The following is a 288,358-nucleotide window of genomic DNA, read 5'->3' as shown; positions in this document are numbered from 1 at the left end:
CTAACCTTAGATCTGAAACAGGGTGTTCTAACGGGACTAACGCCTTCTCACGTGCTAACTACAACCTCTTACTGCCACAAACTTTCCACACAGTGGAGACCACCCTAAATGCCTCTCTCCAGCTAACACGGGCTGACCAAGCACTAAACAAGAAAGATACTAGGTCTTGCTAGGTTGCACAACAGCATAGATCTAGACTTACGTGTCTCAACAGTACACATTTGTAACAAATTTTGGGGCTAAACACAGGAATAAGAAAAAGCAGGTAACTGGGAAATAACTGATTAGCTTGAAACGATAACACAGAACAGTAAACAAAAGATTGTGAAGGGAGGCTCAACCTATCACCAAAAGAAACTACAATAGACAAGTATGGAAAAGAGATAGTAGATGAAGAATGTGACGAATGGTAATGGAAGAGTTATCAGAAAATAGATGTTAAACAAAATATAACATGTAGAAGATAACATATTCAAAATAATGATAATGCACAAAATAATGGATAACTATGGTGGTATAACCTGCCAACTTGATTATAAATAATTACAGTAACTTACAACTTACGATCGGCCAAAACTTGGCTCTGATACCAAAAGGGGGTAAGTTACAAGTAAAGGGGGAGGCCAACTGAGGCCATGGGGGTGTGGAAATATCTTTATATATATATATATATATATATAAACCATACTTCTCATAATTCAAAATAACCATTATAACCTTAAGTTCCATTTTAAATAGTTCAAAATGCCACATAGGCCAAATAGTTTTATTGGCAAACTAATCCAATACAAATAATTTGATAAATATACCGAAAATTGTTATAGAACCATTGACCGATTTGTGAGGAGAGAAAAAATAGAAACCTTATTAAAGAACGATGTTATAGAGGGTAGAAGAAATAGGGAGAAAAAAGAGAAGAGGGGCAAATAGAGAGAGAAATCTGTGGGAAGAGAAGAAGCTAGAGGGGGTGATAGTGAGGGTGTGAAAAGAGAGAAAAAACAAAGGGAGGAGAAGAAGTGATGGAGCTTATTGTGAGAAAGGTTGAATGAGCGAAATAAAATATTTTTTCCTAAGTCAAAAGAAGATAATATTTATAGGAGTTATGCACTGTGTGAGAGAGAGAGATTTTTTTCCAAATTTTATTTTTGGAAAATAACCTATAGAAAATAAGCTTTATTTTTATAAGAGTTTTCCGTTGACCAATTTTTTTTATGCTACCAAACACTGGAAAGTGTAGAAAACTATCTTTATAGAAGATTTTCCAGTGATAATATAAATTTTACATTAGAAAAAAGTGTGACACTATCAAATATAATAAGATGATATTGCTGCCTTAACATAGAAACTTTCAAAAATATATATTGTTTGCTATTTAACCATATTTAATACAACAAAAAATTTCATCTTTAGTATGAATTTTTTAAAATGGTAGATTACAATATTCCCTTTCGTCCTATCATTCAAAAATTATGAACTACATTTGACCATTTGACACTACAAAAAACAAAAGTTATAGTGGTGTTTGAAAAACGCTACTACAAGTCCTAAAAACGTCACTATAAGTCCATTTGGGCTATAGCAGCATTTTATATAGTGGTGCCACGAAATGGCACTATTGCGCTGTGACTAGATCTATAGCAGCGTTTTACAAAAACGCCACTATAGGTCCATACTAAAGCGCTGCTATAGGTGAAAAAGGGCTATAGAAGTCCATACCCTATAGTGGTGTTTATAAAACGCTGCTATAGGCCAAAATAATATTAAAAAAAAAATTATTTGGCATTGTAAAAATGCCACTCAATCTCCAACTTTCAAATTTTAAAAATTTTTATTTTTATTTTAATTAAATTAATAAAAAAAAGGGAATTAAAACGATATATATATATATACATACTCAGAAAAGTTAAACACAGGAACACAACCTAGAATACAAACACAACATACTCCAAAATACAAGAATACAAACCCATAATATCTCATTTCCTTCAACAAAACCAACCCAAGTCCAACACCAAATCTGTTCAAGGAATCAACCCAAACACAAGTAAAAGTTCAAGAACACAAACCCAGATTTAAACATAAGCACAAGATCAGAAACATGAGCACAAATAAAAAAAAAAAAATCTGGACTAAAAGTAGCCTTGTGCTATTACCTGTTGCTCCAACGTTTACTGGGTTTTGCTCTTCTTCTTTTCTTTTAATTTTTTAATTTTTTTTTATTTTTATTATTTTAATTTTAATTTATTTTTGCAAACTAGGTTTTGCTCCAACGTTAACGATGACTTGGTTTTCTTTTTTTTATTTTTTATTTTTTGTGTTACTCAACTGTTATTTATTTATTTATTTAAATTTCTTGCTTTGGTTTTTGTTTTTGTTTTTTTTTTTTTATACTTCTCATTGGCCTGTTCTTTTCTTTATTTTTTTTGGTCATGCTTATCCCTTTTTTTTTTCATATGTTTTTTTTTTTCTTTTGTTCATCCTTTCTGTGTTTCTTTTTATTTTTTATTTTATTTTTCTAATTTGTTACTTTTTTTTTGATCTAGTAAGGACATAAAAGTAAATTTATATAAGTTACATTTTCTATCTCTCTACTTTTCCACCTCCAAACCAAACACCATGGGAGAATACTAAAATATTTCTATCCTTCCACTTTTCTACTCCTCCAATCAAATAGGCCCTTAAGCAAACTCAAGTACATTCTACCCAAAACACTTTTTTTTCCCCAAAAAAATACACTAAAATGAGAAAATAAACTACAAACAATATGTCATGGAATTAAGCCAATAAAAAATATGGATTTAATAATTACCTACCATGGTGACCACGTGCTCACAAGCCCAAATAAACCTAAGGATCCGCATCAATTGGCCACAAATCCTCATTTGGCCAGTGAAACGTCCCATGTGGTAAACAAACATAGAAAATTATTACTACTTCTGTCCCAAATTATTGGTCATGTATAGAAAACCCAACTTTTTAAGAGAACATTATATATTGTCTTATCTCTTAATTAAAAAGCTAAAAGTTTCCAAAAGAGATTAAATTCGGTCTAGAGTTGGCATAAAACACTGCTATTACACTAGCCAATGAAAACAAGCCATGTCCTTCTCCTTCAAGTGATATAACAAATTCCTCAACTTTACTCTCTTCGACTGATTATTCACAATTCTTGTGTTTCATCTCTCTTCTCTCACATACCTCCCCATCTTCTTCTTCTTTTGATTTTCTTTCTCTCTTCGTACCCTCTGTAACTCTCTCTTCTAGCCTTTTTTTTTTTCTTCCTTTTTCCATACCATCAAATCCATTGCTTTCCTTTTCTTGTGGTACTCATCTTACCTGTTGATCCATGCATCAACACAGTGGGCATTAAATCTAAAAGTTTCAGAAATGAAAACAATGCTTCAAGTTGAAGAAAAAGAAAAGTAACACCAAAATGCAAGCTTTGGCCTAATACAACAATATTCAACTTAGGTCTAGGCATGGCAATTTATACCCAACCCACAGGTACTAGATCCCACCCGACCCATGAAACAGTAGGGTCAGATTTGGGTTTTCATAATAAAACTCGAAGCAGGTTCGAATCAGGTACGGGTTTTTTTGATACCTGACCCGTTTAAATGTAATTTACCAAAAAACCCCTATATATATATAAACTTATCCTAATCCTAGTCTCAAACTCTCCTCACTCAGCAGCCGCCCCTTATCCCTAATTCTCTTCTCCTCACCCATTCTCACTCTCACTCACCCTCAACTCTCACGGTCTCACCCTCATCGCTAGCTCTCAAGTCTCATCCTCGCCCATTCTCACCGCCGGCTTTGTCACTCACCGACTCACCAATTTGTCACAAGTTCATCACTGATTCGTCACAAGTTCATCATCGATTCATTACTTTTTTTTTAATAACCTAAAATCAATTTTAGGTTCTCTGCTTCACTAATTTCTTAAATTTTTTGGAAAATATTTTTTGTTCTATTCTATTCTTTCCGATGAATTTTTTTTCATAACCTAAAATATTTTCTGTTTTGTTCAATTCTTTCTGATGAAAAAATTTAGGGCTTTTTTTATGCTTATTCCTTTTTATGTTCATTTAAAAAAAAAAATTGTTCTATTTTAATTTGTGGGTTCTATTAGAAAGCTAGAGAATATTGAAGCTTTTTGTGGACTTTGTTGAATCCATGGGTAATCTTGATTGTCTTAATGAGTAATCTTGATTTATGGATGCTTAATCTATTATGAAGATTTTGTCATGCTTGTTTCATATAGGCTTTAATTCTTTTTTTTTTTTTTTTTTTTTTTGATTAGGCCATGATTTGGGCTGTGGATTAGGCCTAAAACTAACTTGCTTGGACGGGGCTTGACGGGGCGGGTTTGGGCCCCACAAAAAAAAAAACCCTTTTATTACATGAGCCGGGTTTGGATAACGGGGTAGGCCCGCGGGGCAAGTTCGGGCATAAAGAATCCCGACTTGAACCTAACCCATTGCCATTTATACTTGGGTCTTTTGCAAGTCTTTCACAATATTCCTTAAACTAATCAAACAATGACAAAACTCATCTCAAATTTGCAACTTTTTACATAAACACGTCACATTTCGCATCATAATCAAAAGAAAATTTACATCTAAAAAAGAAATCACAAATTCTACAAAGACTATCTTTTCCATACTAAAATTTCACAATAAAAAAAAAGGGGGAGGGGGGGGAAAGGGGTTTTGTAACACACTATAGGGCTGTGATGATGCACTAAACCACCGGCCTCCTTTTGAACCCAATTGGGTCCGATGCTGTAAGCTCTGCTGCGACCAAGTCCACGATGCATGTTTGGTTTTGGTGGGTTTGAGAAGCAGGGGATAAATGTGGTGGAAAAGATGTGACTATTTGCTTTTATTGAGCACAGAATAGAGTTGGATGAATCAATGAAAGGGAAAGATTGAGACTTTTTAAGTGTTGATCTTTGATGATGATTATGAACACAAACTCTGCCCTGGGTTGGATGACGTTTTGTGTGTAAGAGAGAGAATCAGTCATAGATACTCAGATAGTAAAGTTTTGTCTTTGAAAATTCATAGAGTAAAGTAGAGAGAGTTACAGAGGGAATAGAGAGAGAAAGAAAATCCAAAGTAGAAGATAGCAAAGTAGGGGAATGTTATATAACTTGAAGGAGAAGGACGTGGCATGTTTTCATTGGTTGGCATAAAAGCAATTTTTTCCGCTATTTCCAGACTGTTAGATTCTAAAATTTTAGAACAATTGGCAAACCGTGAGCACAAACTTGTCTAGATATAAATCTTAGAGTTTATAGGATTTATTAGACAATGCTCAAAATGTTATAAGTCAGAATACAAGAAAAAGAAGGCTAGAGGTTCAAGAATTCGAAACATGCCAAGTTCGACTGTTCGAGAACAAGGCTCGACTGATCGAGATGCGAATTCTGCAAATTTTAATTTTGGCCTACTGCTCATTAAGCCCATTAAGCGATTAGGGTTTCAGATCTATTTCGCATAGTATTTAAAGGAAACCCTAAGCCACAATTTGAGGAGACTTTGGAGGTGCTTTTTTGAGATTTAAAAGGTATTGTGCCTTTCTCTTTCAAAGTCACTACTGTAAATCATTCTCATACCATTAAAATTGGTAGATCTGAAGTTGCTGCAATAAGATCAACAACTATTGATGATCTAAACCTTTCAATGGTGGTCTTGGAGTCACAAACTGGAGAGTTTGCATTACTAAACCTATGAGTGGGATCTCAAAGTCATAAGTGTAGGAGCTTGTGTTTCAGTAAATCTAAGAGAGAAAAGTCCGTGGATTCGGAGTTTGCACATGATCATGTTAGTAAGTTAAAACTAGAGATAGTAATAGATTTAGGGTTAAATTTTTTGTAAAAACTTCAATTCCCTATTAGTGGATTTTTTACCTTGATGATAGTTATGTCAAATCCTCCCCAGGTTTTTACCTTGAAACAATTCGTTTTATATGGTTTTTATAGGTGATCATATCTTTGTGTTCTTTACTTTTCCGATTGTGCATGATATGATCTTTTATTGTTTAACCTATATCTCATAATGAACCTAAGTAATCACTTGGCTAATCCATTAAGTTAAACAAATCTGGTTTTAAGGGGTCTAAACAAACAAACACGGACCAAATTTAATCTCTTTCCAAAAATACCCTTAAACAAAGTTCTCAAAAAAATTTATCATTTAAAGCGCTCATGTTTAGTAGGGATATAATAGGAGACTCAGTAAATTAATCTATATATATATATCTAAAACTAAAGCGCAACATTTATTGTTGTTACACTTTTGTTAAACCACATTAGTGCCATGTCATTATTTTATTTCCATCCTTTTTATGTTAGTATTTTGACGCTTTCACAAATTCCACTTCAACTTCCATAATACCTATGAATCTATGTCCACTGTTTTGAACTTCCTACGTAATCTCTTTAGTGCCTCAAACTCTCCCTCTCCTCCTTTCTTGCTTCTATCTCTCCTCATTGAACCTAACTAGTTCATGACTGTTCAGTTGTTACCGTCCCTATAAAATCAAAGAGATGATATATAAACCGTTAGACGTCTTATGCCTCTTTGAACCAAAAGGGTAATGGTTTTGGATTTAACTCTAGCTAGAAAAGAGCTTATTTCAGAGAAGTGAGCCTATATTCATGAATGGGGGATATTGCTTTGTAACTTAAAACCATATGGTATGTCAAGTGTGTTATTTATTGGAGTATTATGTGTGTTTTTTTTTTGTTTTTTGATTTTTTATGTCTCTTTTACAATGAATTGTTGCCGAGCAAAGTGGTTTGCTCTCTATTGCAATGCTGAAGGTAATCCCAATATTTGCAGCTCTATGTTTCCACATGTTTGATGAAATGACTATAAGAAGGATTAAAAAAAAAAACAAATATAGTCATATTTATGTAGAAGAACAAATATTGAAGAATACTATTATGTTAGTAAACTTCATTCATTAAGGAATTTTTCAACACTCTGAAAAATTCCTAAGGTGCTTTCATTGGATTTATTGTAGCAATGAAGGTAGTAAAAAGAATATTAGGAAATTATAATTTTGATTCTCTATCATTCTTCATTAACATGTTGGTACCTTATTTTTGCAACCATTGACGTCCTAAACATCCGGTTTCATAAAAAAAGTTACATTATTCCCAAAACTAAGAGCCCCAATTCTTCGTCAATTAGCTCCAACCAATGATTAAAAAAATAATAATAAAGAACCAATCTTTGATCAAAAATTCAAATGGTCTAGAAGTTTTGGGTTCTTTTTTTATTTTTTATTTTTTTTATACCACCTGGATTTCAAAAGTTGAAATAAAAAACAAAGATTTGCATAATGTATATGATGAGGATAAAATTAGGTAGACAAAAGTGACGGTACAGGCTTGACAAGGGTGACGAGATGGTTTTGCCGTCAGCATTCCTTCAAGGCTGACGGGGACCTGAAGTAAAAGAACTCCACATAAAGCCGAACATCCTGAAGTTGACGGGATAAACATAGATTGACGGGATAACATAAACTGACGGCGTCAGTCTATGGAATGTTTGATTTGCACGTTTACGTGTATAAGTAAATAACTTGCTCCCCACGTCTCATGAAACCTAAGGACTCCTATATGGAAAGAATCCTGTAAAATACGCCCAAGAAGACTCCTATAAGGAAAAGACTTCTACTCCAAGGAAAAGAGGGGCAGCCCTCGCTACTATATAAACCCAAGCACCCTCACAAACCGAGGTACGCATAATTTACCCTCTCTAGCACTCTAGAGCAGTGAGAATAATTCTAACTTGACCTTCGGAGGGTGTTTGGCCGGTACCACACCGGTACTCCCCGCTAGGTTATTCCTTTTCGTTGTGCAGGTGCCATTTGCGATCGTATGAGGAACGTATGACTCACTGGTGGTATTATTTCCGGCATCATCAGTTGGCACCGTCTGTGGGGATCGTTTTAGCACATTTTCGCTTCCCAGACAGAAGAGTTACATGGTACTCACTCGCTCAATGGCAACCACCAACGACGTTCAAGAAGAAGAAGCCCCTATGACCGCGCTTGAAAGACAGGTGAGGACACTCGCCGCTGCCGTAAAGCGCCTCACCAAACAAAACCACGACCTAGAAGAGCAACTGAGACAAAAAAATGCAGTTCCCAACAACCAAGGAGCGGATCAAGAAGGAACCAGCGCTGACAGAAGAAACCAGGAAGGACCCCAGGCCAGCAACGCCTCGAGCAAACCAGAACAACAAAACACAAGCATCCCCTCCCTCGCAGAAACCACTTCGCCGCTTGTTATCGCAGAGATGCAAGCCATGAAGGAACAAATGGAGGTTATGATGAATGCTCTCAAGGGACGAGTATCAAGCGACCTTGACGACCTTGTCAACCGAACTGACTCGCCGTTCACCGCCACCATCAACACCTACCCTTTACCAAGTAAGTTCCGCATACCACAGATAGACAATTATGACGGGGTCAAGGACCCACTGGACCACCTGGAGACCTTCAAGACCCTAATGCACCTTCAAGGAGTTGCGGACGCCATCATGTGTAGGGCCTTCCCTACAACGCTGAAGGGCGCAGCAAGAATTTGGTTCAGCCGACTGATGCCAAACTCCATCAGCACCTTCAAAGAGCTCAGCGCTCAGTTTACCGCACACTTCATTGGAGGCCATCGATACAAGAAGTCTACGGCTTGCCTGATGAGTATGAAGCAGCGAGAAGATGAAACTTTAAGAGCCTACATCTCCCGCTTCAACAAAGAGGCACTCTCGATCGACGAAACCGACGATAAGATACTTGTTGCGGCATTCACGAATGGCTTGAAGAAGGGTAAGTTTTTGATTTCCCTATACAAAAACGACCCAAAAACCATGTCGGAAGTACTTTATCGCGCCACAAAGTATATGAATGCTGAAGATGCGCTGTTAGCTCGGGAAGAGAGGCCCAGGAAAAGAGAAAGGCAGGAAGACAATCGGCAGGACCAAGGTCGAAAGAAGGCAAGAACAGGAGACCGAAGGGACGAAAGGCGCCCTAAGCCCCTAGGGGGAAGGTTCACGAGCTTCACTCCGCTAACAGCCCCGATAGATCAAGTCCTTATGCAAATTAAGGACGAAGAGGCTCTGACGTTCCCTGGAAAACTGAAAAGCGACCCCAACAAACGTTCCCGAGATAAGTATTGCCGATTCCACCGCGACCACGGCCACGACAGAGCTGATTGCTATGACCTCAAGCAGTAGATTGAAACCCTTATCAGACAAGGAAAGCTGCAGAGATTCGTTAGTAAGGAGAAAACGGATCCCCCCGAACAAGACCAACGTCCCCGACGGGACAATGAGCATCCGAGGCCCCCAATCGGAGATATAAGGATGATTGTAGGAGGAATGGCTGCCGCCGGGTCATCCAAGAAGGCCCGCAAGACCTATCTTCGGATGGTACAAAATGTTCAGCTGACGGAAGTCGTACCAAAGATAGCACGGAGAGAGGGTCCCATAATCGGATTCTCAGAAGAAGACGCGCGACGCCTTCACCATCCACATGACGACGCACTCGTCGTCAGCTTGCGTGTAGGAGATTACAATATGCACCGAGTGCTGATCGACAATGGCAGTTCAGCAAATACATAAGTCCTACAACCCGTACTAATGAAAGGCTTAGCCAGTCAAGCCAAGTCCGTCTAACATAAGCTCCCATAGAAGCTACGACTAAACCATTCACCTGTGCCCAAGGTCAGGCCTTTCAAGCCCACTCTTTATAAATCATATTGTTAGGGCCCTTTACAAACGAGCCCAACGTCATTCCTGGGCCGTTAAAAATCGTGTCCCTGCAATTGGCGCCGTCTATGGGAAATTTTTCGGAGACAACTGAGGCGCGTGGAGGCGCGTGGCAGGGCTTCGGGTGACCGGATTTCTGGGTTTTTGTCATGGGAGATCTTGGAGCACTTCTGTGATGTTGGTTTCATCAGGCGAAGCTTGGAGTTGCATATATCTGATAAGTTAAGTCACGGCTTTGCTTGAGTTTTGTGGATCTTGGACACAACACAGAGCCATGGTGGCTGCGAGATGTCGTGGAGTCTAGATCCAGCAGACAAACATGTGTGACTTCAGATGGTGGTTTGCACGTGTGAATCTTCTTCGCTGTGTAGAGATGTTTGTTTAATGCCAAGAACGAAGTTTGGCTCTGATACCATGTTAAATATATTATTAGCAACAATGCGATGTGTTATACCATGTTGTGTATGCTAGAGTGGATGCGGAAGGGGAATCGTATAGAATAGGAACAACGAGAATACGAGGGTTACGTGGTTCAACCTTGACGGCCTACATCCACGGAGGAATCCCTTAAGGGCTACATCTTTATTGTATAAGAGTGTAGTACAATAACCTCCTGCATGTGTTACAATGAACCCTAACATGAGTATATATAGGCGACTAAACCCTAGACTACTAGTACAAGCAGGAATGGGCTTGGGCCTATTACATTGGGCTAATATGTCTAATATATATCTCTAACACCCTCCCTCAAACTCAAGGCGGAAGCTTGATGAAGGCTTGAGGTTGGATAAGCATGAAAAGATCACTTGGAGATGCCTTGAAGAATGCCTTTGAAGAAACCACAATGAAGAATGTGCCAATTGTCCAATTTCGGAGCTTCAAATGAAGAAACGGAGGCCAAACAACTATTTCTTATTGATAACCATAAGAAACGGAGCTTCAAATGAAGAAACGGAGGCCAAACAACTATAAGTCATCAATTATATCTATTTCTTATTGATAACCATAAAAATTACAACTAGTGAGGGAACATACAAAGTAATATAGAATAAATGAAGGAAGAAAAAAAGAAATGAAATCAAACATCAATTAGAAACAGTTATTTGGAAAATAAAAAAGTGGTTAGGAGGAGTAAGAAATAAAATAGAGATAACTATATAGAGGACATTGAAAACTTTATAGTGCAATAAAATCAACCATTACATTACTTAATTAAATCAATAATAAAAAATTAAATACAATAATATAAATTTTAAACTTAAAACTAATCAAACTCTAACTAGGGAAATTATATTTTCTATCATAACTAAAAATGAGATGTTCTTCAGTAATTTAGAAATTATATTAGAAATAAAGTTGAAAAATTTTATAATCTCATTTTTTGACATTTCATTTAACCTTATATATATATATAATCATAATCTTGATATACTATGACTTAAAAAAATCTAATGAACAGTTTTACCTCTTATTTAATGTCTATGTTATGCAAATCATCAACCAGTAAATATATGATAATGGTTTTTTTTTTTAAAAAAAAACTATTTATAAAATTTAGGGACTAAAATAGAATTTTATCTAAAAAATTATCACACGCAACGCGTAAGTTTGCGACTAGTGATTTTAAATATCTTAGTGAAAACTCAATCATTTTCAAAGAAGATTGCAAACTAGACAACCCCACTCAATATTGTGATCTGAGCTCTATGGCAACTCAATTTGTCTTGTGTTATCCATGGTTGGGTTGGTTTTTACAGCTACGATGAGTTGGATTGGTTATTTGATTTGGAGATATCTCAAACTAAGGTCTAAGGAGGTCATGTTGGGTTGAAAAATATTCCTAATCCAACCTAACTCGACTTATGCACGCTCCTAATTACAAACATAAGATTCTATTATCGTGTAATCACTTGTCACCACACAAATGTAGAAGGAATACTATTCAATTACAATTTCTTATAGTTTTTGTAATACCTATTTTTATTTCCCGGTAATCACTATTATAGTGCACCAAACATGTTGAGTATGGCATACTATTTTTTATAAGTGTAATTGTTCCCAAGACATAATTAGAATTTAGAAGCATTTTTTTTTTTCTAATGCTACAAACTTTTCCATAACTTTACCACAATTTTGCTACATCGCAACTCATGAGGGGTGAAAATAAGATAGTTGGTACATGATTTCATCATTCATGAGTCGCCACATAGCAAAGTTATGAAAAGAAAAAAAGGTTGTTACTATTTTAACAAGAAGATGCGCATTTTCAGCCTCAAATGGCTCCTAATTTTTCTAGTATAAGTGGTAAATCAATCATTTCCTACATCAAAATTGTCAACCTCAGGTGCCCATTGGAATCGCACAATCGTATTCGAATGGTTGTATCACCCGCCTTCATTCCCTTTTTGCCTATATATACTTGTTTTGCTGCTACACATTTTTCATCCTACTTGCTTTTAACTTTCTCACATATTCATCTCACATTCTTCAACTTTTTCTCGACGTTCCTACTTTCACATTTTCCTTTCTTTGTTTTCTTTCACAATGTTGGCTGAGTTAAAAATATGGCTGTTGTTACTTTCTTTTCTGGTGGTTTCATCAAACGTGCAACTTCATATTCAAGCAGTGCCCCAAGTACCTTGTTTTTTCATTTTCGGAGACTCCCTAGTGGATAATGGCAATAATAACGGGCTTCCAACAAAGGCTGTATCTAATTACCCCCCATATGGTATTGACCTTCCTCAAGGGCCCACAGGAAGATTTAGCAATGGCCTAACCATGGTTGACATATTAGGTAATTTGATAGAGATAAGTCCCTCCCATATATATAAACATGATCTGTAAATTCGTGTCTTGAAATCTATGCGTATTTCAAACATATACTAGAGAAAACATATGTACTATTTATCTGAATGCATGTTAAGGTTGACATAATGATAATCTGTGCATCAACAAGTTTTTTTTTTCTTTTTTTGGTTGGTTGAAACATTCATTTGATCACGGTAGCCACGACATGAGCTTCTTCATTTTCAGCATGTTAATTGTAAATTCTCTCTGCAGCTCAAATTTTGGGCTTCGACAAGTACATTCCACCCTTTGCAAATCTTGCTAGCTCGGACATACTCTTAGGTGTGAATTATGCATCTGCCGCAGCTGGAATTCGTGAAGAAAGTGGGAGTCACTTGGTAATTTACATTGTCAATTAACTTCTTCATCTTTGAATTCGTATTTGGTTGCTTAAATTCTGCACTTGTACTTGCAGTACTAGTTTTACGCATATCTATATGCTTTTGTATAAATTAACACATCACAAGCGATCAATACATGACATAAACTTCTCCGGCCGCCATGCAGGGTGTTCGGATCAGCTTGAATAAACAGTTGGTGAATCACCGAATAACATTTTCTCGCATTACTGAAAGTCTAGGAAGTAAAGATTCAGCCACTCAGCACCTAAATAAATGCTTATATTATGTTGGAATGGGAAGTAATGACTACATTAACAACTACTACATGCCCCAAAATTACTCCACAAGCCAGAACTATAATTCAGAGCAATACGCTGAAGCTCTTATTACGCAATATGGTAACCAAATCAAGGTTAGTAGCGTTGGTGCAGCATGTTTCTTGTTCTATTCCCCTACACATACTCGAACCAAGTTTGAATTTTTTTTTTTCATAGACTTTGCACAGTTATGGAGCAAGGAAGGTTGCAATATTTGGAGTAGGACCAATAGGCTGCACTCCATTTGCAATTACATCACATGGCACAAATGGTTCTTTGTGCGTGGATACGATTAACTTAGATGCCCAACTCTTTAACAAGAAGCTTGTATCACTTGTGGATCAACTGAATAAGGAATTAACTGATGCAAAATTTATATATGTGGATATTTTGGGGATTGGATCAGGGGATCCATCCCTTGCTGGTATGATTTCTCAAACTTCGTCCTATTTTTCCTCTCTCTCTATATATAGATTATTGATTTTTGAACAAATATTTTTAGTAATAGTATATTATGTGATTTGTGCATTTCAGGTTTCAAGGTTGCAAATGTTGGGTGTTGTCCAGTTGATGAAATTGGGCGATGTATTTGTTCCAAAACTCCATGCCAGAATAGGAGTGAGTACACATTCTGGGATTCTTTCCATCCTACTGAAGCTGCTAACAAAATCTCTGCAGCTAGATCATATCAGAATTTTTTGAAAACTGATACCTATCCGATGGATATTAGTCACCTAATTAAGCTTTAATCAAGGAGCCCCAGCCGTTGGTCTAATCCTTTATTAGAAATTTTTTATTTTTTGGTTAATAACTTTTCTCAAATGGAACTGCTAGACATATTTTTCACGTTGTATATGGCATTTTTCTGATTAAGCAATTTCAGCATTTCAGGTTCATCCATGCAATTGTGGCCCTACTCTTCTGATATTTAAGATTGCTATATGGATAGGAGAATATCTTAACGAAATGGTATTTCATAAACACGAGAACTGTTAAATTAGAGAGAGTCAAACAAATATATAGTTTTGATTGACAAAATATAAAGTAGAATAAAAAAAATAGCACAAATGATTTGTATTTCTTAGGTATGTATTTTTCTTACGTACACTTTTTTAAATCTTAATTTTAAGATTTAGCTGTTATCTTATTAGACACAGCCCGCCCTTGCACATATCACGCCAAGTTGGTGGGATCTAGATATTAACAGGACACTCCATACACTTCCAAAAAAGACAAAACCACCAACTCTTGCACCCAAAAATTGATGTTATTGCTATATGAGTTGTACCTTGTCTTTCTTTTTCCAAGAGATGGCAATATTTGACATGACCTATATAGTATTTTATATAGAATTATTTAATTGAATTTAATCGAGAAATCTAATATACAACACTTAAGAAATTGTATTTAACTTTTATCTAATAAATAATTACTCTCTCATCTCTTCCCCTCTTACTCTTGTCATTTATTATTTTTCTTCCAAACTTTCAAACACAGTGAGAAGCTAATTACATATCACTTTTCCCAATTCTTTACACCTTTCAGTGATATGGTGAATTTGACTGTAACTATTTATATCAACTGAGACAGTGCAAATAAGTTGATTATGTACAGAAGACTGGCAAATCAATTAATGCTACAAAGAGAGTACTTAAAAATCAAATAAGACTGATGATGATAATTATGTTAGTGGTATCTGCAATAGAGTTCTTAGTGCTTGAATAAACATACACAACACAGATCCATCTCAAATAGCATTCTTAGGAGTCTTATGACAGTCTACAAAGCCACAATACTAGGGATAGTACCCTCCGCTTAGCGTTTGACAACATACCTGTAGCTTTCACTTGATGTCATATTTGATATTCTCCATGGAATATAAAAACAGCTGATATTGCAAGGCCCTAAAGCTTATTAACTGCTTAGAAATAGTAAGAAAATATGTATTAGACAAATGTTTATTAGATCATCTTATTCATTATAGTCATGAATAATCAGCAGATGCATATGTCAATGATTTATCTTGTAAGGTTAGCCTTAAAAATATATGCTTATAGCTTTCTAAGTATTTAAATCTAGACTAGCAACCGATTAGGTTATTGCACTAATTGAAGAGACATCTGGAGTGAGACTCTTACACTAATTGAAGAGACATCTGGTCTTCACGTGGGTACTGATGATTGGGTTGTAATGCATTTACTTGAAAAAAGTTTCGAGAATCATATTGCTGAGTTTGCATGAACTCATAGTTCCCACCTCCTGCTGGCATCACATTCAAGTTCTGCTGGTTTCTCTCATTCTCGGCTATCTATACCATCCACAAAATTCACATACATGTCACTATTATTCGTCTACTACACGCACTTGCGTGCGTACACACACATATATATAGAGTGAAAGAGAGAGAGAGAGAGAAACCTTTGCTCGGAGAAGCTGGTTATTGTTATGCAATTCAACTTCCTGCAATGCACATTTTAATATGGGGAATGTTATAACTGCAACATTCAGTAGCTAAAAGCAATTTGAATAAGTAGATAAATAGATATGTGAATCTAGACAGCTTCAATAATTATAATGAGCTTATTTACTATTTTGCAAACATGAAAATAGATTATAAGGGGTCAAGAGCATGGCCGATTAGTGATATTGCCTAAGTACCAGAGTTGGCATCACCTCTCTCCTACTTATTGTAACAATCAGATTATAAAAATAAATAAGATTACAGAGTTACACACAAAGATGACATTTATTTTGCAGCTAAACTCACTGATCCAAACAAAAATGAAATTGATTGCAACTTGAAATAGTAAAATGACAAATTATATATTTCCACCCTGAACTTTTACCATATTTATAACATCCTCCAAACTATTAGTTTGGCCGATTGACACCTAAATTTGAGAAAAATCTAACAATACCCAATATCATCCAAATTAGATAAAAATTACGGGTTTTTCATCTCAACCAATGCATGTAATTTCGTAACTACACTTAATTTTCGTCTTTTTTAACGCCCAATTTAGACCTTTCCGAGTTACCTTGATACAATATCTTTTGACGGGGCTGGGGAATGGAACCATTGTAAATGTTATGAAAGTATACGATGGAAAAGTTTTATTTCCCACAATAATAATAAAGAAATTCAAATTGAGAACTTGCAAATTACAATAGTCTCCCAATTTTCATATTCCAGAAACAGAAGAGAACCAAACAAACGTGTGAGGAAAAATTATTTGACTAAATCACTAAGTACTAAGACCCTACTAAGCACCCTAATTTTGTAAACATCACTTTCACAAATATTGTTAAAATATGGGATAGTATTGTGATCCACTGGTGTCAAGCACTTGATATGATTGTGTAATTATATGGCGAGAAGTTTCACATGTAATAATTTGAAATAATTCAACCTTGATTCTTTTTACAATCATTCAATCTAAGGTGAAACTTGTGTCAAAATTGAAATATTATGAATAATAATATTGAGATGATCAAAATTGGAGAACAGAAGAGATTATCATGTTTCAGTCACTAAGACCTATGTCATCTTTCATTCAATTGTTTTTTTTTTTTTTTTTTCTCTTTGTTTTTGATGGGATCTTTCATTCAATTGTTGATCACACATTACAAGGGATTCACAATTTTTTATAATAGGATTTACATAATTTGAAAAATAGATCAACTATTAATTCAGTACATATATATTTTGACTTTGAATTTCATATCAATGTAATCAATTCCTCCAATCCATTAATTCACTCTACATAATCAATTCATCTTCAATTTGTGAAAAGTATCATACTTCCCAAAAACTGCAGTACTCTATTCTAGGATATACCATGGGAAATATCTTAAGATCCAAGTTTGTCTATATTGGGTAGCAAGCATATATTGCTGTCCCAGTGCAAAGGTTCTAGGGCTGGTATAAGTAAGAGGTATTAAAAAATATCCAAGTTGTCTAATGGATTTCTTGTAAAAAAGAATTGTCTAATGGATGGTATTTTACCAAAAAAAAATTCTTTTAATTGGATACAAATACGATATATAGAAATTAGATGATAAAAATATATATAGAAATTAGAAGGCACTAAACCAAACTATTGTTTATCCTTATTGGGAAGTTCCAAAATTTTGTGATGAACATGAGTATTGGGATTTTTTTTTTTTTTGGGAGATATAATATGGTAAGAGTTCATTTTAAGCTCATGTATGGTCTGGTTGAGATACTCAGCAGAGCTACTGTAGGGTGGATTAGCTGGTAACCTAGTATATATTCTGTCCCTACGTCACTATGGCTCTGTGATTCATTTTCTGACTTATAGTACACCATGAAATTTGAGTAGCAGAACTGCTGATCCCTAGGGAAAAGTCATATTTAGTACTCCCTTATTTTATGCTGTAACATATTTATGCACCAAAAATATGAGAAATTATTCCATATACTAAGGGTGGGTTTTATTTGCAAAACCTATATGTGAGACTTACCCTTATGTAAGAGATGAACGAGGTACATCCAATGCACTAAATATTTTCACCAAAAAAATATAGAGATATTCCATGTTTATAATATAGACATTCTAAAGTTATTACAAAATTTATCTTAAAAGACTTAAAGAGTACGTAAAAATGAATGTGATTGATGCTGCTTCAACACATAATAAATAAACATTTTAATTACTATTTTGTAGTTGGTGACACCTTCAAAAAAATTTGTGACTGGTGACATATTAGTTTCAAAAGTTTATGTAGTAAAATTTGTTATCCTCCAAGAATCACTCTTACAATACTGCACTATAAAAACTATGTATTGATGCTTCATTAAGTGGAAAATATTTTATTTATCAAGAAAAAAAATTGGAAAAGGTTTTAAGGTAGAGTTGTCCAAAATTAGGTAAGAAAAATGAATGATGGGAAGTATTTTTACTGCAGAATTGACATTAACTGAATTACATCCTAAACATATGTAAGGTGCATGGTAGTTTGTGTGAGTTTGAGTTTATTTATTGTGTCCATATGAGAATACTAGATGTATTGGTATTAAAAGTTTGTTTTGGGTTGAGTTGAATTTTGGTTAGTCTGTGTTTATGAAAGGTTGTGAGTGTGTAATTCTCAAAAGAATTATACATACGAACATTTTCATAAAATAACTATGGATTTTAGAAGTCAGAATATTGCCAATTTGCCATTGCTCAGAACATGTAGAAGTTGTAACCCTAATGTATTAACTAGTAGTTAGTGCTGCAGCAATAAATTTCATGCCTAAATCTTTTTAAGATGCTCCAGTAAATCATCCTTAGTATTTCTTATCTAGTTCAATTTTTTTAGAAATTTCTCCAACAGTTTGTTTTAAGGTGAATAGCTCAAATCAACCTCAATTAGATGGGTACATATTCCATAATTCCTTTTTTTTTTTTTTTTTCATTAGTAAAATGCATTAATATTTAAAAAAAATATGCGTTTATTGTAGCACATCCTTGATTGATAATAACAATTGAGGCTGTCAATACTATATTGAAAATCTGTTGCCTCACACCAATCATATAAATTTATTAAGACATATAACAGGCAGACCTACTTAAAAGATAAGCATTATGCTAGTATTCCCAGCCTCAACAAACATCTTCAAAAATTTTGTACTACTAAGATAGAGAGTAGATAACTTCAAAAAGAAGAATTGGTCAAAGAGAAGGAGTGGTTACCCTTTTCTGCATATACTCAATTTCTGCAAACAAGAGCTCATTCTGGATTCAATAAGAAGAAAAAAGGAAATAAAAGCGAAGTTGATTGTTAGTGGTGACTTAAACTAATGCAATAAACAAATTCAGTTACTTGTTATTAGTAAAAAAAAATTCATATATTTGTAAGTGAAAACATGGAAGAGATACCTTTTTGGATCTAATTTTGCTAATTCCTCTCTCTAATTTATTCTCCAAGTTCTTGAGCTCTTTTACAGTCAAATTGCTCAAAGACTCACCCAGCATTTGCCTGGAAATAACATTGTCAGAATGAAAAGGTTGCATGCAAGTGAAATATTATAATTCTGGACAATGAGATTATCTAAAATATCTTTAGATTACCTGTTTGAATTCTGCAAATTTCCGATTTGCACACGCAGTTTAGCAGACTCTTGCTGGTAGAACTGAGATTCATGTTCATTAAGCATTAGGATCAAAATACCTCATTAAGATAGGGTTTGGCTTACTTCTAGTAAAATTTTAATTGGACATCTCCTATTGTTTTAAATATACATTGGCAAGTGGTTGTGAGTTTTAATCTCCACATTTTATTTAGTTAGTGGATAATGTGGCAATTTCTCATTAAAACAAAAGAAGATTACCTCCAGTACTAAGCACAAATGTTTAGAAAAATCTCAAGACCAAACAATGCCTTGATATTAAGACAAAAGTCTACATCCCATGTAATGTAACTTCAACAATAAGAGTTTCTCATCTAAAATGTAAGCTTCCATGTTATTTACACCCTAAAAATATAAAGAATATAAATATAAAATAAAATGATTTAAATGGAGTATAACATGTATAAGCTTGGTAATTATGTTGTGTAAGACTTAAGGAGAGAAGGCTAAGTACTAGGATATGTGGTTATTAAGAAGTTAAAAAACTATTGGTCTGTTTGGATTGAGGGAGAGGGAAGGAGAGTAGTAGAGTATAGTAGATTTACCCAAAATTAGCTTATTTTTAGCCAACTTTACTTTACTCCCCTTCACTTCCCCTCCTTCCCTTCATCTTGTGAAGTGGTTACAATTACCTCTTTGTTTATAGGATGAGGGCAATACATAGAATAACATCATTGAAAAATCAATAAACTGTCTCTTCTTTTATAGTAGTGTAATGTAGCCTTTTTAGGAATTGAGTAACTTAGTTTCAACTCTTATCTTCAATAAGAATATGATTGAAATTACTCTTGAATTTTACTATATTATTTTCTTCAAGTGGTGTAAATAAATTTCTTTAATTCGTTTTTTTTTTTTTAATATTTCATTTGCATCATTTCTTTATGTTTGTGGTGTTACTAATATCCTCTTAATTAAGGAAATTCCAAACCCACTTGAGAGTCTTCATTTGTCTCGGAGAAAGCATTTGGTAAAGACTCACTAGGTATAATTTTAGTTTCCAGTACCTTTACCCCAAAGATCTTAAGATGGTAAATATTTTGTGGTCATGTGAAATTCATTCTATCCTATCTTTTAAAAGAGTAGGATTTCTTAAACTCGCATTTTATCTATGAAAGCTTACTTTGGCAAACCTCTAGAGCATTAAACTTAGGTACATTTGCTAATCATCACCATTACATTGTGCAAAACAATTTCAATAGCTATTTGTTTTCAATTTTTTTGTTGGACAATATTTATATAATTTTTGTGGCATGGAGAGAGAGAGAGAGTTAAGCGAATTATAGAAAACAAAAACCTTCCTCAAGGCCATCAATTTAAAGTTAAACAAATTGTGGCTCACTAGGATTTTTTTGGTCTTGTATTAAATAATGATCAAAGTTAACTACAAGTTGAATTACTCTATTTATAAAGTAATTTCAAGGAAAAAGAATCACTCAATTTCAAAAAGAAGTGGGGGCAAAGTAACAAGGTTCAAAGATCAAAACCAAAGTTTCTTCAATATAATACAAACCAGCACAAAAGAAGATATTAGAAAATAATTCCAATATAACCTTGAAAACTATATATGTCAGCTTCCACATATGGTTTTGAAAACCTTGATTGTATAGGTATATGGTTAGGGGAAAACTCAAGTGTATCAATAATCTTTCTGTACTATACTCTTGATAAGTAGAACTTTACCATATTTTGGCTACATGATAAGACATGCATTATAGCATTGATGCATGAACTTGATGTGAAAATATAAGCTCACAAAATAAAAAGGAATAAGAATTTCAAATTTATAAGTGTTCATATATGTGTCTATGAAGGGAGAGGGGTTTGACTTGTGTTAATTAATTCTACAGATATATCATCATGCCAATGACAAGGTAATGGATTGATAACTGCATTATACTATTTTTATAAGGTTCAAAAGAGAACAATCATGTAGAATACCAAGCACATAACTTGGACTGTGGGAGAAATCTAAATAAGACCATGATGCTTGGTCTGGTGACTGTTAGATCACCATTCCTTGGATATGATTCCAAATATAATGGTCCATTTATGAAAGACTCAATTTCTTTTGCTTTGGAGAATTAGACAGTGAGAACCAAAAAAATTACTTGAGTTTTCCTGGAGCAATATAAAGAAAAAGGTGTACCTGAGTGTTGGCTTCAGCAACAGAGCCAGTATTGGAGGAATCTGCACATGCCTTCTTGTACCTCTCAATGGTTGATTTCACACTACAATCATAATGTTCACAAAATGTTTATAAAAAAAAATACAATATACATTTTATTGGAATAGTCACGTGCGAATGGCATGATTAGTTGATTAGAAAAGTTCCATGTTTTTTTTTTTGAGGGTGAGAAAAGTTCCATGTTGAATAAAAATGATAAGAGTAATTCAAATAATATAATTGGACTTTAACTCATAAGTTTAGGCTTAAACTTTTGGCTTAAGTGGTGCCTCAACATGTCAGTTGGCACCTCATGGTGTTTTTAAGGAGATGTCCAATGTTCAAATCTCTACTCCCTAACTATTGAATTATAAAAGAAAAGGTCTCAATGGCAGAAAAACCCTAAATTGCACAATTTTATCCTTTTGCAATTTTTAAAACATTCAAAATGCATCAATCTATTTGATTTTATTAACAGTCACTATTCATGGAATATCCAAAGTTTAGTACTTGTTTGCACATTTATGTATTATGTAACAATTTCACCATTTTTCTTAACTGGAAAAATATGTAATAACTGTTAGATGTTAATTCTTAAAATAAATGTGTTACTTCCTTCTCAAACCAAAAAAAAAAAAAAAAAAAAATGTGTTACTTCAAATGAGTTTGGACAATGAAAGTTTATTTACTTTATATCTTTGGCTTGTGTTAGGCATCATAAAAATGAAATTTTATTCATTTATAAAACAATATCAGCCTATTTAGTTTATATATTTTGCTTGTCCTATAGATATCAGAATTATCATATGAATTGGGCAATGAAAGTGGAATTCCTCAGAATAATAATAGCCTAAGCATTTTATTCTACTGATAATGGAATCATAGCCTCAAGGAGCAGATTACCTAAGTTGTCACTTGGGTAAAAAATAAATAAATAAAATAAAAACTAGGTCCTTTTTTTTCATATCTGGAAACAAAATGACATAATTAATTTGACTGTTCTTATTGATCTATGCCCCTTTTTTTTTCTTTGAGATCTGTGCCATTTATTATAAATCTCTAGCCATAAAGTAATATCTACATTATCCATTGTTTTACAGCATGTGAAACCTTAATCTATACTAAACTTGGTGTTTCACTTGTCATAGAACCGGACCAGCTATGAATTATGATAGTAGAACAGGTATTTATTATATTTATTAGTAAATAAATAAATTTTCAAAAAACAAATTAGTAGAAAATTTTATTTTAAGAAATATTTTTGAATGTAACAAATTTTTATTTAAAATTGAAGTAGACATATTTCCACACAAAAAAGTATAAATCTGATCTTTTGACATGTATATTCCTAATAAAAACCAGAATTTTCAATTTGAAGTTTCCATATACATAACAGTTTTTTCTCTCTTTGAGTCAGAAATTTATTTTATTTGAACAAAAACAACAAAAAAACCATAAAGGTTTTTATGTCACCCACCACCATGAGATTGAATTTTGAACAAAAATTACTAACACATGCAGTTACTATGTTTTGCATAAACACTAAAATAGTGAAAAAGCACATGCCAATTTTAATCGATATACCAGGCACCCTAATAAATTTCTCATTTATCTTAGATGCATTACATTGAGTTCTTATGTTAAATTCAAATATCTGATTGCATTGACCAATAAAACACAAAGAGTATAATCTTTTTCAAAAATAATTAAATTCAATTCCAATGTGCTTGAATTTAGTTGGGGTCCTAATGTACTACACCTAAGTTACCATACATAAATTAACTCATATTTTGATACCCTAAAAGATCATCGTTAATGTTAAACATAGCATCAACTACTCTCCTTTTTTAGATACTTTGATAGTTACACTTACAATTGAGGAGAAGAGATTTGAATTTTGGATATCTTTATTGAAAATGCTAGAAGGTGTCAACCAATTAATAAGCTACAAAGCTCTTAGTGACAATTCGATAGTTGAGGAATAGAGGATTTAAATCCATGATGTTTATCAAACAAAAAAAAAAAAAAATCCATGATGTTTACGTTACAGATACTAATAAAATGTATCAATTGAGTTACAAAAATCTTCGCATAAAACATCAATTACTCAATTATAATTCTTCTTAAGAAAAAATACCCAACTATAATCTAAGTATCATTAAAATAAGTTTTTTTTTTTTTTCTTGGGTATCATTGAAATTAAATAATTCAATGATAAGTCAATAGCATATCTTTTATACATATAATATTCTTAATAATAATAAAATAGCATACTTGACAGCCTAAAGAAAAAACTCGAAAATTTTACTCTAATAATAGATAGATAATTATTGGAAAATAAAATAATATAATAATAACCTATGCGTGTGAGTGTATGACCCCAAATACAGATGTCTTCACGAAAGCAAATGTTAGCTTGTTAAGCTCTCAGATTAATAGTAGCAAGTAAAATAAAGAATTATTAACCGTCAGATCAACCAACTTTCTCAGTTAATTGATTCTAATACGAAACCCCTGGAACAAAGACCAATTGAATGATTCAAAATCTCAGTTTTCTTGAGTCAGAGTTGATTCAGACAGAGTCGTAACTAAATGTGACATGATGTGATGCAATACAACGTTAGAGTAGATATAGATATGGTAAAATAAATAAATAATAATAAAATAATATATATATTTTTTTTAAAGGTCTAAAATTAATATAAACAAACCCATAAAAATCACAGTTGAGATTTCAGAAGAGCCACCATTTTCAATGTGCTAGCCGATACCTTAATTTCGTCGAGCCGCTGATTGGCTGTCTCTGCCATGCTGGCACTACCTCCTACAATACCATTGGCTAAACCATACCAACGGCTAGATCTTTTCCACGTATCAAATACCCATTACACAATGGACATTCTCCTCAGACCACATTCTATTACCCACCTCGAAATTTTACACACAAAAGTTTTAAATTTTGGTATTTAAAAAAGGACATGAAAAAAAGTAAAAGTAAAAAAAAAGATATAATTAAATCAGTCACTTCAGTCTGAAAATCTGAGCACATCAAAGCCGTCCATTCAATCAGTAGCCGCTTCTCATTGCATGAAACAAGCTAAGTGCTCAGAACTATCTCATTGGCTCAAACTTGTCGTACGTTGTCTCTGCCCAGTCCTTCTTTACTCTCTCTCTCTCTCTCTCTCTCTCTCCCAAAAAAAAAAAAAAACTGTCTTTCTAAAGCTTACATAAATATATCTATGCAAGATCTTTGGGCAAATGTAAAGCCCAGTATATAGTGCCAAACAGTGACATTATGATTACCCAAGATGAAGCATTCTCATTGGTTTATAACTCTATTTCACTCTGTCTGAGTACTCTTTGCTATTTCAGCTGTGGTAAAGAATTTTACCCCCCATGAGAGAGAGTTAGAAAGTGAAATCTAAGAAGAAAACAAATTCCCAAGAGAGAGGAAAATATATATATTAATTTACACCCGAGGATTCAGATGAATGAAATGAAGAGAACCCAGAATAGGAATCATGACACATAAACTCTTTTGTCAGAGGTCCAAGATGTGTGACGTGACCAAAGATTCTTTCAACTATGACAAATCTTAGTCTGGTCCTCAAAAGTTTTCAAACCCTAACAATACCACCACATCCCAATTCCTGAATAAATTAAAATAGAGGAAAAAAGAAACATTATCTCCCTTGTTTTGATTGGTTCTGGATGACTTTTTTTTCTTGATTTAAGGATGGATTACCCATTAGAGTGTTTGGACAAGTTGATTACTCTATGTAGTTGCTAATAAACCCTAATTTGGGTATGTTTGACCGTGAGAAAAATCTCGCACGTGGTGCAACTGAGATTTTGGGGATCTTTTCTTGAGGGTTAGTGAGGGAAACCCTAACTAGGGTGTGTGTGTGTCTGTGACCTGATTTAGTTGTGATTGGTTAGAAAAGTGAGTTTCAAGTAAAATTCAAGAGAAACACCCATCTGGGTTTGAAACCCTAAGTTGGGTCTTTTTCTTTTTTTTTTTTTTCTTTTGTCTTTAGAAAGGACTTGACAATTATTATTATAACTATTATTTTTTGCAATTGTACTTTGTGATCTTGATGTCAAACTGACGTGCCATTAAGGAAGTGTCAAGGAGAGATGGAGGGATTGGTCTAATGAGAACGTGACAGCTTTTGTTGTAGGCCTTCTTAGCCTCATTAGATGACATCAAAGAGAGAGAGAGAGAAGAAAAAAAAGAAAGGAAACAGAAAATTTAACAACAATGGAGGAAGATAAGAAGCTGATCTCACATGCCTGCATACATTCCCAAATCACTACTTGTTTCTACTTACAACCATAATACTTCTATTTCCATCTGTTACACCAGATCTATCTATCTATCCGACCAAGAAGAAAAAATATGATCATAAGAAGAAAAAAAAGGGAAGAAAACCCATAAAGCACATAGAGGGTAAAAAAACAAAGCAGAAGAAAGAAAGAAAACTGAATCTTAGTTAAACAAAGAGATATAGAACTCAATCTTAACTGCCCTGCACCATAAAAATGATTATGTTCTTGTGCTTTACTTCACCCAAAAATCTATTGCAGAAGGGAAAATCTTTCTTCAATAGAAAACACCAATTAATATTTTCAAACTTCAACAATTTAGAAGAAAAACAAGGACTAATTGACCATTAAAAAAGTGGCCCTTGGAAGGGAAGGTAAAGAAGAAGTTGAAAGTTTATAAATTTTGAAAAATTAAGATTAACAACAACAAGCAATGGGGCTAAAAGTCTTGAAAACATTAAGATGAACATGAACAAAGCTATACCTGTTGTTAGCATACTCGTAAAGGCGGCCACGGGTAGAGAATACGATTAGTGCAACCTCAGCATCACACAGAACAGACAACTCATAGGCCTTTTTGAGCAGACCATTGCGTCTCTTACAGAAGGTGACTTGCCGATTGGTGGTGTTTTCGATCCGCTTGATTTCAATCTTTCCCCTACCAATTTTTCTCTGGGGAGAGAGCGACATGGATTGGTTCGGATACACCATGGTTGGTAGCTGAATCAAGCAGAAAAATCAATAATTCATTTACAAAAAAACACTTAATATGCAAGACCATTTTCTCTATATTTGATTGACAACAAGTTGAAGGAAAAGAAAATTAAGCAATGAAAAAACTTGAAAGCATAATTAGAATATAGCTAAGCTTCTCCAACTCCAACATGTTGTGAGCTGCAAATTTTTATTTCCTTTTCTCATTAATTCTTGGCATTAAAACGAAATGTGTTAGTTGCTGAATCTGGGTTTCAAGTGAAAAGGGCTCATTGACAGAAAGGAGGTGAAGCACTTGAAAAAGGTTTTTCAGATTATGTTTAAGAATTTTGCTGACTAACCTGGTGATGAAACAAAGGGAGTAGACAGTAATTAAGGAAAGAAGAAGAGTTTTCTTCCTTGGGTTTTCTCTCTTCTTATCCAAAAAATATGTATTCTGGACAGGAAGAGATACAGAAAATGGAATCAGGCTGGTCTAAGAGATGGGGTATTTAACCATTTATAAAGAAAAAAAAAAGTACTTTCATTCAGTTTAACTAATTTACAAAAGTCTCCCACTTGCTCTACTATTTTATTGGGTCTTTTTTTTGTTTTTTGCTTTTTGTTTTTTCAATTGAGGAGGGAGGGTATCTCTTTTTTGGTTTTTGGTTAAGTATTGGAGATGAACAAAAATACAAGGCTAAAGATGGGAATCACTCTTAAGCATTGTCTCTCTCTTTTTTCTTTTTCTTTTTTCCTTCTTCTTTTTTTTTTTTTTTTTTTTTTTTTTTTTTTTTTTTCGTTTTAAGTGTATTTCATGTGAATGGTGGATACCATTAGGAGAAGGGAGGGATAGATAGTGACATGAAAGGGACATCTGATTGGGACGTTGGGCTATGCTGCATAGTTAAAATTTCTTTATAAACATCAGAGGAAAATATGAGCAAACTAATGGGTTATCTCAATTTCTTTTTTACTATAGTTTTTTACTTATTTGTATTTAAAAAATTGAAGCAGAATAAGTGTAAAAGAAATAAGTGATCCTCTTCTCTCCATATTCTCTTCTTTTTATGAAATTATTCTTCTCTTTTTGTTTTTATTTTCCTAGTATAATGAAGATATAATTTTTTATAATAGAAAGTTTCAACATATGACATCTTTATAGCTCTCTATCATCAAAGCAAGATATTTTGGTGTAGGCAACAATTGATGAATACATAATTTTTTTTTATATATATAAAATATAAATTCTACTCTAATATAATTTAAATGTATATATGTGTGAAGCTCTCTTTCGGAGATTTGAACCTCGACCCTTGCCCCTCACACCCCACAAACACTTATACTTGTGAAATAACCATCGCACCAAGGATATGTGGTGGTATAAAGACATAATTTTAATATTATAATATTTGGAACATCTGTATTTATGGTCCACATAAATATGGAGTAGCTAGAGTAAGAAGGATGGTTTATAAATGAGAGTCGTTATGGGAGTTAAATGCTCTTTTACAAGTAAAATAAAAAGAAATAAAAAATTAAAAAAAGCTTGCAAGTTTAATTTTGTAAATTTTAGTCACTCATTTCTTTCTTCTTCATTCTTCGGTAAAGTATATTTTTGGTCCCTAAAATATATAAGATAAGTCAGACTTTGGTTTCTTAAATTTAACAAGTTAGATTTCTATACCTCAAATACTCAAAATGTAATAATTTATGGAACTTTTGTACACAGAATGGGAATCGTGTTGGAAATAGTAATTTTTATTATTAAGAATAATAGATGTTGTAATGGAATAACAATTCCTATACATAAGTTTAGTTGTTATTGTTATGTATGAAAAAGTTGTGAAAGATGATGAATATTGAAAGTTTGAATTTCTTAGAAATATATTAATTTTAAAAGTTCTTACATGTAATATGGAATAACTATTACAACCATTTTAAAAATGAATAGTTATTCCACTATTTAAGAAATAGCTATTGGTAAAAAAAAATAACTATTTCCTATAATAAGGATGCAGCCCAATAACCGAATAGTTATTACACATGAATAACCATTCCATTACAAGATCTATTATAACATACCAAACATACCCTTAGAGTCTTCATAGGTCGGTCTATAAAAAAAAAAAAAAACCTATTTTAACTCCATTTTATAATTCATCCAATGTCACATTTCTTATTTTTCACATCACACTAAATAATATTCTTTTTTTTTTATTAATTTCACCCTCTTCCTCATCGTCATTCTTACTTCCAAAATGCACCACCACATGACCGACCAAAACCCACAACCCACGACACCTATGCTACCACCACCACACCACCCCATGACCCATCAGCAAGCCACAAAATGCACAGCCAGAGAGAGAGATAGGTGAAATAGAATATATAGTCAGAGAGAGAGAGAGAGAGAGAGAGAGAGATTAAATAATAATTTTTAAGTTTAACACCAAGCTAGAGTAAGTTGTAACAGTAACAACTTATTGTAGCAAAGTGTCAAAATATTTAGCAATATACACCCAAAAAAAGTTGATTTTGAGTGTACGTGGTTCTAAAATAACAATTTGGGGGGTTTTACACCCCCAACGCTAACACTCTAAGTTACTCATTTCATTTTATACTTTTACATAATTATATCTTACATGGCTAACAATGTAGACATTAGTAATTTTAGTGGTAACAATTAGTCATGTTATTAAAACTACTTTTATATATTTCACAAATAGGAACTATAGCAGTAGTTTTTAAATGGCCGCTATAGCACACAAGCAGGAGTTATAGTAGCAGTTTTTAAATTGATGTTATTTTCTAATTTTCAATAGTGATTATTTTTTTGGTTTCAATAGACTAGGTATATCATTTTTTAAAAATGAGATATAGCAGGAGATTTTTTGAGATTCTAGCAGCTAGTTATAGAACCGCTGCTATAGATTTTTCTATACCAACGGTTGCCATAACCGCTACTCTAACTTATAGCTACTGTTAAGTTTTCGATTGGTAAATTCTATGACATAATTTGGATTGAGTTTTCACTGTCAATTATATGTTCAAAACTAAAATGTCCAAGATTCAATTCAAGGGAGACTATTAGTATTACTAAAGATTTTGACTGCCATTTGATCACTCCTTGATGGATCAAAATCAAAATTTTGATAATCTTTCTATCGCATCTTGATCAATCAAAAAATAAGTTTCAACTGATTCTCGATAGCGGCTTGATGAATTTTGGATTTAATGAGTGACGTGTTTTAATGAAGTCTATTATAAAATACTTCATATGGTTATATAGGCCGACTTTGAAGAGCTAGTTAGAGAAAAAATCCTAGCTTACAACTTCAAATCCATGATTATGTCGAGCAAATATAGATATCAAATAGTTGTTGAGTAATTAAATTAAAGCTAAAGCCATAGGTTTTTTTTCACAGAGTTGCCAAAACGGAAGAAATTTAGGTTTTAAATTGGCAAATTCCATAATGTTGTAATCTAAATTGAGTTTGTTAATGTCTATCAAATTTCATGACTAAAAGTCCAAGATGCAACTTAAAGAAAACTTTACTAAAGATTTCTATTGCCAATCAATTGCTCCTCAATTGATCTAAATCGTAGTTTTGATAGCCTTTCAATTGCTTCTTCACCAATCAAAAGATGGGTTTCAATTGATGTTTGACAGCAACTCGATTAATCGAGAATCACAAATTTAGTGAGTGATGTGTTTTAATGAAATTGGTGTTTTGTTACGTTGATGGCTTGCTTTGGTAAGTTATATTGACCAAGTCCTAGTTAGACTAAGAAAATTCTAGCTGACCTTTTTCACACTCACATACTCTCTCTTTTACTTTGGTTGGTATGTCTTACACAACTAGATGGGAAGAATGCGTGCAAGCTTGTCAATCAAATTGGCGTATAAGTGCGAAGTAATTTGTCCAGTTACAACGTGAAAAATTAGAAAAATGTTGATGCTGCTACTAGAGATGTAGTGCTTCAAAATATCGCAGTAAATTTACATTGATAACGTCTAACTTGTCTTTGTTGTCACTAAGCATATTAAATTTATATAATAATATTTTTATAATACATATACACTTCATTTTACAGAATCAGTTTGAGCTACAAGGAGATTCCAACTTGGTAATGAAAACATTAAATACAAAATGTGGAAGATTATTGAATTTCAGCTCCAACAAGTTGCATCAAGCTTATAAAAAGCTCGTACAATCTCATGGTGCTGACTATGCAAGAAGCCACCCGCCAAAGAATGCCACACTTGAGCTGTGGACTAAACTCATTGATGGGAAATGGACGGTGAAAATGGGTAACTAACCATAATTTTCCAACTATATAGTTAGTAGTCCCGGATCTCAAACTATATTATTTACTAGCATCTCGAGTCTATAAGACTCGATTTTGGCCTATAAATCGAGTCTCAGAGACTCGATTTTCATGGTCTAATCACGTCCAATGTGGCATAATTTTCCACTTGGCGACCACATGGAAATCAAGTCTCTAAGACTCGATTTATAACCCTTATAAATATTAGAAAAGAACCCAGAACATATCAGAGAAGAACCCAGAGAAAAAAAAAAAAAAAACAAAAAGAGAAGAACCCAGGCCGCACGCGACCCAGGCCAGGCAGCACGCGACCTTGGCCGCACTCGCCCGATCCAGGTAGCGCGCGACCCAGGCCACCTTTCCTAACTAATCTAAGTCTCTAGATTCTTTCTCCATCTGATCTCCCTCTAATCTGATTGTTGTGTTTCTAGATTTCTTAAAATTATTATTATTATTTTTTTTTTTTTGTATTTTAGCTTGTACGAGAGACTTGAGACTTAAAATTTTTTAAAAAAAATTTGGTTTATAAATCGAACCTTAGAGACTCGATTTCCAGGTAGGACAAAAATGCCACATCAGATCATGAAAATCGAGTCTTTTAGACTCGAGATGCTAGTAAATAATATAGTTTTGGAACCGGAACTACTAATTATATAGTTGGAAAATTATGGTTAGTTACCCATTTTCGCCGAAATGGACCAATGAGGATTGGCTGGTAAATTATTTATGCGTATATTATTATTATCCAATGTTTACTATATTATGTTGTCAACTAATTAGATTAATACTTAGATGAAGTAAATGTATACTGTTTTATTCATAATCTAATAAATATCTTGAATGTTGTTTATTAGAAAAAATCAAGAAAAAAAACTCTGAAAATAGGAAGAAAACTTCAGGCAAACATAGATGCAGGACAAAGGCACTTGCTGTTAGGATTGATGAAGAGGTACGTGTTTTTTCATTTTCTTAACCCTTAGCATATTAGATGTTGTGATTAATTAAGTATATCTATCTAACACTTGAATGTTAATTAATCAAACAAATAATAATAACTGTCAAGTTCCTGAATTGGCAAAAATCTTCAAAGATATTCATTTCAATCCAAATACAAATATGTGGATACATCATGAAGATGAGGCGACATATGTATGTGTATCATTCCATCCCTATCATGTTTGTAAAGTTATAACATATATAGTAGTAATGTTGTGATTGTTTGTTTCTTTCTCTCTTTCAAATGATAGGAAAATATTCTCAAAGTGTAAAAGGATCATTTTCAAGATCCTACTGCAATTCCCCTTACACAAGAGGAGATCTCAAACTTGGCTTTTAAGAAGAAGTCTGGTATTGTAAAATGACTTGGCATGAGACCTTCCTGTTCTCTAGTAACCAGCGCCTCATCTAATTCCTCAGTGGAGTATATCCAACGGCTAGAAAATGAGATAATTGAGCTCAAAGAGGCAAGAGCTTGGGACCAAGAGGAGCGAGCTAGGCAAGAAGAGGTCCAAAAAAATATTCTTAACTTTTTGAGAAGCAAGGGTTATGATGACGCTCTTACCTATGGGAGTGGTTCAACTTCAAGTTAAAACCTTTCTCAAAAAAAAAAAAAAAAAAAAAAAACTTCAAGTTAAAACACTTTTTGGTTAGTACTTTATTTAAGCAATTGATCCACACTACATGGTGTGACTACTTTTTTGATGCATTATTTGAAACTAATTGTATTATATTACACTTGAAAATCTATATTTGCTTTCTACAACTTATAAATTAGGAGCTGTGATTTTAATTCATTGGTGTGGCTACTCTTAATGCATTGTTAGAAATGTTTCTTATAACATAGTTACTGTTTTTACTTTACGATTTTAATGTAGTATTGTTTTTATATCTGAGCATATTTTTTATTGATGGCTTTTAGGGGATTTACTTTTGGCATTACTTGAAGACATATGAGGACATCTTCCGTTAGTTCTAATTATATTATGCTACACTTTTTGTATTGTTATAAAACATCTTGAGTTATTGTATGTGTTGCAAATAATTATTGTATGGAAAGAGTTTGAATTGGATATTTGTTTTATTTTTTTACTTGTAGAATGTATGAATCTTTTTTTATAAATGTGTTATTCAAATGTGAGGTATTAATAATGTAATGACAGGTTATAGGTTAATATCAAAGCCTTGAAAAAAATAAAAATAGAAAATAAGTTTTAGCGACGAATTTTTTCGTCACAAATATAGCAACAAAAAAATTGTTTTAGTGATGAAATATTTCATCGCTAAATGTAGCAAAATTTTGTAAGAAATGGTTTTAGTGACGAAAATTTTCGTTGCTATATATACCTGGATTTTCTTAAAAATAGTTTTAGTGATGAACTTTTTCGTCAGTATATGTACCCAAACATAGTTTTAGTGACGAAATTATTCGTCACTAAATATAATTTAATAAACTAAAGTGTTTTTAGTGACAATATTTTTGTCACTGAATAGTATTTTTAGCGAGAAAAACATTTAGCAACGAAATGTTTTCGCTGCTAAAAGTTTTTTTTTATTTTTAACAAATCGGACCATAGTGACAAAATTTTTCGTTGCTAGGACTTTTAACAATAGGGTTTCAGTGACGAAATGAGTTTCGTTGCTAATTAGTAGATTTTGTCGCTAAAGGTTCTTAGCGATGAAAACTGGACTTTAAGTGATGAATTTTTTTGTCATTGAAAATACATTTTGTTATAGTGAGAGAATAGCATAATCTTTCTAGCTTTTTTTATTTGTGAAGAGTCTTTTTGGGTGTATTTGGAGTTTGTTTGTGAGTGTCTTTGTGATACCTTTGTATTCTCCCTGTTTTCTTAGTGAAACTTTCTCCTTAGTGCCAACCATGGATGTAGGTCTAAGGCCAAACCATATTTTTTATAAAAAAAAAATTTATAAAAAAAAAATTGTGCTCCCTATGTGATTTATTTTTATATTTTTTTTATTTCTATTTCTATTTTGCATAATCCCATTATGTTTGGTTACACACAGCAAATAGGTATCAAAACTTCTACTATCTCTTTGAAAAAAAAAAAAAAAAAAAAAAAAAAAAAAAAAAAAAAACTCCCACTATCTCAACAATGCTAAACCCTAGGTTGAAGGCCTAAGGGCTTGTTATACAAGATTTCATACAGTTGTTGGGTAGTAAAAACTCAAAATTTTATTGTGCAGATGGAAGAAGTCCATCTTGATCTTATTCTCGTATGTTTGAATGATTTGACTCAATAAAAGCATCTAAATCATAGTTTGGTGCATATGGTTCTATGAATTTCGGGGGATTTTTTGGAGCATGGGCCATATTTTTTTTTATATATGAAATAGTGAAAATAGGCTAGTGCTAAGTACGTTGGTGGTAATGGTTGCGGCGGCGGTTGACATGGGGGATACCAAGCTTGAGGAAGGTGAGGCTTGTTGCTTGAAGAGAAGGAGAGCACTGTCTTTTTTTTTTTTCTTTCTTTCTTTTTCTTTTTTAAGAAAAATATAGTTTATATTTTTCTATTTTTTCCTATTCAAAATGACATCATTTTAGAGTGAGTTAAGAACTGAATTAAACCATTGGAATCATGGTATTGACATTCTTGTCAAACTCAAAGATATAAATTATAAATCAAGATATTTGAAAGACCAAATTGATAGGGAGCTCTAAGAATTTTTTCTAAGGTAGTCACAAAAAAACTTAAATAATACAAAATCAAATAAAAAGATAACTTGAATATATATATATATACACACACACATACACAAATACATGAAGTATTATAATTTTCTTCTACTTACAAAGAGAAAAAGAATAAAGGGATTGATAAGAGATATAGTGAAAATTAATAATACTGAAATGAGAGTAATAATGTGAGAGAGCCTGAGATAATAATACTTGCCATGACTGCAAGCCGAGTCATTGAGGAGAACAAAATTATTGTGGTTGTAAAACTAAAGAGAGCATACCTGCTAGCACCGCCAAGAAGACCTCATGACCACAATAATTCTTTTGGTATTGTTTTTTGTAGGAAAAAAAAATGAAATTAGGGGTTATATTTATATAATGTATTGAACGAGTTACAAATTTGAATGATTAGAGATTTTTATTTTTGAATAGGTCTAATTTTTTGTTGAATTTTTTTTTTTTTTTTTTTTTGTTTACGAATTTGTTCAATTGTTATTTGACCTAGTCATGTTTTGTTTGGGTTAATAATTGTTTGTTGTTATAATTTTTATTGTTGTTATCTTTTTTTTTAGGGGTTAAGGATTATGGGGGCCAAAATTATTTTTGGAGTAATACTATACACAACATTTTCAGAACAAATTTTTTGTGACAAAATGTTATTAGTAGATAAAAAAAAGTGATGTCAGTATTAAACCCAAATTAGAATCTGTAACAACTTACCATTTAAAATTTTTTATAAAAATGTTGTAAACATAGTATTACTCATAATTTTGTTGAACTCAAATTTTTGTGATTATCAAATTAGGATATTTAACATTTTTTTAGAGTGGTAAAAATAGATTAGTTCAGTGTGTGTGTGTGTGTACAATTTTGTTCAAGTCAAGATGTTCCTTTGAACACTCTAAGCTAATTTGAACATGAAGTTGCCATTGGATATAGCATTTCTCTTTTATATATATATATATATATATATATATAATTGGATAGTTGAAGGTGGTGGATTTGAATCCTAAATATTTATTTTAGAAATATTAAGATGTGCTAACTAATTGAGCTACAAAAACTTTAGCAATATATAGCACCATAAATAGAGTGTGAAATGTATTTTCGCCAATTTCTAAACATCAGAGAATAGTACATCTTTCAGCTTTTATTGCAAAACGCCAGCCACACCCATGGCCCCATCCCTCTCTACCCATTCTCTATGGTTTTTTCTTCCTCCCAACTCTTCAGTACTTCTTACCTTATATTCAAACAAAGAATTTATCACCACGACAGAGGCGAAGACGACTGCTATGTGACATCCAACCTCTATATATCATTTTTATTTTGAACTCATTTATGGTAACAATAGAAGTAGCCATTGGGGCATTCTGCACATCAATTTGTTTCTCTCTTTTTATTTGACAACCATATAGCTAGTACATCAAGTACTTGTTTTCATTTTGTGTTTGCGTGTGTTTTTTTTAAAGTTCTTGATCCGTTTACGTTTACTTTGGGAATTGGAGCATGCTTTGTTGATGTGAGAATGAATACTTCACAGACTCACATTACTACTAACCCATATATGTTTCTAGAGTCTTACTCTTACGTCTTGGTTCTTCTTCCCCTTTCGATTTGATATGATCCAAACTAGAAATGAGTACTTTGCACCCACCAGAATAGTTTTACTTTGTTCAATTTGTATTTTGTGCTGTGTCATTTGTTTGTGGAGGACATGTCACTTGTCTATGACCAATTCAGCATTATACATGTTAAAACATTGCCATGACAAGTCGTTCTATTGCGAAGAAATGTGTAATGTTATTTACCTATAGATATTGGGAAACATGTTCCATGTGTTTCCTTGTTAGTAATAGTACAAATGGTCAAATTGTTAAACCATCCGGGGGGGGGGGGGGGGGGGGGGGGGGGGGGGGGTTGGGGGGTTTGTTAATTAGACCACAAGGTTACTCGCAAAAGAAATTGGATGGTTGATGCACCATGATGATCACTAACCATCTTAAATTTAATTGACCATTACATCTGTTTAAAAGTGTTATAGCTCAATTAATAATTTTTTACTCTTATAACCAAGTCGTCTAACGATCAAATTCAATTACATAATTATCAAAAAAAAAAAAAAAAAGACCACCACATCTGATCCATAATGATAAAATAAAAATGACTAAATCTCATTCTATAATTATACAAAACTTTGAATCCATAATTATATGTATGGGAAACATTCAAATTAATTTTATTAATGAAATTATATTTTCTAATTTACAGTCTCGGAGCCTAATTATATGCTCTACAAAGATTAATTAGCAATTAAAAATATTCTTAAATAGATACTATATAAAAAGACTTTAATTTTATCAGGTGAACTGAGATAATATAATCCCAATATCTATAAATTAAAAATTTTATAATAATAATGATGATGATAATCTTCCAGGAAATAATAATTGAGCTTTATATTTCGTCATACATTATAATGACTGAATCGGACCCTCCACTCTTTTTTTTTTTTTTTTTTTTTTTTTTTTTTGAGGAAAAAGAAAGTTATCCCTGAGTTTTCAGCTATTTATATAGATACTTTGCTCCTAATGAAGGAATACTTTGCTTAATTCAGTTCTCAAACTCCTTTTTCTTTTCTCTTTTATTTATTTATTTTTTTGAGGTAAAGTGATAGAGTCAAAGTCGTATTTTTGAAAAAGCATATACCTAGAAAATGTATTCTCTTTGAATTTTAATTGACTTGCAATCCAATCAAGGATTGAAATTAAATCAAATCAAAATTCTCAAACTCATTACTTCTAGATGCATATATTACTGTCAACAAAATCAATGGGACCTTGGAATTATAGGTTATGGACTTGTCAAATATGACATTCTCTCCATTCCATAATTTTGCCTTCAATGTAAAGAATTTCCACCACTTCTAAGTCAAGCTACTCAATTTTCTCTTGCTTGATCTTTTCATCACGATTTCTTAAACAGTAGTGTATTGATCATTTAATTTCTTAATTGTACCATACCTTCATCTTCTTGAAAATAAACTCTGTTGTTCTCTTATTGTAAATTTTTATAACTTCAAATTTGACTTGAATCTTCAATCTTCATATTTAATCCTTTTTTTTTCTTTTTTCTTGCTTAAATATTCGCATAAAAAATTCCTTAAGTTGGTTAAAATAAAAATTCAAAATTCTATCTGAATTAGAGAACATTCCATTTGCTATAACGGGAAAAAAAAATGTTTTGTCAACATTTATGTTATTATTTTTTTATAGTTTTTTTTTTTTTTTTTTTTTTTGAAGAAAGGTAATGGGTTTTTTGATAGGTAAACAATGATCTAATTAATTATTTGTCAATAAATAAATTTAATTCTTACCTTAATGAATTTTTTTATATTGTATCTCTTTTTTTTTTTCTTTTTCTTTTTTTTGAGAAACTTTTTATATTGTATCTCGTCCAACCAATTTGCAGCACAACCATCTAGGCTTCTTCTTTTTTTCTTTTTCTTTTTTCTTTTTTTTCTCTCTCTCACTCTCTCTCAAAAAAAAAAAGTTAGAAAGCACAACCATCTAGTTTATATAATGGAAGCTCATTTTTCTCTTCACAAATATTTGCATAATTGAATTTTTTTTTTTTTTTTTTTCAAAACCAAATAACCAATTAACCAAATGAATTTTTCTTGATATTACATCAAAGTATGAGGGAGCCAAAAAAAAGTAGTGGAGGAATTATTGATCAATAAACCTATATCCTTTAACTCCATAGTTGCTAGCCAAGAAATCCAACACCCACATCACACGCTTATATAAATTCCACAAAATCTAGGAAATCATAACGTTCATGCTTAAATCCTTGACGTCCTCGTAGAGGCTCGTGTTGTTTTGCAAATCCATTGTGCCACGTGGTGTTATCATATAGGTTTTGTACCATTTGTCATAACCTAAGGAAGCAATAGCCCCATTTACACTATATCCTAAAAGGATTAGTTAAGTTACAATTGAATCTTCTCATAATCATATATATTTTCAAATTAACATAGTACATGTTCAATATAGTAGTCAAAACATACTTGTGCAACACACAAAATCCCTATTTGGTGTGGTTGTTAGTTGTAATAAAGGATAAATTATACTAATACTCACGAGGTATGGAGAAATTAGATTCTGTATAAACAATTTTCAAGAAATGATCCCATGCCTTCAAATAGTCAAAATAACTGACACTTTGCCCACGTTAATGAATTATTTGGGGCAAAGTATTAATTATTTTGATCATTTGGAAGGTTGAAAAGGAGGTGGGATATTAATTATTTTTATCATTTGAAGACCAAGTGTCATTTCTTCAAAATTGGGTTAATGGATCTAGGTTCATTATACCTTGGGGTACTAGTATAATTTACCCTATATTTTTTTTACAAGTATGCCCATGAAAGAATTATCATTGAGAAAAACTTATGAACAATACGATTTGCTTGGGGTGAATGTTGGGAACTCATTCAAACTAAGGCTAGCTAATTGCCCAACCAATCATCAAAGCCTTATCTCAACTCAAGTGCTAGCTCATATTCTTAATTTTGATTTATTAGTGGTCACATTTCATTCTTTTGATTAAGTATTTCAATGGAATTATTTCTTAAACTTCTTCACGCATTCTTGTCAGCCGTAAAATATCAAGTTAAATTCTTTAGATAGTGAGGGAAATGATTAATATATTAATCAGAAAAATAAACATTTTATTAAAGCTTCACCATGCTAATCACTTTGTGGACCTGATATATAAATATTAAAAACAAAGGGTCATTTCTTATGTGGGTCTTACCCAATCGCATCAACTTTACCTTAATATTGGAATCTTGTGACAGCTCCTGTTGCAATTCATCTACAGAATTATTATGTCAAAGTCTAGTGATACATAATTCTATAGGCTATGAGTAGCCTACAATAAATGTGACATGAGTAATAGTTTATATGAAAGTAATACCAAGGGCGGCTCTACCCTTTGTTCAGGGGTTCAAATGAACCCCTTGACTTCAAAATATATATATACATATTTATAATATTTTTTTTGTTTGTTTAATACTTTAATTTATTCTTAAAAATATTTTTGCACACCATAACTTAAATCTTATACACCCTTACTATAAATATTTCCAACTCTAAGAGTACGAGTAAGTGTTTGTGAACTGTAGGTTTCACTCTTTATTATAAATTTATATTATATGTTTGTGAGTATATCTAATATTAATTGTGTGCATTACTTTTTATTATAATGTTATTTGTGTGAATTATGATGCATGTGGATATTTGAGCGTATAGTTTAAATATAATATAACTTTATATAATTTAATAATTAGGAAATTGAGAGGGTTTATTACATGTGTGTGTATTGTTATCATGTTATAATAACTTTTTGTTATAAAGTCAAAAAAATTCAAGAAAAAAATTTTAAAGTTAGTGATTGTTCAAGCATTTAATTGATTAAGTAGACACATAGTGTATTATTTTATGTATGAATGAGTGTGGTTGTGTGCATCAATAATTAATAAAAAGCCAATGAGTTAAGTTTATTCATTTGGTTTAAAATATTTTTTTATAAAAACAATGACAAATTAATAGATAATAACAACTGCATAAAAATAAAAATGTTAGACACACTTAACAAAATTAAATAGTCATAACTATTAGCTCGGGAAAAAAAAAAAAAAAAAAGTCATAACTACTCTCATTGGTAATAAATACTCATAATGAACTATCATGTAACAATTCAAAATTTGAAAACTTGTAGAAGGAAATTGTAAATTTTTTTTTTTGGGTCAATAACTTGATATATTCAAGTTCTCTATTTAATAAAAAAAATTAATTTAATTTTCTTAATGACCCTCCTAAACAAAATTCCTAGAGCCGCCACTAAGTAATACTCTATTAATGATAATTTGTTATCGCACTAAATTATAAATAATAAAAGGTGTGAAAATTATTCAGTCTATGATAATGTAATAAAAAATTTCACAACTTTTTCACCACCCTTAAATTTATATGTTAGTATAATTTTTTTTTGAATAAAAAATGATATATTATAATTGTTTCATAACAAAATAGAAAAATCGATATATAATGTAAAAGTGATAGACTTTCTAACAAAATTGTGTTAAAGATTATTATTTAAAAAAAAATTTGTCTACTTTATAGCAGTAACATTGTTCTTCTGATTCTCAAAGAAATAAAAACATTGTTCTTAATTATTACTGAGATATATATATATATATATATATATATTCTCACACAAATTCTTAAACTCTCTAAAATACTCCTATCTTTTAGATAAATAATTTTATATTGAAATACAAAAACTGGTTAAAAGAGTAATTTGTTGTTCCTAAGTTTTAGTCTTTTTCTTTTCTCTTCTTTATCTAAATTACCACTTTTTTTTTAATTCAAATTTTCAAACTTTAAATCCACACGCAAATAACCTTTTTTAAAAAATCACAAAAAAATATCTTAAAAATTAGGACATTATCTTTATCTAAATTTTAAACATTATAACACTAAATAAAAATAAAAATTTTAAAGCCTCATCGCACGTGCGAAGCTCATGCAATGAGGCTAATGTGTGTGTGTATATATATAGCGATATTCTTTGAGGTAAAAAAGAAAATTGTTCCATGCATCATCCAATATGCTCATGAACATCAACACATGATACAACGATGATATAATTTGATCAATCTTTGTTGAAATTGCTAGTATTGTCGATTTTGTGATTGAATTCATGGAAAATTAAGCAAATTTCATATTTTGATTCTTCCTCTGTAGTTAAGTAGATATAAGTATTTTCCAAAACCTTCAATGCACCTTCTAGTAAAGTTCAAGTCAATATATTTGCGTACTTGTAAAGTAAGAAGATAGAGCTTGGTAATTTATCTACGTCCTCATGAGGTCAAAACACTTTATGGTCTGCAACAAGAAAATCTCTCCCATATCTACCATGAGGACCACATTGAGGGCAACTAGTACCATATTGCTCTTACTTTTCACATATTTTTAAATGCTAAAAAAACACTATTTGATCTTTCTTTATTCAGTATAATTAATTATCTTTATAAATAAATTATGCAAATGTAATATTAGAAAGATAAATGAAAACTAGTACGAGAGGAAAATACCTAAAGCATTTCTTGTTAATGCTTTTTTAAATGTAAAAATATTTCTAAAACCAAAAAAAAAAAAAAAATTGAATTAAAAAATAGGAAACCATTTTTCTAATCTTACGGTTCAGTGCTTACTACGAGTAAATATAGTTGTAATTATGTTGATATGACTTAAGAATTATTGCACCTTAGGTTTCATTATAATATGCTGTGGTTCACGGGTCATCCAAATGTAATGAAAATTCAGAAAAGAAGTGGACTGGATTGTTTAGCTCAAAAGGGTAAATAAGTTCAAGTTCAATGTATAAAAAATGGGTAAAGTTAAAATCACATATCGTGTAACTCTAAACAATGTCACACTATCTAATAATTTTTATTAAATTAACCTTTTTTAAACCATTGGATTACATGTCCTATATGTTATTAACATGCACATCAAGTTTCAGGCCAATCAAATGTTATTTATCATTCGATTCATAAACTCATCATTAATACATAGTTTTAAACTACAAAAACTTAAAAATCAAACATTTGATGGATGATATAACTATTGTTCTTCAATTATTTTGAAAATTTGCAAGCATAACAAATATTAGAAGAAAATATAAATATAACAGTAGTTTATCAAAATTCACATTTAATAAAAATATATATATTAAATAATATAATATTACTTAAAGTTACAAAATAATTATAATTTTAACTTATCCATAATATATATATATATATATATATATATATTTATATATAGTGCACATTACAAATCCCAAAAAACAAAAGGCAAGTACACGTCATTTTCATGAAAAATAATATTCTCTTGAGGGGACCACAAGGCAACATAATATATTGTGTTGGACATCCAAAATGATGCTGAAAGGTCCAAGTCTTCAATGCAAAACCTAATCCCATAACTGCATTATAGGAGGTCACAATCTCACCTTCTTCAAAATCAATTATTTTCTAGCTAGCTTGTGCAAACCAACTACTAGTTTTTATGTTCAGGGTGTGTTTGGATACCGCTTATTTTACTGAAATTGAAAAATTATTACTGAAAGTACTCTAAATAAAAATAAAAGTTAGTTAAAATAGTATAATGAGGCTCATGAATAATGTCAAAAAGTATACTGGGACCCATAAATAGTATAAAAAATAAGCTGAATGGTGAAATAATTTTAATTTTTCATAATAAGAATGTTAAGCTAAAATGGGGGCTCAAATTTGGATGTAGCAAACAATTGAAGGTTTTCCTAAAAACAGTTTCGGACAAAAACATTTTCTTTATTGTTTTTTATGTATTTAGTAATTGAATGTTCCTACGATACGTAAATTAATTAATATATTTATATTTAAAGTAAGATGGATCACAAATATCAATGCAATCGAACAATAGGATAATTAATATAATTAATATAAAATGAAATTTTATTTTAAGTTTTATGACAAAAGTCTATCATGTATAATATAAGATCAAATTTTATTTTAATTTTTATGACAAAAGATTGTAATATTTGTTAAAAAACTGATTGTCCTAAAAGTTTAAACTATTGAGATATAGTAAATTTAATCATTTAACCATATACTTCTAACACTCCCCTTTACATGTGGGTCGAAGCCCAACACGTGGGAATTTAAATGGGAGGTAGAGTGGAGGAGACAAGGATCAAATTCAAACTCAAAATCTCATACTCTGATATCATGTTAAATTACTGATTGTTCCAAAAGTTTAAACTATTGGGATATGGTAAATTTAATTATTTGACCATATACTTCCAACAATATTACCCTAAGGTAGCTATATGATTGAAGTATATCATATAAGATCATTGTTTTTTTAATCAAAACTAAAAAATTTAACCATTTATATGATTGAAGCCTAGCATAAAAATAATTATATATATTTTTTAATTTCAAAATTTATAATAATTAAATTTGGAAAAAATACATTTTAAGGATGGTTTCAAATCAAATCCTGTAATTTCAAAAGTTTAAAATTAGACTCTAACTTTAAGACTGTTACAAAGTTAGAGTGTCAAAGGTCTTATAATTGAATTGACACCTCCCAATGTACAAAGTACTTAGGGTTTGGGGAAAAAGGGCTTGAGACACGTGGTTAGCAGCATGTTGTAATTATCTCACAAAAAAAAAAAAAAAAAAAAAAAAAAAAAACTTTAAGACGGTTACAAATTAAATTCAATAGTTTCATTAGATCATGCCATAATTTCTTTTAAATCCCCAATCAAACCAAAAATAAACTCCCAAATAAAACCGGTAAAGTTTAGGGTTTAAATTGATATGATTTAAAAAGTACAGGGTTCCATTTGAAACCAGTGAAATTATAAGGTTTAATTTATAATAATTTTAAAGACTTAAACAATAAAAGTCTTAAAGCGAAACTTTTGGAACTCTGGTAATAACCTTAAACAATAAGCTTGGTCCAATGGTCCTGAACCATAACCTGAAACTTTTGAAACAACAGTGGTCAATTTGAAATCATCCCCAAATATATAGGGTTAAAAATGGACTTTACCTATGTAAATTTAAGCGAAATTTATAAGCTGAACTTATTGGAACTTTGGTAATAAATTTTCATTGAGAATAAAATTAGCTTAATAATTTGGACATAATTTTCCTCCAAATCAATTTGAAAGAAAGTTCCTCCAATCCAAAACATGGCAACTAAAAAGACTATCAACATGTACTTAATAGGCATATGTCTTATTTAAATGATTTAATACAAGTAAATGGTCTTTTGATCACACATGAGCCACCCTTTTCGATTCTCAAAAAAAAAAAAAATGGTCTTTTGATCTACAGCCTAAAGGTAATTTGGAGGAATCTCTTCCACCCGGTTTGAAGAAAAAATTTATCCTAATAATTTTAAGAAATAATTACATATTACCTATCTTGGTTTGGGCTGATTTTATGTCGTTACCTACTATGGTTTGAAACATGTCATTTTATTACCCACTTGAGTTTAACTTTGTTATGCAATGATAACTCATCTTTGTCTTACTATTAAAACCACACACAATTAAATTTAAAAAATTATAAATTTGAGAATCAAAATCCCCACCACTCTTTTTTTGAGAATTTTGTTGGAAACACATATTTGACAATCCATGAAGATGAAAGAAAACAATTTTATTGAACGACATGTAATCTACATTCTAAATTTCACCCAAAAAAAAAAAAACTCCAAGTTTTGCCTTCTATTTCTTTTCCTCCCTTTGAACGTCACAAACATGATCACAAAACATTCATACCCATCTCCGCCAAACCACTCCAATACCACTAGTCCAATCTACAAATCAAATACCTAAGGACTCGTTTGGTACATGTGTTTAAACACATGTTTTCAGTTTTTAAATAACATTACATGTATTTTCACACGCTTTGTTACTCACACATATTTTCAAAAAAATTAAAAACTATTGTTTAAACACACGTACCAAACAAACCTTAAACCTCCGTGAACCTTCATTATCTATCCAATCAATGCTTGCCAAGCCACCTGTGGAAGAAAAAAAAACTGTAGATAAAAAATAAAAAAAAAAAATGAAAGAAAATCATAAATCAGAGATAAACATAAACAGTAGTACAAAAAACCTAGGTAGTGGGGCTTAAATAAATATTTCAGAGAAAAAACACTTTCTCTTGTTTATGTTTGGAATAGTTCATGATTCCCCCCTTATTTTTTTTTAAATAAAGTAACCAACTAATTTTTCCCTCAATGTTGGGAAATGAGCTAATACCCCAATTTGTTATTTTCTCAATTAAATTCAATAGAATTTTTTGAAAAAAAATTCTATATCACAGAAATGAGAAAAAATTGAGGATTACATTGTTATTTTTTTTTTTGGATTGCATTTGTATTTATTGTAATTGCATTAAATTTAATTGAAAAAATAACGAAGGGAAGGTATTTGCACATTTTCTAAACATAGAGAAAAAGACAAAAACAAAAACAAAAAAGTAGTTTGTTTCAAATATAAGGGGAGAATTGTAAACAACATACTTTTTCCCAATTATATATATATATATATATATATTAAAAAAGAAGAAGAAGAAGAAGAGCAAAGTAGCAGTCCTTGTTCAAAGAATGAGGGAGGGGGCTAATGACGGCGTGAGGAGAGATGAGAGAGAATGAATAGTGAATGGCAACTTGACAATCAATCTATCAGTGCAAAGGGAAATGTTCCGTACTAAGAGTCGTGCTCTCTCTAGTGAGGAGGAGGCAGAGCTTGAACGCAACAATAAAAAAGTAAAAGATGTACGTCACGCCGGCTTCTCGGTCAGTCATGATAGTAGCTTCCAGTCACAGGATCACCTTAATAGCCCTAGTCACGGTGAGAAATCGTCTTTCAGAGACAAGCTCTTGGGGGAAATACCAGGGGCATATAACCAAGCTTTTGCTTTTGAGGAACATATGGAAGCAGATATAGAGTCAGATGAGGAGTTGGAAGAGCTAAGGGAAGGGTTTGCAGCTGTCAAGCTTTCCAAGGATGTGAAGCATCGCATCAGAGCGGTCTGGGCTAGCTCACTCATCGTCAAAGTTTATAGGAGGTCCGTAGGTTTCAGTTATATCCAAACCAAGCTAAATGCTCTTTGGAAGCCCAATGGTAGATTGGATGTTATTGATTTAGGAAAGGATTTCTTCTTAACACAGTTCAGCTATAAGGAAGATCATGATAAGGTCCTCAGGAATGGCCCGTGGTTCATAGGGGAGCACTTCCTCTTGATTCGTCCTTGGGAACCAAATTTTAAACCTTCCACTACGAATGTGTCATCCATCGCAGTATGGATTAGACTAAATGAACTTCCTATTGAGTATTATGAAGTGGAGGTTTTAAAGCAAATTGGGAACTTGGTAGGCAAGGTTCTTCGGATTGATACTCACACAGCTGCTGAGGCAAGAGGTCGCTTTGCCAGGTTATGCATTCAGGTGGACTTAGACAAGCCATTGGTGACGAACATCCTTATCGGAGGCATCCATCAACCGGTTAACTATGAAAGGATTCATAGGCTTTGTTTTTCATGTGGTCGGATTGGTCACCGAAAGGAGGCTTGTCCTTACACGATCCAGAGCACGTCCATGACAGATACCGTTAATGGTGACAGTGTGGATGGCCAGGTCAGCTGCTCGCACGTTGGGTGTGATTTGGGGGACCCCACTCTAGGTGAGGCACCTCGGTCTCCTGAGCAAGAGGACGCTTATGGTCCGTGGGTAGTGGTCACCAAAAAACGACAAGGAAACAGAGGTGTAAGGAACACGCCAGAGGGTAGTGGAATTGGTTACCTCAGAGTGAGTGGTGGGACAGCTTATTTGAGGGTGGGGTCCAAGATCAGTAATATGGAGTTTAATAAGAGGAAAGCTGGTGAGGCTCTTCCAGATAGTCGGGTTCAAGAGCCTAAGGCCACGATGTCTAAGGAGAATGAAGGGAAGGATATGGGCCACTCTAAGGGAATTACTGGGCTTACGGAGGCAGGTAATATGGGCCATTTTAATAATGGACTAGCCACTACACAGGCCCAGCGTGCTTCAGTAAAAGGGAAAAAAGATTTTGCCCGTAGTAGGGCTCATATACATCCAGTGAGAGTTGCCGCAAGCTCCACGAACATTCCAGAGCAAATCTCTTTCGCCTCCACTTCAAAATCCAGCTACGGTACCAGTTCACGAGATGACTCCAATTTTATGTTCACAGCTACGGCAAGTGTTGATCCTCAATCTTTGGGAGCTGCTATGTTCACTCAAGAAGAGGCAACGGCCAGTGATCGCCCCTCCTTGGGAAAAGAATCGAACCCCATTGAGGGAAGCTCCACTCAAGGGGCTGTCGCCGGAGGAATAATGTCTAGCTGTTTGGAGGATTTGGGTGGAAAGTTTATTGGAGAGGAAGTGGCTGGGGTTCAAACCAAGAACCATCCGTAACAGGTTCCACGAACCGGTGTCTCAAGGCACGGTGAAGTGACTCAGTCTCTGCCAAATCATCACGCTGGAGATGGGGATAATCAGGTATTGCCCAACTCTAATTTCGGGGAAAGGCAATTGTTGGAATTGTGGAGGTGGATGGGATGGAGCTGGAAGGAGAAGGCAATTCCTTACCCTCCTATTGATGTTTGTTCTTCCCAATTCTTATCCGTGTGATAAAGATAATTATTTGGAATAGTAGGGGCGCTCTGAAGCCCAATTTTCAGAAGCATGTGAGGGAGTTGGTGAGTGTTCACGATCCAGCTGTGTTTGTGGTTATGGAAACTCGTCTTGGAGGGGAGAGAGCTAAGAATATTACGGATCGTTTGCCGTTTGATGGAGCGATTCATGTGGATATGGTTGGATATTCTGGGGGTTTATGGTTAATGTGGAATGCTGATCAGGTGGAGGTTGCTACATTGGCCAAAACTGAACAAGAAATCCATGTCACTGTTAAGGTACGAGCTTCTAACCTCTCCTGGTTATTTTCAGCTATATATGCTAGTCCTAGACTTGCTGAGAGAACAATCTTATGGAATAATTTGATGCACACTACGGAGTTGCATAGCATGCCCTGGGTTATTGCAGGGGACTTTAACGAGCCTCTCAATTGTGTGGATAAGTTGGGGGGAAGAGAGGTCAGTATCAGTAGGTCTCTCCGTTTGAAAGATTGCCTAGATAAATGTAATATGGTGGACTTGGGGTTTTCGGGTTCTAGGTTCACGTGGACTAACAAGAGAGATGCTCATGTTCTTGTTCAAGAACGCATTGATAGATTCTTTGTCAACACAGATTGGTGTACCATGTATCCTGATGCCAGAGTGACACATCTGACTAGATGTCATTTCGATCATTGTCCAATTTTACTTGATACAACTCCTACTAGCTGGGCAAGGCAGAATAGGCTCTTCAGGTTTCAAAGCTACTGGCTATCGGACCCTTCCTTTCCCCAAGTTGTCCAGAAAGCTTGGGCAGGAGCCCCTAGCCTTCAGGGAGCCATCAATAAGTTCTCGCATGTTGCTTCAGATTGGAATAAGGAGCACTTTGGCAACATTTTCGATAAGAAGAAAAGAATTATGGCGAGATTAGGAGGAATCCAGAGAGATTTAGCTATTTGTCCTTCGGTTTCTCTGGTGGAGTTGGAGAGGAAGCTTCAGGCAGATTTATGTAGGGTCTTGGATCAAGAGGAAGAATTATGGGCGCTTAAATCTAGAGTGAACTGGATGTTGCTGGGAGATAGGAATACGTCCTTCTACCATATTTCTACGCTGGTTAGAAGAAAGAGGAACGCCATTACGGCTATTATGTCCAATACTGGGGAGTGGGTGCATGATGAAGGGGCAGTTAAAGAGGTTATTCGAAATGGTTTTTTTTATCTTTATACCACATCCCATAGTTTCTCTGCCCTTATGGTCCCGGCTGGCTCTGCTTGGCAATCTCAGTTATCCAATGAAGAGCGGGATAGTATTGATAGAGGTGTCTCGGATGATGAGATTAAAGCGGGTTTGTGGTCTCTGAAAGCCTTTAAAGCCCCTGGCCCTGATAGCCTCCACACAGGCTTTTTTCAACACTTCTGGCTTATAGTAGGCAACTTAGTGATAGAAGAAGTGAAGAGGATTTTTGTTGCTAAGGAAGTCCCTAAGGAGTTAAATAGGACCTCCATCACGCTTATCCCAAAAATTCCTGGCCCGGAAACACTTAGTAATCACCGCCCTATTAGTCTGTGTAACACAGTGTACAAGATTGTTTCCAAAATCTTGGTTGCCTGCCTTAGGCCTCTTCTTGGTAAACTTATATCTCCTTACCAATCTACCTTTGTGCCTGGAAGAAGAGGAACGGATAACGCCATTATTGTTCAAGAACTTGTTCACACGATTAGTAGGAAGAAGGGAAGGATTGGTTTTATGGCAATTAAAATTGATCTGGAAAAAGCTTATGATAAGCTTGAGTGGAGCTTTATTAGAGAAATGCTAATCAGAGTAAATCTTCCTCAGAATCTTATTCAGTTGATGATGAGTTGTGTGTCGACGGTTTCTACCTCCATTGTGGTGAATGGGGGAGTTCTAGACCAGATTTTGCCTTCAAGGGGCCTTGACAAGGGGATCCTCTTTCCCCATATATTTTCATCCTCTGTATGGACTTTCTAAGACAACTCATTGAAGAAAAGTGTAGTACCAAGAGCTGGAAGCCGGTTAAGGCATCGAAAAGTGGCATGGCCTTCTCTCATCTTTTCTTTGTGGATGACTTGGTTCTTTTTGCTAAAGCTGATCAGGAGAATTGTGCTGTTATAAGGGAGGTGCTAGATTTGTTCTATAGTAGATCGGGTCATTCGGTCAGCGGGGCCAAATCTAGGGTCTATTTCTCCCCGAATGTTGAAAGGGATAAAAGGGAAGAGCTATGTGATATTTTGGGCTTCCAATCCACGCCCAATCTAGGAAAGTACCTCGGTATTCCCATCAAGCATCTGGGGCCCTCTTCACAGGACTTCAATTTTGTTCTCGAGTGAGTAAAACAGAAGCTGGCTGGTTGGAAGGTGAATCTACTGTCTCTAACGGGTAGATCAATCCTTGTTAAGCATGTGTCGTCCACCATGCTAAACTATGTTATGCAATGTGCTCATCTTCCTAACAAGATCATAGAAGGCATTGATCGAGTTAATAGAAATTTCTTATGGGGCTCAACTGACTCGGTGAAAAAAATGCATTGGGTGGGTTGGAGTAAAGTCACAAGACCGAAGGAAGAAGGGGGATTGGGTATCCAATCTGCCAAGGGAAGGAATCTAGCCCTTCTAGCTAAGTTAAATTGGAGATTCCAAACAGAAGGGGAGTCTCTATGGGTAAAAGTGCTGAAAGGAAAATATTGCAGTACTCGGAGATTGATTTCTAGGAATAGAGATAAGCTCCCGTGCTCTAGAGTTTGGACTGCTATGAAAAAGGGGAAAGAAATCTTCCAAAAGGGGGTTAGGTGGACTTGTGGTAGAGAGAGTAATCTTAACTTTTGGTTTGACAACTGGTCAAAGTTTGGTGCTGTAAGGCAGATCATTCATGGCCCCATTCCTTGTAAGCTAATGGATTTGAAGGTTAAAGATGTTGTATCCGCTAATGGGTGGGATTGGTCTGCTACTTCCTTTGAGTTCCCAGATTCAATTAGGCAAGATTTCCAAGCCATTCCGTTTGCTATGGCATCCCGTGGGGAGGACAAGTTGACTTGGAAAGAGTCGGATAATGGTATGTTTAATCTTGGTTCAGCTTACAAGATAGCTACTGACCAGGTTAATGCTGATTCCTTTAGGGGTATGTGGATTTGGAAGGCTAAGGTGTTACCTAGAATTCAATCCTTTGTGTGGCTGTGTTACCATGATAGTATCGGAGTGAAGGAGTGCCTCAATCATAGGGGTATGCTTCTGGACACCCATTGCCCTCTCTGTCATTCAGCTAGCGAATCTATTCTCCATGCTCTTCGTGATTGTAATGTGGTTAAGCATATATGGAACCAGCTGGGTGGAAATCGGGTTAATAGGTCCTTCTTTAGCAGCAACCTTCAGGAGTGGTTGGAGGAGAATGGAACCAAGCAACAGGTCATTGGTTGTTATGCTATTCCATGGAGTATAATGTTTCTCTTTGCTATTTGGCTTATTTGGAAGCATAGAAACCAGGTAGTGCTCAAGGAGCAAAGGCCGAACCATAACTTAGCTAAGGAAATTTCTCGAAGGGCTGTGGATTTTAACTTCCTTGCTGGCTCTCATAAGGAAGCTACCACTCGCATATATAAACCTGTCCGTTGGTGTAAGCCAGCTAATGGGTGGGTTAAATTGAACATAGATGGATCCTCACTTGGTAACCCGGGACGAGCAGGGGGAGGAGGCTTAATCCGTGATGAAGAAGGGAACTGGATTGTGGGCTTTACGCGCAAGATTGGTTCGACTACCAACTTTCTTGCGGAACTGTGGGCCCTTCGTGATGGGCTAAATCTGTGTCTCAATTACAATTTTGCTGCAGTAGAAGTAGAAATAGATGCTAAAGCTATTGTGAATGCCATTTCCAATCCGAACTACACTAATGTATTTGTCTCCCCTCTCATGGATGACTGTAGGCTCTTGGTGTCTCGGATCCCCCAGATTCGCCTTAGGCATTGTTATCGCGAAGCCAATAGGTGCGCTGATGAGCTTGCTCGTTTAGGAGGTCTTCAAGCCACGGATTTTGTTATGTTTATGTGCCCGCCTGTGGGTTTAGTTAAGCTTTTAGATTCTGACTTTAAAGGGTTGTACCTGAACAGGCTTTGTCTTGAGTTGTTTTGTTCTTCTTAGTTACTTAATACATTCCTTTTTACCAAAAAAAAAAAGACAATCAATCTATCTTTGTCCTTATTCTTCTTCTTGCCAATGCAGATGAGACTTGTTGTGGCCTGATGGGACGCCATTCAGTTTTGTGTAATCCTGATTTTTGGTGTGATGCTTTGAAGATGGAGAAAAAAAAAATAGAAGAGAGAAGAGAGACTTTAAAAAGACCTATTTACCATTTTCTTTTTAAGGTGGTCTCTAACCAAGACTTATAGAGTTTACCTCATTTGATTAAAGTGATAGTTTTCAAACCCCATGTAGGTAAGAACAAAAATCCACCCAATTCACGATGGGTAATTTACAATTTCATTTCTAATTTTAATGTATCAATGATATAATGAGAATTCTTTTATTTAATATGTGGCATAAAGAAATAGCGTCCATTGTCAAATCTACAACTCTTTTTTCTTTTTCTTTTTTTTAAACAATTGGATATATAATTAAGGTCGGAGGATTTGAATGCTAGACCTTTCCCTTAGATACACCATTTGAAGTGGCATCACAACTATAACTTTAATTCCCACCTTTTATTATAGGTATGGTCTATGATTTTTTTTTAATGAACAGTAAAGACAATAAGAGAGAGAGAGAGAGAGAGAGAGCTCTCCACACTTAATGTCACATCACGCTTGTGAACTTTTTATTGAGGGTCCGTTTGGTTGAAGGAGTGGAAAAGTAGGAGGATGGAAAATTAAAAGAGGATGGAAAATATTTGGTTTTCCCTCTTGTGTGTTTGGTTGAAGGGTGGGAAAAATAAGAGGGTGGAAAACTCTTTTATTTGGTTGGAAAGAAAAATGGGAGGATGAAAAATGTAATTTATATAAATTGACTATTATACCCTTGTTACATAATATGTAAGAAATAGATTTATTTGTACTCATTAAATTATATAAAATTTACCACATCATACATATAAATTTTTATTTTTATTTTTATTTTTATTATTATAATGTAAAAATTATTTTTATTATTATAAAATTTACCACATCATACATTAAATAATATAAAATTTAGATTTTGTTGACCACGTTTTTGCACTAGGCAAACTTTCAATGTGGTCAGAAACTTACAACGTGAAGAAATTTACACTCATTTTTGTTAACCATTCAACGTGAGAAGAGGCAAAAGTCATTAGGTCATGAATAAAGTGAGGGGTAGGTGAGAGAGTATTTGTGTAAAATGCATTTCATAGCACTTTTCCCTCCCTATTTTCCTCCCAATTTGGAAGGATAAAAAAAAGGGCCCAGGGGGGAAAACTTTCTCCCCTATTTTCTATCTCTCCTATTTTCTTTCCTCAATCAAATAATGGAAAACAGTATTTTCCATCCTATTTTTCTCTCCATATTTTCCATCCTCCCTATTTTCACCCCAACCAAATACACCCTTAATTTCGAAGAGGGATGAGAATCAAATATTGTTAGGTTCTTTTTTTCTTTTTCTTTTTATAGAAACAAATATTGTTAGTTTGTTACGCTATTCACAACTTTCAACAGTGAATTCCAATGCACAATTAATTTCTACCTAAAATTGTTGCTATGTACGGTAGTGTAAACAATTCATAGATTGGCCCTTTGTCATAACCCCCAACAATTTTGATTATAAAGCTGCCAACTTTATGGACAACAGCGGCACTCATCACTGCACAGATAATCAATTAAACCCTATCATACATTTCATTTTCCGGTTAACCGACTCCATTATGGTGTATACTTGTACTTGTATTGTTTCCAAATGGGTTTTAGTTTTTTAGTTTTTTTTTTTTTTTAATAATTCGATTTTCAAGAGATAGGAAATTTGAATTTTAGATTTATCTATTGAAAATACCAAAAAATGTTAGTTAAGTCACATTGCTCTAAGTATTGCAAATGTGAATTTAAATATTTGATATACACGTGTATGTGAAGTCCTGCATTGAATAGAAATGACAAGCGGGGGTGCAAGTAGAGTTCCAAGGATGAGCATGTGGGTTTGACACGTGGTTTCTATAGATTGCGCATAAGAGGCCCATACATGGATGATGCATTGGTGAAAGGAAAAAGAAAACCATATGCAAGGGAAAGCTATTAGGACTTGGTCAAAGCTCACAGGGAGACAAAAACTCACACTTATGGCTTGTTTGGAAGTTTAGAGAGGGAGGAGAGTAGAGAAGAGTAGAGGGGAGGAGAGTAGAGAGGAATGGTTCCCCTCCACCTTGTTTGAATGTTTTTAAAATTAGTAAGGGGAATGGAGTAATTAGTCATTCCCCTTGTTTGGATGTTTTAAAAATTAGGATGAAGAGGAGAGGAAATGATTAAAATAGACAAATTTACCCCTATTTGAAAATGGACTTGCAACATTGGTCTATTATTAATTTAGAAAGGGTAAATTGAGAAATTTATCTAGTCAATAATTTATCTACTCTACTCTACTCTCCCTCCAAATCTCTCCAATTTGGGGGAATTAAAAATGAGAGGTTAGAGGCGGTTGAAACCCCTCCAAACCCCTCCAAACTCCTCCCCGTCCTTCCTTAAAAAACTTCCAAACAAGGTAATTGAATTATTCTCCCTCTCTCTACTCTACTTCCCCTCCTTTTTTAAAATTCCAAACATGCCATTAAGAAAGAGATTGTTGGGTATATATGTATGAACGAAGTCTCACATTGAATAAGAATAACAAAAAAAAAATGGTTAATATAACATAGTTGAACTCAAACTTTTTGGGTTAAGTAGTGTCCATATATATTATATTAACTATTCAATTAAAGTCTTTGCAAGGCGTGACATTAGATACATATGAGATTTTTTTTTCTAAGGTGTCACAAAAAATGTTACTCATCAGTACAGTTTATTGAAGCTATTGAATTATAATGAACGTGTATATAGGATGCCTACATATAAAGGCAATAGAAGCAAAATAAGAAATTAAATATGTTAGCATAGCCTCAATTCTAAATAAGGAAAACATAATCTCTGACAGAGATGAAACCATGAATTTCATCTTTTGGATGCGAGTTGAGCACAAATCCGATCCAATCCAACATGGGACACCCTAAAAAAAAATACTCCCAAAAACTATTTTTAAAACATTACTTCTTTTCTCAAGTTATCTTAGTAATTTTAGCACCACATACAAACATAGTTAGCCTCCATTGAGAGAGAGAGAGAGAGAGAGTTTGCCCCAATTAATATCACAAATAGCATTGAGAATCTCAAGGTACTGGTAGTTATGCAAGAGTTGGCAGCACTTCTTGAGGGGGTGATGCCTTCAATATGATGTCACCACTTAAGGCTATAAACAAGCTAAGTCGAGTATTAAAAGTTTAGATTTGTTCATTTATTTTTATTTTGAACACAAGCTGAGTTCGAACTTATCACTGAATAAGATTACATATTCAAGTTTGGTTTATTTTCTTATTGAAAACTCAAGTTGTTCACAAGCTACTGGAAAATATTTTTTCCTATATATAATAAATTACCATGACTAAATTTTTTTACTCCTTCACAAGTTTAAGAATGTTTACTACAAATAATTCGTTTATAATATTAATAAATTGTAAACAATAATTTGATATCAAATGAAACTATTTACAAACTTATACATTCCAATCTAAAGTTTACACAAATATATTTTTATACAAATATGCATATAAAAATTAATATTATATATGATTAAATCGAGTCTCATGTTCATAAGTTTGTTCATGAATACATTATTATATTTGAACTTAGCTCATTTAATAGTCAAACTTAAACTTAGGTTTGAGTTTGGCTTATTTACTAAAAAGACGAATATAAACAAGTTTTTATGCACTTCAAATTTTAATCATGTATATACCATAAAAGAATCTCAGAATAAATATTATTAAAAAAAAAAAATATATATATATATATATATATATATATAGAAAAAAAGGCACCCGTTGTCCCTCGAGTAGTTCTGTCATGATCTTAGACCTCCTAAAACTCAAGGTGGATTACAGGAATCCATTTTAGGATTGGGGACAATACCACTAAAGCACTATTGTAGATGGTACTCATTGGAAATGTTCGCAAACTGCTAACCTTGAGATGATATGAAGCGAAGCTAGCTGCAAAGTACCCTAAGGAAGTGATGACAGGAAAAATGGTGGTCGATCTCGTTATGTTTAGTCCACTTGCGAAACATGTCATTATGGGTATGAATCATGCTATATTGTTCCGATCGATGCCCATATCCTGAAACATCCATTACAAGCAAAGTAGTTCAGACATGGCACTATCCCAGACTCAATATTCTACCTCTGTGCAAGAGAAAGCAACCACAATTTGTTTCTTGGTTCATCATGAGATGAGAGAATCATCAATTATAAGTTCTGAGCCATCTGGCTCCACGGAATCATAATTATCAAATTATATCTAAAATAGACTGGTTAATTAAATACATGTAAGCTAGTTCATTTTGACTTAATACCCATTAGTTAGTTTTTTTCTTTTTCTTTTTTAATTTAAAATAGAAATTATATTCTAGTCTAATCTCCGTGAAACTTGAACTCCAGCTCTCTGGCCCTTTCCCCCCATACAAAAACTTGTCTTTGTAGATTGACTATCAGGCCAAGAATGCATTAAAGCAAGACTTGATCACTTCATAATAAGGTGTCCTTAGGACATTAGTTAATGGACAATTTTAAAGAATTTTTAATACTACTTTTATATGAAATATAAAAAGTTATCATAAAAATCAATTGCTTTTTTTCTTTTTCCATAACATATTTTTAAAAATATTTTCTAAACTAACGTGCTTAAAGCATCAGTTAACTTTTATATATATCATTGATCTTTTCCAAAAACCGAAGGCACACTTTTGTCCTCTCTAAACTCAAGATTTGAGGTTAGGAAGAAAAGCAGAGATGAACGAGCTAATCAGGTGACATTTCCCTATCCTTATTATGTTTTACCTTTCTTTTTGATTCGTTGCCTCAACCGTTTCCAAAGAACCTAGAAGGGTAAGGGGTATATGCTTCGAATTCCTATTAACAGCATAAATGTCCACTTCATTTTGGTCTATCTTGTTTCTTTTTTTACTTTTGGCATTCTGATCCAAATCCATTAAGCACATACTTGAGCTTCACGCGCTTTTCTCCTAGATGACTTGGCTCAATGCATAAAAGATCACGTTGCTTTTCCAAGATGCGAGTTTGGTTCAGTAAGTGGCTACAAAAAATATAATTAAAATAAACAAATTTCAAATATTATCCATTTCATTAATTTTTCATGGTTCAAATTAGATTTTACAAATTTGAAAGTGCTAGGTTATTTAAAATTTTAAATGACAGAATAATTTGTACACTAATTAGATTTAGAAAATAAAAACTAAACCATGAAATGGTCAAAATGAACAATTTTTGAAAGGGAGAAAACCTGCAATTAGAGAAATTGTTCTCATTATTGACTGAAATTCTAGGTTGTCAGCAACTTTAGGTGCTCCATCGCAAGGGTTCACATTTGCAGCTGTGAAATCCCACCTACCATTGTGACAAAAACAATGTAGGTGCTGCTATATCCCGTGCCCAGAATCAAACATATAGAAATGGTAACTAAAGAAAATCATTATTTTAATATCTATCAAATGTTTACTTCCTAAATTTAAGAAGAAAGATAGCGCATATATATATATATATATATATATATCTATATATATTATTCTTATAGATAACATGTATTTTTAGCCAATTCTGGAGTAACCTGGAGAAGGAGTAGTTGAGAATGAGAAAGAGAATTAAGTGGTCAATAATAAATTACATCATACTCAATCCCCAACAGCTCATTTTGATCCCATGATGTTGTAGGAGGAGTAATTTTCAACACTAATCATGATTTTGACATCAAGGGATAGAGAAGTAATAATGATGACTGATGAGTATTTGCCGCGCGCCTACAGCTCATGATGTGTTATAGCATTACAACTCACCTTAACTAAAAATATCATGTGAAATTGAAGCTGATTCAATTTTTCTCATCCTCTTTTCTAATTTTTATTTTTCATTTTTTTTATTTGCATCTTCTTTGAACTTTCATATATATATATATATATATATATATTTATTAAGGGAGTACATCTTTCACTGATACTTACCTATATGGACAAGGTTTCTCTTCAAACTAGCGAAACATTTCAAACTTCTCCTATACATTTTTATTGGATGTAAATTTTGGATATCTAACTGTTGAATTTCATGTTTTTTATATTCTTAACACATATATCAAATTTTATTCAAATCGGATTTTATTTACTATTCAATCAATAAATTTTTTTTTATGCGCATAATTTTAGATCACGGAAACTCGAAATTAAAACATTTGATTGATGACATCACTATTTATCTTTGATATTTTTGAAATTTTGTAAGCATTGAGGATATAATTAGAACGTACAATCCAACAGTTAAATTTTTAAAATTTACATTCAATAAAAAAATATCGACAGAGTTTGAAGGGTTCATAGAAGAGACATTTTCCTGCCTGTAATAGGTTGATAGTTTGCCCAGTCCAAGGTCCACTTACATATCTTTGTGTAATTGCAGTGTCTTTTGACTTTTTTTTTTTTTTTTTCTTTCTTTTGAGATTGGTTAGAGATATTTACTTAATTAAACAATTCTCCTTCTCCTCACCCTAGGACCACTCGAACATGGGTCCTCATACCCCTCAAAACCTTAGGGAAATATCAACTCGCCCAACATGGGCAATCAATGTTCTATGACTAATTGGTATTAATGTTGGTTACTTATTGACTTTCTAAGTTGTAGCACATGTTCACTTGCTAAAGTTGGAAAATTCGCTAAAATTACAAACAAAAGTGAAAAAACAACAATGTTATTGGCAATATTCTTTACAACTTATTAAAGGGATAAATTACAATTAGTACAAAATCATTCATTTTCATTGAAACTAGTCGCTAACCCGTGCGATGCACGGGATAGTTAAACAAAATTTATACACATTCATTTTTATTGGTATAATCATTTGAAAATAATTCTAACTAATACCCAAATGTAAGAGACACATTAACTTACTATTTAAAGTAGCCTTCTGAAGAATTTACACATATTATGCAACTAAGCCTTAATTTCTCATCAACAATAAAAACATGGAAATTCAAAACATAGAAAGAAAATAAAACTTACAACAATTAATTCCATTATTTTTCATGCTATACTTTGTAATTGTACGAAATTAAGTCAACTCAATTTAAGTAGTTGTAATAAAATTGGCTTCTACTATTCTCTATTCTATAGAGATATGAACATATTGGATTTCTCAAACAATTACCGGTATTGCAATAAAATGATTTATTATTGAAAATAAGAAACAAAGAAAATCTGTCTATAACTTAAGAAACATAATATACTAAAATTAAAGAGATAAAATTTTCGGAGGACAAAATATTATAGATAATTTTAAAAACAGATTATACACTTAAAAGGGTTAATAATTTATAACACTTAACCCTCACTATTAGTATACAGACACCAAGTGCGGTCGTGGTAACCCTTTGAAAAAACCTTCCCCAATTGGACCCTATCCAAAAAAAAAAAAAAAAAAACACCCAATTAACAAAATTGATCCAAAAGGGTCTAAAAAGCACACAAAATCAATTCAAAAAACAAAAATATGAGACAAAGTAATTACTTCCCGCTACCAATGAAATCGTCTTTTATATTGCTATTCCAAACTGCAACACTTATCTCTCTAAGGCCTTCAATTAACGAAAACACAAATTTCTCTTGGAATACCGGAGTATTATGACCATCTATACACAAACACAAAAAACAAAATCAACATAACTCACTATAACTCTATAGAAGCCTCAAAAATATAAAGAGAAATTAAAGGGGTTGAATTTGATATTTACGTTTGGAGAGAGAGAGTTTGCAGAAATTGTGGCTTTATATTTCTTAATTTGAGAGAGGGGTAAGGTTGCTAGGGTTTTGAGGTGTTATAATGTTTTTATTTTTATTTTTTATTTTTTAAATATTGTGCTGATATGGAAAATTGTGGTGCCAATAGAGGCTTCGGTTTTATATATATATATATATATATATATATATTATTATTATTAATATCATTTTTATTATACACTAATCATAATCTACAATTTCAATAATTGAGAAACATACTGTAAAAAGAGATTTTAAGGCAAAGGCTCTTGAAATTAATGGTAGCATTTTCACTTCAATAGAGACACAAAATATAAAATTTTACTAGTGGATAACCTTGTAAAAGTGCAAGGGAGAAAAATTGAGAGAGATTCATTATTATTATTATTTTTTTTTATACAAGATAGAAATTCTACTATAGCCTAATCTAAGTGTATATGTGTGTGAAACTCTCTCCTGAAGACTTGAATTCTAACCCTTGCCCCCCATACTCCACAAACACTTATACTTGTGGAGTGACCATCGTGTCAAGGGTGCATGGTGGTTAGAAAGATTCATTATTGATTGCTTTAAGTGGAGAGACAATTAATTTCTTTTTTAATTAAATTTTTATATTATTAGGGCGCTGCTATTTTTTTTTTTTTTTTTTTTTTGGAAAAATAAACACACAAAGAGATGGGGTTCAAAGTTCAAACACAAAGACATGCTACAAACTTTACTCAAATGTCACAATATCTTTTGAGGAAAGATAAGACAAATTATACTACACATGATGTGTTTTTTTGTTTAGACCCCTTAATGCAGATTGTTTAACCTAATATATTAGCCAAGTGATTACTTAGGTTAATTATGAGATCTAGGTTAAACAGAGAGAGATCATATCATGCACAACAGTGGAAAAGTAAAGAACACACCAATATGATCATCCAGAAAAACCAATGAAATGAATTGTCTCAAGAAAATAACCTGAGGAGGATTTGACCAAACTATCCTCAAGGCAAAACAAATCCACTATAAAAGAATTGAAGTTTTTACAAAAGATTTAATCCAAAATCTGTTGCTATCTCTAGTAGTAACTTACTGACACGACCATGTGCAATCTCTGAATCCACAAACTCCTTCTCTCTTGGATTTGTAGAACACAAACTCCCACGTTTGTGACTTTGAAATCTCACTCAAAGGTTTCAAATCACAACTTGTTGATCTTGCAGCAACTAGATTCCACCAGCACTTGATTGTAGATCTTGTTCCCGTAAACACTTGTAAAGTTAGAAGGTACAAAACCTCTCAGATCTCACAAAAGTAACTCACAAGTCTTTCAAGAGTTTTCAAAACGTAGTTAAGGTTTTCCTTTTATAGTTAGAAGTGTTAGACTGAAACCCTAAACGTTTTCGCAGGATTGGGCCTGATTTAAAATTCTGCAGAAATTATTTTTTTGCGATTTTCAATCGGTAGAGCCTGATCTTTTGATTAATCGAGCTTCACAGAAAATGACTTCTTTTTCCTGCAGATTGAATATTCTTGAAACTTGACTTGAAACACTTTGAGCAATGTCTAACACTTATTCTAGACATATTTTTGTTCTCGGTTTGCCAACATATACAATTTGAGACTCTAAACATTTAATTCTAAATCTTTAGAACCTAACATAATACATTATTGTTATTTTTATTTTTATTTTTATTTTTAGTTATTTTGAGAATATACGCATGCACTTTTGTAATGTGGAATAATTATCCTTTTTCATATATATTATTAAGGAGCTCTTAGTCCTTGACTTTTTTTTTATCTTTATTTATAATATTTGAATCGTGCTTAAGTGTCCATTTGATATTACTGTAGAAAGTAAAGATTTAACTGTAAAGTTATATTATTAGAACTTTCCAGATATAAAGCTTTATTAATTGAAATGGTGGCATGTTTTGAGTGGATGATAAATTACATTGAAAAGTAATTTAAAGTTCGGATTTATAAAATATAAAAACTTTGAAATTTGAATTTTAGTATCATAAGGTTATCTTTCAGCATTAAAAACCACTTAAAATTATTTAACAAAATTGTTTAACGTTTCGCAATTAAAGTCCTTTTCTATAGTGCTAGACACTACTAGACTCATCATAATTCAGTGAAGGAGCTTCTATCTAGCATGATAGAAAGATTGTTTCAAAAGACATTAAACAAGTGATGTGAGAAATATATGTCACACTTAATCCTAATTCTGGTATTTGATTCGAAAGAAGATATGTAAATGTTAGGAATCATGTTGAAAGGTATATGAAAAGCATAATTGTCTAAACTTTTTCTGATAGATGTTATACATCTAGATAGGATTTGAAATCTTTGTACGTGTTTGCTTTATGGAGATTGTTCTATACTATCAAGTTAAGGCATCAATTTTTTTTTTCTTTTTTGTGTAGGCAGGTTTCTTTTTGCTTCATATATAATGTCTAAACTAAAACCATTATATTTTACCTGGATGAGAAATTGAGAATTATTTAAGGTTCTGCTTCTTTCTCCTTTTGGATTTTTCATATCTATGTAGTTTTAGGTCTCATCAACTTCTTCTTCTTCTGTTTTTTTTTTTTCCCCCTTCCTTTCTCGGTATCTTATGCTGGAACCTTTTTACGTATCAAAAAAGAAATTGTATTTTTTAAAACCACCTCAATGTTAAAAGTTTTCCTTCTGAAGAAACCTTTTTTTTTCTGATAGCTCACCTTAGATTTTCTATTTTAGGACTGCTAGACACAAACTTTTCACTATTTTAGTTGTATTTAAAAGAAAATATATAAGCGGTGATTCTTGATCTATGAACTTAGAATTACGAGCACAAATTTGTCAAATATATATGGCTCAGACTGAAAGTGACTATATGGTCCATATGTACAATACTTACTGACAATTTTTTTTCTCAGATTTATCAAAGATAGAGGAAAGTCCATACTTTTTTGGGTCACACGGCCAAAACCTGAAATGAAAATAGCTAGGCAGTAGAGTAGCTTGAACTTATCAAACTTATCTATAATGGGAAAATAAACTTCATAAACTTTAGGAGATGGAGAATTGAAATGTCATTTCTTCATTAAGGACTCATGTCAATTAAGCATTTTTTGTGTCAGATTTGACATATTCATAGTAGCAAAGGTTTTTTTTGCTTTTCTTTTGATTAGAGGCCAGATGAAAAGAATGGTGATGATCATTGATAGAATTATATATTTTTTTAATTGCATGTGCTTTAAAATAATGATCTAGTCAATGGAATTCGCAGACTTTTATTTAATAAAAAATGAAAATATTTGATCAAATACATGCAAAAGATCAGCCTTCAACTTTTTTTTTTTTTCTTGCAGGATTTTTTTTATTTTGCCTTATTACTTGATACAAGGTATTCCATTCTCCACGTCACAATAAATTACACACATTAGAAAGTAGGTTTGCAAACACAAACAAAATATGGCTTGTATTGACTCAAATTCGTACTTAGATTAGACAATATTCCCGAAGACAAGTCAACTATGCTGACTTTGTTAGCAGGTTTCTATATATCTGATGCGTGTTTATTTTAGAATAATGTTAGGAATTCATGTGAAAATGTTGAATTCCAATCAGGAGTTAACATGTAAGTAGAGTGTAAATTTGGACGTGGAAAAATAGGTGTTCCTAGCATTATTCTTTATTTTATAGAGAGAGTTTAAGTTGCTGCAAACAATTTAAAACCAAATTTGATTCTTTTGTCATGTTTTTTTATAAGAGTTCTGATTTTTTCTTTCTCATTGTTAATGTATATTATATTATGTTATGGGCTTTAGGCCCAATTACCTTTCTTGTATAGCACACTTGTACTTGTACTACACTTTACTTGTACCGCACACTTACGCCTCCTATATAAGGCTCTGATGTATATTCTCTCATTAAGAAATACAATACAATCTTCCAGTATTTCTAACATGGTATCAGAGCCACTGCTCTGACCTTTTCTTAGCAGTCTTGTCTTCATTAGTGTGGCTTTCTTTTTAACAACGCTTCCGCCATCACACTGCCGCTGCAGCCTCTCGCCGTTGAACTTCCGACGTCATCCAGCCGTCGTCCTTGGGTTCCGGACCTGCAGCCGCCGTCGTTAAAGGAGTTTCACACTGCACAGACCACTGCTCCGCTGCAATTATTGCTCCGATTACGATTTTGAAGGTACCACTGAGATCGTCCAGCGCCGATCTACACACTCGTGGAAGCCTCGTCGCCATCAGAGACTGCACGCGCCCCCACGCGCCGTTCAAAGTTGCTGTGCCGCCGATCACGCGCCACACGCGCCTCCACGCGCCAGCAGCTTCTTTTCACGCGCCTCCACGCGCCGTCATGCGCCTCCACGCGCCTTCACGCGCCTCCACGCGCCCTAACAGCTTGCTGACGTCAGCCCTAACAGCTTGCTGACGTCACTGCTTGCGTCATCCGCTGACGTCACCTTCTGAATCTGGATTTGACCGTTGACTTCAGGTTGACCGTTGACTTTGACTCGCCGTTGACCGTTGACCGTTGACTTTTCCAGGGTTGACTTTTTCTGTCCAAGTTCTCCTTACCCAGTTTTTCGCGTAGATTTCATTTCTGCTGTTTATTTTTGCATATTGTGTCTCTAAATGGATAAAAAGGATAATTTTGTTCCTCGCCCCATCAATACTGTATTGGAGGGGAATAAAAATTACTTATCTTGGTCTCAAGCTATGCGCAGTTTTCTTAAGGGTCGCATGCTCTGGCATTATTGTACTGGTGCAATGATTATTCCTGTCAAGGGAGCAAGTGAAGAAGATGCTGTTTTTCTTGGTCGCATGATTGAATGGGATAGTCATAACCACATGATCCTCACATGGATTCGGAACACTTCCATTCCCTCTATTTCCAATCTGTTGGGCAGCTTTGATGATGCAAAATCTGCATGGGATATGTTGGCCAAAAGGTACTCCACTACTCATGGATCCATGAAATATCAGTTAGTGGTTGAATTGCATCAACTCAGGCAAGAACCAGGGCAATCCATCAATGACTATTATGATCAGCTTCGCTACATTTGGGACCAAATTGACCTTTCTGATCCAACTTGGGCATGCTCAAAGGATGCTCAGCAATATGCTTCCATCAGAGATGAATTTCGCCTCTATGAATTCCTGATGTCACTTCACAAGGACTTTGAGCCCATTCGAGGTCAGCTTCTAAATCGCAGTCCTGCTCCCTCTCTTGATACTGCTGTGAATGAGCTAGTTAGAGAAGAAGCTCGTCTTGCAACCCTTCAAGCCCAGAATAAGCTCAATGTTTTGGCTATTACTCCATCTACTCCACTCATAGAGCAACCTCAGCAATCAAGTGATTCCTCTGGCTCTCACAATCGTCGCAAGCAGTCCAACAAAAAAGTCTGCAACTATTGCAAGCGTTCTGGCCACACCATTGAGACTTGTTTCCGTCGCAACAAATCTATTGCTGCTGTTGCTAATACTGAGCCTACTCCGCCAATGGCTTCCACCTCAGCTGAGTCCCAGTCTTCTGGATCCACTATCAACCTCTCCCCCACTGAACTACAGGAGATCATAGCTCAGGCTGTTCGTATGGCTGGTAATGCATCTCTTTCCACTGCCCTATCTGTTCTACCCGGTAAGTCTCAAACTTGGCTTTTTGATTCTGCCTGCTGCAATCACATGACACCTCACTCATCCTTATTCTCCAAACTTGACCCTGCACCACATCCTCTAAATATTCATATAGCTGATGGTTCCACCATGCATGGAAATAGTTTAGGTTTTGTTTCAACCTCTAACCTTTCTGTTCCTGGAGTCTTCCATGTACCTGACCTATCCTATAATTTGTGCTCTGTGGGACAATTAGCTGAATTAGGTTATCGCCTTATTTTTTACTATTCTGGGTGTATTGTGCAGGATCCGAGGACGGGACAAGAGCTTGGGACCGACCCTAGAGTTGGGCGTATGTTTCCCGTGGACAATCTTCATCTTCCACCTGTTGCTCCTGTTTCTGTTGCTGCTGCAGCTGCTGCAGTTTCTTCCTTACCATCTCTTGCACTTTGGCATTCTCGTCTTGGTCATGCATCATCTTCTCGGGTACAACAGTTAGCTTCTAGGGGTCTGTTGGGTTCTGTGTCCAAAGACAATTTTGATTGTACTTCATGTCAGTTAGGAAAACAACCAGCTTTGCCTTTTAATAACAGTGAATCCATTTCTAATAGTATTTTTGAGTTAATTCATTCTGATGTTTGGGGACCTTCTTCTGTTGCTAGTATTGGTGGATCTCGATATTTTGTTGTCTTTATTGATGATTATTCTCGTTATAGTTGGATATTTCCTATGAAATCTCGTTCTGAAATTTTACCAATATACAGCAACTTTGCCAAAATGGTTGAAACCCAATTCTCCAAACGTATCAAAACTTTTCGTTCTGATAATGCTCTTGAATATACTCAATATGCTTTTCAAGCTTTGTTACATTCCTATGGCACTGTGCATCATCTAACTTGTCCAGGTACCTCTCAGCAAAATGGTCGAGCCGAAAGAAAACTTCGTCATATTCTTGACACTGTTCGTGCTCTTCTTCTTTCTGCCAAAGTTCCTGCCCCATTTTGGGGTGAAGCTGCTCTTAATGTTGTTCATGCGATTAATCGCATTCCAAGTGCTGTCATTCATAATCAGACTCCGTATGAGCGTCTCTTTGGGTCACCTCCTGATTATCATCACCTTCGATCCTTTGGATCTGCTTGTTTCGTTCTTCTTCAGCCTCATGAGCACAACAAACTTGAGCCTCGATCTAGACTTTGTTGTTTCCTTGGTTATGGCGAAACTCAAAAGGGGTATAGGTGTTATGATCCTGTCTCTCATCGTCTTCGTGTTTCTCGTAATGTTGTCTTTTGGGAACACCGATTGTTTGTTGAGCTCTCTCACTTTCGTTCTTCCTTGACTAACTCCTCTGTTTTAGAAATCTTTCCAGACGAGTCTCTTGTTCCTTCTACAAATACTTTTGATCCTTCTTTGGACTTCTCTCCAGATATTTTTGATGCTTCTCCTAGACAGGATGAAGATGAACAGGTTGATGACGAGCTACCCCACCTTGAGCCTGGGTCCCCTGCTCCTGCTCCGCCTGAAGATCCTCCACAAGACATTCCACATCGCCACTCAACCCGGGTAAGATCCATTCCTACATATTTACTTGACTATCATTGTTACACTGCCCTTGCTACACTTCACGAGCCTCAAACCTATCGTGAGGCCTCCACTGACCCTTTATGGCAGATTGCAATGAAAGAGAAACTTGATGCATTAACCAAAAACCATACCTGGGATCTGGTCACTCTCCCTCCTGGACAGTCTGTGGTTGGTTGTAAGTGGATCTATAAGATCAAGACTCGCTCTGATGGGTCCATTGAGCGCTACAAGGCTCGTCTTGTTGCAAAAGGTTTTACACAGGAGTATGGGATTGATTATGAAGAGACTTTTGCTCCAGTTGCTCGTATCTCATCTGTTCGTGCCCTCTTAGCTGTTGCTGCTGCTAGTAAATGGGATCTTTTTCAAATGGATGTTAAAAATGCTTTCCTTAATGGGGATTTGAGTGAAGCAGTCTATATGCAACCTCCTCCTGGTCTCTCTATTGACTCAAACAAGGTTTGTCATCTTCGACGTGCACTTTATGGTCTTAAACAAGCTCCACGAGCTTGGTTTGCCAAGTTCAGCTCCACTATCTTTCGCTTGGGTTACACTGCCAGTCCGTATGATTCTGCCTTATTTCTTCGTCGTACTGATAAAGGCACCATTTTGCTTCTTCTATATGTGGATGATATGATCATAACTGGTGATGACCTCAGTGGCATTCAAGAACTCAAGGATTTTCTCAGTCAGCAATTTAAGATGAAAGATCTTGGACATCTCAGTTATTTCTTGGGTCTTGAAATTACTCATTCCACAGATGGTCTTTATATTACTCAAGCCAAGTATGCTTCTGACCTTTTATCTCGAGCTGGACTCACTGACAGCAAGACTGTTGACACTCCGGTTGAACTTAATGCGCATTTGACACCCTCGGGAGGGAAACCATTGTCTAATCCTTCTCTTTACAGACGATTGGTTGGCAGCCTAGTTTATCTCACAGTTACTCGTCCAGACATCTCCTATGTTGTTCATCAGGTGAGCCAGTATCTGTCTGCTCCACGATCTACTCACTATGCTGCTGTTCTGCGCATTCTTCGATATCTGAAGGGTACTCTCTTCCATGGCCTTTTCTACTCAGCTCAGTCTCCTCTTGTACTTCGTGCATTTTCTGATGCTGATTAGGCAGGGGATCCCACTGATCGCAGGTCCACTACAGGTTATTGCTTTCTCCTTGGTTCTTCTTTGATTTCTTGGCGAAGTAAGAAACAAACTTTTGTGGCCCGCTCTAGTACTGAAGCAGAATATCGTGCCCTTGCTGATACCACATCTGAGCTCCTTTGGCTACGATGGCTTCTTAAGGATTTGGGTGTGTCCACCTCCTCTGCTACTCCCCTTTATTGTGACAACCAGAGTGCCATTCATATTGCTCACAATGATGTCTTTCATGAACGGACTAAACACATCGAGATTGATTGTCATTTTATCCGTTATCATCTTGTCCATGGTGCTCTTAAGCTCTTCTCCGTCTCCTCCAAAGATCAACTTGCAGATATCTTCACCAAGTCACTTCCTAAGAGACGCACTCGTGATTTAGTTGACAACCTCAAGTTGGTCTCACATCCACCTTGAGTTTGAGGGGGGCTGTTAATGTATATTATATTATGTTATGGGCTTTAGGCCCAATTACCTTTCTTGTATAGCACACTTGTACTTGTACTACACTTTACTTGTACCGCACACTTACGCCTCCTATATAAGGCTCTGATGTATATTCTCTCATTAAGAAATACAATACAATCTTCCAGTATTTCTAACACTCATAAAATTGTTGTTTGCATTCTTACCATTCTCTATTTTGCTTGGTGAAACTTATATATTGTTATTGCTCATGGAAATAGATTTAAAGCTGAACCACATTTGGTTAAAAAATACAAAACTGAATCATATAAACACAAAACCTTTGTGTTGTGTTCTATACTTCATTTTTTTATACATAAACTTGCTGTGATTAATTATACTTGGAACAAAATGATATTAAAGTTTCTATTGTCTCGGTAGGATGAATTTACTTTTAAAAAATCTTTGTTTCATTTGAGAATCACAAAGGTTATAGTTGAATTGACAATTTCAGAAGTGCATTCCTGTTGAAGAATGCGACAAGACGAGCATAAAGTACTGGAGTAATCCATCAAGAAATAGAAATTGGAATCGATTGCAGACTTGCAGTCAATTTCAATTTTATACTCCGAAATTTTGATCTCGATGCTTGAAAGCCATTACCTTCATTTGCTTAATTTTTATATTCAAATAATATGGTAATATTTAAAACAACACTAGTAGATCCATATAGACTGTCAACCACTCTGATTAAAAAATAATAATAATAAATAAAAAATAGAGGGTCATTGTAATGTTAAATGAAGAAAAAAAAAATCTTAATTTATACATGAGATTTAGAAGAAACGGAATGCAATAAAAACAACAAACTTTTTCTTTTTTTAAAGATAAAGTTGCAATTTACCTCCTTGTGCAGATAATTTGGCTTATCAGATTTGGGTTATAACTTTCAAGTGCTATATTCATTTGACTCCTAAGGTTTACACTTAAAATGAAATCGTTAGAATTCTGTCCAAAACTCCAAAGTACCCTTATTTAGTTTATTTTAATCAAACGTCAAAATATAACGATTGACTAAAAAAAAATTGTGCCACTAAATTTTTATTGGGCCAAAACATAAGGGGCCTGTTTTTGCCACAATTCCATAACGAAATGTAACACAAAGCTTCTTAGAATTTTCTTATGGATTTATTTCAACGAGTATGGATTATTTCTTAAGATATTATACAATAGGGTAAATTATGTATTTGGTCTCTATCCTTTACACCATATTTCAATTTGATCCTTAACTTTTTAATCGTATCAATTTAATCTCTAACCTTTCAGTGTCTTGTTAATTTAATCTATATCGTTATAATTTGGTTGGAAATTGCTGACATAACTAATGGCCAAAATTTTAAAAAAAAAAATTTAAATAAAGTTTTCGTTGATGTGGCAATGAACTAATTTTTTATTTTGACTGTTAGTCACGTCAGCAATTTTCATCCAAAAAATAATGACAGAAACTAAATTGACACAGCACTGAAAGATTAGAGACCAAATTGAAATATAGTACAAAAGATAGGAACCGAATACATAATTTACCCTATATAATAAAACTGCTTAACTGAAATTACTTCTCATTGCGAGGGCCCTCACTTCTTGTTCAATTTTGATATATAGATCAAAATCCAGACACCAAAATTTTGAAGTATTTTAACAGAATACTAAAGATCAATTTTAAACTTTTTTTGCTATGCTTTACCATGCACCTAATGAATCATATATAGAAAATTGTCTTGCATATAATGTTCAAAATATTATTATAAATTACAATACATATATTTTTTTTAGAAAGTTTCAACTTATGGTATCCGTTGTTGGTAATAGCTCTTTATCATCAAACCAAGATACCAATCGGTTTTTGGTGTAGGCAGGAATTGAATCCCAGATCTTTTATTCAACCATAAAAGACTTTACCAGTTGAGTTAACTAAAACCCACTTTTTGTTATATGATGATTTAATAGAAATCAGTTTCTTTCTCAAATACTATAAATTATATGTTGGTCCCTCCTTATTAAGCATTTTCTATTTATGTTTTTGTAAAGGAGAAGGTTTTGGTTGGAAAACACAACCGGCATATGAAAGGCAGAAAGGGTATATGACCATTGGTGTCAATTTAATGAGGCTTTATATGTATATCTATGTTACTAGTATGAAATAATTTCTATAATTAATTTGCAATAATAGGCAAAGTAAATTAGCCTTTTATGGTAATAGTTAATTTTCATCAAAATAATTCAAAGGTTTTTTTACCATAGCCTCTATATATACAGACCACCATGAACGGCAATTATAGATATAGAAAGAAATAAGAAGAAGATAGAAAATGTCATTTTGAATTATTGAGCTAAGACTCACCGTCTACTTTCTCTTCTTCTCACTTTAAAAAATATTTTCTTCTCTATTCTATATTTCGGGGTAAAAAAGTACTATTGAAGGCTTCTCATCTTACAAGCGGTGTAGGCTTGAAGGATAATCAACAAAGGTGGCTGGGTTGTTGTATTCCGGTGGCGGCATGCACAATGTTTAGTCTACTATACCGAAAACCTTGTAGACACGTGTATCGTCTCAAGACAGTGACATGGTCCATGTCTCAACCCTACCATCTAAAAACATATATAAATTTACGGTAATTTGCTTCTAATGTTGTGAGACTACTTTAAAGCATCATCGAGGTAATATCTCTCTATTATTATCTAATTTTATGGTAAATTTCAATTATGAGAATTTTAATTATTTATATGATATGTTAAATGTAATAAAATTCAATTTATTTATCAATTATTGTTCTTAGAAACAATGTATAACATTAGGTTTACCAATTACTTGCAAATATTCCCAAAGTTTGTAGAGTCGTAGGGAATATATATTGATCTTTTCTTATGTATTAGATATTCAATTCGATCGGTTTTGGGTCATCACATATATATATACTATACTATACAGCTTACTATACAACAGAAATCTCCAAATTTATTACTTATTAGGACATGGCAAAGATATAGAGTCCAAGCCAATAAACTACTGTCGCAATCAAGCTGACAAATCATAAGGGTAACTTTCATTTTTTGTAAAAAAAGAACCAATTATTGTGGTTACTTTCTTTTCTTTCTGTATGAAAAGTGTAATTATGATTTAAATTTCCTATTTCATGAAACACTTTCTTCCAATGCAATTGCGAGCTGTAAGTGCTCCCTCCTTATAGAAGCATATAGTTCTAAAGTTGGCCCACAAGTTACAGAGATTTTCATTTTCATGATCAAAAAGCAAAGAATCGTAGAAGTCATATAGTCTGATGTTTTTTTTGTTTTGGTATTTCAAAATAGTTGGGTTTTTTTTTTTTTTTTTTTTTGGAAAAACAGTGTTAGACGCTTTTCTTAATTTCATTTCTTTTTGTTTGTTTTTTTTTTTTTTTTTTAAAGACCAAATCTTAAAATTTCATTCATATTTCAAAATTAATCAAAATTGAGGTATTAATTAAGATTTTTTTTTTGGCCATTCTTATTTTCTAGCCTAATTTCATGCTTAAAACAAACTAGAATTTTCGAAGGATATGTATAGCTGCTCTAGACTTCGGGATTAGTTGTAACTTGTAACCCATAAACATTCAAACTTTTAGTAATAAAAATTCTTCAAAGAAGTTTTTACTTCTTTCTTGGTAGATTCTAGCATTTTTCTTCTAAATTCAAAGAATTCCTTGTGAGTTCACGTTCTTGAAATAAGATATGGATGGCATTTAATTTGAGTTATGTTCAATGAGGGGGAAAAAGAAAAATTATAATGAAATGAGTTTGAGAGTTGAGAGTGAGACACACTACTACACTAGGTTAACAACAACTTAATTGTTTTGCCTAAAAAGCGAAACTAAGAGAATGCAAACAAATTGTCTATTTAGGATTAGGTATGTCACAACTGCAAATATGAGTGGTTGATTATTTACTGTTCCAAACCTAACTAAGAGATTTCGTCCTACATAATCATCTTTAGGTTAACGACCACAAATTGATATATTATGGTTTTCATAAGCTAAAAGTGTGACCAGAAAAATCATTAAGATGCAAAGTAAGAACGGATCTTAAGTTATGTTAGGGTTGAGGAAAAGGAATTATGTGGCTCTTTTTGGGTCAAGTGTAATCATATAAGCCAATAGTAGGTTTGATCACAAAGCCACTGAACTTGCTAAGCCTGTGCCTATCTAGAGCATTCTAATGATAATTTTCTAATTTTCCAACAACATTCTAGTTACACTAAAAATAAAAATAAAAATTCTAATCTTTATTCTTCAATAAAACTATTTATTCATAGCAACCCCAAAAAAATGCCGTAACAATGTGAGTGTGCAAAATTTCCCAGCATTTCGGAGAAAGATTCAATATGTAAAACAATGGTCTAACTTAATTGATATGCTAGTCTCAATTTAATTGGATGAGACTCCATTGATATCCCAAGTTTGTTGAGCAATATTGTTATCTCCATTAATTGGGACCTAATTTAACAATAGTAAATGTAAAAATTTTAAAAAATAATGTTTTGGCCAGCTTTTAGTGTACATCTTAAAATCAAATGGTTTGAACTTTTAGGTTGGGGTGCTAATCGAGCCTTCATCAGCACCATTAGACATTAAAAGATGTCAACTAAACCAATGAATCATTCCTAAATCATTTCTATTAGGCTAATACTTATTGCACACACTGTGTACGTATTTGAACAGTGTGTGTTTGCGCACACTGTGTACAATAAACACTACCCCTTCTATTATCAGTTGCAATGTACTCGTATACATGTTGTGATGCTCCTCTTATGGTATTATTACTTGGTATAGTATTTTTAATGTAGAAGCCCATTGCTAGTTTTCTACACAAGGATTTGGTCCCTACCATGTTCTTACCTAAAGTTACAAATCCAAATGGGTTATGCCACACTACATCAGTCGGTTTCAAGTCAAGCTCATACCTTGTACTGTCACTTCCCGGGAAAAAAGATGGCTGAGCCAAAGCCAGTGTTCTGACTATTGTTGCGTCATGAAAGTTGAAACATTGTTTTTTTTTTTTTTTCAGTCATTAATTAAAACATGATTTTAATTCTATCGTACATAGTTAAAAAGAATTAATTAAACATGTTAATATATATTACATTTATACGTAATTAGCCTAATCAAAAATTACGAAGCTTGAATTACCAATAGTAAAAGTCTACTCTCATGTGATTTGGTTGGAATAATACCCTCATTTCAAATTTTTGTACCACGAATTAATCACTTTTTACTTTTTTTTTTTTAGCGTTTTCAATTGAGATATTTATTGTTATATCTGTGATTATATTCTGTTCAAAAGTGGAGAGTAGTCGTTCTAGATTAGTTTGTTGGGAATATGAAGATTAGTAACAAACTTTATAGTTATTTTTGCATTTATTTCCACCAAACTATCCAACTAAATATTAAAGTACTAACTTTGGAGAGGCCATAGGTACATTGCGTAAACTTTAATTGTTGCTTCATATTCCTTACTGCTTCCATTATTAATTTGAGCAAAGAATATATGTCCAACATTTTGTACTCGCACAGATTTTTCCTGCTTTATTTTTTAATATTTGATTGATGTTAGAGCCCAATTTGGTGCCCAAAGATTCTAGAATCTAGAACAACAAAGTTTTAATCTCAAATTATCGGCAAAAAAAAATAAAAATAAAAACAAAAACGACGGGAGAAAGAAATTGATCATTTTGGTTGTTTGAGTACAAAACTAATTTATTACTCAACTAATTTAGTACTCACGAACAAGAAAAATAAAAAGAAATAATTGCCCTAGTTGCTGGGTTGTTGGGTGTGGTTAAGTTGCTTTTAGTCCCTCTTCTTGAAAGCAAATATGAATATATGATCATTCAAACTGAAAAAAAAAAAAAAAATTAGAGTTAAAGAGTCCCATAAAAATAAAATAAAAAGTTAGATTTGAAGAGATTCTGACAAATGACAATGAGTATTCCTTCTAATATTAGGTTGAGAGCTAGCTTCTGAATTTCACCCACAATCTATTTTAATTTTTATAATTAATAAAAATATAAAGTAGAAAAAAAAAAAACTAAAATAAAATAAGCTTTGCATGAAGTTTAAAGAGGGCTATGAGCCTATGACATTGTAGTATGTACTTATCATAGTTTTGGAATTTGAATTCCAAAAAAAAAAAAAAAATGTAAAACATTGTTCCTGAACGGAGTGACAATTGAACTCACTGCAATGGTTGAACATTGTTGGCGAAGGAATGAAATTGTTCTAGGCTGCATTTGGATGGCAGAATTTTGATTTGAATGTGAATTTGAATTTTAGATCAATTAATTTAAATTTCCTTGATTCTAAATTAATTCATTTTAAGATTCCTTATTTGGATCTTTTTATACACCAAAAGATTTGAAAATTTTCATTTTTAATTTCATTATTTGTCGATTCCACAACGAGTACAGCTCCAGTTCTGCCATAAGAAAAATTTCACATAAATTTATGAAAGCAAAACTCTACAGACTACACAGCCTGAGAGGAAGCACTAGAATACCAATTATTGAAAACGGCTCTATTCCTAGGGCATAGAGATCTTAATTTGTATACAATTTCTTAAAATCTCAATAAAATAAATAAAATAAAATAAACTCACACATTAAAATACACAGCTCATAGAGTATTTCATTGAACCGTTATTTGCTTAAGTTGATACAAAGAATTTGCATTTCAGTTAGACCAACTTTAAACTCTAAAAAAACATAAAATTTCCAACAATTTCTTATCAAAACAAAACCAAACAATTCACCAAACCTCAATAACATTTCCACTTCCAACCTTACCAATAGATATAAACCTACAAAAATCTAATCAAAACCTATAAAAGCCATGAAAATGTTACATTCTTCCAAATTGGTATCCAAAAATGAATGAAAAATCATCAACCAAAACCAAAACAGACCAAAAACATTACTTTTTTCAATACCAAAAGCAAATAATTAATCTCAACAAACACATACTCTATTCAAAATCACATTCAACAAACCTACAATCAAATATAGAAATATAAAACTTACACAATACTATTGATATTTTGAGGATGCTAATTTGATATTGAAGGAAGAGAGAGATTGAGAGGTTTAAGAGGCCAAGAATTGTTAAGAGAGACAAAACTATACACCTAGGATTGATGGTGGCATCAATTTCAAGACACACCTCCAAAAAGCTTGAAAAGACGCGAGCGTTCCTGCGATTTCCTAAATTCCATGGTATAAGGGATGATTTGAAACCAATGAATTTACACTCTTGAAATCTCTAATGAATTTGGGCCAAATTTAAATCTTTCTTCTTTTAATTTAACAAAACAAATAATTTGGATTTAGAGCTCTCAAATCCAAATTCATAGGCTCAAATCCAAGCATCCAAACAGATCGCTAGTGAACCTTATATGCTTTCTTTTTCTTGATATAATGTAAGTCGAGTTTTGGCAGATGCATAAAGTGTTTTGTATTTTTTATTGCCTTTTGTTATTAGTTTTCTCCAATATTTCAAATATTTCCCTTGTAAAAACATGTAATCATTAGTGTTCTATTTTATTGACAAATTGATCATACTATATGTATTTACAAATTTAAAAATTGCATGATATGGAGAATGATATAAATATGTATATATATATATATATATATATTGGCAGGTTTCATAAATTCTCAAAAATGCAAATATCATTTTGATACATTAAAAATACAAATACCCTTCAAATTTTTTTTTTTTTTTTTTTTTTTTTTTTTTTTTTTTACATTCTCTATTGTGAGTTATTAAATTTATTTTTGTTCTTTGTTGGACTTTGTTTCAACTATCATGAAAGTAACTAAATTTCAGCAAGAATATCATATTTCAAATCAATTTTTTCTCATATAAATAAATAAAAAATAATAACAAAATGTCATTATACTTAAATAATTAGTGCACCACATAGTCATAGAATAATAAGTATAACCAAATAAATATATTTATCCTATTCGTAATCTTTTTAATTATATAGAATAAATACTATAATGTTGGTTCCACACACAAATACATACATGTCACTAAAAGATGCTAGGGAATTTTAATGGTTAAGTTTAATTTTAGTGAATTTCCAAATATTTAATTATTTATGGATTTTGCATCAAAAGTTGTCAAAGCAACTAAACATTATAAGGCAAAATGTCATATTATTATTATAAATAAAAATAGTTTCTTATATAAAATTTATAAAAATAATCATATGAATTCCTTTAATGTAAATAATTAATGCACAACACAACTATTGATAATTGATATATGAATTTATTCGTTTGGCTAATTAAAGGAACTAATACTTTGATATACATGAAAACATTATTGAGGTGGAAGCTAAATAAAAAAAAAAAATTCAAGGAATGCGCCACATAACAGAACCTTATGCTTTTCTATAAAAGATCTCTACTTTTATATATTTTTTATATAGAGAAATGTTATCTCCATAATATTTTCACAAAAAATCTCAAGTGGCAAGTTGCTATTAGCTGTCACTGGTGAGCAAAGCAGTAATTTCAGTAGTGAGTTCAAATTAGAACCAGTAATAACTTATCACCTAGAATTTGTTATAAAATTATTGTGAAAATATTGTAGACATTGAAGGGAATATAATCATGAAATTCCCAGATCTGTGAGATGCAAAAATAAAGAAAAATATACGCTAAAGAAAAAAAAATCATACAAGACAGTGTTTACGTGGCTCGACGAATTGCCTACATTCATAGAGTTGTAGAGATCTCACTATTAAAATACAAGATGCGGTAGTACAGTTTTCTCTCTAAAAAACAATATGAAACCTTAATCTCCAAAACAACAGTTTTATATCCTGCGCACAGGGTTTATAATGGGCAACAAAATGGGCAAAAAAATTTCTACGACTTAGGCCTTGGCCCAAGCCTCCGCTCCATGGACTAAGTCTTAGAAAATCTCCCATTAAAAATCATAACAATATTATTTTGGGTGGGTCATAATCCGAATCAAACACAAATAAGCTTCACAAATCCCAACAGACATAACACTTTTCTTTTATATATCGATTGATTGATTTGCATGCACAAATATTTACCCCCTTTTTTGCTCACAAAATTTTTTTACCACCCCTATTTTTTAACTTTTTCTCACTTTTTTTATTCAATAATTGAGATTGAAAGTTGCTATAACCCCTGATCTCCATCCTAATCAATATATATATATATATATATATAAGCAGAGATCTCATGCAGGAAAGTATGAGGTTTTGCCATATGGCACACTCTTTGAAAAGAGAATTGTTGAAATACTCTTAACCCACAAGATAAGAACAAAAAAATATGGATTTTTTGTTTCTTTTTTTTTAGGGGGATTTTTTGTTTCTTTGGTTCAATGTTTCAACACTTTTTCTATTAAAGAATAAAGATTCTTTATAAGGCTCTTTGTTTTCTTTGGTTTAATGTTTCAAGATAAACCTCTCGAACTTCTATTCCTTTATATATAGCCCACAATCCTTCATGCCTTCTCATCTTAAATACATCAAGACTAAAAATGATGTCAATTATCTTCAACATTTCAATTACACTTACCTACTTAGTACTGTGGCATGTGGCTCTGTCAAAGGAAGACAACTTGCTTTTTTTATTGAGTGATGATAGATTATGGTTTTGATGTTGAGGTCAAATGTTGTGGGTTTTGTAAAGTAATTGCTTTGAGTGTTTGGGTGTTTGGTGTGGAAAACCATAAATGTATTTTATTTTAGAAATAAAAAGAAACTGTCTAATGATTATTGATGAGATTAGTTACTTTTTATTATGTTTTATAACTCATAATTTATAGGTTCCTTTGAAGTTTTTTTTACTGTTATTTAGTACAATATCAATATGAGCCACAACGATAAAAGTAAAGTCAATGATGATTTTAGAGTGTTTTTTGTGCTTTATTTTTATTTTTATTTTTCAATGTGAAAGCCTTGCTAAAAGCAATTAAATCTTGATAAATGAATTTTTTTTAACTATTTTTTCTTTAATTTATCACATTCTCTATATGCTGCTGCCGGTACTTAAAAATGATTTTTTTTTTTTTTTTTTTTTTTTTGAGATAATGAAATGAGTGTTTGAGATATGGGCCTCAATATTGGGTTGTGAAAATGGAGTAGTTGAGGAAGTATTTTGGAGGTTTCTTGAATTTTTGTAATTTTAGGATATGAAAGTATTTTATGCTTTGAATTTAAATTTATAAATTCAAATTTCAAAATCATTTAATCAATTTAAAAAATAAAGTCTACAAATAATATAATATGTTAGTCTCTTACAAATGTCGAAAAAATTGACAGCTCTAACCTCAAAAAATGAGATTGCTAGAGCAATTCCACTCAATATTTGAAAACCAATTCTATGACAATTATATATATATATTTATATGAATTAAGAAAATTGAGTTTCAAAGCATTTAGCAAAATTTTGGTAAAATATAAATATTATACAGCAAAATGAGCATTATCAATAGGTCTTAAAACAAGATAAAAAAAAATGTTTCAAATTAATTTATAAAGTATAAAGTATCCACATATCGCGCGAGAAACTATCTAGTAATTGTTTAATAGTTAAAGACTTTGAGGAACAGAGTTCCGTGTCTACTGGTTCTGTGCCTAGTGCTTGCAACTGCACAAACTAAACAAGTTCAGGTCGGCCCATTTTATACATAGGTTGGAGTGGGTAAAGCCAATTCCCAGCCCAAGCCCAAGCCCAAGCCCCAAAGGAAGAACGATTTGGAGGGGGGTAAGCTACCTAAATCAAAGGATTTGAAGAATACTTTCTAACATAAATTTAACAAGACATGATGATAAGAGATTTGAAGATTTTCTTACATAAACAAAAGCACTTATTATGACATTATAGATTCGAAATAACATATTAAATTTAAGGGTAATTCCAAATCCACCTATTAATAAAGCTTAAAAATCCATCCTTAAATTTCATTAATAGGAAAAAAAATATTGTTCATTACATACTTTATTCAAGTCATTTGAACTAAAAATTAAAACCCATATTCATCCCCTTAAAATACCTATATCCAAATAAACCATTAAAGTAATCAAAAAATTTATCAGTGCAGAACCTCTGACTTGCCCAAAAACAAAAAAAAAAAAAACAAAACAAACAAAATCATCACGTGCGTGGATTTGCACAACAAAATTCAAGACTGCAATTACATACATAATGTACATGAACAGCTTTATTATCCTTGAGCAATACATGAGATAACTTCAGATTCGACTACCATAAGCAGGATTACACAGATAAGAAAATGATGCTAAGCTTGAATAAAACCCAATCATTTGCCACCAAACTGGAAAAAAGTTTCTTCACATTTTAAGCTAAAGCGGGCAGAACTCTCTTATTCATATGCTCTCAGCAGTAGAACGAGATGAACGGCTTCGGCTGCGTCCATTGGAATGATCTTTTTTTAACATGGCCTCCAGGTTTTGAAAGCATCTCAACGGTCTAACCTGTACATGTTACAGGGAGCCAAAGAGAAAAGGAAACCTTTAAGACTTTAAATTTACAATTATCCGGCAGGATTGTGAGATGATTCAAAGAAAGAACCACCATTCAAGATAATAAATGGGTCACAAGGGATGCCAGGACAATAGAATACATGCAGCAATATAAGCCAATCAATAAAACCATAAAAACTAGTGCTTGACATAACCAAGACGGAATGCCTATTTGACGATCCTAGACATAAAAAAAAATAATAATAATAAAATAAATAAAATTAAAAATTAAAAAACCTTTAAGAGTGATACTAAGGATACTATATAACCTTTACAAACTGAAGTGTCATTAATCACAAAAAAGTCATTCTGACATTAATTACGTTGTTGATATCAACTAATTACATTTTTCTGCATATTAGTTTTTTTTTTTTTTTTTTTTTGAGAGAATTTCTGCATATTAGTTTGTAAAGGTTATGTAGGAAAATTTATAACATCTTTAGCAATTTCCAAATTTAAACATGGACTGTGGACCCCACTTTACAAACAGGCCAACAGCCAGAAATTGAAAGAAGTGCTTTGCCTTTGCATATGCAACTTTAGGCCACTCAAATAGTTAACATCATATAAAATTTATTTGGTTATAAAATGTAGGAAAGTATAGACTTTCCATATTATTGAAAAGACCAAATCAAGGCATTGATTCTTGGAGAAGATCATGGGATTGGAATAAATTAAGAAATTGATTGTTTGATGAAATTGTGAGATTGAAGCAATCAAATCAAAATTGTGATTGATTCTATTGTAATGTATCATTTTCTAAGTGAAGATGTAGTCTTTTGAGCTCTTGTTCCATGGATGTAGGACACAAGGGCTAACCACTTAAACTCTCATGTTTTCTCTCTTCCCTCTTCTTTTCTCTACATAGAACCAATCAAGTTTTAAACATGAAACTTACTGTTAACCGCATGCATGCATGCACCCACCTACACCTACAGCTACACCACCCCAATACCCCCACACACACAAAGAGAGAGAGAGTGTATAAACCTTCCAACGCCTTTTATGAGCAAAACTGTTGTGTATGGACTCCAGCCTTGTTAAGACTTGTCGAAATGTTGGTCTTTTAGCTGGCTTCTCACTCCAGCACTCCTCAATTAACCTGTAAGCAGAAATGATCAGATGTATATCTATGACCTTACACCCATCCACATTCAAAAACAATAAAAAAGACAATATTCCTATAAAGGACCAACTTTGATTGGCAGTCCATAGTCATGTTAAATCAGAAAATTCTCGTCAGGCCAAAAAAAAAAAAAAAAAGAGGACAAACATATCAAAATAGAAGTCCGGTGACAGAAGCAGAGACAAAATAACATTAAAACAGGAGATAGATATTGATGTCCATTATACTGCTACCAAAGTTGCCTAACCACTAACCTTTTCTTCAAGCCATTTCTCACTTTTTTTTTTTTGGGGGTAATAAAAGGAAGTGGTGTCTCGAACTTTGGTCAAACTATTCCACTCCCAACCATGAGACACCCCAGAAATTCCATAGTCCAATGGTGTGTTGAACCCAAGACAAAGCCACACTGCCTAAACCAAAAACAAATTGCCGCACAACCAACAGAGATCTTCTTACAAACTAATTCACAGTAATATCTTACAGATGGAACTTAGGACCTTCAAGTTTTTGGCAAGTCATTCAACTTAGGACTGTTTCTCACTAACCTTATAAAAATAATTTAGATTATTTAGTTTTTTTTTTTTTCTTTATTGTCAAAGAGTTCACATATTGACTTCATGCCCTCATATAAGTAAAAGGCAATAATAAATCAAAATCCACACAGAATTAACTGATAATCATCATATTTGATAACAAAATGCCACTCCAAGTGTCAACTTTTTACCAAAGCAAGAACTTTGGACTAAACTATATTTTTCGTTGATGAAAGCAAAGGACACAATGTAGGTTTACCAAAAACGTTTACAAGTTATGAAATAAAGTAGCATAAAACTTATGTCATTTACCATTAACAAATACTGAAAGCTGACATACATTAATATATCAGAGAAGCATATAGGACTTACTCTTTAAGTCCATGTGCATAATGCTTTGCTGGAGAATTGAAAGGAGGACGCTCTTTTGCAGCATATACTTTAGGAACTTCATTTTCTTGTTTGGCAGAAAAAGGTGGACAGCCTTCAATCATCTGAAGTACAGGATATTGCAAATGTCACTAGTCAAGCCTGTTATGACCAAATTGAATTTAACGAAAAAGCATAAGATAAGAGTAAGACCCCATAAAGTCTCAACTGATCACACTTACCATTTAAAAAGAACAAAGTATGAAATCTAGCTGATTATTACATAATGAATTAGGAGAAAAGAAGGAATGAATATGTAGCATGGCTGAACAAAGTTGTAAAAGGGAAATTGCAGTGTCAAACAGAGTGATAGAGAAAGGAGATGACCACCAACACTTCCCAAATCAGTGTGCAAATTGTCTTCCAAGATCATCTAAAATAAGTTCAATGTGTTAAACAATCAAAGGAATACCCGTGAGACACAATAGTTTCTAAATCTGCACTTTGGATACACTCTTTTTTAGTTGGTTGGTAGTATGACTCACACATCCTGCAAGATTGAAACCTGCAATCTCTAACCCACCATTTTGTTCTTAAGTGGTGGAAGTGCCGTTTGGGCTAAAGCAAGCAACATCAATCGCATAAAAAGATTGTTAAAATATAGATTGAATATATAGAAAGGCAGGCATTATTTCTCTTCATTAATAGAGTTTTTCTTTTTAGTTCCTAAGTTCCTAACTAAGAATTTAGAAAAATTTATCTGTTTTGGGTAAGATTCCCTGAAGAAATATTCTAGAATTACAAAAGAAGAACAAAGAATAAGGAAACAATAAGTTGAGATCATGTAAACATTATGAGAAAAGATAAGAACAAGTTAAAAATTTAGGGGGGGGGGGGGGTTGGGAAGGAGAAATTTTTGCTGTTAAGGTAGCTTATACAGCCAGCGATGTTGTTTATAAGAATTTGATTTTTTTATACTTCAATGATCAACAAATTTTAAACAAGAGATAAAGAAGGAGCTAACACTTTGAGATATGTTAAGAGTTTAGAAATATAGAATGAGAGTACTTCTTACCTCTTGCAAAATTAAAGCAAATGAGAATACATCCACTTTGGTATCGTATTCTTCATTTTTGTAAACCTCTGGAGCAATGTATCGGCCTGTCAATTACAAATTAACATTAACACATTGCAATGACGAATGAAAATTCATCAAGTGTGCATTTTATTGAAATATTATATTCATAGCCATGCAAAGTCTCAACCACATTGAGAAAAATTATGACCAAAAGAAATCACTCACAAGAAGTTTCTTGACAAGTAAGAGGCCTATCTTCTTTAACTGTCATCAACTTGCTAACTCCAAAGTCAGCAACTTTGAGGTGCCCAGAATCATCCCGCAATATATTTCTGTCATCTTACTCGTAAGAAACATAAAGAATACAAAAATAAAAAACAAAAGCCAGCAGTTTCAGAAAATTGGCTTATAGTGGATTTTCAACTGAAAATATTATAATGCTAATCCTGGAAGGTGTTTACACATGAAATCAAGAGAGTTCAAGTTGAAGAAGAAAACTCACGAAGGCTCAAGATCACGGTGAATTATTGGTGGCTTATTCTCATGCAAATAATTCATTCCCCTGAAAATTTTCCAAAGGCAATGTCACATGGGAAAATATCCAAAAAAAATGTTAGTTTATCATGTTCCCAACTTCCCATGCCAAGAAACAAGCAGAAAATAAAACTGATCAATGCACAATGCTTAATTGTTTATCAACCAAATGGTGATGTGCACATACTGTTTTCTTTTTGCTAGATGACATGTTATGCAACAATCATTTCGATCATCAAACTGTTAAACTTAATATAAGTACAATTTTATTTCTTTTATAAAGAAGAGCCTAAAATGAAAACTTGAAGCTAAAAATAGTGTCAAAATCTAAAAAGAATTTTTCTTTTAACAAATTAAATGGTATTTATCAAGTTTCAATCTTGATGCACAAAATGGGTTTCAAAGACCATATCTCATATGCCATAATGAATGTTAAGTCCAGTGCCTCTCTGAATACAAGAAATTTGATAGTGATTTCTGAACAATAAGCACAACCAACTGATAAGAAGCCATATATTGTTAGAATCTAATATAAATATCTCCTTTCCTTTCTTTAGAACTAATTCAGTAAAAAACTTAATCTATTGGCATATTTCTTTCCTTTATTCAGTTCTTTAAAACTTCTCTTTCTTGTAGTTTGTCATCGTCATGATCCTTATCTTTTGTTATATTTGATTATTTTCTACATATTACAAGTAGAATTTTGAAGGAGGTGTCTGTTTTGTGCTTTCTTCAGTCAGGCATGAGCTACTACCTATCTAACATCAACTCTAGCTATTATTCAGTACATAAACAAGTGAAATTGATAACTAATTGGAAGACTTTTTAGTGGAAAAGTAAATAAGATAAATCTCCATTCAGTTCATAGAATATTCCAAAAAACCCACAGTTATTACGTTTATGTACTATTAGTTATAATTCTCACATTAAAAATGACTACTGTAATCATACTAACAATTCAGAACAAGCAATCATTGTAATTCTTCAATAGCATAAGAAAAAAGAAAGAGACCTTGCAATATCAAGTGCAAATCTCACGGCTGTTATTGGCTTTAAAGCCCCTTTTTTCTTCAAGAATGCTCGAAGATCTCCCTGCACCAATTGTGGCAAAATAAATATACGAAAGAATTTCATATGATGATTTTAACTTTTATAACCACCAATCAGTTATATATTTACACACAAACATATTACAAGCATATCTTTAAAAACAAACAAAAAAATCAAGGACTAAAGGAAAGCAAGATTACAAAGGCACACTGCCATAGTGTAGCATAACACATTGCGTACAATTTAATTTCCACAATGATAATAACAAAAAAGAGGATATACGCTATGGTAAATGCCATCCAGGACAGAACAAAATCAAATTTTGTAGTGCTGACCAAAATAAATTGACTAAACCTAGGATAGAAAATTAAGTAGTTCACTAATTTTAGCCCATGCAGGCTTCATTTAGGACCATGCACTTTAAATAAAGGGATGATAAGTAACAACAGCTATAGATGGTGAGAAAGCAACTCTGATCAGACTGAGCACCAATTTATTTCCATAAAGGCGGAGCCTCTACCTTGATACCGACCAACAAAATGGTTATGCACCAAAACCTCCTCACCAGTGATTACATTTTAAGCTTTCCATAATGCCCTCATACACAGTAAATATTTAATAATAGCTTCTGCAGTCAACAAACAGACCAAGCCCCTTGATATATCCTAGGAAGCACAAACACTTCATTTAGGGTGTTGTACCAATGTCGTACCATACCGGTTTCATACCGGCTATTTCATGTTATAATTTTTCAGAAATTTCTCATGTCACTGTTTCATATCCGCACCCATACCCGTGTCCGTGTCCGTGCTTCCTAAGATATATCACCATAAATAAGGCTCTTTCACAATGCCTTAAAATACACTATGCCCGATCTAAGAAATTCTCTCCATGTTTTAGATCACTGCTTCTAACCTTCTATAACCACTTTCCATGCAACACCCCATACAAAGACTATAGTGGACAATTTTTTAGGAGACATGACATAAGACATAAGATTCATTCCTCTTGCTCCTCTCTGTTTTTCTTCCATGCATTGATAGTTGGGGGTGGGTGGATTTGAATCCTAAATATCTCCATTAGAAACACCAAGAGTGCCAATAAGAATGATATATTGAAAGAAGGTCCTGGAAATTCTATTTCTTCGCAGCCCTCTTATTCAACATTTCTTATATAGGAAATGTGATTACAATAGGAAAATGAATATTCTTGATTAGGACAGCTCACCACCTAAAAACTTCCTGACCTGTTCTAGAAGAGTACTACTACCCATAAAACACAAGGGTACAACCCATAATACTCTCTTCTTAATCCTCTAACACTTTCTGACTCATATATGCATATGTCACTACAACCAGTACAATTTCTATCCATAAACAGAGTATAAAAGATAAGAACACTCAACATATTCAAACGACTTAAAATCATGAGAGTGCCACTTATTGAGTAAATCAACAGAAAATTCTATTATATGCTAACAATCAAAGAATGAGGAAAAAAAAACCTTGGGCAGATATTCCGTCACAATCATCATTGGACTACTTTGAGTGACAGCACCCAGAAATTGCACTACATTTGGATGTCGTATCTTTTGAAGCAATGCAAGCTCATCCCTGAATGACTTCCTGCAGAAAACCAACTGCTTTAAAGAGTCCGTCAAAACATGGGAAAGAATTTTTAGCATAATTTTTTTTTTGTAATCCATGAGCAACCCACACTTTTTCCTCATCACTAATCAGTTCCTCTTCAAGCCTTTTGACAGCGACCTGTATGCCACGCCACAATGCTAAATGGAAGGTTCCCTGAGACATTTTTTTTTCATACCAAATTGGTAAATTCAATACAAGAGGAAGATAATTAACAAGACAAAATGACACTAACTAGCATATTTGGTCAAACTAAATTTTTTTATTACTATTAAAATTCTAAACAAAGCTATTCCTGCAGCTTGAGAAGGATAATAATTGAAAATAACATTTCATAAGACTACCAAATTTAAACCCAAAAGTGGTCAGCAAATCTTTGATTCATTCGCAGAGCTAGCTAGCTAGCTCCAGGCATAGACCTAAGCCCGCATTACATAAATAAAAGGGAGAAGATATCTCATGCACCGGGCGCATAAGACCTTTGTCTCAATGACAGATGGGTCCTGCCCTGTCGGTGAGACAAAGGGCGCATGCACCCGCACATACAACAGTTTTGCAATAAAAGGACCCCAAAATTGTATAAAAAGGTTCCAAAAATTATAGAATGATATTTTTTTTTTTTAAAGGAAAAAATACAGATGGGTTTTACATTCTTTCCACCACTCTCAAGAAAGCCCCTAAAGCATTGAGTGTATAATAATCCAACCCAATTTAAACCCTAAACTATTTCACCAAAAATAATAAAAATTTATGAATGTGCCTACCGACCATTGACAATCAATGATATTCAAATATTAAAAGAAGCCCACTTAAATTTACTGAAATACTGTACTGAGTTTCATTGAAATTAATGAAACTTTAAAAGCAAAGTGTGATTTAAACCATTCAAGCTCTCTAGTAAATTATCCAGGTTCACGAAACAAAGCAAACAACGAAAATATTAGTACCTTGGTAATTTCGACACTATCGGTAAAATCAATTTCCTTGGGATCGATTTCATATTCGGGAACTTCACGGGGATGTCTAACGTGCATTGGTGCCATCTGAGCAGCAAAATCACAGTCAACAATTTCGAAATCAAAAAACACAAAAACAATGAAATGATTTCCAATTCAAAAAACAAAAACACATACGAGTGGCTTAGCACCACGCTTCTCCAAAAGCTTAATCACATCGTGCTTTTTGTAATACGTAGCATCTGCAAGAGGCTGTTTTATAAAGGAAAAATAAATAAATAAATGTTTACCGAATTTGTGGATGTCAGTTAGTTAGTTAGTTAGTTGGTTAATTATACTAACTGTGCTGCCCCAGCAATCACTGGGATCGAGTTCAGAGCCACGGTCAAGCAAGAGCGAAACGACGTCGGTGAGTCCATTGCAGGCTGCGACGTGGAGGGCCGTGCGGCCGTCGGTGTCCTTGAAGTTGACGTTGACGCCGGAATCCAATAGCTCTCTGATCCCGTCCAGGTCGCCTTCGTTCGCCGAGTACATCAGCCTCACTTCTGGATCCATTGGTCTCTCCACGTCATCAGTCTCCTCCACCGCCGCCGCCGCCGTGGAGTCGTGCCTCCCAGGCGCCATCGACGACTGCTTCCCCAATGTGAATCTCACCGCCGCTCTCGTTTCCATTGCCACAAATTTTTGCTTAGCTTGCGGAGAGGAGAACTTTTTTGGAATTGGAATTTGAAGTCTGACTTGGAAAGGGAAATTGAAATTGGGCTGAATTTTCAAAGTGCGGTAGTTGGTTAAGAGAGAGGGGTTTCACGCGTTTATAGCGCGTGAGGGATATTTCGGAGTAAACGGTAAGAAGAGCCGACTAAAGTGCGCTTTCCTCCCTGCGACTTTGGAAAATTGCTAAGAGAACGAAATAAAATAAAAAGAATCAAGTCGGTATTTTTAAAACAAGTTATAGATAGTAATAACTTATTACTTAAAATATGTTATAAAAATAATATGAATATAACATTTCTTAAATTAAAAAAGTACCAAAATATTTACACAAACTGAATGGTGGAGAGGAAGATCTACATAAATTTACTATTCTTTCTTCATTACTTGCCGTGCAAGCTGGGGTAATAGTTACATAAAATATAGGGTAAACTGTGTATTTGGTCTCTATCTTATACATCATATTTCAATTTGGTCCATAACCTTTTAATTGTGTCAATTTGGTCCTTAACATTTCAATACCGTGTCAATTTAGTCCCTATTGATAATTTTTGGATAAAAATTGATGACACGTCTAATGGCCAAAATAAAAAATTAGCTTTCATTGATGTAACAATACAATAAAATTTTATTTTGGTCATTTGACATGTCATCAATTTTCATCCAAGATATAACAACATGGATTAAATTGACACGACACTCAAAAGTTAGAGATCAAATTAATACAATTAAAAGATTAAAAATCAAATTGAAATATGTTTCAAATAATAGGAACCAAATATGTAACTTGTCCTAAAATATGATAGTACCACAAAAAATTACACAATTTTTTACATAATTTGCCATGTGCCATGTTTTGAGTGGTGCGTCATGGGTCTACCCCTCATAATTTGCGGCAAAAATTATTGTAATTTTTTTTTTTTTTTTTTTTTTTTGGTGTGTGTGTGTGTTCCCAGACATTGTTCGTGACTTTCTGGAGGTAGGTTCGCTACGTGTAGGCGTTGGCGAGCTTTATTTATGAGTGTGGAGGAAGATTTGCTTTCAGACTGGTATGTGGGACCCAGTCTACGGAGAAGCAAATCTGAACCGTAGGATTGGCAATGGTGTGGGACCCGACCCGAATAAGCGCGTTGAGGTCACATGAAGATGCTGGGCTGCCGAGCAGTTGGACCTGGTTGTTTCTTGTTTGCCTTTTCTTTTTGCTTACGTAGAGTAAATATTGATTTTAAATATAAAAAAATAAAACCCAAAAAAATAGATGAAAAATTATTAGGTATTTTTTGAGCATTATAAATGCGGATATCTTCCTCTCACATAAATGATGGATCTCATCATAAATTTAATTAGTGGAACCCATCATTCATGTAAGCAGAAGAAATACATATTTATGATATTTCAGGAGTACACACTAATTTTTCCTTGAAAGAGTTCTATTTGTTTGCATGATCATCGTGATGTCCCAAAAAGTGATTAGCAAAAGTAGAAAGAAAAGGAGTTTTAAATGTTACAATAAAGTATTGATTAATGTCCGTCGGTGATCCCTATTTTCGTATTTTGAAGTATTTCTAATATAATAATCAATGTAAAAGTTTTAGGCACGTGGCTAACTAGCATTTGATAATTACCAACTTATTTTTAATATTTAATTGCCAAAAGGAAAAAAAAAATTAAAAATCAAAGTATCTATCAAGTATGATAAAAGACTAAAATGTAATACTTACTCTTTAAATTTCATCATTTTTCATTTCAATCCTATAAGTTTGAGTTTTGTCATTTCAATCATTTAAGCTTTATTTCTTCCCAATTAAGTCTTTTGTTAATATGCCGTTAGTTATTGCAATTAACTTTTTTTTATATAAAAAAAACATCAATAAATAAATAAATAAAAACCAATTAAATGTGCAAACAAGTATTTATGGGCTTCCATTCGATGGTTCTTCATTCGTCCTTGTTCTTTTGATCCATCTTCACACACATGTCCAACCCGAAACAAGGATTGGAAACATCGATGGGTTCAGAGTCTTGAGAGGAGTTTTCGGTGCAGTGTCGCGATAAGATAATTTGTTGAATTTGTTTGTTTAATGAAATCTAGTTAAGCATGACCAGGTTAAGGTCAAATTGGGAGTAATTGGATGTGGAATTGGAATAAGGGAGAGTGAGAGTGACGAGAATGGAGAAGAGGTACCTTTTGTTAGGGGTGGCAAAATTGGACACGATCCGCGAACCCAACACGACACAATATGAAATTAGTAGGTTATGGGTTGAAACTTAATGAGTTCATGTCATATTTGAGTTGACACAGTTGACCCGTTTAATTAAATGACATTTTACCAATATACCCTTCAAACTCTAGGTATATAAACTTATTAGTTGTTGTGATTTATTTTCTTTAACATATTGTGATTGATTATTTGTGATATTGTGATATAATTTAGTTTTGAATGATTATTTATGATGCAATTACTCGTAAGTTCTAAATTTTATATTAAAAATATTTATTTGTTTGTTTTTTCAAAAAAAAAAAATTTTCATTTTGATAAACTTTGATAAACAAGTTGACGCGACTGACCCGTTTAATAAATGGGTCATATTAAGATTAAGGAATCTTGACCCATTTAATAAACATGTTAGGTTAGTGTTAACTTATATCGTCGAATACTCATGAGTTGACACAACACGAACTCGACACGCAAACACGAATTGTCACCCCTACCTTTTGTTGCAGAGGAAATGGTGGAAATGCCTTCGTATTGTGTTGATTGGAAATCATGTATACTAATGTTGAAGGTAGAAGGAGCTTGAGTAACTTGAGCTGGAGGAGACTAATGCAGAAACTAAATATAAAACAAATATTTAGTTGGCTTTTTGTTTGCACATTTAATTGGCTTTTTTTTAATTAACTTTTTTTTTCTAAAATTAAGAAATAAATATAATAAAAAAACTTAAATATAAAAAAAAATGCTAAAATACAATACTAACCCTCTAAGTTTCACATTTTATCATTTCATTCCTCTAAATTTGATTTTTGTCATTTCAATCCTCTAACTTTTAAGTATGATCAGTTCAATCCTCCATTAAGTCTTCTATTAAATGCTGTCGTCCACTTATTAAAACAATGCCATTTTGGATTTTTTTATAAAAAATTTCTTAATTTCAAAAAACTGGAAAACATTAATTAAAAAAAAAATCAGAAATATCTGTCTCTCTGTGTGTAAAAATGGCAACATTCAGCACCACCCTCATCCTCCTCCATCTTCCTTTCAAACCTTTCTTCTTCTTTAACCTTCAAACCCAATTCCCTCAAAACCCAAACCAAACCCCTATCAATCACCTTTAAGCTTGCCACCATCCTAGTCCTCTCCTTCACTAGCAATAAAATTGGTAAGACCCACCTTGACCTCAAGTCCACCCCACCCAACATTGCTCATGCCATTGTTCACCGAGGCATCATCACTAACCTCCAAAACAAGCACCGCAGCACCGCCTCCACTCTCATCCGCAGCGAAGTTAGAGGCGGTGGCAAAAAGCCCTATCCTCAAAAAGAGACGAGCTGGACACTCCACCGGACCCCACTCAGGCCCGGCGGAGGCATGGTTTTTAGGCCTAAGCCTAGAGACTAGACCATCAAAATCAATGGGAAGGAAAAGAGGTTAGCAATATCGACCGCAATCGTAAGCACGGTAATTAACACGATTGTGGTGGAGGATTTGTTTTATTTTTCAGTGGGCCTACAAATGATGGTGCGGGCGGCATTGGGTTGGGCAGACTTGAGGTCGAGGTGGGTCTCGTCCTCAAGTCCTAATGATAAAAAAAACAACACTAATTGTAGTTTAGCTACAAAACTGGTTGTGGCTTAAAGCTACAACCTTACTCAATAAAATAAAAATTACTCTATATTTTGAAAATCCAACCGTTGAATTGCATTTTTTTACGCTATTAATACGCATGTCAAATTTTGTGTTAATCGAATATTATTTACTATATGATTTATAAGATTATATTTTATTTATTATTTTAAACTACAAAACTTGCAATTTAAACAATTTATTGATAATATAACTATTGATATTTAATTTTCTAAAAATTTTGTTAACATGAAGGATATAAAAAGAAGATGCAATCTAATAGTAGATTTGTCAAATGACAAATTTTAGCTACCAAACTGGTTGTAACCTAAAGTTACAACCTTACTCAATAAAATAAATATTACTACATATTTTGAAAATCTAACTGTTGACAGGCATGCTACGCTCTTAATACACATGTCCAATTTTGTGTCAATCGGATATTATTTACTATATAATCTATAATCTTATATTTTATATATAATTTTAAACTACAAAAACTTGCAATTTAAATAATTTATTGATAATATAGTTATTGATCTTTAATTTTCTAAAAAATTTGCAAGCATATAGGGTATAAGAAGAAGATGTAATCTAATGGTAGATTTGTCATAATTCACCTTCAATAAAAAGATATTGAGTAAGGTTGTAGCCTAAGGCTATAACTAATTTTGTCACTAAACTTTGTCCTAAATTGAAACTCTTTTATAAAATAAATAAATAAAATAAGTTGTCTCAATTTTTTTATTTATTTTTTTATAAGGGTGGCTTGATCGATTCATTCCCTCAAGCCAAATTAGAACTTTGTGACTCTTTGCAAATGGTTTTACATATTCTTTTAGATTATTTGGGTAGTGTAAAACCAGCTTATCGCAGATAAGTTTTTATTTTGTTAAGAAAAGAATCAATTGAGGGATGACTTTTCTTTTTGTTGGCTAAATTACAAATTGTATCTTCTAACTTTGCCTAAAATTCAATTCAATTCTTTAACTTTCAATTTTGTTTAATTCAATCCTCCTATTAGTCTCTGTCATAATTGTGCTGTCAACTTTCAACTTTGTTCAATACAAAACTACATTAATTTAGGGGTTCTTAACAGCTCAAACATTAGATCAAACACTAGTCCTAAGGATCTACAACTCTATAACGATATAGTTATGCATTAGCCTCTGAAACCTAAATAATTGTAAATATTAAACGGAGCTAAAAGGGCAAAGATCTTGCAAGAAACCGCATAAAGAAAAATCATTTTCTTACCCAAAAACCTGTGTCAACATTTGAATTTATAGAGAACCATTTCAAAGCCCTAAAATAACTTTGACTCTCTTTTTTAGAGTAAAATCTTTCAAATTAAAATTCTCATCTTAATCCAGCCTTGATCCTTTTTCCCACTATAAAATACACTTAAGAGATGCCCAAATCTAGGGGCTGGCCAAATTGCATAAACCAGTAAGATTATGACAAATGATTCGAATTTTTGGTGAACCATTTCAAAGAAGCCCTAAAATAAGTTTGACTCTCTCTTTGAGAGTAAAATATTTCAAATTTAAATTAGTCAAGCTTTGATAATTTTTTCCTGCTATAAAAACACACTTAAAAGATGCCTGAACCCAAGGGCTTGCCAAATTGCATAGATTAATAAGATCATGACAAATGATTGGAATGCTAAATACTAACAAAGTTCTTTTTTTTTCTTTCTTTCTTTCTTTTTTGTGTTTCAAACATGGGAATTATTTTAACCAAAAAAATAAAATAAAATTGGGGATTCTCTTTTACTCCCTATTCCTTCTTTCCCATTCTTGTTCTTTTAATTTAACTAGTAGAGATAATGCCCAAGAAATAGAATCTGGCTATTGTGCTATCTTGCAGCCTGATACACACGAGAGCTTAAACAACCAAGATGGGTTGCCCGTGGTCTCAAGAAGATGCCACAACGTACATGAACCAATTAGTGGAAAGAGCTAGAGACATGACATTCACTACAAAAAATTGACTCTTTTTTTTATTAACATTAAACTATAAAAGTCTCAACTTGCATTTAATTATTCCTTAATCTTAAATTAATTTAACAAACAATTTAAAAACAAACATATACCTTTTTTTTAGAAAAAATATATATATACATACTTAAACATAAACTTGTATTTTGAACATAAAAAATAAATTTAAAAGCTTTGTACATTCAATGCATGCATATGTGCACATTTTTGAATCTATGATATATACATAAGAGAGATAATATTGAGAACTTTTATGCCGAAACTAAAAAATGTGCTGCAAAATATATATATTTTTTGAAATATAAATGTAAAGAAAAAATTTTATAATAAAATAAAATGGGTAAGAGTATTTTATGTGTATAAATATTTTTTTTTAACCCAAAAAATGGATATGTTCAGAAAGCATTAGGGTTTCCGGTTTTGAAACAAATGTAAAACATTACTCAAATAGGTGGATATTCCAAAAAGAGGATATTATTCCTTCTTTTGAATGGTATAATAACTACTATTTCTGAATATTATCCCAATCTAAATTTGTCAATTCACATGACCCAACCAATACCTATATAATTTTTTATGGGTTAATTTGTTTGTTTATTTGATTAGAAAATTTAATGAAAATAGAATGAAATAATTAAAAATGTAAGACTCCACAGTGAAAACATAAGATAAGTATAAACCTACGATGTTCTATATGTATAAACATATATTATTTATTATATACAAGATTCCTTTAGTTACAAACAGATAGATATACACATTCTATGTCTACCAAAATGCATTTATTGATTTTCATGAGTATTAATTGAAAATAATAAATTTATATTATAATTATTAGAATAAATTATAGATAATCTTATTTCAAAAAAATAAAATTACATATAATTTGAATATTATTTCAAACAAAAAAGTACATTTCATTAACGGTTGTTGTGAGTACACAACTCGCACCAATCGGTTTTTGTCCGCTTTGGGGAGCCAGTTCCTCACGGTTTTGTCCCAGCTCCGAGTGTGGTCTTTTGGGATTTTCACCTTCTTTGAGGTTTGACGCCCTTAGTCCCACATCGGTTGGAGAACCCTCTCACTCATGGTTTATAAACTTCTGGAGCAACCATGAGTGTACCACTACTACACATGTGTAGTAGTGGTGTGTAGTAGTGGTACACTCATGGTTGCTCCAGAAGCTTATAAACCATGAGTGGGAGGGTTCTCCAACCGATGTGAGACTAAGGGTGTCAAGCCTCAAAGAAGGTGAAAATCTCAAAAGACCACACTCGGGGTCGAGGACAAAACCGTGAGAGACTAGCTCCCCAAAGCGGACAAAAACCGATTGGTGCGAGTTGTGTACTCACAGTTGTCATTTGGATATTAATAATATCATTTTTTTCATGTAATAATTTTTGGAAATTAAATTACATTTCAAAATTACATCATAGAATCTGATAATAAAAAATGACACTGTAAAATGACTAAAAACTAGCAATAATAGGCGTTATTGTAATTGCTTGGATTCATTTCCATTAATATCAATGTCTGACATCTCTTTCAATGGTTCAGTGTCCCAATGGTAAGACTAATTTTGCAACTTCAAAAAATTTTAATTTTAACTGCTAACATCAAACTACAAAAGTGTTAAATGCCTTTGTTAATTTTGAATGAATTTAACAATTATTTTTTAAATATAAACATGTTAAACATAATCTTATAAAATAAAACACATAAAAAAAATTAAATAAATTTTTATTTTCATTCCATATGTTCATATTTTTTGTAAAATGCGCATAAAAGAAAAGGTATTGAGACCTTTCGAATTTCAATCCATGTGAAAGAAGGAAATTTGTTTTCCATCTTCTCTTCTTAAAAGTTAAAACACGTTAATGTGCTACACATGTATTGGAGATCTTTATCTATAATACTCACTAAATATATTCCTATATTAGAAAAACCTAAAGTAAAATAAATCATTGATACCCTTTGTAGAAATTGATGTAAATGTTACAACAAATGATGTTCAATTTATGCTCCAAAAAATTAAAATTTTCTTACAAGTAACATTAACCTATAAAGTAACAACTTGAATTTAACATTTTCTTCATCTTTAATAAAATACAAAAATATTTTTAATCATAAAAATGTACTCAAAAATAAACTTGTGTTCTAAACATATGAAAGAAATTAAATAAATTTTTACATTCCTTCCATTTATGCACTTTTTTTGTACTATATCATACACGGAAAAGAGAAAACATTGAGACCTTTGATGCTAAAATCAAAATTTGAACTACAAATACATATTTTTGAAATCTAACATGTAAAAAAAATGTGCTAAGAGGAGGAAAAACAAAGTGAAATGGGATAAGATATAAATTATTTTTTACAAATACAAGATGTAAAAAAAGAAAGAAGCAAGGTTATGATGTTAATATTTTAAAATTTATATAATATACATGTGAACAAAACACTAATTGTTGTTTATGCAGGTGGGCATTACAATTTTTTTTTTTTTTTAAGTATGCTTAATATCAAGGCCGGCCCAACAAAATTTGGGACCTAAGGCGAAAATTTTATATGAGATCTTTTTATATGTAAAAATTAATTAAATAAAATTATATAATAATAATTAAACTAAGACTAATTTGATGTAAATACAGAAATTGTTGAATAATACTAACTAAACTAATGTTAATTTCATATAGAAGATTAAATATCATTGTTGAACCATAAATTTAAACAAAAAGAACTAAACAAATATTATTTTTTTTTAAAAAGAAATTTACTTTAACTTGAATATATGACTATGCATAGTTAAGTAAAGTTGTAATCTAAAATTTAATTTTGTATATACTTTTTAAGAGAAAGAGATAGATAGATGTGGTTACACGATTTTCCTGACCCAACTTATGTTGATTAGGCCCTGGCCCAAAGCGCAACCCACAACAATTATTTGTAGAGGATGGGTCAAAGAACTTGGCCTCAGTGAACTTGTTCAGTCTAATGCATGGACAGTATGGTTTGCAAAAAGAAAATAGAAAAAACCAGAATGGATCTTTCTCAAGTCTGATTTTATTTCTTTTTCTTCCTGATACAGTTCTCTCGTCCCTTTCTTTGAGGGACTCTACTACATTATATATTTCTCTTCTTTTCATCTCAACCTTACACCTGTTAATCATCCAAGCATCCACTTGAGCACCTGTCCCATCAGACGCCCTCATCAGACCCTTTGTGAGTTGCAGAGGCCAAGGCGGTACTGTTCAGGAGTCTTTTCCTCATTAATGCGGCCAAGAGGTTGGTTGGGGCGCAATTAATGTGGTGGTAGCCTTCCATGAGATATTTTGGAATTAATTCATTTTATATGTTGGGAAGATGAGCTGAAACGGCTGGGGAAAGTTCCTCGTTTGGGGCTTCGTGATGTCCGAGGAGGAGTTACTCCTCGGACAGGTTTCCTTGGCGCTATTGGGGTTGAGTAACGCTTCATATGAGGCTTCTCTTCGGACAGTACGCTCCTCGGACGAGCCTGAGTTTGGAATAGCCCATCATTTTTAGGCCGGGCCCCACAATAGCCCCTCAAAACTCCGGTTTTTACCTCCCTCCGAGGGGAAAAACGGGGTTTTGATATTTGTGAGTGGAGGGAAATAAGGAGATCGTGGGGCGCGCGTGCGGACCGTTACTTTTGACGCGCTACAATTTACGAGGCGTGGCCATTAACTTCTGGAGGCGTTATGTTCCCTTCATCCAACGGCCTGGCGTGGATCGAACGGCCATCGTTCTTTTCCCGTATTTTTAGGCAGGGATGATATTTTCTCTCTCCTCCCGGCTATATAAGACGTCAGAGGGGTTCAGTTCCTTCTTTCATCTACATTTCACAAACCTCAAAAGACTCCAGAGAACTCCATCGAATCCCAGAGATATACGAACACTTGCGTCCGTTACGCCGCCGTAGCCGTTTTTGTGAAGCGTTTCGTCCAAGAGAGATTTCCAGGCGTCCCCTTGAGCGTTTTGTGAAGGTACCAGTACATTTCGCTTTTCTCTCCGTTTCAATTCCCTCCTCGGACTTTACTTTTCTTCGTGGTCTCTACTTTCATTTCCCCCTTTCAGTTCAGATGGGTAGATTCGAAAAATTAGTAAAAACTCCAACCGCTATGGAGGCCTTTAGGGCTAAATATCACATTCCCCCTGGGGTTAGGCTGCGGTACTGTCCTCTGGAAGGAGTATTGACAGATAGAGTTGTGGGAGAAGTCGTTATCCCCATGATTGCTTTCATAGAGGGAGGGATGACACTTCCCATGCGTAGGATCACGAGGGAATACCTGTTCAACCATAGGTTGACACCGTATCAGTGTGCCCCGAATATGTTCAAGATACTAGGCTGTGTAGATGTCTTAAACGAGCGGATGAATCTAGGCCTTACTTGGCACGATGTGGCTTATCTGTACGAATGTCACCGCCTCGGGGATGATGGGTATTATCTTAAATCCCGGAACGAGGACGTTAGGTTGATCTCTTGTCTTCCAGTTTCCAATAAGACCGTGAAGAATGACTTCCTCATTGCTTCTGGGGAGTGGTTCGACGGTATTCATTGTCCAACTCGGGCAAGAAACCCAGGTGCGGCGCTTTTAGGATTGATCCTTTTCGGGGAAAGGATTTAGTATTGAGGGGTTATTTTTCTTGCTTTCTTTGTAATTGGAAAATTTCATGGTCTGACCTCACTTTTCTTGGTTTGTTTGCAGATAAAAGTCACGTTGCTCCTCGGATAAGCCTTGTGAACGTGCCAGCGCTGAACTATCTTCTCAGGTCGGAGATTTACGTCGCCCAGGACGGACAGTTGCGTGCGGCCTATCTGGTTCTGGGTTATCAACCTCTGAGCAGCGCTTTTCAGGCAGTCGGTCACGCTATAAGGGCTGGCAGTCCGAGGCTGGCTAGAATTGACGTGTCCCAGAACGGATTCCTAGCTGACCACGATTTGCCACCAGTTGTGTTGCCAGGTGTCAGAAATCCCTACTTAGCAGAGCAGCTACCTCCGGTAAACGAGCCTGGCGCTGCTGTTTTGGTTGAAGAAGAGGCTGAATCATCTCGTCTTTCCCTTGAGGAAGAGATAGATAAGTTTTACTTCGAGGAGGAAATTCAGCAAGACCCCTTGGTGGAGCTTTCTAATCTCGAAGCAGAGCAGGACCAACATTCCGCAGTTGGTATTCCCTCAATCGTTATCTGCTCGGACGATACTTTAGACGAAGAGATAGAGCCCATGGCAGGAAAGGGAAAGACTCTAAAGGAGCTGATGGCCTCCCGAGGGAAAGGTCAGTCATCAAAGGTTCAGTCATCGAAGGGACCAAGTCCATCAAAGGGACCAAGTCCATCAAAGGTCAAAACCCTTCCCCCTGTGATCCTCCAGGGCGTCTCGGACCCTGGCCTTAAGGTTAATCCAGACCTGAAGAAGAAGAGGCCGGTTGACACTCCTGAGGAAGGTGAAGTGACTGCCCAGCCGACCAAGCAGCAAAAGACTACGCGGGCGCCAAGGAGCAGAAGGGGTAACTCCTCGGAGAGCCGGGATGAGGAGAACCTTGCTGACGTGCGCGCCTCCCCTCGTGCATGGAACCCCAAGCTGGAGCTGGATGGGGTTGCCATCTCCTACAATGCTTCGGTCCGAGAGTATAACAGAGGCCGAGCAGGGTACGTGGCTGACGCCCTAGAGCAACCCCTACTCCTTCCTAGGGACATGGAGGCCTATAGGCGGTTCTCCCAGCACAAGCTCTTCCTATCCCTAAAAAGGGATCTCGCGTTGGTAAGTAATCCTTTTACTGTTCTATTGATTTTCCTATCCTGTTAGATTTCTTTAACACTCTTGTTTCGTTCGCAGATTACTCAGCAGGTGTTCGTGGCTGATGAGTTTTGCCGCGATAGCCGTAGTCGGGTTGAGGCTGAGACCCAGGCTCGGGCGGAGATGGAGAAAGCCTTGGGATCCCTCAAGCACGAGCACCTCCAACTCACAGACGAGTTCAAGGTGTCGGAGAACCGGCGCAAAAGTGCAGAGGCTGGTTTAAAGAGTGCTAAGACCCAGGCGGAGGACCAGCGCAAAGAGCTGTACACGACGCAGCTTAACCTCATCACCGAGAGGCAGGCAATGCAGGATCTCAAGATTGCCCTGCAAAAAGTAGAGGATGAGCTGAGGCAGGTAAAGGAGGAGGCCCAGCTGATCCGAGAGGCTACAGAGGCCGAGAAGAATGCTGCTCGCCAGCTCGGGGCTGAAGAGACGGAGGCCAGGCTGTCTGAGGAGATTCCCGAGGTATGCAGGGAGTACTGCGGCATTTCATGGGCTCATGCTCTCGATGTTGCAGGAGTTCCTGCGGACTCGGCACTAAAACTGCTCGAGAGCATCTTCTATCCTAGGGAGATCCGTGCGAATCCTGAAGATGCCCAAGTGGCTTCGGAGCAGGACCTGGCGGTGCCTGATGCCGTCCTTGTGCCTGATATGGCGGAGGATCCCGCTGCAGACTCTACCATCGAGGTTCCTCCTCCTCAGCCCGAGCAGAAAGAAGATCCTCCTGCTCAAGCTTAGCCTTTTTGGCTTTCAATCTCTGTAAATAGTTTTTATTTTTTTATTTTATTTTATTTTTCTTTTAAATGAGAGTTATCCTACTTTTCCCTTTTTTGTAAGGACCTCTCTTTCTAATGTACTCGGAATATTAATATAAAAATGTTCGTTTTGCCTACTACGGATGTGCGTTAGTAGCACTCTTCTTTAAACATTTACGATCGATGTGGATATGGGTAATCGGTCAAAATAAAATGGGTTTCTGGCGCTGCGCATTTGACGATTGTGATGGTACTAAACTGCGCGCACGCATTAAAATGATTTCCTTTAAGTAATAATCTCCCAATCTATCACAAGTAATAATCTCCCCAAAAGTCTGTGGTCCGAGGAGCCTGGCAGGACTTAGGTTCTGCTTAAAACTATGAATTGTCATGAGTAATAATTTCCCCAAAGTCTGTGGTCCGAGGAGCCATGCAGGACTTAGGTTCTGTTTAAAACTATGAACTGTCATGAGTAATAATTTCCCCAAAAGCCTGTGGTCCGAGGAGCCATGCAGGACTTAGGTTTAGTTTAAAACTTATAAATAGTTGGCTTAAGTATTAATTTCCCCCAAGTCTGTGGTCCGAGGAGCCATGCAGGACTTAGGTTCTGTTTAAAACTTATAAATGGTTGGCTTAAGTATTAATTTCCCCCAAGTCTGTGGTCCGAGGAGCCATGCAGGACTTAGGTTCTGTTTAAAACTTATAAATAATTGGCTTAAGTATTAATTTCCCCCAAGTCTGTGGTCCGAGGAGCCATACAGGACTTAGGTTCTGTTTAAAACTTATAAATGGTTGGCTTAAGTATTAATTTCCCCCAAGTCTGTGGTCCGAGGAGCCATGCAGGACTTAGGTTCTGTTTAAAACTTATAAATAATTGGCTTAAGTATTAATTTCCCCCAAGTCTGTGGTCCGAGGAGCCATGCAGGACTTAGGTTCTGTTTAAAACTTATAAATAATTGTAATGTAGACTGGCAAGCGGCAAATAGTCATAAAAGAAAACGTATGCTAAGCCATTCTTATTAATAATAATACCTCCTGAGATTATTTACATTCCATGGTCGAGGTACAGCTTTTTCATCCAAATCTTCTAGGTAGTAGGCACCTATTCCGGCCACGGATGTGACACGGTATGGTCCCTCCCAATTGGGCCCCAACTTGCCCCAAGAGGGGTTCTTTGCGCTGCCAAGAACCTTCCTCATCACGAGATCGCCTGGACCCAGAGGCCGCAATTTGACGTTAGCATCATACCCTTGTCTTAGCTTCTGGTGATAATAGGCCATGTGAATCGTGGCCTTTTCCCTTCTTTCCTCGGCTAGGTCCAGACTTCTTCCTAGCAACTCATCGTTATCGCTTGGGGTAAACGAGCTAGACCTCAACGTGGGGAAATTGTTCTCGATCGGAAGCACAGCCTCAGCCCCATAAGTCATTGAGAAGGGGGTTTCACCGGTTGAACACCGCGGCGTTGTCCGATAGGTCCATAAGACGTGCGGTAGTTCTTCTACCCATCTCCCCTTTGACTCATCCAGTCTTTTCTTCAATCCGTTCACTATGACCTTGTTTACGGCCTCGACTTGCCCATTTCCTTGGGGGTATGCGGGGGTGGAATATCGATTAATGATCCCAAACTCACGGCAATACTCCCTAAAATTCTTGCTGTCAAACTGAAGACCATTGTCGGAAATGAGTGTTCTCGGAGTTCCGAAGCGGGTGATAATGTTCTTCCAGATGAATTTCTGGGCGCCCACGTCCCTGATGTTGGCCAAAGGTTCAGCCTCCACCCATTTAGTGAAGTAATCGGTTCCGACTATTATGTATCCCTTGTTCCCCGCAGCCTTGGGGAAAGGCCCGACAATATCAAGACCCCATTGCGCGAACGGCCATGGACTGGAGAGTGGGTTGAGAACCCCTCCGGGTTGGTGGATATTTGGGGCGAACCTTTGGCACTGATCGCACTTCTTAGCGTATTCCTGGGTCTGTCTCTGCATGTTCGGCCACCAGTATCCTTGGGTGAGTGCCCTGTGCGCCAGCGATCTTCCTCCGGTGTGACTTCCACATACTCCCTCATGCAACTCCTCAAGAAGAGACTCGGACTCCTCTGGATGTACGCAGAGTAAGTAAGGTCCAGAGTAGGAGCGCCGATAAAGTCTGCGGTCCTCTGATAGCCAAAAACGAGGAGCATTTCTACGTATCTTCTCGGCTTCTAGTTTTTCTTCCGGTAAGATATCGTCTTGGAGGAAATTCCTTATGGGGTCCATCCAACTGGGGCTCTGTCTAATCTGATGGACCTGGGTCGGGTTTCCGCTGATGGGATTGGCCTTGACTAGATCTTCGACTAGGATCATTCGTGGCAAATTACGTGCCGAGGATGTGGCAAGAGTGGCCAGCGAGTCTGCATGAGTGTTTACGCTCCTGGAGACGTGCGTCAGACTGAAGGATTCAAAGCTCGCCTGTAGCCGTTTGACTTGTCCCAGATACTCTTGCATCCTAGTATCTCGAGCTTCTAGCTCTCCCATCACTTGTCCGACCACTAATCTGGAGTCCGAGAAGGCTTCTATTACTCTTCCACCCAATCTTTGAACCATTGCCATTCCTTGAAGTAAGGCTTCGTATTCGGCTTCATTGTTCGTAGCCGAGAATCCGAGTCTTAATGACTTTTCAACGACAGCGCCGTCCGACGATATTAACACTATCCCAACTCCTGATCCTCTCTGGTTGGCCGCGCCATCCACGTAGACCTTCCAATGCATGGTCTCCCCGGCTGAAACTGCGCCAATCAGTTTTCCGCCCAGGTCTTTCTTCTCGGTCATCGTTTCTATAGAGGGCTCAGCAAACTCCGCTACCAAGTCTGCGAGGACCTGTCCTTTGACGGAGGGTCTGGGCATATATTTAATATCAAAAGCCCCCAAAAGAGCACTCCACATGGCGATCCTTCCTGTGTAGTCCGCGCTTCGAAGCACGGCTCGAAGGGGAAGCTGAGTCAGAACGATGACCGTATGCGCCTGAAAGTAATGAGGAAGCTTCCGGGTTGCATGCACTATCGCCAGAATTGCCTTTTCTAAGGGTAGGTATCGCACCTCGGCCTCATGTAGTGATTTGCTCACATAGTACACCGGTCGCTACACCCCATTATCATCCCGTATCAGTACCAGGCTTACGGCGTGGGGAGCTACGGCGATGTAGGCAAACAGCACCTCGTCTGCCTCCGGACTGGACATGATGGGTGGTCGGGACAGGTAGTCTTTAAGCTGTTGGAAAGCCTGAACGCAATCCTCCGACCATTTAAACTCTTTCCACTTGTTTATCAGGAGGTAAAAAGGTAGACATCGATCCGCCGATCGCGATATGAACCGGTTTAATGCCGCAATCATGCCAGTGAGCTTCTGCACCTCCTTCGGGTTCCGAGGAGTCTGTAGACTGTTAATGGCTTTGATTTGGTCGGGACTTATTTCTATTCCCCTATGGGTGACCATATACCCTAGGAATTTTCCAGACCCGACCCCGAATGAACATTTGGACGCATTCAGCCGCAGCCGGTGCTCCCTTAAGATAGCGAAGACTGTTCCAAGGTCTTTTACGTGCTCGGACTCCCTTTTACTCTTCACAACCATATCGTCTATATACACCTCAATGATCTTGCCCAGTTGTGGCTCGAACATCCGGGTCATCATCCTTTGGTAGGTTGAGCCCGCGTTCTTTAGCCCGAATGGCATCACCTTATAATGATAATTTCCGATGGGTGTCATGAAGGCCGTTTTCTCTTGGTCCTCTAGCGCAAGGGGTATCTGATGATAGCCCTGGAAGGTGTCCAGGAAGCTCATTCGAAGGTGCCCCACGGTTGCATCCACCAATCGATCGATTTTGGGTAGAGGGAATGGGTCCTTGGAGCACGCCTTGTTCAGGTCCGTGAAGTCCACGCAGACCCTCCACTTCCCCGTCTTCTTCCTTACCACCACTGTGTTCGCCAACCATTCAGGATAAAAGACCTCTTTGATAGCCCCTGCTCTTTTCAACTTGGCCACCTCGTCCCTTACGGCACTAGCGTGTTCCTTTGAAGGGCGCCGGGGTGGTTGCTTCCTCGGAGTGGAAGAGGGGTTAACGTTCAGGTGGTGGCAGATGAGGCTGGGATCAACTCCAGGGGCATCGTAGGCGTCCCAAGCGAATACGTCGACATTTTCTTTGAGAAATCCGACCAGTTCTTCCTTTTCTTGAGAGGGCAATTCAGAGCCGACCTGAAAGAACTTCTCCGGGTCATTGCTGACAGCAACCTTATCTAAACCTTCACACCTTATCTCCTCGGCTAGCCCCTCGTCTTGCTTTGCCGAGGAGGCTGGTTGCTATAAGTTCTTTGGGGCCGAGGACTCGACCAAGGGCCGATGTAAAACGGCGGCCACCACACACTTCCTGGCCACGGCTTGATCTCCTCGGATCTCTTCCACTCGTCCTCTGGATGGGTATTTCACTTTCTGGTGAAGTGTGGAGGTCACGGCCTCTAGGCTGTGGATCCATGGCCTTGCAACTATCGCGGTGTAGGGTGAATAAGCGTCGACCACGATGAAATTCACCTCCACCACTTCCGCCCCAGTCTGTACGGGCAGTCGGATTTGCCCCTTTGGCGTAACAAGCTTCCTCTCAAAGCTGAGGAGGGGGGAGTCATAAGCTGTCAAATCTTCCGGCTTCAAATTCAGCCCCTTGTATAGGTCGGGGTACATTATCTCCACCGCACTTCCAGAGTCTACTAATACCCTTTTCACATCGAAACCCCCAATCCGCAAGGTGACCACCAGGGCGTCATCGTGAGGTTGAATTGTTCCTCTCTTATCCTCATCCGAGAACCCCAGTATCAAAGAGCTTCCCTTTTTTAACTTTTTGGGCTCCCTTTGCCTGCCTTCGGAGGGAAGGCGGTCCACGGCTAATACCCTAGGGATGGGTGGCCCAGTTCTTCCCGGTGCAGCGAGGATGACATGTATCGTCCCGGTGGGGGGTCTTAAAGACACGTCCCTTCGAGGTTCTTGTGTTGCTTGGCCGGGATGGCCGCTCGAGGGGTGCAGCAGGTGACGTAGCTTTCCTTCTCGAACCAATTGATCCAGGTGATTCCACAGATTCCTACAGTCCTCAGTGGTATGCCCGTGGTCCTGATGATAGTGGCAATACAAGTTCTGATTACGTCTGGCAGGGTCTCCATCTGAAATAGGGTTCATCCCTTACTTTCTCCAGTACTTGTTGTACCGGCTCTCTGAATACGGCATTCACTGTTTGCGGGTTGCCCTGCCCAGCCTATCGCGGAAAATCTCTCCTCGGCTGACCAGGATTGTGACGTTCCGTCCTGAAATCATTTGCTTTAAGGGGGACAACCTTCTCCTTTCCCTTCCCTTGCATCTGATCCTCCTCCACTCTTTTGTACTTGTCGATCCTATCCATTAGCTGTTGGACGTCAGTAACTGGTTTTCCGGTGAGGGATTTCCTCAAGCCATGCCAGGTAGGGAGGCCGCTTTTGAACGTGCTGATAGCAACATTATCATGGTTGTTATCTAAATCGTTATACACCTCCCAATACCTATCCGAGTATGCTTTCAGGGTTTCTCCTTCATGCATGGACAAGGACAGTAGCGAACTGAGAGGTCGAGGGACTCTGGTGTTTGTAATAAAACGGGAGCAAAAAGCTTGAGTGAGCTGCTTGTAGGTGCCTACGGAGTTTGTCTTCAGGCTGTTGAACCACCTCATTGCCATCGATCCCAAGCTGGATGGGAAGATCTTGCACATTAGGGCTTCGTTTTGCGAATAGATCGCCATTTTTTGGTTGAACTGACTCACGTGCTCTATCGGGTCTGTTCTGCCGGTATAGATGGCGAATACCGGTTGGTTGAAGCGTCTTGGCAGCTTAGCCCCTTCGATTCTACTCGTGAAGGGTGACCTCGAGACCTGATCCAACGCCTTCTTCATGGCGTCGCTCCCCGAACCTTTGCTGGATGGGCTCTCATACTTCCGTACTGGGCGTGGTTCCTTTTCGTAAGAAAAGGTCTCACTTGGGGGGGTCCTTGACCTTCGTCTGTAACTCATGTCCTCCGCATTAGAAGACTCGCCTGAGTCAGAGGGAGATCGTCTTCGCTGTACACGTCGTAACTTCCTTTTCAAGTCATCTATCTCTCGCTGCATGGCCTGGTGACTATTTCGCCTCTGAGACACATGACTTCCTGTCTGAGTGTGACTCTGACTCGTCCGGATAGTATGCACACTTCCCTCACGATTCCCCCTGCCGCCTGGGTTGGTTGGGTTATTTTGCCTCTGGGACTCGGCGGGTCATGTCCGTTGGGAGTTAGCTTGGTGAGGATCCTTCTGGTGTGGATCCTCCTGGTGTGGATCTAGTTCTTCCATGCTCGACCGTTGCACTAGCTGATGCCCTAGCTCTTCCCACAGACGGCGCCAATTGTGGTTACACGATTTTCCTAGCCCAACTTATGTTGATTAGGCCCTGGCCCAAAGCGCAACCCACAACAATTATTTGTAGAGGATGGGTCAAAGAACTTGGCCTCAGTGAACTTGTTCGCTCTAATGCATGGACAGTATGGTTTGCAAAAAGAAAATAGAAAAAACCAGAATGGATCTTTCTCAAGTCTGATTTTATTTCTTTTTCTTCCTGATACAGTTCTCTCGTCCCTTTCTTTGAGGGACTCTACTACATTATATATTTCTCTTCTTTTCATCTCAACCTTACACCTGTTAATCATCCAAGCATCCACTTGAGTACCTGTCCCATCAGACGCCCTCATCAGACCCTTTGTGAGTTGCAGAGGCCAAGGCGGTACTGTTCAGGAGTCTTTTCCTCATTAATGCGACCAAGAGGGTGGTTGGGGCGCAATTAATGTGGTGGTAGCCTTCCATGAGATATTTTGGAATTAATTCATTTTATATGTTGGGAAGATGAGCTGAAACGGCTGGGGAAAGTTCCTCGTTTGGGGCTTCGTGATGTCCGAGGAGGAGTTACTCCTCGGACAGGTTTCCTTGGCGCTATTGGGGTTGAGTAACGCTTCATATGAGGCTTCTCTTCGGACAGTACGCTCCTCGGACGGGCCTGAGTTTGGAATAGCCCATCATTTTTGGGCCGGGCCCCACAATAGAGATTATTTGGTGTGTAGCTTAGTAGGAGATTAATTTACAAAAATTAAGCTCCCAAACTATTAGAGGAGATTAGTCATCATTGATGATTTATCACATTTGCAGCATTTTTTTTTTTGGAAACATTTTTGGGTTTCAATTGGTTTAAATTTTTATTGGTCTCTTATTTTGGAAGCCTTGTTAGAAATGAAAAAGAAAAATATTAAAGATGCTACAAAATGTTTACAATATAATCTGATAATGACTGTAATTGATGAATTTCAACAACTTAATTTTTTGTATTTGAATTACTTTTTTATGTAATTTGTGACATGTCAATTAAACCTATAATAAAATTTGTGGTATTTTTAGCACCACTCTTAAAAAAAGTACCAATTATTTAAAAAAAATGTTATATTTTAAAAAACTTTTGGGCCTTTTACAGGAAAATGGAGCATTTTTTTAGTAGAGAAATTTTATTTTGGCTGTGGGGCCTTAGGCCTAGGCCTTGGCCTGGTCCTGCTTAATATGTGTTTTCAATTGTATTGTATTTTTTTTTTTTTTTTTTTTTTTTTTTTTTTTGAGAAGCAATTGTATTGTATTTAAAAAGTGCCGTTTTTAATGTCTCTTTATATGTACTAAGCATGTGTTGAGAGATTATTTTAGTATATAAAAAACTATAAGTATTTCTTCATGTTTATCCTGTATCTAAAAAGTGTATAATACATATAATTTTTTTAATTAGAAAGTTATCTATAGTTGCAAGCAATATTTTAGTGCGAAAAATGGTTTATATGAAGAATTTGTTTTAAAATTTTTTAAGTGGCCTACATTTTAGATTTTTCCATATGTAACCCCAATATTGAAGTTTTTCAAATTTAATTTGATTAGTATATATGTGAGGACATTTTGAACCTTTTAAAAAGTGGAAACCAAAAAATTGTATCCCTTAATAATAGTATAATTGCCACAAAGTATCTTCATGAAATTTATTATTTTCCTCATTTGACCCTATTATTTGATGGTTTTTAAATTTATCATGAGTAATGTGTAATTATTATTTTCCTAATAACTCTATTATTTGAAGATTTTAAATTTATTATGATTAAGGAGTGAATATTTTGGACCATTTAAAAGGTGGATACTAACCAATACCTTTATAGCTCAATTGGTTGGCATCTCCTGGTGTTTTCATGACATTTAGGATTTAAATCCCCATCCCTTATTGAAACTATTAAATTACCAAAAAAAAAAATGGAAACTAAAAATTGTATTATCCTTATAAATGATTTTTGAGATTTAAAATAACATAACAATCTATTTTAATACATGATTGAATTGAGATATCAGTTTCCATTTTATCTTATTTTAATAGATGATTGAGTTAAAATATATGTTAACCTTGCTCTAAATAAAAATAAATAAATAAAAGAGAGAAAGAGAGAGAGTTAAAATAATACTACATAATACTATTTTTTTATTTTTTTTATTATTTTATTTTTGAAACTTATTATATTTCTTATTCTTAAATGGTGAACATTTTTAATTTATATTTTGGTCTTTCTTTTGTTTATAATACATCAAAACAGTATAAATAGTCTTTCATTTTCCATGCATTAATTTAGCGAAAGTACAAAGTATTGATTAAGCAAAACCACAAAAAAAAAAGGTCTTTATGTCCCAAAAAGTGATTACCAAAAAGAGAAAAAAAGTTGTATTACAACAAAGTATTGATTTATGGTGAGTTCCAGTTAACTTAACCTTAAAATCTTTGATGGTTGGATAAGAGACATGGGGTTCAATCCCCGCCTACACTAAAAAACTAATTGATATCTTGGTTTGATGATAAAGAGTTATTATAAAGAGCGGACATCATAAGTTAAAACTTTCTATAAAAAAAAGTATCGATTAATGCCCATCAATTATCTCTGTTTTTCAATTTTGAAATGATTTCAAACATAATAATCAATGTAAAAGTTTTGGGCACGTGCCTAGCATGGCTTTTGAAAATCACCAACCTTTTTATATTTAATTTCTAGAAGATTTAAAAAAAAAAAAATTAGAATATCTATCAAGTTTGATAAAATGGACTCTATCATAACCCTCTTATATAAATTAATAATAATTTTTAGGACATTATAAGATGTCTCAATTTTTTATTTTGTAAAAAGGTTGTCTTATCTATATATATATATATAAAACCGAAGCCTCTGCTGGCACCACAATTTTCCACGTCAGCATAATATTTAAAAAATAAAAAATAAAAATAAAAATAAAAACATTATAACACCTCAAAACCCTAACAACCTTACCCCTCTCTCAAGTTAAGAAATATAAAGTCATAGTTTCTGCAAACTCTCTCTCTCCAAACGTAAATATCAAATTCAACCCCTTTAATTTCTCTTTATATTTTTTAGGCTTCTATAGAGTTATAGTGAGTTATGCTGATTTTGTTTTTTGTGTATGTGTGTATAGATGGTCATAATACTCCGGTATTCCAAGAGAAGTTTGTGTTTTCGTTAATTGAAGGCCTTAGAGAGATAAGTGCTGCAGTTTAGAAAAGCAATACAAAAGACGATTTCATTGGCAGCGGAAAGTAATTACTTTGTCTCATATTTTTGTTTTTTGAATTGATTTTGTGTTCTTTTTAGACCCTTTTGGATCAATTTTGTTAATTGGGTTTTTTTTTTTTTTTTTTTTGATAGGGTCCAATTGGAGAAGGTTCTTTTAAAGGGCTACGACGACCGCACTTGATATCTGTATACTAATAGTGGGGGGTAAGTACTATAAATTACTAACCCTTTTAAGTGTATTAGTTAGAATTATTTTCAAATGATTGTACCAATAAAAATGAATGTGTATAAATTTTGTTTAATTATCCCGTGCATCGCACGGGTTAGCGACTAGTTTCTATTTATCTCTCAAGCCAAATTAGAACTTTATGACTCTTTGCAATGGTTAGTAGATTCTTTTAGATTATTAGGGTACAGTAAAACCAACTTCTTGTGGATAAGTTTGTTATTAATAAAAGAATAATTAGTTAGAAGATAACTTTTTAGTTTTTGGCTAAATTAATTTCAAGTTGCATCTCCTAACTTTGCCTAAAATTCAATTTAGTCCTCTGACTTTCAATTTTGTTCAATTCAATTCTCCTATTAGTCTCTCTCATGTCATTAACTTTCAACCTTATCCTATACAAAACCATTTCACTTTAGGGGGTTCTTAACAACTTAATTTTAACACAGACTAATGGAATGACTCCATTTTGAGCAAAGTTGTTTCTTAAAAAAAAAAATTAAATGAAGCTGAAAATTTAGAGGGCAGAATTTAATGAAAGTGCAGTTAGAAGACTTAATTGAATTTTAGGCAAATTTAGAGGGTGTAATTTGTAATTTAAACTTTTTTTTTTTTTTTAGTGACTGGGTTGTTCAAGCCGACATTTTTAATTTTTAATCTACCTCGTATCGTGTTAAATTGTTCATGGCTTGAATCCAGAACCAAAAAGAATATCAATGGTGCAATCTTTTTAAAAATGTAATATTAATGATGATAGTGAAGTTTGGATAAGTTTTTGCCTCTGATGTGGAAGGCTTCGAAGCATCCATCTATTGAAGCCCTCTTTGACTATTAAACATGGGGATATTGTTGTGTGTGTATATATATATATATATATATGCATATATGTATGTATATACATTGATAGGTTATAATAATGATGTTTCAGTTTGGAGAATATTGTTTCATAAAATGAAAATTCAAGTTTTAGAATTTTCTAAGAGAAATTCGAAATTAAAGATTTTCGATTGGTCGAAATTTTTGCTCGATCGATCGAAGTAATGAGGAAAATTAGTCTGGAGTCTCAACTTGGTTCGATCGGTTCTCGATTCCTGTTTGATCGATCGAAAATAGCCTTCAATCGATGCTCGATTCCTTTCGATCGATTGAGACTTATAAAACTAAATTTTCTGCAGAACTTTCTAATAATTGTTTTGAATGTTTGAAAATGTTTCAAGCCTTGTGAACAGTTTTATGAAACATTTTAACTCTCCATACGTGCCTTTTGGTGAAATAAAACTCTATGGGTATAAATAAAGGCATATGTTCACTTGAAAGATATATTTTCTCTCCCAAAAAGTTAGTTACAAAGAAACACAAGAAATCCTATGGTCATTTTCCATAATTGCCGTCTGTAGAATCCAACAACTTGGTTGTATTCTAGAGACAAGTTTGCAATAACCCTTTAACAACAAGAGTGTGGGGGCAAATATTGTCTAAGGATAACAAATTTGTGCCTCCAAGTTATATATTTTTTGTTTTGTCTTTTGTGTTAACCTTGTTCTTCCATTATTAGTTTGTGTATTATCCTTAACAGATATAACTATACTATTCTCACCTCTTAAGGGTTGATGATGCATGGTCATAGGAAAGTTTGAAACCAATTTATTCAAAAGTCCAAAGAAGATCAATATTTAGGCTGGGATGGGCTTTCACCACATTGGGCTTGACGGATCCAAGCCCATGGGCCAGCAACAGTTGAGCCCAGGGCCGAGAGTGATTCCAGGTTCTTGTTGCGCATGTAGAGTCTCCAAGGAAATCAGAAATCTAGCGCAAAGAGCATTCTAGAAGATGCGCGCGTTAACGGAAAATCCACTCTACAAGGAAATGTCTTGTCCATCACGTTTGGGATTACTCAAGAGGATTCCTATAAGGAAAATACTTCTACATCAAGGAGGAGAGGTCAACCTACTACTATAAAAGCCCCAATACCCTCATAAATCAAGGTACGCATGATTTACCCTCTTTAGCACTCTAGAGTTGAGAACAATTCTAACTTGACCGTCAGAAGGTATTTGGCCGACACCACACCAGTGCCCTCGGCGAGATCACTTCTTTCTTCTTGCAGGTTGTTAGTTTGAGCGAGCATGGATCGTGTAGCTCACTGGTGATTTTACGGCATCATCAAATATTATGAACATTTATATATGCTTAGTCCAGGAATAAATGTTAAACAAAGTTTTCGTAGTTAAGAATATGCTATCACTATCCAAGAGAGCCTGTGAATTAATTTGAAAAGTAAAATCTTGAAGATTCTCAAATTGAATAAAATTAAAAACATAAAGGAAATACAAAATGAATACTCATAAGTTTCAACAAAAGCCAAAATGGTACATTGTTGTTGGAAAAAGAAAACAGAGAACACTAACAAAAGAAGAAACATGAAAATGAGAACAGTTTGGCTAGTGAGAATCATCAACCCATCAAATATGAATTTTCAATTGAAATTTCTTACCAAATATATATATATTTTTTTTTGGGGTAAACATGGAATATATTAAAAGCTAAACAACAGCCACAGGGGCTATATAGTTACAAACCCGGTTACAAAATAGACCAGAGAGGTCTTGCATCAACAGTACGTTGGGAAATCTCCACAGGCGGAGTGTCTAATATACAAAAATCATGTTGACTAAAGACTGCCTTCTTGGCCAGAGCGTCGGAGCAGGCATTAGATTCCCTAATTTCTTACCAATTTTTAAACATAAAAATATGAAACTGCTAACTTAATAGTACAAAAAGACTTTTGACAAATTCTATCTCAAACAATAGAAGAAAATGTAGTCAAATGAAACTTGTCATTTTGATTATTAATAATTCCCTCGTAGCAAATTAAAATTTGTTTGACTTTAGTAATAGCAAGTGGCTCGGAAATTCTTGAATTGTTGCAAAGTCAAACATTCTTATTCAAATAAATCATGATAAGGTAGCCGGTGGGAGCTGATTGTTAAACAAGAATCATTCATTTAGATACTTCAATATATCCCTTTCAAGCTGATGGGGAAAATGATACAAAAAAAAATAGAGTTTGGGATGGGATTTTGATTAGGAAATTGACATATAGACTTGTGGGTCCACCTAAGCATAATTATCCTTTAGATTATGTCATTTACACCTCGTGATGATTAGTTGTGATAAAGTAATAAATGAAAGATAAGAATAAGCTTTAGCTGAAATGTTGGCCACAAGCTACAACTGCTGAGCGAGGACAAGATTATAATAGAAAACGTGGACAAAAAAAAAAAAAAACCCTACAAATTTCATTCTGAGCTTATGAGGAAGTGTGTGAATACCATTAGCGGTTTTTTTTTTTTTTTTTTGGAAATTAATAATATTATTATTCACAGTGTACCATACGAGGGTTTTCTTTTTTCAAGGTATATGGTAGTTTCATGAATTACTTCTAAAATATAAACTTAATATTTTATTAGTATATAATTCGTGCATATACATAGTACAATTAAAAATAATCATACCCTCTTCCTATGTGTGTGTTAAAAATACTTAGGTTATGTTTGATAACAGTTTTTTCCTATTTTCAAAATTTTATTTTTAGAAATATAAAGAAAAAACAATTTTCTTGTATTTTTTAAGTCAAAAACATGTTTGGTTAGTTGAAATTAAAAAGATAGTTTTAAAAAAAATAGAAAATACTAAAATATGTTGTTATTAGGATTTGAACTCTAAAACTAACTCATTAAATGAAATAGATTCATTAAATTAAATGCGTTTTTTCATTGACTTTTAAAAATTAGAAACTGAAAACAACATTTTGCATGTTTTCAGTTTCCTTCACAAATTGAGTTTTGAGAACAATTTTTGTTTTCAGTCCATTTTAGGTTACCAAACAAGTTTTTTAGTCTCAAAAATAGAAAATTATTTTTGGAAACAAAAAATAAGGGAAAAAAACAGTTACCAAACGTACCGTTAGTATTCTCAAAAGAAAAAATAGTAGGTTAATCCCACATTGGAAAATGAGTGTGAGTAAAAGAGATTTAAAACTTGTGCTGTATATCCAAGAGTTAGGCCATTTTGGATATACATCATTGTAAGTTTCTTTAAAAAATAGTGGGTTAGTCCTACATTAGAAAATGAGTGTGAATAAAAGAGGTTTAAAGCCTGTACTGTGTTTCTAGAATTAGACTCTCCTTTTTTTAACTAGCCTCAAAATTGGAACTCTAATTTGGAATTCTGATTTGAGTTTCTCTCAGCTTCTCCTATTATTATATATATAGATAAGAAATTACTACATTACCCACTAATTAAATAAAATGTAGAAATTAAAACTCATTACTACTAGCCATTGTATATTTAAAATAAAAGGAAATATGCAATTGAAAAAGTACTTGAACTAAGCCAAACCCTTAAAAAGGTGGACACTAAGTTACGAGTCTTGTAACTCAATTGGTTGACATCTCCTGATATTTTCATGATATTTAGGATGCAATCCCTCTCGCTCGTTAACTATCAAATTATCAAAATAAAAAAAAATTAAAAAAAATACTGGACACTAAAAATTGTATTATCCTTATAAAATTTTTTAGAGATTTAAAAGTACATAGCATTTTATTTAATATGTGATTAAGTTGAAATATCAGGTTCCAATTTATCTTAATTAGTTTAATTGTTTTTTTTTTTTTTTTCTCGAGAATCATCTTAGTTTAATATGTGATTGAGTTATACTACAATTTACCTTGCTCTCAAAAAAGAAAAAAGAAAAAGACAGTTAAAAAATACAGCATAAATACTATTTTGTTTATAATAGATCAAAATTGTATAAATAATCTTTAAATTTTCATACATTAATTTAGCAAAAGATCAAAGTATTGATTAAGCAAACCCCAAAAAAAAAAAAAAAAAAAAAAAAAAAAGAAGAGTAGTCCTTGAGGAACACCATCAACGGTTGCAAAATCTTGCAAAATACAAAAAGTAGTTTATTTTACACATTTTGATATATATAAAAATAAAAATAAAAATAAAAAATCCCCATATCAGTGGGTGTAAAATTGTGCATAAATACAAAAATGTTACAGTAACCGTGCATAACTTTGCATTTAATATTTTATTAATTTTTTCACTCTCCTTCACCGCACTCTCCCTTTTTCTCTCTAGTGCTTCTTAGTCTCATCTCTCTCTCTCTTTTTATCTCTAGTCCCTCACTCTCACTCACCAATCTCCGAAGCAAGCTGCCATTGATGAACGAAGAAGCAAGCCGCCATTGATCTTCGAGGAAGCAAGTCGTGCCACTGATCTCCGAAGCAAGCTCAGTCTCGCCGTGCCACCGCCGATCGCCGCTGAAGCTCGCCGCCAAAGCTCTCACCATGCCACCACCGATCGCCACTGAAGCTTTGTTTGATCAGTGGTTTTTGGGGTTTTGATCCTTTTTAATTTTGTGTTTGATAAGTGGGTTTTGGGGTTTTGATCTTTTTAATTCTTAGTTTGATCAGTGGGTTTTGGGGTGATGTGCTTGATGATGGTGGCTGATGATGGTGGGTTGATGATGGTGGCTAGGTGGGTTGATAGTGGGTGTGGATTGATCGTTGATGGTTGGTGAAGATGAATATTTTATTGAATATATGTATAAAATAAACAAACTGACGTGAGTATTTTGTAAAAATGGAAATGTAAAATAGAAAAATTATGTTTTTTTTTTTTGCAAAATTCATCCATTGAAGCGGATGCTATGTCCCAACATGCGATTAAAAAAAAGAGAAAGAAAAGGTGTCACAATAGAGTATTGATTACTGTTCATAGGTTATCTCTATTTTCCAATTATGAAGTAATTACAGATATAATAATTAATGTAAAATTTTTAGCAACGTGCATAGCATGACATTTGAAAATTACCAATCTTTTTTATATTTAATTTTTAGAAGAAAAAAAATTAATCAAAGTATCTACCAAGTTTGATAAAATTCCCTCTTTCAAATCTCCTATTGTGTAAAATTAATAATAACTATTAGAACATTATAAGTTGTCTTAAATATATATATATATATATATATATTGTAAGGACTAGAATTAGACCCTCGGCCCAACAAAAATGGATGATGGCCCAACAAGCCTAAAACAATATATTTTTGTTAGAAAGTGGATTTTACAGATAAAATACTCAGTAAATCAAGTATGGACCATAATAGATTGGATTTGTGCCAGAAAGATAAGAAAACACAATTTGAAGGGAATAACACTCCTCAGTCAAGTCTGAGGATGAAGTGATCTTATATTTACTCAAGCTTTTTCTAAGTACAATGAGTTCTTTCTTTTTCTCTCAGATTACATGCCCCATTTTTCACGGGGGCCATTTCCTTATATAGTCCTATTCTTTTCAATCCCAGCCTTCCACTTGTTGATCATGTAGGCAATCTTTTGGATGTTTGTCCCATCAGAAACCTCTTGGAAGCTTTGTGAGTAGTTGTGAACTGAGATATCCTTACTCAGGGGTTATTTCCACATAAATGCGGCTAGTTGGTTAGGTGCAGAACATTTAATGTGGTGATAGCAGCCTTTTTTTCAAATATTTCTTGGTTTACTGTGGACTCCTTTATCTAAAGCTTATTCTCAGAAGTATGGTTGCCTTTTGCACGGTATTCTCTAGGCAACTAGGCTCCAACCTTCCACAACGCCTCTCAAGGAAGTTTGGATCCTTAGGAGACATCATTTGTTCGTTATTACTTGTCCTTGTCCTCAACCCATTGACCCACACACTTATTTTACTGTTCGACCATTCTTGGGCATGGCCCATGGCTCAATACTCCTACTCGGCTCATTTATCCTCACATATATATATTGTAAAAAGGTTGGCTTAATTTCGATTCATCCCTCAAGCCAAATTAGAGCTTTGTGACTTTTTTTGATGGTTTTCAAATTCTTTTAGATTATTTGGGTAGAGTAAAACCAGCTTCTTGTGGATAAGTTTATTACTAATAAAAGAATCAACTGAGAGATGACTTTTTAGCTTATAGATAAATTATAAATTTCATTCTCTAACTTTGCCTAAAATTCAATTTAGCCCCCTAATTTTTAAGTTTGTTCGATTTAATTCTCATGTTAGTTTCCATCAAAATTCTGCTGTCAATTTTCAACTTTGTCCAATACAAAACTACATTGTTTTAGGGGTCCTTAAAAACTCAATTTTGATGGAGACAAATAAGAAAACTCAATTTTAAACAAAGTTGTTTCTAAAAAAAAAAGAAAAAATGAACAAAGTTTAAAGTTAGAAGATTGAATTAAATGAAAGAGAAGTTAGAGGACTAAATTGAATTTTAGAAAAATCTAGAGCGTGCAATTTGTAATTTAGCTTTTTTTTTTTTTCTTGGCCGGACTATTCAAGCCGAGATTTTAATTTTCATTCTGCCACGTTTCATGTTAAATTGTTCATGGCATGAATCCATAACCAAAAAGAATTTTCAAGGGTGCAATTCTAGAAAATGAGTGTAATATTAATGATGATAGTGAAGTCTGGACAAGTTTTTTACTCTAATGTGGTAGGCTCCGAAGCATCCAGCTCTTGAAGCTCTCTTTTCAATTTATCTGTAGGGAAAATTAGGTTGAAACTTCTGCTCCAAGTTTTGGTATTACAGATATGTCATAACTGTCCAAGAGAACTTGTGAATTAATTTAAAATTTAAAATTTAAAATTTCGAAGATTCTCAAATTGAATAAAAATGAAAACTTAGAGAATATACAAAATCAATACTCTTTTGTTTCAGTATGATGATCCTCTATGTTTAGTTCATTAGTTTCGTGGATTTTGATTCGCTAAACTGGTAAAATATTTTGTTTCATCGTATAAAGAATTTGAATTCAAACCAAACTTACAATTAAAAAAAAAAAAAGTTCATTAGTTTCAGAAGGAACCTATGTATTTGCATCTCTGCTAACGCTTAATTCTTTTTACCTTTTCAGTTTTCATTATTTGTTGAGAGAAAACAATTTATTTTATTCAAAAGCCAAAATGATACATTGTTGTTGGAAAAGAAAAAAGAGAACACTAACAAAAGAAGAAACATGAAATGAGAACAGTTGGGCTTAGTGAGAAATGAGAATCGTCAACCCATCAAGTATGAGTTTTTAATTGAAAATTCTTACCAATTCCCAAACATAAAAAAATGGAACCGTCAAAAGTACTAAAAGCCTTTTGACAAGTTCTATCTCAAACAATAGAGGAAAATGTAGTCAAATGGAACTTTTCATTTTGATTATTATTAATTCCCTAGTAGCAAATTAAAATTTATCTGACTTTTAGTAATAGCAAGTGGCTCGGAAATTAAGTCCAACATTCTTATTCAAATAAACCATGATAATTGATGAGGTAGCTGGTGGGGCTGATTGCTAAACAAGAATCATTCATTTAGATACTTCAATGAATGATGGGGAAATGATAAAAAAAAAAAAAAAAAAAAAAGGGTTTGGTATGAGATTTTGGTTTGGAAATTGTCTAGCTAAACATAATTATCATTTTGAACATAGTCTGCTATTGACTAATAAATATAGATCATGTCATTTAAACATCGTTATCATTGAGAAAGTCATAATGTTACAACCATGAAAGATAAGCTTTAGCTTTTTTTTTCTAAATTTTTAGTCATAATAACGGATGCCTTTAAAATAATTGCTAACAAATTATTTTAGAAAATTTTTTATATCACTTTTATAAAATAAAAAACTGTCAAAATAATTATTAATTGCTTTTTTCCATTTTTTATAAAAAGTTTCTAAACCAATACTTTAGAGCATTCGTTAACATTTTTTTTTTTTTTTTTATTTGAGAAACAGAAAAGCTTTAGCAAAAATGCTGGCCACTTCTCAGAGAAGACATGATTAATGAAAAACGTGGGAAAAAGAACCAAGAAAACGTGCTCTCATTAACTCAATTTTTGCTTGTAACGTCTTTTTGTTTTGTTTTTTTTTTTCCCCAGATTGATAAATACAATTCCGAATTTCCAATACATAAAGAAATAATCCAAATATCTTATTTTCAACCATTAATAAAAAGACAAAAATAGTAATATCCTTATACTTTCCTCTAATACCATTAGCATAATAGCATGTGTTTTTCTTTTCCTTTTTTTTTTTTTTTTGTTTTTTGTTTTTTTTTGTTTGAATGCATGAAAACAAGCCTAACAGGAAGACTGGGTTTGAATAGATTTGGGCTGGTTGGATCGTGCAGCAGACTGGTTTTTTTTTTTTTTTTTTTTTTTTGAGAATCGACTGGGTTTAAAATGGATTTTGGGCCAAACATTTTTATAAGTGGATTTAGGCCTGCTGAGTGGGTCTATATATATATTCAGGATTGATGAGTTTCGCCCCAATTGGGCTGGCAGTCAATCATGGCTTTTGAACAAATCAAAGTGAACCGTTAATAATTTTGGTTTGCCAGAATTTTGCATGAGCACGCATGAGTCAAGTGGTTTAAGAAAATTGTGGGTTTCTTGGGCAATTAGAAGAAAGGCATGACTTAAATGTTTGATTAACTAGTTACAAATCCAAAAGATGCGTGAGAAAATGTAATATAATATTTTATAATAGAGTATAATATAAACTTTGTAGGTTAAAAAGCACATGTATTATTTAAAAGTATTGACTGTTTTTATGTAATAGAATATAAAAAGAATATTTTATTCAACAACAATACATAATTTTAGTTTTAGGCATGTGCCTAACATAGCATTTGATAATTACCAACTTATATTCATATTTAATTACCAAAAGAAAAAAAAAATTATAAACTGAAGTATTTATCGAGTTAAAAAATCATAGCTCCTCTTGTATAAAAATAACAACTATTTAGAACACTATAAGTTGCCACAATTTTTTTTTTTTTTTTTTTTTGGTGAAAAAAGTTGGCTTATTCTGATTCATTCCTAGAATTTTTTGAGTCTTTGCAAATTGTTTACAGATTCCTTTAGATTATTTGGGTAGAGAAAAATAAGCTTCTTGCGGATAGATTTTTATTAATAAAAGAATGAGTTGAAAGATGATTTATTTATTTATTTTATTTTAGGCTAAATTACAGTTTGCATCTTCTAATATTTCATAAAATTCAATTCAGTTCTCCAACTTTCAATTTTTTTTTTTTCAATTTTGTCCTCCCATTAGTCATAATTAGAATTGCACCGTTAACTTTCAACTTTGTGCAATACAAAACTACATCAATTTGGGGGGTCCTTAATGGCTCAAACATTAGATCCAACTCTAGTACTAAGGATCTACAACCTTGCAAGGATATGGTTAATTGGTTATGCATTAGCCTCTTGCAATAAACCACGTAAAGAAAAAGCCATTTTCTTACGCAAAAGCCTGAGTCAATCTTCAAATTTTTTTGTGAACCATTTCAAAAGCTCTAAAATAAGTTTGACGCTCCTTTTGAGAGTAAAATTTTTCAAACTAAAATTCTTGTCTAAGTCAAGTCTTGATCCTTTTCTCCCGCTATAAAAACACACTTAAAAGATGCCCGAATACTAACATAGTTCATCTTGTTGTGATTTAAACATGGGGATTCCCTTACATACCCTATTCCTTCTTTCCCATTCTTGTTCTTTTAATTTTACTAGAAGATAATGCCCAAGAAATGGAATTTACTTAATGTGCCATCTTGCATTTTGATACACAAAAGAGCTTACACAACGAAGATGGTGGCCATGAGTCTTAGGAAGATACCACCACCTATATGAACCAATTAGAGGAAAAAGTCAGTGACATTCACTCCAGTAATAGCAAACTATAAAATGTCTCAAAAATTTTTTGAAGGCAGATTCTTCAGTTCAAATCCCAGAACTTAAAGTTCAGTACTTGAGGGACAGTGTTGAAGCTGGAGTGATCAATAAACGACAAGATATAGTAAACGACAATGAAAAATGCAAGCACAAGAAGAAAACGGCACTAAGCAAGAAAGATGTAAACCGCACCGTTTTGATTAATGAGCAAACCGTGATTAGGTTTACAATTGAGTTTGTTAGATTAGTGTTTTTAGCCTTTCTTTAAGAATCTATCTTTTTACAATAACACGACTAAAAGCACAATGTATCTTATAGGCAGCCACAGTCATACCTAGTATGAGCAGATGAGACGGAGGAGAACCATCATGAGAATGTTACATGCAAATCTCACTAGCCATGGTGATTTTTTTACTAGAAAACCCACGAGATAAGTTTGTGTTGACAACCAAACCAATCTCATCCTCCGTTCTTTCACGTATTCATCCACGGCTTCTCCAACTTTGTGCTCAATGACCTGACCTCCATCTCCATGCATCTTTCGTGCAAAGCATCTGGCAAAGACTATTGCATCTTCTATAGCTGCTGAGCCACCCTGTCCCAAGAAAGGACCCATGACATGCATGGCATCTCCAACTACTGCCACTGTTCCATTTCTAAAGCTTCCTCTTAGCACGTCCCATGGTGCACGATATCTCAACCGTGCAATAGAGAGTGATTCTAGGTCGCTGTTCTTCACCATCTCTACCATTTCTGTAGGGAAGCCATTAATTGAGTCAAGAGTCAGTAGCTGAATGAGCTCTGGATCCTTTGCAACAGCTGAACCTGTTCATATAACAAATAAACACTGCAAGTGAAAATTCAAGCCTGCTGCCACAGTAACAACTACTAATAAGCAAGGAGTGCATCAAGGTGAGATAATCATCGGTAAGCTGGACTAGGCGATCGCCGGTATTGAAAGACTAGAAAAAGTTTTGGGAAGCGGCGGAGGAGGAGGCAATGGAGGAGATGGTGGTGGAGGCGGTGGAGGAGATGGGGCAGCAGTGGTGGCGGAGATGGAGTTGATGCAGAGTGGGATTTCGATAATCCATTTTTCTGATGCAGAGTGGGATTGTTTGTCTTAATTCCTTATGCATTATGTACGAAGTTTTATTTTGTTCATATGATTGAGAGGGTCGTTCTAGGGATTAGAATGTGGTGGCTTATATATATGGCCTTTTGAGCTACTTAAGAAGTACTAGAAGATGGGAAAAACTTGTAAACTTTTTCTTCTGCAATTAAATATAAATACTTTAGTATTAATACAATAACCTTTCTTTCTCTTTTTGCTAATCACTTCTTGGGACATAAAGACTTTTTTGTTTTTGTGTTTGGGTTTGTTTAAATCAATTCTTTGTGCTTTGGCTAAATTATTCTATGAAAATTGAAACATTATTTATACTATTTCAATGTATTATAAACCAAAAAAAAAAAAAAAAAAGCCAAAGTATAAATAAATTTTTTTACCATTTAAGAATAAGAAATATAATAAGATTCAAAAATAAATTTATATATGAAAATAAAAAAATAGAATTTATGCAGTATTTTTTAATTCTCTACAAGTACACTCAGTTTGGAGAGTGGCACATAAAGAGCCTTCAAAGATCCTACACACAAGAAAGAAAATTACATTATTATCAAAACTTATGCAAAAACAAACGATTTAGAAATTAGAATTACATTTTTAACAAAACTTATGCAAAAACATACCTGTTTCGTTTTCATCGTAATTTTCGTCGTATAAGATTTTCTTGATAGTGCTACCCTTCTCCTTCATTGCTACGCAAACACCAAAAAAAAAGAAAAAAAAAATTAAGCCAAACAACAATGAAAAATGAGCCAAACAACAATGAAAAATGAAAAAGAAGAAGAAGAAAAAGATACCAGTCTCAGTCTCAGTAGCGGTCTTGCTCTCAGTGGTGGTCTTCTCAGTCTCAATTTTTGGAAGACGTTGAAGAAGTCGTGCTGTAGCAGCCACTCGGGCGGACCTCCTCATCCTTGAGAGATGAAAATGAGAGAAAAGAGAAGAGAATGAGAGAATAAAGGAGAGAGCAATGGATGATGAGAGAAGAGAATGAGAGAAAAGAGAATACGACCTCTGTTTTTATAAAGACAAAGACAATGGGAGGGAGCCAAAAAAGGGCCAAAATGGCCAAATGGCCATAAAATTGTAACTATATAGTTAGTAGACTCAGTTCCCAAACTTTATCATTTACTAGCATCTCGAGTCTATAAGACTCGATTTTGGCCTATAAATCGACTCTCAAAGACTCGATTTTCATGGTCTAATCATGTCCGATGTGGCATATTATTCCACATGGCGACCACATGAAAATCGAGTTTCTAAGGCTCGATTTATAACCTTTATAAAGACCAGACCATTCAGAGACTAGAACATACCCAGAGAAGAACCCATAAAAAATTTAAAAATAAAAAATAAAAAATAAAAACCAGAAACTGAAAGAGAGATGAACCCAGGCAGCGTGGCGATGCGCGACCCAGGCCAATCAACGCGTTGCAAGGCGATCGACCTAGGCAGTGCGCGATCTGGGCAGCGTGACCTAGGTCGCGCGAGGCAGCGTGCGGCCTGCGACCTAGGCAGCACGCGACCTGGGTCGCGCTCACCATATCTTCCATGGTTGCATACCTTCCATGGTTAAGCAAGGAGTGCATCAAGGTGAGATAATCATCGGTAAGCTGGACCAGGCGATCGCCGGTATTGAAAGACTAGAAAAAGTTTTGGGAAGCGGCGGAGGAGGAGGAGGAGGAGGCAATGGAGGAGATGGTGGTGGAGGAGGAGATGGTGGTGGAGGCGGTGGTGGAGATAGGGCAGCAGTGGTGGCGGAGGTGGAGTTGATGAAGAGTGGGATTTCGATAATCCATTTTTCTGATGCAGAGTGGGATTGTTTGTCTTAATTCCTTATGCATTATGTACGAAGTTTTATTTTGTTCATATGATTGAGGGGGTCATTCTAGGGATTAGAAGGTGGTGGCTTATATATATGGCCTTTTGAGCTGCTTAAGAAGTACTAGAAGATAGGAAAAACTTGTAAACTTTTTCTTCTGCAATTAAATATAAATACTTTAGTATTAATACAATAACCTTTCTTTCACTTTTTGCTAATCACTTCTGAGGACATAAAGACTTTTTTGTTTTTGTTTTTGGGTTTGTTTAAATCAATTCTTTGTGCTTTGGCTAAATTATTCTATGAAAATTGAAAGATTATTTATACTATTTCAATGTATTATAAACCAAAAAAAAAAAAAAAAAACGCCAAAGTATAAATAAATTTTTTTACCATTTAAGAATAAGAAATATAATAAGATTCAAAAATAAATTTATATATGAAAATAAAAAAATAGAATTTATGCAGTATTTTTTAATTCTCTACAAGTACACTCAGTTTGGAGAGTGGCTCATAAAGAGCCTCCAAAGATCCTAAACACAAGAAAGAAAATTACATTATTATCAAAACTTATGCAAAAACAAACGATTTAGAAATTAGAATTACATTTTTAACAAAACTTATGCAAAAACATACCTGTTTCGTTTTCATCATAATTTTCGCCGTATAAGATTTTCTTAATAGTGCTACCCTTCTCCTTCATTGCTACGCAAACACCAAAAAAAAAAAAAAAAAAAAATATTAAGCCAAACAACAATGAAAAATGAAAAAGAAGAAGAAGAAAAAGATACCAGTCTCAGTCTCAGTAGCGGTCTTGCTCTCATTGCTCTCAGTGGTGGTCTTCTCAGTCTCAGTTTTTGGAAGACGTCGAAGACGTCGTGCTGTAGCAGCCACTCGGGCGGATCTCCTCATCCTTGAGAGATGAAAATGAGAGAAAAGAGAAGAGAATGAGAGAATAAATGAGAGAGCAATGGATGATGAGAGAAGAGAATGAGAGAAAAGAGAATACGACCTCTGTTTTTATAAAGACAAAGACAATGGGACGGAGCCAAAAAAGGGCCAAAATGGCCAAATGGCCATAAAATTGTAACTATATAGTTAGTAGACTCAGTTCCCAAACTTTATCATTTACTAGCATCTCGAGTCTATGAGACTCGATTTTGGCCTATAAATCGACTCTCAAAGACTCGATTTTCATGGTCTAATCATCTTCGATGTGGCATATTATTCCACGTGGCGACCACATGAAAATCGAGTCTCTAAGACTCGATTTATAACCTTTATAAAGACCAGACCATTCAGAGACCAGAACATACCGAGAGAAGAACCCAGAAAAAAAAAATTAAAATTAAAAAAAAAAAAAAAAAAAAAAAAAAAAAAAAAAAAACCAGAAACTGAAAGAGAGATGAACCCAGGTAGCGCGGCGGTGCGCGACCTAGGCCAGGTAGCGTGGTGCAAGGCGATCGACCTAGGCAGTGCACATCTGGGCTGCGCGACCTAGGTCGCGCGAGGCAGCGTGCGGCCCGCGACCCAGGCAGCGCTCGACCTGGGTCGCGCTCACCATATCTTCCATGGTTGCATACCTTCCATGGTTAAGCAAGGAGTGCATCAAGGTGAGATAATCATCGGTAAGCTGGACCAAGCAATCGCCGGTATTGAAAGACTAGAAAATGTTTTGGGAAGCGGCGGAGGAGGAGAAGGAGGAGGCAATGGAGGAGATGATGGTGGAGGAGGAGATGGTGGTGGAGGCGGTGGTGGAGATAGGGCAGCAGTGGTGGCGGAGATGGAGTTGATGCAGAGTGGGATTTCGATAATCCATTTTTCTGATGCAGAGTGGGATTGTTTGTCTTAATTCCTTATGCATTATGTACGAAGTTTTATTTTGTTCATATGATTGAGGGGGTCGTTCTAGGGATTAGAAGGTGGTGGCTTATATATATTGCCTTTTGAGCTGCTTAAGAAGTACTAGAAGATAGGAAAAACTTGTAAACTTTTTCTTCTGCAATTAAATATAAATACTTTAGTATTAATACAATAACCTTTCTTTCTCTTTTTGCTAATCACTTCTTGGGACATAAAGACTTTTTTGTTTTTGTTTTTGGGTTTGTTTAAATCAATTCTTTGTGCTTTGGCTAAATTATTCTATGAAAATTGAAACATTATTTATACTATTTCAATGTATTATAAACCAAAAAAAAAAAAAAAAAGCCAAAGTATAAATAAATTTTTTTACCATTTAAGAATAAGAAATATAATAAGATTCAAAAATAAATTTATATATGAAAATAAAAAAAATAGAATTTATGCAGTATTTTTTAATTCTCTACAAGTACACTCAGTTTGGAGAGTGGCTCATAAAGAGCCTCCAAAGATCCTAAACACAAGAAAGAAAATTACATTATTATCAAAACTTATGCAAAAACTAACAATTTAGAAATTAGAATAACATTTTTAACAAAACTTATGCAAAAACATACCTGTTTCGTTTTCATCATAATTTTCGCCGTATAAGATTTTCTTGATAGTGCTACCCTTCTCCTTCATTGCTACGCAAACACCCAAACAAAAAAAAAATATATATATATATATATTAAGCCAAACAACAATGAAAAATGAAAAAGAAGAAGAAGAAGAAGATACCAGTCTCAGTCTCAGTAGCAGTCTTGCTCTCATTGCTCTCAGTGGTGGTCTTCTCAGTCTCAGTTTTTGGAAGACGTCGAAGACATCGTGCTGTAGCAGCCACTCAGGCGGATCTCCTCATCCTTGAGAGATGAAAATGAGAGAAAAGAGAAGAGAATGAGAGAATAAATGAGAGAGCAATGGATGATGAGAGAAGAGAATGAGAGAAAAGAGAATACGACCTCTGTTTTTATAAAGACAAAGACAATTGGAGGGAGCCAAAAAAGGGCCAAAATGGCCAAATGGCCATAAAATTGTAACTATATAGTTAGTAGACTCAGTTCCCGAACTTTATCATTTACTAGCATCTCGAGTCTATGAGACTCGATTTTGGCCTATAAATCGACTCTCAAAGACTCGATTTTCATGGTCTAATTATGTCCGATGTGGCATATTATTCCACGTGGCGACCACATGAAAATCGAGTCTCTAAGACTCGATTTATAACCTTTATAAAGACCAGACCATTCAGAGACTAGAACATACCTAGAGAAGAACCCAGAAAAAAAAATTAAAATATAAAAATAAAAAAAATAAAAAAACCAGAAATTGAAAGAGAGATGAACCCAGGCAGCGTGGCGGTGCGCGACCCAGGCCAGGCAGCACGGTGCAAGGCGACCGACCTAGGTAGTACGCGATCTGGGCCGCGCGACCTAGGTCACGGGAGGCAGCGTGCAGCCCGCAACCCAGGCAGCGCGCGACCTGGGTCGCGCTCACCATATCTTCCATGGTTGCATACCTTCCATGGTTAAGCAAGGAGTGCATCAAGGTGAGATAATCATCGGTAAGCTGGACCAGGCGATCGCCGGTATTGAAAGACTAGAAAAAGTTTTGGGAAGCGGCAGAGGAGGAGGAGGAGGAGGAGGGAATGGAGGAGATGGTGGTGGAGGCGGTGGTGGAGATAGGGTAGCAGTGGTGGCGGAGATGGAGTTGATGTAGAGTGGGATTTCGATAATCCATTTTTCTGATGCAGAGTGGGATTGTTTGTCTTAATTCCTTATGCATTATGTACGAAGTTTTATTTTGTTCATATGATTGAGGGGGTCGTTCTAGGGATTAGAAGGTGGTGGCTTATATATATGGCCTTTTGAGCTGCTTAAGAAGTACTAGAAGATAGGAAAAACTTGTAAACTTTTTCTTCTGCAATTAAATATAAATACTTTAGTATTAATACAATAACCTTTCTTTCTCTTTTTGCTAATCACTTCTTGGGACATAAAGACTTTTTTGTTTTTGTTTTTGGGTTTGTTTAAATCAATTCTTTGTGCTTTGGCTAAATTATTCTATGAAAATTGAAACATTATTTATACTATTTCAATGTATTATAAACCAAAAAAAAAAAAAAGCCAAAGTATAAATAAATTTTTTTACCATTTAAGAATAAGAAATATAATAAGATTCAAAAATAAATTTATATATGAAAATAAAAAAATAGAATTTTTGCAGTATTTTTTAATTCTCTACAAGTACACTCAGTTTGGAGAGTGGCTCATAAAGAGCCTCCAAAGATCCTAAACACAAGAAAGAAAATTACATTATTATCAAAACTTATGCAAAAACAAACGATTTAGAAATTAGAATTACATTTTTAACAAAACTTATGCAAAAACATACCTGTTTTCTTTTTCATCATAATTTTCGTCGTATAAGATTTTCTTGATAGTGCTACCCTTCTCCTTCATTGCTACGCAAACACCAAAAAATAAAAAAATTAAGGCAAACAACAATGAAAAATGAAAAAAGAAGAAGAAGAAAAAGATACCAATCTCAGTCTCTGTAGCGGTCTTGCTCTCATTGCTCTCAGTAGTGGTCTTCTCAGTCTCAGTTTTTGGAAGACGTGGAAGACGTCGTGCTGTAGCAGCCACTCGGGCGGATCTCCTCATCCTTGAGAGATGAAAATGAGAGAAAAGAGAAGAGAATGAGAGAATAAATGAGAGGGCAATGGATGATGAGAGAAGAGAATGAGAGAAAAGAGAATACGACCTCTGTTTTTATAAAGACAAAGACAATGGGAGGGAGCCAAAAAAGGGCCAAAATGGCCAAATGACCATAAAATTGTAACTATATAGTTAGTAGACTCAATTCCCAAACTTTATTATTTACTAGCATCTCGAGTCTATGAGACTCGATTTTGGCCTATAAATCGACTCTCAAAGACTCGATTTTCATGGTCTAATCATGTCTGATGTGGCATATTTTTCCATGTGGCGACCACATGAAAATCGAGTCTCTAAGACTCGATTTATAACCTTTATAAAGACCAGACCATTTAGAGACCAGAACATACCTAGAGAAGAACCTAGAAAAAAAAATAAAAAAAATTAAAAAATTAAAAAACCAGAAACTGAAAGAGAGATGAACCCAAGCAGCGCGGCAGTGCGCGACCCAGGCCAAGCAACGCGGTGCAAGGCAACCAACCGAGGCAGCGCGCGATCTGGGCCGCGCGCTGCCTGGGTCGCGCGAGGCAGCGCGCTACCTGGGTCGCGCGGCCCAGATCACAAGCTGCCTGGGTCGAGGGCCGCGCGCTGCCTCGCGCGACCTAGGCAGCACGCTGCCTCGCGCGACCTAGGCAGCGCGCGGGCCGAGATCTGATCTGATCTGAGTCTCTCCCTCTGATCTGGATTTCTAAAATTTTTTTTTTTGGTATTTCGGCTTCTCTAATCTGAGTCTCTCCCTCTGATCTGGGTTTCTTAAATTTTTATTGGGTATTTCGGCTTCTCTGATCTGAGTCTCTCCAGATTTCTTAAATTTTTTTTTGGATTTTGGATATTTCGGCTTGTACGAGAGACTTAGAATTTTTTTAAATTTTTTTGGTTTATAAATCGAGTCTTAGAGACTCGATTTCCACGTTGGAAACAAGTGCCACATCATACCATGAAAATCGAGTTTCACAGACTCAAGATGCTAGTAAATGATATAGTTTGGAAACTGGGTCTACTAACTATATAGTTAGAATTTTATGGTCGTTTGACCATTTTGGCCCCAAAAAAGAGTAGTGTAAGAAGAAAAGAAGAATTGAGACAGCGAAAAAAAAAGGAACAACCAAAGAGTAGTATAAACGCGCAAAAAAAAAAAAAAAAAAAAACGAATAACGGAAAAAAAAGAGCTAAATATTACCCAAGTCTCACCAACGGAGATGTTAAGGATGAGCTTCTGGAACTTCATCTTCCTCATTGGGTTGCTTTGTTTCTTCTCCCCAAGCCTTTAAAATCCAAAACCAAACACGCTCACAAGAGACCCAGTGATGCCATAACTGAATTTCCACTTGAGCCCACCCTCCAGAAGCTGCATTGCCCTTCTGGCCTCTGCTCCAACACCTTGGCGGCTCTGGTGAGACGATCACCGCTCTTAGTCTCACCAACGGAGATGTTAAGGACGAGCTACTGGACCTTCATCTCCCTCATTGGGTTGCTTAGTTTCTTCTCCCCAAGCCTTTAAAATCCAAAACCCAACACCATTGTTGTGTGGATGTGGAGGATCAGAGGCGAAATGAGGCTAAATGGCTGAGCGAGAGAAAGATTTGGGTATCATAGGAGTAGGGTTTTCAGTTTTGGTGGTGTGAAGTTACAATATTTTCCTCCAATATTTGCGAAATGACTGATGAGCTGACCCAGAGAGTGAGAGAGAGATTTGGGGGTATTTTGGGGTATAAAAGGAGTAGGGTTTTCTCCAATAAATATAAATGAAATTAAAATTTGACACTAAAATTTGTTTCAAAATAATTTCCAGGAGAAAAGGGAAGGCCTTGGCCCATTTTTATCTTCAAGAACAATTACCCAAATAAGGAAGAGAAGAGAATGTGAAAGGCACATTTCTATTGGGCTACATGCACTATGAATCTATATAGCTTTTGATTTACACCCCTCTCTACTATATAATTATAGGAATTCATCAATGTATGTACCCTTAGAAGGAATAGTTCAAGCTTTTTATTAACACAAGATAGTGGACGGTGGACACTATAACCACAAAACACATTGATTGGTTTACTAGACCGCATAATTTAGAAAAAAAAATATAAAAAAAAAAAAAAAAAAAAAAATCATTTGTTCACTTGTTTTTGCTCAAGCGAGAGTCAAACAAGGGTCTTAAATCTTAATTACTTTTTGTATGATTTTTGTTTGAGCAAAAATGTTTTTTAGCGTTATTGAAAATACTATTTTTTTGTAACCCTTACTCAAATACTTCAATTTCAAGTCTCAACCCCTTTTTAATATAAATTTTGGAATCTCTCTCTAATTAGGAATTGGGAATTGTATATTAGGCTTCTCAATTAAATTCAAACATATGGTTGTATTGACTAATAAGGTACAAATAAAATTATCCTTTTCAATGCAATGATATGTTTGAATTTAATTGAAAAAGAAAACTAATCAACCATAATTATGGAACTGATAATTAACAATTTCTAAGATGAATGCTAAAGTGATGGGGTTTTCTCTTTAAAAATGAAAACACATGATAAGTGAATTTGACACCAAATGTTCAAGTGATGGGACATGAATTAAAAGACAAGTGCTTTTCTATCATTTCATTCCCTATAAAATTTCTTTTTTTTTTTTTAGGTTAAAGATGATTCATTAAAACAAACTAAAAGGGAACAACAGGTTCAGGACAAAACCTGTTAACATACACCCCATTGAGATCATCCTCAAACACATCCAACAGGTCCACAGGCGGATTATGAAAAGAAGAAAAAACACTATCTAAACTAAAACTCATTCTAGCAAGGCTATCCGCACATCTATTCACCTGACAGAAACAATGCTTCACACGAATCTGAGAAAAAACGGCCAATCAACAGCCTACAATCATCCAAAATAGGAGAAATAATGTTGTTTTCAAAAGCTGGCTTGTTCAAAATATCCACAATAGCTTTGGCATCAAGCTCAATCTCAAGAGAAGAAATATTCAGGTTGCAACACAAGATAAGACCCTCCCTAAGCCCCCATAATTCTGCAACAAAACTACTGGTGATGCCGATACACTTGCTAAAACCAACAATCCATTGCCCTTCATCATTTCTTATCACACCCCCACACCCTGCCAACCCAAAAGTCCCATTGGCCGACCCATCAGTGTTCACCTTCACCCATCCCTGTGGCAGTCTCTCCCAACGAATTCCCTTCAGCACTTTATGAGTTTGCAGCCTTGGGGAAGCCACACAGTGATAATACTCTAAAGCTTGCTTCACAATCTCCAAAGCAAGCCTCGGGTTTCTGTTCTTATTGTTGAAAACCAAATTGTTCCTACTCTTCCAAATATTCCACAAGGCCATCGGAAAAACAATTTTCCAAGGGGGTTGAGTAGCACAAAGATTGCTCATCATCCTACCATTCCAAGACAGCCAATTCTGAAGATCACTCCTCCAAAAATCATGATTCAAAGAGGAGATTCCTAGCTGATTCCACACACACTTCAGCTGGTTGTAGTCCCTTAAAGCATGAAGAATGGTTTCAGATCCTCCCTGACAGATTGGACAAACAATATCTTGAGTTATACCCCTTCTCTCTAAACAAACTTTGACTCCAATACTATTATGAGCACATCTCCAAAGGAAGTTTTTAATTTTTGGGAGTGTTTCCGCTTTCCAAATCCAGCTTGCCGGGAAAGTAGTAGTTGTATCAAAACCCATTGCAAACCTATAAGCACTTCTCAAATCAAAGGCGCCTTTAGGAGTCCCAGCCCAAACCAAATTATCAGTTCCCCTATTCAGGATTTTCATCGGAGTAGCTTGAATCATCCTTTTGATTTCAAGAGGAATCTCAAAGGGATTTTCTCCCAATCCCAACCCGTGTCTAACATAATATCCTTAATTTCAAGAAGGCTAGCTTCTTGGGTAATGGGTCCATGAATAAGCTCTCTAAGAGAACCCCCATTTGTCCAATTACTATGCCACACATTTAAAGCACTATCCTTCCCCACTAGCCACCTACTCCCTTTGTTGAAAGTATATCTACCTCTCTTCATAGCCGACCAAATGGAAGAGCAAGGGAGCTTATTAGCACTAGCAGCAGCCCTCCTCCTATGATTACAATATTTCATCTCCAACACCTTAACCCAAAGAGCCTCAGATTCAGTTTGGAACCTCCAATTCAGCTTAGCCAAAAGAGTAACATTCCTACCCTTAGCTGAATGCAACCCAAGACCCCCTTCCTCCTTTGACTTTGTCACCTTATCCCAACCAACCCAATGAACTTTCTTAGTTGTATCTGAAGATCCCTAAAGGAAATTCCGATTAACTCTATCTACTCCGTCCAAAATCCTACCCGGAAGATAAGCACATTGCATGACATATGACGGAATGGCCGCCGAGGAAGCTTGAATAAGAATTGACCACCCCGCCAAAGATAACATATTTGCCTTCCACCTGGAGAGTTTTTGCTTAACTCTATCTAAAATAAAATTGTAATCTTGCGAAGAGGAACCCGGTTGCTTTAGGGGGAACCCGAGGTACTTCCCCAAGAACGGGGTGGAAGCAAACCCAAGAATATCACAAAGTGACTCCCTAGTATCTCTATCAACATTAGGAGAAAAATAAACTCTCAACTTTGCTTCGCTTACTGTTTGATCGGATATGCTACAAAAATCATCCAGAACGTCTCTTATGGCTGAACAGTTAACCCAATTAGCTTTTGCAAAGAAAATGAGATCATCTGCAAAAAAGAGATCAGAAAAACCCAAACCACTTTAAGAAACTTTGACTGGTTGCCACATCTTCATATTACATTTCTCTTCTATAAGTTGCCCAAGGAAGTCCATACAAATAATGAAGAGATACGGAGACAAAGGATCACCCTGCCTTATTCCCCTCGAAGGGAAAATTGGGTCTAGAACTTCACCATTGAATAAAATGGATGTAGAAACAGTTGTAACACAGCTCATAATGATTTCAATAAGATCATTTGGGAGATTAATCCTTATGAGCATATCCCGGATAAAGCTCCATTCTAACTTGTCATATGCCTTCTCCAAATCTATCTTCAAGGCCATATACCCCGTTCTCCCTCTCTTCTTCCCTAAGGAGTGTATAATCTCTTGAGCAATGATAACATTATCCACCCCTTTTCTACCCGGCACAAAGGCCGTTTGCATAGGAGAAATGAGCTTGTCCAAGTAAGGCCTCAACCTAGCCACAATAATCTTGATCACCACTTTGTACAACGTGTTCCATAGACTTATAGGCCTATAATTACCTAAAGTCTCCAGCCCTTGAATCTTAGGAATCAAAGCAATAAGGGTTTTATTCAAAAAGTCCGGAACTTTCCTGCTAACAAAAACCTCCTTAACCTCTTCAATCACTGAGTCCCCCACCACCGGCCAAATTTTTTGGAAGAACCCAGCATGTAAGCCATCCAGGGTCGAGGCTTTAAAGGGTTTCAAGGACCATAGGGCTGCCTTAATTTCTTCCTCATTAACCCCCCCCCCCCCTCACTTATGTTATCCCTCTCCACTTCAGAAAGACTAGCTTGCCATCGAGAAGTGATAGGATCAGCCCTAGCCACAGCCACATGAGATGTTGAATATATACCATTGAAACCACTTCTAATAAAATCTTTGATGTCCCCTTCCTCAAAAATCCAATCCCCCACAGCATTTTTTATAGTAATAATCTGATTTCTCTTCCTTCTCACCAAAGTCGAAACATGATAAAAAGTCGTATTCCGGTCCCCTTGGATCATCCAATTCACCCGAGACTTTAAAGCCCAAAGCTCCTCCCCTTGATTAAGCACCAAGTCTAACTCCCTTAAAGCTCATCTTCTAAATTAAGAAGAAACCTAGAAGGTTTAGTAGCAATAACTTTTTGAATATCATTTATCCTAGCCATCAAGTTCTTCTTCTTTTTAAAGATGTTTCCAAAATGATTCTTATTCCAAACCATCGCTTTCTTGGTGAAATTATCAATGGCATCCACAAGGTAATTTGCATCTCCCCATGCCTAAGAAACAATTTCCGGGAAAGTAGCATCCAGCAGCTAACAAGATTGAAATCTAAAAGGTCTTTTCTTCTCACCTCTAATACCCGGCTGCATCTCTAATAAAATAGGACAATGATCTGAATGGCATCGAGTAAGATGGGTAACTCTAGCTTCTGGATACAACAAACACCAGCTGGGATTAACAAAGTACCTATCTATCCTTTCCTGAATCAAGGCCTGAGCTTCCCTTTTATTTGTCCAAGTGAAATGGGGTCCCGCAAAACCGATATCAATCATACTACATTTATCCAGACACTCTTTGAACAACAAAGATCTATTAACACTCACCGCTCTCCCCCCAAATTTATCACCATCAACCAAAGGTTCATTAAAGTCCCCGGCTATAACCTAGGGCATATTATGAAGGTCTGCTACATTAATTAGATTATTCCACAGTATGTGCCTCTCAGCACTTCTAGGAAGGAAATTGCAATCCCCATTTCACTTTGATATTGCTCAATCAAGGCAATGCTTTTCCACTCATATTGTCCAAAACTTACTTCAATATGCCACAACAGTGAAGAAACAACTAAACATGGCTCCTACCTCAACAATAGGCAATCAAAACCATCATCAAAAACTCTGGGAAGCTTTCATGTAGTGATATCACAATCTATAGCAATGCAGGTTAGGGCAATGGTTGAGCTGTCAACTTTGTTCACAAAGGGATCTATCTTCACCCAAATAAGAGAGAACACTGAGGCCAACAGCACGGACCAAAGAACAACAACGGTTGGAGTCCGGTTTTGGCGACCCATGAGACCCTTCATGAATGGAAAGATATGAGAAATAACCCAGAAAGCAAAGAAATTCTTGCCAAAGAGTGGTCCCCATGCTACAATTCCCTTTTTAAGTGCATCAGAAAATCCAGCAACAACGACAACAATATTGATTATGATTAGTGTTTTTGGAGGGATGAGAAGTGTTGTCCACTTGACAATGTAGAGACCACCAAACTCTATATCATCAGCTGCCTTTGCAGTGACTGTGAAGTTGGTATCAATTCCACCCATCAGGTTCAGGAATCCTTGGAAGACGGCAAAGAGGTGGGACGAAACACCTCCAATCACCCAGAACTGCTCATTTCTCCACCAGTCTTGAATGCTGACACCACTCCACCACATCTCAATCACATTGGTCAGAATGATGGAGATGGTAAGGCCAAGATAAAGGAGGTTTCCGAGGTTGGTCATCTGAAACAAATTACAAGGTACAACATAAGGTAAGTTCTTTGAGTACATTGTTTGAAAACATAAACATTAAAAAAAAATTATAGCAAGATTGAATTTTTTATTATATGGTTGAGTTATCAACCATATATCAGTGCTCATTGATTTTGAAATATTGACCAACATCTTCACGAAATTTGGAAAAACACCATAAGGTCATACCAGGCCTACTTAAATAGTAATTTGATGCATTTTTATACTTGTATGTAGAACAGTGTTATCATCTATAAACTTGTCTAAAATACCTCTCCCAAGACCCCAAAAACACATGATTTCTAATTTTTAAGTGAAAGTACAAGAAATTATTGCATCTGTTGCTACAATAAATTTTCCTATGAGAAGGCAAATTGCAGGGATTGTGCAGTAAACTACAAGAGGGAAGGATGTAAATGGGTAAACAACAGTGTTTATATATGCTAGTCTTTGAAGCCATTTGAGGCGGCCTGCTGCATAACCGTACCATAAGGGACAATGTCCACTAAGGAAAATCTCCACAGATCCAAGTGCCCACCAGAGAACTTGGTGCAGTCAATCAGATAGGTTGAGGGGGACTGAACCTTTGAATGCTGCTCTTAAGGGCATGCAGTAAATTGATCTCCATTCTCGGCAGTGCATTTTGAAACCCGTCAAAATATTCACAGTGACCGAACCATATATCCAACCAATCTGGGAGGTCAGAATACAATATTTGAATTATTACAAAAAAAGAGAAGAAGGTTTATATGAGTTTCAAGGTCAAATTTAGTAATGGTTAATGCTCAAGTGAAAGTTTAGATGTAAATGTATGCAATACAACTTATAACAATAAGATCATAACATATTGGCAACCAAGAAGGGAAGCATGAAATTGCCGCATGTTAGCAAGAACAAAGAGAATGTACCTCTCTTCCCCATGAAGTCTTCTGTTCATAACCACAGCTAGTGACATGAATTGCTTCCTTGATCAATGTTGATGGGTCAGCAGATTCAGGCACTCCTTCAAAAAAATAAAAAAAAATTAAGAAAAAGACATTAGGACTTCCTTTGCCAATTTTAAATGCATACGAGTATGATCATCACTCTCTCTGAATGATGCTTGTTTCTCCTCCCATTTTTTTTTAAACTTTTAATAATGTAGCCTTGCTGCTTAGACAGGCAAACTGTGTTGGCTTTCTCCTCTGTTTCCTTCCTCTCAATCCCAATTCAACTGTTGACAAGAGCTGGTTTCCAATTTATGTCAACCTTGAACGTTGTGATAGTTAATTTTCTGATCCTCATAATGATGAATTTACAACTTATTAAGTTTGCAAATGACTCTCTCACTTATGTCCCATTAATCTCAAACAAAGCTTCTACCATTGCATATGTGGGTGCCATGTATTCTGTTGGAACTTGGAATCAGTAGGCAAATATTGGCCATGTCACAAAGTGAACAGAAATATGCCCCATAGACTGAAAGCACCAAATGCAAGACCAACAAACTCTTCCATTAACACTCAAAAAGAGCTTCACAATACTAGTTACTTGCATTGCCGCCACCACTCTAAAACTTCAACTCTTCTTGAGTCTCAGGTTGAGTAAATTTGAGAACTTCAGCCATTATACTTGCACCTCTTTGTGACGGGTGAGTGGGCTTGGCAAATCTCCCCAACCCCAGGTTCCTTAAAAATACACAATGAGTTCAAAATAAAGCCCGATATCCAGCCCATAAACAACTTGACTATTTAAGTATGCCTAATCATATCTTTATTTTATTTATTAAATAAAATTTAGTTACAATTCTTTAGATGTAATACATTGGATTTCAAAATTAAATTCAAATACATGATTACGTTGTCCAAATGAAGAAAAAACATTGTTAGCTAAGGGTGCATCTACATGGATTGAGATTTGAGGAGGTTGGAGGTTTGGATGGTGATGATCTGGTCATTGTATGCATGTGCTTTGCATATGAGGCATTCAAGCTGTTACCTACTATACCTTTTTCTTTAACTATATGGGCTTCATTTACATCATTACATGTTTGCTTCTACTTGGGTCTAGACTGGGATTGTAATTAGCTTCATCTCTTGTAATTTAATTACAGACTCTAGTTGGTTGCTGATAAATTCAAAATGTAGTAGAAATACTCAAGGAACACCACCCCCCCCCCCCCCCAAAAAAAAAAAAAACCAACCAACCAACCAACAAAGAAAGTAATGGGGTTTTTAGTATGCGTATGATTCATTCATAGCAATTATGTTAAAATGAAAAATACATAAATTTTTTTTAATTATCATTTCAAAGGTTAGAGTATTATTCATTACAGTTTTTCTCCTTCCTTTCTTTTTGTTTGGCCTAATGTCATAGATTCACAGGATCCAATTATCATTTAACCAAGGAGAAAAAATTAAAATATTATATATATTTGCTAGAGTGAAGTGGGTTTATCATTGGTATCAGCTACGAGAAAAATTCATGTTTATTTTAATATAAGAGCCTACTTTTTTTCTTTTTTCTTTTATACAACCATTTTTCAAAAACACCAAGTTCAGCTTATCTATTTTATACTACATTAAAAATAAATAAATAAAATTATTTATCAACTCTCTCTCTCTCTCATTGTGTATACTACATTAAAAAATTACATTCTCATAATCTTCTCCTTTATCATTATCCACAAACACATTGAATACATTAGTTGAAACATTCATCAAATTAATAAAACCAGATCAAAGAAAAAAGTATATTGCATAAACAAATAGTTTTGCTTACAACCAAACTAGATAAATGGAAGTTACAGAACCAATAATGAATTATAATTTAAACTCAAGATATGAAAAAGGGGGAAAAATTTTACCTTCTCAACTTTACTGGTGCATGCAACAATTTCTAAATTGAAAAGAAAAAACTTGTACAAAATTTTCATTATACTATACCAAAAGTTTCCTTTGTCTATGAATAATAGTATGTTGGCAAAAAAATTATTAAAAAAAAAAAAAAAAAAAAAACACTTTAGAATACCCCTCTCTGTATCATAACACATGTGCAACAAGTTGAAAAAAATACCAAGTATTTAATTTGTCAATCATTTTCTCAACATCCATACAAAAGAAATTAAAAAAAATATATTTCTCAAAAAAAATAAAAAATAAAAAAAAAACCATTTTTTCTAGAAAACTACAACTACAGCAAGTGAATCTCAACACAACTACAAGAAGTTACAAAAAGAAAAAAACAAAAATTATTTACTTTGTCCATTATTTTCTCGACACCCAAGTATATATATAACCACTTACATTAAACAAACAACTCGGTGTAGATGACAATGAAATAAGTGAGAAAATCTGAGCAAATCGCTGCAAATCCAGGTAAACAAAAAAGTAAAACTCGATTAAAATTTGTAGAAAAAAAAAAAAAACCCAAGAGATTGCGGAGAGAGATAGATAAAAAAATTAAATAAACTTGCAATATCATTAAGACAAGCAGTGGATTTGGTTGGGGTTACAATATCATCTCTTGATTTCTTGAGATAGAGGGAGAAGCTGATTTGGAGAGAGGGAACGGGAAAGAAGAGCTAAAGAGTGGGAATGAAAAGAAATTAGGCTGAAATAAGATTGAAAACAGTGGTCTTTGGCGGGATTGAAAATTTTTGAGGGGCATAAATGTAATCTCAAGTGGTTTTAGTGATAGAATGTTGATGCGTTAATTTTGCACACATGTCACTCCTTTATTGGTTTTTGATATGGCTGATATAGTATCTTTTTGTACCATGTACTTTCTCCATCATTCCCCACCCAAAAAAAAAAAAAAAAAAACTATATGAATGCGACTACGAAGAGGAAGCAAGGTGAGCACGAGAAACTACACCCTGTTTTGGGTGTATGTTACTCCTGTCTCACAGCTGGTGGGACCTACCAGCTGTGGGTCCCACCAGCTTGTGAGATGGAGGAAACATACACCCGGAACAGGGTGTAGTTTCTCGATGAGCACAGGCTGATCACAAAAAAGGTAGGACCAAGGTAAAAATTCATGTTATTTTTATATGTCAAATTGTCAATTTAAGGGCTCATTTTGAAAAGCCTTTCAACCGTTACTTTATCATTCCAAATAAACTTAACGGTATGCAGAAAAGAAAGATTGTCTACCCTCAATGCCCAAGGTGTGATTGAAGAGTTGTGCATGATTCTAATTTTTGAATTTCTTTTTCTTCAAAAGTCAAATCCTCGAAAAACTGGAGAATTTTTTTTTTCCCCCAAATGGAGGGAAATGAAGTAGCCATTGAAGATTATTTATTGCTACATTGCATTTTCACTGTCAAATTTTATTTAATGAAGTCATTGTTTGAAGTCTAATTGAAGCAATTATAAGATCATTAATATCTAGTGTACTTAAAAAAAACCCAACACACCAAAATACTATTGTTGTAACTTTAACACAACATTTCACAATTATCCTATGTTATATCTCTTACTTTTAGAACATCTCCCATTTAAATAACGTTTTAAAAAAAATCCTAATATTTATTAAAAAAACTCACCACATCACCCCACAACTACCATGATCCATTATCACCATCGAAACCACAACTACCAAAACCACCACCATCAAATCCAAAAGCCAACCCAAATTAAACCACAACCACAATTGAAACCACTAAGACAACTAAAACACATTGCCACAACCGAAACCACCAATTCATATCATACAAAGTCTTTAGTTAATTAGGAGTTGGTATCAATGTCACAAATGGATTGGATAATATACTTTATTATGAGCCTTGATAATGTAACTGTATTAGCTCTCAATCTCAAAAACTTGATATCGAGTTCAAGCTTTTGGACTATCATATAAGTTCAAGTTCAAACATAGTTTGTAAGGTTCGTTCAAGCTCAAGTCAAGCTTGAATATTTTATATTTTTGTCAAGCCAAGTTTAACCATTTAATAGTCAAAGAAGCTCGGCTCGTTTATAACCTCCTTTAGAGCCGCACAAGCAGCTGCTTCCCTCTGGGCAAATTCCTCCACCTCTGCAATAAAAAGCAACAACCAGCAAACCTTATCCACATTTAACAAAAGCATTTTAAATGAATAAATGTAAATTCAAACACCAAGATAGAAGGTTTGAGAGCTACAATTGGAGAAAGAAACAAACACCAGCATCAAATCAATAAAGTCAAACTTACCCTTAGGTGGGTCTCTACAGAAATGGTGCACAAGAAAAGATAGGTTGAAGTGTTAATAACTGTATATGACATCTATAACGATCAAGTGGTAGCACACTAGCACATGAGGTGTGTTGTGCATCAAATAAATATCAGTGAATAACTTTTTTGATAAGCTAATTTACATGGACTAAACTACACTCATGAGCAAGCTTGAGCTCATTTCTAAAATTATTAAACCAAGATTGAACATAAAATTAAGTATCGACTTAAGCTTCCTTTGGCTTCTGCTAGTCTGCTAGATAATAACAAAAATGTTTCTAGTGGAACATCTTCCGAATCCCTAGAAAGATGGTTCACTAAAAAATAATTCCTTTATCCTATTCATGCTCTGTTCCAAACTAGACTAAGTATCCACATATCGTTGTAGAAAGAAGGCAAAATTAATGTATTTTGAAGCTGGAAGCACACGGAAAATTAATGTTAATTTAGTATTATTTGATTTTGGAGTCAACTGCAATTTTTATTGGTCAATTGTGTTATTATATGAGGTATTAGTAGTTAACTAGGTTATTAGTATTTTTAATTATTTTCCTGAAGTCAAATAATTTTGTAATTCAATAATTGGGATTTCCTAAATCATTTAAAATTAGGTTTCCAACATCAATTAGAATTAGCCTAGGTCAGCTTAAATTAAGTTTTAGTATTCTATATAAGCAAGATTGAAGTACTATGGAAAGGGGATCATTTTGACAATAAATCAAATTTATCATGGAATAATCCTAAATCCTAATGGTTTGGTGTTGTCTCCAGCCAACCCTAGGTGTGACTCCTAGTGGTCTTCTCTTGTTTAGTACTAGCTCCAAGCAAGCCTAAATATTAACTCAGAATCTCAGATCATCTATCTATCGATCTCTCTCTCTCTCTCTCTCTATATATATATATATTTTCCATTCTTCAATTTGTTGCCTACTTTTATTTTGTCTTGCGTCATGTATTCTACCATAAGAATCAAGGAGCCTTTTTTTTTTTTTTAATGAGTAAGAATACTTTATTAAAAACAAACTACTTAATGCCAAAAATAAAAAGGGACAAAGAAGCCAAAATAATTACACAAGAAGAGAAAAAGAGCAAATATGTACAAGAAAAGAGAGAGTTTAAAGTTTATTAACATCAGAGTGAAATCACTAGATGTAAATTAACAAGCTTGAGCCCAATTAACAAAGTAATAACAAATGATGCGAAAAGTTGGTCTACTGTTTTCCCACTACACCAACACATACAACACCAATTTACTAGCAAGAACCCCTATTGATGAGGTTAACAACTATAAAAATCTTACCCCATGTTAACCACTAAAGAACGACATCCTTTTGGGGGCCTTAACATACCAAATGCTCTTCCAAAGGAAAGAATGAGAATTGATGTGATGGATATAGGTATAAAAAGATTGAACATCAAAATTAAAACTCCTATTCAACCTCCAAGAAATTCTATCAAACCCTTTCCCCTAGGCTGCTTTGTATAGATATGATCGAAAAAAAAATACATGTCTCCATCTCTCAACCATGAAAATCTCTATGGAACCTCAAATTCCAACTCCTAACCATCCCAAGTGATGAACGGTCCAAAATATCATAAATCAAATTTTCCCAGTCCGATAAGCATTCAAACAAGTCCAGGTATAAATCCTTCAGAGGAAGATTACCACTCCAAGGATCATACCATAAACCACATGTGGGAGGAACTTATCCCAATCCACACTGATACTCCGTCACAATCCACACCATATGACCCTCTTACCAACTCTTTTGCACCATCCCCCTCTATATTCACCATATTTGGAAACAATCATCTCACGCCACAAATGAGTGTCTTCATGTCCGAAGTGACATAACCATACGTTGGTAGGCAAACAAAAACCCTATATCAAAAATAGACCTTTATCCACTATTTATATATAAGTCTACACTATCAGGAAAGATATAGAAAACAGGGGAAAAAAAGGCTAAGAACTTTGCCAGTCCTAAGAAAAATCACCCTCCCCCCACCCAAAAAAAAAAAAAAAAAAAACTTTGAACCTGGTATTCACTATTTGATTTATCAAAACTTACCATACAATGGATTACGACACCAGAAATACAATCCTTTACAAGGACTCTTCTAACATAGTATGTAAATCATGTAAATAGAACATTTTTGTTTATATAAAATATAATTAGAGATTTTCTCAATAAAATAGAAAATCCAGCCCCATATTAAGATAACTCAGCGATTATCAGTTTGTACTTTTATATTTAGAAGCAAAAGTGACACCTAAGAGCAAACAAAAACATTTCTAGATATGCAGACAATTAACCAGAACCAAAATACGATAACAAATTTACATACTTCTCTTAAAATCACGGCATTCTTCCCTCCTTTTGAAGTAGTTATTACAGTCATAACCGGTGGTTTTATTCACGCACTGCATAACAGACCAAAGAAAAAATTATGAAAAAAAAAAGTCCTGTATATAGGAGTAGAACCAAAGAAAAAGAAAGCAAGAAAATATGAATTTAAAAAAACTGAACAGAAAACAGAATTTTTTTTTTTTTAATAAGTAAATGATTCTTTATCTAGAGCATTCAACTCACTCCACAGCTTCTTCTGTTTGGCTACCACATTACTTAAAAGTCCATTAAAATCGGTTCCCCACATTTCTAAATCTACAACAAACTGAATATTACTCCACTGCGTCCTCCACTTTCTCTACCAGGCTTTATTCCACACAATCATAATCCACCCACATAACCTAAATACAGCCAATCCACATAGTGACATCCCTATAAACTTCTAATCATCCCTCTGGATTCATCTCCTGCAAACAAATTATATCAGCCCACCAAGGGCGAACCTCTTATCCATTGTCATTTAATCCTTGCACATTCCAAGATACTATCTTTAGATTCATTGATGAACAATCATGACACTAGAAACCCTTTTCCCACGCCTTTGTCAATTTTGTTCTGAGCACTCTCATCCGTCTCCCCCTATTTCATCTGAGCTTCAACAGCCAAAGAAATTATGTTGCTTCTTCTTCTAATCCCTCAAAAGGTGTCCCCAAAAAGTCATCAAAGCCCTTGGAATTCGCCCAAATCAACTGACCTTCCCTTTAAGCTTTCTTGTGCTTCCATTGGATCGAAAGAACCAACGGTTCAACATAAATAGGTTCAACACAACCCTCAAAAGGCTAAGCTACTTCAACCATACGGACCCTAGAGCCCTCTCCCACTACCTACGTGCTCAATCTCATTCCCACATGCTACCATTCAACCCCATCTTGGGGCTTGTGTGAATGGGATATGAACACTGGACTCACTGTTTGCTTTAACAGAGTATTGCGCATCAATCAGCCTCCTCAACTCAATCTGAAAGCCCTGCCACCCACTCTTCCTTTGACCATCTTCCTATGGCTGTATAATCAATTTTCTCACTGCTTAAAAACATTTAAAAGCATTCAAATTCCATTGGAATGTATATGTAGTAGCACCACCTCTCTAATCGTGTCAAAGTGTTTTGGGCTTGTCTCCAGCACCTCCTCCTCAATGACTCAATGTCTCTCAACATTCACTCAAGTAGTCTTCTTACCCATAGCGTATAGGCACCGCAAGGCAAGGGCAGAAGGTTAAGAAAATCTGACTCATTCGAGGCCGCCATGGCCGCCTCTCTAAGAGCTCTCCAAGCAATCTTAGAGATAAAACTGAAATTGTCTTTGGATTTAAGCCAACACTATCACCTATAAGTATAACCTTTCCAAATGACTATCAAACATAAACAATCTTACAAATTCGTACGCATCAAATGAAAGCTGACAATGAGCTATGTATCCGCTGCTGCTGCTGGTGCCGCCGCCGCCTGGTCTCCTATTCGCAGTAAACAAAGCAGCTGCAGCAGCTCCAACCTTAGCACCTACGAAGATTTAGAAGACACGGAGAGACGGGTAAAGGTAAGTAGAAGAAAACGGCTACAAAAATAAAATGAAATGAATAAAGGTAAAATGCTATGCTATGTAGAGATGTTGAATGTTAATTTTGAATGAATTTAACAATTATTTTTAAAATATAAACATGTTAAACATAATCTTATAACATAAAACACATAAAAAAAATTAGATAAATTTTTATTTTCATTCCATATGTTCATATTTTTTGTACAATGCGCATAAAAGAAAAGGTATTGAGACCTTTCGAATTTCAATCCATGTGAAAGAAGGAAATTTTTTTTCCATCTTCTCTTCTTAATACACGTTAATGTGCTACACATGTATTGGAGATCTTTATCTATAATACTCACTAAATATATTCCTATATTAGAAAAACCTAAAGTAAAATAAATCATTGATTACCCTTTGTAGAAATTGATGTAAATGTTACAACAAATGATGTTCAATTTATGCTCCAAAGAATTAAAATTTTCTTACTAGTAACATTAACCTATAAAGTAACAACTTGAATTTAACTTTTTCTTCATCTTTAATATAATACAAAAATATTTTTAATCATAAACATGTACTCAAAAATAAACTTGTGTTCTAAACATATGAAAGAAATTAAATAAATTTTTACATTCCTTCCATTTATGCACTTTTTTTGTACTATATCATACACCGAAAAGAGAAAACATTGAGACCTTTGATGCTAAAATCAAAATTTGAACTACAAATACATATTTTTGAAATCTAACATGTAAAAAAAAATGTGCTAAGAGGAGGAAAAACAAAGTGAAATGGGATAAGATATAAATTATTTTTTACAAATACAAGATGTAAAAAAAGAAAGAAGCAAGGTATATTTTAAAATTTATATAATATACAAGTGAACAAAACACTAATTGTTGTTTATGCAGGTGGGCATTACAATTTTTTTTTTTTTAAGTATGCTTAATATGTGTTTTCAATTGTATTGTATTTAAAATGTGCCCTTTTTAATAGTCTCTTTATATGTACTAAGCATGTGTTGAGAGATTATTTTAGTATATAAAAAACTATAAGTACTTCTTCATGTTTATCCTGTATCTAAAAAGTGTATAATACATATAATTTTTTTAATTAGAAAAGTATCTATAGATGCAAGCAATATTTTAGTGCGAAAAATGGGTTATATGGAGAATTTGTTTTAAAATTTTTAAAGTGGCCTACATTTTAGATTTTTCCATATGTAACCCCAATATTGAAGTTTTTCAAATTTAATTTGATTAGTATATATGTGAGGACATTTTGAACCTTTTAAAAAGTGGAAACCAAAAAATTGTATCCCTTAATAATAGTATAAATGCCACAAAGTATCTTCATGAAATTTATTATTTTCCTCATTTGACCCTATTATTTGACAATTTTTAAATTTATCATGAGTAATGTGTGATTATTATTTTCCTAATAACTCTATTATTTGAAGATTTTAAATTTATTATGATTAATGAGTGAATATTTTGGACCATTTAAAAGGTGGATACTAACCAATACCTTTATAACTCAATTGGTTGGCATCTTCTGGTATTTTCATAACATCTAGGATTTAAATCCCCCTCCCTTATTGAAACTATTAAATTACCAAAAAAAAATGGAAACTAAAAATTGTATTATCCTTATAAATGATTTTTCAGATTTAAAATAACATAACAATCTATTTTAATACATTGTTGAAATGAAATATCAGGTTCCATTTTATCTTATTTTAATAGATGATTGAGTTAAAATATACGTTAACCTTGCTCTAAATAAAAATAAATAAATAAAAGAGAGAAAGAGAGACAGTTAAAATAATACTACATAATACTATTTTTATATATATATTAATTCATTTTTGAAACTTATTATATTTCTTATTCTTAAATGTTGAACATTTTTAATTTATATTTTGGTCTTTCTTTTGTTTATAATACATTGAAACAGTATAAATAGTCTTTCATTTTTCATGCATTAATTTAGCAAAAGTACAAAGTATTGATTAAGCAAAACCACAAAAAAAGGTCTTTATGTCCCAAAAAGTGATTAGCAAAAAGAGAAAGAAAGCCAGTTGTATTACAACAAAGTATTGATTTATGGTGAGTTCCAATTAGCTTAACCTTAAAATATCTGATAGTTGGATAAGAGATCTAGGGTTTAATCTCCACCTACACTAAAAAACCAATTGATATCTTGGTTTGATGATAAAGAGTTATTATAAAAAGCGGACGTCATAGGTTGAAACTCTCTAAAAAAAATGTATTGATTAATGCCCATCAATTATCTCTGTTTTTCAATTTTGAAATGATTTCAAACATAATAATCAATGTAAAAGTTTTGGGCACGTGCCTAGCATGGCATTTGAAAATCACCAACCTTTTATATTTAATTTCTAGAAGAATTTTTTTTAAAAAAGAAATTAGAATATCTATCAAGTTTGATAAAATGGACTCTATCATAACCCCTCTTGTATAAATTAATAATAATTTTTAGGACATTATAAGATCTCTCAATTTTTTATTTTGTAAAAAGGTTGGCTTATTTCTATTTATCCCTCAAGCCAAATTAGAACTTTGTGACTCTTTGAAATGGTTAGCAGATTCTTTTAGATTATTAGGGTACAGTAAAACCAACTTCTTGTGGATAAGTTTATTATTAATAAAAGAATAATTAGTTAGAAGATAACTTTTTAGTTTTTGGCTAAATTTCAAGTTGCATCTCCTAACTTTGCCTAAAATTCAATTTAGTCATCTGATTTTCAATTTTGTTCAATTCAATTCTCCTATTAGTCTCGCTCATGTCATTAACTTTCAACCTTATCCAATACAAAACCATTTCACTTTTGGGGGTTCTTAACAACTTAATTTTAACACAAACTAATGGAATGACTCCATTTTGAGCAAAGTTGTTTCTTAAAAAAAAAAAAAATTAAACGAAGTTGAAAATTTAGAGGACAGAATTTAATGAAAGTGCAATTAGAAGACTTAATTGAATTTTAGGCAAATTTAGAGGGTTTAATTTGTAATTTAAACCTTTTTTTTTTTTTTTGGTGACTGGATTGTTCAAGCCAACATTTTTAATTTTTAATTTGCCTCGTATCGTGTTAAATTGTTCATGGCTTGAATCTAGAACCAAAAAGAATATCAATGGTGCAATCTTTAAAAAAATGTAAGATTAATGATGATAGTGAAGTTTGGATAAGTTTTTGTCTCTAATGTGGAAGGCTTCAAAGCATCCATCTATTGAAGCCCTCTTTGACTATTAAACATGGGGATATGGTTGTGAGTGTATACATATATATATATATATATATATTTATATATATGTATGTATGTATGTATATACATTGATAGGTTATAATATTGATGTTTTAGTTTGGAGAATATTGTTTCATAAAGTGAAAATTCAAGTTTTGGAATTTTCTAAGAGAAATTTGAAATTAAAGATTTTCGATTGGTCAAAAAATTTTCTTAATCGATCGAAATAATGAGGAAAATTATTCTAGAGTCTCAACCTGGTTCGATTGATTCTCGATTCCTGTTTGATCGATCGAAAATAGCCTTCGATCGATGTTCGATTCCTTTCAATCGATTAAGACTAATAAAACTAAATTTTCTGTAGAATTTTCTAATAACTGTTCTGAATATTTGAAAAGGTTTCAAGCCTTGTAAACAATTTAATGAAACATTTTAACTCTCCATACGTGCCTTTTGGTGAAATAAAACTCTATGGGTATAAATAGAGGCATATGTTCACTTGAAAGATATATTTTCTCTCCCAAAAAGTTAGTTACAAAGAAATACAAGAAATCCTATGGTTATTCTCCATAATTGCCGTTTGTAGAATCCAACAACTTGGTTGTATCCTAAGGACAAGTTTACAGTAACCCTTTAGCAACAAGAGTGTGGGGGCAAATATTGTCTAAGGATAACAAATTTGTGCCTCCAAGTTATTTATTTTTTGTTTTGTCTTTTGTGTTAACATTGTTCTTTCATTATTACTTTGTGTATTATCCTCAACAGATATAACTATACTAGTCTCACCTCTTAATGGTTGATGATGCATAGTCACAGGAAAGCTTGAAACCAATTTCTTCAAAAGGCCCAAGAAGATCAATTTTTAGGCTGGGATGTAATGAATATTATGAACATTTATATATGCTTAGTCCAGGAATAAATGTTAAACAAAGTTTTCGTAGTTAAGAATATGCTATCACTGTCCAAGAGAGCCTGTGAATTAATTTGAAAAGTAAAATCTTGAAGATTCTCAAATTGAATAAAATTAAAAACATAAAGGAAATACAAAATGGAATAATCATAAGTTTCAACAAAAGCCAAAATGGTATATTGTTGTTGGAAAAAGAACACAGAGAACACTAACAAAAGAAGAAACATGAAAATGAGAACACTTTGGCTAGTGAGAATCATCAGCCCATCAAATATGAATTTTCAATTGAAATTTCTTACCATTTTTTTTTTGGTAAACATGAAATATATTAAAAGCTAAACAACAGCCACAGGGGCTGTATAGTTACAAACCCGGTTACAAAATAGACCAGAAAGGTCTTGCATCAACAGTTGGGACATCTCCACAGGCGGAGTGTCTAATACACAAATATCATGTTGACTAAAGACTGCCTGCCTGGCCAGAGCGTCGGCGCAGGCATTAGATTCCCTGATTTCTAACCAATTTTTAAACATAAAAATATGAAACTGCTAACTTAATAGTACAAAAAGACTTTTGACAAATTCTATCTCAAACAATGGAAGAAAATGTAGTCAAATGAAACTTTTCATTTTGATTATTAATAATTCCCTCGCAGCAAATTAAAATTTGTTTGACTTTAGTAATAGCAAGTGGCTCGGAAATTCTTGATTGTTGCAAAGTCAAACATTCTTATTCAAATAAATCATGATAAGGTAGCCGGTGGGAGCTGATTGTTAAACAAGAATCATTCATTTAGATACTTCAATATATCCCTTTCAAGCTGATGGGGAAAATGATACAAAAAAATAGAGTTTGGGATGGGATTTTGATTAGGAAATTGTCATATAGATTTGTGGGTCCACCTAAGCATAATTATCCTTTAGATTATTTCATTTACACCTCGTGATGATTAGTTGTGATAAATTAATAAATGAAAGATAAGCATAAGCTTTAGCTGAAATGTTGGCCACAAGCTACAACTGCTGAGCGAGGACAAGATTATAATAGAAAACGAGGAAAAAAAAAAAAAAAAAACTACAAATTTCATTCTGAGCTTATGAGGAAGTGTGTGAATACCATTAGCGGTTTTTTTTTTTTTTTTTTTTGGGGGAAATTAATAATATTATTATTCACAGTGTACTATACGAGGGTTTTCTTTTTTCAAGGTATATGGTAGTTTCATGAATTACTTCTAAAATATAAACTTAATATTTTATTAGTATAAATTCATGCATATACATATTACAATTAAAAATAATCATACCCTCTCCCTATGTGTGTGTTAAAGATAGTAAAAGAGATTTAAAGTTTGTGCTGTGTATCTAAGAGTTAGGCCATTTTTGATATACACCACTATAAGTTTCTTTAAAAAATAATGGGTTAGTCCCACATTAGAAAATAAGTGTGAGTAAAAGAGGTTTAAACCCTATGTTGTGTATCTAAGAGTTAGACTCTCCTTTTATTTTAACTAGCCTCAAAATTGGAACTCTAATTTGAAATTCTTATTTGAGTTTTTCTCATCTTCTCCTATTATATATATATATATATATATATAAATATGAGAAATTACCACATTACTCACTAACTAAATAAAATATAAAAATTAAAACTCATTACCACTAACCATTGTATATTTAAAATAAAAGGAAATTTGTAGTTGAAAAAGTACTTGAACTAAGTTAAACCCTTAAAAAGGTAGATACTAAGTTACAAGTCTTGTAACTCAACTGGTTGGCATCTCCTGATATTTTCATGATATTTAGGATGCAATCCCTGTCACTCATCAACTATCAAATTATCAAAATAAAAAATAAAAAATAAAAATATGGACACTAAAAATTGTATTATCCTTATAAATTATTTTTGAGATTTAAAAGTACATAGCATTTTATTTAATATGTGATTAAGTTGAAATATCAGGTTCCAATTTATCTTAATTAGTTTAATTGTTTTTTTTTTCTCGAGAATCATCTTAGTTTAATATGTGATTGAGTTAAAATATACTACAATTTACCTTGCTCTCAAAGAAGAAAAAAGAAAAAGACAGTTAAAAAATACAGCATAAATACTATTTTGTTTATGATAGATCAAAATTGTATAAATAATTTTTAAATTTTCATACATTAATTTAGCAAAAGATCAAAGTATTGATTAAGCAAACCCCAAAAAAAAAAAAAAAAAAAAGTAGTCCTTGAGCAACAACATCAGTGGTTGCAAAATCTTGCAAAATACAAAAAGTAGTTCACTTTACACATTTTGATAAATAAATAAATAAAAAAATAAAAAAACCCCACACTAGTGAATGTAAAATTGTGCATAAATGCAAAAATGTTACAGTAACCGTGCATATATGCATGGTTACTATAGCTTTGCATTTAATATTTTACTAATTTTTTCTCACTCCTTCACCTCACTCTCCCTTTTTCTCTCTGGTACTTCTCAATCTCACCTCTTTCTCTCTTTTTATCTCCAGTCCCTCACTCTCACTCACCGATCTTCGAAGCAAGCCACCATTGATCTCTGAGGAAGCAAGTCGTGCCACTGATCTCTGAAGCAAGCTCAGTCTCACCGTGCCACCGCCGATTGCCGCTGAAGCTCACTCACCGAAGCTCACCTCCAAAGCTCTCATCGTGCCACCACTGATCGCTGTTGAAGCTTTGTTTAATCAGTAGTTTTTGGGGTTTTGATCCTTTTTAATTTTTTGTTTGATAAGTTCTGGGATTTTCTGTTTGATCAGTGGGTTTTGGGGTGAAGTGCTTGATGATGGTGGCTAATGCTAATGGTGGTTAGGTGGGTTGATGATGGTGGCGGGGTGGGTTAATAGTGGGTGTAGATTGATCGTTGATGGTGGGTGAAGATGAATATTTTATTGAATAAATATATAGAATAGACAAACTGATGTGAGTGTTTTGTAAAAATGGGGATGTAAAATAGAAAAAGTAGGTTTTTTTTTTTTTTTTTTTTTTTTGCAAAATTTACAAAAATTTTGCATCCGCATCAACCCAAAAAAGTGATTAAAAAAAAGAGAAAGAAAAGGTGTCACAATAGAGTATTGATTATCATTCATAGGTAAACTCTATTTTCCAATTTCGAAGTAATTATAGATATAATAATTAATGTAAAATTTTTAGCAACGTGCATAGCATGACAATTGAAAATTACCAATATTTTTATATTTAATTTCTAGAAGAAAAAAAAAATAATTGAAGTATCTATCAAGTTTGATAAAATTCCCTCTTTCAAATCTCCTATTGTGTAAAATTAATAATAACTATTAGAACATTATAAGTTGTCTCAAATATATATATACATATTGTAAGGACTAGAATTAGACCCTTGGCCCAACAAAAATGGATGATGGCCCAACAAGCCCAAAACAATATATTTTTGTTAGAGAGTGAATTTTACAGATAAAATACTTAGTAAATCAAGTATGGGCCATAATAGATTGGATTCGTGCCAGAAAGATAAGAAAGCACAATTTGGAGGGAATAACACTCTTCGGTCAAGTCCGAGGATGAAGTGATCTTATATTTACTCAAGCTTTTTATAAGTACAACGAGTTCTTTCTTTCTCTCTCAGATTACATGCCCCATTTTTCATGGGGGCCATTTCCTTATATAGTCCTATTCTTTTCAATCTCAGCATTCCACTTGTTGATCATGTAGGCGATCTTTTGGATTCTTGTCCCATTAGAAACCTCTTGGAAGCTTTGTGAGTAGTTGTGAATTGAGATATCCTTGCTCAGGGGTTATTTCCACATAAAAGCCGCTAGTTGGTTAAGTGCAGAACATTTAATGTGGTGGTAACAGCCTTCTTTTAAGATATTTCTTGGTTTACTGTGAACTCCTTTATTTGAAGTTTATCCTCAGAAGTATGGTTGCCTTTTGCACGGTATTCTCTAGGCGACCGGGCTCCAACCTTCCACAACGCCTCCCGAGGAAGTTTGGATCCTTGGGAGACACCATTTGTTCGTTATTACTTGTCCTTGTCCTAGACCCATTGATCCACACACTTATCTTACTATTTGACCATCCTTGGGCATGGCCCACGGCCCAATACTCTCACTCGACTCATTTATCCCCACATATATATATTGTAAAAAGGTTGGCTTAATTTTGATTCATCCCTCAAGCCAAATTAGAGCTTTGTGACTTTTTGTGATGGTTTTCAGATTCTTTTAGATTATTTGGGTAGAGTAAAACTAGTTTCTTGTGGATAAGTTTATTACTAATAAAAGAATCAATTGAGAGATGACTTTTTAGCTTATAGCTAAATTATATATTTCATTCTCTAACTTTGCCTAAAATTCAATTTAGCCCCCTAATTTTTAAGTTTGTTCGATTTAATTATCATGTTAGTCTCCATCAAAATTCCACTGTCAATTTTCAACTTTTTCCAATGCAAAACTACATTGTTTTAGGGGTCCTAAAAAACTCAATTTTGATGGAAACAAATAAGAAAACTCAATTTTAAACAAAGTTGTTTCTAAAAAAAAGAAAAAATGAACAAAGTTTAAAGTTAGAAGATTGAATTAAATGAAAGTGAAGTTAGAGGACTAAATTGAATTTTAGAAAAATCTAGAGCGTGCAATTTGTAATTTAGCTTTTTTTTTTTCTTGGCCGGACTATTCAAGCCAAGATTTTAATTTTTATTCTCCCACGTTTCATGCTAAATTGTTCATGGCATGAATCCATAACCAAAAAGAATTTTCAAGGGTGCAATTCTAGAAAATGAGTGTAATATTAATGATGATAGTGAAGTCTGGATAAGTTTTTTACTCTAATGTGGTAGGCTCCGAAGCATCCAGCTCATGAAGCTCTCTTTTCAATTTAGCTGTAGAGAAAATTTAGGTTGAAACTTCTGCTACAAGTTTTGGTCTTACTGATATGTCATCACTGTCAAGAGAACTTGTGAATTAATTTAAAGATTAAAATTTCGAAGATTCTCAAATTGAATAAAAATGAAAACTTAAAGAATATACAAAATCAATACTCTTTTGTTTCAATATGATGATCCTCTATGTTTAGTTCATTAGTTTCGTGGATTTTGATTCGCTAAACTGGTAAAATATTTTGTTTCATCGTATAAAGAATTTGAATTCAAACCAAACTTACTATTAAAAAAAAAGTTCATTAGTTTCAGAAGGAACCTATGTATTTGCATCTCTGCTAACGCTTAATTATTTTTGCCCTTTCAGTTTTCATTATTTGTTGAGAGAAAACAATTAATTTTATTCAAAAGCCAAAATGATACATTGTTGTTGGAAAAGAAAAAAGAGAACACTAACAAAAGAAGAAACATGAAATGAGAACAGTTTGGCTTAGTGAGAAATGAGAATCGTCAACCCATCAAGTATGAGTTTTTAATTGAAAATTCTTACCAATTCCCAAACATAAAAAAAATGGAACCGTTAATAGTACTAAAAGCCTTTTGACAAGTTCTATCTCAAACAATAGAGGAAAATGTAGTCAAATGGAACTTTTCATTTTGATTATTATTAATTCCCTCGTAGCAAATTAAAATTTACCTGACTTTTAGTAATAGCAAGTGGCTCGGAAATTAAGTCAAACATTCTTATTCAAATAAACCATGATAATTGATAAGGTAGCTGGTGGGGCCGATTGCTAAACAAGAATCATTCATTTAGATACTTCAATGAAAGATGGGGAAATGATAAAAAAAAAGTTTGGTTTGAGATTTTGGTTAGGAAATTGTCTAGCTATCGACTAATAAATATAGATTATGTCATTTAAACATCGTCATCATTGATAAAGTCGTAATGTTACAACCATGAAAGATAAGCTTTTTTTTCCCCCCTAAATTTTTAGTCATAATAACGGATGCCCTTAAAATAATTACTAACAAATTATTTCAGAAAATTTTTTATATCACTCTTATAAAATAAAAAACTGTCAAAATAATTATTAATTGTTTTTTTCCATTTTTTATAAATATTTTCTAAACCAATACTTTAGAACATTTGTTAACATTTTTTTATTATTTTTTATTTTTATTTGAGAAATAGAAGAGCTTCAGCAAAAATGCTGGCCACTTCTCAGAGAAGACATGATTAATGAAAAACGTGGAAAAAGAACCAAGAAAACGTGCTCTCATTAACTCAATTTTTGCTTGTAACGTCTTTTTTGTTTTGCTTTGATTTGTTTTTTTTTTTTTTCCAGATTGATAAATACAATTCCGAATTTCCAATCCATAAAGAAATAATCCAAATAATTTATTTTCAACCATTGATGAAAAGACAAAAATAGTAATATCCTTATACTTTCCTCTAAATACCATTAGCATAATAGCATTTGTTTTTCTTTTTCCTCTTTTTTTTTTTTTTTTTTTTTTTTTTTTTTTTTTTTTTTTGAATGCATGGAAACAAGTCTAACAGGAAGACTGGGTTTGAATAGAATTGGGCTGGTTGGATCGTGCAGCAGACTGGGGTTTTTTTTTTTTTTTTTTTTGGGGAGAATCGACTGGGTTTAAAATGGAATTTGGGCCAAAAAATTTTATAAGTGGATTTAGGCCTGCTGAGTGGGTATATATATATATTCAGGATTGATGAGTTTCGCCCCAATTGGGCTGGCAGTCAATCATTGCTTGAACAAATCAAAGTGAACCATTATTAATTTTGGTTTGCCAGAATTTTGCATGAGCACGCATGAGTCAAGTGGTTTAAGAAAATTGTGGGTTTCTTGGGCAATTAGAAGAAAGGCATGACTTAAATGTTTGATTAACTAGTTACAAATCCAAAAGATGCGTGAGAAAATGTAATATAATAGAGTATAATATAAATTTTGTAGGTTAAAAAGCGCATGTATTATTTAAAAGTATTGACTATTTCAATAAGTTTATGTAATAAAATATAAAAAGAATATTTTGTTCAACAACGATATATAATTTTAGTTTTAGGCATGTGCCTAACATAACATTTGATAATTACCAACTTACTTTCATATTTGATTACCAAAAGAAAAAAAAAAAATTATAAACTGAAATATTTATCGAGTTAAAAAATCGTAGCTCCTCTTGTATAAAAATAACTATTTAGAACATTATAAGTTGCCGCAATTTTTTTTTGGTGAAAAAAGTTGGCTTATTCTGATTCATCCCTAGAATTTTTTTGAGTCTTTGCAAATTGTTTATAGATTCCTTTAGATTATTTGGGAAAAGCAAAATAAGCTTCTTGCGGATAGATTTTTATTAATAAAAGAATGAGTTGAAAGATGATTTATTTATTTATTTTATTTTTGGCTAAATTACAGTTTGCATCTTCTAATATTTCCTAAAATTCAATTCAATTCTCCAACTTTCAATTTTTTTTTTCAATTTAGTCCTCCCATTAGTCATAATTAGAATTGCACCGTTACCTTTCAACTTTGTGCAATACAAAACTACATCAATTTTTTTTTTGTTGTGGGGGGGGGGGGGGGGGGGTGTTCCTTAATGGCTCAAACATTAGATCCAACTCTAGCACTAAGGATCTATAACTTTGTAAGGATATGGTTATGCATTAGCCTCTTGCAATAAATCACGTAAAGAAAAGCCATTTTCTTACGCAAAAGCCTGAGTCAATCTTCAAATTTTTTCGTGAACCATTTCAAAAGTCCTAAAATAAGTTTGCCGCTCCTTTTGAGAGTAAAATCTTTCAAACTAAAATTCTTGTCTAAGTCAAGTCTTGATCCTTTTCTCCCGCTATAAAAACACACTTAAAAGATGCCCGAATACTAACATAGTTCATCTTGTTGTGATTTAAACATGGGGATTCCCTTACATACCCTATTCCTTCTTTCCCATTCTTGTTCTTTTAATTTTACTAGAAGATAATGCCCAAGAAATGGAATTTACTTAATGTGCCATCTTGGATTTTGATACACAAAAGAGCTTACACAACGAAGATGGTGGCCATGAGTCTTAGGAAGATACCACCACCTATATGAACCAATTAGAGGAAAAAGTCAGTGACATTCACTCCAATAATAGCAAACTATAAAATGTCTCAAAAAATTTTTGAAGGCAGATTCTTCAGTTCAAATCCCAGAACTTAAAGTTCAGTACTTGAGGGAGAGTGTTGAAGCTGGAGTGATCAATAAACGATAAGATATAGTAAACGACAATGAAAAATGCAAGCACAAGAAGAAAACGGCACTAAGCAAGAAAGATGTAAACCGCACCGTTTTGATTAATGAGCAAACCGTGATTAGGTTTACAATTGAGAGTTTGTTAGAGTAGTGTTTTTAGCCTTTCTTCAAGAATCTATCTTTTTACAATAACACGACTAAAAGCACAATGTATCTTATAGGCAGCCAGAGTCATACCTAGTATGAGCAGATGAGTCAGAGAAGAAAACCATCATGAGAATGTTACATGCAAATCTCACTAGCCATGGTGATTTTTTTACCAGTAAACACACGAGATAAGTTTGTGTTGACAACCAAACCAATCTCATCCTCCGTTCTTTCACGTATTCATCCACGGCTTCTCCAACTTTGTGCTCAATGACCTGACCTCTATCTCCATGCATCTTTCGTGCAAAGCATCTGGCCAAGATTATTGCATCTTCTATAGCCGCTGAGCCACCCTGTCCCAAGAAAGGACCCATGAAATGTTTGTGAGATTATGTGGTTGCTATTCTTAATGAAAAATTTGCAAATACCACAATCTCAGGAAGCATTACTATTCTGTGACAACCAATGGCAATCCAACTTGCATTGAATCCAGTCTTCCATGAGTGTACTAAACACATAGAGCTGGATTGCCAACTTGTCAGAGATGATAACAGCATAATCCAACTTAAATGGAAAGACCAAACATAGTCATGTCACTAGTTGCAATTATCTGTATTCAGTTATAATAGCTCATGCAATAATCACGCACACCAGTTGCTACTTGTCAATATCTGGGTAGTTAGTTTGTTACTGAAGTTTGTTAAATAGGTGGTTAGATGATTACAACGGCTAGTTGCCTACATGTCAGTTAAGTTTATCAGCTTGGGATGAGCCTAGTATAAATACTCTTCTCTATACAGAATTCATTATACAATGAAATGAGATTCTCTCTCAAATATTGCTCTCTATGAAATTCAACAGATCTGTAGCAGTATGGCTACCTAGACTATCAATGCTCAAGATGGGTGTCTGAAATTAGAAGTAATATGCCAAAAAGTTGTGGCTATAAATCTTCTTAGTTCTTACTAATCTATTTCCCAGCATTTGATCACCAGCCCTAAAAGAGTCTTCCATTTTTTAGAGAAACTGATTGACACAACTTAAAAATTGAGTTACTCAGCAATGTTTATGTACATTCCAGGAGAAAGTTAGTACTAATTTTTGGAAATTCTAAGAATTGTTTTCTAGAAATTACAAATCGAGAAAGTTTTCATTATGAAAATTTCAATAAGAGCATTTCTCATATATTATGAAGAAACTATGTGAGCTCCAAAGTAGTTTTAGTTGAGCTGTAGAGCAAATTGGCCCCAAGAAATCGTTGCAGAGCCCCCTCAAAATTGATGCTCACAATAACTAAAAGGTATGTCATCCAATTTGATTGAGAAAAATTATAAAAACTCAAATGTCTGGCTAAATAAAAGTAATGAAAGAATACCTTAGCCTTGATGACACCTCCATTTTGGAGTTGAATAATTGAATAGGATGAAAGAGGTTCTACTGCAATGGAGAGTGCTTGGCATCCTAGTCGTATTGTGCCCGAAGGCTAGCTTTCTGCTAGGCTTCTAATAAGCTCACTCCGCTTCAAGCATCGTGTTTCAATTGGTTTGCACCTTCTTACGTTTCCATGACATTTAAGGTTTAAATGCTCATTCCTCCATTGTAACTATCAAATATATATAAGGTGGACAATAAAAATTGCACTATCCTTATAAATGATTGAGTTGAGAAACTAGGTTCCATTTTATCTTATTTTAATTGATGATTGAGTTAAAATATGCTACAGTTTACCTTACTCTGAAAAAGAAAAGATAGAGAATTAAAAAATACTGCATAAATTCTATTTTTTTATTTTCATATATTAATTTATTTTTGAATCTTATTATATTTCTTATTCTTAAATGGTAAAAAAATTTATTTATACTTTGGCATTTTTTTTTGGTTTATAATACATTGAAACAGTATAAATAATCTTTCCATTTTCATAGAATAATTTAGCCAAAGTACAAAGAATTGATTTAAACAAACCCAAAAACAAAAAAGTCTTTATGTCCCAAAAAGTGATTAGCAAAAAGAGAAAGAAAGGTTATTGTATTACAATACTAAAGTATTTACATTTAATTGCAGAAGAAAAAGTTTACAAGTTTTTCCTATCTTCTAATGCATAAGGAATACTTTAAATATAAATACTTAGACTTTAGACTGAGACTAGTATCTTTTGAGACTGAGACTGGTATCTTTTTCTTCTTCTTTTTCATTTTTCATTGTTGTTTGGCTTAAATTTTTTTTTTTTTTTTTTTTTTTTTTTTTTTTTTTTTTTTTTTTTTTGTGTCTGCGTAGCAATGAAGGAGAAGGGTAACACTATCAAGAAAATCTTATACAGCGAAAATTATGATGAAAACGAAATAGGTATGTTTTTGCATAAGTTTTTTTAATAATGTAATTCTAATTTCTAAATCGTTTGTTCTTGCATAAGTTTTGTTAATAATGTAATTTTCCTTCTTGTGTTTAGGATCTTTGGAGGCTCTTTATGAGTTGCTCTCCAAACTGAGTTGAATCTTTGGAGGCTCTTTATGAGCCGCCCTCCAAACTGAGTATACTTTTAGAAACCGCGGAGTTGGCTAGAAAGACAGTGACTAAGGGGTACAATGTCAAAGACTTAGATGCCTACATAATGCATAAGGAATTAAGACAAACAATCCCACTCTACATCAGAAAAATGGATTATCAAAATCCCACTCTGCATCAACTCCATCTCCGTCACCACTGCTGCCCCATCTCCACCACCGCCTCCTCCACTGCCTCCTCCTCCTCCTCCGCCGCTTCCCAAAACTTTTTCTAGTCTTTCAATACCGACGATTGCCTGTTTCAGCTTACCGATGATTATCTCACCTTGATGCTATGCAACCATGGAAGATATGCTCAACCATGGTTAAGCAAGGAGTGCATCAAAGTGAGATAATCATCGGTAAGCAAGACAAGGCGATTGCCGGTATTGAAAGACTAGAAAAAGTTCTGGGAAGCGGCGGAGGAGGAGGAGGCAGTGGTGGAGATGGTGGTGGAGGCGGTGGTGGAGATGGGGGCAGCAGTGGTGGCGGAGATGGAGTTGATGCAGAGTGGGATTTTGATAATCCATTTTTCTGATGCGGAGTGGGATTGTTTGTCTTAATTCCTTGTGCATTATGTAGGCATCTAAGTCTTTGACGCTATACACCTTAGTCACCGTCTTTATAGCCAACTCCACGGTTTCTAAAAGTACACTCAGTTTGGAGAGCGGGTCATAAAGAGCCTCCAAAGATCCAACTCAGTTTAGAGAGCGGCTCATAAAGAGCCTACAAAGATCCTAAACACAAGAAAGAAAATTACATTATTAACAAAACTTATGCAAAAACAAACGATTTAGAAATTAGAATTACATTATTAACAAAACATATGCAAAAACATACCTGTTTCATTTTCATCATAATTTTCACCGTATAAGATTTTCTTGATAGTACTACCCTTCTCCTTCATTGCTACGCAAACACAAAAAAAGAAAAAAAAGAAAAAAAAAAAAGAAAGAAAGAGCTCCAAACAACAATGAAAAATGAAAAAGAAGAAGAAAAAGATACCAGTCTCAGTCTCAGTAGCGGTCTTGCTCTCATTGCTCTCAGTGGTGGTCTTCTCAATCTCAATTTTTGGAAGACGTCGTGCTGCAGCAGCCACTTGGCCGGATCTCCTCATCCTTGAGAGATGAAAATGAGAGAAGAGAATGAAAGAGCAATAGGTGATGAGAGAAGAGAATGAGAAAAGAGAACACGACCTCTGTTTTTATAAAGACAAAGACAATGGGAGCTCTCAAACCTTCTGTAGAGACTCGCCTAAGGGTAAGTTTGACTCTATTGATTTGATGCTGGTGTTTGTTTCTTTCTCCAATTATAGCTCTCAAACCTTCTATCTTGGAGAAAACCCTACTCCTTTTATACCCCAAAATAACTACTCCTTTTATACCCCAAAATACCCCCAAATCTCTCTCCCTTGCTCTACGGGTCAGCTCATCAATCATTTCGCAAATTTTGGAGGATAATATCGGAACTTCACACCACCAAAACCGAAAACCCTACTCCTTTTATACCCCAAAATACCCCCAAATCTCTCTCACGCTCTCTAGGTCAACTCATCAGTCATTTCGCAAATTTTGGAGGACAATATCAGAACTTCACACAACCAAAACCGAAAACCCTACTCCTATGATACCCAAATCTTTCTCTCGCTCAGCCATTTCGCCCCTACTCCTCTACATCCACACAACAACGCCTCAGTACTCTGCTCCTCCACATCCACACAATAATGGTGTTGGGTTTTGGATTTTAAAGGCTTGGGGAGAAGAAACTAAGCAACCCAATGAGGGAGATGAAGGTCCAGTAGCTTGTCCTCAACATCTCCGTTGGTGAGTCTGAGAGTGGTGATCATCTCACCAAAGTTGCCAAGTTGTTGGAGTAGAGGCCAGAAGGGCAATGTCGCTTTTGGAGGGTGGGCTCAAGTGGAAATTCAGTTATAACGTGACTGGGTCTCTTGTGAGCGTGTTGGGTTTTGGATTTTAAAGGCTTGGGGAGAAGAAACTAAGCAACCCGATGAGGGAGATGAAGTTCCAGAAGCTCGTCCTTAACATCTCCGTTGGTGAGACTAGGGTAGTATTTTGCTCCTCTTTTTTTTTTTTTTGCGCATTTATACTACTCTCCCTTTCTTTCTTTTTGCGGTTGGTTGTTCCTTTTTTTTCGCTGTTTCAATTCTTCTTTTCTTCTCTTCATTTTTTTGTCCGTTACATTATTCTTTTTTGGCTCCCTCCCATTGTCTTTGTGTTTATTAAAACAAAGGTCGTATTCTCTTTTCCCTCATTCTCCTCTCATCATCTATTGCTCTCTCATTTATTCTCTCATTCTCTTCTCTTTTCTCTCATTCTCTTCTCTCATTTTCATCTCTCAAGGATGAGGAGATCCAGCCGAGTGGCTGCTGCAACACGACATCTTCCAAAAACTGAGACTAAGAAGACCACCACTGAGAGCAATGAGAGCAAGACCACTACTGAGACTGAGACTGGTATCTTTTCCTTCTTCTTTTTCATTGTTGTTTGGCTCATTTTTCATTGTAGTTTGGCTTCTTCTTTTTTTTCTTTTTCCTTTTGCGCAGCAATGAAGGAGGAGGGTAGCACTATCAAGAAAATCTTATACGGCGAAAATTATGATGAAAACGAAATATATTTTTGCATAAGTTTTGTTAATAATGTAATTCTAATTTCTAAATCGTTTGTTTTTGCATAAGTTTTGTTAATAATGTAATTTTCTTTCTTGTGTTTAGGATCTTTGGAGGCTCTTTATGAGCTGCTCTCCAAGCTGAGTTGAATCTTTGGAGGCTCTTTATGAGCCGCCCTCCAAATTGAGTGTACTTTTAGAAACCGCAGAGTTGGCTATAAAGACGGTGACTAAGGGGTACAGTGTCAAAGACTTAGATGCCTACATAATGCATAAGGAATTAAGACAAACAATCCCACTCTACATCAGAAAAATGGATTATCGAAATCCCACTCTCCATCAACTCCATCTCCGTCACCACTGCTACCCCATCTCCACCACCGCCTCCTCCACTGCCTCCTCCTCCTCCTCCGTTGCTTCCCAAAACTTTTTCTATTCTTTCAATACCGACGATCGCCTGTTCCAGCTTACCGATGATTATCTCACCTTGATGCTATGCAACCGTGGAAGATATGCTCAACCATGGTTAAGCAAGGAGTGCATCAAGGTGAGATAATCATCGGTAAGCAAGACAAGGTAATTGCCGGTATTGAAAGACTTGAAAAAGTTTTGGGAAGCGGCGGAGGAGGAGGCAGTGGTGGAGATGATGGTGGAGATGGGGGGAGCAGTGGTGGCGGAGATGGAGTTGATGCAGAGTGGGATTTTGATAATCCATTTTTCTGATGCAGAGGGGGATTGTTTGTCTTAATTCCTTATGCATTATGTAGGCATCAAAGTCTTTGAATTTGTACCCCTTAGTCACCGTCTTTATAGCCAACTCTGCGGTTTCTAAAAGTACACTCAATTTGGAGAGCGGGTCATAAAGAGCCTCCAAAGATCCAACTCAATTTGGAGAGCGGCTCATAAAGAGCCTCCAAAGATCCTAAACACAAGAAAGAAAATTACATTATTAACAAAACTTATGTAAAAACAAACGATTTAGAAATTAGAATTACATTATTAACAAAACTTATGCAAAAACATGCCTATTTCGTTTTCATCATAATTTTCGCCGTATAAGATTTTCTTGATAGTGCTACCCTTCTCCTTCATTGCTACACAAACGCAAAAAAAAAAAAAAAAAAAAAAAAAAAAAAAAAAAAAAAAAAAAAAAAAAAAAAAAAAAAAAACCCAAACAACAATGAAAAATGAAAAAGAAGAAGAAAAAAAATATCAGTTTCAGTCTCAGTAGCGGTCTTGCTCTCATTGCTCTTAGTGGTGGTCTTCTCAGTCTCAGTTTTTGGAAGACGTCGTGCTGCAGCAGCCACTCGGCCGGATCTCCTCATCCTTGAGAGATGAAAATGAGAGAAGAGAATGAGAGAAAAGAGAAGAGAATGAGAGAATAAATGAGAGAGCAATAGATGATGAGAGAAGAGAATGAGGGAAAAGAGAATACGACCTCTGTTTTTATAAAGACAAAGACAATGGGAGGGAGCCAAAAAAGAATAGTGTAACTAACAAAAAAATGAAGAGAAGAAAAGAAGAATTGAGACAGCGAAAAAAAAGGAACAGCGAACCCCAAAAAGAAAGAAAGAAAGGGAGAGTAGTATAAACGCGCAAAAAAAAAAAAAAAAAAAAAAAAAAGAGCAAAATATTCAAGTCTCACCAACGAAGATGTTAAGGACGAGCTTCTGGAATTTCATCTCCCTCATTGGGTTGCTTAGTTTCTTCTCCCCAAGCCTTTAAAATCCAAAACCCAACAAGCTCACAAGAGACCCAGTCACATTATAACTGAATTTCCACTTGAGCCCACCCTCCAGAAGCGGCAATGCCCTTCTGGCCTCTGCTCCAACAACTTGGCGACTTTGGTGAGATGATCACCGCTCTCAGACTCACCAACGGAGATGTTGAGGACGAACTACTGGACCTTCATCTCCCTCATTGGGTTGCTTAGTTTCTTCTCCCCAAGCCTTTAAAATCCAAAACCCAACACTATTGTTGTGTGGATGTGGAGGATTTGAGTACTGAGGCGTTGTTGTGTGAATGTGGAGGAGTAGGGGCAAAATGGCTGAGCGAGAGAAAGATTTGGGTATCATAGGAGTAGGGTATTCGGTTTTGGTTGTGTGAAGTTCTGACATTGTCCTCCAAAATTTGCGAAATTACTGATGAGCTGACCCAAAGAGCGTGAGAGAGGTTTGGGGGTATTTTGGGGTATAAAAGGAGTAGGGTTTTCTCCAATAGAAGTAGGGTTTTGTGTTATTATTATTTGATTTTGGAGTCAACTGCAATTTTTATTGGTCAATTGTGTTATTATCTGAGGTATTAGTAGTTAACTAGGTTATTAGTATTTTTAATTATTTTCCTGAAGTCAAATAATTTTGTAATTCAACAATTGGGATTTCCTAAATCATTTAAAATTAGGTTTCCAACATCAATTAGAATTAGCCTAGGTCGGCTTAAATTAAGTTCTAGTATTCTATATAAGCAAGATTGAAGTACCACGGAAAGGGGATCATTTTGACAATAAATCAAATTTATCATGGAATAATCCTAAATCCTAATGGTTTGGTGTTGTCTCCAGCCAACCCTAGGTGTGACTCCTAGTGGTTTTCTCTTGTTTAGTACTAGCTCCAACCAAGCCTAAATATTGACTCAGAATCTCAGATCATCTACCTATCAATCTATCTATCTATCTATCTATATATATATATATATATATATATATTTTCCATTCTTCAATTTGTTGCCTGCTTTTATTTTGTCTTGCACCCTGTATTCTACCATAAGAATCAAGGAGCCTTTTTTTTCTAATGAGTAAGAATACTTTATTAAAAACAAACTACTTAATGCCAAAAATAAAAAGGGACAAAGAAGCCAAAATAATTACACAAGAAGAGAAAAAGAGCAAATATGTACAAGAAAAGAGAGAGTTTAAAGTTTATTAACATCAGAGTGAAATCACTAGATGTAAATTCACAAGCTTGAGCCCAATTAACAAAGTAATAACAAATGATGCGAAAAGTTGGCCTACGGTTTTCCCATTACACCAACACATACAACACCAATTTATTAGCAAGAACCCCTATCGATGAGGTCAACTATAAAAATCTTACCTCAAGTTAACCACTAGAGAACGACATCCTTTTGGGGGCCTTAACATACCAAATGCTCTTCCAAAGGAAAGAATGAAAATTGATGTGATGGATAGTGGTATAAAATGATTGAACATCAAAATTAAAACTCCTATTCAGCCTCCAGGACATTCTATCAAACCCTTTCCCCTAGGCAGCTTTGTATAGATATGATTGAAAAAAAAAAATCCACGTCTCTATCTCTCAACCATGAAAATCTCTATGGAACCTCAAATTTCAACTCCTAACCATCCCAAGTGATGAACGGTCCAAAACATCATAAATCAAATTTTCCCAGTCCGATAAGCATTCAAACAAGTCCAAATATAAATCCTTCAGAGGAAGATTACCACTCCAAGGATCATACCATATGTGGGAGGAACTTATCCCAACCCACACTGATACTCCGTCACAATCCACACCATATGATCTCCTTACCAACTCTTTTGCACCATCCCCCTCTATATTCACCATATTTGGAAACAATCATCTCACGCCACATATGAGTGTCTTCATGTCTGAAGTGACAATTTAGTTTTTAAAAACTAAACAATGTACCCAATTTTACCCAATGTACTCTATTTTTCTTCTTGTACCCAATTTTACTAATTCTGACCCACACAATATTTCCGAGTAGTTTTTGCTAATTAAGCTATGTTTAGTGGAAAATAGTTTTTTCTAAATTTTTAGATCATCCATTTAGTTCATGTATGTTTTTCATAATATAATCTTTTTATATATACTAGAGGACACTTGTCAAGTATGGTCAATAAAAATAAAAAACAATGTTCACTAGGAGCGACAGATGGCTATGCGAACTCCCATGAAAATAAAATTACTTGCAGTATCACACAACATATTAATAAACACAAGAAGAATATAGAGAAGACAAAAAACAAACAGAGGAAGACAAAACAGATATACGTTGTGAGATATCTTTTAAGACACATTCACTTATACCGGCCCTTAGGCCAAGGCTTAAGTAGCCTAGACCATAAGCAGCCCCTGCTTGGAAGACAATCAATCATCATGAGAAATAGATAAAAGACAAGTAGTTTCAAAGGAAAATTGCCCATGCAAGATAACATGACCATGGCAAAAAGCAAAACCCACCACACATTAAGAATGTTTTTCCACTAGTAGCAAATCCCCTTGAACAAGGCTGTCAATCAGAAAGGGAAGACAAATTGTCAGCTATGCATATCTAACAGCTAGATGTCATATCTAAATCAGTCCACTACAAAGACAACCATTAGTTCTAATAAACAAATTGAATGCGATAAAAAAGCTCAGTACCACTAGTTGTGTAATAAACAAATTCAAGAAAACACACTTGCAATCGAAACTGATCATCTATATAACTCTGTCCTCACTGCAATTCAAATTCAAGAATTTATAGTTTTCCCATTAAAACCGTTATCTATCAGCTTGTAGCTTTGGAATTTCCAAAGAACACTCGATGATTTTGTGTTTGTTTAACCTTTTGTTACTTGAAATTCACAAGAGAAGAAAACAAGTTACTTTTAGCCTAAATAAGCTCAAAATTCCATATCAATTTGTCAGTGCAGGGCTCCTCTACTTTCAACATGCCTTGCAGAAACATAATGTAAGGATCAATCCTATTTAAAATCTAGTCTTAGCATTTCACCAAGCACTTATAAGGGAGAAGGTGCCAACTGAACTAGAGCTAATTGGCTTAACATCTAAGCCTTATCCAACTCAATTTTTAATAGAATCAAAGTTTATTATTTTCTACAAAATAGAAACAAAGACAACATAACAGAAGTTCATATTATAGCAATATTTTGACATAATATATATTTTTAGTGTTTTTTTTATAGGACAAAAAACAATGAATGAGAGTGTTACATTCTAAGACCCAAAAAGCACTGAAAGTAAAGCTCTAAGGTTTATAATAAAATATCAATTTTTGGTAGCTAAGTCTCAAGATAGGAGCATAATTCATGTAAAAAGCCTATGATGATTTTTTTCCTAACGTAAGTAAAAGAATCTTTATTCAAAAGAAAAGATAGTTCCAATATACAAAACACTCCTAAAGAATGACAACCGGAAATTCAAAAGGTCTAAAACAAGATGAGGAAGCTATACTGCATATAATAGTAATTCAGTCATACACAGATCTCATAAAAGACTGTTTAATAACACGCTGAGAACATTCAAATGATTCAACAACTTAAAAAATCCTACTAATTTTAAGCAGATTTTAAAGAAGTAACATCCTTATGTTACCAAAAGGATCTTACTTCTTTACAATTTTCTGACAATTATTATTGTATTGTAATAGTATTAAATAGCAAAAGAACCACACATGCCACTTACTTGAGCATCAGCCCCCAACGAAACCAGGATATTAAGATTCATTGAGAAAGCTAAACCAGTTATTCGCTTCTGGTGTCCCTTGAGTTTTGATTTTACCTTAAAACAGAATATAATTCACACCACTTTATATTAAGAGAGCAAAAGAAATAACTTTTTTTTTGTGGGGGGGGGGGGGGGGGTAGTGGTAGTGTGATTAACCTATGTAGTAAGTAATTACCTTATCAACTCTAACATTATATGTGTATAGTTGAATCCTCCATTCCAATAGCTATGATGCACATTGTCTTGAGGATGAAATGCTAGGAAGGTAGAAGCAGGGGGTGCTGGCATAAATGTTGTCATTACCTACAAATTAGAGCAATTGATGGCAATCCATTAATAATCGCAATTCTGATGAAGTTTGCAAGACATGTATGGAATGACTTACCTTGAATGTCATCATATTAAATAATGAAACCTTTTCACCACAGGCTGACATCACGAGTCATTTTTTGATAGTACCATACATGGTACTGATTCTTCAAGGATGACACCTGAGACATCATTAGCCATAAGAAGACCACTGTTTGTAGGAATGGCAACGGGTCGGGTTTGGGCCGGGTTTTTCCATACCCCGGACCCGACCCGCGGGTCTTAACCTGCAGCCCAAACCCGACCCGACGGATTTTTTTCCCGGGGCCCGGACCCACGCCCGCCGGGCCCCACGGGCCCGCTCAGCCAGGCCACTTCATGGCCCAATCTTCAGCCCCTAACAGTGGTCCAATCCGTAGCCCAATCAATTAAAAAAAAAAATTTGTTTTCCTGAGAAAAAAGAATCAATGCCTATGCCTGCAACAAAATATTGGAGGCAAGATTCTGAATCATCAATGGACAATCAAAAGATTCAAAACAACCCGAAAAAGAATGAAATGGTTTTCCTCATTATAGACTGTTCATTACTAACCAAAATGGAATGGAATAATGGGATTCTTTTGCAAAACATGTAACCCAAAAAATAGAAACTACCTAAAAACCAAAACAAATGGCAATCAACCAAAATGATCTGAACAGAAGATCCTTAACCCAACAGCTAAACAATAAAATAAATAAACAAACAAAGCCGAGAAAAACGTTTCCTTGCAACCATCAACAACCAAAAACTGCGGTGAGAACTCACACATTTTAATTAAAAAAAAATACAAACACAAATCCGAAGGTCCCCAAATACAAAATGGGTTTCACATATTTTAATCAAAAAAAAAATTACGAGAGAGACCCACCAATGAAGCCAGTGATCAAAAACCACAAAATTGCGGCGAGAAGCTTCGATTTACCCTTTCAAAATAACAAACCAAACACAAATTTTAGATCTATGATTTTCCCTTTCATAATCACAAACACGAACTGAACCTAGAAAAAAAAAAAAAAATGGAGAACGAGGTGGAGTGAGATCAGCGACGGCGAGGACGAAATGGAGCTGTGCCTGTGCTTGACTGCTTGTGGGCTTGTGGCCGTGTGAGTGAGAGAACTGAGAGATGAAGAGGGAGAAGCGGCCGTGTGAGACAGTGAGTGAGAGAGCTAAGCCAGCTTGGGACAGCGGTGAGAGCTAGAGCGGCGGAGAGAGGTAGGGCAGTTGGGCCGGCGGTGAGATTGGGAGTGAGTGAGACTGTGAGCTGAAGAAATTAGAGGCGGAGGTGTGAGCTGAAGAAATTAGAGGCGGAGGTGTGAGCTGAAGAGAAGAGAGGCGAGGGAGCTGAATGCTGAAATGAAATGAGGAATGGGATGGGTTTATAACTATGTATATATATATATGAGGGTATTTTAGTAATTATATATATAACCGGGTTTCGGGTCGGTTTTCGGGTTTTTAATAAAATCCGAACCCGACCCGGACCCGATTCAGGTTTTTTAAAAATCCATACCCGACCCTATTCTTTATCGGGCCGGGTAAAATCCGACCCATTAGGGTCGGATCGGACCGGGTATCCACGGGTCGGATTTAAATTGCCATCCCTAACTGTTTGGTTGCCAGTGTTGAGGAACAATATTGGCAGTGGCCTTTAAACACACACAGACTTCAGAAATCTCCCCCAAGAAAGAAAAATCTCAAGCAGACATACACAAGTTATTAAGGAAAAAAAACTAAGTGAACATGCTTTAAGATAGCAAGTACCTTTCCATTTGGATTTCCTTCGTTCCCTGCCCATTTCCACAGCTTCTGAACACCAACTGACCCAAATGCCAGAATTTGCATATAGAAGTCGAACAACCTAAGTATAAACATAGGACAGAATGCATCATCAAGTATATAAACTTTATAATAAAATGTCAAATATAATAAACTTGCAGAGTTGAGAGGTCACATTATAACCAACCTGTGTATTAATTCTTTTGAACTTTTAGTAAAATTTATAATACTTATTGAAAATTAGGTATTAAATACAAGATACTTCACAAACCTTGCTGGAAGAATCTGTGCCTTCAGGCATGGTAACTAATCAGAACTGGACAGCATCCACAATTTCAGACAACTGCCAAGGTTTGGTTCTATCAGTTACATCCTCCTTGGTTTTTGGCTTTTCCATGCTTCTACCATTTGGATCAACTCCATTCTTCAAAGATATAAAAGTTAAAAAATAAAATCCACACTATGCCAGAATGTATTTGCCAAAATGCAGTGGCTCATTTACAAAGAAAGTTTAGGGGGAAGACTGTGGATAGAAAAATTAACAGAAAATGGTTTTCCCAAGAAGAAGAGGTAATATCTTTTTTTTGATAGGTAATCAGAAAACTTTTATAAATGATGAAGAGGTATCATTAGCAGGGGAAAACATTGAAACAGCTAGTGCCACATCCTTGAACCAGTCACTAGGCATGTTTCATACCACACACACGAAAAGTGAAAGTTTAAAAAGGCAGGCCATAAAAGGAAGCTGTGTCAAGAAACTAATACATGATGGGAAGTTGACTGCTTTATTTATTTCCTTGACATGTTTTAGTTAAAACCCAGAACTAGGGAAATCAGAGGATTTAAATAGTGCATGTGCCTCTTTATGATATGTTGAATGCAATCTAACCAACATGCATAATTGCTGCTACAGCCAAAATATAAACTTCAACAAAAATTTCACATTCCAAGTTAGAAAGATCAAGCTGCATACAATAATTGGAGAAGGCCTGACAGGAGAGCTCCTTTCCACTTTGCAATTGACTCGATTGTCATTTGTGATGGCAGGAGAGCCAGCTACCTAATGAATAGACCCAACAGATCTTTATTTAATATTTTTAAAAGCATGCAAGCAAAACTAAAAGAAATGATTTAAACCTTGGCTGCAGCCGATTCAATGGGCGATCTCAATGCATCAAAAGATGGGGGGTTCAATGGGTCTTAAAGATCTGAGACCAGCAGCATTTGCAAGTATCTTGAATACGTTGTCTGCTGTTGTAACAGCGAGAAGATTCCCTTACTTGTTTTAATTTGAAGATAAACATGCATAGTTACAGTTAATTAGCTAGCAACTTCTTAGGGTATCAATTTAACCACTTTCCCACCATAACATTTGCTATTTGTTTTTCCATAAATAAAGAAATTGCCTAAATACAAATGTCACAGATATTGACATACATTATTTAAAAATCCACAAGATATCCATAACCCTATGTGTCATCATATTCCTTCACTGAAGTGCATCACATTATGTTATAATAGTAAAAAATGTCACTTACCTTGTAGGATCCATGATTGAACAAAGGTTCGGCTGCATTGCTGAAATCTTATCTCATCCAGCCAGGGGCGGAGCCCCTGCAAAAAAAAAAAATTTTCCCATTAGACTATGAAGAAAAAATAATTAGGCCCCCCCAACCTTAGGCAGCTGGCCCCCCTCCCAATTTCTCACCCATTCTCCCAGGCCTCAATCAAAAATTAGTAACATCCTCAGATTAAAAAAAAAAAAAAAAGCCCAAAAAAAATTGAATTAAAATCTGAAAAAAAAAAAAAATTCACAGAGAAGCCCACGGCAAGCTAAGCCCACGGTGAGCCCAGTAGCTCGCTCACGGCAAGCCCGCGCATTCTCAACCGAAAAAAAAAAATTTACAGAGAATCAGAAAATCCAACCATCACGTCGCTGGCAGAGAAATCAAATCGGTGGCAGATACCACAATGCCCGATACTGCCTATACAGAGCAAATCAAGCTCAACAGCAAACCAAACTCAACACTCAACAGCAAACCAAACACAAAGAACACAGAGAGAAACACAGAGAACACAGAGAGACAGAGGTTTTTATCTTAAAAAAAAAAATCCCCAATACACAAATAAAAACCAAACCCCAGCAAACCCACGGTCACGTCGCCGCGGCGCCGCAGCTCGCTCGTCATCACCGTCGTCACTCGCCCCTCATCGCAGATCAGAGATCGGCCTCTGCTCCGGTGCTCCCTCCGGCCCTCCCTCAAGGTATTTATCTCTTTTTCTCTCTCACTGTCACTAAAATGAAAAATGGAACGAAATCTTTGTAGATTGTCGACGCCAGACGGTAGATCGGTCATCCCTCATCGGAGATCTGCCGTTGACTAGTTGCTTGACTGCTTCCTCCGCTCCGGCTCCGGCTCCGGCCCTCCCTCAAGGTTTTTCCCTCTCTCTCTCTCTCTCTCTCACTGAATGACCGAATGGTTTAGACTGTTTAGTGGAAATGAATTCTGCCTGAGCCTTTTTATTCTTTTAACTTTAATAGCATCTCACTGATTCCTTTTTTTTTTTTTTTTTTTTTTTTTTTGCTGAATACATCTCACTCATTGATTGGTGGATTTTTACTTCTTTTTTTTTTTTTTTTTTTTCTGTTTGTCTTTATCTGATCCGGTTATTCCTCTTTGTTGGTCAATGGTCAGTGTGTTGGTTTTTAGTGTAAACCAACATTATTAAATAATAATTAATATTTATTCAAAAGTTAATAATTAAATTATTAACTATTATTTATTGGAATGTTTAATTGTTTATTGCTATATTTTAGGAATTGTAACAAAGGATATGTTATGTTAAAATTAATGACAAATAAATTAAAACTATATTGCGTAATTACCAACTAGGATTAAAGCATTATAATTAATGACAAATAAATTAAAGTAATATAGTTTATTGTTATGCTAAATAACAATAATTAAAGTTATATAATTAAATTAACCAATACATTATAAAAGATAAATTAATTAAATTATTTGAGGGGTTATTATTAATTAAAGTTGTATTAAAAATGGGTTGACTGTTTAAATTATAGTGAAAATTTTGTTTTTTCTTGAGTATGAATAATATTCATATAACTAAGCAAAAATTTCTAATTAAAATTTTATTTTTTAAAATTCTTTTCAGGTTAATTGAGTCATATTCTTAAAGCTAAAAGAATTATGAGCAAACGAAAAACAATTGATGCATTCTTTAAGAAAAAATATGTTAGCAATTCAGAAATTAGGACACATGTGGCTGTAGAAACAAATGTTAATACTTCGATGCCTAATGAACACACCTCCAAATGTCCAAAACTTCAATCTGAAGAGATAGATCGTGATCCAGGAACACGTAAACAAATATGTGAATTTCCTATCAACAAACAAGATGTATTCCTTTTTTTTTTGTGCGTGTGATTGTTTTACTTTTGGCATTTTGTTTTCTCTATTTTTTTCTTTCTCACAGGTTTGAAATTTCGGTTGAATTCCCAACATGTTCAAGTATATAATAATATATGAAAATTGATAATTTTGTATCCAATAGACTTAAAAATTATATTTGGTATATCTCTGTTACAACCTGGCCCCTCAAGTATGTATTCCTGGCTACGCCCCTGCATCCAGCCTCCTTTTCCTGAAAATGTCAAAGGCAGAACATAATATGACATATGAAAAATGATAAAAAGGATTCAAGACCAATAGTCAGTACTTATTTGCTAGGTTGCACGGGCACGCCATTTTTGGCGTCGTGTCGGTGTCGGACACCAGAACGGATACGACTCGCCAGATTCCGATGTCCGGCGAGTGTCCTCTTTTTTTTTCACTTCTCCGACACGGCGCCGACGTGGCTCCGACACGGCTTCGACGGGGTTCCAACTCGTCCGACACGCCAGCAGTGAAAAAAAAAAAAAAAGGGGAGAAAATTACAGATTTTGACAATGGACTTACCAATATCATTGATGTTGTGATATACCCTAGAACAAAGAAGCCATTTAGAGTCTGAGAAATCATTTTGAGAAATCCACATCTGAAGTTCTCAACCCACCTTCTCTCTGAGCTCTGCCGCTACCCTCTGTCCCTCGCTGGAGCTAGATCGGGCCGATCGGCAAGCTCTCTCTCTCAGCGTGGACAACAGGTCCGAGTCGTCCGACCTTCTCTCTGTTTTTTTTTTCTTTCTTTCAGATATTAATTTTGCTAAATGGCCACTGAGGCGAGGCGCCTTTAGTGAGGCGAGCGCCTCTGTCGACTAGTCGCTCGCTTTGAACAATTTTTCCAGGCGCTAGGCGAGAGCCTCTGTCTGTCGCCTTTGTTTTCTTTCCGTCGCTTATGTTTTCTTTCTGGTGCAGAGGACTTGGCTTCGTTAAAAACAAGATGACTGGCTTTTTTTTATTTTTTATTACTCAATTTTGTCTTTTAGTGACATTAGTGGAGTTTGAGTTGACAACCACTTAAAAAGCACATCAGACTTAACTTTTTACAACCACAAATGAATAATAAAATAATATATATAAGAACATTAACCTTCCCACTACGACAATTGCCCAACAGCACCCTACCTCCCCAGGTTTTATTTCTGCTTTTAAATTTTATAATATTATTTTATTCCTATTTCCTACGTATAATTTTAATTTAAAAAGCTCTTTTTTTTTTCTTTTTTTTTTTTTTTTTTTTTGGTTAATGGGGAATAATGCATTAACTAGCCATAAAAGGCGAAGTGTTGGCTACAAGCCTTAAGGAGTACATTCCAAGAGCGTCAGAATTTAAAATATTACAAAGATCTTCCGAATTAGGAATGTCCAAAACAACAAAATTTCCATCAAGGGTGCAGCCACCTTTAGCAAGCAAATCCGCACATCTATTCGCTTCCCGAAAGACATGGTTGACCCTCACTTGCTGGAACTGGCGAAGGAGGAATCTGCAATCATTAAGCAGAGAAGAGAAGGAGTTATTGCAAGTTTTGGAAGTAAGAAGCAAGTTAACCACAATTTGAGCATCCAACTCCACAAGAAGCTTAGAGATGCCAAGTTGGGAAGCAAGTAGCAGCCCATCCTTCAACGCCCAACATTCAGCAACGATACTGGAAGCAAAACCGATCTGCCTCATATACCCTTTAACCCAATTCCCTTGATAATCACGTATTAGGCCTCCCCCACCAGCCATGCCCGGGTTTCCAAGTGCAGCACCATCCGAATTCAGCTTAAACCAGCCAATCGGTGGACTGAACCAGCGCACCTGAACAGCAGTATAGTGTTTGGACTTTTGGGATTTGTTGACACAATAGAAATATTCAGTCACAGCTTGGATACAAGACAAATACAGTTTCGGGTTGGCTGGACAGTTATTAAAAACAGCCCTATTTCTATGTTTCCATAACCACCAGACTGCAAAAGGAAAGATGAAACACCAGGGAAGACCTCTAGCTTGGATGTTTCTGTTGCACAAGCAGTTAGTTCTAAGCCAAATCAGCAAATCAACATTAAGAAAATCAGTAATAACCTGAGGCACCCCAATGGATAACCAAAATTTCCTAGCAAAAGGGCAATCTCTAAAAACATGTAAGATCGACTCCTCTTGCACATTACATAAGGGGCAGAAAGCAGAGCAATCAACTCCCCTGAGTTTAATCACCTGCCTAGTGGGTAAGCTAGCATGATTGCACAGCCACAGAAAATGCCTTATTTTAGGCAGAGTATCCACACCCCAAACCCAGCCGCCAGAGAAGGGTAGAGGATTAGGATGATCTGCAATAGATAACCGGTAGGCTGAGTCCATACTGAATTCACCATCCGCTGAAAATTTCCACATTAAAGTATCCTCCCTTTCACCGAAGGATTGGATAGGAATGGCTTGAATTTTATCAATGACCACCTTAGGAAAAACAAAAGAAGTTTTCCCAAGGTTCCACTGCCCATTAAGATGAATATCTGAAATAGTAAGCGACTCCTCATGTTGAGAAAGAGGGCCTTCAATTAGATTTCTCATAGTATTACCCTTCACCCAGTTACTTTCCCAAAAACTTAGTTTCGACTTGTTTCCCACATTCCAACAAATACCTTGTTTAAATATAGGAAACCCCATTTTAATTGCAGCCCAATTAGAAGAGCAAGGAAGCTTCTCCGAATTCAAAGAAACCTGACGCTGCTGGGAGCAATATTTATTCAATAAGACTTTTGCCCACAAGGCATCTTGGTCGTGATAGAGTCTCCAATTGAGCTTAGCAAGTAAGGCAATGTTTTTAGCCCTTGCTGCCTGGATGCCGAGCCCCCCCTCCTCCTTGGGCCTAATTATTTTGCTCCAACCAACAAGGTGGAGCTTTCTCTTCTCTGCAGATGAACCCCACAAGAAATCTCTATTGACTTTATCAAGTTTTTCACAAACATGACTCGGCAAAGCAGCCCCCTGCATTACATAATTTGGTATAGCAGCCATGACAGATTTGACAAGAACCGTTCTACCAGCGAAAGATAGGAATTTAGTTTTCCACCCCGAAAGCTTAGAAATAACCCTTTCCACAACAAAATTGTATCTATTCCGGGCTGCACCTTTGTGATTTAGGGGAAAGCCTAAGTATTTTCCAATATTCGCAGTTTCAGCAATATCAAGAATATCACAGATATCCTCTCTAATGTTTGGGGAGACATTGGGCGAGAAATAAATGCGGGATTTCTCAGCACTAACCAGCTGCCCCGATTCCTTGCAAAAGGTATTCAGAACCTTCTTAATGGATTCAGCACCTTCCTTATCCGCTTTGGCAAAAAGCATAAGATCGTCTGCAAAGAAAAGGTGTGAAACACCCACATTTTGCCTAGAAGCTTTCAGCGGAGTCCAATTTTTCAACCTACAACTTTCATTGATGAGAAATCCGAGATACTCCATGCAAAGGATGAAAAGGTATGGAGAGAGGGGATCGCCTTGACGTATCCCTCTAGTGGGCTTGAAGGTGCTAGATTTTCCTCCATTAATGAGAATAGAAATGGTCGTGGTTGACACACAGCTCATGATCAACTTAATCAACTCATGAGGAAAACGAAAGGCTTGGAGGATTTTTCGGATGAATGACCACTCAAGATGGTCATAAGCCTTCACAAGATCCACTTTAATGGCCATGAAGCCCACTCGACCCTTCTTTTTATCTAAAGAGTGAATAAGCTCTTGTGCAACAACAACATTGTCCAAACCCCTTCTCCCCGGGACAAAAGCAGTCTGATTTGGTGAAATAAGTTTATCCAAAAAGGGTCTAATGCGGCCAACAATGATTTTTGTAACCACCTTATAGATGGTGTTGCATAGACTAATCGGCCTAAAATTACCCAGACTTTCCGGGCTGGCGCACTTAGGTATGAGAGAAATCAATGTTTCATTAAGAAAATCAGGAATCGCCCTAGACTCAAAAATGTTAGAAACTTCCATACATACTGAGTTTTTAACATCATTCCAAAAATATTGGAAAAACCCCGCATGAAGACCGTCTGGTCCAGGAGCCTTAAAAGGCTTTAAAGCCCAAAGGCCATGTCTAATCTCGTCCTCCAAAACAGGGCCAGCCAATATGGAACTCTCTTCCTCAGAAAGAAAGCTGCAACTGGAAAATAGGGCCACTGAATCAGCGGGGGAGAAAAGAAACTCCGTTTGGAAAATCTCCTTAAACCCCAAAAGAATGTACTCTTTAACTTCTTCTTCATTTGTAATCCATTCCCCAACAGAATTTTTTAACATTCTAATCTTGTTCCTATGCCTCCTGACTAGAGTGGATACATGAAAAAATGAGGTGTTGGAATCACCATACGCAGCCCAGTTAAGACGAGCTTTTAAGGCCCAGAATTCCTCCTCTTGTTGCATTATTGATTTATATTCATCGATGAGACTTTTTTCTAGTTGGATCAAGAAATGACTAGGGCCATTGGAAAGGGCTTTTTGGACCCCATTTATCCTGGCTAAGACCCTTTTCTTCCGGGCAAAGATATTCCCAAAAACCAATCTATTCCACTGTTTGGCATTAACCACAAAGCTTTTAATAGCTGAATGGAGGTCAAGCCCAGGCTCCCAAGTATTCCTAACCACATTTGGAAAATCAGGATGGTGCAACCACATGGTATGAAACCTAAAAGGTTTATCAGTAGCCATAGGAGGAGGCCTAGATAACTCTAGAAGAACAGGGCAGTGATCGGAAAATACCCTGGGCAAATGGGTCACCGTAGCTTCGGGATACAAAATTCTCCAAGCAGGATTCGCAAAGCATCTATCAATGCGTTCTAAAATAAGATCCGAAATTTGCCGACAATTAGACCAAGTGAATTTTGGTCCAGAAAAACCAAGGTCCAGGAAGTTACATTCATCCAGACAGGATTTAAATTCTAATGCTCTATTAAGATTGATTTGCCTACCCCCCAGTTTATCATTCCCACACAGAATTTCATTAAAGTCACCAAGAAGCAACCAGGGAAGATTATGTAATAGAGCAACTTGGGACAAATTAGCCCATAAAATTTTCCTTTCAGCAAGGCGAGGACTCGCATAAACAGAAGACATAAGCCAAGAAAATTCAGAATTGCATACCTTGATAGTAGCATGGACCTCTTGTTCTGTGGCAGCCAGGACAAAAACCTCCACCTCCTCTTTTTTCCAGAGTAGCCAAAGCCCTCCCGCATATCCAATGGTTTCAGTGACAAAGAATCCATCGAAAGGGAGACCCTCAATAATCTTGGTAGCCCTATCGCCACCCACTCTAGTTTCAGTGATAATCATTATGGCCGGAAAGTGATTGACTGCCATTTCAAAAACCCTTCTCGTGAAGTCCCCGTTCAGGGCACCCCTATAATTCCACAAAAGTATATTCATTTTGGAGCATTTAGAATTCGGCACTTCCATAGAATTAGGCCCCATCATTGCTGATGCCATCATGCTCCATCCCAGACTCCTTAGGAGATCCTTGGACGCTGCCCAATCCGGCTTCCACACCACCAGATAGCTCAATATCCCCTGAATCTCTTCTTTGCAACAAACCAGAAGATCGCAGCTCTTGACCGGGTTGAGAATCTGGAACAACTTCAACGTAGGCATATTCCCCAGATGCGTTGATACCGAACCCCTGAAATCTATCACTTTCCTCTCTTGGACAAGCCATCCCGATTCGTCCAAGTGTGGCACTACTAATGGCCGCCTTAGCATGTTCAACTCCTGCACTTCCCTTTCTGAGATCAACGGCATGTCGGTTATGAACTTCCACCATTGATTTGGGGTTCTGTCCCAAGCAGGATGATCCAGGGGAAGACTCCCTGTTCTTACACTGCTCGGGGTGATTGGGAAGATGTGCTTCCAGGCTGTCGCTAGATCCTCTTCGAACTGACCCATTGATTCCGTTGGGGCTGCACGGATTTGAGCAACCAGCACCTCTGGAATGGCTATCAACTTGTTCCTGTACCAGATTGCCCACCCCACCGTGGGCAGTGAAAGGAGGGTTGGGAAAGGAAATTCCATGGCTACACGGATCGGAAGCAAGAGCAGAAGGTTTACTGCACGAGTCCGGTTAGGGGTTGGCTCTCTTCAAGGTTTTGGCGCTACTGGAGTTTGTACTTCTCTTCTCACGGCTTGCTTTAGAGAGCTTGGCTTTCTTATTTCTAAGATTAGTTGTTTGGGAAGAAGGGGTACCCAGGTCATGAGTGAAAGGCTTTTGAAAAGCCACCTGATTACCAAAATGGCAATCTCCATGCACAGCTTGCGTGTGAATCTCGTCAGTCTTGCGTGATGTGAGCGCTGCCCCAGAGCTATCAGACGCACCAACGGCTCTCTTCACGTGACCAGACTGAAATTGGAAGGTCACTTCAGTATTGGGAGTTGGCATAGGGCTTGATTTTACCTCCTTACCCTTACTTTCCTTGGGAGCAGCACTAGTTTGCTGGAGGGGTGGCTTGGTCCCACGATTTCGTCCCATTCTAACTGAATTCTTCCTTCTAGTAACTATCATCCAATCCCCAAAGTTGGAATCAGATTGGACACTTTGTTCCGAATGACCATCACGTTCATTTTGCTGCACTTGTTGCTTCTCTGAAGGACCTTCCTCCCTATTCTTCTCCATTGGTCTTACATGGTATCCACAGCATTCTTGCTTGTGCCCAAGCCTCCCACAACAAAAGCACAAAGCTGAGATACCCTCATACATCACCTTCTGCCTTAGCCTTCCCATTCTGACCATATTTACTAAAGGCTTGGACAAATCAATTTGGACACACAGACGAGCAAAGCTTGCTCTTGAACCCGACGCGGTGTAGGAGTCAATCCGCAAGACAGGTCCAATGGCTGAGCCAAGCTCTCTAAGCACCAAAGGGTCATAAAACTCAATAGGGAGCTCAGGAAATCTAATCCAAACAGCCACTGAAGAGAAAGAAGCTTCAGAAGCTTTAAAATATGGCTCCCATGGTTTAATTGCTAGAAAGTGCTCCCCAACAAACCAGGGGCCACCTTGAAGCACCTTGTCATAGTCAGACTTATCACTAAACTTGATCAGAAAAAAATCCTTTCCAAGATCAACACAAACCATCTGTGCAACAGGCTTCCATAAGGTATTGATTTTGAAAGTGAGGTAACTATATCCCACAGTTTTGCCATACACTTTCACTATCAATGCCTTATTCCAAGGAGCTCTAATCCTAGCCTTAGTTTCTTTAGTAAGTTCCACATCCACCATACCTTCCACTAGCTCCTCCAGTTCAGTATCTGAATCCGCCTCATCCCCAACCTCTTCCTCTTTGTCAAAGCAAAAAGCTTGTGCATAGGCACCAGGAATGTCTCCCACCAGCCTATCTTTGTAACTGACCTGGGACCGATTTGGCTCTACAACTTTCTCTTTGTCTTTCCTTACACTCTTCTCAAGCTCTGCATCTTCCTCACTAGAACGTTGGTTAGCTTGTTGAAACTCAGGCTCCATCTCTCTCTAATACTATAACGGTTACATAAGATATCATAAAGCTCTCTTTTTTTACTCTTACTTCTCATTCTCCGGACCCCTTCTCTCTTTTCTTTATTGTTTTTGTCTTCCTTTTTTCTACTCCTTTCTTACTCAGAGCAGCTCTCTCTGTTCTTTTCTTACCCTCGTAGCTCCCCTCTGTCAGTTTTTTTTCCCCTCTACTCTCTAATAGCAACTCTCCTCTTCTTCTTTTTTTATTCCTGTACTCTCTCTTCTTCTTCTTCTTCTTTTTGGGTTCTATTGGATTCAACACGAAAACTGGTTTTATGGACTAAATCCTATGCATTAGGAACAAAGTAAGAGAGGCTTGATTATAATTTTTAGTACATTAATATATATGATTTAAGCTCTATATATGTAAAAAAACTATATTTAATATTTAGTGCTTGCTTCACTCAGGCTAGCGTCTTTTTGGCGCCTTGTCGCCTTGGCCGATTCAAGGCCTTAGCACCTCAAGGTCGCCTAACGCCTTTGACTACCTTGATTTTATGTGTATTATTGTACTACTTTGGGTGTTAGTTTACTTATTTGTAGTTCTTATATAATTTAAATTCTAGACATAAACATATTTTATGTTTAAAAATATTTAAAAAATATGACTAAATATAAAATTTAATTAATTATTTAACCGCCGTGTCGTGTCTTTATTTTTCAAAAATTACCGTATCCCCGTGTCCGTGTCCGTGTCCGTGTCGTATCCATGTCCATGTCCATGCAACATAGACCATACGTTGGTAGGCAAACAAAAACCCTACATCAAAAATAGGCCTTTATCCACTATTTATATATAAGTCTACACTATCAGGAAAGATATAGAAAACAGGGGAAAAAAAGGCTAAGAACTTTGCCAGTCCTAAGAAAAATCACCCTTCCCCCCACCCAAAAAAAAAAAAAAAAAAACTTTGAACCTGGTATTCACTATTTGATTTATCAAAACTTACCATACAATGGATTACGACCCCAGAAATACAATCCTTTTCAGGACTCTTCTAACATAGTATGTAAATCATGTAAATAGAACATTTTTGTTTATATAAAATATAATTAGAGATTTTCTCAATAAAATAGAAAATCCAGCCCCATATTAAGATAACTCAGCGATTATCATTTTGTATTTTTATATTTAGAAGCAAAAGTGACACTTAAGAGCAAACAAAAACATTTCTAGATATGCAGACAATTAACCAGAACCAAAATACGATAACAAATTTACATACTTCTCTTAAAATCACGGCATTCTTCCCTCCTTTTGAAGTAGTTATTACAGTCATAACTGGTGGTTTTATTCACACACTGCATAACAGACCAAAGAAAAATTAAGGAAAAAAAAAAGAAAGTCCTATATATAGGAGTAGAACCAAAGAAAAAGGAAGCAAGAAAATATGAATTTAAAAAAACTGAACAGAAAACAGATTTTTAAAAAATAAATAAATAAATAAGTAAATGATTCTTTATCTAGAGCATTCAACTCACTCCACAGCTTCTTCTGTTTGGCTACCACATTACTTAAAAGTCCATTAAAATCGGTTCCCCACATTTCTAAATCTACAACAAACTGAATATTACTCCAATGCCTCCTCCACTTTCTCTACCAGGCTTTATTCCACACAATCAAAATCCCACCCACAGAACCTAAATACAGCCAATCCACATAGTGACATCCCTATAAACTTCTAATCATCCCTCTGGATTCATCTCCTGCAAACAAATGATATCAGCCCACCAAGAGCGAACCTCTTATCCATTGTCATTTAATCCTTTAACATTCCAAGATACTATCTTTAGATTCATTGATGAACAATCATGACACTAGAAACCCTTTTCCCACTCCTTTGTCAATTTTGTTCTGAGCACTCTCATCCGTCTCCCCCTATTTCATCTGAGCTTCAACAGCCAAAGAAATTATGTTGCTTCTTCTTCTAATCCCTCAAAAGAGGTCCCCAAAAAGTCATCAAAGCCCTTGGAATTCGCGCACATCAACTGACCTTCCCTTTAAGCTTTCTTGTGCTTCCCTTGGATCGAAAGAACCAACGGTTCAACATAAATAGGTTCAACACAACCCTCAAAAGGCTAAGAGGCTGTTTGGTTTGTCAACTGAAAACATAGTGTTCAGTGTTTAAACACTGAAAACATAGTGTTTGGTGATAGTGTTTAAAATAGGATTGTTTGAAAATAGTTGCTGAAAAACCTCTGTTTGAAACATATATTTTGAAACATGCTCGGGCCACATTTTAAACAATGAAATTGCGTTTCTGATGGCACAACGGTAATAAACCAGCAATTACAACCCTCAAACCAGCAACACACAGAACACCACAAACCAGCAATCACAACCCTCAAAAACACCAATTACAACCTACAAGATCTCAACAACACAAATTGGAACCCACAAATACACAACTCACAGATAGTCACGGCAGAAATTTTGTTTTCAATTCTTCCTCTCCACCGCCAAAATGCTTCTTCCTGGATCGGTCTCACAGAAAATCGGTCACGCGAAGAGGCAAATCGGTCACGCGAAGAGGCAAATCGGTCTCGCGAAGAGGCAAATCGGTCTCGCGGCAAATGAAGATTTAAAGAAAGAAAGAAAGAAACGGAAAAGAAATAAAGAAGAAGAAGAAGAAGAAGCAGAGGGAAGAACTACGCCTGAAGATCGGTGAACGGAGCTGTGTAATCTCGGGCTGAAGGTGCTGATCGGCGGAGAGCTCCGACGAACGTAAAGCCCAGCCGTGGATCTTCTTTGGCGTCGATGGAGATGAGGACGTGCGTGGGTTTGGCTTTTTCGTTTTCTGCTCTAAGGGAAAACTGAAGACTGAAGAGAAAAGGAATAAAGAAGAAGAAAAGGTCGTTTTCTGCTCTGAGGGAAAACTGAAGACTGAAGAGAAAAGGAATAAAGAAGAAGAAAAGGAATAAAGAAGGGATAAAAAACGGATTAAAAAATTATTATTTAATACGTTGTCAGCTTTTTTTATCAAACAAAACATACATACCAAACACATATTTTACATTTTTTGAACACTGAAAAACATTGTTTAAACAATGATACCAAACACATTTTTTTGTTTTATTCACACTAAAAACACGTTGTTCAACAACACTTTTTAAACCACAATTTTCATATCTTTTTAAACAACAATTTTTAAAAACTACAACCAAACGGGCCCTAAGCTACTTTAACCATACGGACCCTAGAGCCCTCTCCCACTACCTACGTACTCAAGCTCATTCCCACATGCTACCATTCAGCCCCATCTTGGGGCTTGTGTGAATGGGATATGAACACTGGACTCACTGTTTGCTTTAACAGCGTATTGCGCATCAATCAGCCTCCTCAACTCAATCTGAAAGCCCTGCTACCCACTCTTCCTTTGACCTGCTTCCTATTGCTGTATAATCAATTTTGTCACTGCTTAAAAACATTTAAAAGCATTCAAATTCCATTGGAATGTATATGTAGTAGCACCACCTCTCTAATCGTGTCAAAGTGTTTTGGGCTTGTCTCCAGCACCTCCTCCTCAATGACTCAATGTCTCTCAACATTCGCTCAAGTAGTCTTCTTACCCATAGCGTATAGGCACCGCAAGGCAAGGGCACAAGGTTAAGAAAATCTCTGACTCATTCAAGGCAGCCATGGCCGCCTCTCTAAGAGCTCTCCAAACAATCTTAGAGATAAAACTGAAATTGTCTTTGGATTTAAGCCAACACTATCACCTATAAGTATAACCTTTCCAAATGACTATCATACATAAACAATCTTACAAATTCGTACGCTTCAAATGTAAGCTGGCAATGAGCTATGTATCCGCTGCTGCTCCTGGTGCCGCCGCAGCCGCCTGGTCTCCTATTTGCAGAAAACAAAGCAGCTGCAGCAGCTCCAACCTTAGCACCTACGAAGATTTAGAAGACACGGAGACACGGGTAAAGGTAAGTAGAAGAAAACGGCTACGAAAATAAAATGAAATGAATAAAGGTAAAATGCTATGCTATGCTATGTAGAGATGTTGAAGAAAACCGATCAAGCAATTGTGTTTGTTTGATTAAGAGAAAGATGCTTCACACTTACGCTTGGAAAGTGTTCCTGCCAAAGTGCAACAAAAATTGAGTACAAATAATATCTACACTACACATAACTTAAAGCCAAAAAAAAAAAAAAAACTTCAATTTGCAAACGCACGTATACTACGAAAAGATAACTTAAAAAAACCAGGGGTGTCGAGTCGTGTCGTCGTAGTGAAGCTTTTTTTTTTTTAATAGATATAACCTTAATAATCGTATTACCAATATCCAAACGCAAACAGCCTCCGCATAGTTATATAGGACCCTCCTTATAGTTATTTATGCAGTTTGTTTTTCAGTATTTAAATAATATTATATTATTTTTATATATTTTTTCATCTATATATATTTTTAAGAAATACAAACAATGTTATATAACAATTTTCAGTATTTAAATAATATTACATTATTTTTATACACTTTTTTACTCATGTATATTTTTAAAAAATATAAACAACTTTACATAATATTACCAAAGGGGCCCTTACTCTCTTTTTATTTTATTTATTTATTTTTTATTTTTTTTAAGTTTGAACCTATAACCTCTACTTTTTTCGTATAGGCGAAGATTAATCTCTAACTTTTTATTCAACTATGAATGCTCTCACACACAGGCAGACTTCAAATCGAATATTCATAAATTGAACAAATTTTCAAATCGACCAAAAGTCTCTATATTTCGAAAAAAAATTATTGCTTTTGGAATATTAAGCGAAACAAGAGAGAGAGAGAGACAGACATACCTCCTGAACGAGACATGGATCTGATCAACAACGGGAACAGGGACAGACAGGAACAGCCGGTTATTGAATATGTTTTATGTGCAAGAGTTTCCTTTTGTTTAAGTTATTTTTGTTAACTTTGATCTAATTTATATGCTTATTATGGTCTTCAGAATCAATTGTATATCTTCCATGAAAACTAACAAATAAATTTTAACAAAAATCTTATTCACTTTTTGAAAGATCTATTTTCCAATATGTGTAGATCCCACAGGTAGCTATGAGACCAAGATTTGAGCATCCAAAACCATTATAATGAACATCACTCCACAAAGAATGGAGATAGCAAATTGATTAAATATAAAAAAGGTGATGTAAAAAAAATGGATATTTAAGGAGATGTGAAATCTCCATTACTTCACTGCCTCCCTCTTGCTATTAAAGTTAATTCAATTTTCATGTGATTATCTTTACTTTAACTCTAATTCCAGATTTTTTTTTTTAATGTTTATAAATTAATATTGTTTGTAATTATTGAATTCGGAGTTTCTTTGTGTCTATATATTTATCTGTGTTATTGTGAATTTTGCTTTCAATTTTTTTTTTAATTTTATAAATTTGGGATGATTGCTTGAGGTGAAAGTAAAAATATTAGGTCAATTTTAATCATAATTCATGCAATAGTAGGGTATTAGATGTTGATATTAATTTTATGTTTATTTACATTAATTAATATAAACATCTTAGCATTTTAGTGGTGATATTAATTTGACACTTTGAGATGCAAGCGCTTCATTATAATTAAATATAAATGTTATTATGTTGGTATGTTATAATTATTATTTGTTGTTCCTCACCCTACTTCACCTTAATTGTTATTTGAATAAGTAAAAGTTATGTCTTAGTCCGACTGACCGACCAAGTTTAGCATTTCTCTTCAATCATTAATTAGTGTTTCTCAATAAAATTATTCATATTATAAGTTTATGACCAAAACTGTGCAAAGCTTGGCCCATTTACTACTAAAAGCTTTTAGAAATTTAAAACTTGCCATAATCTTTAAAATATTTTTACTATTTTATTTGTTATTAAATTTAATTATATTATCAAAAAATTTATATTTAAAAAAATATATATATAATTCTTTTATTAAGTCATGTATTGCACGGGCATAATACTAGTACTATATAATAAAAGTTGGACTTAGAAACCGTGATTGCGCCAAGTGGCTTCACCTTACAGAAAATTTTTAAATTTTTTAAAAAATAGATATATATTTTTTTGTTCTTATCTTCTTCTCCTATAATTTCTAATTTGATAAAAATATTAATTGGATTATAATCCAAATTCTAATCCTTTTATTATTAATTTATTTTTTACTATTTTTTTACTTAATTTATTAATCTATTTTTTACTATTTTTTTTAAAGAATACTTCTTATAACATTAGACTTCTATAGCTCTATGAACCTAAACGCTATATATAAGGTTCCTAATAGATATATACTTATTTTACTATTAAAAATGATGGCAATCTTATTAAGCTACAGACAAAACAAGTCAAATGTTACAAAGTTTATGATACCTGCATTCACCATGGTATCAATTACATTTGCCTTAAGTTTTGAAATGCGGCGACCAGATCTTAACAAATGCCTCTCTGATTGTAGTGCAAGTTCATGCTTATGCTCTGGATTAAATGCACTAACCCTCCAAACACCATTTTCAATTGTGAAACAAGCAAATGCTTTACAACTAGTTCTAGTCTCTAGTCTCTTTGAATATTTTTCTTTACAAAAATCTTCATCTAGTTTAAAACCCTCCTTAGAACATAGAAATTCATGTTGCTTTATGTTCTTCATCCCATTATAATATCTAGGCTTTCCTTTTCGAATACTAAAACCCATTCGCAATGCGTAATCATTATACAAAGCATATGCTTCATCAGCATTATGGACCACCTTATTCAACAACTTTTCATCACTATTTTATAGCCTTGCCACAAACATGCAATCCCCTTCAATTTCTTCAATATCACTTGGTTTGCAAATAACTACAACAATTTTTATGACAAATATAAATATTAGAAACAAAATACTAAGGAAATTACAATACAATAATAATATAATGTTTGTAATTTTTTTATAATTATTATCACTACAAAACGCGGGGGTCTTGGGCCGCTTTTTTTAAGCTGTGGCTATAAAAAACGCGGCCCAAGATGGACTGAAGCCGCGTTTCATAAAAACGGGGCCATAGACGGGTTCTTAGGCCGCGTTTTTTAAGCGTGGCCATAGACGGGATCTTAGGCCGCGTTTTTTTGAGCTAAAAACGCGGCCTAAGGACCTCCGTACTTTATTTTTTGGCAAATTTTTTTTTTCTTTTCCTTAACTGTGGCCGCATTTTAAAAATGGGGCCATAGACAGGTTCTTAAGCCACGTTTTTTAAGCGTGGCCATAGATGGGTTCTTAGGCCGCGTTTTTTTGAGCTAAAAACGCGGCCTAAGGACCTCCGTATTTTATTTTTTGGCAATTTTTTTTTTCTTTTCCTTAACTGTGGCCGCATTTTAAAAATGGGGCCATAGACGGGTTCTTAGGCCGCGTTTTTTAAGCGTGGCCATATACGTGCTCTTAGGCCGCGTTTATTTGAGCTAAAAACGCGGCCTAAGGACCTCCGTGTTTTATTTTTTGGCAAATTTTTTTTTTCTTTTCCTTAACTGTGGCCGCATTTTTAAAATGGGGCCATAGACAGGTTCTTAGGCCGCGTTTTTTAAGCGTGGCCATAGACAGGCTCTTAGGCCGCGTTTATTTGAGCTAAAAACGCGGCCTAAGGACCTCCGTGTTTTATTTTTTGGCAAATTTTTTTTTTCTTTTCCTTAACTGTGGCCGCGTTTTAGAAGCGTGGCCATAGACGGGTTCTTAGGCTGCGTTTTTTTGAGCTTAAAACGCGGCCTAAGGACCTCCGTACTTTATTTTTTGACAAACTTTTTTTTTTCTTTTCCTTAACTAGGGCCATTCAATAGTAATAGCACACCAAAAAGAAACCCAAAGCCACAAAACATTTCAACCCAGAGCCATTTCGGTCAAAAAAAAAAAAAAAAAAAACACAAACCACAAACACCGTCGCCGTTGAGCTCAGCCGTCGCCGATGAAGCTCAACGGCGACGCCGAGACTCCAACCCACACCGAGTGTCGTGATCGGCGCCGATCGCCAGCGCTGAAGCGTCGTGATCGACGCCGGTCGCCAGCACTGAAGAGTCGCGATCGACGCCGATCGCCAAAGCTCGGCGTCGATCGCCAACGGCGACGCTCAAGCGTCGCGATCAGCGTCGATCGCGACGCTTGAGCGCCGCCGTTGGCGATCGACGCCGAGCGTTGGCGATCGGCGTCGATCGCGACGCTTGAGCGCCGCCGTTGGTGCCATTGGTGGCGTTTATGGTGATTTTTATGTGGATGATCTTCGGCAATGTGCGTAGCGGCGGCCCAGTGTTCACGGCCAAGTCTGCGGTGTACCCTGGCGATTTCAGGTACGAGAAATTTGATGTTGTTGTTGTTGAGAAAGATGGTGATGATTTGAAGAAGTAAGGACTAAGGCATGGAAATTTATGACTATTATGAATGTTGGTTTGCTTTGTGTGTATTTTGTTGTGTTTGTTAGGAAGTAGTAATGGTAATGATGTATTTTGTAGTTTTGTACTATGTAAGACTAAGATATGTTGTACAATGTTGATGGGTAGAAATTTTCTGGGTTTTTGTTTGAATTTGAATTTGCTGGGTTTGTATTTTTGTTTTGAATTTCTTTATTTATTTAAAATTGAAATTTTAAAGTTTGAAAGTATTAATTTTAAAAATTTTAATTTTAATTTAAAAAAAAAAAACTTTTGATTACTGAAAATTAATTTTTGGTAATCAAAGTTTTTTTTTTTTTTTAAAAAAATTTAAGGGTATATAGCCGCGTTTTAAACGTGGCCTAAGGTTAAACCTTGGGCCGCGTTTAAAACGCAGCCCAAGACCACAACCTTAGGCCGCGTTTAAAATGCGGCCCAAGACCACAACCTTAGGCCGCGTTTTAAACGCGGCTATAGGACCTGGTCTTGGGCCGCGGTTAAAAAGTGTGGCCATAGGACCGTGAGTCCTATAGTCACAGGTTTTAGGCCACACTAGAAAGCGTGGCCTAAAAAAACGCGGCTATAGGCTATAGCCACGTTTTTTTGACATATAGCCACGTTTTAAAAACGCGGCCATAGAACCTTTTTTTTGTAGTGTATTGATATGCACCATGTTTACAATTTTGTATGTCTTCTTAAATGCCTATGGTACACTTGATCACAAAACTCTTATGTTTAGGCACAACAATATAACAACAAAATTTTAATACCAAATTTTTAAATATTTATTTATTTAATTATTTTTTTGGGATTGACTATGGATAACAATAACAGTAACAACAAAATTTTAGTCTTAAATTTTTTTGGGTCAATTATGGATACTTATTGAAAAAAAAAATTATAATAATAAAAATTAACAATAAATATTGTAAAGAGCAAAGAAAAAAAAATAGCAATACTTTTATATAGTTTTATTTGTGAGCAAATATATCACCACAAATAATTAAACATTCTTTCAAAACATAAATTAAATCAAAACAAGACAAAACAAAATATACCTTTATCACTTTCCAAGTCCATTATTTCTAATTTTCTACCATTCTTTTACTTGAAACCAAAAAAAAAATAGTAACTTGTTTGTTCCTTTGTGCCCGCCGCTTGTCTTTTATTGAGAATTTTGTTTTGCTCTCAATATTCTTTATGGCTTTTAAGCCTTTATATTGAGAACCCTATATTACTATTATCACTTCTTTTATTGGTGTGGGCCCAAACCTTTTAACTGAGCTTCACGAGGCATGCGTGAAAATTTTGAATTCCGTTTCGCGGTAAGAGCATCCGCAGCCGAAAATGCCATCCTATCCTATTTTACCATTCCAAAAAGTAACTTTATCAATTATATCATACAATTTTACAACATACTCAACATCTCAACTTCTATTTTCCTATTCTACACTTTAAAATAATATATCTACCCAATAAAATAATATATCCCAAATCCATATCTATTCTCTCCCTTCTCTCTCCTCTCTTTGATTTTTAATTCTCTTCCTCCGTCTCTCTTCCACTGAAACCACCACCGCCTCCACCGTCCAAAAAGGCCTTTGTCTCTCTTCCACTGAAACCACCACCACCTCCACCGTCCAAAAAGGCTACAAAACTCAAACAAACTGCCCCTGCTTCACTGCCCATCACCCCACCACCGCCAAAACAAAACCCAGCAAAATCAGACCCATAAATGAACAACTCGCACCATAAATGAACAAACCCATAAACCGATCTCTCCAATCTCCGTCTCTCTTCCACTGAAACCACCACCACCTCCACCGTCCAAAAAGGCCTCTGTCTCTCTTCCACTGAAACCACCACCACCTCCACCGTCCAAAAAGGCTACAAAACTCAAACAAACTGCCCCTGCTTCACTGCCCATCACCCCACCACCACCAAAACAAAACCCACAAATGACCAACAAAAACCCAGCAAAATCAGACCCATAAATGAACAACTCACACCATAAATGAACAAACCCATAAACCGATCTTTGCGCCGATCTCCACACCCAACGCCCAACGCCAATCTCCACATCCCATGACCTCCATGCCCAACGGCGATGTCCACATCCCACGCCCAACGCCTATCTCTACGCCCAACGCCGATCTCCACACCACATCCAAACACCGATCACTGCGCCAAACCCTAAACGCCGATCTCCACGCCACCACACTGATCTGCAATGAGAGGGAGAAGAGAAATAATGACTAGGTGGTGGCTTGCCATGGCCGATGACAGTGGGTCAGGCCATGGTGTGGCGGCTATGGGGTTGAGTCTGAAGAGAGGAAAGCTGAATGAGAGAGAAGGAAGATAGAGAAAAGAAAAGGAAATAATGAGAGAGAGAGAGGAGAGAGACAATTAAAAAATAATTTTTAGAAATAAGATTGTGCTACAGTAGCATCTTACTAATAAGATTCTACTATAGCACAATTGTAAAATTTTTTACAATTCTGAATGTTTACAAGTCCAAATGCTGGGTGTTTTTGGGGTTTTTATGCTAAACCCATCTTACATTTGGCATATCCATGCCCTGCTGCGGATGCTCTAACAGACGTTAAAAGGCATCAATTATTATGATGTGCTGGTAGGTAGGTTGACGTGAGCATTTATTTTTAATGAGGTGTATTATATTTATTGGCTCGGAGTACAAGGTCAATGCATGAAAACAAGCCTAACAGGAAGACTGGGTTTGAATGGATCTAGGCTGGTTGGATCGTGCGGTAGACTGGATTTAAATTGGATATTGGGCTTAACATTTTTATAAGTCGATTTGGGCCTGCTGTGTGGGTCCTTATATATTCACTATTCAGGAACCCGAGAAGCAAACACTCCTCAGCCATCACAAAGAGAAGCACTTCACCGCCGGCGAAATCGTCCGCGACATCATCATCGGCGTATCGGATGGCCTCACCGTGCCCTTCGCCCTCGCCGCCGGCTTGTCGGGCGCCAATGCCACTTCCTCCATAGTCCTCACCGCCGGCATCGCCGAAGTCGCGGCCGGCGCCATCTCCATGGGACTCGGCGGGTATGTATTTTTTTTTTATTTTTATTATTCGCTTTTTGTTTTTATTAATAATTATGAGCAAAACAATGGGTTGAGGAGGGATTTGTAGGGATTAAGGTTTTAGACACACGCACGTGCAGGTATCTTGCTGCAAAAAGCGAAGCTGATCACTACATGAGAGAACTAAAGAGGGAACAAGAAGAAATCATTGCCGTTCCTGATACAGGTGATCCCAACTTCTTGAAACTTTTCGTTTTGTTTAATTGACAAAGTTTTTTTTTTTTTATAGTCGAATAAGAGATCTAAGATTTGAATTCTGTTTACGTTAAAATCTAATTACTATCTCGATTTAATGATTAAGAACAATCGTTATAAGATTTGTGATATTAGTATTAGTTGTGAAATGTAGAGGCGGCGGAGGTAGCGGAGATATTTGCACAGTACGGGATAGAGCCGCATGAATATACGCCTGTTGTGAATGCTCTCAGGAAGAAGCCCCAAGCATGGCTTGATTTCATGATGAAGTAAGTTATTAATGTTTTTATTATTCCTGCACATATATTTGAGCTGAGAAATTCTAGATAAAATTTTAGTGTAATGATCCACATGGTCCAACCAATACCTCCATAATCTTTTGGTGTTAATTTTTTTGTTTATAAGATTAGAAAATTTAATAAAATATGAATTTAAGAATAAATAATTAAAAATGTAGAAATCCACAACGAAAAACATAACATATGTAGAAACATATCATCTTTTATATGTATATACATGTAAATAAATAAATTAAAACCACAAAATTGGGGAACGGTGTTAAAGTTTTAATATTCATAGATTATTGAATTCAATAACATACCAATTATTGTAGGTGTAATTGGGTGTTAATGTTTTTTTTTTTTTTTTTAAATTTATTTTAGATTTGCTTAATATGTCTTTATAATTATTTTTGTATTTCATATACATTATTAGCGCTATAGTTTATTGCTATTAATACTTAATCGGGTCCATCATCTCTTCTATTGTGTTGGTGTATAATTCACAAGATAGTCTTCACATTTTTTTTTTTCTGAAGCCCTTTTGTGGCATACATAAGTACATCAAGGAAAAGGAAAATTAATTATGACTTCTAAAATTATGATAAATGAATATTTCTTTAGACAATTGTAGGGCCACATTGATTTTCCTGCAATGCAAGGATTTTTGACCAATGCAAGTAAGTGAGAAATTAATTGTATTCAATCTTCTGACTACACTAAAGTTATTAAAGGCCGTTTCAAAACACCTAATTATTACAATTTCTAATCGCAATTGAAATTTTGTATACAAATTCGCCCATTCACCAACTTGAAGTGTTGGTGAATATACAAATTTTTTTAAATCTATTGTTAGAATATTATATAAATGATGTTATAATTATATATGTACTGTAATAATATTATATTACTAATTAAAATAGTTTTGTTCCTGTGTTTTATGGTGTATCTACACAAATAAAAGAAAATCATCAACTACTATTTTTTGAAAATAATACAATATTATAACAAATAATGTTCAACTTATACTTCAAAGAACTTAAATTGTTATGGCAAACATTAAAGTACAAAAGTATCAAATGTCTTTGTTAATTTTTATTTTATTTAACAATTATTTTTAAATATAAACATGTCAAACATAACCTTATATAATTAAAACATGGAAGAAATTTAATAAATTTTTATTCCATATGTGCATATTTTCTGCACTATGCTATACACATAAAAGAGTAAATATTGAGACATTTCAATCCATTTGAAAGAATAAAGCAATTTTCTTCTCAAAAAAAAAAAAGAAAGCAAATTTTGTTTTCTATCTTCTTTCTTAAAGCACAATGCGCTACGCTACACATGTATTAGGGCCATTTATCCATAACACTCAGTAAATATATTTCTATATTAAAAAAACCTAAAGTAAAAGATATTATCGATTACCATTTTTAGAAATTAATGCAAACGTTACAATAAATGACGTTCAACTTATGCTCTAAAGAATTTAAACATTTTCGTGTAACATTAAACTAAAACAGTATCAACTTGCATTTAATTATTTCGTCATCAGATTCTCAAAAAAAAAAAAAAAACTATTTCGTCATCTTCAATCAAATACATACTATTTCGTCATCTTCAATTTTTATCAATTTTTTGTCACTCTCCTCTCTGTAGGAGCCCTTCCTCTCGTTTCTAACGAGCACTCCCTCCCCTAGGTCATTCCTAAGGGTATTTCTCTTCTTCTTTTTTTATTCTATTGTCTTAGTCTCTGTCACTGGTGCTAATGGCGGACGATGTGCTTAAGGATTTGGAAAAAATGAAGCTAACAGCGGATGAAGAGGAAATAATTGAGATAACGGAAGAAGGAAGAATGGAAGATATTATGAGTTGTAATTTTAGTCTCATTGGCAAATTTTTAACATGCAAAGCTTTCAATAAAATGGCAGCAAAGAATACCATACGAAGAGCGTGGGGTTTGGAGAACAAGCTTCATATTTTGGAGGTTGGACCAAACTTGTTCCAGTTCAAGTTTAATAACGAGTTTGATTTGAGTAGGATACTGTGAGGAGGGCCTTGGTCTTTTGACAATCAACTTCTCATGCTTAAAAGATGGCAGAAGGGAATGACGGCAACAAATATCAAATGGGACACCGCATCTATTTGGGTCCAAATCTGGGAGGCCCCCTTTGACGTGCTTTCTTCTGTTGTGGCGACAAGGATAGGGAGCAGATTGGGTGTAGTGGAGGAGGTTGAAAAAAGGAGGCGCCAGGAGGAACAAAACTTGTTTATGAGAGTCAGAGTTGCTTTTCCAATTACGAAACCTCTTCGACGCGGCGCATACATAGCTGGAACGGATGGGGAACGTAATTGGGTTATCTTCAAGTATGAGAGGTTGCCTATATTCTGTCATTACTGCGGTCTCTTAGGTCATGATATACGGCACTGTGCTGGGCATTTTGCAGCGGAGAAGGGCAACGGAGATGTTGAATACCAGTACGGTGACTGGTTAAAAGCCTCGGGAAGTCGTCCAAGAACTTCACCGAAGAACGACATGAACCATACTCATAATGATAATGAAGGGACAATGAATGAACAAAATCCGGTGGTGGCGGCGCCGGCGAAGGCTGCTGAGTTTACTAGGACAAACCCTAAGGAGAGCATTAATGACGTTAATGAAGGGAGCGAGATTGTTGGAAGTGAACCGAAAAATCAGCTGCTCAATCATGAGAATAACGGAATCAAAGACACATTAAAGGGAGACGTTAAACATGGAACCGTTAAGGATGGGAGTAGCACGTTACTGAGATCACATGAAGATGAGCCAGCTGGAAAAAAGGATACAGTTGACGTGCAAGCGCATGGATCAATTGGGCTAACTACATCCAAGCCCAAATCAACGTGGGTAAGATTAGTACGTATGGAGTGTGGGCCTGGTGAGAAAAATGGGGCAACCAATACTCATTCTTTAGGAAAAAGAAATTCAAGGCAAGGCCCATATGAGGAAGCAAATGAGCAGAGCACGAAGAAAGGAAAGGTTGAAGAAATAGCAGCAGTAGCTAATGTATTATCGGCGGGGGTGGAGAGGCACCCTTGCCGGGAGCAATAAAACTCTTAAGCTGGAACTGTCAAGGGCTTGGGAACCCTTGGACAGGTCGAAGCCTTCGCAAAATTGTGAGGGAACAAGCTCCCATGGTGTGTTTTTTGATGGAAACAAGATTAGATAAAGAAGGTTTTGATAAGCTTTATGGGGATTTGCCATATCGAAATCGCATTATTGTAAAGCAGCCGAATACAGGGGTGGGTTGGCCATGTTGTGGAAGACGGATGTAAATGTAGAGTTAGTAAACTTTACAACCAATCATATTTTAGTCAAGGTGAAGGAGGATGATGGCTTCATGTGGTTTCTGTCAGGTTTTTATGGGTGGCCTGACCAAGCTCAACGTACTAAATCTTGGGCACTGCTTAACCATTTAAAGACCTTGGTGGATGGACCATGGCTATGTATCGGGGACTTCAACGCAATTCTTCAATCTTCAGAGAAGCTTAGTAGGAGACCTTGCCAAATGAGCCAGGTAGAGGCGTTTAGAGAAGCACTAGATGATTGTAAGCTTGAAGACTTGGGTTATCATGGCTATCCTTATACCTGGAACAACAAAAGACCAGGTGATGCTAACACGAAAGTCCGCTTAGACCGGGCCGTGGCAACAAGGGAGTGGAGGGATAGGTTTCCTTTAAGCAAACTCTACCATCTTTCTCCACATGCCTCTGATCACCTTCCAGTTCTTCTCCAAACGAAGAGTTATGCGAAGTGTGGAACGAATAGGAGTGGAGGTTTTAAATTTGAGGAAGCTTGGCTTATGTGGGAGGAGTGTGGGGCCGTGGTTGAGAATGCATGGAATATGCATGGCATTGAGGGGTTCAGGCTAGCTCAAGTAAAGCAGAAAATAGAGGCTTGTGGTGTGGAACTAAGGGCGTGGGGTGTGGGAAAAGCAAACCCGGATAAAGAAGCCATTAAACAGTTGCAAAAAAGGCTTGATATCTTAAATTCTGAGGAGGTTACTGAAGCTTCTAGAGATGAGTTCTTGGCTGTCTCAAAAACATTAGATGATTTATTACTCAAGCAGGAAATCTTTTGGGCTCAAAGGTCAAGAATATCATGGCTTAAGCATGGGGATAAAAACACAAAATTTTTTCATGCCAGAGCATCACAAAGGAAACGAAGAAATCGCATTCAGAAAATTACAAACCCAGAGGGTGTTTGGGTGGAAGAGGCGGAGGGCATAGCCAATGTGGCAAATGATTATTTTAACAATTTATTTGCTGCAGGTAACTGTGATCGGATGGAGGAGTGCTTAAGCAAGGTGACTAACAAAGTGACCCCCAGTATGATTCAGATTCTGTCCAGTGAGTTTAGTGCAGAGGAAATTAAGGCGGCGGTGTTTCAAATGGCACCAACAAAGGCACCTGGACCGGATGGTATGAATGCCCTTTTCTACCAAAAGTTTTGGCATATTGTGGGTGATAATGTTGTTAGTGAAGTTTTGGACTTTTTTAACTCTGGTTGCATGGTGTCTGGTATTAATCATACAAACATTGTTTTAATTCCAAAAGTTAAACAACCTGAAAAAATGTCTGATTTCCGCCCTATAAGTCTTTGTAATGTTATGTATAAAATTATTTCAAAAGTCTTGGCTAACCGCTTGAAGCAGATTCTCCCTTCTGTTATCTCCCCCACCCAAAGTGCTTTTGTTCCAGGAAGGCTCATCACGGACAATGTTCTGTTAGCATACGAAACTCTCCATGCCATGCACACTCGGAAAAAAGGGAAGAAGGGATCAATGGCACTGAAGCTAGACATTAGCAAGGCGTATGATAGGGTGGAATGACCATTTCTGAAAGGAATCATGGAGAAGCTGGGGTTTCCTGAAAGGTGGATCAAGTGGGTGATGGAATGTGTGACTTCTCCATCTTTCTCTATTCTCATTAATGGAAAACCGTATGGTAACCTGCAACTTTCTAGAGGGATCCGTCAAGGTGACCCTCTTTCACCATACTTGTTCCTCTTGTGTACTGAGGGTTTTACTGCCCTAATGGAGAAAGCAGTACAAGAAAGACAAATTCAAGGAATATCTATTTGCAGAAGAGCACCTAAACTCACCAACCTCCTATTTGCAGACGACTCTTTGTTGTTTTGCCAGGCCACTCATTCTGAAGTTACTTTGATCATGGAGATTCTCCAACTTTATGCCAGTGCATCAGGTCAGTCCATTAATTTGGAAAAATCCTCAGTATACTTTAGTGGAAACACTCCTATGGAGCAAAAACATAGAATAGTCTCTATTTTGGGGGTGAAGGAGGTGGTAAGATTTGACTCATACTTGGGCTTGCCTACCTTAATTGGGCGTGGAAAATACCAAACTTTTTCCTTTCTTAAGGATAGGGTTTGGAAAAAATTGCAAGGGTGGAAGGGGATGTTGTTATCTAAGGCGGGAAAAGAGGTGCTTATAAAGGCGGTAGCCCAAGCTTTACCCACTTACACAATGGGGGTCTTTCAATTGCCATTGAAATTATGTGATGAACTTAATGCGATGTGTGCAAAGTTTTGGTGGGGCCAAATTGGTAGTGAGAGGAAGATTCATTGGAAGAGCTGGAACTTCTTATCTAAGCCTAAGAAGGAGGGTGGTTTGGGTTTTCGAGACTTAAGGAGCTTCAACCTTGCTATGCTTGCTAAGCAAGGCTGGAGACTATTACAAGACCAAAACTCTATTTTGTTTCAATGCCTTAAAGCCTGTTACTTCCCACGTTGACACTTTCTTGATGCTGTGGAGTCACAAAACTGCTCCTATACTTGGAAAAGTATAATGGCAGCATTACCGGTGTTGAAGCAAGGATGTTGTTGGAGAGTGGGTGATGGCTCATCAATTAGAGTAAAAAAAGACAAATGGATACCCAATCACCCTTCCAATAGAGTGTTATATCCAGCTGTGGTGGAGGATGAGGATTGGAGGGTTAATGCGCTTATTGATCCGGATCTTAATTGGTGGAATAGGGAGCTTATTATAGCTAGATTCCATAGAGAAGACGCTGAGGCGATTTGCAAGATTCCATTGAGTCATAGACATGTATTGGACTCCATATTCTAGCTGCATACTAAAGATGGAGTTTACTCTTGTAAATCCGGGTATCAAGTGGCAAGACAAATGGTGAAAGAGGATGACTGGACAGAATGCTCAACAGGGCCGTGTGGTCAGCGTGTTTGGTCAAGATTATGGCACCTTGGTGTTCCTAATAAAATCAAGGTCTTTGGGTGGCGTGCTTGCTTGGAGATCCTTCCAACCCGTGAGAATTTAGCAAGAAGAAGAATCATTTCTGATAACATGTGTCCTTGCTGTAAACGATTCCCTGAAACAGGTGTGCATGTGCTGTGGGAGTGTGGTGCTGCCCAAGATGTGTGGGCGGGGAGCTTGGTTAAGATTCAAAAATTTCCAAATGGCCAAAGTGACACATTGCAGCTGTTTGAGGAACTTCTGGCCAGGCTTACAAGATCGGAGTTTGAGATGTTTCTGGTGCAAGCTTGGCTTATATGGAATCGAAGAAACACTGTGATACACGGTGGAAACTTTAAAGAACCGGGCTGGCTTAACAAAAGAGCAACCGAGGTTTTGGAGGAATTTCATAAATCTCAAGTGTAGCTATCTGTCCGAACACCCACATCGCCGAGACTTCACTAGCAACCCCCTCCAGCTTCGGTGTTTAAAATGAACTTCGATGCCGCTATTTTTGTGGAGTTGAACTGCTCGGGCTTTGGTGCAATAATTCGGAATGACAAAAGGGAGGTCATGGCAGCTATGTCCGTCAAAGGGCCACCTGTTACTTGTAGTGAGGAGGCAGAAATTCTAGCTTGCAGGAAGGCAATGGAATTCTCTATTGATGCGGGTTTCTCAAATGTAATGGTTGAGGGGGATAACGAAACTGTGATGCGGGCTGTGTCTTCATCGTCCCAGACTCATTCTTGGCTGGGTAACATATATGAAGATGTTAAATGGCTTCTGCGTGTCATGCAGGTGGTTTCTGTCAATAGTATAAAGAGGGAAGGAAATGAGGTGGCCAATGTTTTAGCTAGACATGCTAAGAATATTGTAGATGAGGTGTTTTGGTTAGAAGACTCCCCTCCCCCAGCTGTGAGTGCTTTGTACTTTGACTCTATTAACATTTCTTGAATAATATATTACTGAGGTGGTTTCAAAAAAAAAAAAAAAAAAATCAAATACATAAATTTTTTTAAACATAAACATGTACTTAAATATAAACTTATTTTAAAGAAGAAATTAGTTCTTTACATTCATTCCATATGTGCATGTTTTCGTACTATATTATACAAAAAACAAATAAAAATTTGTGACCTTTGCTTATACAAAAAACAAATAAAAATTTGTGACCTTTGCTTATAAACAGTTCATGCTAAAAGGATTTCATGAGATTTTAGAACATTTAAATACTGTACTTGTGAACATAATTCTGGTAAACTATAAGGTATAGTATTTACTACTGAATTCTGAACATATAGCATGACTCCATTATATATAATCATAACATGTTCTACTCTTTACTACCCATTCTACCAACATATACTTCACTTACTAAATTTAAATAAACTATCAAATTACATCCAATTTTCTTGCCAATTTATAGAGTTACCCATTTAGATGTCTAGTAATTTCCCTTATAGTTTCAAAGCCTAAGAATAAATTCATGATTTATTAAAAATCATACAATCCATCATGCTCAAATCTGCCCTAATAGAATTTCAGTTGAATTAGAAATTACACTATTATTTTTATATTGATCTAATTCCTGTGAGACCAATTCCATAACAACCAATGTCTTAGCTTTCATAGAAACTATCCTAGCATCCAAATTCACAGAATAGGATTTAATTCAACATTTTTCATGTTGTAAACACAAAATTTGTCACAAAGACAGTTTTAACACCTTTACTCACAAAATCATAAAATGATTACAAATGGTCTTATTATCATATGGGTTCGTACGTTAAAGGTCCAAACAATAAAATTTGTAGAGCGTGGGTACTCAAGAACTAGGTTAACCCTAAAAGAAAAATGATTAAACCACACGTTTATAGATGGATTAATACAGCTACAACAATTAATTTTTTCTTTTGAAACAAGTTTAGTTCTTTTGTTCTCAAGGCTTTCTTCTGAGTATTCTCTGTTTTCTGATGTTTCGATCTCCTTTTCTCAATGCTTTCCTTCATGTTATATACTACCTTCTTCATATCATCTTCACCACACACGTGTAAGTTGGATTCAGGGGATCTCTTTCTGTCCCATCTAACATCTTCTGGAACCTCATACTAGCAGCTGTAAGGCTGCTTCATCACTGTTCAGGCATCACCTCCACATTAATGCGGTCAGAGAGTTGGTTGAGAGGCAATTAATGCAGAGGCAGCTGTTGTTATAGATATTTGTTTGCCTTCTCTTTCTTACCCTTGGTCCCTTATCCCACTTTTAGTGGTGACGTAGCTCCAAAGTACGTTTGTAACAAGGTTTATCGGGTTTTGTGGGATTGAAGAAGGAGTTGGGGGAGAAAAGTTTATCGCGTTTTCAAAAAGCTTTATCTTGATTTTATGTTTTTTTTTAATGTTTTTTTTTTTTTATAAATATTGTGCTGATGTGGAAAATTGTGGAAGTTTCAAAAGTTTCGGTTATATATATATATATATACACTATAAGTACTTCTTCATGTTTATCCTGTATCTAAAAAGTGTATAATACATATAATTTTTTTAATTAGAAAATTATCTATAGTTGCAAGCAATATTTTAGTGCGAAAAATGGTTTATATGGAGAATTTGTTTTAAAATTTTTAAAGTGGCCTACATTTTAGATTTTTCCATATGTAACCCCAATATTGAAGTTTTTCAAATTTAATTTGATTAGTATATATGTGAGTACATTTTGAACCTTTTAAAAAGTGGAAACCAAAAAATTGTATCCCTTAATAATAGTATAAATGCCACAAAGTATCTTCATGAAATTATTATTTTCCTCATTTGACCCTATTATTTGACGATTTTTAAATTTATCATGAGTAATGTGTGATTATTATTTTCCTAATAACTCTATTATTTGAAGATTTTAAATTTATTATGATTAATGAGTGAATATTTTGGACCATTTAAAAGGTGGATACTAACCAATACCTTTATAGTTCAATTGGTTGGCATCTCCTGGTGTTTTCATGACATTTAGGATTTAAATCCCCCTCCCTTATTGAAACTATTAAATTACCAAAAAAAAAAATGGGAACTAAAAATTGTATTATCCTTATAAATGATTTTTGAGATTTAAAATAACATAACAATCTATTTTAATACATTGTTGAAATGAAATATCAGGTTCCATTTTATCTTATTTTAATAGATGATTGAGTTAAAATATACGTTAACCTTGCTCTAAATTAAAATAAATAAATAAAAGAGAGAAAGAGACATAGTTAAAATAATACTACATAATACTATTTTTTTATATATATTAATTCATTTTTGAAACTTATTATATTTCTTATTCTTAAATGGTGAACATTTTTAATTTATATTTTGGTCTTTCTTTTGTTTATAATACATCAAAACAGTATAAATAGTCTTTCATTTTTCATGCATTAATTTAGCGAAAGTACAAAGTATTGATTAAGCAAAACCACAAAAAAAGGTCTTTATGTCCCAAAAAGTGATTAGCAAAAAGAGAAAGAAAGCCAGTTGTATTACAACAAAGTATTGATTTATGGTGAGTTCCAATTAGCTTAACATTTAAATCTCTGATGGTTGGATAAGAGATCTGGGATTCAATCATCACCTACACTAAAAAACCAATTGGTATCTTGGTTTGATGATAAAGAGTTATTATAAAAAGCGGACGTCATAGGTTGAAACTCTCTAAAAAATATATATATATATTGATTAATGCCCATCAATTATCTCTGTTTTTCAATTTTGAAATGATTTCAAACATAATAATCAATGTAAAAGTTTTGGGCACGTGCCTAGCATGGCATTTGAAAATCACCAACCTTTTTATATTTAATTTCTAGAAGAATTTTTTTTAAAAAAGAAATTAGAATATCTATCAAGTTTGATAAAATGGACTCTATCATAACCCCTCTTATATAAATTAATAATAATTTTTAGGACACTATAAGATGTCTCAATTTTTTATTTTGTAAAAAGGTTGGCTTATTTCTATTTATCCCTCAAGCCAAATTAGAACTTTTTGTCTCTTTGCAATGGTTAGCAGATTCTTTTAGATTATTAGGGTACAGTAAAACCAACTTCTTGTGGATAAGTTTATTATTAATAAAAGAATAATTAGTTAGAAGATAACTTTTTAGTTTTTGGCTAAATTTCAAGTTGCATCTCCTAACTTTGCCTAAAATTCAATTTAGTCATCTGACTTTCAATTTTGTTCAATTCAATTCTCCTATTAGTCTCTCTCATGTCATTAACTTTCAACCTTATCCAATACAAAACCATTTCACTTTAGGGGGTTCTTAACAACTTAATTTTAATACAGACTAATGGAATGACTCCATTTTGAGCAAAGTTGTTTCTTAAAAAAAAAATTCAACGAAGTTGAAAATTGAGAGGACAGAATTTAATGAAAGTGCAGTTAGAAGACTTAATTGAATTTTAGGCAAATTTAGAGGGTTTAATTTGTAATTTAAACCTTTTTTTTTTTTGGGTGACTGGATTGTTCAAGCCGACATTTTTAATTTTTAATCTGCCTCGTATTGTGTTAAATTGTTCATGGCTTGAATCCAGAACCAAAAAGAATATCAATGGTGCAATCTTTTAAAAAATGTAATAATAATGATGATAGTGAAGTTTGGATAAGTTTTTGCCTCTGATGTGGAAGGCTTCAAAGCATCCATCTATTGAAGCCCTCTTTGACTATTAAACATGGGGATATGGTTGTGTGTATATATATATATATATATATATATATGTATGTATATAAATTGATAGGTTATAATATTGATGTTTTAGTTTGGAGAATATTATATATTGTTTCATAAAGTGAAAATTCAAGTTTTGGAATTTTCTAAGAGAAATTTGAAATTAAAGATTTTCAATTGGTCGAAATTTTTTCTCGATCGATTGAAATAATGAGGAAAATTATTCTGGAGTCTCGGCCTGGTTCGATCGATTCTCGATTCCTGTTTGATCGATCGAAAATAGCCTTCGATCGATTAAGACTAATTAACCTAAATTTTCTGCAGAATTTTTTGATAACTGTTCTGAATGTTTGAAAAGGTTTCAAGTCTTGTGAACAATTTAATGAAATATTTTAACTCTCCATACTTGCCTTTTGGTGAAATAAAACCCTATGGGTATAAATAGAGGCATATGTTCACTTGAAAGATATATTTTCTCTCCCAAAAAGTTAGTTACAAAGAAATACAAGAAATCCCGTGGTCATTCTCCATAATTGCCATTTGTAGAATCCAACAACTTAGTTGTATCCTGGGACAAGTTTGCAGTAACCCTTTAGCAATAAGAGTGTGGGGGCAAATATTGTCTAAGGATAATAAATTTGTGCCTCCAAGTTATTTATTTTCTGTTTTGTCTTTTGTGTTAACATTGTTCTTTCATTATTACTTTGTGTATTATCCTCAACAGATATAACTATACCATTCTCACCTCTTAATGGTTGATGATGCATAGTCATAGGAAAGTTTGAAACCAATTTATTCAAAAGGCCCAAGAAGATCAATTTTTAGGCTGGGATGTAATGAATATTATGAACATTTATATATGCTTAGTCCAGGAATAAATGTTAAACAAAGTTTTCGTAGTTAAGAATATGCTATCACTGTCCAAGAGAGCGTGTGAATTAATTTGAAAAGTAAAATCTTGAAGATTCTCAAATTGAATAAAATTAAAAACATAAGGGAAATACAAAATGAATACTCATAAGTTTCAACAAAAGCCAAAATGGTACATTGTTGTTGGAAAAAGAAAACAGAGAACACTAACAAAAGAAGAAACATGAAAATGAGAACAGTTTGGCTAGTGAGAATCATCAACCCATCAAATATGAATTTTCAATTGAAATTTCTTACCAAATTTTTTTTTTTTTTTTGGGGTAAACATGGAATATATTAAAAGCTAAACAACAGCCACAGGGGCTATATAGTTACAAACCCGGTTACAAAATAGACCAGAGAGGTCTTGCATCAACAGTACGTTGGGAAATCTCCACAGACGGAGTGTCTAATATACAAAAATCATGTTGACTAAAGACTGCCTTCTTGGCCAGAGCGTCGGCGCAGGCATTAGATTCCCTGATTTCTTACCAATTTTTAAACATAAAAATATGAAACTGCTAACTTAATAGTACAAAAAGACTTTTGACAAATTCTATCTCAAACAATAGAAGAAAATGTAGTCAAATGAAACTTGTCATTTTGATTATTAATAATTCCCTCGTAGCAAATTAAAATTGGTTTGACTTTAGTAATAGCAAGTGGCTCGGAAATTCTTGAATTGTTGCAAAGTCAAACATTCTTATTCAAATAAATCATGATAAGGTAGCCGGTGGGAGCTGATTGTTAAACAAGAATCATTCATTTAGATACTTCAATATATCCCTTTCAAGCTGATGGGGAAAATGATACAAAAAAAAATAGAGTTTGAGATGGGATTTTGATTAGGAAATTGACATATAGACTTGTGGGTCCACCTAAGCATAATTATCCTTTAGATTATGTCATTTACACCTCGTGATGATTAGTTGTGATAAAGTAATAAATGAAAGATAAGAATAAGCTTTAGCTGAAATGTTGGCCACAAGCTACAACTGCTGAGCGAGGACAAGATTATAATAGAAAACGTGGACAAAAAAAAAAAAAAAAAAAAAAAAAAAAAAAAAAAAAAAAACCTACAAATTTCATTATGAGCTTATGAGGAAGTGTGTGAATACCATTAGCGGTTTTTTTTTTTTTTTTTGGAAATTAATAATATTATTATTCACAGTGTACCATACGAGGGTTTTCTTTTTTCAAGGTATATGGTAGTTTCATGAATTACTTCTAAAATATAAACTTAATATTTTATTAGTATATAATTCGTGTATATACATAGTACAATTAAAAATAATCATACCCTCTCCCTATGTGTGTGTTAAAAATACTTAGGTTATGTTTGGTAACAGTTTTTTTCTATTTTCAAAATTTTATTTTTAGAAATATAAAGAAAAAACAATTTTCTTGTATTTTTTAAATCAAAAACATGTTTGGTTAGTTGAAATTAAAAAGATAGTTTTTAAAAAAAATAGAAAATACTAAAATATGTTGTTATTAGGATTTGAACTCTAAAACTAACTCATTAAATGAGATAGATTCATTAAATTAAATGCGTTTTTTCATTGACTTTTAAAAATTAGAAACTGAAAACAACATTTTGCATGTTTTCAGTTTCCTTCACAAATTGAGTTTTGAGAACAGTTTTTGTTTTCAGTCCATTTTAGGTTACCAAACAAGTTTTTTAGTCTCAAAAATAGAAAATTATTTTTGGAAACAAAAAATAAGGGAAAAAAACAGTTACCAAACGTACCGTTAGTATTCTCAAAAGAAAAAATAGTAGGTTAATCCCACATTGGAAAATGAGTGTGAGTAAAAGAGGTTTAAAGCTTGTGCTGTATATCCAAGAGATAGGCCATTTTGGATATACATCATTGTAAGTTTCTTTGAAAAATAGTGGGTTAGTCCTACATTAGAAAATGAGTGTGAATAAAAGAGGTTTAAAGCCTGTACTGTGTATCTAGAGTTAGACTCTCCTTTTTTTAACTAGCCTCAAAATTGGAACTCTAATTTGAAATTCTGATTTGAGTTTCTCTCAGCTTCTCCTATTATTATATATATAGATGAGAAATTACTACATTACCCACTAACTAAATAAAATGTAGAAATTAAAACTCATTACCACTAGCCATTGTATATTTAAAATAAAAGGAAATATGCAATTGAAAAAGTACTTGAACTAAGCCAAACCCTTAAAAAGGTGGACACTAAGTCACGAGTCTTGTAACTCAATTGGTTGGCATCTCCTGATATTTTCATGATATTTAGGATGCAATCCCTCTCGCTCGTTAACTATCAAATTATCAAAAAAAAAAAAAAAAATACTGGACACTAAAAATTGTATTATCCTTATAAATTATTTTTGAGATTTAAAAGTACATAGCATTTTATTTAATATGTGATTAAGTTGAAATATCAGGTTCCAATTTATCTTAATTAGTTTAATTGTTTTTTTTTTTTTTGCTCGAGAATCATCTTAGTTTAATATGTGATTGAGTTATACTATAATTTACCTTGCTCTCAAAAAAGAAAAAAGAAAAAGACAGTTAAAAAATACAGCATAAATACTATTTTGTTTATAATAGATCAAAATTGTATAAATAATCTTTAAATTTTCATACATTAATTTAGCAAAAGATCAAAGTATTGATTAAGCAAACCCCCCCCCCCCCCAAAAAAAAAAGAGAGTAGTCCTTGAGCAACAACATCAATGGTTGCAAAATCTTGCAAAATATAAAAAGTAGTTTATTTTACACATTTTGATATATATATAAAAATAAAAATAAAAATAAAAAATCCCCACATCAGTGGGTGTAAAATTGTGCATAAATGCAAAAATGTTACAATAACCGTGCATATATGCATAATTACCGTAGCTTTGCATTTAATATTTTACTATTTTTTTCTCTCTCCTTCACCGCACTCGCCCTTTTTCTCTCTAGTGCTTCTTAGTCTCATCTCTCTTTCTTTTTATCTCTAGTCCCTCACTCTCACTCACCAATCTCCGAAGCAAGCCGCCATTGATCTTCGAGGAAGCAAGTTGTGCCACTGATCTCCGAAGCAAGCTCAGTATCGCCGTGCCACCGCCGATCGCCGCTGAAGCTCGCCGCCAAAGCTCTCACCATGCCACCACCGATCGCCACTGAAGCTTTGTTTGATCAGTGGTTTTTGGGGTTTTGATCCTTTTTAATTTTTTGTTTGATAAGTGGGTTTTGGGGTTTTGATCTTTTTAATTCTTAGTTTGATCAGTGGGTTTTGGGGTGATGTGCTTGATGATGGTGGGTTGATGATGGTGGCTAGGTGGATTGATGATGGTGGCGGGGTGGGTTGATAGTGGGTGTGGATTGATCGTTGATGGTTGGTGAAGATGAATATTTTATTGAATATATGTATAAAATAGACAAACTGATGTGAGTATTTTGTAAAAATGGGAATGTAAAATAGAAAAATTATGTTTTTTTTTGCAAAATTCATCCATTGATGCGAATGCTATGTCCCAACATGCGATTAAAAAAAAGAGAAAGAAAAGATGTCACAATAGAGTATTGATTACTGTTCATAGGTTATCTCTATTTTCCAATTATGAAGTAATTACAGATATAATAATTAATGTAAAATTTTTAGCAACGTGCATAGCATGACATTTGAAAATTACGAATCTTTTTTATATTTAATTTTTAGAAGAAAAAAAAATTAATCAAAGTATCTACCAAGTTTGATAAAATTCCCTCTTTCAAATCTCCTATTGTGTAAAATTAATAATAACTATTAGAACATTATAAGTTGTCTTAAATATATATATATATATATATATATATATATATTGTAAGGACTAGAATTAGACCCTCGGCCCAACGAAAATGGATGATGGTCCAACAAGCCTAAAACAATATATTTTTGTTAGAGAGTGGATTTTACAAATAAAATACTCAGTAAATCAAGTATGGGCCATAATAGATTGGATTTGTGCCAGAAAGATAAGAAAACACAATTTGAAGGGAATAACACTCCTTAGTTAAGTCCGAGGATGAAGTGATCTTATATTTACTCAAGCTTTTTCTAAGTACAATGAGTTCTTTCTTTCTCTCTCAGATTACATGCCCCATTTTTCACGGGGGCCATTTCCTTATATAGTCCTATTCTTTTCAATCCCCACCTTCCACTTGTTGATCATGTAGGCAATCTTTTGGATGTTTGTCCCATCAGAAACCTCTTGGAAGCTTTGTGAGTAGTTGTGAACTAAGATATCCTTGCTCAGGGGTTATTTCCACATAAATGCGACTAGTTGGTTAGGTGCAGAACATTTAATGTGGTGATAGCAGCCTTTTTTTCAGATATTTCTTGGTTTACTGTGGACTCATTTATCTGAAGCTTATTCTCAGAAGTATGGTTGCCTTTTGCACGGTATTCTCTAGGCAACCAGGCTCCAACCTTCCACAACTCCTCTTGAGGAAGTTTGGATCCTTGGGAGACATCATTTGTTCGTTATTACTTGTCCTTGTCCTCAACCCATTGACCCACACACTTATTTTACTGTTCGACCATTCTTGGGCATGACCCATGGCTCAATACTCCTACTCGGCTCATTTATCCCCACATATATATATATATATATATATTTATATTGTAAAAAGGTTGGCTTAATTTCGATTCATCCCTCAAGCCAAATTAGAGCTTTGTGACTTTTTGTGATGGTTTTCAAATTCTTTTAGATTATTTGGGTAGAGTAAAACCAGCTTCTTGTTGATAAGTTTATTACTAATAAAAGAATCAACTGAGAGATGACTTTTTAGCTTATAGCTAAATTATAAATTTCATTCTCTAACTTTGCCTAAAATTCAATTTAGCCCCCTAATTTTTAAGTTTGTTCGATTTAATTCTCATGTTAGTCTTCATCAAAATTCCGCTGTCAATTTTCAACTTTGTCCAATACAAAACTACATTGTTTTAGGGGTCCTTAAAAACTCAATTTTGATGGAGACAAATAAGAAAACTCAATTTTAAACAAAGTTGTTTCTAAAAAAAAAGAAAAAATGAACAAAGTTTAAAGTTAGAAGATTGAATTAAATGAAAGAGAAGTTAGAGGACTAAATTGAATTTTAGAAAAATCTAGAGCGTGCAATTTGTAATTTAGCTTTTTTTTTTTTTTTTTTCTTGGCCGGACTATTCAAGCCGAGATTTTAATTTTTATTCTGCCACGTTTCATGTTAAATTGTTCATGGCATGAATCCATAACCAAAAAGAATTTTCAAGGGTGCAATTCTAGAAAATGAGTGTAATATTAATGATGGTAGTGAAGTCTGGATAAGTTTTTTACTCTAATGTGGTAGGCTCCGAAGCATCCAGCTCTTGAAGCTCTCTTTTCAATTTAGCTGTAGGGAAAATTTAGGTTGAAACTTCTGCTCCAAGTTTTGGTATTACAGATATGTCATAACTGTCCAAGAGAACTTGTGAATTAATTTAAAATTTAAAATTTCGAAGATTCTCAAATTGAATAAAAATGAAAACTTAGAGAATATACAAAATCAATACTCTTTTGTTTCAGTATGATGATCCTCTATGTTTAGTTCATTAGTTTCGTGGATTTTGATTCGCTAAACTGGTAAAATATTTTGTTTCATCGTATAAAGAATTTGAATTTAAACCAAACTTACAATTAAAAAAAAAAAAAAAGTTCATTAGTTTCAGAAGGAACCTATGTATTTGCATCTCTGCTAACGCTTAATTATTTTTACCTTTTCAGTTTTCATTATTTGTTGAGAGAAAACAATTTATTTTATTCAAAAGCCAAAATGATACATTGTTGTTGGAAAAGAAAAAAGAGAACACTAACAAAAGAAGAAACATGAAATGAGAACAGTTTGGCTTAGTGAGAAATGAGAATCGTCAACCCATCAAGTATGAGTTTTTAATTGAAAATTCTTAGCAATTCCCAAACATAAAAAAATGGAACCGTTAATAGTACTAAAAGCCTTTTGACAAGTTCTATCTCAAACAATAGAGGAAAATGTAGTCAAATGGAACTTTTCATTTTGATTATTATTAATTCCCTAGTAGCAAATTAAAATTTATCTGACTTTTAGTAATAGCAAGTGGCTCGGAAATTAAGTCAAACATTCTTATTCAAATAAACCATGATAATTGATAAGGTAGCTGGTGGGGCTGATTGCTAAACAAGAATCATTCATTTAGATACTTCAATGAATGATGGGGAAATGATAATAATTAAAAAAAAAAAAAAAAAAGGGTTTGGTATGAGATTTTGGTTAGGGACTTGTCTAGCTAAACATAATTATCCTTTTGAACATAGTTTGCTATTGACTAATAAATATAGATTATGTCATTTAAACATCGTCATCATTGAGAAAGTCATAATGTTACAACCATGAAAGATAAGCTTTAGCTTTTTTTTTCTAAATTTTTAGTCATAATAACGGGTGCCCTTAAAATAATTGCTAACAAATTATTTTAGAAAATTTTTTATATCACTTTTATAAAATAAAAAACCATCAAAATAATTATTAATTGCTTTTTTCCATTTTTTATAAAAAGTTTCTAAACCAATACTTTAGAGCATTCGTTAATATTTTTTTATTATTTTTTATTTTTATTTTTATTTGAGAAACAGAAAAGCTTTAGCAAAAATGCTGGCCACTTCTCAGAGAAGACATGATTAATGAAAAACGTGGGAAAAAGAACCAAGAAAACGTGCTCTCATTAACTCAATTTTTGCTTATAACGTCTTTTTTGTTTTGTTTTTTTTTTTTCCCAGATTGATAAATACAATTCCGAATTTCCAATACATAAAGAAATAATCCAAATATCTTATTTTCAACCATTAATGAAAAGACAAAAATAGTAATATCCTTATACTTTCCTCTAAATACCATTAGCATAATAGCATGTGTTTTTCTTTTCCATTTTTTTTTTTTTTTTTGTTTTTTTTGTTTGAATGCATGAAAACAAGCCTAACAGGAAGACTGGGTTTGAATAGATTTGGGCTGGTTGGATCGTGCAGCAGACTGGTTTTTTTTTTTTTTTTGAGAATCGACTGGGTTTAAAATGGATTTTGGGCCAAACATTTTTATAAGTGGATTTAGGCCTGCTGAGTGGGTCTATTTATATATTCAGGATTGATGAGTTTCGCCCCAATTGGGCTGGCAGTCAATCATGGCTTGAACAAATCAAAGTGAACCATTAATAATTTTGGTTTGCCAGAATTTTGCATGAGCACGCATGAGTCAAGTGGTTTTAGAAAATTGTGGGTTTCTTGGGCAATTAGAAGAAAGGCATGACTTAAATGTTTGATTAACTAGTTACAAATCCAAAAGATGCGTGAGAAAATGTAATATAATATTTTATAATAGAGTATAATATAAATTTTGTAGGTTAAAAACCACATGTATTATTTAAAAGTATTGACTATTTTTATAAGTTTATGTAATAGAATATAAAAAGAATATTTTATTCAACAACAATATATAATTTTAGTTTTAGGCATGTGCCTAACATAGCATTTGATAATTACCAACTTATTTTCATATTTAATTACCAAAAGAAAAAAAAATTATAAACTGAAGTATTTATCGAGTTAAAAAATCATAGCTCCTCTTGTATAAAAATAACAACTATTTAGAACACTATAAGTAGCCACAATTTTTTTTTTTTTTTTTTGGTGAAAAAAGTTGGCTTATTCTGATTCATCCCTAGAATTTTTTGAGTCTTTGCAAATTGTTTACAGATTCCTTTAAATTATTTGAGTAGAGAAAAATAAGCTTCTTGCGGATAGATTTTTATTAATAAAAGAATGAGTTGAAAGATGATTTATTTATTTATTTTAATTTTGGCTAAATTACAGTTTGCATCTTCTAATATTTCCTAAAATTCAATTCAATTCTCCAACTTTCAATTTTTTTTTTCAATTTAGTCCTCCCATTAGTCATAATTAGAATTGCACCGTTAACTTTCAACTTTGTGCAATACAAAACTACATCAATTTGGGGGGGTCCTTAATGGCTCAAACATTAGATCCAACTCTAGTACTAAGGATCTACAACTTTGTAAGGATATGATTATGCATTAGCCTTTTGCAATAAACCACGTAAAGAAAAGTCATTTTCTTACGCAAAAGCTTGAGTCAATCTTCAAATTTTTTTGTGAACCATTTCAAAAGCCCTAAAATAAGTTTGACACTCCTTTTGAGAGTAAAATCTTTCAAACTAAAATTCTTGTCTAAGTCAAGTCTTGATCCTTTTCTCCCGCTGTAAAAACACACTTAAAAGATGCCCGAATACTAACATAGTTCATCTTGTTGTGATTTAAACATGGGGATTCCCTTACATACCCTATTCCTTCTTTCCCATTCTTGTTCTTTTAATTTTACTAGAAGATAATGCCCAAGAAATGGAATTTACTTAATGTGCCATCTTGCATTTTGATACACAAAAGAGCTTACACAACGAAGATGGTGGCCATGAGTCTTAGGAAGATACCACCACCTATATGAACCAATTAGAGGAAAAAGTCAGTGACATTCACTCCAGTAATAGCAAACTATAAAATGTCTCAAAAATTTTTTGAAGGCAGATTCTTCAGTTCAAATCCCAGAACTTAAAGTTCAGTACTTGAGGGAGAGTGTTGAAGCTGGAGTGATCAATAAACGACAAGATATAGTAAACGACAATGAAAAATGCAAGCACAAGAAGAAAACGGCACTAAGCAAGAAAGATGTAAACCGCACCGTTTTGATTAATGAGCAAACCATGATTAGGTTTACAATTGAGAGTTTGTTAGATTAGTGTTTTTAGCCTTTCTTCAAGAATGTGTTTTTAGCCTTTCTTCAAGAATCTATCTTTTTACAATAACACGACTAAAAGCACAATGTATCTTATAGGCAGCCACAGTCATACCTAGTATGAGCAGATGAGTCGGAGAAGAAAACCATCATGAGAATGTTACATGCAAATCTCACTAGCCATGGTGAGTTTTTTACTAGTAAACCCACGAGATAAGTTTGTGTTTACAACCAAACCAATCTCATCCTCCGTTCTTTCACGTATTCATCCACGGCTTCTCCAACTTTGTGCTCAATGACCTGACCTCCATCTCCATGCATCTTTCGTGCAAAGCATCTGGCCAAGACTATTGCATCTTCTATAGCTGCTGAGTGCTGAGCCACCCTGTCCCAAGAAAGGACCCATGACATGCATGGCATCTCCAACTACTGCCACTGTTCCTTTTCTAAAGCTTCCTCTTAGCACGTCCCATGGTGCACGATATCTCAACCGTGCAATAGAGAGTGATTCTAGGTCACTGTTCTTCACCATCTCTACCATTTCTGTGGGGAAGCCATTAATTGAGTCAAGAGTCAGTTGCTGAATGAGCTCTGGATCCTTTGCAACAGCTGAACCTGTTCATATAACAAATAAACACTGCAAGTGAAAATTCAAGCCTGCTGCCACAGTAAAACTACTAATAATACAAAAATTAGAAAGCAAAGTAACATATGCTAGTATCAGATATATATTATTAAAAAAAAAAAAAAAAAAAAAAAACTCTCACTGGGTGATTATGATGGGAACATAGTTAGCATTTCTCTGGTTTTCTTCTAGCTAATTCAAGATCTTAGCGTAGATTTCTATAGTATACCACCGTTTCCAACCATCACTGGCTGTTTGTTCTTTTGGATTTTGATTTCTTTGTAGCTTTGGGCACATATATGGCAAAATCCAAGAGGAGAAGACGTCCTCAGCTTGTGCAACCCTGATGATTCTTCTATTGTTGTTCATGGTGATTAGGCTGGCGGCAATCAAGGGCAAGTAGAAGTGGAGATGATGGGTGATTGTGAGAAATCAGATCCTGATGTAGCAGATCCTTCCATTAATTGTGGTGGCTCTGTTTTTGGGGTCACCTAAACAAGGTGTAGCTATGGTGTATGCAGGAGAAGAAACAGAGCATTTAGTTTTTCCTTCATCGAGAGAGTGTTGGTCTTGGTAATAAGGTGGATCAGCAAGGGTCTGGTGTTTGCATGAATGTGAATTTTGTGCAGAGTGAATCAATTCTTGAGTGGTAAAAGGATGTAATGGTGTTCATGAGGATTTTTTCTTTCTTGTGGGTTCATGGAGAATCCTTGTGGTCAACATGCATCAGGGGTGCATAGGCCAAACCGAGTACCTCATCCAATTGTCCACCTCTAAATAAACACTGCAATGAACATTCAAGCCTGCTGCCACAGTAACACCTAACAACACAAAAACTGAAAAGCAAGTAACATACTAGCACTGCAGGGGAATGATTAGTAAATTTAAATTTAATTTCTAAATTCTAATAATATGCATATTACTCTAAGATTATATAAGAACACTTTTATCCTCAATCATAGATTGTTTTGAATTTGCCTTGAAAATTGGACCAACAATAATATTTGAGAATGCCTTGGGCTATCAACAACCAAGTATTTGGGACCAAACTACAGGTTTGATTCAAAACTAGTACAAATCAACAAGCTGCTTCCATTCCCTGACTGCAGAATGTACAGCGGAGTGTGGGGTTGCTGTCAGAAGGTGGCTTGAATTTCAGGCTAATGTTAAATGCGTATATAGATCTGGCTATTGCACCATGAAATTACCACTTGTGAGATGTAAAATTTAACATTGTAAAAAAATTATATTATATCTTGATTACATTTGTACAATCTCAACTTTTACATCTCACAACTAAGTAGTTGTTGCATGGTGCACCGGATCCAAATCCGGTTAAATGCATTAGCATTGTCAAGAAAGTGTGGCTTCTAAATCTCATCTCCATTAAATGCAAAATCATGCTAGGATTGACTTTCTTGCTTGGACGCTGCTGGTTACTGGAATTACATGGTGGTGTAATGTAGTTTTTACCTTTTATAAATAAAAAACTTTCAAACGGAAAATTGTTGAAGATTTAGGATCTTAGCATATTAGTGAAAAATAGAGAGGAGAAAAAAAAAAAAAAATCAATGCAGGGATTGAGTGGTTCAGTTGTGTGCCTGCATCCACGGAAGTGAGTGCTAGAAATCTTCACTACCAAAAAATAAAGGATTACCAATGAAATTATAGTGCATCCAGAGAAACCTTAACTCAATATTTTGAAATTTCTAAATATACCCTTACCAATTAGCGTTACTTCCAATTCAGAATATGAGCCATTATTTCTATCTGTAATTCTTTTAAACATACATTGTGATGGCCTCAATTATGGGGGGATTGAATTGGATGTGTGTCTTGTGTGGGTGTTTATTAAGTCCAACATCAGGTATATGCTAGGTTGATTTAGGCTATAACTGATTATGGGAAGCTTCAATAACTTAACTAGGCCTTCTGAGGTCTAGCACAGATGTACCTAACACTTTTTGAATCCTAACAAATAGAATTAGAACCAGCAAAATGGTAATACTATGTGGCTCAGGGCACTGGCTAATGAGGACATTAGGGATAGACTAGACAAGATTTCATGAGTGTGTGTTGCATAAGCGTTTGTTGAATCCCATAATTGGCCTGTAATAGATCTGTGTGGGCTATATAAGTGATGATGGGACCTAACTGTAACTTACTAGTTCTTTAAGGAATAGCACTAATGTGGATAAAGACATAGCATTCTCCTCAGGTTGTGACATACATAAAGAAGAAACAGTTGAAGCTAAATTGTTTCATGTTAAGAGTGTACCTTTTGGATCCGCTTCCATAGTCATAAACCAATAGACCAACTTTTTGTCAATCGGAATCCTCGCAATCAAACTATGGTCTCCCGTGAATTGCACATATTCATTTCTGAAATCATAACCACTTGGATATTCAGTGTAACCTCTAACTTGTGATAATGAGAGAAACTCTGGAGGTTTTAGCCCAAGAAAATCTGCAACTACTGAGTTGGCTCCATCACATCCAATCAAAACCTGTAATATGATTGGTAAAAGATTAATTTTTTATTTTAAAAAAGAAAGGATATTTACCTTTCTCTTCATTTGTAGATACAGAGAGAGTTAAAAAAATGTATCTTATTTTCATCATATTTGTATTGTTACTTTAAGTCTTGTAGCAGAAAAGTTAAGAGGAGGAGATCATGGAGAGAAACTGACATCGTACTGAGTAAAGACACAAAGATAAAAACAATGTCGTCCAACTTAAATGAAAAGACCAAAATGTAGTCGTTTCATTAGTTGTAATTATCTATATTCAGTTTTAATAGATAATGCAATAATCACATGCACCAGTTGCTACTTGTAAATATCTGATTAGTTAGTTTGTTACTTAAGTTTGTTAGATAGGTGGTTAGATGACTACAACGGCTAGTTGCCTATGTGTCAGTTAAGTTTATCAGCTTGGGATGAGCCTAGTATAAATACTCCTCTATACAGAATTCATTATACAATGAAATGAGATTCTCTCCTATGTGTCAGTTAAGTTTTCTCATGCCTTATGTTGTGAAGCTTTTGAAGTGTTTAGGATTCAGTGGGTAATGCTGAACTCAATTAGCTCTCTTTTCTTTGCATGAAGAAATTGGTTTGTAAAGCACCTATCAACCATATGGAATATGGTCCCGGCATATGTGGATAGTTCGGCAGGAACGTAATGCCCACATTTTCAAAGACAAGGAGAGACCCTTAGACCTCTTAAAATATCTTCTCTTCGGCACTTTGTTTCAATGGGATTGTATTTGGGGAGAGCACGAATAGTATTTAATTTCTGAATTCTTACTTTCCCTTCCTTTTAGTTCTTGATTTGATTGTATTTGTTCCTTGTTCAGAGTGCTCACCATCATGAACATGATGTTCAGGTTTTTTTTTTTTTTTTTTTTAATAAAAGTATTATTAACTATCAAAAAAAAAAAAAAAACTTAGGTTGAAACTTGAAAGATTTGAGGATTTTAAAATATTTTTTGGGTTTAGAGATGGCTAGATCCAAGATTGGAATCTCCCTTTGTCAACGAGAGTATGCATTGGAGTTATTATCATATTATGGCATGGTGGGATGTAAACCGGTGAAGGTGCCTAAGGAGCAAAATCTTAAGTTGTCAAAAGATGATGGGTTAAAACTTAAGGATTCCAGTAAGTATCTAAGGCTGATAGGCAAACTGTTGTACCTGACATTGACAAGGTCGAATATCACATATGTAGTTCATAGGCAAAGCCAGTTTCTATCTGATCCTAGGGAGCCTCATTTACAAGCAGCTCATTGAATTTTGAGATACACTAAAGGAACCATAGGGCAGGGATTATTCTTTTCTTCAGTCTCAAATACATATTAAGGTATTTGCTGATGCAGATTGGGCATCATGCCCAGGTTCACGAAGGTCAACTACCGGTTTCTGTACTTTTTTAGGGGATTCACTGATCTAGTGGAAGTCTAAGAAACAGACTACCATTTCTAGATCCTCCACTGAAGAATAGTACCACTCTGTGGCAGCCTCTGTTTGTGAGATTATGTGGTTGCTATTCTTAATGAAAAATTTGCAAATACCACAATCTCAGGAAGCATTACTATTCTGTGACAACCAATGGCAATCCATATTGCATTGAATCCAGTCTTCCATGAGCGTACTAAACACATAGAGCTGGATTGCCATCTTGTCAGAGATGATAACAGCATCATCCAACTTAAATGGAAAGACCAAAACATAGTCGTGTCACTAGTTGCAATTATCTGTATTCAGTTATAATAGCTCATGCAATAATCACGCGCACCAGTTGCTACTTGTAAATATCTGAGTAGTTAGTTTGTTACTGAAGTTTGTTAGATAGGTGGTTAGATGATTACAACGGCTAGTTGCCTACATGTCAGTTAAGTTTATCAGCTTGGGATGAGCCCAGTATAAATACAATTCTCTATACAGAATTCATTATACAATGAAATGAGATTCTCTCTCAGATATTGCTCTCTCTACTTTATGAAATTCAACAGATCTGTAGCAGTGTGGCTACCTAGACTATCAATGCTCAAGATGGGTGTCTGAACTTAGAAGTAATATGCCAAAAAGTGGTGGCTATAAATCTTCTGAGTTCTTACTAATCTATTTCCCAGCATTTGATCACCAGCCCTAAAAGAGTCTTCCATTTTTTAGAGAAACTGATTGACACAACTTAAGAATTGAGTTACTCAGCAATGTTTATGTACATTCCAGGAGAAAGTTAGTACTAATTTTTGGAAATTCTAAGAATTGTTTTCTAGAAATTACAAATCTAGAAAGTTTTCATTATGAAAATTTCAATAAGAGCATTTCTCATATATTATGATTGAAACTATGTGAGCTCCAAAGTAGTTTTAGTTGAGGAGTAGAGCAAATTGGCCCCAAGAAATCGTTGCAGTGCCCCCTCAAAATTGATGCTCACAATAACTACAAGGTATGTCATCCAATTTGATTGAGCAAAATGATAAAAACTCAAATATCTGGCTAAATAAAAGTAATGAAAGAATACCTTAGCCTTGGTGACACTAGGGGTGTCAATTCGTGTTTGCGGGTCGGGTTCGTGTCGTGTCAAGCCATAAGTACTCTGCTATATGAGTTGACCCGAACCCGACCTGTTTAGTAAACGTGTCAAGAATCCTCAACCCTAACCCGACCCGTTTATTAAACAGGTTGACCCAACCCGACACGTTTAACCTGTTTAATTAATAAGTCATATAAAAGTTAATACAAATAACCCATTTAATAACCTGTTTGATTAATAGGTCATATATGACCTAAATAATCTATTATCAATTTTTATATATCTAAAATTAAAATACAATTACGGCCATAAATATAGTAATAAATATATAATTACAACAAAAAAATTAAGCAATAATAACAAAATTTAATGCCTTTATTATTTAAACGGGTCAAACAGGTCAGACGGGTTCACATGTGTGAACCCGAACACGACCCATTTATTAAACGGGTCAGCCGTGTTGACCCGAATATGACTCGAACCTATTTAGCCTCGACCCATGACCTGTTTATAAACGAGTTAGTCGTGTCAGGTTCACGGGTCGTGTCAGATTTTACCACCCCTAGATGACACCTCCATTTTGGAGTTGAATAATTGAATAGGATGAAAGAGGTTCTACTGCAATAGAGAGTACTTGGCATCCTAGTCGTATTGTGCCCGGAGGCAAGCTTTCTGCTAGGCTTCTAATAAGCTCACTCCGCCTCAAGCATCGTGTTTCCCCCATCCTGTACATATCTTGCAAATTGGTTATAGGGTTCCTTATTCATTATTTTTATTCCCCATTTTAAAGGACTTCTTGTGTTAATAATACATTTTTGAGTAGGATAGGATTTGAGTCTTCAACCAACTCTCTCGTCACACTCATCATGAATTTTTGTAACTTAAATAGGAGTCATTTTCATTTTCAGCACAATCAAGTGATCAAACCCATTTAACATGTCATAATATCTATAATCTATCTGTCTTAAGTCAGAAATAATTCTTTTTTTAATTTTGATTTCAACAATAAAAGACATTAAAAAAATGATTCCTTTTCTAATGAATTTACTGTACCAAAGTAAAGATAAGAATATCTATTTAATAATAAATAAATAAGAAGAACAAATAAATCTCCACAGATCCAAGTGCCCACCAGAGAACTTGGTGCAGTCGATCAGATAGGTTGAGGGGGACTGAACCTTTGAATGCTGGTCTTAAGGGCATGCAGTAAATTGATCTCCACCAGAGAACTTGGCGCAGTCGATCACATGAATTGCTTCCTTGATCAATGTTGATAGGTCAGCAGATTCAGGCACTCCTTCATTTTCCATAAGTGTAAACTCAATAAATACTGAAGAAGTGCCAAAAGTTCTCTCAAGGCTCATCTGGGAGATCAGCAATGACCTCTCGTTCTGATCATAATCCTTAACAAAAAATCCAAGCAAATCTTAATTACTGCATGAAATGTCTGTTTAAATATTTTTCTTCATAACTAGACTTACTTTCAATCTCCTTGAGGTTAAAGATGCCAGCATCAACTTCTTCCAGTTTTGCATCTCGGTAAATCTCTTAAGGATCTTTAGAGGGCTCTTCGGAGGAGCGCTTGCCAAACCATGAGCGGTATGGGGGAGAAGCCGTAGGTAAGCCAGACAAAGGAGATCCATAGCCATAAAGTGCTTGCCTATTGAAAACACAACCTGTTCCCACATAAACTGGTCCTTGAATGCCATCTAGTCCTTTCATATTAACCTGAAATTGGAATGAACAGATTCTCAATACTCAGAAGGCTGAATACGTAGGTAATTATGCTGGGACTCCATCATAGCATAATTTTTTATTTTCAATTCTTCTATTTTATTATGAAAATGTGATATATCAATTTGCAAATGGGATAATACATCTAATTCTATTCATAAATTGAAGAGAATAAAATTTGAGTTGGACTTCAACTAAAAAACACAGCTAGAATTGAAATGCTTCTGAATCCTTAATATTTACCATATATGAAGTTATCAACTAGTTTTCAAATCCTGAATACTTACCAGATATTAATGTAGAAACTTATTTTCCATTATTATTTTTAATCATTTGACTGTTTATGATGGATGAATTTCTGATATAGTTTGATACAGCTTTGAAATTTATATTTCTTACTTTCATAATATAGACAAGTGCTTATAAGGAAACTAACAAAAAAAATGGATAAATCCATACGTGCTATCTTTTAAACTTACTTCAAAGAAAACTGTTTTGCGGTTGGCATATCGATCACTGCGATCAATTCCATCAAACCTATTAGGGAACTGCACATAGCATACATCTCGACCAACTTGTGGGTCCATCAAGAAACACATCGCCTCACAAACTGCCTTGCATAGTTAACATAGTGATCACAATCAAGGTTGAGGATGTAGGGAGTATTTGTAAGAACTGCAGACACCCTAACCTGTAAATGCAACCATTAAAGTGTTATTGTAATGTTAGAGTTCCAATGCCAATCATTAATTTTGTGAAATTATGTGCAGAGAATTTTCAGCATCAGCTTTCTTGTGGTGTCGGTAGACTGGTCTTTTCTCCCTGGATATATAGACCAGTCAAGGAAGTTCATTTCCCTCTACATAATGGGCACCACTATGTCCAAGGAAAACCTGAATCGATGAAAAAAAAATACCATAGTTAAAAAGTCGTATTTTACAAACAGGGATGCACCATGTAAAAGCATTTTTCTAAGAAGATCTGTAAAAACATTAATGGACTAATAGTTGCTAAGATTGTAATTTGGCGAGAGAAAAGAAGAAATTCTATCCACTCAAAAATTATGTTTCCATATTTATAATTTCAAGTAAATGCCAACGAGATCTTCAAGTAATGGCCTTAAGCTTCAAAGTTTAAGGCGCAAGAATTAGTTTGAGAAAAAGCCTTGTTTCATTCTATATACTAAATGCTTCCTGAAATGTAAGATATTAAACATCTAAATGTTACACTATTAATTGAAATTTTATACAAAAAATATAGCTAGAAGCTACATTTACCTGAATCATTCCTGTGCGGTCATTACAGTCATTCCCTGGCCAAGGTCTTCCATCTTGCATAGTCCAACCTTCTACTGGTTTTTTCTGAGCCTTCGCTACTAAAGCATTAATGCGCACTCTAAACTATTCATAATCTCTCTGTAGCAAAATGGAACCAATTTTGAGACTGATTAGTTTTAGAGACACAGTAATACATAAGTTTGCCAACAATAACACTTCAGAGAAGCAGAATCTGCTGGCCATAAGTTTAATGTGGATTGAATCAAAATCCTTAATTAGTAATTGAGAAGTTGTAGCTAGACAGCATTTCAGTTGCTTACCTTTATTGCTCTACGTTCTTTCACAAAAGAAGGTTGCACTTTATCCTTCAAATAGTCAAACTTCTGTTCAAAGTAGAACTCAGGTGTACGTGGTCCAATAGCAAATTTTTTGCAGAATGGTACCCACTTTCTTGCAAAGTCAGCCGTTTCAACAAGAGATTCAAATGAAAGCACGGAAGCTCCATCTCTTTCAAACCTGATATGTTAGTGAGTTTAACCATCCCATGTATGTATTTTGGTTCAAAATTTAGCTATCATATTTTTGTTCAAAGTGTTCATCAATTAATAGGTCCATTTATATTTTAGTTGGAAGTTTTATTCAATACATATTCTCTTCTTATGCAACCTTACATGTTAAATTACCTGCAGATTCAGCCTAAGCCTACATAAATGACACCTGTGATTGGGGGCCAAGATAAAAGCACAGAGTTGAGATCAATTTCAGAAACATCAGTTGACAATGTTTATAACCAGGTTTAATTAAAAAATGACAAGTTAATTAGAAAAGGCCAAGTTTTACAGAGGATCAGACGCTATTGAACCAGCTTTGTGCATGCATAAAATCTTATTGCACTAGTAAACACTTTCAAACAATTATAGCTTGCATCTTTGACATTGAAAGCCACAAGTATGTATACCTTGCAGACAGCTTGTCGATATATGTCTCCCTATTGATTACCTATATAACTATATTGCCCCCTCTACAATATATTCGAGCAAGTGGAAATTCAGTTATGACGTCACTGGATCTCTTGTTTTCCTCTCGGTTATCAAAAGCTCGTCCTCAACATCTCCGTTGGTGAGACTTGGGTAATATTTTGCTTTTCTTTTTTTCTTTTTCTTTTTTCTTACGTCACCGGTTTATACTACTCTCCCTTTCTTTCTTTCTTTATGCGGTTGGCTGTTCCTTTTTTTTCGCTCCCCTTAGTTGTCTCAATTCTTCTTTTCTTCTCTTCATTTTTTTCTTCATTTTTTTTTTGTTAGTTACGCTCCCTCCCATTGTCTTTATAAATCGTATTCTCTTTTCTCATTTTTATCTATTGCTCTCTCATTTAGTCGTATTCTATTTTCTCTCATTTTCATCTTCTCTCATTTTCATCTCTCAAGGATGAGGAGATCCGCCCGAGTGGCTGCTCAAGAGAAAAACAAGATACCAGTCTCAGTAGCGGTCTTGCTCTCAGTGGCGGTCTTCTCAGTCTCAGTTTTTGGAAGACGTCGGAGACGTCCTCATCTTTGAGAGTGATGAGGATGAAAATGAGAGAAAAGAGAATACGACTAACTAAATGAGAGAGCAATAGATGAAAATGAGAGAAGAGAATAAGAGTTTTTATAAAGACAATGGGAGGGAGCCTAGTGTAACTAACAAAAAAAAAATGAAGAGAAGAAAAGAAGAATTGAGACAACCAAGGGGAGCGAAAAAAAAAGAACAACCAACCGAAAAAGGAAAGAAAGAAAGAAACGGAGAGTGGTATAAACCCGGTGACGTAAGAAAAAAAAGCGAATAACGAAAAAAAAAGCAAAATATTACCCAAGTCTCACCAACGGAGATGTTGAGGATGAGCTTTTGATAACCGAGAGAAAAAGAAGAGACCCAGTGACGTCATAACTGAATTTCCACTTGAGCCCACCCTCCAGAAGTCTGGCCTCAGCTCCAACACCTTGGCGGCTCTGGTGAGACGATCACCGCTCTCAGTCTCACCAACGGAGATGTTGAGGACGAGCTACTGGACCTTCATCTCCCTCATTGGGTTGCTTAGTTTCTTCTCCCCAAGCCTTTAAAATCCAAAACCCAACATCATTACATTAAAAAAAAACAACAACAACAACAAAAAAATGGATAACCGAGAGAAAACAACAACAATATTGATTAGGGGTCTGCGTGGTTCGGTTTGCTCGGTTTTTTTTCAAAATTGTTACCGAACCGATAGGGATCGGTTTTATAAAATTAAAACCGATGCATACTGATTAGGGTCGGTTTTTCGACCTACAGCGGTGCGGTTTAATCGGCTCGGTTTAATCGGTTTTCATCGGTTTGAAACATTAACAATCTGTTTTTGTTTTTTGTTTTGTTTTTTTCTTTTTCTTTTTTTTAAATCTGTTCAACCTATAAAAAAGATCTGTTCACCCAAACACAAACAGTAATGATCCAAAACCTGTGCAAAAAATGGGCCAGATCCAGTTACAAAAAAGAGGCCCAAATAGTAGAAGCACAGCATAAATAGTAAACAATAAATCTATTCTAATCTAAACAGCATGAAGGAATACCATTTTGTTTTATTAATGTTATATATGAGTTAGGCAGGCGCACCCATTTGGCAAAGAGCTCAACAGCATAATAACAAGGCCCATTCATTAACCTTAATCAAAATTCAAACACGAAGACATTCATGCTTTCCCAAAGAAAAAACAAATGAAAAGGAAAACAAAACTGAAAAGAGAAAACACGAAGACAAACAGTTAGTCTGCCAAATCAGTACCCCAGTTAGTCTACTGTTAAAAAACTAACGGAATAGTCACGTGAGACACACGTGACTTTTAAAAAACAAACTCAGTCCTGTTAATTTGAAACCAGATGGATTGAAGAAAACAAAGGAGAGTTAGGTCTGGCCGGAGAGAAAAGAGAAAGAGGCAGCCACCGCAGAACGTCACCCATCATCTCTTCGCCCGAGTCCCGACGGCGCTTGGTGGTTCTGCCGCTCTGTTTGACAGCCACCACTTGGTTGGTTTTTTTTGTTTTGTTTGTTTTTTTTTTTTTTTTTTTTTTTTTTTTTTTAATGCAAGTATTGTTATTTAAATCCACAGAGAGCTCTCTGTTTTATTGATAAGCTTGTGCGAATTTCTATAAGAATTTTTTGGTTTGGTTTAATTTTTGGGGTTGGGTTTTTGTGAACTTGTTTGTTTCATAGAAGTTAATGGAATTTACAAATGAAACAAACATTAAATTTGGGGTTGAAATTACCGTATACATATCTGGTGAATGAATTATATTCTTTATATTGTTTTGCAATTGATGTTTTATGCGGCCAGTGATCTAGTGAATGTGTATTGCATCATTGCTTTTGAGGTTGCTATATAGTTGTTTGATGAAATGCATGAGAGAGATATGACTACTGCTCTAATATATCAACTCTTTGATTCTTTTTTTCTTGCATTGCACCACTCCCCAGCATTGATTCTATTCAAAATATTGTTCAATCTTCAATCTTCTCGTGTCTTGTTTAAATTGGCAAACTGTACAAATTGATGTTAACAAGTGAAGGTTATTGCAGTGAGGTTTATTTTTTCTGTTGCTTATGTAATTTATTGACTTGGCTCCATAAGATTTACGGATTTTTGACATATTTGTTTACAGTCATAGATGTTTTGCTTGCTACAAGCAGTATAACAAAAAGGAGAACCTAGTGCTGCACAAATGTTCTGCTTGACACATTTGTTTATTGTAAATCTTTTGAATCACTAAGGCAGCATGTTATTGGTGAGATTTTATTTCATATGCATTCTAATCCAGAGAATTACATATTTTTGTTTTCTTTTTTTGAATCCTTTGGTGCAAGCACTAGGTGCGAGGTTTTCATTTGTTAGTTTTGGTTTCAATTAATTGTGTTTGGTTTATAACTTGTGCATAGTCTAATAATTATTTTTTTTTCTCCTTGTGTAGGATTGTAATGTATGTAACTACTTTGAATGGCACGATATTGAATTCACCCTAAGGAGCAAAAGTGTTATTAATGGACTATTGGACACCAACCGAAGACTTAAGAATGAAGCAGCAATGAATAAGAGGATTTTTAAGTGGCTTAGTGTTTTTTGGTGGTTTCTTGGATCATCAGGGGATTGCGGTAGCCTTTTATTTAGTATTGAGTTTTAATGTTAGACGTCATCTTTACATGAAGTGACTATTGATGTAGGAGTGCTAGAAAAAAAAAGGATTTGTAATGTAATATATCTATATATTTAGATTAAATTTAAAGTAATATATAAAAATGTTCACAAGTATGTAATGTTCAATTTGATTTTGGTCTAGTAAGATTTGGAAAAAGATTCTTGCTTCAATTGCTTGTACTTTGCTTTTTATATAAAGGTTGTCATCACCAAAAAAAAAAGCATTCTACTCATATTGAAACATCAGAGGAGAAAAAATAAGGAAAAATCTTATTAGAAATACAAAAATGATATTGTCCTCTTCAATTTCTTTATATGAAAAAATATAATTAAAAAAACATTCAATTTTTTACATCCCCATAGAAAAAAATAATTAAAAAAAGCCAAATCTTTGCTATTCAAGTATGATCATCTCCTTCACCATTCCAAACTCCCTAAAGTTACTTGCCCCAAATCTCTCTACTAATTCTATCATCCCCCAATCCAAAATCTTCATTTATATCATCATCAGATTCAACAGAGTCACTTAAATTGTAATCTTCATCATCCTCATCATCCTCCATACAAATTGGAACATTAACAAATCAAATTGGCCTTCAGCCTCAGTAGAATCATATTGGGATTTAAGGGGTGGTACATTTGGCATAGAAGGTGCATTTGTAGGAAGTGAAAGTGGACTTTCATCCATGGCTGCAACAAAAAAATTAATAAGAAGATTAATAGAAAGATCTGGAAAAGAAAAACAATATAGAAATGGGAGAAAAAAATACACTAAACTCCCTATCCATAAGCTAAATTGTTCCCTTAAAGCTAGTGATTTTCATCAGACTACTTATTTAGAGAAAACAATAAGGAGAATATAATTCATTACAAATAACCAATAAAGAGTCAAATAATTAGCAACTAGATAACACATCTAACAATATACACACCAAGTGCTAAAATATCACCTCTTGGCAAGCTTGCTAAACTGCACTCTAAATTGTGTTGTCCTTCTCTCTTATTCCACCAACTGAAAAGAGACATTATTATACATTTATACAAGACATGAGAAGACCAGAGACTAAACAGTATTTTGAATAGTATAAATGTAGAATACAATAAAACAACCTCCAAGAAGCCATTTTTCCACAAAATAAAATCAAACAAACTCTGTAAAATAATCACTACCTTTACAAATTTTCTTCTACAAATTTTTTTTTTGGAACTATTAAAAGTAACTTCAAAATGTAATCTTCCGCTAGAGAACAGAATCAAAGAGCTGATATATTAGAGCAGTAGTCATATCTCTCTCAGGCATTTCATCAAACAGTTGTATAGCACACTCAAAAGCAGTATTGCAGTACACGTTCACTAGAGCACTGGCCACATAAAACATCTATTGCAAAACAATATAAAGAATATAATTCATTCACCTAATATGTATACTGTAATTTCAACCCCAAATTTAATGTTTATTTCATTTATAAATTCCATTAACTTCTATGAAACAAACCAGCTCACTAAAACCCAACCCCAAAAATTAAACCAAATCAAGAAATTCTTATAGAAATTCGCACAAGTAGATCAGTAAAATAGAGAGCTCTTTGTGGATTTAAATAACAATACTTGCATTAGAAAAAGAAAAAGAAAAAAACCAAGTGGTGGCTGTCAAACAGAGCTGCAGAACCACCAAGCGCCGTCGGGACACGGGCGAAGAGATGATGGGTGACGTTCTGCGGTGGCTGCCTCTTTCTCTCTTCTCTCCGGCCAGACCTAACTCTCTTTTGTTTTCTTCAATCCATCTGGTTTCAAATTAACAGGACTGAGTTTGTTTTTTAAAAGTCACGTGTGTCTCCTGTGACTATTCCGTAAGTTTTTTAACAGTAGACTAACTGGGGTATTAATTTGGCAGGTGTGCAAAGTTTATGGAGTAAATTGGCCAATAAAAAAGTTTAGGGGGTGTCTTGGCCACTACTTCAAAGTTTAAGGGGTGTATGAGCATTTTTTCCTTATATTTGGTCTATTAGTTTTAGCTACAGGTATTGGCTACTAAATCGAATAGTACTTGGCTCAAAGTGACTATTTCTTTAGATATGGAATTATTCAAATTTTTGTTTATGTTTTGTAGCTACAATTGGAAATATATTTACATATTTTATATTTCTATTCATTGTTTATATTGGTTGTTATAATTACTAAATAGCAATTGGAGTGTGAAGAGGTATATGATGCCCCAAACAATCCAGAGTTATTAGAGCAAGAGTTACCGCTTGAAGATTTTTGTTGATTGTGAGTTGAAATCCAAGCCATATGTCGGAATGCAATTTGACTCCCTTGATGGTGTTGAAACTTTTTACAAAGAATTTGCAAAAAGAGAAGGTTTTGGAATCTGTGTCCATACCAGTAAAAGACCACCTAGAAGTGATAATATAACAAGTTGTATTTATGTATATTGTAGTGAAGGGCAACACAAAAGAAAAAAGACACTTGATAATGAAGAGAGCAGAGATGATGAACAAAAGGCCCGTAGAAGTTGTTCAAGTCTTAGAACTGGATGCAAAGCAATGCTTAGAGTCATGAAGAATAAAAAGTTGCAGAAATGGATTGTGAAAGGATTTGACAGCAACCACAATCATGGTATAATTAGTCCAAAAGGTGTGTCATACCTCCGATGCCACAAAAAAAATGTCTATTGCTGCCAAAAGTCTTGTTGAAAATTTTGATGAAGGTCTTCCGATAGAAAAAGTTGCCATGATATTCAATGTAAGTGACCAAACATTTACAAGTAGAGATTGCTGGAATCACTTGAGAGATGTTAGGGGAAAAAATCTAGATGCTAGAGATGCCTCAGCTATCCTTAATTGTTGCCAAAAACAACAGGCTAACAACTCCAATTTCTTTTATGCAATTCGATGTGATGATGTTGGCCTTATGGTTAATTTTTTTTGGGTGGATGCGCGATCAAGAATGGCTTATCAATACTTTGGGGATGTAGTGACATTTGACACGACTTATAAAACAAACAAGTATGATATGCCATTTGCTCATTTTACGTGGTTAAGCCATCATTGTCAATCAATTGTATTTGGTTGTGCATTGTTGCAAGATGAGACAGAACAAACTTTTGTGTGGTTGTTTGAAACTTGGCTTCAAGCAATATGGGGGAAGAAACCGCTATCTATTATTACAGATCAAGATTTAGCCATGGGTGTAGCTATTGCAAAGGTATTCCCAAGAACTCGTCATCGTCTTTGCCTTTGTCATATTAAGAAGAAATTTCAAGAGAAACTTTCCCATATATATCATAAGAAGTCAATATTCAAACGTGAGTTGAAGAGATGCATACGTGAGTCACCTAGTGTGGAAAAATTTGAGGAGGCTTGGAAAAGCCTAATATTAACTCATGGCTTGGATAGAAATGAATGGCTTCAAGGATTATATAATATTAGAGAGTCATGGATACCGGTGTATAATAGAAATACTTTCTTCGCAAGAATGAACACTACCCAGAGAAATGAAAGCATCAATGTGTTTTTTGACTCCTTTGTTTGAGAACTACACTACAAGATTTTGTGGTCAAATTTGTAAAAGCAATGGATAGCCGTTATAAGAAAGAAAGAAAGGAAGATTTTGATTCAAGACATAAGAGTCCTTCTTTGGTAATTGGCTAAAAAATAGAGCATCAAGCTGCTTCTATATACATGAGAACCATATTTAGCAAGTTCCAAAAAGAGTTGGTGAGTAGTTATCATTTTACAAAGGAAAAGGTTGGAAAAATGGAACTTTTTATAAGTACAAAGTAACAAGTTCCTTTGATCCAGATGATGCATTTATTGTGAAGTTGAACTTGGAATCAAAAGTTTGTGAATGTGACTGCCAACTTTATGAGTTTATGGGAATTGTTTGTAGGCATATGTTATTAATCTTTCAAGTTAAAAATATTTTTGAGATTCCTAGCCACTACATCCTACAACGCTGGACAAAAGAAGCAAATAAAGTAAATCAAAAGTGTAGAATATAGATCAAGGTGTGAGGATGAGCATCATATGTCAAGAGCCTTATAAAGCATCCATGTTTGTCATCGTGTAAGTCAACTGTCTTACCTTGCTGAAAAATATGAAGATATATATGAAATGATCATCTTCGACTTAGACTAGACCCTTAAGAAAGTTTTTGGAATGGAAAATCAATTGCTTTAAGGTAATGAAAATGATGAAATGAATATGCATTACAAGAGTGGTGAATTAGTTGCCATTGTTGAAGTACAAGACTGCTCTCCCAATGTTCCTTTGAATATAAAAGATCCACATGTATCACAAACCAAAGGTCGAAAGAAAAGCACCGAGAAACAAGGTCATGGTGGGAGAATTAAAGGTGAGCTTGAAATATCCTTAGCTCATGCAACAACAAAAAGACGATCTTGTCAACTTTGTGGGAGTTATGGTCATAATCGTCGTACTTGTAAACAATATAATGGCGAAAGAAGGGATTAACAAGATGAAGAAAACATGACAGCGTTTGATGCCAATAATATTGATGATTTAGCATAAAGTGAGTTTTTTAATTTCATTTTTTTAGTCTTTTTTTTTTTTTTTTAATTTTGATTGTAATAATATATATCTTTTGTTTCAAATTTACTTATACATTTTTTTCTACTTTAGGTACATGTGGCTGAAGAGAATAACAAAATGAGCTTCGCTTGGTGGAATTGAGATATATAGAGTCCAAGTAGCTTAAAATATAAGCATTTAAGGACCTATGTTGTTAATCATGACAAAACAATACATTTTGGTTTTTTTATTTTGTTTTTGTTTTGTTTTTTTAAGGACCTATGTTGGAATACTATTTGGAACTTTCTAGCTAAGAATCTTAGCCGTTAGTTTTTGTTCCATGACAACATATATATGGAGGGTAGTAGCAGGGTAGCTATAGTTTTGGTTACAACTACTCATTTAATTTTGCTTTGATTTAATGTGATTAATGGTGTGTTTATGGCACATTTTTCAGATTTTTAAGCAATTCTATACCCTTTGTTTAATTCTATATTCATTTTTCACAAAGGAAAACTTTTTGTGAAAAACAAGAAATGGTAGACCTCTTTACTTGGCTGTTACTTTGGATTTAAGTAGTATCATTTTACACTATGGGTTTAGGGTATGTTTTATAATTCATTTCTATTGCCTATAATACTAGGGAGCATGGAAATTGCATGGCAATATAAAGAAAAGAAGAAAATTTACTTAGTATTGGTTTATTTGCTTAGAACCATTTGTGTTCTTATACAACTTATGATTTCAGAGCATATGGTTGGGGATTGTATATTATTTTTGAAAGTTTTGAAGATGAGATAGACAGATTGTTGTAAAAAAATTAGTAATCTAGGGCATACCAATAATTTTAATGATTTTAAATTGCATGGAAATTGGATAAAATTTTATATTGGAGAAGCAATCTGTTAGAATAATGAAAACGTTTTGGAGGAAACCTATTAACAATTTTCCCAAAATGTGTTACTATCTCCTAGGATGGTTTTCAATCAATCATGGTCAACATGTTGTCCTATAATGCATTAGCAACCTGCCTATTATCTTGATTAAGGATTCTTTCGCTTTTAGAAATTGATCAACAAAATCGTATTTTGATCTAAAGATAAAATACACATGTTAAAAAAATTTAGCAGCTTCATGGGCAGCAGAGTTACAGTATCTCTTAATCCAAACATCTTTAATTACAAAAGTTGATATATGAAGAAGCGATTTTATTCAATCAATGGGAGTCCAAGTGTACAACTAACATAAATACATTTAGCAGTAACAACTAACAACAGATACAATAGCATTTGCTGCTCCATAATCACTCTCAAACCTCCATAATCACTCCAATACTAGGTGAAGCAGAGGTCTAAGGATCATTTTTGTTGCTCCATAATCACTATAATACATTTTGTATTCCCATCAAAACGTTTGTCTATGAGCCTTCTAACATTTCCCTGCAAAATGAAGTGTTTGTTTTAAGTCTTTCACAATCATTTATAAGCAATAAATCTTACTTTAAGAGCCTATTTAAAAAATTAGAGCAAGTTAGTACTACTACTTTCATAAGGTGTTGTTATCTTCCGATGAAAGGACCACCACCCCCACCCCCCAAAAATAAAAAAGAGGGAGGTGGCAATTATTAACTTTATAGAGAGGAAATCTTACAAGATTAAAAAACGATAGATGACCCAATAGAAAAACAGAGGTTATATCTACACATGCAATAGCTATTTTGATACATTATATTTACTATTGCATATAACAAGAACTAATAGACCCAATAGATTTAGTCAATAGCAATTTGTTCCGGAAAATATAGTTGCATATAAAAAGAACTTTTTTTTTATAAATATAATATGGTAATTCCTTTTAACTGTTCAGAAGTATATACAACCACAAATATTCAAATTGAAATTACAGTGTTGGACCCAAAGGACCATTTATAGAAAATGGTAATTCCTTTTAACAATTAAACATACATATTGCTGACCATTTAGCATAAATCACAGCCCTTGATAGGTTCATAGAGTATGCTGAAGTTTTTGATAGAACAAATCTATTTATCTCCATTTTTTTTCATATTAAATCAAGACATGTAGTAATATTTGTCAGTGGAAACTTGGAATAAAAAATTAGTAACATGTGAAATTGAATGAAGGGAATAGACTATGTAAAAGTAGTGTACCTTTAAACCTGGCAGGTTAAGTTAGCTCGATGCAAATCAAGACGGTGTTATGGCTCGAATAGTACATAGTATAGGGCATATAAAAAGAACTAAAAGACTACTATTGCATATAAAAAGAACCACAACAGCTACCAAAATTTTCAACGTCTGTACTACAATATAGTTGAATACAATAAATTAGTTCTATCTAAGAAATTATAACAGGTGAAAAAAAGTGGGAGACTAACCAATTGTGCAACTAGGGGCTTTTTTTTTTTTGCTAGCGACTTGGCCTTGGAGGTGGAAGAGTGGCAGAGGAGAAAGAGACAGAGAGACAAAGAGACGGGCAATGGAGGAATTTTTTTTTTTTTTGAGAAACGGAGGAAAAAAAATTAGAGAGAGAGATGTATACTGTATTTTTTTTTTTTTTTTTTTTTTTTTAAGGTTTAGAGATAGGTATGGAATGCAATAAATAAGAGATAATTAATGAGATCCTAATCAAAATATTAGTATTAATGAGTGTCTTTTTTTATCGTTGGATCTACTTAAATCCAATAGTTTAGAAAAAGGCTTTAGAGTTACACCATATGTAACTTGAATCCATCTCGTATCTATATATATAGAGTTAATAAAACTTTTATTGAAAAAAATTGAACATTATGTTCACGATAGTTAGCACTCTGTACGAGGAGTAAATACAACTAAATCAAGAGCAAAAAGAAAGAGAAAGTGTAAAAATCAAACAACTCATACAACACCAAATACGAGCCCACAGAAACAAAGTACCGAAGAGAAGAGACTTTAAGAGGTTTATGGGGTCTCTCATTGTTTTCAAAAATGCAAGTATTACATTCTTGACAAACGATCCACATTAAACATGCTGGGACCATATTCCATATGATTGATAAGTGCTTTCCAAACCAATTTCTCAAAGCAAAGAGAAGAGAGTTAACTGACTTCAGCATTACCCACCGAATCCCAAACATTTCAAAAGTTTCATACCATAAGGCATGAGAAAACTTATTGTGAAGTAGCAAATGATCCAGATATTCCCCATCACAACAACATAAGCAACATTTAAAAAGTTTATAATACGTATAATTGTTTTTAGGCTAAAATGCAAAACTCGCATTCTAAGTTATACTAGAATTATTTTTAGTTCTCTAACTTTTTTTTTTTCATTCATTTCAATCCACTAAATTTCTAGTTTATTCAATTAAGGCTTTTCCGTCAACTTCCGTTAAAATTTGTTTAAAAAATAAATTTTGGAAAATATTTTTTCAATCATTCATTGGATTTTTAATTTAAAAATTTTGAAGAAAAAAAAAAAAAAAAACTGGATAATTAACTGCAACATTTAATAGCAGTAGATGGAGAGGCCTTAATCAAATAAATTTTAAACTTAGAGGACTAACATGAACGAAAGCAAAGTTAGAGGATTAAAATGAATTCTAGTCAAATATGAAGGGTGAGTTTTGCATTTTAACCTTGTTTTTAATTAGAAAAATATCTATTGTTGTAAGCAGTATTCTAGTGCAAAAAGTGGGTAATATGGATAATCTGTTTTAAAGTTTAAAAGCAACTTACAGTTTAGGTTTTACCATATGCAACCCTAAAATTAGTTTTTTTTTTTTTTTTTTTTTTTTTTTTTTTTTTTTTTTTAAATTAAATCTGATTAATATGTGAGGGCATTTTGACCCATTTAAAAAGTGGACACCAAAAATGGTCTCCCTTAATAATAGTATAAATATATTAAGTTATTTTCATGAAATTTATTATTTTCCTTATTTGACCCTATTATTTGAAGATTTTTAAGTTTATTATGAGTAATGTGTGATTATTATTTTTATAATTTAACCCTATTATTTGAAGATTTTAAATTTATCTAGATTAATGAGTGAATATTTTGAACCATTTAAAAAGGAGGCTACTAAGCCAAGAGTTTTATAGTTCAATTGGTTGGTACTTTTTGGTATTTCTATGATATTTAGGATTCAATCCCCCTCGCTCGTTAACTATCAAATTATTAAAAAGAAAAAATTTACTGAACTCTAAAAATTGTATTATCCTTATAAATGATTTTTGAGATTTTAAACAACATAGCATTCTACTTTAATATGTGATTGAGTTGAAATATCAAGTTCCAATTTATCTTATTTTAATATAGCATAAATACTATTTTGTTTACAAATAATTGTATAAATAATCTTTAAATTTTCATACATTAATTTAGCGAAAGTACAAAGTATTGATTAAGCAAACCCAAAAAAAAAAAAAAATCTTTATGTACCAAAAACTCACTGTTATGATTCATGAAAGATAAGTTTAAGTTTTTTTTTTTTTTTTTTTTTTTTTTTTTTTTTTTTTTTTTTTTTTGTGGTTGAGAAACAGATAAGTTTTAGCTGAAATGCTGGCCTCTGCTTAGAGAGGACAAGATTAATAGAAAATGTGGAAAAAAAAAAAAAACCAAGAAAACATGCTCTCATTAACTCAATTTTTGCTTGAAACGTCTTTCTCTTTTTTATTTTATTTTTCAAATTGATAAATACAATTCCGAATTTCCAATACCTAAAAATATAAACCACAAATCTCATTGTCAACCATTAATGAAAAGACAAAAATAATAATATTCTTATACTTACCTCTAAATACCATTAGCATGTTTTTTTTTTTTTTTTTGGAAATTAATAATTTTCTTATTATATTTACCTCTAATGCATGAAAACAAGCCTCATAATAGGATTTTCTAATTTCAAGGTTGATAGAAGTTTCATGAACTTTTTCTAAAATATAAACTTAATATTTTTATAAGAAGGAATTAAAATATAAAATATGAGATTTACTAACATGTGCCTTTACATTAGTAAACTATTTTAGATATTTTTTTATGAAAAAATAAAAAATAATTTACTTTTTTATTAGCTTTTTTAATTTATCATAAAAAACATTTTCAAAATGAACGATTAATGTATGCTCTTTGGGCATACATTAACCGGACCAATAAAATATTTATCAAAATTTAATTTACTCAATGTGCGGGATTTATGCCTTTTGATGGAATAAATCTCAACTGTAGGGGATATGGACCCAAAATTGGACCTATGTGCCACAGAGAGCATGAGTAGATTTTGACTGATTGAGCTAGTTTTGGATTTTGGGCTGTGTTTTGAGCTGCTTGAGTTTGAATAAATCTGGGCTGACTTGTTGGGTTGGATAGTGTGGTAGACTGGGTTTAAATTGGATTTTGGGCCACAATTTTATCAGTGGGTTTAGGCCTTCTGAGTAGGTCTTTATATTCAGCATTGATTAGCTTCGCCCCAATTGGGCTGGAGTCAATCATAGCTTGAACAAATCAAAGTGGACCATCAGCTAAGCATTTTTAGTCCCATTATCTACTTTGGTGCTCAAATTTTACATGAGCACGCCTGATGAATCCCAGAGCTTTGGAAAATTGTGGGTTTCCAGGATTATTAGAAGAAAGTGATGACTATGTTTGGTTAATTATGCTGCCAAACAACGAGTCTAAAATTGTCTCTACCTTTCTTAACAAAGCAAAAAGCCTAATGTCAGTTCATCAAGTATGTTAAGCTAGTCATGTAACAAGGAATGCCTATTAACCAACCCTCTAGTATATCTTCATTTAGAGCGTAAACTTAAGATCTGTTCACTCCCCAAAGGGCATCTACTTCAGTGCCAGAACTTTGACAATATTGGCAAAGCCAAAACTCCAGAACATGTGGTAATTCTATAGGATATGATTAAGGTATAACATCAATTCACACAAGATTACCAACTGAAATCACTTCTATTATACACCAATCACAATATGTTAATTACCTCAACAATTGTGAAATTTACTATGTCACACTTATACTATTTCATCCATTTCCCAAAGAATGATTATGGGGCATCATCTATTTTATAAAGTACACCAAGATACTCAAGAAAATGTTGTTGGAGACTTGGTGGTGGTTAGAAAGTGAACATTTTAGCATGGAAAAGAAAAGGACTATGGGGCATCATCCTATTCTACTTCCTCCTACTCCAAGCTCAAAAGGGGAATCGCTTATGGACCATACCAAGAAAGAATGGAATCTAGAGAAATTGCATCAATGTTTTAACTCAATAGGTTCAACTATCATCTTCATCCTTGTCAGCTTAATTGATGCAGAAGATGAGCTAATTTGCCTCACACTAGATTGACCCAAAACAGGTCAAGAGTGGCTAGCAATTCATCCCACTAAAACCACCAACCTAGTTAGAGGGGAGTTTACACCTACCAGAACTATGGAAAGTTGTTCAAAACCTCAAAACTGCTCCTAAAATTTCATGTGGAAGGTGAGGAGGGAAAAAGGGAGGAGAGGGGGGGGGGGGGGGGGGTGTGGGGTGGTGGTGAAGTAGGTACAAAATTGGGAAATTGCGATACAACTGTGACAGCATTGGTTAGGGCAGAAGAACACCAACACATGTAATTCTTATTATAAACCAAAGGTAAGAAGAGTTAGAAGAACAGTATAATAATTCTTGTTACATAGTAAAAGCTCAAAGTACACCATGATACTTATTACAAACTATAAACATGCCGAAGAAGAAGCTAATTTGGGCTAAGGAAGCATTCAGAAATTTTCTCCCAGGATTCGAGAGTTTTGTCCTCAGTGTCTGTTTTGTATAATGCAAGGCGATTAACTTGGAAGCTCAAACTATTAATGCTTTCATCAAGGATACTAGCTCTCTCTTGAGCTTTTTTCTTCTCATCCTCTGTCAGATCCGCATAAAGTAGGCTCAAATGTGGCATGTAAGCTGCACATTATACAGCGCATTCATGAATACAGGGAGCCTCACAACCCAAAAATCCATTTCTTATTGTCCCCATAAAAGAAAATAACATAAAAGTCCACACTTTCTCTTTCTATATAATGAAAATCTCATTTCTGGAAGGTTGAGCCACCAATAGCACATCAGAGGAAGCAAATGCGTGTTTCATAAGTGCAAAAGCCCAGGCTTAAAAAAGAATGAGAAGGGTAGTTTCTTCAAGACAAACAAGCACCAATAGGTCCAAAACAACCAACTATTCAGTAAAACAGAGGTGACAAACTTGTGCTTAGGTGCACTAGGAATGCATGATTATCTGTGTGCCACATCAAGTTACTAATTAACAAGGACATTGTAAGATTTAAGGATAATAATGAGTGATAGCATTTATGTTCCTCCTAAATGATTATCTGTGTACCATCATTGGGGGACTCCAAAAATTTTCTGTCATGAAATTTTTGCGTACTTTTTTTCACCACATGATCCAAGCTTCAGGTCCCAAACTAAATTTCATCCGAAATTTATGCCCTCTCCCAATTAGAGTCCTAATTCCATTTTATATAAATATGTCTCACCAGTCACCAAAGGATGAACAAGTTGCAGATACATAACAATCATATAGATAGATAGTAAATACTATTATTTCAAATTTGATAAATATCTAATAGTAACCTGAAAAACATACAAAGTAAAAAAACACAATAACTTACGAGTCGATTTCTTGTATCCAAAATGACCACAGCAGTGTGCACTAGTCTCCACTACCTGAAACAAAACACAAAATATAATCCAACAAAAGAAAAGGACAAAAACTTATTAAAATTGAAACCAAAATCTGCTTCCATACACTCTCATACACATTATCCACATTTATATACATATATTTTTATTCAAATACGTGATACATAATTATGAGTGCGAGAGAATCAATACCCGAAAACACATTGATAAAAAGAAATAGAAATTATATATTAAAAAAAAAAAGTGACCTCTGTAGTAGGATGGATGACAAGGAAAACACCCTGAGAAGAGAAAGTGCCCGTAGCCACACGATCAACGGTGGCAGTGTAAGCCTTGCGGCCTTCACAGGCTGATCTGAACTTCTCAACCGCATCTTCCGGTGTCAAACGGACGGCCCCAACAACAGTTATGTGGGGCTCGAATTTGGGCCCACCGAACTCGGACCCAAGGCTATCCATCAGCTTCTTCAGCCTGGCCGCCACGTCATCAGGTGGGACAGCCCAAACCGAGTACGCCTGCTTCTCTGGCTCTACTTGTTGGGAGGTTGCCATGAGATCGAATATTAAGGTCGAAGTACTAGAAGAAGAAGAAGAAGAAGAAGAAGAAGAGGAAGTGGGTTTTGATGCAGATAAGGAAGAGAGTGATTTGTTGGTTTTTTCAGAAACAGAAACAGAGATTTGATGTGGAACAAAAAAACCCAAAATGGTGATGGGGTTTTGGGTGTTTTTGATTGTCTGTTGTGTTGAATATTGAGGTTGTTGTGTGCTTCGGTTTTGTACGTAACTTGTAAGCAATTAAAGTTGGAATTTGATACTGAGAGTGGAATGCGGTGGCACATGAATAGGTAATCATCCACAAATATTAAATCGCAGTGAGCCGTTTTTTAAAAGCTTGCAAATTTAATTGTTATGGAAAAATTGTTGGGTGCATTGCACCATGAGTTCAGCGCACTTTTTTTTGTTGAGAAAGGAGTTCAGCGCACTTGTAATAGACATGTCATTTGTCTTTAATGTTTCTTATCTTTTCTTCATCATGTACAAAAGTCAGCATGAGTGATTGGGGTTGGTTGGCTTAGGCGCGTTGGACACGGTGAAGAAAAAAGAAAAGAAAGATACAAAGGCCATTCGGCCTAAGGAGCTCAAGAGAGAGATTTTGGTTAAAGTAAAGTCAAAGTAAGTGGCTTGCTTTTATTGTGATTTGATGAGAAGACTGTGGAAGTAAGAAAAGAAGAAAAGGTGAAAGAAATAAAAGGGAAAGGCCATTCGGCCATTTGGAGCAGAGAGGAGAAGCGAAGTCCCAGAGAAACTGAGGATTAAGGCTGTGTTTGTTTTCGTCTAAAATATTTTTTGGGTGTAAAATATTTTCAGGTGAAAATGTTTTTGGGAAATGAAAATATTTTCAAGTGTTTAGTTACATTTTAAAAAATGGTTTGAAAAATATTTTCTGGTGTTTGGTTGTATTCTTGAAAATATTATAAAAAATATATTTTCTACTTGTTGCTCCCATTTTCTCACATTTTCTCAACTTCCAAACAAATATAATAGCTTTTAACGCAACCAAAAATCAAAATAAAAACATTTTTTATTCACAAACTCGTCAGATCGGGAAAGAGAGAGAACAAGGGAAAGAGAGAGAACGAGGGAAAGAGAGGATTAGAGTCAATGGAGGATGGCGGCGGCCAAATCAGGTGGGTTTGGGGGTGGAGTGGAGTGGGCTGGTGATCGATGGCAGTCAGATCGGCGATCAGTGGTGGCGGCCAGATCGGTGGTTTGATCTAGAGGCGGCAGTGACAGCAAGAGTGGGTGGTGGGTGGTGGGTTGTAGATCGGTGAGGTCAATGGTTCGATCGATGGCGGCGAGATCGGTGGTTCAATCTGGTGCTCTCTCTCTGGTGCTCTCTCTCTCTCTCTTCGGGTTGTTGAGTTCTAAGTGAGGTTGGAAATCATTTGAATGTAAAATGAAAATGTAATTGGTTTTACAGAGTTGGGGTGCCTATTTTATGGTCAACTGAAATTGGTTTTCAGTTTGACCGAATTTTCAAGCGCATCCAAACACCCTCAAGGGTGTAAAATATTTTTCGAATTTCCTTTACCACCGAAACAAACGCAACCTAAGTGCAGCCTTAAAGAACTATGTGAGTAAGTGAGCAAGTAAAAGAGAAGAGAAAAATAGAGAGAGTAAGAGAAAATTGTGAGAGATATATAGTGAGAAAAAGAGCAGTGAGTAAAAAAAAAAAAAAATTTTTTACTCAAGTTGTATCTCTAAGTGTTGTAATCTCTATATAATATAGTGAAATTTTTCGGAGTTTGTCCCTTGGTTTTTTCCTTTAAGGAGAAAGGGTTTTCACGTAAATTTTTATATTCTTGTGTAATTGTGTTTGCTGAAATTTATTCATAGTTATATAGAATTTTTCCCAACAAAAATTATACGAAAGTTATTGTGTATGTAACATTACCTTGAAATGAATCTACCGCTCTATTTGTTTTGATGTAAAATATTTTCAGGTGTAAAATATTTTACATCGAAAATATTTTCTGTAAAATATTTTCATTTTTACAGTGTTTGGTAGCATTTGTGAAAATGTTCAAGAAATCATTTTGTAAAAATTTTCTAATCACACAACCCACTAAATCACTGCAAAGTCCAACTAGAATAGAGCAAATCAAAGCAAAATTTTGTCTAGTTGGAGCTATTGAAGCATCACCAGCAAATCCAAAGTCATAACCCAGTACAAAAACTGCGACAATCATCAAATCCCACCAAGCTACATAGTATACATGAAACCCATCAAACAACCCAAGTCATCCGTGAAGCCACCATCAACCCACCACCGTGACAAATGAAACCCATACCTGAAACCCATCAAACAATCCATGCTGTTCATCAAGGCACCATCATTCCGCCTCCGCCACTATCGACAAACACAAACCATACCCAAAATCCATCAGCACAAAAATCATTCACTCACCAAATCCTCCGTAATTTGACCCACCAAAAGCAACTCCACCACAATTCGACCTCCAGAAACTCAACTCGACAATCTTAGATGAATGGTTTTAATCTCTTCAATCTGGATCTTGAAGGGCGATTTTCAAAGCTAAAGAACTAGGTCGGATTCAGTAGGGAATGGTGCCACCAGTGGTTTGTCGCTGGTGGGTGTTGTCACTGGTCTCATTGGTTTGGCTGGGGAGAGAGTTTGAGAGAGGGAGAGAAGAACTGAGAAGAAGAGGGAGATAGGATTAGGTGAGAGGGAGTGAGCATTTTGTAAAATGTTTTACCATTGATTCTTTGGTAAAATATTTTACAAGTTTTAATGCACAAACTTTGGTCAAACTGAAAATATTTTACAACTTTGATTGTATTTTACATGTAAACAAACACTTGAAAATAGGAAAATATTTTACGGAAAATATTTTACGGAAAATATTTTACTTCGAAACAAATGGAGCGAACATTTATTTCCTTAATTTTGAAAAGATAAATTAGTTTTAATAGAATTATTTTTTAAAATATAATAATGTTAAAACTTAAAACTCAATGTAGAATGTCAGTAAATAATGAGATTTTGAGTTGCCTTTATTTTATTTATTATTATTTTTTGAGTTTCCCTAGACTTTAATGGCCTGTTTGGAAGTTTAGAGAGGGAGGAGAGTAGAGGGGGGAGGAAAGTAGAGGAGAATAGTTATCATCCACCTTATTTGGATGTTTTTAAAATTAGTAAGGGGGAATGGAGTAATTAGCCATTCTTCTTGTTTGGATGTTTTAAAAATTAGGATGGGAATGAGAAGAAATGATTTAAATAGACAAATTTACTCTTATTTGAAAATGAATTTGCAACATTGGTCTATGATTAATTTGTTAGATTAAATAATTATTTAATCAACATTCTCATTCCATCAAATACCACTAATAAAAGTATAAAACTACTATTAACTATTATAAAATAATTTTTATTACCTAAAAAAAATTATAATAAAAATAAAAATAAATTCAAAAATTCAAAACCCAATTGGTCACCATCATTTCAATGGTGGGTGAAAGAGAGCCATCGTGGCACGCCGGTGGTGGTGAAGATGGAGAATCCGAATTGGTCAATGGTGGAGCTAGAGGGTCCAATGGAGGACGATTTTCTCATCACAATCGACTCGCTCGGGTTGGATCGTACCAGAGACAAAGGCCATCGAGGACGCAAAAATGCCAAGCAGCTCACTTGGGTCCTAATGCTCAAAGCCCACCATGCCGCTGGTTGCTTGACCTCCATCGCCTCTACAATGTTCGGCCTCGTCGCCTTGATCTGCCGCCATCTCGCTTTAGGCCGAACCGACTCCGATGAAATCGAAAACGAGAACAATGACGCTTCGGTGGAGGGAATGGGGATAGAAACTGTAAAGATACTAGCCCAGAAAAGAGTTGAGACTAGCCTATAAATTGTGTTTGGTTTGTAAGAAAGCACTGGGAAAATTTGTCATTTGCAGTGTTAAATTTTCTTAGGAAACAAACAATGTTTATTTATATAATCGGTTTGTAATTTTGTTAATTTAGAAAGGGCAAATTGGAGAATTCATTTGGTCAATAATTTATTTACTCCACTTTCCCTCCAACTCTCTCTAATTTGGGGGAATTAAAAATGAGGGGTTAGAGGTAGTTGAAACCCCTCCCCCTCATTCCTTAAAAAACTTCCAAACAAGGTAATTGAATTACTCTCCCTCCCTCTACTCTACTCTACTCCCCCTCCTTTTTTTAACTTCCAAATAGGCCGAAAGAATTAGGCAATCCATTTCAAAAAGAAAAAAAAAAGAAAAAAGGGGAAAGGAGGTTTGTTATAATACCAACTAAGTCCAGAACATTCTAAAACCTACCAATTTAGTCCCCAAAAGACAATTTTGTCCCTAACTTTCTTTCACTTTCTCTATTCTATCTTTGATCCTCTCCCTCTCTCTTCTCTGAGTTATCTCTCTCTAACCGGCAAAACCCACCGTTGAACAAACCCATATCACCCACAGTCGCGCTAGAAAACCCACCAACCAACAAACTTATATCACCCACACCCACTGCCCAGCAAACCCATATCACCTACACCCACATCTGGCTAGGAAAACCACCTCCCAACAAACCCATATCACCCATAGGTCCCACTCCCACAACCATCAGACTTGAAGCATGTGCTAAGTTTATTCAAGTAAGAGTTTGTAATTAGAAGAAATAAGTTACACTTCTTAAAATTATTAAATTATTATTTTAGGTAGAAGTTTTGAGAATATATATAGATTTAGGTTATTGTAGGGACAGGGTTCGAGCACTTCTTCTATTGGATGAGTGGACTCCAGCTTAGTTAGCCCAATACAATAAATTTATAGAGAATGGGTTCAAGAACTAGGTTTTAGCGAGGATTACAACTAGACACGGTTATGAATGGATTGAACAACAAGGACATAGACTAAAGTATGGGAGTTTTTCCTCGGGCGTTTCGTCCGAGGAACTTAGTGTTCTTATTATTTCTTCAATGCTAGGTTACAAAAGCTTTTATGTCCATGCAAATTACTCCCGTATTCTCCTTTTTTCTTTTCCTCCTGATTTTTCGATCCCCCATTCTTGGAGGATCTCTCACATTATATATCTCATTTCAATTAATTTTGGCCCTTCATCTATTGATCATGCAGGTCATTACTTGAGTACTCGTCCCATTAGCCACCTTCCTAAACCCTCTGTGAGGTGCGGCAACCAAGACCACACTGTTCAGGGGTCATTTCCTCATTAATGCGGCCAGAATGTTAGTTGGATGCATTTAATGCAGAGGTGACAGTTTTTCCTTGAATTGCTACTACACCATACCCCCATGAGTATCCTACTGTACTTGTCCTTTTTCTAGGGGCGCTCTGGGAGGCTGCCTTTGACGGCGTGCCGTTTTTTCCTTCTAGGATCTGGAATGCTGAGAACAGGGTCGTTCTCGGCAACGTTTCTAGGCTATTTGGGCTTTCTTTGTTCGTCCTCGGCCATTTCTTCCTCCTCAGTGTGGGCCTTGGGCTTAGTATAAAGTGGGCCGGGGTTGTCAAATTCTTTGGCCCCACAGTTATGAATTGTTAAATCAAGGTAACGAAAATATAATTTAGAAAATGTCTAAATTTTATTTTCCAAACTCATTTCTACATAAAATTAGATTAAATTTAATTTGTCAGGTTCATTTGACACACTTTAAAACAAAATCATGTCTTTTTGTAAGGCCAAGTTCAAGTTGTAGTTAGCTTGAGTGCAAGGCCAATTGAATTGTGTCTAGTTACTCCTTGTTAGAAGCAGTTTTTATTTTCCAACACCCAATTGGATGAAGTCTATCATCTAAAATATAAAAAATACTTAAATAATAGTAATACTAAGTTAAAATTGTTAAAATTTATATCTATTCCTTTTTATTATCAATATTGAATTCAGTCCTATATTTATGGGCATATCTAAACTTTTTTTTTTCTAGTTTTTAGTGAAGTATAGAAAAAGAATACTTCATTTTTAAATGATTCATTTATCAAAACTTTTATTTACATCTCTTTCCTCAATTGTTTCTTCTATTTTTTTAAGAGAAAATTATGATTTATTGATGGGAGTTATCTACTTATCTTTAATCCTAAAATTTAGCCACTTACTACACATCCATAATAAAGTCTCACATTTTTTTTTTCAAAGGAAAGGCTCAAAACACTATTCATAAGCCTATTGGCTCTTTTTATATAATTAATAGATATTTACCATTTTTTTTTTGGTACAAATGTGGATAATATTTGTCACTTTTTGTATGTCTACTGTAGTAAGTGGCTAAATTTTAGGATGATATTTTTGTACAAATGTGTATAATATTTTTTTTCTAGTTTTTAGTGAAGTATAGAAAAAGAATACTTCATTTTTAAATGATTCATTTATCAAAAATTTTATTTACATCTCTTTCCTCAATTGCTTATTCTATTTTTTTAAGAGAAAATTATGATTTATTGATGGGAGTTATCTACTTATCTTTAATCCTAAAATTCAGCCACTTATTACACATCCATAATAAAGTCTCACATTTTTTTTTTCAAAGGAAAGGCTCAAAACACTATTCATAAGCATATTGGCTCTTTTTATATAATTAATAGATATTTACCATTTTTTTTTGTACAAATGTGTATAATATTTGTCACTTTTTGTATGTCTACTGTAGGGTTAAGGGCCTAGAGCATATATTGGGCCTTGGGCCTAGGCCAAGAATATGAATGGTCTGAGGAGGAATAAATAGTTATGAAGGATTCCAGTTTAGAGTCTCATAAGTAAGGAATGAGAGGAAGGTGGTCCGAGTAGGAATTTCTCATCGGGTATGATAAATATAGCTCAAATATGTATTCCAACAATCAAGTTGACCTTTCAAGAAGCTCCAGAGATAGGACATGCATCATGAACATACGAGAAGGAGGGGAACCCAAAAATATCTAAAAGAAAGCTGCTACCATCGCATTGAATGCTCTACAGCTAACCCTCTGACCGCATTAATGATGAATTGATCTCTAAACAGTATTCTTTCAATCTTACAACCACCCCCAAAGACTTTTAGAGGAGACTGATGGGACAAGCTCCAACATAAGCTATCAACTGTACACGTGTAAGGCAGAGATGAGAGAAGATGTCTAGTATAAACCCCAAGAAAAGAGAGGGGAAAAGGGAGTAAGAACAATGTAGCCATCAAAATTGCACTTGTTACCATGTTTAATTGATTTATATGAAAACTTGCCTTCTCGGACAGTGAATTCATTCAGTTTTATGTTTCTTGTTCTTGCTTGATCATCTTTTAAATCCATACTAGCCGTTGTCAAATTCATTAGGGTCTAGTTTTTTGACCCACTCTCTACAAATTTATTATACTGGGCTCATTGAGCCAATATTCCTTACACTTTGAGCTTGGGCTGCAAAACGTGTCCCTACATCTATAATGTAGACTTAAATTGCAAGTACAAAGTAAATATATAAATATTCTTAAAAAAACAAAAACAAAGCTTAAACCAATTGCGTACTTGAAAAGAAAAAAAGAAGAAGAAGGTTAAAGTGCTAACTCACCAATTGAATAAACCAAAAACACAATTTATGAGCCTATTGGCTCTTTTTATATAGATTAATAGAAATAGATATATGAGACTAAAGATTTTTCACCACTATTCCCCAAATCCTAGCCATTGATTTGTATGTACCGGAACAGAGTTTGATAGGCCGCTGTTCCTGTGTACATGTCCTTTGGTCTCAGACTCTCAGTACTAATAAGATAAGATGCATGCTTTCTGCACAACTCAGTAGGAAGTCAAATGGTTCACTGCTCAGTGCTCATAATGACTAATAAGTATTTGTTTAACAGGTAATTAAGTTGGAGACTGATATGCTAATTAAGTAGAATTGGGTAGTTAAATGAACTTATACACAACATTAGTATCTTTAGACACTTCTATTTTTACTAAAGTATTAAAGGGGTATAAACATTTTACACCAAAATACACTATCAATCTTGATATGAATCAAATGACCCTTAATCTCTATTGCTCTCAATCTTGTAGTTCTTCGAGGACACTAGGCCTCCATTGATTCTTCAAGGGAATCAACCTCCAATAGCATTATCAACTAACTCAACTAACTTGTAACCAACTCTGTACAAGTATCCCCTGCATCTGTGTACAAGCATTCACTGCACCATTGCACCTAACACAGCAGCAACACAGTTTATTTATATAGTTTCAATGTATTATAAACCAAAAAAAAGAAGAAGCCAAAGTATAAATAAAATTTTTTACCATTTAAGAATAAGAAATATAATAAGATTCAAAAATAAATTAATATATGGAAATCAAAAATAGAATTTGTGCAGTATTTTTTTAATTCTCTATCTTTTCTTTTTCAGAGTAAGGTAAACTGTAGTATATTTTAACTCAACCATCAATTAAAATAAGATAAAATGGAACCTAGTATCTCAACTCAATCATTTATTAAAAATAAGATTTTATGTTCTTTTAAATCTTGAAAATCATTTATAAGGATAATGCAATTTTTATTGTCCACCTTATATATATTTGATAGTTACAATGGAGGAATGAGCATTTGAACCTTAAATGTCATGGAAACATCAAAAGGTGCTAACCAATTGAATTACAAGGCTTTTGACTTAGTATCCTCCTTTTAAATGTTCCAAAATATTCACTCATTAATCTTGATAAATTTAAAAATCTTCAAATAATAGGGTCAAATAAGGAAAATAATAAATTTCAATAACATGATGTATGATATTTATGCTATTATTAAGGTATACAATTTTTTTGGTGTTCACCACTTAAATAGTTCAAAATTCCCTCACATATTAATTAAATTAAATTTAAAAAACTTCAATATTAGGGTTACATATAGAAAAACCTAAATTGTAGGTCACTTCTAAACCTGAAAATGGATTCTCCATATGGCCACTTTTTGCACTAGTATGCTGCTTACAACTACAAATATTTTTCTATTTAAAAAAAAAAATATATATATATATATATATATATATATTATACACTTTTTAAATAAAAGATAAACAATTACTATAGAATTTCCCACTTTTTATATACTAAAGCAAATCTGTCAACATGTACATAGTGCATGTAAAGAGTAAAATAATAAATTTTACAAATAGTATAATTGAAAACATATTAAGCATACTTAAAAATAATAATAATAAAGATTGCAATGCCCACCTGCATAAACAAAAATTGGGGTTTTATTGGCACGTATATTAAATTAATTCTAAAATATTAACATCATAACTTGTTTCTTTAATTTTTTTTTATTTGCATCTTGAATTTTTACAAAATAATTTATATCTTATCCCCCTTCACTTTGTTTTTCCTCCTCTTAGCACCTTTTTCTTTACATGTTAAATTTCAATAAATATTTATAGTTTCAAAATTTGGTTTTCACATCAAAGGTTTCAACATTTTTTTTAAGAACTTTCACAAATATATTCTAATAATTAATAGTTGAAATTATATTATTTGAATTAATTTAACTAACACAATTTTAGGTAGTTAGTTAACCAATAATAATCAAACAATCACAACACAACTAGGGGTATTTTCATCACTTTATAGATTTGAGGGTATTTTGGTCATTTTCTTAGGTTAGGGGTATTTTGGTCATTTTTTAGGTTTTATGGGTAATTTGGTCATTTTATAGTTTTAGGGGGTATTTTGGTCATTTTTAGGTTTTAGGGTTATTTTCGTCAATTTTTAGGCTTCAGAAATATTTTAGTCATTTTTTAGGTTACAGGGATATATATACACACGGTTGGTGTATTCTTTCATTCTTCAACTCATTGTATAGTTTTTTGGTTTTGGCTTCCATTTTCCTACCTACAACCATGTAGGCATGTATTTGTTTACTAGTCGAATTGAATACGTTTTATGTATTTGTTGCCTTTTGTTTAAGCTAGTTTCCTTATGTTTGATCTAATTTATATGTTAATGGTTTGATCCAATTTAATTATTTTGTTGTCCAATATTTAATTATATCCTAAATTTGTTCAATCTTCATCAAATCAAATTTGAAGCATAAGGGTAAGAGTTTCACATCAAAAGTTTTTATTGAATTGTTCTTATTAATATGTTTTAATTTTATTTGCCCATGAGATCATTTATTCTTATCAATTTCTTTATTAAATTCTTCTTATCAAGTTTTTACTTATATTTTTTTGTTTAATTCTTCTAACATGTTTTATACACTCTCATTAATTCAAATAGATTCAAATAGAGATGGTTAACCAAAAAAAAAAAAAATCTCCTAGTTGCCTTAAGCAAGGAAGTGACAGAAATGTTGCAAGAAATAAAAGATGACTTATGGCTAGGGGTGTCCAACCAGACCCGGTACCCGACCCACCCGCCCAACCCAGCCGATCCGACCTGAGAACCGGTAGACCCGACGTCGGCGACGGTCGGCGGCAGATCCCCGATCCCAAAATCCGAGACTGGCGGTTCGATTGATGGGTTAGAGCATGGAAAACCGATTTCAACTGACCCGATCGGAAAACACACCGGAAATAGCTTTCTCCGCTGATTGAAGTAGTTCGCCAGTATGATCTTGTCCGATCTGTCGAGATCTGGCCTAATCTCTTCGAGATCTCGCCTGATCTTGTTGAGATCTACCAAGATCTCTTCAAGTTTGGCCTAATCTCATTGAGATTAGCCAAGATCTCTTCGAAATCTGATCAGATCCAGCAAAAATAAGCAGATTTCGGCAAAAATTCGACGCGATTCGCACAATCCGAGCTCGACCGAAAACCGACTGGAAAACTTTGATGTCCGACCACCCAAACCATTGTCGTTGGCGGGTCGACGGTGGATCCATTTTTAGGAGACTTGAAGTGATCGGGTCGGTTCTGGGTTGGGCACAAAATCGACCCGGACCGACCCGTGGACAGCCCTACTTATGGCATAGGCAAGTTTTGAAGGTCAATAGGGTTAATAATTTCATTAATCTTTTATTTTTTTTTGGTTTTAAATTGCCAAATTTTGGAAATTTAATTCCTGAATTTTTTGAATCTTTAAAAGGTCACCATTCTTCCAATACCAATTTATGCATTGATTATTTTTACTCTTGAGCCATCACCATAAAACAGGTTTTTTTTTTTTTTTTTTCCTTGCAATTATAGAACTTATTTGACTAAATTAGTAAAATCAAATTTTTTTAGATTTAAAAAAATACATATATAATTTTTTTGTTTTTATCTTCTTCTCCTATGATTTCTAACTTGATAAAAATATTAATTTAATTACAATCCAACTGAGACAACTGAGAAATTGAATTACAAAATTGGGAAATTGCGATACAACTGAGACAACATTAGCAAGGGCAGAAGAACACCAGAACACGCAATTCTTATTATAAACCAAAAGTAAGAAGAGTTAGAAGAACAGTATAATAATTCTTGTTACATAGTAAAAAGCTCAAAGTACACCATGATACTTATTACAAACTATAAACATGTCGAAGAAGAAGCTAATTTGGGCTAAGGAAGCATTCAGAAATTTTCTCCCAGGATTCGAGAGTTTTGTCCTCAGTGTCTGTTTTGTATAATGCAAGGCGATTAACTTGGAAGCTCAAACTGTTAATGCTTTCGTCAAGGATACTAGCTCTTTCTTGAGCTTTTTTCTTCTCATCCTCTGTTAGATCCGCATAAAGGAGGCTCAAATGTGGCATGTAAGCTGCACATTATACAGCGCAATCATGAATACAGGGAGCCTCACAACCCAAAAATCAATTTCCTAATGTCCCCATAGAAGAAAAGAACATAAAATTCCGCACTTTCGCTTTCTATATAATGAAAATCTCATTTCTGGAAGGTTGAGCCACCAATTGCACATCAGAGGAAGCAGATGCGTGTTTCATAAGTGCAAAAGACCAGGCTTAAAAAAGAATGAGAAGGGTAGTTTCTTCAAGACAAACAACTGAAACAAGCACCAATTGGAGAAATTATATAGTCCTCATGGTGGATCACGTCATTTGTCCAACATTCCGCTAAAAGACTCCCACTTATTTAAAATTGTTGAGTCAATACTCAATTTCTGTTTAAAAAAAATTTCTTACTCAACAATTTTAAATAGGTGGGAGTCTTTTAGTAAAATTGTGGACTATGTTACTTGTCCACCATGAGAACCTTATAATTTCTCCACCAATAGGTCCAAAACAACCAACTATTCACTAAAACAGAGGTGACAAACTTGTGCTTAGGTGCACTAGCAATGCATGATTATCTGTGTGACACATCAAGTTACTAATTAACAAGGACACTGTAAGATTTAAGGATAATTATGAGTAATAGCATTTATGTTCCTCCTAAATCACACTCCTTATATGTATATTCTAGATATCAATCTGTAACCAGAAAATGGGACTAGTCCCCTGTTGACATATGTACATCTCCTGAAGCATAAGAGATAAGAGTTGTATGATTTCCTAACATAATTTTCAAGTTTCCAGATTACCATCATTAGGGGACTTCAAAAATTATCTGTCATGAAATTTTTGCATACTTTTTTTCACCACATGAACCAAACTTCAAGTCCCAAACTAAATTTCATCCGAAATTTATGCACTCTCCCAATTAGAGTCCTAATTCCATTTTATATAAATATGTCCCAACAATGGAAGAACAAGTTGCAGATGCATAAAAAAGACAATAACTTACGAGTTGAGTTCTTGTATCCAAAATGACCACAGCAGTGTGCACTAGTCTCCACTACCTGAAACAAAACACAAAATATAATCCCATCTTAGAATCAGTGCCCCAATTAAAACCAACAAAGAAAGGGACAAAAACTAATTAAAATTGAAACCAAAATCTGCTTCCATACACTCTCATACACATTATCCACATTTATATACATATATTTTTATTCAATTACGTGATACATAATTACGAGTGCGATAGAATCAATACCCGAAAATACATTGACTAAAAGATATAGCAATTAAAAAAAAAAAAGTGACCTCAGTGGTAGGATGGATGAGAAGGAAAACACACTGATAAAAGAAAGTGCCCGTAGCCACACGATCAACGGTGGCAGTGTAGGCCTTGCGGCCTTCACAGGCTGATCTGAACTTCTCAACCGCATCTTCCGGTGTCAAACTGACGGCCCCAACAACAGTTATGTGGGGCTCGAATTTGGGCCCACCGAACTCGGACCCAAGGCTATCCATCAGCTTCCTCAGCCTGGCCGCCACGTCATCAGGTGGGACAGCCCAAACCGAGTACACGTGCTTCTCTGGCTCTACTTGTTGGGAGGTTGCCATGAGATCGAATATTAAGGTCAAAGTACTAGAAGAAGAAGAAGAAGAGGAAGTGGGTTTTGATGCAAATAAGGAAGAGACTGATTTGTTGGTTTTTTCAGAAACAGAAACAGAAATTTGATGTGGAACCAAAAAAAAAACCCAAAATGGTGGTGGGGTTTTGGGTGTTTTTGATTATCTGTTGTGTCGAATATTGAGGTTGTTGTGTGCTTCGGTTTTGTACGTAACTTGTAAGCAGTTTTTTAAAGTCGGAATTCGACATTGAGAGAGTTATGTGGCATCATAAGTGGAGCGGCACATGAATAGGTAATGGGTATATCCGTATCGTATATGCCTTCAAGTCTATCGTCTTTTAACTCATAAAATCATCCACAAATATTAAATCGCAGTGAGCCGTTTTTTAAAAGCTTGCAAATTTAATTGTTGTGAAAAAATGATGCGAAAGTTATTGTGTATGTAACGTTACCTTGTAATGAATCTACATTTATTTTCTTAGTTTTGAAAAGATATATTAGTTTTTGATAGAATAACAGTATTTTCTTAAAATATAATAATGTTAAAACTCAATGTAGAACGTCGGTAAGTAATGAGATTTTGAGTTGCCCTTATTTTATTTTATTTATTTTTATTTTTGAGTTGCCCTAGGCTTTAAAAGAACTAGGCAATCCATTTCCCAAAAAAAAGAAAAAAAAAAAAGAAGAGGCAATCCATGAATAGTAAAGTGGTCAACACCTGTGGGCCGTTGATATAAGCCCATTATAAGAGAGTGACAATGAGCTATGTATATATGGATCAAGCCTACAAAAGAAATGAAACAAGAGACAAGACCAGGAAAATGAGTGAACATTGTAATTGGGCTTTGGCAAGAAAAATGGACTTAAAAGAAAACTTTAAACAGGAAGAATAAAAGACTTTGATGGACTTCGGGGAAGGAATTAGACGTAGGGGAAAAAAAAAAAAACTTTTGGGCTTGGACAATAATTGATCAAGAAAAATAAGAGGGAGAAAAAGGTATATTAGAGTGATTAGGGCTGTTTTGATATGAGATTTCTAGTAATATTGTTTAAGTGTTGTGAAAATACGTGCGAGTGAAAAAATATTATGAAAATATGTACTGTAGTATTTAAACAATGAAAATTGTTGTTTAAATAACAATACCAAACGGGTCCTAGGTTTCTAAGTATCACAGTCCATTTTAATTTTTAAATAAAAATCCAAATACATTTTTCAAAAAATATTCTAAATTATGATGGAATTTCATTATAAATGGGCATTTATTTTAAGTGTCTTAATTTTATTTTATTTGCTTACGAATTATGAATAAGTTTTGTGTAGTATGTTTGTAGAAATATTTATATTTTACACTAAGGTTTTCATTTTTTTTTCCTTTTCTTGATAAGAACATTATTGTTGTTATTGTTGTCAAATTTTCAATTGTTGTGATGGGGGCATGTAATACTAGGATGATCTAAGATATATAAACAACAACAATGAAACTCAATTAGTCCTTTAGAGGTATAGCGTATATGCGGTTAGCATTTTTTCTTAGTTCGTCAGAAATAGTATCAAAGCTAACCGGTTAACTTTGAGTGGACTTGGAGACATTTCCCAATTAGAAAGATTTATAAAAATTACAATCAAATAATGACAATTTGGTACTCATCTACAATAAATAAATAAATAAATAACTAGGTAATCATCTATGAATGAGACAAAAACAATAAAATAATGACAATTTGTACTCATCTAAAAAAAAAAAAAAAAAAACTAAGTAATCATCTATGAATGAGATAGAAAGAATGAGGGTTATAAGAGAATCTCCATGTTGAAACACAACAAAAGGAACTATGATAGTATTTTGCATTCCATTTGTTGGGTTAAAATGAAACGACCCCTTTGCAAATTAATTACTTACCCAAGTTAATTAATTAGTTAAATTACATGTAATAGTGTGGTAGTACAAACAAATCACCAAATAACTAAATGCAGCGGAAAATAAATTTGACACAGGTGATTTGTTTACGAATGGAGAAAACCACCGAGGCAAAACCCTACCGGGTGAATTTAAAGTCACCACTCCCGAGAATCCACTATTATCAATCACAAGTGGTTACAAGTATAAGGAATCCTAGTACCCAATACCAACCTACAGTTGAATCCTTACTCCAATACCCAACTGGACTTGTATTGTAGCAGCAATCTCTTAGTTCAATGCACGAATCCTAGTATGTGACTAACACACTAACTTGAGGAAGATGTTGGCTGCAAAGTTTTTCAGTTCATCAACAATGAAGATTAGGAAGTTTCTTGGTCACAAAACTCGTGGCGTAAAGACACACAATAGCTTCTACATAGAGAATAATGAACTAGAGCAATTTCTACATGAATTATCTTCGCCTCACTTTTCATCACTTTGCATCACTTTGTGACGGCTTTTAAAATAATCCTTATATATGTTTAGGGTTGTGAAAAAATAAACCCTACACAAATACATAGGAGTATGCGTGTAATTAGATCTGGAAAATCTGATTTCGTAATTCTCGATAGATATAGCTTGTGTTGAGTTTCTGTCGAACTTTAACAGTAATTCTCGATAGAAAGGATTTTGTCGAGTTTTAATGAACAACACTTCCTTTACATGTTTCTTAGTCAGACTTGCATGGCTTCAATACTTGACTTGAACACTTGTTTCTTGAAGTACTAAACTCATCCTAGATCTACCCAATTAAAAGTAAAGTATGTTTTGCCAAAAGATTAGCCAACTACATACAATATGTTCTTAACAATCTTCCCCTTTGGCAATTCGTGACAAAACCACAACCAAAAAATGAATCATGAGAGAAGTCTTAAATCACTAAACTCATAACCACTTGTAGAATTACAAAATAAATCTAACTCTAACATAAACTCTTGAAAAAATTTGCAAGAAGAGAGTTCATGGCATGGTAGACTTTCACAACTTGTCTTTCTGAAATACTTAAACAAAACTCATCAAGGCATCATGTGTGAAACAGAAATAAAGATTGCATACATAAAGAAACATGTGTATAAAGATAGAAAAGAAACAACACATGTAGAGATAGGTGAAGAAAACATACATCATCATATATATGAAAATAAAGTACAATGTATGTCAATAAATGGTCACAAGACCGGTGTATAAGAGGCTAATGTAACTAAAAAGAAAGAAAAGTACATATGAACCTTACTACATACCTCAAAAAGATATACACACTCCCCTTAACAAAAAAAGTCCTATACTAACTCTCCCTCTAAGTACAAGACTACTCTCAATCCCAAAACTACTTCCCTTTTTTGACACGAATGACAAATGGTAAGTCACTGAGAGGTCGTCATCTTGCCATCACTGAAAGAGCTAGCATCATCCTCATCCTCATCCTCATCATCACCAACATCATCATCCTCATCCGTCGAAGCCTCTGGAGAAGGAGATGAGAAGGAGCAAAACCATAAAGGCAAGCCTGTCAACGGGCGATGCGACCGACTTGGGTGTTCATCTGACACATCTCATTGGTGAGATAGTCAAGACGATCACCAAAGTTAGCCTTTATCCGTTGAAGCTGCTGGCCTCTAGGGTTACATCAACTGTCGAAGAAGAAGGAGTAGAGGTGGAAGGAGCTCAGAAAGAGGGAGGAACAGCAGAAGCCACATGATCATCTATCTCTACACATAGCCGCTTCGGTCGAAGCTGGGTCTTGCTCTGCTGAACGAAACCGATGCTGATGGCACCCATGGTGATGAAGAAAGGAGAGTCAGGAATGGGGATGTGAAAGTGTTGGAGGATTTGTGTGATAGTTAAAGGAAAGATGAGCTTATCACAAGTCGTCGTATCTAAATACACATCTAGAATAGATGTGATGAAGTGAAAAGGGAAGTCTATAGAGAGGTCCTCTAAAAGAGACAAAAGAAAGCGAGCACGAGACTCAGTGATAGAGTTATAGTGAGACAAAGAAGTAAAAGTAAATGTCATCACCATGTTAAGGAACCTTGGGCCTTTTGCAAAGCTCGAGCATAGGGTGTTGGAAGGAGTCTCACAAAAGTGAGAGAGAAGCTCATCTCTGGACATAGTCCGAAGACGCTTATAGCCAGGGTAGACAGGATGCGCTACCTTAGGAATATGTTGTACCTTAGATATAAGATTCGGGGTAACTACGATATGTGTATCTCTAAATATAGTAGCAAATTGAGGTATAGAGGTATTGATGCCATGTATATTGGAGTAAAACTCCTGTATAAACACGACGGGACACCTCAAGGGTCTCTCAAGAAAAGATTCCCAGCCTCGAGTTCGAATGACAACGGGGAGAGGAGTGTTAGCAAAGTTCGATGGGATAACTTGGCATTCTAAATGAACACCACGTTTTTTCGAAGTTCTCTAAGAAGTCCTTTTGGGTCTTCTCATCATGTAACCGAACGTGGAGGAGGGGAACGGGATCAAAGGAAGAAGGCCTAGAACCTTGAAGAAGATTTTGAGCTGGAGTGGATTTATAGGCTTTGGGTGCCATGGCACGGTCTATCCAAGAGAGAGAGAAAGAGAGAGAGAGAGAGAGAGAGAACATAACACAACACATCACAAACAAAGTAAAGGAAGAAAAAGATAAGATGTATGCATGTAAAACGCTTGAACATGTGACATGCAAAATATAAAAGCATCATGGGTAAAAACCCAATCCAAACCTACCAGCACTTAATCAACAATAATCAAACACACATCTAAAATGTATGAAACATTGTTATAATGTAATAATAATGCAATGCATGAGCATATAACACCAAATCAACAGAACCCAACCCAAAAAAATCACAAAAAAGTCTCAAAAACCCCAAAAAATTTTCAAACACCCAAAACCTAGGTCCAAATATGCATGAATGCATGAAAAGAAGGGATTAGAGATGCTTACCAAGTAATTAAGGCTTGGTCTAGGCCAAAAAATTGAGTGGGTGAGGAGATTTAAGTGCGAGATAAAAGTTTGGGGTGAGAGAGAACGATATTCTGTCGAGAGAGAATGAGAAAAGTGAATCTAAAATCGTGCCTCAACTTTAAATATAAAACGCAGCTTGATGATCGAGGTATTTATCAAGCTTTGTCGAGCACTAAATCACGACAGGAGTAAATCTATTGAGGTGCTGTCAAGGATTTGTCAACGGCAAAAATCACCTCAATGGATCAAGAATCTGTCGAGAAGCTATTGGGCAGACAAAGAGCTCAGAAATTTGGCTCGATAAATTGAAAAAGTTGTCGAGAATCTATAGAGGAGAAACCCAGAAATCTCGATGGCTCGAGAAAGGAGAATGAAGGATTCAATAGAAATGAATCTATCTAGGATCTATTGAGCTAGAAGAAAGAAGGTTTTTCAAGAAGGGAAAAACACAAAGAAATGAATGCAACAAGCAAGCTACTCAACCATAGATCCAATCAACATATTAAGCTCTCAAAACATCTCTCAACATATATGCAAAGCATTCATAGATCCAAAACACACACACACACACACACACACACACACACACAACAAGTCTAACCAATTTTATATTTCAAAAACAAGTTAAGATAGTTTAGTCAGTATATATTAACACATGTATTCCTTGTGACGACCAAATCATATTGTACCTGCACATGTATCAAAAGTAGCAAAGAGTTTGCGTGTTATGTGTGAAAACATAGCAAGAGTGCATAAGTGTCTCTTATTATGAAGATTTGAGACTAGAGAAATTCAATTACACTCACACATAATCATAGCTGCTAGATGAGGACTATCACTTTCGAGGTACGTCCTATAACTCACACATCTTCTAGAAACATGCTTACAATAATTTTTGAATGCATTTTGATTCTTTTTTCTTTTATTTTTCTTTGCATATTTTCTTTTTGAACATATCATGCATTGGCATATGAGAGAGAAAAGAAATACCCAATTATGTAATCCAAAACACCACAATTTTGCTATGCCGAAGCACACAGATGTTATGAAAAACAAAATAAAGCAAAAACTGAAAAGCAACCAAACAAAAACGTAAAGAAACACACATAGCATAAAATTAGACTAACTCAAAATAAGAAAGCAAAACAAACAAGTAATGCATAGCCATAAAGGGAAAGAGAGAAAAATTGATTGAATCACTTTAAGTCTTTTTCCTTCCACACCTTGGAAGAACCTTTCCTTTGTGCGAACCTTTAATTCGGAGGTGAGGGTGAAGAATTGAAACTGTTCAAGTTCGAAAGGAACATGAGGGCCTTGAGTAGATCTCCAAGAGAAGTAAGAGAGGATGGAAACTGATTCTGGTTTCCAAACAAGAGCATACCATTGCTTTGTTGAGTGACTAACCACTTATAGCAATTTGGACCTTCTTTTGTTGAGACTTTTTGTTTTTGTCCTTCTTATTCCTAGGGATTCTAGTCTCTTTCTTTTCAACTTTAGGGGGTGCTTTTAGAATAGATTTGCCCTTGTCTAAGTTCTCACCAGCTATTTTAGTTTTAGATTCATTGTTCTTAGAATTAACATTATTAGCAGGTGAGACAAACACTATTGTACTAGAGGATGCAATATTAGGAGAAGAGAAATCATACTCCAAGCTGGTTTTGTCAGAAGTAGCTTTCTGAAAACTCAGCATCTCATCGAACTTTTCACTGGAAGTCCTCTCTAATTGAGCTTTGACTTGAAATAGCTCCGCTTCAAGCTTCTTGGTCCTTTCAGCTAAAAAATTGTTCTTAAACCACAGTGTTCCAATGATCTGATTGGTTTCATCAACCTTGGTAGAGAGCTCCTTTTGATCTAGCTCCACATCACTCAACTTCTTGGTGGCCAGCCTATAGAGTTTCTCATGCTTCTCGGAAACCTTGTACAACTTAGCATAGGCTGTATGGACATCATCTTGTTCATCCATTTTCTCAAATTTGGATTCCACCAAGTCCTCTTCTTCATCCACTGTTTCAAGATTCCCTTATCATCACTATCATTTGACTCAGTCTCAGGCTCGATATCATTTAAGGTAGCAGCAAGAGCCTTCTCCCAATCGACTTGCGATATGTTGGACATTCTTGTTTCATGTGTCCAAAACCTTGACATTCAAAGCACTTTGGTTAGGAGGGAATAGTGTACTAATTGCCATCCTTAGCATTCTTCTTCCCTCTGTCTTGACTTTTGAATTGTGAAGAACTGAATTACTTACGGTCCTTATTAAATCCTTTCACATTGGCATTCTTCATGAACTTCTTGAACTGCCTAGTAATGTAGGACTTCATCTTGGAATCTTCATTATCTAAAGGCTCATTGGTCTCATTACTTTTGGCCTTCAGTGCCATACTTTTACTTTTAGTTCCTTTCCCATGTCTAGTCAAACCCAATTCATAGATTTGCAAATTGCCAATCAGCTCCATCAAAGGAATGGAGTCAATGTCCTTCAATTCTTCAATTGTTGTTATCTTGGCATGAAATCTCTTAGGGAGAGATCTGAACACCTTTCTCACAACCTTGGCTTCAGGAATAGTTTCTCCAAGATTAAAGACTGAGTTGACTATGTCCTTGAGTTTGGCATAGAATTCATCAAATGTTTCATCCTCCTCCATCTTTATCTCCTTAAAGCTAGTAGTGAGTCTTTAGAGTTTTGAATCTTTAACAACCTTAGTCCCTTCATAGGTTGTTGGAGAATGGTCCATGCTTCCTTAGCAGTTTTAGTTGAGGATATTTTCTTAAACTCCTCATTTGTGACCGCACTGAATATGGCATTTAATGCTCTACTGTTGAAGTTTGCTGCTTTGATCTTGGCCTCATCCCAATCAATTTCCACCAATGTTTTAAAAACCGGACCGGACCGACCGGTTCAACCTAGAACCAGACACTAATCCGGTCCGATTATCATTAAAAACCAAAAATAGAAAAAAAAACGAAAATAATCGAAAACCGCCGATTAAACTAGAAAAATTGAAAACCGTTAGGGTTAAACCGGTTCTTGAATCTAAAGAAGAATAAGAAGAAAAACTGGAATAAAATAGAACAAACTTCTTAGATTTACACTAAAGTAAAATTGGGGAAAATTTGTAGTGAAAATAAAATAAAAGAAATACTTCTATTGGATGATATGTATAAGAAATCTGTGCTTTGAGCTTTGACTAGAATAAAATGTAAAGAAAGACCATCAAAAACTTATCTTGAGAAAGAGAAAGACTTGAGATTTGAGAGGAAGCGGTTGAGACGAAGTTTACTACATTACTGAAAAAGTGCGGAAAGAAAATTGAGGAGGAGTAAAATTTAAAAAGGAGTTTGAATCTGATTTGAGGCCTTGAGGTTGAAGGTAGGTAGTAATGTGTGGTTATAGATTTAAGGGAAATAAAAAAAAGAAGAAAAAACAAAAAAGAAAAGAAGAGTGAACGTGTGTGAGTCAGTGAGTGTGACAATTGCTATGAAAGTATGCTATGAAAGTAAGAAAGGTAATGAATGACTTATCTAGTCATTCTGACCTTTTGAACTTTGGTTTTTGTTTTTTTTTTAATAAATAGTTAAAAGTTGAAAGCTAAATATCAAACTATTATTTATATAATTCAGCCCAAAAAAAAAAAAATTATAATATATATATATATATATATATATATGGAACTTAAATAGCAAATTATACTTTTTCAACAATTATTAATTAGGAAAAAAATGAAGAATAAAGAAAATTTTTTTTTATTTTTTAAAATATTTTCTTAATATAATAAATGGAAAATAAAAATTCACATAAAATTTATTTAAATATTTTAAATTAAATTATTTATGACATCATCGGTTAGACTATCGGTTCGACTTCGGTCAGACCATAAAACCGGCAATCAGTTCCTTTACTAGTTCTTTGACCATATCGGTTTTTAAAACCATGATTTTCATAGCTTGCCAGACCTTCTCATCTAAAGATTGCAAGAAAACTCTCATGCTTACTTTCTAGTATGCATAATTAGTTCCATCAAATAAATGAGGTATAATAAGAGATTGTCCTCTATCTATGACAAACAGGGGTCAATGGATCACACAGCAAAGATTAAACCTAATTAGAGTGTGCTCGCTCTGATACCACTTGTTGGGTTAAAATGAATTGATCACTTTACAAATTAATTAATTAGTCAAATTACATGCAATAGTATGGTAGCACAAATAAATCACCAAATAACTAAATGTAGTAGAAAATAAATTTGACACAGGTGATTTGTTTACGAATGGGGAAAACCATCGAGGCAAAACCCCACCGGGTGAATTTAATGTCACCACTCCCGAGAATCCACTATTATCAATCATAAGCGGTTACAAGTATAAGGAATCCCAGTACCCAATACCAACCTACAGTTGAACCCTTACCCCAATACCTAATTAGACTTGTATTGTAACAGTAATCTCTCCGTTCAATGCACGAATCCCAATACATGACTAACACACCAACTTGAGGAAGATGTTGGTTGCAAAGTTCTTCAGTTTATCAACAATGAAGATCAGGAAGCTCCTTGGTCGCAAAACCCTTGTTATAAAGGCGCAGTAACTTCTATAGAGAGAATAATGAACTAGAGCAATTTCTGCATGAATTATCTTCACCTCACTTTTCATCACTTTGCATCACTTTGTGACGACCCTTAAAATAATCCTTATATATGTTTAGGGTTGTGAGAAAGAAACCCTACACAAATACATAAGAATATGCGTGTAATCAGATCTGGAAAATCTGATTTTGTAATTCTCGACAAATACAGCTTGTGCCGAGCTTTTGTCGAGCTTCAATAGTAATTCTCGATAGAAAGGATTCTGTCGAGGTTTAATGAACAACACTTCCTTTACTTGTTTCTTGGTCAGACTTGCATGGTTTCAATACTTAACTTGAACACTTGTTTTGTCAAAGGATTAGCCAACTACATACAATATGTCCCTAACACCATTCATTTTGCATGATCCTACTGGTTTAAGAAATTGCTAGCCATTGGATATGGGTATATATAAAAGCAGATTTGGGAATCTTTTAAGTGTGTTTATACAGTGGGCCAGTTCAAAAACTTGACTTAAGCAAGAGACTTTCATTTTGCAAGATCTTGAAAAGTTCAAAAACTCATTTAAAGGTTTTTTGACTAGCTCATGAAAAATTCAAAGTTTAACTCATTTTTTTTGTAAGAAATATTTTCTACGCGGCACTACAACAAAATGTATTTTCAGTGACGAATTTTAGTGAGGAAAATTTTTTCGTCACTAAAAAGTACCATTTAGTGATGAAATTTATATTTCGTCACTATTTATAAAAAAATTAGTAAAATTTAGTGACGAAAAATAAATTTCGTTGCTATATGTTGGGTTGAACTAAAGGCGCCAAACGAAAATGTAGGCGCCAAACAAAATTCATCTATAGTGACGAATTATTTCGTCACTAAAAGTTTAAGTTTTTTGTGACGAAAACTTGCGTCACTAAAGGTGCTGATAAGAATACTATTAGTGACGAAAACCATTTCATCACTAAATGTCACAAATAGTGACGAAAATAAGTCGACACTAAAAACAAAATAATAAAAATTGGTGGATGTACCCAGCGACGAAGCTAATTTTCGTCGCTAAAGGTATCTAATAGTGACGAAATATAAATTTCGTCACAATAAGTTTTACACTAAAAATTATATTCAGCCCTTTTTGTTTTGTTATTTCACTTCCTCACTCTTTCACAAAAAGTTCCAAACCCAGTCATCTCTCACAAAAAGTTCCAAAGCGTCATTGATACACAAAGTTCCAAACAAATCCTTACCGTCGCCGATACACAAAGTTCCAAACGAATCCTCACTGTCGCCGATACAAAAAGCGTCGCCTTATCGTCGCCAATTCATCCTTGCCTGCCCGTCGCCGATTCGCTTCTCGTCGGTCTGTCGCGACGCTTCAGCTCGCAACGGTTCGCGCCTCACCGTCGCTGATTCGCTTCTCGCTAGTCTGTCGCGACGCTTCAGCTCGCAACGATTCGCGGCTCACCGTTGCCGATTTGCTTCTCGCCGGTTCATCGCGATGCTTCAGCTCGCAACGATTCACGCCTCACCGTCGCCGGTTTGTTGCGATGCTTCAGCTCGCAACGGTTCGCGCCACACCGTCGCCGATTTGCTTCTCGCCGGTCCATCGCGATGCTTCAGCTCACAATGATTCGCACCTCATCGTCGCCGGTCCGTTGCGATGCTTTAGCTCGCAATGGTTTGCGCCTCACTGTCGTCGATTCGCTTCTCGCCGGTCCGTTGCGATGCTTCAGCTCATAACGGTTCGCGCCTCACCGTCGCCGATTCACTTCTCGCCGGTCCGATGATGCTTCAGTCCTTCACACCATCGGCGTCACTTCGCCTCCCACTCAACCGGCGACTCTTCGCCTTCCGGTAATTTTTTTTTTCCTTTTGAGTTAATGTTTTTGTTAATTTTTGTTTAATGATTCTAGTTCCTTTGGGTATTTTTGTTTAATGATTCTAAGTGCTTGATGTTAATTTTTTTGTTTAATGATTCTTGTTCTTTGGGTATTTTTTTTGTTTCATACAGTAATGAGTATATGCATAATGGGTTTTTTTTTTTTTTTTTTTTTTTTTTTCCTTTTGTGTTAATTTTTTGTTAATTTTTGTTTAATGATTCTAGTTCCTTTGGATCAAAGGTAGTTTATAATGTTTAAGGATCATCGTGGCTGGTATATGTTTTGTTGGTAAATTATATGAGCATCCTGTCTAGTTCTTTGGAATTATTAAATCTCATTTATGTTAAGCACAACATAAATTTTCAATTTGATTTTAAGGATTTGTATCATTTGAAATGAATAGCAGCTAGTTATGGTTTTAGTTCTCTTAGAACGGAAATTGATTTTATTTCCTTTTAAATTTAGTAGTCCATTGGCATGTCAAAACGAACATTACTTTGACAAGAAAGGAAAGGCATTGAAATTCTTAATCTGCCATTGGTATCTTTTGATATGGTTAATTGTTCATGTAATTTTGGTATTGTTCACATCCCCTGCATAAAAATCGATGACCAAGTCTAGATGAGATCCACCCATTTAATAATTAGGCGCTAGTTCCACATGTCTACTCCATTATATAAGCCAAGTTTCAGTTTTGATTTTACGGCTAGGAGGTAATCATCCCTTGCTGTTTGGTTTGCAATGCTGAAAACTCCACTTGTTTTCTATACTATTCGCTGACTTGGCACCTCTTTGGAATCATGAAATCCTGTAAAAGCCCTTTAGTTTAGCCATCATAATGCTGGGATTCAACTTTCATACTTCCACTTGTCGAGGTAGGCTTGTCTGATGGCTATGGTTAATTTTGTAGCTTAAAGATGCAGTGCAACTCTGTAAAGAAATTGCCTTCCAGTAGAAAAATGTAATACTCATAAACATTAGATTTAGGTAATATACATATACCCCCACATGGGTGTTCATTGTCATATATGATTAAGAGCTTTTATTAAATTGATTCCTAGGATTAGGTTCTGGTATTTAATGAGCTTTTACAAGCTTTTCTTTAACTTTTGTACTTATAAATTTAACTTTTCTTTTGTAGACTAAATACACATTGTTTCTAGTAACTTTAGATTTTTTTCTGAAAGTTGTAAACTTAGCTTGACCAAAGTAAGTAAATTCTAGTTAAAAACTTGTAAAACTCTATACTTGTGATGTTGGAAATTGGTTTTGTGGTGGTATGTTGTGTTGGAGCAAGCGGATGGCTTGCATGGTGTTATAAAGTGGCTTTAACTAATATTGAGAATGTTTTTCATTTATTGCAAATGTGAATGAGTATTGTTGATTAGATGTGATGAATAGTATTTTCTCTCATTTCAATACTTGTAAAACTCTATACTTGTGATGTTGGAAATTGGTTTTGTGGTGGTATGTTGTGTTGGAGCAAGCGGGTGACTTGTATGGTGTTATAAGGTGGCTTAAACTAATATTGGGAGTGTTTTTCATTTATTGCAAATGTGAATGAGTATTGTTGATTAGATGTGATGAATAGTATTTTATTTCATTTCAATACTTGTAAAACTCTATACTTGTGATGTTGGAAATTGGTTTTTTGGTGGTATGTTGTGTTGGAGCAAGCGGGTGGCTTGCATGGTGTTATAAGGTGACTTAAACTAATATTGGGAGTGTTTTTTATTTATTGCAAATGTGAATGAGTATTGTTGATTAGATATGATGAATAGTATTTTATTTCATTTCAATACTTGTAAACACTATATTTGTGATGTTGGAAATTGGTTTTTTGGTAGTATGTTGTGTTGGAGCAAGCAGGTGGCTTGTATGGTGTGGTGTTTGTGATTGATTTTGTGGTGGATTGTTGTGTTGGAGCAAGCGGGTGGCTTGCGTGATGTTATAAGGTTGTTTAAATTCATATTGGGAGTGTTTTTCATTTCTTGCAAATGTGAATGGAACTTTTTGATTAGATGTGATGAATAGTATTTTAATTGATTTCAATACTTGTAAACACTCTATACTTGTGATATTTGTGGTTACTCTTAATGCATTGTTAAAAATGTTTCTTATAACATAGTTAATGCTTTTACTTTACGATTTTAACGAAATATTGTTTTTATATTTGTGCAGATTTCTTATTGGTGGCTTTTAGGGGATTTACGTTTGGTATTACTTGAAGACATATGAGGACATCTTCCGTTAGTTCTAAAATAGGGTTTAGGTAGAGTTATTGTATGTATTGCAAACAATTATTGTATGGAAGGAATTTGAATTGGATACTTGTTTTATTTTTTACTTGTGGAATGTATGGATTTTTTTTTATAAATGTGTTGAAATAAATGTGTTATTCAAAAGTGAGATTTTAATAATGTAATGACAGGTTACAGGTTAATATCAAAGCCATGAAAAAAATAAAAACAGAAAATAAGTTTTAGTGATGAATTTTTTCGTCACAAATATAGTAACAAAAAATTGTTTTAGTGACGAAAATTTTGTCACTGAATATTGCAAAATTTTGTAAGAAATGGTTTTAGTGACAAAAATTTTCGTTACTATATGTGCCTAGATTTTCTTAAAAATAGTTTTAGTGACGAATTTTTTCGTCACTATATGTACCTGAACATAGTTTTAGTGACGAAATTATTCATCACTAAATATGATTTAGTAAATTAAAGTGTTTTTAGTGACGAAATATTTTTGTCACTAAATAGTGTTTTTAGTGAGGAAAACATTTAGTGACAAAATGTTTTCATTACTAAAAGTTTTTAAAAAAAAAATCAAATTGGACTTTTAGTGACGAAATTTTTCTTCATCAGGACTTTTAGTGACGGGGCTACAGTGACGAAATGAGTTTCATCACTAAAAGTCCAATTTCATCACTAAAGGTCCTTAGTGACGAAAAACTGGACTTTTAGTGACGAATTTTTTCGTCACTGAAAATACATTTTGTTGTAGTGCGGTTTCTTGTAAGATTTTTAGTCTCTTGCCTATGTTTATTATTTGGGGATTATTTGAGTGCATAACCATATCCTTATAAGGTAGAAGATCTAAAGGACCACCAAAGTTGGATCTAATGCTTGAGGTGACCATGGTCACTTTTCACTAGAAATTTCTTTTGAAGTGTGATAGATTATAAGACAAACCTGAGTAATCCTAAAAGGAAAACATGTGGAAAAAACCTAGCATGCAATAATTTCCTTTGAATTTTGAAAAACATCTTAATATCTGGTTATGTTGGGATAACACTTAATTCTAGGGTATTCTAGTCCTCATAGGAATAGTCTGGCCAATTTAAGCTAACTATATAAGACTAGTCAAAAGGTTTTTCACTCCTAAAGAAATACTTTTGGCTGTCGCTATCTATAACTAATCAAGTAAGAGTATTTGCATCAAAACTTCTAAAACAATATAGCTTTTAGCAACCCAAAAATTCACTTTATCGATTTTAAGTTTTAATAACTTGATCACTTTACAATACACCCAACATTTTATTTGCGCACGCGCGCACACACACACACACATATATAGGTAAAGTTTAGAGAAAATTCAATTAGGTTTTAAATTGAATTCCAGTTGTTGTTTAATTTTGCATCATATGTCCTTTTTAAGTTTTTTTTTTTTTTTTTTTTTTTTTTTTTTTTTTTTTAATTATAAAATTTTTGTTCTAGGTGAGTTAATGAGTTGCAAAAGATGAAGGGTCTAATATAAATAAATCATCAAAAACTCAATAAACAAAAAAGAGAAAAGAGAAAAAAGAAAGGGTAAACTCATGTGTATATCCAAAAGAAATTAAAATAAAAAAATAAAAGAGAGAGAGAGAGAGAGATTATAATTTGAATCCATATATGTGTGTATTTGTAATTTTTTTTAATTGAACCGTGCATATGCACAGGTTATACACTAGTTAAAATAATATAAATAACACAATAAAATAATATATTCAATATAATAAACACTACACTAGCCAAAGGTGATTACTTATATCCTTAGAATTGGGACCTCAATCACCTAATATTAATGTTTTCGGTTAGGGTGTGGAGTAAATCAAATGGCCTTTTTGGATGCTTACTGTATTGGAAGCCAATTAGGAGGATCTTACTCAAATGCTCATGACATATTAACTTGGTAATTATTATATCATTCACACATCTCACATTCTCTTCAAGTCCAATTTTCCTTCTTCTTTTTTTGGTTCTTTGTTTTAGGCTTTGGACCTAGTTACAATTCACTCATCTCACCCTCCTATTCTCATTTGGGCTTAAGCTTAAGTTACTTCATGATGTATGCCATGCTCTAATTAAGCTTAGTTTATGATCCATTTACACCTCAAGCATCCTTTTAGGAAAAGATTTTGGACAAAAGATAGGTTGGGAGTCTAGGTGGATCATCAATGAAATTACTTCACATGCAATGTACATGGAAAATATTGATATAAACATTGAATACTTGGGTGAGCAACATAAATATTGAAAGCTCGAAAATGTGTTTAAACATAAGAGCTATTTAGACCCCCAATTAAAAATTACGGCTATATTGCTTTTACTCTAATTTATCTAAGTGCAATAACAAGAGTAAATGAAGTATAATCAACCGATACTACTCTAGTGCATAAACATGATCAACAAACAATAAAAGTAGAGCACAAAAGTAAGGGAAGAGAGATGCAAACACAAGATAACACACTGATGTGTTATCGAAGAGGAAACCGAAGAACTCGGTGAAAAACCTCTCTGCCGCCCTCCAAGCAGTAAATCGATCTGCTAGACAATAAGTTGGGATACATGAAGAGAAAGAGACCCTCTAAGCCTAATCTACCTAATGTACCTAAGCCCTCCAAGCTCCTACTCCAACAAGGCTTCTTGGAACCGTGTCTTGTCTAGCTTTCCGGATCCCGCAATACGCCCGATTGCATTTGCCAAGCCTCACCGACTTCTTTTGGCAAATTCCCAAAGCTTCCCAAGCTCCAAAACACTTTTTACACTCTAAAAAGGTGTGAGTTGTATTTGGATACAAATCTCCTCTCAAAGTATGACAATGGGAGAGGGATGGAGAAGAGGATAGAATGATTTCTCACTAAGGATGAGTAGCTCTCTCTTAAAAAGATGGGTGTGTGTGTTGTAGAAAACCTATCTAGGGTTTTTCTCTCTGAATGGCCTCTTCTACATTTGTGGGTAATGAGGGTAAATATAGAATGGGTGAAGGGTAAGAAAGTCACACTTAAAAATCCTCCAGGCAGAGTGTCTCGCGGATATCTCACGGGAAGGCCTTACCCGCGAAATACTTGCGAAATTGACAGCTTGGCATGACTCTTTAGCTTCCAGTCATGTGCTTCTCACATGCCCTTTTCGCGAGAACCCTTCTCGAGAACTTCTTACAAGCTAGTCGCGAAATGCACTGATCTTCATTTAAGCTTGAGTCTTCACCAACTTAACACTAAACCCAATACAATAAAATCCCACAAAATACAAGGAACAAAATTAAAGCAATTACAACACTTTTTGTCATGGAATTAAGCCAACATAAAACTTAGTTGTAAATCACAACTTTACAAATATTAAAATAACCATAAAACATAAGATAATTTCACATGGAATAGACTAGGAAAATCATCAAATAAATATTGTATAAATGCGTGAAAAACACTCAACCCTCCTCCTCTCTCTAGCATTCTCAATCTCATATCTCTTGATATCTTGAATCTCTTGCCCTCAGCCAAAAGCCAAACTTCCATAGCCGTTGTGAGCCACTATTAAGATGCCTCTCACTCTTTAAATCTTCCTTTATCCCTTCATAGCCTAGCCATGACTGAGCATCTACTTTTTATCCTCACCGAGAAAACTCTCTCTACTCAAATTAGTGCCTAAAGGGAGATTAGGGTTATGTGGGTGGTAGATTTATGAAGTGGAAGTTTTAACTCTCTTAAGAGGATTATTATTTGGTAATGCCATCTTTCTAAGTTACAATGTCGGGAGGCATTTAATTTAAATTGTTAGAATTATCTTTGTGATTTCTAACAGACTTTTCAAGCTAGTTGTGTCGGTCGAAGGCCTTATAGATTTATCATCCTGAACACTTTTCTATTCTGACTGCTTGTGTCGGCCGGTGTCCTTATGGTTTTATCATGACATATGGAATAGACATGGAAAATTGTAACATAAAAATAATAGCTAGATTACACATAATAGTATCTTTTGTGGTAAAGCAAAAGATATTGAGATATCTCAAGAAAAATGATGGTCATATTGAGATATTGGCGAAGGGAGGGGGCTATCATGGATTTTTATTTTGTTTCTTATCTTTTATATATTTCTTTTCAAACAAAAAAAATTTTACATAAAATTTTACTAATGACCCTCCTAGATTAAAAAAAAAAAAAAAAATGGCACCACATCAATGTATAGGACACTCTAGACTTAAACATTATATATGTGAAAGTTCAAATAGTGTATAAAACACCCTTGAACGTTTAGACCCCCAATTACAAAATAACCAATTCAAGCTTTATAACAAACAACTAGTGTGCGGAAAATGAACAAAAGTTATAAACAGAATTGGTAAACAATCTAAGCCAATTAAAATCACAACCCATAGCAGATAATAAAAGGCAAAGATAAAAGGGAAGGAAGATGCAAACACAAAGACAACACACGATGTGATATCGAAGAGGAAATCGAAGCCCTTGACGTAAAACCTCTCCCCCGCCCTCCAAGTGGTAAGTAATCCACTAGAAAATGTAGTTGGGATATATGAATAGCAATAGACCTTCCAAGCCTAATCTACCCAGTGTACTTAAGCCCTCCAAGCTTCTTGCTCCAACAAGGTTGTGCCGAACCTATTTCTTTTCTAGCTTCCCAGATTCCGCTACTTGACCATAGCATCAACCAATGTAAATTGGTTCCTTCCTAACTACTTCCTAGAACACCAAACAGCCCTCTCACAGTAATGGATATGGTGAGAAAAGGTTTTGGTAAAAAACCTCTCAAGGGTTTAACAATGGAGGGGAAGAGAGTTGAGGAATTTGAAGAGTTTTTTATGTGAAAATTGTGGATGAATCAATCTTGTATAACACTAGGGTTTCTCTCTCAAAATTCTCTCTAGAAACTCTCTTTCTTTCATGGGTATAAGGCGTATTTATACTGGGGTGAGAATGGAATGTGAAAAGTCAGGTTTTTCAAAACAGGGGTGGCTTGCGGCTTGGCCATGCGGCTTGACTGAGTCGCAAGATCCAGCCGCGCGATAACAGAACAACCAGTTGTCCTATTTTGTCCTGTAGTGCTCCAGCTAGCATGACGCTTCAACTTCTGACATGCTTGGCACGTGTGCTGCTTCTGGCGGCTTGAAGCCACGAGTCACCCGCGAGATCCAGTCGCAAGTCTCTGTTTTCTTGCATACTCTTGAGCATTTCAACACTCTATCTCACTCACTACCCTTATAACAATCTCATCTAAATACAGGGTTACTAAATGCTGAAATACAAGCAAATTTGGCATGGAATAAAGCTAATAAGATGGTTGATTAAATTCAACCTTACAATATGTATGGAACGCATAAACATAAACATATAAAAAACGTATATATGTATATATGCATTGTTACACTTGGATTATGATCAAGCTAACATTGTTGTAACTCCAAGTATGGTTACGCTAGGTGTGTAAAGATGGCCCTAATTCTCTTTGAGAGAGAGAGAGAGAGAGAGAGAGAGAGAGAGAGAGAGAGAGAGAGAGAGAGAGAGAGAGAGAGAGAGAGAGAGAATTTATTGGCCACGCCATTACATGTTAATCGTGTCACACATGCATGTGCAATGTGTGGTCAATTAAACATTAGTAAGTACTTGGACTCATGCCTACCCACTATTGTGGACACAATCACTTTTATGGGCAATAATGAAAACATAAAAAATGTTGGACCATTAAAGTTGGTGAATAAAGCTCACTCTTACTATTACTATGACTATTACTATGGTTCACTGAAAGTCCTGAGAGATTTTTGAATTCCTCTAAAGCTTTTTGAAACAGAGCAAAAAAGGAATGTCAGCTGTTGCTAGTAGTAATAGACCATCCACAAAGCATACATGAGTACTTTTTTGGCTTGCACAACTTGGGTGAAATTTAAACTTCAGGCTTGCAGCAACTTTAGATAGCATAATTTTGTTGAAACCCTCCACTACCAAGACAAAAAGGTAAGGAGACACAGGATCTCCTTCCCTAATTCCCTTACAATCTTTAAAATACCATTTTGAACTGGCATTAAAAGCAATGGAATACATAATAGATGCAATGAAAACTCTAACCTAATTCACAAATTTTGGAGGACACCTACGCCAAAAGAAACATTAGGATGAAACTCCAATTGATTGAATTATTAGTCTTCCTAGAATCCACCTTTATAGCACATCTTCCCAGACCTTTATTCCTATGATACCCCCTTTACTAATTCTTGAACAAGGATGCTTTTTGTTTTTGAGATGCTTCTTCCTTTGATAAGAGATGTCTGGTTAGAACTAACTCTCCAAGACAATTTCTTTACCTAGTTGCCATAATCTTAGTGATGCATTTATAAAGAAGATTGCATCAACTAGCAAGTAATGGGCCTGTAATCTGTGACTTTGATGGGTTGCCTATCTTAGACACTAGAGTTATAATTGTGGAATTAACTTCGCTCTGTATCTTCCCTAATTGAAAGAAAGATTGGACAGTGTTTATTACATCACTTCCCACAATAGGCCAAGCCTTTTTAAAGAAGAAAGCTATAAAACTATCAGGACTAGATGCTTTCTCACTACCAAGAGAAAACATGGAACTTTTAACTTCTTCCTTTGTGACCTCTTGTTAAGTATACTACTGATTACAATCAATCTTTATTCCATCTTTTTAAGGCCTCTCTTGCGCTTTGTATATCTACATAGTTGTTAAAAACTGATGTCGAAAAACTTCCCCGCATATGCATATTTGGCATGACGTCTCCAATTGTGGGAAAAGGTATTATGTAATATTATTACGTTTGTCTACTTTGAATAAATTATGGAAACATTTACATACCCCATTCTTTCATCATGTCAATTTGGTATATGCATAATCACTAATATTTGACGCCAAGAAGTGGAGAAGTCTGAAAAGATTTCCAAATCCGCTTTATACACACACACCCCATATCCAATGGCTAGCAATTTCATAAACCAGTAGGATCATGCAAAATGAATGGAATGCAAAATACTAATATAGTTCCTTTTGTTGTGTTTTAAACATGGAGATTCTCTTATACACCTCATTCTTTCTATCTCATTCATAGATGATTACCTAGTTTTTTTTTATTATAGATGTGTACAAAAATTATTATTATTTTATTGTAATTTTTATAAATCTTTCTTATTGGGAAATGTCTCCAAGCCCACTCAAAGTTACTCGGTTAGCTTTGACACTATTTGTGATGACCTAAGGAAAAATACTAATCACATATACCTATATCTCCAAAGGACTATTTTAGTTACAATTGAGGTTCACTATTTTTGTTTATATATCTCAAATCAACCTAGTATTACATGCCCCCATCACAACAATTGAATATTTGACAACAATAACAACAATAATGTGCTTATCAGAAAAAAAAAAAAAAAAAAAGCCTTAGTGTAAAATATAAATATGACTACAATTCTATATACTACACAAAACTTATTCATAATTCATATGCAAATATAATAAAAATTTCAATGGATCCAATTAAATTCTCAAAGCTCATTCTCAAAAAAAAAAAAAAAAAAAAAAAAAAAATTCTCAAAGCCACAAATGATTCAAAGTTAAGAGGTGTATGAAAAAATTCATTTTGATTAAAAACTCATTAATTGGAATCAACAACGACTTACTAGACAAAAGAAGAAAAAGACTAAAAAGAAATATTACTTTAACATTACTCTGCTCTTACCATGTAATTAAAAATGTACATATTATTTTTGATAAAAAAAAAACTCACTCTTTTTTCAAAAATGCCATTTTTGCAACTTTTCTTGGGATGATATATTGGGCTAGTTGTTTGATTACATTTTTGGGAGGTGAGCTCTTAATTTTGAGGGCAAACTATTTTTTTATTTAATATTTAACATGTTATTAAAATGATATATTATAATATTCCTTCAAAAAAATTGAGAAATGTTTCTACCAAATGTTGCTCTACCACTATGTAAATTAAAAAAAAAAAAAAAAAAAAAAAAAAAAAAAAAAAAAACTAAATAGTGAGAACATGAACATAAGTTAAATTCTTGATAAATTACTTCACATGCAATGTGCATGGAAAATATTGATAAAAACATTGAATACATGGGTGAGCAACATAAATATCAACATAACCATAAAACATAAGATAATTTCACATGAAATAGATTAGGAAAATCTTGAAATAAATATGGTATAAATGTGTGAAAAACCCTCAACCCTCCTCCTCCCTCTAACATTCTCAGTCTCATATCTCTCGATATGTTGAATTTCTTACCCTCAGCCAAACTTCTATAGTTGTGGTGAGTCACTATTAAGATTCCTCTCACTCTTTGACTCTTCCTTTATCCCTTGATAGCCTAGCCATGATTAAGCATTTACATTTTCTCCTCACCGATTAAAACTCTCTCTACTCAAATTAGTGCCTAAAGGGTGATTATAGGTATGTGGGTGGTAGATTTGTGAAGTGGAAGTTTTGATTCTCTTAGAAGAATATTTATCTAGTAATGGCAGCTTTGGAGTCACTTTGTGGTTTCTCGTGTACTCTTCCATTTTTACTATTTGTGTCCGCGGTTGGTCTTGTGGCCATTTTATCAAGACATATGTAATGTAGATGTAGAAAACCAAAATATAAAAATAATAGCTAGATTACACACAATAATGTATTTTGTTGCAAAGCAAAGTGGGCAAGCCTCATGGAAAAACTATGGTTATATTGAGATATTGGCAAAGGGAGGGGCTATCTTAGGTTTTTATTTTGTTTCTTACCTTTTATATATTTCTTTTCTAACAAAAAATATTTTACATAAAATTTAATGGCCCACCTAGATTAAAAAAAAAAGAAAAATGAAACTACATCAATGAGTAGGAAACTCTAGACTCAAATATTATATATGCATGGAACACATAAACATAAACATAAACATATATAAAAAGGTATGTATGCATATATGCATTGTTACACTTAGATTATGATCAAGCTATCATTTCTGTAACTCTAAGGATGGTTACTGAAGATGGTAAAATATAGAGCCTGATGGGCCTACCTTAATGGGCCTGACGGATCGGAACTGGTGGGCCTGTATAAAGATGATCCCCTGCACCTTGAAGGCCCATTGCTGATAGGCGTAGCAAGGGCCCATGATCCGAGGTCCATATCGCCTAGAAAAGCCTTAAGAGCCAAAGATGGAAATCCTCGCTCACCACGCTCAGAGGAATTTGTATTAGAGTCCCACATGGAAAAGATTTGGAAACCAAGAAGAAAAGTCAACCCTTTGCCACTATAAAAGGCCTGCCACCCTCAGAAATCGAGGTACGCTTTAATTGACCCACTCTAACGCTCTAAGTAAAACAGAAGAATTCTAACTTGACCGTCGGAGAGCCTTTGGCCGGCACCACACCGGTGCTCTCTGAAGGATTCTTTCGATTGCTTCTGTCGTGCAGGTTCGATTCGAGTCGCGAGTATGGTGTGACCCATTGGTGACAATTTTCGACGTCATCAGTTGGCGCCGTCTGTGGGAACGGGTAACATAGCGCACTATCGCTTCCTAGACAAAGGAGTTACATGGTACTCACACGCTCGATGGCAACCACTAACGACGTTCAGGAAGGGGAAGCCCATACGACTGCCCTTGAGAGACAGGTCAGGACGCTCGCCGCAGCCGTGGAGCGCCTCACAAAACAAAACCACGACCTAGAAGAGCAGCTGAACCAAAAGAGTGCGGCCGTCAATAACCAAGGAGCGGAGCAAGAAGGAACCAGGGCTGAAAGGAGGAATCATGACGGACCACAGGAGAGTAACGCCCCAAGCAAACAAGTGCGACGGGACGCTAGCATCCCTTCAGTGACGGATACAGCTCCACAACCCATCATCGCGGAGATGCAGGCGATGAAGGAACAGATGGAAGTATTGATGAACGCTCTCAAGGGGCGAGTGTCCAGTGATCTTGACAACCTTGTCAACCGGACTGACTCGCCATTTACGGCATCCATCAATTCCTTCCCCCTGCCAAGTAAATTCCGCATGCCAAGTTTGGATAGTTATGACAGAATCAAGGACCCTCTCGATCACCTAGAGACCTTCAAGACCCTGATGCACCTTCAGGGAGTGGCAGACGCAATTATGTGCAGGGCGTTCCCTACAACCCTAAAGGGCGCAGCAAGGATTTTGTTCAGCCGGCTAACACCAAACTCCATCGGCACCTTCAAGGAGCTGAGCGCTCAATTCACTACGCACTTCATCGGAGGACATCAGTATAAGAAATCCACGGCTTGTTTAATGAACATCAAGCAGAGAGAGGAGGAGACGTTACGGGCCTACATATCACGCTTCAATAAAGAAGCGCTCTCGATCGACGAAGCCGATGACAAGATACTAGTGGCAGCGTTCACGAACGGGCTGAAGGGGGGTAAGTTTTTGTTTTCCCTATACAAAAACGACCCAAAGACCATGTCGGAGGTGCTTTACAGGGCCACCAAGTATATGAACGCTGAAGACGCACTATTAGCCCGAGAAGATAGACCCAAGAAAAGAGACAGACAAGAGGATCCCCGACAGGACCAGGGGCGGAAGAAAGGAAGGATGGGAGACCGAAGGGAGGAGAGACGTCCAAAACCCATGGGCGCAAGGTTCACAAGTTTCACCCCGTTGACTGCTCCGATAGACCAAGTCCTAATGCAGATTAAGGACGAAGGATCCCTGACGTTTCCGGGAAAGCTGAAGAGTGATCCCAACAAAAGGTCCAGAGACAAATATTGCCGCTTCCATCGTGACCATGGTCACGACACGGCCGATTGCTACGACTTGAAGCAACAAATCGAAGCCCTTATCCGACAAGGGAAGCTGAAGAAGTTCGTCAGCAAGGAGAGAACGGAGCAACACCCACAAGAACAACACCCCCGTCGAGAAAACGAGCGACCAAGGCCCCCATTAGGGGAAATAAGGATGATAATTGGAGGAACAGCCGCGGCCGGATCGTCGAAAAAGGCTCGCAAAACATACCTTCGGATGGTACAGAATGTCCAGTTGGCGGGTACAGTGCCAAAGATGGCAAGAAGGGAAGGCCCCATTATCGGGTTCTCTGAAGAGGATGCAAGACGCCTGCACCATCCACACGACGATGCCCTCGTCGTCACCTTGCGGGTAGGCGACTACAATATCCACCGAGTGTTGGTCGACAACGGTAGTTCGGCCGACATCTTGTATTATCCGGCGTTCCAACAAATGAGGATCGACAGGGAGCAGCTAATACCGACAAACGCCCCGCTCGTTGGTTTCGGAGGGAGTAGAATATTCCCTTTGGGCGCAGTCACGTTATCGGTGACAGTAGGAGATTACCCGCAACAAATCACCAAGGACGTAACATTCTTGGTGGTCGATTGCTCGTCAGCCTACAATGCTATTATTGGACGACCCACGCTCAACTCGTGGAAGGCGGCAACATCAACTTACCACCTGATGATCAAGTTCTCAACGGAGTATGGGGTAGGAGAGCTACGCGGAAGTCAAATTGCCGCACGAGAATGCTACGTAGCTATGATGGAGGTGGAAGACCAGATCCAGGCCTTGAACATAGAAGAACACCGAACGACGGCAGAACCTACTGAGAAGTTAGAGGAGATAACTCTCGACAGTTCCAATCCAGACCGAACCACCAAGATCGGAACGCTTGCCAAACCCACAATCCATCAAGAGCTCATAGCTTTCTTGAGAAGCAATAAGGATGTGTTCGCCTGGAGCCATGACGATATGCCAGGAATCGATCCCTCGGTCATGGTACATAAGTTGAATGTGTTGCCCTCGTTTCCACCCGTCCGACAAAAGAAGAAAGTATTCGCCCCGGAACGAGACCAAGCAATAGCGGAAGAGGTCCGCAAACTTCAAGAGGCAAGCTTCATCAGGGAAGTCTACTACCCCGATTGGCTGGCGAATGTGGTAATGGTGAAGAAAACGAGCGGCAAATGGCGGATGTGCATGGACTTCACCGATCTTAACAAAGCATGCCCCAAAGATAGCTATCCCCTTCCAAGGGTTGACATCCTAGTAGACTCGACGGCTCAACACCAATTGCTAAGCTTCATGGATGCTTTCTCGGGTTATAACCAGATCCGCATGCACGAGGACGATCAGGAGAAGACTTCGTTTGTAACCAGTCAAGGACTCTTCTGTTACAAAGTAATGCCATTCGGCCTGAAGAATGCAGGGGCAACATACCAGAGACTAATGAACAAGATGTTTGCACAGCAAATCGGGAGGAATGTCCAAGTCTATATCGACGACATGCTGGTGAAGAGCCGGAAGGAGGAAGTCCACTTGGAAGATCTCAAGGAAACATTCGGCACGCTTCGATCCTACAACATGAAACTCAATCTGGGAAAGTGCGCATTCGGTGTAACGGCTGGCAAATTCCTAGGATTCATGGTATCTCAAAGGGGGATTGAAGCTAACCCGGACAAAATCCGAGCCATAATGGAGATGGCCCCCCCGAGAAACGTGAAGGAAGTACAGAGCCTTAATGGCAAGGTAGCGGCATTGAATAGATTCGTGTCGAGAGCGACGGACAAGTGTTTACCCTTCTTTCGAACATTGAAAAAGTCATTTGAGTGGACGGACGAGTGTCAGCGAGCCTTCGAGGAGTTAAAAACCTATCTATCTTCACCACCTCTACTGAGCCCCTCGCAACCAGGTGAAGAACTCTTCCTCTATTTGGCTGTCTCCACAGTGGCCGTCAGCGCGGCCTTAATCAGAGAGGAGGACAGGGCACAGAAGCCTGTGTACTACGCCAGCCGGGTGCTCCGCGGTGCCGAGGAAAGATACCAACCTATGGAGAAACTCGCTTTTGCGTTGGTCACGGCGGCTCGCAAGCTCAAGCCCTACTTTTAAGCCCATACCGTGAACGTAATGACCGACAAGCCCTTGCGAAGGGCACTGAGTAATCCTGAAGCCGCGGGACGACTGACGCTGTGGGCAATAGAATTGAGTGAGTTTGACATCAAGTACCGTCCACGTGTGGCCATTAAAGGACAAGCTGTGGCCGACTTCATAGCAGAATTTACGCGTGACGCGGACAAGGGGGCAGAAGAACCCCCCCAGTGGAACATCTACACCGACGGATCATCCAATAAGCGAGTTGGAGGAGCCGGCATAGTATTGCTGTCACCTGAAGGAGACAAGATTCAATGTATGGTCCGTCTCGACTTCCCCATTACCAACAATGAAGCAGAATACGAAGCGGTGGCCGCAGGTCTCGACCTAGCCAAAGTCGCCGGAGCTGAAAGTGTGGTCGTGCATTGCGACTCTCAAGTGGTGACCAATCAAGTAAACGGAGATTATGAATGCAAAGGGGAAAGGTTGAAGAGATATCTTGATCAAGTAAGGGCGAGAGTTGACGGGCTAAAAGCAATGTTCGTCCAGATCCCCAGGGGAGACAATGAGCTCGCCGATCGGCTAGCCAAAGCCGCTTTAGCAGAACATATGATGACACCGGGTAATGTACTTCCCTTTGTTCAAATCTTTCCGCTAATAGACCCCGACAACATGCAGGAGATACACTCCGAAAGAAACTGGACTACGCAGATAACTTCATACTTAAAGGACGGGATATTGCCAGAAGAGAAGGAGGCAGCGAGAAAGCTGAAAGTCCGAGTGGCAAGGTTCGTCTTGATAAAAGACATTCTTTACAAGAGAGGTTTCTCCCGTCCTTACCTAAGATGTCTCGGGGTTGAAGAGGCAGACTACGTGATGAGGGAAGTACACGAAGGAATATGCGGGAACCATTCCGGATCGCGCTCATTAGTGCACAAACTGGTACGAGCTGGGTATTATTGGCCAACCATGCAGAAGGATGCCGAGTCTTACGTTAAAAGCTGCGACAAATGCCAAAGGTTCAGCAATTTCATCGGTCAACCAGCTGAGGAGCTAACCCCTATAACGGCTCCATGGCCGTTCGCTCAGTAGGGGCTAGATATCATGGGACCTTTCCCAACGGCGGTAAGGCAGCTGAAGTTCTTGGTAGTGGGTATTGACTACTTCACAAAATGGGTAGAGGCGGAAGCCTTGGCCACCATTACAGAAAAAAACATTAGAAGTTTTGTCTGGCGGTGCATCGTATGCAGGTTCGGTATTCCAAGAGTTCTTGTCTCAGATAACGGGAGGCAGTTCGACAACGGCCACTTCAAGGATTTCTGCACTCAGCTAGGAATAAAAAACCACTACTCATCACCCGCCCATCCTCAGGCTAATGGCCAGGTTGAAGTCACGAACCGATCCCTGTTAAAGATTATCAAGACTCGGCTCGAGGGGGCAAAGGGCATATGGCCCGAAGAATTGCCGAGCATACTATGGGCATACAGGACAACGGCGAGGACTCCGACAGGAGAGACGCCATTTCGACTGACATACGGAAGCGAGGCGATCATCCCAGCAGAAGTTGGACTCACAAGCTACAGGGTTCACAACCATGACGAAAGCAGGAATGACGAATCAATGAGGCTACAGCTGGACCTGATAGATGAGGTTAGGTCGGTGGCGGAGCAAAGGATCTCTAGGTACAAGGATCGCATGTCCAGACATTACAACACACGGGTCCGACATAGAAACTTCCAAGTTGGAGACCTCGTACTCAGGAAGGTCATGGGTGCAACTAAAGACCCTACACAGGGAAAACTCGGCCCCAACTGGGAAGGACCTTATAGAGTCACGTCATGGAAAAGGAAAGGAACGTACCACCTGGAGACAACAGATGGAGAGAAGCTGCCACATCCATCGAACGCCGAGCATTTGAGGAAATACTACCAGTAGTAGTGACACGGCAACCAGTTTTTGTTTGAGCTTTTTATAAGTTTCTCTTTTAACTGTCTTTTTGCTACAATTGTGTTGTGCCCTTTTTAAGCCCAAAGGGGGCAGACACGTTTTCCTTTACGCATTTCTATAATCAGATATTACTTTGATCTTCTGCTTGGATGTCATTATAATTGTCTACAAAACTAACGGAAACTAAATAAAGTCCACAAGATGGACGGATACAAATGTCCACAAGATGGACGGATCATCCTACGGGGATGATAAGATACTACAGGAATAATCACAAAATGTCCACTAGATGGACGGATATAAATGCAGTCCACAAGATGGACGGATCGCCCCATAAGGACGACTGCTGTCAGTCCATAAAATGGACAGACCCAAAATAAAGTCCACAAGATGGACGGATCATCCTACAAGGATAGTAGCCAAAGTCCATAAGATGGACGGACCATCCCACAGGGATGACGACTCAAGTCCACAAGGTGGACGGATAAAATCGAAAGTCCACAAGACGAACTGATCGTCCTACAAGGACGATCACTTTGAGTCCTTAAGTGGATGGACATAAAATAAAGTCCACAAAGCCGACGGGCCATCCCACAGGGATGACGACTCAAGTCCACAAGGTGGACGGATAAAATCGAAAGTCCACAAGACGAACTGATCGTCCTACAAGGACGATCACTTTGAGTCCTTAAGTGGATGGACATAAAATAAAGTCCACAAAGCCGACGGGCCATCCCACAGGGATGACGACTCAAGTCCACAAGGTGGACGGATACAATCGAAAGTCCACAAGACGAACTGATCGTCCTTGTAGGACGATCACTTTGAGTCCTTAAGTGGATGGACATAAAATAAAGTCCACAAAGCCGACGGGCCATCCCACAGGGATGACGACTCAAGTCCACAAGGTGGACGGATACAATCGAAAGTCCACAAGACGGACTGATCGTCCTACAAGGACGATCACTATGAGTCCTTAAATGGACGGACATAAAATAAAGTCCACAAGGCCGACGGGCCATCCCACAGGGATGATGACATCCTACAGGGATGGTAACTCAAGTCCACAAGGTGGACGGAAATAATGGAAGAACATGCAAGCGAGGTGGACGGACCACTTACTACGTTAAAATTTTTACAAGTCCATTAAATAGGCATTGCATTTAAAAAGTGATGTACGACGCCACAAAGTGGACGGGTCCTCATAATGAACCTCTAAAAATAGACGGAGAAGGAAAATCCTCACGGATGTAAATGCTCAATCAACACAAGATAACAAGTCTGCAATGTGGACGGAGTATCACAGATAAACAAATATTCTCACAAAAATCCTTCCTCAAGAAGGAGGACGGACCTTTAAACAAAGTACCAAACAATGATAAAAAGCATATATGAACATTAAGCCAAAAGCCCTAAAGGCAAGTGTTTAATACAATTAAAGAGGACGGATTGTCCTGAAATGTCAATAAAAAAAAAAAAATATAATAATAAAAAAAAGAAAAGAGAAAGGACGGATTGTTCTCAAAATGAATTACAAAGACATTAATCTTCCTTCTGCTCAGCAACTTGGACATCCTTCGACGGGACGGACTCTCCGTCTCCTTGAGCTGCGCCTTCGCCAAAGAGGTCCTCCATATTTTCGGAGGCGACGGGGAGGGCAGAAGTCTGGGCTTGGTCCTCAAGTTTGACCATTGACAAATCCAGCTCTGGATAGGCCTTCTTGACTTGACGGAGAGAATCATCGAAGCCTTGAAGGAAGGAATCTGACAGCTCGCCCAAGCAGGACTCTGAGCATCGGTACTCCTCGACGGCTACCTCTTTCACATGACGGATCTCTTCCTGAGTTCTTTGATCTCCGCCTCCTTTTTCTCTATGACCGTCAGCGTAGAGGCCGTCTTCTCCTCCAGCTCCTTCCTTGCCTTCTCAGAAAGCTCCAACTTCTTCTCCATCTTGGACCTCCATTTATGGAGTTGTCCGAGCTCTTCCTCCGTCTGCTCCGCCTTCGCGCGCACCCGGTCCAAGGTACTCTCACGGTTGAGACACCGGTCCAGTAGTCCCTTCATCATGACCAAGGACTGCGAATAGAAAAGAGACCGTCACATAATGTAAATAACAACGAAAAAGAAAAATAAACTTATTTGACGGACATAACCAACCTGAGCGACGGCGAATAGGCCCGTCTCCCCCATGGCCTCCGTCGAATGGTTTCCAAGATCTTCATAGTCTTCCGCCGTGATGATGGACGACAGCTTCTCCAATGCATACTTGGAGTCGTCGCGGAGAAGGGAAGGAGGTCTCTCTTGCTTACCTTTTGGGGCCGTCATCAATCCTTTACCCGTCCCCTGCTTAGCTGGGGTGACGGTCTTGTTACCCACAGCCATTAAACCGACCACAGGTTCAAGAGAGACCTTTGGTTGCTTGAATGGATGGTCGGATTTTGATGTCGGTTTCCTCTTAGGGGCTGAAGCCGACACCTTAGGTACCACCTCGCCGGATTCCCTCTTCTTGACGGCTTGGGATTTGATCAAAGCTCTCCTTTTTGCGTCTTCCATCTCTGCAAATAATGACGGATGAAATTAAAACTAGGTAAGGTCAGTTAAATGGTAAAGTAAAGTTGACGGGCTTACGTCTATGAACTCGTTCGTCGTATCTAATTGCCTCTTGGGTGGGCTCAGGACCGTCGCAGTACCAATGTATGGTCCTCGGGTTCACCAACTTAGCCCAAGTCCTTTCCTCCGGCGTAGTTTTCCTGCAAATCTTTTCAAGGAAACTAAACTCCTCAAGGCTGACTTGTGGGCGCCGTTTACCTGCAGAGAGAGACGATCATGATATACACATAAAAATGGACGGATATGAAAAGCTTTACAAAATTAAGACGGATGCATACATGATTGATTTATCACTGCCCAAGTTGTGTCGACGGGCATGTAATCCGTCTCCCCTGGATGGTTCATCCATCTGTCACCCTCCAGGAAGAAGTAGCGACTCTTCCAGTCTCTATTTGAGTCTGGGGTCTCAAAGATCACCTTCAACAAGGGGCTCCGACTAGCAAAACTATACATCCCCCTTGATCCAGAAATCTAGTCTGGACGGTAACAGTGAAGAAATTCACGGACCGTCAATTTCCTTTCCCCACCTGACATTGCACCGTAAAGAATCTCCATGGCTATGAAGACCCTCCAGGCGTTAGGGGATATCTGGGTGACGGACAACCCCAGATACTGTAAAAGTTCCCTATGAAGTGTAGAAAGCGGGAATCGAAGTCTAGCCTTCAACGCCTGCTCGTACACTCCGACACCGTCTACCCCTTCATAGTAACACTTCTCCGACACGTATGGTAGACGGATGGAAACATAGTCAGGGATTTGGAAGTTGGTTCTGAAGGTGCTGAAATGTTTCTCCCTGATGACGGATGTAAACCTATGCACCGTCCACTCTGGCAACATGATGAACTGCCTTAGTCCATCAGCACCTACTACTGACTCCAGTGCTTGATCCCCGTCGTCATCAGAACCCTCTATTTCAACTATCTCCACATCCTCATTTGTTGAGGATGAAGAGGAGGCAGACGGACTCCTATCTTCGCCGGGGCTCTCTTGGTCTTTATGACCGGACGGGTATACATCCTCGTATTCCGTCCCATCACGAACCACCGACTGGTTACTTGACGCACTAGACATTTCCTACAATTGGCAATGAAACCTAAGACCGACGAGTTTGAAAGTATTGACGGGTATGGAAAGCCTAACAACAATGCATGGACGGAAATGTAACTTGACTATAGTATAGTAGAAGCACTTACCAAACTTAGCAGAGGAGAGGTGACGGTTGGTGTAATCAGTAGATGCTCTTCCTCGACGGATTGCTTTGACAAGGTTGACGGCTTCGCTCTGACAAATGATTTCTGAGTGAAAATTGAAAAATGAGAGAGTGAGGCACCTTATATATATAGGAGGTGCACGGAAGACGAAGCGACGCTTCGATCCTATACAACGACCATTCAGAGAGTGACACGTGGCATGCTTAATAAATGCTGACAACCTGTCAGTACGTACCAACAGGTTTGTACCCGTCATGTAACCGTCAACTTGATGAATCTCCCTCTGACGGGTTTATCCATCTGGAACCGTCGTCATATATCGCATGAATCCGTCATAAAATGACCGTCATACCCATACGTAAGGATCGTCACCCCATTGATCATTTGACCTAAAAGGTGACGGACCATTGGGGTGAAGGGGGCAACTGAAGATGGTAAAATATAGAGCCTGATGGACCTACCTTAATGGGCCTGACGGATCGAAACTGGTGGGCCTGTATAAAGATGATCCCCTGCACCTTGAAGGCCCATTGCTGACAGGCGTAGCAAGGGCCCATGATCTGAGGTCCATATCGCCTAGAAAAGCCTTAAGAGCCAAAGATGGAAATCCTCGCTCACCACGCTCAGAGGAATTTGTATTAGAGTCCCACATGGAAAAGATTTGGAAACCAAGAAGAAAAGTCAACCCTTTGCCACTATAAAAGGCCTGCCACTCTCAGAAATCGAGGTACGCTTTAATTGACCCTCTCTAACGCTCTAAGTAAAACAGAAGAATTCTAACTTGATCGTCGGAGAGCCTTTGGCCGGCACCACACCGGTGCTCTCTGAAGGATTCTTTCGATTGCTTCTGTCGTGCAGGTTCGATTCGAGTCGCGAGTACGGTGTGACCCATTGGTGACAATTTTCGACGTCATCAGTTACACTAGGTGTGTAAAGATGACCCTAATTCTCTTTGATCTATACAAATAAAAAAAAGAGAAAGAAATTTTTTTATTGGCCACGCCACTCCATGTTAGTCGTTACTCGTTACGCACATGCATGTGCAATGTGTGGTTGATTAAACATTATCAAGTACCTGGACTCATGCCTACCCACTATTGTGGACACAATCATTTTTATGGGCAATAATGACAACATAAAAAATGTTGGACCATCAAAGTTGGTAAATAAAATGTGGTTCTCTCCTTAATAGCTTTCTTAAAGAAGAAAAAATTACTAACTATGCTACTGGCGCAGCTCCTCTCACAATCTCAATTCTAATTAATTTCCCAATCATAACATAATACAAAAGCAACACATATTTTTAGTGCATATATACTTACCCAAGTTTGTCTCTCTTTTGCTACACCTTATGGATTACAATCGTGTAGAGGCACTACCAAAAACGCAGGTTGGAGCCGCGTTTTGGAGCTGCGTTTTAAAAAAACGCAGCTTCAAAGTGATGTATGAGCTGCGTTTTACGCAAACGCAGCTCCACCGTGGATGTTTGAGCTGCGTTTTAAGAAAACGCAGCTCCAGCCATGGATGTTTGAGCTGCGTTTTCTTAAAACGCAGCTCCACCAGCACTAAAGCCGTGTTTTATGGGGTTGAAGCTGCGTTTGTCTGGCAGGGCTTAGGCCGCGTTTTTAAAAACGCGGCTATAAACCCATCAGGTAATTTTTTTTTTTTTCAATATATCCTAATGGCTGAATTGAGCTACGTTTTTGTAAAAAACGCAGCTTAAACATGAATTGAAGCTGCGTTTTGTTAAACGCAGCTTCAATTCATACAGAGCTGCGTTTTATAAAACGCAGCTCTGGGTTTGTTATTGAAAAAAAAAAGCCCTCAATAGGACACAACAACGGAAAAAACCCTAAATTGAAAAAACTCTCAGCTCACTCAGCCCCATCCCTTCCTTTCTCCCATGCCTGAGACCAAACCCAACCTTGAAACTTTTTGACCAGCGAGGGCATCGACTTGGGCATTAGAGTTGCGGTGATATCAGTGTGGAGATCGGCGTGGGTCATTAGCATGGAGATCTGTACTCCAGTTGTGCTTCTATTCGTGTGATCGTGCTCCGATCTGTGCTTCGATTCGTGGGATCATGGGTGTCGCCGTCGGTCTAGCCGTGGGTCATGGTTGTGGTGCTTGTTTTGCCGTGGTGCTGGGTTTCTATTTTTGTCATGGGTTGCTGTGGGTTTCTATTTGGTTTCTATTTTTGTCTTTTGGGCTGCTGAATTTTTGATTGCTCTGTTTGGGTCTTGCTTGCTCTGTTTCAGAGATGAGAGAACGAAGAGGAAGAGAGGGACAACAGTTTTCTGACATTCCATACCATTCTCCACTGCTCTGATTTGGTCAGGTTTGAAAATATTTAATAGATTTGAAAAAAAACTTTGTTTTTATCAACTGGATGCGTTTTTTCTTATTATCTCGATAGTTGAAAAAAATCTTTTGTACTAACATTTCAGATCAGATGCTTTTAATTCTGCTTAAATGTACAGAACTTAATTTGTGAGGAAAGTCAAGGCTATGTTTGTTCTTGTGTTGTTTTGCATTGCCATTTATAAATATTAGTTTATGCTGCACTTATATTGTAAACTTTAATAGCTGCAGGCAACAAGTATTAGTATTTTTTTTTTTTTTTTAACGACTAGAGAGATCACTTCTTAAAGTTTGAATTCTACTGTGTGCTGTTTTGTAAGTATATATTGTATTTTCTCAAGCAAAGATAAATAAAATGAACTTGTATTAATGAATGCACTTGTCATTGGAATATTCCAATCGGAAACTACTTTTATAATGAAGGATTTCACAAATTCTAATTATGTCCAAACTTCAAAATTTGCAAATATTACAGCCAAACTTGTAAATTTATAAATGATGGGGGATTGTAAATTTCTGTGTATTTAACTAATATTTCAGTGAGTCCAATTTCCAAAAGGCCAAATTTCTTTTTTCTTTTTTGCCCTTTTC

General features: G+C 35.1%; 5 protein-coding genes, 5 long non-coding RNA genes and 2 pseudogenes across 27 annotated transcripts in view; 5 read left to right on the top strand and 7 right to left on the bottom strand.

Moving 5' to 3' along the window:
• The first annotated feature begins 12,329 nt into the window (after nucleotides 1–12,329).
• LOC126728386 (GDSL esterase/lipase At1g29670-like) lies at nucleotides 12,330–14,039 on the top strand. Its single transcript, XM_050434216.1, has 5 exons — nucleotides 12,330–12,579; nucleotides 12,846–12,970; nucleotides 13,140–13,385; nucleotides 13,468–13,714; nucleotides 13,825–14,039. The coding sequence occupies exons 1-5, from the start codon at nucleotides 12,330–12,332 to the stop codon at nucleotides 14,037–14,039; spliced, it is 1,083 nt and encodes a 360-aa protein (XP_050290173.1).
• A 902-nt stretch (nucleotides 14,040–14,941) lies between these two features.
• Nucleotides 14,942–27,160, bottom strand: LOC126729116 (agamous-like MADS-box protein MADS1). Its single transcript, XM_050434824.1, has 9 exons — nucleotides 26,972–27,160; nucleotides 26,401–26,636; nucleotides 21,573–21,654; nucleotides 19,368–19,429; nucleotides 19,176–19,275; nucleotides 18,990–19,031; nucleotides 15,709–15,750; nucleotides 15,429–15,598; nucleotides 14,942–15,208 (listed from the first exon to the last, which is right to left on the bottom strand). The coding sequence occupies exons 2-9, from the start codon at nucleotides 26,625–26,627 to the stop codon at nucleotides 15,205–15,207; spliced, it is 729 nt and encodes a 242-aa protein (XP_050290781.1). The 5' UTR covers nucleotides 26,628–26,636; nucleotides 26,972–27,160; the 3' UTR covers nucleotides 14,942–15,204.
• A 52,837-nt stretch (nucleotides 27,161–79,997) lies between these two features.
• On the bottom strand, nucleotides 79,998–88,419 carry LOC126726347 (integrin-linked protein kinase 1). Its single transcript, XM_050431573.1, has 12 exons — nucleotides 87,981–88,419; nucleotides 87,816–87,890; nucleotides 87,630–87,725; nucleotides 86,753–86,838; nucleotides 86,541–86,661; nucleotides 84,999–85,078; nucleotides 83,955–84,014; nucleotides 83,678–83,784; nucleotides 83,450–83,535; nucleotides 82,378–82,499; nucleotides 81,337–81,448; nucleotides 79,998–80,298 (listed from the first exon to the last, which is right to left on the bottom strand). Exons 1-12 carry the CDS (start codon nucleotides 88,308–88,310, stop codon nucleotides 80,191–80,193), a joined length of 1,383 nt encoding a protein of 460 aa, XP_050287530.1. The 5' UTR covers nucleotides 88,311–88,419; the 3' UTR covers nucleotides 79,998–80,190.
• A 2,660-nt stretch (nucleotides 88,420–91,079) lies between these two features.
• LOC126728385 (50S ribosomal protein L4, chloroplastic-like) lies at nucleotides 91,080–100,747 on the top strand (annotated as a pseudogene).
• Nucleotides 100,748–135,604: 34,857 nt separating this feature from the next.
• On the bottom strand, nucleotides 135,605–223,390 carry LOC126728384 (cellulose synthase A catalytic subunit 8 [UDP-forming]-like; annotated as a pseudogene).
• LOC126726346 (uncharacterized) lies at nucleotides 140,847–145,421 on the bottom strand. Of its 2 annotated transcripts, none has more exons than XR_007655838.1 (3): nucleotides 145,188–145,421; nucleotides 143,753–143,828; nucleotides 140,847–141,226 (listed from the first exon to the last, which is right to left on the bottom strand). It is a non-coding gene; the product is annotated as an uncharacterized LOC126726346 (long non-coding RNA). The 2 variants fall into 2 exon arrangements; XR_007655837.1 differs by lacking the exon at nucleotides 145,188–145,421 and adding an exon at nucleotides 143,998–145,181.
• Nucleotides 157,041–172,260, bottom strand: LOC126726344 (uncharacterized). Of its 11 annotated transcripts, none has more exons than XR_007655832.1 (10): nucleotides 172,110–172,257; nucleotides 171,709–171,822; nucleotides 171,545–171,631; nucleotides 170,843–170,995; nucleotides 170,557–170,653; nucleotides 168,832–170,143; nucleotides 168,622–168,749; nucleotides 168,405–168,500; nucleotides 167,178–167,226; nucleotides 157,719–158,139 (listed from the first exon to the last, which is right to left on the bottom strand). It is a non-coding gene; the product is annotated as an uncharacterized LOC126726344 (long non-coding RNA). The 11 variants fall into 11 exon arrangements; XR_007655835.1 differs by having other exon boundaries at nucleotides 171,709–171,819; XR_007655827.1 differs by lacking the exon at nucleotides 172,110–172,257 and adding an exon at nucleotides 157,041–157,490 and having other exon boundaries at nucleotides 157,877–158,139; nucleotides 171,545–172,099.
• Nucleotides 185,350–193,524, top strand: LOC126724711 (vacuolar iron transporter 1-like). The gene is made up of 4 exons (XM_050429089.1): nucleotides 185,350–185,484; nucleotides 192,803–193,017; nucleotides 193,137–193,222; nucleotides 193,406–193,524. The coding sequence occupies exons 1-4, from the start codon at nucleotides 185,350–185,352 to the stop codon at nucleotides 193,522–193,524; spliced, it is 555 nt and encodes a 184-aa protein (XP_050285046.1).
• Nucleotides 223,391–225,459: 2,069 nt separating the features above from the next.
• Nucleotides 225,460–227,225, top strand: LOC126726345 (uncharacterized). The gene is made up of 2 exons (XR_007655836.1): nucleotides 225,460–225,905; nucleotides 226,845–227,225. It is a non-coding gene; the product is annotated as an uncharacterized LOC126726345 (long non-coding RNA).
• A 123-nt stretch (nucleotides 227,226–227,348) lies between these two features.
• On the bottom strand, nucleotides 227,349–229,053 carry LOC126726343 (uncharacterized). Its single transcript, XR_007655824.1, has 3 exons — nucleotides 228,706–229,053; nucleotides 228,019–228,080; nucleotides 227,349–227,758 (listed from the first exon to the last, which is right to left on the bottom strand). It is a non-coding gene; the product is annotated as an uncharacterized LOC126726343 (long non-coding RNA).
• Nucleotides 229,054–238,192: 9,139 nt separating this feature from the next.
• LOC126726342 (cyclic phosphodiesterase-like) lies at nucleotides 238,193–253,399 on the bottom strand. 4 transcript variants are annotated; one of them, XM_050431570.1, is made up of 4 exons: nucleotides 252,817–253,392; nucleotides 252,515–252,569; nucleotides 251,304–251,531; nucleotides 238,193–238,320 (listed from the first exon to the last, which is right to left on the bottom strand). In XM_050431570.1, the coding sequence occupies exons 1-3, from the start codon at nucleotides 253,117–253,119 to the stop codon at nucleotides 251,326–251,328; spliced, it is 564 nt and encodes a 187-aa protein (XP_050287527.1). In that variant the 5' UTR covers nucleotides 253,120–253,392; the 3' UTR covers nucleotides 238,193–238,320; nucleotides 251,304–251,325. The 4 variants fall into 4 exon arrangements, with proteins under 4 accessions (XP_050287527.1, XP_050287528.1, XP_050287526.1 ...); XM_050431571.1 differs by lacking the exons at nucleotides 251,304–251,531; nucleotides 252,515–252,569 and adding an exon at nucleotides 239,272–239,326 and having other exon boundaries at nucleotides 238,193–238,549; nucleotides 252,817–253,399; XM_050431569.1 differs by lacking the exons at nucleotides 251,304–251,531; nucleotides 252,515–252,569; nucleotides 252,817–253,392 and adding exons at nucleotides 239,272–239,326; nucleotides 239,551–240,294 and having other exon boundaries at nucleotides 238,193–238,549.
• Nucleotides 253,400–287,136: 33,737 nt separating this feature from the next.
• The window catches only part of LOC126726340 (uncharacterized), a 4,923-nt gene continuing 3,701 nt past the window's right edge, over nucleotides 287,137–288,358 (top strand). For all 4 annotated transcript variants that reach the window (XR_007655821.1, XR_007655822.1, XR_007655823.1 and 1 more), the window contains exon 1: nucleotides 287,137–287,744. This is a non-coding gene — a long non-coding RNA (uncharacterized LOC126726340). The remainder of the gene's footprint in view (nucleotides 287,745–288,358) is intronic.

Source organism: Quercus robur, chromosome 5, assembly GCF_932294415.1.
Source record: "Quercus robur chromosome 5, dhQueRobu3.1, whole genome shotgun sequence".
NCBI classification, from domain to species: Eukaryota; Viridiplantae; Streptophyta; class Magnoliopsida; order Fagales; family Fagaceae; genus Quercus; species Quercus robur.
Note: the sequence above shows the minus strand (reverse complement) of the source record. Positions and strands in the feature narration are given on the sequence as shown.

Bases quoted from the DNA above. Each gene is read 5' to 3' on its own strand.
- LOC126728386 (XM_050434216.1), top strand. From the start codon at position 12,330: ATGTTGGCTGAGTTAAAAATATGGCTGTTGTTACTTTCTTTTCTGGTG. The intron at 12,580-12,845 runs GTAATTTGATAG...TTCTCTCTGCAG, and splicing joins AACCATGGTTGACATATTAG to CTCAAATTTTGGGCTTCGAC. The intron at 13,386-13,467 runs GTTAGTAGCGTT...TTTTTTTCATAG, and splicing joins AATATGGTAACCAAATCAAG to ACTTTGCACAGTTATGGAGC.
- LOC126729116 (XM_050434824.1), bottom strand. From the start codon at position 26,627: ATGGTGTATCCGAACCAATCCATGTCGCTCTCTCCCCAGAGAAAAATT. The intron at 19,032-19,175 runs GTATCTCTTCCA...TATTGAATCCAG, and splicing joins GCAAAATTAGATCCAAAAAG to AATGAGCTCTTGTTTGCAGA. The intron at 15,751-18,989 runs GTAACCACTCCT...TGTGCATTGCAG, and splicing joins TTGAGTATATGCAGAAAAGG to GAAGTTGAATTGCATAACAA.
- LOC126726347 (XM_050431573.1), bottom strand. From the start codon at position 88,310: ATGGAAACGAGAGCGGCGGTGAGATTCACATTGGGGAAGCAGTCGTCG. The intron at 86,662-86,752 runs GTGGGTTGCTCA...GGTTTTCTGCAG, and splicing joins ATTAGTGATGAGGAAAAAGT to GAAGTCATTCAGGGATGAGC. The intron at 83,536-83,677 runs GTGAGTGATTTC...TGTAATTGACAG, and splicing joins TACTTGTCAAGAAACTTCTT to GCCGATACATTGCTCCAGAG.
- LOC126724711 (XM_050429089.1), top strand. From the start codon at position 185,350: ATGAGCTATGTATCCGCTGCTGCTCCTGGTGCCGCCGCAGCCGCCTGG. The intron at 193,018-193,136 runs GTATGTATTTTT...ACGCACGTGCAG, and splicing joins ATCTCCATGGGACTCGGCGG to GTATCTTGCTGCAAAAAGCG. The intron at 193,223-193,405 runs GTGATCCCAACT...TGTGAAATGTAG, and splicing joins CATTGCCGTTCCTGATACAG to AGGCGGCGGAGGTAGCGGAG.
- LOC126726342 (XM_050431571.1), bottom strand. From the start codon at position 253,119: ATGGCAACCTCCCAACAAGTAGAGCCAGAGAAGCACGTGTACTCGGTT. The intron at 239,327-252,816 runs GTCACTTTTTTT...GTTTTGTTTCAG, and splicing joins TCATCCATCCTACCACTGAG to GTAGTGGAGACTAGTGCACA. The intron at 238,550-239,271 runs GTAAGTTATTGT...TATAATGTGCAG, and splicing joins TGGATACAAGAAATCGACTC to CTTACATGCCACATTTGAGC.